The sequence below is a fragment of the Leucoraja erinacea genome, chromosome 22 (genome assembly GCF_028641065.1).
Source record: "Leucoraja erinacea ecotype New England chromosome 22, Leri_hhj_1, whole genome shotgun sequence".
Lineage (NCBI taxonomy): Eukaryota > Metazoa > Chordata > Chondrichthyes > Rajiformes > Rajidae > Leucoraja > Leucoraja erinaceus.
The window spans coordinates 32,230,813-32,519,170 of record NC_073398.1 but is presented as its reverse complement, the minus strand read 5'-3'; the positions used below and the strand labels follow the sequence as shown (position 1 = coordinate 32,519,170).

Genomic DNA, 288,358 nt, shown 5'->3' with positions numbered 1-288,358 from the left:
CTGTGATAGAATGGCGGAGTAGACTTGGTGGGCCGAATGGCCTAATTCTGCTCCTATCACTTATGAACTTATGTTTCCGTGCTGCTTGACTCAATGGCGATCTACAACTCTGAGACGTGACAATGTATATCCGCGAGTGTGTGCCCTCCTTTTGGTCGTGTGGCGAGATTGCCTAATTTGTTTTCTTTCTCTCCGTTTCTCCGAACCTTGCACCCCTCCCCCCCCCCCCCCCCCCCCCCCCCCCCCCAACCTCCCACCCCAAACCCTCGTCCCGCAGGTTTTGTAAGTTACGACAACCCTGTCTCTGCGCAAGCCGCCATCCAGGCCATGAACGGTTTTCAGATCGGAATGAAGCGTTTGAAAGTTCAGCTGAAGCGATCCAAGAACGACAGCAAGCCCTACTGAGTCTAGTGTGGGAGGTTAATGCTGTTACTTTAGCTTTGTTAGGGTAAGTCCTATGAACCAGTCTGTGGCTGAGGAGGATCATTGCCGGCTCTCATCAAGAGACAGTTTTTAACATTACACTTCCATTTTCCTCCCACCCAGCCCACCCAGCCCCCCCTCCCGCCCCCCCCCCCCCCCCTCCCCCACCATGCCTGTTTATCCTCTCATTCCTGTTACGTTCAGTATCTTAAATCTTATTGTATTTACGGTATTTAATATTTTGCTTTGTTCCGTTTAAAAAAAAAAAAAAAGATTTTTTTGCAAAAAAAAAGATGTCTTAAGAGGATTTTGAAAAAAAAAAAATTAACCGAAATGTGCAATTTAACTCAGTAGCCACTGGTGCCAAACAGTCCCACGAGATTCGCAGGCATCAGATGCTTTTTTAGCTTAAGGGAACCAATCAATGCAGATTAGAAAGACATCAGCTGTTTACGGGTTAAAGGAACGGTGGCCTACTCTGAAAGTGTTAACCATGTGAAGCACGAACATTTTTTTTTTTTTTTGTGAAGTGGGGGGAGGAGGGGGGGGAGGGGGGGAAGAAAGAAAGAAAAAAAAATCTAACTCCAATGAGAATTCTTCTGATCGGACGCGATCCACGAGTTAAAGACATCACGCTTTGTGTGATCAGATCGCATCGGTCTTTTAGTGAAACAAAAAGCCTTTGAGATCTGCTCCCACTGCCATAAGGGGCTCTTTTTTTTTCCAGGAGGGGGAGGGGGGGGGAACGAGGGGATGAAACGAAAGAGAAGATTTAAATGATAACATTTGCTGATGGTTGAATCAAAAACAAATGGTGAAAAAGGAAAGCCACAAGCCTGTACATTTTATTTGTAAAAAAATGCAGCTCTATTTTTATACAAATTTTTACTGCCTCAGAAAGATGGAAGTTATTTATTAATTATCTATAGTTAATTTATTGGATACCTGAGATAGCTCATCCTCTATCCTAGCTGCAGCCTGTCTCATGAAGTAGTCTCCGAAGTGCTGAGTGAGATCAAAGTTTATCTTTGCAATTAAACACACGACACACAAAATAAAACACACCCTGCAATAATCACGCTTCTCTCGTTTATTTGTACTTTTTTCAAGTGTGTGGTAACTCATTGCCTGTAGCTTCCATTATGTAGTCAAGTTTGAGTCTTTTATTTTGAACCTTGTGATTTTTTTATTCTCCTGTTTATATATTTGTTTAATTTAAAAAAAAAAAAAAATCTGTATCTCTGTCCCAAAACCAATCCATCTCTTTTATCTCTCTTAAAGTATGGATGGATTTTTTTGGATGTTTTTTTTAATTTTGTGTTGCCTTTGCTTCTTTTTTTTTAGTGTTGTTATTAAAAAAAAAAATGCAAATTAATGTGAATGGCTCATAGAATCTAATGACTGAGATTTGCATTATCTCGACAACCATGTGAATGATTTTGTTCCTGCTGCATAGACTCTGTGTAACTTTTGACTCTTCCTTGTTTTTTTCCCCTAGACATCTTCATGCTCGTTAATCCATCGTTTGCCTAGCATGTCCCCGTGGCGCCAAAAAAAAAAAAGCTCATCGTTCCGTCATTGTTTCCGATGTCTTTCTGACCTCACATCACACTTGGTTTCCCACTTTGACCCCCCTCTGCCCAGTTTGACCTTGAGATTTTTTGCATGTGACCTCATCCAGTCCTGACTTCAAAAAAAAAAGTTCAATGTGAAAGCAAAAAGCCTAGCTGCGTTCGTGTTGAGACTGAAAAATAAAAAATAAACTTATTTTAAGAAAGTTAAAGCAAGACAAAAATATATAAGAGAGAGAGAGAGAGAGAGAGATTTAAAAAAAATAACCTGTGGCGAAAATGTTTCTTTTTTTTTCATGAAACAAACTTGAAAATATTATACAGGGAACGACTTTCTGTCTGGTCACTTGAAATAGCGATAGCAATATGTGGCCAGAGTGCAGAATAAAGGTTTCTCAATGAAACAGACTACTTCTGATTAGTTGGAGAAACTGGTCAGATATTATCAAGAGCTCTGTAATAGTTTTTACATTTTTCAGGCAGTGTAAAGTTTTGATAAGGGCCATTTAAGTGGCCCACTTTCTCATCAATATATATAGAAATGAAAAAAACCACTTTTTTTGTAGACTGATTTAAGATAATTAAAAAGAAGACCCATGTTTGGGAAAAGACTACCTACCTGTGTCACCTTTTGCTGAACTGATTCACACCTAGACAATCTGTGGTAAATGCACATTAAAAATGAACCTATATTTTATACTGTTTAAGTGTATTGGGAGAAGAAAAACAAAACAGTAAGTGTTAACTTTGTCACGTTGGTAAACTGTGTGGGTTAGGTTTTGGTGTCATCGCGATTTTTAACGTTACTATAAGTGTTTCGTAACGCAGCGGATTTTTTTTTTTTTTTTTGGCTGACTCGCAAAAGATTTTTCTTTCCGGATGGCCAAAAAAAAATCTTAACTGGTCAGGTGAAAAGGAAAAAAATAAAAACCCTCCAATTCCAGGATAAAATAATTGTGTGTTTTGCGTGTGAAACGTTTTGACGTCTGATTTTATTATTTTTTTTTCACTGTGGGATTAACAGTTTGACGTACTTTGTTCAGCAAGATGTGAGATTGGCTTTATTTCTTTTTGGTAAAAGATGAAAACTGCAATTTAAACAGTGCCAAATTCCAACAATACTAAAATAATGAAAGGTACTTCCTGCCTCGCGCTTAATTGTGTTCTTTGTGATACGTAATTTGATAACATGGGGTGTTTTGTTACTTAAGTGTTTTGTAATAATTCTCTCATGTTTGAAAAAAATTAAAGGACAAAAAAAAAAGATTAAAACCGGAGAGAAAAAAAGTTTGTTAAATTGTTAAAACTGTGGTCTTGTTGCTTGGGATTGTTCATTGTTTGTTATTTCTCTGTATAAGTGCCCATATTTCCCAACCTTGCCATTCATTGAGATGCTGCAAAAGCAAACCTCATAAAGCTTTTTTTTTCATTTAGTTGTAAAATTAAAAAATATATATTAAAAACAACACACACACACACACACACACACAAACATTTTTAAAACACCCCAAGGCAGGAATGTTTAGAACTGGTTAGATTTTTTTTTAAATAATAATAATTAAGCATTTTTAGCTGCCGCCTATGACTTTCTAACCATTTGCAAAAGCATTTGTCATTCTTCTGTGCATGTAATTGCTCTGTAATAATGCGTTAACCTTTAACGGGCCAATATTTCTCTGCATTAATTGCTGGGAGGGGATCAAATCAGTTCAATTTCTATCACCTTGGGGGGATTAATTTCTTGGCCTGGTCTGTTCTAACTTCATTGTCCCCACTCTGGTCGCCTTCACCACCAACCCACCCAGCACATTGTATCTGTGTTTTTTTTTTAAAATCTTTAAGTAAAAAAAAAAGTTTTTTAAAAAAAGTTGTAGCTTCATTGCGTTTTTTTTTTGGAAAAAGAAAAAAACTGTCACACAAGGCAAGTGTTTGTGCTCCTGTGATGTGAGATCTGGTGTTTGTAGACTATTATCATTTAGGATTAAGAATTAAAGGAAAAAAAAAATTATATAGTTTTTAAGTATTTGTTTGAGGAAAGCCAAAGTTAATGCAAAATGAGTGGGGAATTCGCAAGCCCATGTGAGTGTCGTTGTTCTTTTTAGTGCATTGGATTGACCGTTATGTGCTGGAAATTTTTTGTTTTGTTTTTTGCTTTGCTCAGAAAAATGTCAACACGCCACACACACGCACTCAAAAAAAAAAATATATAGTGGGCTTTCATATTTCTACAACTTGATTGTAATTATGCATTTTGTACCAGTGGAAAATTTTTATACTGGAAATTAAAAAGCGGATGTTCCTGCACCTTCTACGAGTGGGGCCCAGCGATGATTGATTTTGAGACTGATTTCTAGTTGGTGCAGATAAACTGGTGACTCTTTAATTTTAAGAATTTACACAAAAAAAAACAAAAAAATATATATATATATAACTTTGGCTTGCTTTCCTCATTTCTTTGCATATGCTTAAATGTCAAGAATTTTTGTCAAACGAAATGGGTAAGTTTCTCTTTAATTATGTATTGTGCAGTTACATAAGGTATTACGGCTAGCAGTAGTCAATCAGCTGCAGTTGGATAACTGTATTAGTTTTTTAAAAAAAATTAGGAGTTTGCTTTTTGCTGTTGAAATCCAAGTTTTTTCCTGATTCTCTGTCTTCATTGTGAACATAATTGTGGAATAGTCGGACTTATTTTTGTAACGTATGTTATTGTGTGATGCAGTTTGCTTCTGTCTCAAATATTAAACCATTTTTCCTAATACTCGTCTCTCTTTGTCTGCTGTTAGTGGCGTTCACTGTTGTTTGACGTTACTGCAAACCTCACTGTTACACGTTTTTCTCTTTTTGTTTAATCTCTTTGTTGTGTAGACAAGACACTGCCAATCTTTACCAGTTGTTTCTCATCCCTCCTTTGTATTTCTTTGGGCTTTTTTTACTTTCCTCTCTTTTTTTTTTGGACAAATACAGCTATTAATACTGTTTCCCAAAGCCTTTTTTTTTCCGATCAGCCGACAGCAATTAAAAGAAAGGTGTCACACATCTACATTAGAAACACAGGGGACTAATAAATAACCAAACCAAAAATAACAGCTCTGGAAACACTTTTGATTATGGATGTTGTCCTAAATGGGTGTTATTCTGGATGCATTGAAGCTAAAAACAAGTCAAAGACTGACCGATAAAATGGACTTTTATATAGAAATCACTCTGGAGTGGAGTTGACACCCAGAGTTGAAAGGAAGATTTTCCCCTTAATGGCCACATTGATAACTGCACAGGCCAGAGGTAAAGCGGAATCATTCTGGATAAGTTCCTAGTCGGGCCCCAACTTAGCTAATCTCAGTCAAGAAGTTCTTCTTTTTTTTTTTTTTTTTTTTAATATTTTATTTTATTAGAAGTAAGTACTGTCATATGGCACCAAAGTGCCTAATATATATTTTCATAATACATTTTATGTACAACTTCTTTTTTTTTTTTTTTGTTACATTGAAAAAAGATGAGAATAAGAAAAAGAAGTTAGATAGTAAAGGATAGAAAGATGTGAAATATATAGTGTGTGAAGAAAGAAAACGAGTAAATGAAGAAAGTTGAGAGAGAAAATAGTGAAAAGAAAAGGAGATCATTATTTATAATCTTGACCAACCCTCGTCCAGTCCTGAAACAGGACTTCTAACCTTAACAACGACTTGCTTGGTGACAATGGGTTGTTAAGATCTTATTGTAAAACTCTTCCCTGTGGTACAATAATGACCTCGCCGACAATATGCGAAGCACAATGTGCCAAGCATCTACGCACACTTTCCTTCAAGAACTAATGTTGTTCAACTAAACAGAATCAAATCGCTAAACTGACATTTCACAGCTTTACAGTACATGGCAGCTGTACAAACTTAGTTTAGCTCAGATTGGTTTGAGTTTGCTTTTGGTTTGTGTTAGTTTAGATGAGATATTTGGTTTGGATTCGGTTGGATTTAATTTACTTTGATTTGGTTTAGGTTAAGATTAGTTTAGTTTAGTATATAGTTTAGTTTTTAGTTTAGGTTAGTTGAACGTTTAGTTCCGTTTCTCCTACATTCACGCTTTTAGCAGAAGTGACCAAGGATTAACCTCCACTCCTTACATATGTTGGGTTTGAACAGTGTTGGAGTGATTTGCATAACTTAGACGTGACTTCCTCCCTTGCCCGTCCCACTCTCAATCCACCTGTAAGGAAAGACGTCATCGCAGGACCAACAACAGAGGAATATCCTCGGGGAAAATCCCTCGGTGTTTCCGTCAGCCGATGGATTTATGTTTTTCTCCATCCGTTGGTCCAGTAGGTGCATTCCTGGACAGAGATCATTGTGTTAATCTGTCTACGGACCGTTTCATTTTTACCCCCCACCCCCCCCCCCCCCCCCCTCCTCTACTCCTTCCTGGTCCCGGAGAAGCCCAACTCTGTGCTGGTTTCCCTTTCCTACCATGGTACCGAGAGGCTGCCTGGCGCTCTGACCGGCTGGTGTTGCCGCTGCTGCCGTATGTTACCCTGCCAAATATGTTTCAGCTCTTTCTTTCCTCTCTAGAATGGGACACAGCATTCCACGGCAGTCCGGGGAGCTGGAGTGACTGGCAGAGTCGCGCATGCACAACAAGGGGAGATTGGTGGGAGTCATGAACTACAGCTATGGGCTCGAAGCAAGTATCTTAACCTGTGCTCAATTCTACCCACCAGTTAGGGGCAGCTACCATTGACAGGATGTGGATTGGTTCCATGTGGTGGTCACTTCACTGGGTCGTGTCTGTTTCCGTCCACCGATATTTGAACATTTGGAACTGCAGCTGTAATTATAGATTGTAATTATAGCTCCAACCAGGCTCCCTTCATCCCAATTGTAGATTTATATCTTGCCCCCCTGGTGTTAAGGTGTTGCCGATCACCTGCCCAGTGTTGGGTGTGACAAGCATTCATTTGGGTTAAAAGAACGACACATACTTCCGGGGTAACTCAACAGGTCAGGCAGCATCTCTGGAGAACATGGACAGGTGACGTTTCAGGTCGGGACACTTCTTCAGACTGGCTTGAAGAAGGGTCCCCGACCCGAAACATCGCCTATCCACGTTCTCCAGAGGTGCTGCCTGGCCCGCTGAGATACTCCAGCACTTTGTGTCTCCATGTTGTCAACCAGTGTCTGCAGTTCCTTGTGTCTCTGTGTGATGTGCAGGGAAATCAAGTGGGCTTCAATGAAGGTTCTTGATGCTACGAATGGCCATGAGGATCTGGTGGGAGTAGGGATGGAGGTTAGGTGGTGGTGCAGTGAGGCTAGGATGGAGAGAGCAAGGATGGGCAATGGTGGCAATGCGAGGAGCACTCATTTATGGGACTGGTTGTGGATGTGTGCGGCGGTAATTGTGTATCTAAGGAATTAGATACACAATTCCTAATTATCTTGGACTTGATTCCTTGGAGTGCAGTAGACCAAAGGGCCTGCCACACTTGGCGATTTTTTCGGCGACTGCCGACATCATAGACTAGCGTATTAACCGAAAAACATTTGCGGCATGATGACATATCGATGAAGCGCGGTGACCAAGTGGGTTTTTTCCGGTTTTCAAAGGCAGCGCTTCGCAACATTGTTAGTGTTGTAGGGCAGTGTTAGTGTGCGGGGATCGCTGAAGTTTTTGCCTCCAAACTGTTCTAAAAATCTTTAGATAAACGGAATCGACACAGAAAAGAACTGATATGACGCCGGCAAGAGATATTTGACACAGTGTGAAAATGTCCAAAGCACCTGATCACATGGACGTATAACGGCTGCAATTATTTCATTTACTTCTGGACACCTTTACAACATTGAGAAGTGATCTGTATGAGGAGAGCTTCCATTGTCATAAGAATCAATCATAGAGGGAGTGGGGGTTAGATAGGGTGTCAATGCAGAAAGAGTCTTTCACCTAGAATTTAGAGTGAGAGGGAATCAAGAAACTTACAAAATTCAGACAGGGACATAGGTTTATGTGGGGGAGTCCAGGAGGGGGGGGAGCTTAAGGATAAGGGGAAATCCTTTAAAATATGAGAAGAACACACAGAGAGGGGAATCTCTGGAACTCCTTTTCACCAGAGGGAGTTAGATGTGGCCCTTGGGTATATGGAAGGTATGGGAGCTGCCAGAGAGGTAGTTGTGCCAGGTATTATAATTCCCTGCACAGGTACATGGATAGGAAAGGTTTTGGAGAGATACGGACCAAATGCAGACAAATTAGACCAGCTAAGCTCAGCATGGATGATCTTATGAGTTGGGCCAAAGGCCCTCATTCCATGACACTGCCTCTTTAAAGTAGGGGAATACAATAAGGTGAGAGGAGGGGCATAACGAAAAAGGGGACCCAGAGGGTGGTGGTATATAGCTGCGAGATAGTTGTGCCATTTTTAATTCGCACAACATGGATAGGAAAGGTTTTGGAGATATACGGACCAAATGCAGACAAATTAGACCAGCTAAACTCAGCATGGATGATCTCATATGAGTTCCATGACACTGCCTCTAAAGGTACAATTGAAGCATAACGAAAAAGACAATAGCGAATATATTTTTTCGAACATGAGAAATGACACGTATTCGACTAATAGAAATTAAAGCAGAGAATAGTTCTGACGCTCAGCAGGCCAGGCAGTGAGGAGAGAAACCCCCTCAGCAGGCCAGGCAGCATCTGTGAGGAGAGAAACAGACGATTATTCAAGCGAACGATCTCGCATCAGCATCGAAAGTTGCCTGACCCGCTGAGCATTTCCAGAAGTAACTTACATTCCAGATTTCCAACATCTACAGTTCTATGTTTTTAAATTGCATTTGCTACCATCTATAAATCTGGTGGTGATTTGACATTTGTAATGGTAACAAATATCAGCAGAGTTTAGTTTACTTTAGAGATACAGCGCGGAAACAGGCCCTTCGGCCCACCGAGTCTGCTCCAACTAGCGATCGCCCCACTATCCAACACACTGGGGACAATTTACAATTTTACCAAAGCCATTTAACCTACAAACCTGCACGTCTTTGGAGTGTGGGAGAAAACTGGAGCACCCAGAGCAAACCCACGCGGGTCACAGGGAGAACGTACAAACTCCGCACAGACAGCACCCGCAGTCAGGATCGAGCCCGGGTCTCTGGCGCTGTGAGGCAGCAACTCTACCGCTGCGCCACCGTGCCGCCCTAAAGGTTGTCCTCAGAGATCTGGAGGGTTTTTGGCCATAGATAATTCTGAGTGAAATTCAAGACTTTAATCTCACAAAAGAGCCTTCCCATAAAGACATGATCTATCTATCTATCTATCTATCTATCTATCTATCTATCTATCTATCTATCTATCTCTATCTCTATCTATCTCTATATCTATCTATCTATCTCTATCTCTCTATCTATCTATCTATCTATCTATCTATCTATCTATCTATCTCTCTCTCTCTCTCTATCTATCTCTATTTATCTATCTATCTATCTATCTATCTATCTATCTATCTATCTATCTATCTATCTATCTATCTATCTCTATCTATCTCTATTATCTCTATCTATCTATCTATATCTCTATCTATCTCTCTATGTAACAGGGATCTTCCAACAACCTGTGTTTTCATCGTGTCTTTAAAATAGCTGGGGGTTCAGGATGGTTCGAGTATAAATGGCAAAAATGTGACCATGATTCATGATATCTTAGTTTAGTTTACAGATACCACTGAGGCCATGCCAACCATCGATCTCCCGATCACACTAGTTCTATGTTGGCCAGTTACCATCTTGTCAGATGTTAAGGAGCATCTTAAAAAAGGAATGTTGCGCAAACCAAGCTGTTGTGTTTATTACAGTGACTTTGAAAGTGTGGCAATTTTTTGGGGATATTACACACAAGAGGTGCAAAGTGCTAAATAAATATATATAAAGCTTGATGTTAGATTCTGTGAACGTTCTTCTGAAGCATCTTGGGATATTTTAATACTTTACAAAGGTTTGTAAATGCAAGTTCATGTTCGTTTTCCCAGCAGAAGTGAAACAGTTTTGTGTAGAGATACAGCATGGGAGCAGGCCCTTCGGCCCATGGTGTCGCTACTGACCATTGATCACTTGTTGTATGTTATCCCACATTCCCAGCACGCCAGATGCAAATTAACATGCGTGTTCATTGTGGAAACCCACCCATCTGTGGAATTCATTGCCACAGACAGCTGTGGAGGCCAAGTCAATGGATATTTTTAAGGCAGGGATTGACAGATTCTTGATTTGTACGGGTGTCGGGGGTTATGGGGAGAAGGCAGGAGAATGGGGCTGAGAGGGAAAGATAAATCAGCCATGATTGAATGGCGGCATAGACTTGATGGGCCGAATGGCCTAATTCTGTTCCCATCACTTATGGGCAGAGGAGGCAAACTCTGCGCACACAGCACCCGAGGTCAGTATCGAACCTGGGTCTATGGCGATGTGAGGCAGCAGCTCGATCAGATGCCCCACTGTGCTGCCCATAATAGAGCTTCATTTAGTACAGCCCCTCACTTCACTCCCCACGGACCTGTCCTAAATAGTCTATTTAGCACGTAGAAAGACGACGGGAGATAACACCAGCTTCCTTTACTTTATACATAATGTGTAAATACACATTAATGGAAACCAAATACAATCATTTTAAAGGACTTCACTATTCTTAAAATTACCTCAGTCCCACACGGTTTCAGGATGAAATTTAAACAGCTACGTGAGAATGATCCCAGGAATGTGTAGGTCAACATATGATGAGCGTTTGACAGCACTGGGCCTGTACTCTCTGGAGTGTAGAAGGATGAGGGGGAAACCTCATTGAAACTTCCCAAACAGCGAAAGGCCTGGATAGAGTGGATGTGGAGAGGATGTTTCCACCAGTGGGAGAGTCTAAGACTAGAGGTCACAGCCCCACAATAAAAGGCCAGACCTTTAGAAAGGAGATAAGGAGGAAGCTCTTTAGTCAGAGGGTGGTGAATCTGAGGAATTCATTGCTGTGGACGGCAGTGGAGGCCAAGGCGTTGGGTATTTTTAAGGAGGAGATTGGCAGGTTCTTGATTAGTACAGGTGTCAGGGGTTACCGACAGAAGGTCGGGGTTGAGAGGGAAAGATAGAGCAGCCATAATTGAATGGCGGAGTAGACTTGATTGTCCAAATGGCCTTGTTCTGCTCCTTGATCTTATGAAGTATCAGCGCCTTGTCCTTCCACAGGCCATTTAGGAGTGGAAAGATGGGTTTTAGCTCAGAAACAATTCAGAAGCTGCTCAGAGGACACAACCTTCAGCCAGAAGTGATCACAGTCAACTGTCTGGTTTGACATTCAGATTCAGATGTCAATTTTAATTGTCATTGTCAGTGTACAGTGAAACAGAGACAACGAAATGCATTTTCGTGTTAATGGTGCTGCCTCATCAGATAACAACTTAGCAGTAATAAAGAGAGTCTTAACGTCGAGCTACAGAACCTGAGCGTAACAATCATAATCCTTAACATTATTTTCAATGGACTTTAGATTTTTAAGGCAAAGGATTGAAACAGATTCGTGATTTGTAAATCTCAGGGTGTCGGGGTTTAAAATGGGGGTCAAAGATACAGCAGGAGAATCGGTCCATCTTGGGACCAAGAGCCCCATCTAAAGATCCATTAGCTCATGTTTGGCCCATATCTATCTAGCTTCAACTGAAAGAACTAACTCAATGAAACTGCGGCTGGTTTTTACACCAGTTGGTGGATTGAGTTTGAGGTTCTTTGGCACTATTGATGGTGAAACCTTATTCCCCTGGGACATCGTTCCAAGGTTGGCTTCATTTTGTGTTGTTAATGGTGCTGCCTCATCAGATAACAACTTAGCAGTAATAAAGAGAGTCTTAACGCCGAGCTACAGAACCGGACCGTAACAATCGTAATCCTTAACATTATTTTCAAAACTTTACATTTTTAAGAATCAAAGGTTTAGGAGGAAAAAGCACGTTACGTAAAAAGCTACAAAGATTCATATTCTAAATCTCAGAACCCTCTAAGGAATGAAGTCCCAGCCTGCTCAGCCTCTCCCTATAGCTCAGACCCTCAAGTCCTGGCAACATCATCATAAATCTTTTCAGTACTCTCTCCTGATTCTGCTCACAGAGAAGAAACTGCTGTTTGATCTAACTGTTTATTTGGTCATTCTTGAAACATTCACTTCATGATAATCTATTAATTTCTCCCTCACAACTAAACAACTGCTCCTTATCCGAATTCTACAATCACTTGTATTCCAATGCAGTGGGGTGTTCTATAAAGGAAGTCACTCATTAGCAAACCACGTTTCTCCTGAATTCCCCCTTAGATTTATGAGCAACATTGTAATGCATCAAGTGAAGGTAGACAAAAGTCCTGGAGAAACTCAGCAGGTGCAGCAGCATCTATGGAGCTTTCGGGACGAAACTTTGCCTATTTCCTTCGCTCCATAGATGCTGCTGCACCCGCTCTGAGTTTTCCGGCATTTTTGTCTACCTTCGATTTTCCAGCATCTGCAGTTCCTCCTTAAATGCATAAGGTGAAGAGAGACCATAATACATGGACAGACGCAAAAAGCTGGAGTAGCCCAGCATCAGTAGTCAGGCAACATCTCCGAAGAAAAGGAATAGGCGACGTTTCGGGTCGAGACCCTTCTTTGGACTAAGAGTCAGGGGAAAGGGAAACGAGAGATATAGGCGGTGGTGTAGAGAGATATGGAACAAATGAATGAAAGACATGCAAAAAAGTACAATGTTAATGGAAACAGGCCATTGTTAGCTGTGTGCTTGGTGAAAACGAGTTGCAGATAATGAAACTCACCAGGACAACATTGAAACTAGTACAACTAGGGTGGGGGAAGGACAGAGAGAAAGAGGGAAAGCAAGGGTTACTTGAAGTTAGAGATTGTAAATATTCAAACTGCTGGGTTGTAAGTGCAAAACTGCCATGATCAAAATGAATGGAGGTGCTGGCTCGAAGGGCCGAATGGCCTCCTCCAGCACCTATTTTCTATGTAAGCTGCCCATGCAAAATATGAGGTGCTTTTTAGTGGGATATGAGGCAAACGCAGGCAGCCGGGACTAGGGTAGATGGGGCATCTTGGTCGGCATGGGCGAGATGGGCCGAAGGGCCTGTTTCCATGCTGTATCTCTATAACCCCTCACATGCCTCCCTCTTTCCCACCAGATTTCCCAAATGGTGGGGAATTGTTCTGGTGATTCCAGAGCGATTTCTTTGTGGATGCAGATTCCACTCCTGATTCCTAAACCAGTTGGATTTGGTCCAAGTTGAGAATCATCAGCCTTTCCAATTAGAGTAATATCCGATGTCAAAAACTTGAACAACACTGCATTTTAATCATGCCCTTGGGACTCATCAATCATCACTCCCATGGCTAATTTTCAGCTTCCTGCAGCCACACTTATATTTGGAGCTTCCAGACAAATGAACTACTTTATGCTAATATTAATTAGAAAACATGTCAGCAAATACCTTGCACACGATATATAACAAAAATAGACTGCAGATGCTGGTTTATACCAAAGATAGACACAAAGTGCTGGAGAGTAACTCAGCGAGTCAGGCAACATCTCTGGAGAACATGGGTAGGTGATGTCAGGGCCCTGACCTGAAACGTCACCTATCCATTTTCTCCAGAGATACTGCCTGAACCGCTGAGTTACTCCAGCACCTTGTCTATTCTTGCACATGAAAGCTGTTTAGTTTCGAGATACAGGCGTGGAAACAGGCCCTTCAGCCCACTGAGACCGCACCGACCAGCTATCGCCGCACATGAACACTAGGGACTATTTGTTTACATTTATACCAAGCCAATTAACCTACAGGCATGTACGCCTTTGGAGTGTGGTAGGAAACTGAAGATCTCGGAGAAAACCCACGGGGAGAACGTGCAACCTCCGTGCAGACAGCACCCGTAGTTGGGATCGAACCCGGGTCTCTGGCGCTGTAAGGCCACAACTCTACTGCTGCGCCACTGTCCTATCCTGAGCTCAGGCAGCCATCTAGGCTGTTGGAACTCAGTTTTCCTCAGTTATCTTAATACTAAAATCACACGGGGGAACGTTTTAGTTGAGATTAGTTTAGTTTAGAGATACAGTGCAAAAACAGGCCCTTCGGCCCACCGAGCCCGCACCGACCAGCGATCCCCACATACTAACACTATCCTACACTCTAGGGACAATTTACAATTTTAACAAAGCCAATTAACCTACAAATCTGCACGTCTTTGGAGTGTGGGAGGAAACTGGAGCACCCGGAGAAAACCCACGCTGGTCACAGTGCCCGTGCTGGTCACAAGCACGTGCAAACTCCGTACAGACAGCACCCCCAATTAGCTTAATTGGCTTCTAGTATAAATGTAAATTGTCCCTAGTGTGTGTAGGATGGCGTTAATGTGCGGGCATCGCTGGTCGGTGTGCGGGGATTGCTAGTCGGTGCAGACTCGGTGGGCCGAAGGGCCTGTTTCCGCGCTGTATCTCTAAACTAAACTAATGATAATGGATGGGATTTACATCGCATTATTCATTCACTCCTCAGTCACACTCGGTGGTGGTGAGCTACTTCTGTAGCCACAGCTGCCCTGGGGCAGACTGACGGAAGCGTGGCTGCTAATCTGCACCTACGGCCCCTCCGACCACCACCAATCACTCACACACATTCACACACAGGCAAAGGTGGGTGAAGTGTCTTGCCCAAGGACACAACGACAGTATGCACTCCAAGCGGGATTCGAACTGGCTACCTTCCGGTCGCCAGCCGAACACTTAGCCCATTGCGCCATCTGTCGCCCCTAAACTAAACCAAACTAAACAGCCAGAGTAACAAATGCTTGATCCTGACACTGGATTATCCATCACCCGCAACAGCAGGGAAATATATATTCAAGGAATTTGATAAATTGGTTAAAATTGGCAGGTGGCAGCAGTGGTCACCATGGAACGAATGGATTCTAAGAACCTTCAGTGGCGGGGTATGCCGGTCTGGTCTATAAATAGCTGCAGACTCACAATGAGGGAGACTAAGCCATCTCCTGAGGTCTGGGCCATCAGCGGTTGGAGTTGCCAGTGATGTCCGTACGTACATGGACAGATTGAACCAACACAGGGTGCCATGAGGTAAGCACATCGTAAGTCATGTTTTTCAGCAGCTGATCACAGTCTCTATGGGATTGTGCGGCTGACATAATGTCACTGAGGAAGTAGTATTAGTGTTGTCAAAATCAGTCGGGTTTAGAGATACAGCATGGAAACGGGCCCCGTGGCCCGCCAAGTCCGCGACCACCACCGATTACATGTTTGCTCTATTTCCATGTTATCTGTCCGTTTGGGAACAGCTCCGTCCAAGACCGCAAGGAATCGCAGCGAATTGTAGACGCAACCCAGACCATCACACAAACCAACTTCCCTTCCATTGTCTCCATCTACACCTCACGCTGCCTCGGCAAGGCCAGCAGCATCATCAAGGACCAGTCTCACCCCCCGGGCACTCCCTCTTCTCCCCTCCCCCATCAGGCAAGAGGTACAGAAGTGTGAAAACGAACACACACCTCCAGATTCAGGGACAGTTTCTTCCCAGCTGTTATTGGGGAAACTGAACCATCTTAACAACTAGAGAGCGGTCCTGAGCAACTATCTACTTCAATGGAGATCCTCAGACTTAAATTGGACATTACTGGACTTTATCTTGCACTAAGCGTTATTCCCTTTATCATATATCTGCACACTGTGGGTTACTCGATTGTAATCATATATTGACTTTCCGCTAACTGGTTGGCATGCAAAAAAAAAAGCTTTTCACTGTACTTTGGTAATCCCGACAATAACCTATACTAAGCTAAAGTTCCACTTTCTCATCCACTCCCTACACACTAGGGGCAATTTTACAGACGGCCAATCAACCTACAAACACACGTGTCTATGGCACGTTGGAGAAAGCCGGAGCACCTGGAAGAAACTCAGGGAGAAGGTGCAAACTCCACACAGACAGCACCCGAGGTCAGGATCGAACCCGGGTCTCTGGCGCTGTAAGACAACAGCTGCGCCACTGTGGTTGACACAAGTTAGGTTTGGAACACGGGAGTGGGATATGAAAGATAAAAGGGGAAAGAAAGAACAGGTGGACAAAAATGCTGGAGAAACTCAGCGGGCGAGGCAGCATCTTTAGAGGGGCTTAGAGGGATATGGGCCTAACGCACGCAGTGGAGATGGGACATGTTGGTCGGTGTGGGCAAGTTGAGCCGAAGAGTCTGTTTCCACGCTGTATATAACTAAAAGCATAACAAAGATCACATTGCCAATCAACACCATAAGTGTTCACTTGAGCTGGAGCAGAACTATAGGAAGGATGCAATTAGGATGGAAAAGGTGCTGAGAAGATTTATGATGTTGCCAGGAATTGAAGGCCTGAGCTGTCGGGAGAGGGTGAGCAAGCGAGGTCGATATTTCCTGGAGTGCAGGAGGCTTAGGGGTGATCTTGTAGATGTGTATAAGGTAATGTGGGGGGTTCTTTTTATCGAGTCCACACACAAGATCAGAGGTTGTTCAACAAGAGCTGAACACACATCTCAGCATCTGCATACAACGGTGTCTGCCTTGCGGATCTTGTGCGTGGTGGTGGAAACAGGGCCGCGATGTGAATGCTCTTTCTTTGACCCCCACGAGGGGATTACAACGGGTGATTTCACTGCGTCTCTTATTCAGAGTCGGAGAATTAAGAATCAGAGGACGTATGTTTAAGGTGAGAGAGGGAAAAATTATCGGGGCAATTTTCTCACACAGTGGGTGTATGGAATGAGCTGCCAGAGAAGGTATTTGAGGCAGGTGGTATAACAACATTTGGACAGATGCATGGATTGGGAACGTTTAGAGTGGTATGGGCCAAACGCAGGCAGGTAGGACTGGCGAGGGTGAGGCATCTTGATGGATGTGGCCAAATTGGGCTGATGGGCCTGTTTCTCTGCTGTACGACTCTGTGAGAAAGGGGTGGCTTGTGTGATGCTTTCCTCAGTTAAATGACCCTGTCTCACTCACTATGTCAAAGATCAGAAATGTGCATTTGATAATTGGGCAATTATAGGCTGTGGATAGGTTCATAAGTTCATATGTTCTAGGAGCAGAATTAATCCATTCGGCCCTTAAGGTCTGCTCCGCCATTCAAACATGGCTGATCTTTCACTCCCTCTCAACCCCAAGACTAGAGGTCATAGCCTCAGAATTGAAGGACGTTCCTTTAGGAAGGAGATGAGGAACAATTTCTTTAGTCAGAGGGTGGTGAATCTATGGAATCCTTTGCCACAGAAGACTGTGGAGGCCAAGTCAATGGATATTCTTAAGGCAGAGATAGATAGATTCTTGATTAGTACGGGTGTCAGGGGTTATGGGAGGGGGGCAGGAGAATGAGGTTACGAGGGAGAGAAAGACCAGCCATGATTGAATGGCAGAATAAACTTGATGGGCTGAATGGCCTAATTCTGCTCCTATCAATTATGACCATTCTGTTGCCTTTGCCCCATAACCCCTGACATCTTTACGATTTTTCAATCAGACTTTACTGGGCTTCATCTTGCATTAAACTACTGCACCTGAGCTGCTATTTACCTCACTGGAGACAGACAATCTTCATAAATTCATATGTTCTCGGAGCAGAGTTAGGCCCTTCAGCCCATCAGTCTACTCCAACATTCAACCAAGTCTGGTCTATCTCAACCCCATTCCCCTTGCCTTCTCCCCATAATCCCTGACACCCGTACTAATCCAATATACCGATGTACATCCTAAATAGTGGAAAAACAACTCGAGAACAGTTGATCTCCAAATATCCACTTTATACCTTGGGAGACACGTTTTCTAATTAATAATAACTTAAGCAGCTCACTCAACATCTTGTCTGAAATCTCTAAATATAAATGCATAGTAAGAAGGACTATGCGCTCTGGTAGTAATGAATGATAAGTCCCTGGTGCCTGATTAAAATGCAATGCAACGTTTTTAACATGGGATTTTTATTCTAATTGGAAAGGCTGATGTCTCTCAACTTGGAACAAGTCCAACTAGTGGAGAATCACGAGTGAAACTGGCTCTGGAATTATTTCAGGATAATTCCTCCGCTGGCCGCTTTATTAAGCCCCTATCCCACTTTCCCGAGTTACTCACAAATTCTCCCGAGTTTTCCCCTTGATTTAAACTCGGAGAATTACGTCCGGACTTACCTGATGTCCCAAGTACCTACGGCTGGTATTACGAGCCGCTACGAAATATCTACGTACTCCTATGGACTCGCTACGGAATTCTCCGAGTTTCAAGCAAGGGGAAAACTCGGGAGAATTCGTGAGTAACTCGGGAAAGTGGGACATGGGGCTTTAGTGGAATAGTGATGGAGTCACACAGTGTGAAAACAGGCCCTTCGGCCCAACTTGCCCATGCCGACCAACGTGAAGAAGGTACTATAACAACATTTAAAAGACATTTGGACAGGTAGACTACAAATCTACACTCGTCCCACCTGCCTGCGTTTGGCCCATCTCCGTCTAAACCTATCCTATCCGTGTACATTCTAAATTTTTCTTGCGCTAGTCCCTGCTTCAACCACTCCGACACACCATACACTCACCACCCTTTGTGTGAAAACGTTACCCCTCACGTTCCTATTAAATTTTTTCCTCCTCTCCTTATGTCCTCTGCTTCTCGATTTCCCTTTCCACTTTAGAGACACAGTGCGGAAACAGGCCCTTCGGCCCAGCGAGTCCGCTCTGACCTATCCTACACACTGGGGACAATTTACAATTTTTACCGAAACCAATTAGCCGACAAACCTGCACGTCTTTGGAGTGTGGGAAGAAACGGATGCACCTACACAAAACCCACGCAGGTCACGGGGAGAACGTACAAACTCGTACAGACAGCACCCGTAGCCGGGATTGAACCCAGGTCTCCGGCGCTGTGAGGCAGCAACTCTACCGCTGCGCCACCGTGCTGTTGGACATTTTTGTGGAAGAGACGCGTGTGGTTTCAGGACCTAAATACTCCAGCGAAACCTGGGTGTAAAATACACTCGTGCGATACTTAAAATGGGATTGTCGCCCTTCCGAGACACCAAATAAATAAAAACATGCTTTTTGTACGTTACTTTTCATGACCTCCGAACTTCCCAGATAACAAGCAAAGAAATGCTCCAGGAAAAAATGCAGGTGATACTGTGGAGAGAGAAACAGAGTTAATATTTCATCAGTACTTTTGATCTGTGGTCAGTGTTATAATTTAGAAAACACAACAGCCCATTTGTATACAACTTGTTCACAAACAGGAGAATCTTTTTTATTAATTTTTCAAGATCTAGACTTCACTGGCAAGGGCAGCATTTATTGCCCATTTACCCCTGGGAACTGAATGGCCTGTTAGTCTGAAGGTCATAAGGAATTGTAGTAGATATAGGCCATTTGGCCCATTAAGTCTACTCAGCCATTCAATCATGGCTAATTTGTCTCCCCCTCCTTACCCCATTCTCCTGCCTACTCCCCATAACCTCTGACACCCGCACTAATCAAGAATCTATCTATCTCTGCCTTAAGAAATATCCACTGACTTGGCCTCCACAGCCTTCTGTGGCAAAGAATTCCACAGATTCACCACCCTCTGACTAAAGAAATTTCTCCTCATCTCCTTCCTGAAGAAGGGCTCCGAACTGAAACGTCACCTATCCATGTTCTCCAGAGATGCTGACTGACCCGCTGAGTTACTCCAGCACTCTGTGTTCTTCCTGAGTGGCTCGATGGCCCATTTCAGAGGGCAGTTAGGAGTCAACATGTGTGTCACGGTGGCGCAGCGGAAGAGTTGCTGCCTTGACAGCACCAGAGACCCGGGTCTGATCCCGACTGCTTGTCTGTATGGCGTTGGTACGTTCTCCCCGTGACCTGCGTGGGTTTTCTCCGGGAGCTCCGGTTTCCTCCCACACTCCAAGGATATGCAGATTTGTAAGTTAATTGGCTTTGGTAAAAATTGTAAATTGTCACTAGTGTGTGGAACAGTATCGTTTATGGTCATGTGGACCGAGGTACGGTGAAAAAGCTTTTGTCGTGTTCTAACCAGCCAGTGGAGCCATCGAACCATTTACAGTGTACAGATACATGATAAGGGAATAACGTTTAGTGCAAGGTAAAGCCAGCAAAGTCCAATCAAAGATAGTCCCAGGGTCACCAATGAGGTGGATAATAGTTCAACACTGCTCTCTGGTTGTGGTAGATATGGGATATATGGGGTGATCATTGGTCGGTGCGGACTCAGTGGGCCAAAGGGCCTGTTTACGCGCTGTATCCCTGAACTAAACTAAACTCAACAACTATATCAGAATGAGATTTTGTTCGCCAAGTATGTTTTGCAACATACGAGGAATTTCACTGGCCAGGTCAGTCATACAATTAAACGCAACACATCACTCAAAAACACATTTTAACATGAACATCTACCACAGTGACTCCTCCACATTCCTCACTGTGATGGAAGGCGAAATAAAGTTCACTTCCTCGGTCGGGGGCCTCGAGCCCTCCGTTGACGGGACGATCTTGACTCCGGTAGCCGGCGGCGTTCGGGCCCTCCGCGTCGAGGCGATCAGCTCCCACATCGGGGGGATCAGCTCCCACATCGGGGGGGGTTGTCAGCTCCCGACTACCCTCCCCCGAGACTGCGAGCCCTTGATGTAAAGTCCGCAGGCCACGGTGGGAGCGATCCCAGGCAAGGGATCCGCTCCGATGTTAAGTCCGCGCCCCACGGTGGGGCTCACGACAGTCCGAGGAGGCTCCCAGCTCCAGCGATGGTTAGGCTGCAGAGCCCGGAGAATATGATTGATTAGAAGTTGCACACTGACCAAGGACAGCAAATCTACTTCCCTGTTAAGGACTCGGGTGAAAGTTTTCAATGACAATCTTTAGTTTGTGGTCATCTTGCACAGATTCATCCATCCTATGACAGACTCAAAGCGCTGGAGTAACTCAGCGGGTCAGGCAGCATCTCTGAAGAAAAAGAATAGGTGACGTTTCGAGTCACAACCCTACTCGAGGTGGAACAATTTTGGTTAGAGGGATAGTCTGACTCAACATACACCTCCTTGGTGATTTTGTTTAGTTTAATCTAATTTAGTTTGGATCGGAACCTTTCTTAAAGGTTATGCGTTCCGACACAAAGTGTCACTTGTTCCTTGTCTCCAGAGATGCTGCCTAACCCGTTGAGTTGCTCCAGCACTTTGTGTCTATCTTCAGTCTAAATCAGCATCTGCAGTTCCTTCCTACATATTCAAGAGAGAGTTAGATATAGCTCTTAGGGCCAACGGGATCAAGGGGAGAAAGAAGGAACGGGGTACTGATTCTGGATGATCAGCCATGCATCATATTGAATGGTGGTGCTGTCTCGAAGGGCAGAAGGGCCTACTCCTGCACCTATTGTCTGTGCTTCTACCCATGAGGATGAGGGGTGATCTTATAGAGGTGTACGAAATCAGGAGAGGGATAGACCGGGTTTGGAATAGATTCCCAAAGTAGGGGAATCGAGAACCAGAGGACACAGGTTTAAGGTGAAGGGGGGAAAGATTTCATCAGAACCTGAGGGCAAACATTTTTTACACAGAGGCGGGTGGTGTGTGTATCGAACAAGCTGTCAGAGGAGGTAGTTGAGGCAGGGACTATCACAACCTCTCAGAAATATTTAGACAGGTACATGGATAGGACAAGTTTGGAAGGATATGGGTCAACGCTGGCAGGTGGGACTAGTGTAGATGGGACACTTTGGTCGGCGTGGGAAAGTTGAACCGAAGGACAGTGTTTCCATGCTGTATGCCTCTATGAAGATTCTGTAAGCCGTCTTTAAAACATTCCACAGGTTTCCCCACTCACTTTAAACCCACTGTGGGAAAGACTCTGTGCGTTTACCCGATCTATTCCTCTCATGATTTTGTACACCTCTATAAGATCATCCCTCATCCTCCTGTGCTCCAAGGATTCACTCCAGAATCCTGAATGATACGGTATGGAAACAGGCCCTTTGGCCCAACTTGCCCATACTGCCAACAATGTCCCAGCTACGCTAGTCTCACCTGCCTGCATTTAGTCCATATCCCTCCAAACCTGTCCTATCCATGTACCTGTCTAACTGTTTCTTAAACATCAAAGACCCACACCATCCTGGCCACGCACTCATCTCCCTGCTACCTACAGGTAGAAGGTACAGGAGCCTGAAGACTGCAACAACCAGGTTCAGGAATAGCTACTTCCCCACAGCCATCAGGCTATTAAACCTGGCTTGGACAAAACTCTGATTATTAATAACCCATTATCTGTTATTTGCACTTTATCAGTTTATTTATTCATGTGTGTATATATTTATATTATGGTATATGGACACACTGATCTGTTTTGTAGTAAATGCCTACTATGTTCTGTGTGCTGAAGCAAAGCAAGAATGTCATTGTCCTATACAGGGACACATGACAATAAACTCTCTTGAACTTGAACGAAACAATGGGATAGCCTCTGCCTCAACCACATCCTCTGGCAGTTCGTTACAGGCACCCACCACCTTTTATGTGAAAAAGTTACCCCTCGGATTTTCCTATTAAATCTTTTCCCCGTCCTCTGCTCCTCGATTCCCCTACTCTGGGTAAAAGACTCTGTGCATCTACCCGATATATTCCTCTCATGATTTTGTATTCCTGATGTAACAGCAAATGGAGACTCTGCTTTTGCTATCGCTGGTGCTATTTCCATCCTTTCCCAAGACCGAGACACTTGACTCTTCCTTGCTCCTGAACCTTTACTCCGTCTATTAGTTCTCGTCTAAAACGGCGCAGGCCCTTGAACAACCGCAAAGTGACAACAGTGATCCAAGGAAACACGTGTAGTTTGAGCACAAGCATCAGTGAAATGTACTGCAATTCTGTTAAATGCCTTCTGTTCATTAATAGCTGAACACGGAGCAAGCATTGAATCCAGAATGTAAGAAGTACAAGTGATCTTTGTACAAGTAATTACTCCCAGCCAAGCCAGACAAGGCATTTGAGGAGCATTGTAATTAACCAGACGTATAAAAGAAGAATCGCAGCGCGTCAAAAGTGGTTTGTGTTTTTGAGAGGCCACAGAGTAATGGAGTTTGACACCCATTAGTTGGGCAGCTCAGCATAATTGGCCATTCCTCTCATCCCATCGTTGACTTTTATAGCTCACCTTGGCAGCGAGTATTAACAATGTCTATGTAGAAAAAGGCAGCACAATGTTCGGTGCCAGGGACCCAGAGCTGGATAAACAGCTAGGGTTGGCTGAGGAAGGTCATTGTGGCAGGGACTATCACAACACGAAAGAAACATTTAGACAGGTACATGGATTGGACAGGTTTGGAGGGATATGGGCCAAACGCGGGCAGGTGGGACAAGTGTAGATGGGGCATGATGGCTGGTGTGGGCAAGTTGGGCTGAGGGGCCTGTTTTCACACTCTATGACTCTATGGATGCTGCCTGATCTGCTGAGTTACTCCAGCACATTTGTGTCTTCTCCAAAGCTGCATTGATCAACAAGGTGGCTTGGGTTTCGGCACGAAGCTGAGGTCGGCACTGACATTTGCGTGAGTCCGTGTCAGTATTCGTTTTGCTGTGTGTACCTTAAACTACACCCTCCGAATCTTGATTTGCCTATCCTATAAAAAAGATCTTTAGACTTTAGACTGAGTCTGAAGAAGGGTCTCGACCTGAAACGTCGCCTATTCCTTCGCTCCATAGATGACTGCCTCACCTGCTGAGTTTCTCCAGCATTTCTGTCTACCTTGGACTATCCTTGATCGGACATTGCTGGCTTTACCCTGCACTAAACGTTATTCCCTTATCATGTATCTACACTGTGAATGGGTCGATTGTTATCATGTAGGTACACAAAATTGCTGGAGAAACTCAGCAGGTGCAGCAGCATCTATGGAGCGAAGGAAATAGGCGACGTTTCGGGCCGAAACCCTTCTTCAGACTGATGATGGGGGGGGGGGGGGGGGGAGAAGGAAGCAAAAGGGGAGGAGGAGGAGCCCGAGGGCAGGCGGATAGGAGGGTGGGAGGAGACAGTTCGAGGGTTAAGGAAGGGGAGGAGACAGCAAGGGCTAGCAAAATTGGGAGAATTCAACGTTCATGCCATCCGGACGCAAGGTCCCCAGGCGGAATATGAGGTGCTGTTCCTCCAATTTCCGCTGTTGCTCACTCTGGCAATGGAGGAGACCCAGGACAGAGAGGTCGGATTGGGAATGGGAGGGGGAGTTCAAGTGCTGAGCCACCGGGAGGTCAGGTTGGTTATTGCGGACTGAGCGGAGGTGTTCGGCGAAACGATCGCCCAACCTGCGCTTGGTCTCCCCGATGTAAATCAGCTGACACCTAGAGCAGCGGATGCAGTAGATGAGGTTGGAGGAGATACAGGTGAACCTTTGTCGCACCTGGAACGATTGCTTGGGTCCTTGAATGGAGTCGAGGGGGGAGGTGAAGGGACAGGTGTTGCATTTCTTGCGGTTGCAACGGAAAGTACCCGGGGAGGGGGTGGTGCGGGAGGGAAGGGAAGAATTGACAAGGGAGTTGCGGAGGGAGCGGTCTTTGCGGAAGGCAGACATGGGGGGGAGATGGGAAGATGTGGCGAGTGGTGGGGTCACGTTGGAGGTGGCGGAAATGGCGGAGGATTATGTGTTGTATTTGCCGGCTGGTGGGGTGAAAGGTGAGGACTAGGGGGACTCTGCCCTTGTTGCGAGTGCGGGGATGGGGAGAGAGAGCAGTGTTACGGGGTACGGATGAGACCCTGTTGTGAGCTTCATCTATGTTATCATGTATTGTCTTTCCGCTGACTGGATAGCATGCAACAAAAGGTTTTCACTGTACCTCAGTACACATGACAATAAACTGAAATGTTAGCATAAACTAAACCAGAAAATTAGATTTAAAGTGTAGTGGGAGTTTTGTAAACCCGTTGAGAAATATTTGGGTGAAAGATAAAACCTGGCACGCAAAGAGAACACTCCTCTCACACGCTAAGTTATGAGTAAAATTAACTTAAAAACTAACACTCCCATTGAGAACTAAATGTCCAATATTTCTTTCTTACACTATCTTACCATAACATTACAGCCCTTAAAATAACAAATGGAAATCATTTTTATAATGGTCTCAGTCCTGCAAAAAAAATAGCCAAGGATACGTTTTTAATAGACATGATTAATGAGCCTTAGCAAAGCATACACAAACTATAAATGGGGCAGCAGGTTCGAGCTGTTTCTAGCTGGGTTTTATCTCCCTTTTGGGGATAGAGGGGGGGGGGGGGGTGAATGATTGTCAAATGAAGGAAGCTGCTGCAATTAAATAACACGACATAACTGGGACATGTCTCAAAGGGTCACATCTGAGGGGGATCTTTTCTGCACAAAGGGTGGTGAGTGTACGGAACGAGCTGCCGGAGGAGGTAGTCGAGGCTGGGACTGTCCCAACCTTTAAGAAACAGTTTTAGACAGGTAGAAACATAGAAACATAGAAAATTGGTGCAGGAGTAGGCCATTCGGCCCTTCGAGCCTGCACCGCCATTCAATATGATCATGGCTGATTATCCAACTCGGTATCCTGTACCTGCCTTCTCTCCATACCCCCTGATCCCTTTAGCCACAAGGGCCACATCTAACTCCCTCTTAAATATAACCAATGAACTGTGGCCTCAAATACCTTCTGTGGCAGAGAATTCCACAGATTCACCACTCTCTGTGTAAAAAATGATTTTCTCATCTCAGTCCTAAAAGTCTTTCCTCTTATCCTTAAACTATGACCCCTAGTTCTGGATTTCCCCAACATCGGGAACAATCTTCCTGCATCTAGCCTGTCCAACCCCTTAAGAATTTTGCACGTTTCTATAAGATCACCCCTCATTCTTCTAAATTGTACATGGATAGGGCAGGTTTAGAGGGATATGGGCCATACTCAGGCAGGTGGGACTAGTGTAGATGGGGCCTGATGGTCAGTGTGGGTGAAGGAGTTAGGCTGAAGGGCCTGTTTCCACACTGCATCACTCCATGACCCCATCGAAGGGCACATAATGATTCCAGCTCTGCTGAGTAAAATGAGGGAAAACTCAGCCACACATTGATCTCAAGTGCAAGCCTGCTCTGCAAGGTGCTGGGACATGGAGTAGCCCATTCCTTCTATCCAGAGATAGTTACTCCAGCATTTTGTGCCTCTGCCAGTACATGAACATAGTGAATGGCCAGGACTCTGCTAAGCTGTGAATTCTCCCCCTCTGTGCAATGATATATCATATCATCTGACACCAACAACGTACGCATTGGAGATTGGCTGGGATGGGAGGGGATGGGAATCTTTTAAACCCGGTGAGAAATAGTTGTTTGGATGGAAGATTAACCATGTTATGTGAGGCCACATCTCACATAGCAACGGGGACATTAGATTAGTTTATGTATTGTCACGTTTACTAAGGTACAGTGAAAAGCTGTATGCAGTCTACGGAAAGACAATACATGACCTTTCTGTCCTGGGCCTTCTCCATTGTCAGAGTGAGGCCACATGTAAATTGGAGGAACAGCTTGGGCAGCTGTCAACCCAACGGTATGACTCTTGATTTCTCTAACTTCAAGTTATCCCTGCATTCCCCCCCCCCCCCCCCCCCCCTCTCTCCGTCCCTCCCCCCACTCTGGTTGTACTAGTTTCACTGTCGTTGTGTTGAGTTTCCCTATCTGTATATTCACTCTCACCCACCCCACAGCCAACAATAGACCATTGTGGGCTCCACTTTTCCCTGATTATCGTTGCTTTTCGCATGTCCTCCATTTATTTCCCCTAAGTACTGTCTATATCTCTCGTTCCCCTCTCCCCTGACTCTCAGTCTGAAGAAGGGTCTCGGCCCAAAACGTCACCTATTCCTTTTCTCCAGAGATGCTGCCTGACCCGCTGAGTTGCTCCTGCTATTTGTGTCTTGTCCTCAGCCTCTACATGATTACAATCAAGCTGTCCACAGAGGACAGATACAGGATAAAGGATATTGATGGGTCTCGAGCCTTCGATGATGTAGGTGGGAAGTCTGGCCCACTCACTAGCTGGTGAGTGGACAGTTCAGTTGCCTAACAGCTGGGAAGAAACTGTCCCTGAATCTGGAGGTGTGCGTATTCACACTTCTGTACCTCTTGCCCGATGGGAGAGGGAGTTCAAAGGGCCATATTGTGGTTGGCTTCACTCAGATATGGTAAAACACACCTGCACTTCACGCAGCCTCAGCAAGGCCAGCAGCATAATCAAGGACCAGTCTCACTCCCTCTTCTCCCCTCTCCCATCGGGCAAGAGGTACAGAAGTGTGAAAATGCACACCTCCAGATTCAGGGACCGTTTCTTCCCAGCTGTTATCAGGCAACTGAACCATCCCATCAACAATTTGAGTGCGTTCCTGAACTACCATCTACCTCATTCTAGACCCTCAGACTATCTTCATTAGTTCATACGTTCTAGGGGCAGAATTAGGCCATTCGACCCATCGGCAATCCAATCGTGGCTGATCTATCTTTCCCTCTCAGCCCTATTCACTGGAGTTTAGAAGGATGAGGGGGAAGGGCTCTTATAGAAACATATAAAATTATAAAAGGACTGGACAAGCTAGATGCAGGAAAAATGTTCCCAATGTTGGGCGAGTCCAGAACCAGGGGCCACTGTCTTAGAATAAAGGGGAGGCCATTTAAGACTGAGGTGAGAAAAAACTTTTTCGCCCAGAGAGTTGTGAATTTGTGAAAATTCCCTGCCACTGAGGGCTGTGGAGGCCAAGTCACTGGATGGATTTAAGAGAGAGTTAGATAGAGCTGTAAGGGGCCAGCGGAGTCAAGGGATATGGGGAGAAGGCAGGTTATTGATTTGGGACGATCAGCCATGATCACAATGAATGGTGGTGCTGGCTGGAAGGGCCGAATGGCCTCCTCCTGCACCCATATTCTATGCTTCTATGTATTCTCCTGCCTTCGCCCCATAACCTCAGACACCTGTACTAATCTTTAATCAGGCTTTACTTTGCACTAAACGTTATTCCCTTTATCCTGTCTCTGTACGCTGTGGACGGCTCGATTGTAATCACGTGTTGCCTTTGCGCCGACTGGATAGCACGCAACAAAAAGCTTTTCACTGTACCTCGGTACACGTGACAATAAACGGATCTAAAACTACAACAGAGCCTTCAGGGGCGGGCAGAACATACTGGAGAGAAAAGCATCTGCATCCATGCCTGCACCACTGCACGGGTTATGTGATCTCCTTCCCAGATGCTCCGGACTTTTCTACCAAGCCATAAAAATGTCAAGCTGTCAAAGGAACAAGAAATCAGATAAATCCTCTTTGGGATTATTCCAAAATAGAAGAATTTAAAATAACAAGATTCTCTGTTGTTTAGCCCTTTAGTCAAACACAAGGGAGTGTAAACCAATTCTTCTGAACAAATCATAGAAACATAGAAAATCGGCGCAGGAGTGGGCAATTCGGCTCTTCGAGCCAGCACCGCCATTCAATGTGATCATGGCTGATCATCCCCAATCAGTACCCCGTTCCTGCCTTCTCCCCATATCCCCTGACTCCACTATCTTTAAGAGCCCTATCTAGCGCTCTCTTGAAAGTATCCAGAGAACTGGCCTCCACCACCCTCTGAGGCAAAGAATTCCACAGACTCACAACTCTCTGTGTGAAAAAGTGTTTCCTCATCTCCGTTCTAAATGGCTTACACCTTATTCTTAAACTGTGGCCCCTGGTTCTGGACTCCCGCAACATCGGGAACATGTTTCCTGCCTCTAGCGTGTCCAAACCCTTAATAATTTTATGTGTTTCAATAAGATTCCCTCTCATCCTTCTAAACTCCAGAGTGTACAAGCCCAGCCGCTCCATTCTCTCAGCATATGACAGTACCGCCATCCCGGGAATTAACCTGGTGAACCTACGCTGCACTCCAGCACTTTGTGTCCATCTCTGATCTAGACTTCCATTAACTGGTAGCCAACGCCAGAGCCACATAGACTGGATAGACTCGGTTTGTACTCACTAGAATTTAGAAGATTGAGGGGGGATCTTACAGAAACGTACAAAATTCTTAAGGGGTTGGACAGGCTAGATGCAGGAAGATTGTTCCTGATGTTGGGGAAGTCCAGAACAAGGGTCACAGTTTAAGGATAAGGGGGAAGTCTTTTAGGACCGAGATGAGAAAAACATTTTTCACACAGAGAGTGGTGAATCTGTGGAATTCTCTGCCACAGAAGGTAGTTGAGGCCAGTTCATTGGCTATATTTAAGAGGGAGTTAGATGTGGCCCTTGTGGCTAAAGGGATCAGGGGGTATGGAGAGAAGGCAGGTACAGGATACTGAGTTGGATGATCAGCCATGATCATATTGAATGGCGGTGCAGGCTCGAAGGGCCGAATGGCCTACTCCTGCACCTATTCTCTATGTTTCTATGAGGTTGAATTTGAAAATGTCCAAAATAACACAGCAGGGCGCAATGGGATGGACATTAAACAGATACCTTGCCACCAATGCTCAAATCCTCCAAAGAACTTACAATCTATGATCCATGCAATTTAAGCCTCGTACCATTCTGCTCATTCAGATTGGCTCCCTCTGGGACAAGACCCAGAATCCCAAAGACTAGACTCTGATGGATGAAAAGATAATGGAAATACAAGTAAGGACCTCACGATGAAAGCACAGAAACCAGAAAGTAGACAGAAATGCTGGGGAAACTCAGCAGTTGAGGCGGCATCTATGGAGCGAAGGAATAGGCGACGTTTTGGGTCGAGACCTTTCTTCAGACTGATGTGGGGCGGGGGGGGGGCGGGAAAAAGAAAGGAAGAGGCGGAGACAGACGGAATTTGGCTACTTGTATGGCTGTCAATTAATTAAATCCCTCGACGGCCTGAGCTAGTGATCTCATCGAATACTGGTACCAATCCATTATTGATGATCTGATGGTTTAACAATTTCTACTCTGTCCATTAAGGACACCATCCAATATATTGACACTATTAATTTGATATTAGTATATTAACCTTTTGTTGTATGAATAGGAACAAGCCTTCAATACATATTTATGATATTTCTTACCAGAACATACACTCATCTCTGCAATTTGCAAAAGCAGAGATAGAATTAGCCTGCCAGGAACATTTCAAACATTATGTCAGAAGGTCAAGAAGGCTTCATTTTGTCATTGGTCTCATCCTGAATCTGGAGTTACAAAACAAAGCATTCAGTGATGCTGAAGGTCTGAAGAAGGGTTTCGGCCCGAAACGTTGCCTATTTCCTTCGCTCCATAGATGCTGCTGCACCCGCTGAGTTTCTCCAGCATTTCTGCCCACCTTCGATTTTCCAGCATCTGCAGTTCCTTCTTAAACAAAGCATTCAGTGATCCAAGGTTTCTTGGATTTCTCCAGCATTTTTTTCTACCTTCGATTTTTCCAGCATCTGCAGTTCTTTCTTAAACATTCAGTGATCCACATGTTTTTAGAGCATTGAGGGGTGAAAAGGTGTGAATTTGCTCCTTGGTGGCACAGAGGCGCAGCCTGAGACCCGGGTTCGATCCTGGCTACGGATGCTGTCTGTACAGAGGTTCTTCCTGTGACCTGCGTGGGTTTTCTCCGGGTGCTCTGGTTTCCTCCCACATTCTAAAGAAGGTGCTGGTTTGAAGGTTTATTGTCTTCGGTAAGTTGTAAAATTGTCCCCAGTGTGTGCAGGTCCGTGTACGAGGTGATTGCTGGCCAGCGCAGACTCGGTGGGCTGAAGGGCTCGTTTCCATGCTGTATCTCTAAAGTCTAAAGTCTACAAGATAAAGTCTCCTCACCGAGAACTAGATTTGCTATGGGAAAATTAAACTCCCGAGGCCTTTAGGGTAACCTCATTAAGCTAAGGACCCTTCAACAATTTTGTAATTCAATTCGTAAATAGTTATTACTTCCACCTCAAAAGCCTGAACTAGCACATAGATTGACCAGAGATTCTTGTGCAGAGTAAACATGTTTATTGGATTAATATTGATTGAAGAAAATAAAGTAAATGGCACCCTCGTAAATTTAAATGACTGCCATATAAAACCACTTTACTCTCAAATGATGCCATTTAATATTGGGAGCTATCTTGAATTTGCGTAGAAATGTGATAATGACACAGATTTAGACCTTTAGATATACGGCACGGAAACAGGCCCTTCGGCCCACCGAGTCCATGCCAACCAACGATCACCGGCATACTAGTCCTATTCCACACATTAGGGATCAGTTACAGGAGCCAATTAACCTACAACCTGCACGTCTTTGGAGTGTGGGAGGAACCCGGAGCACCCGGAGAAAACCCACGTGGTCACAGGGAGAACGTGCAAACTCTGCACAGACAGCACCCGGAGTCGGGATCAAACCTGGGTCTCTGGCGCTGTGAGGCAGCAACTCTACCGCTGTGCCACCGTGCAGCATCAGATCTAATGATACGATGCGATACGATAGAACTTTATTTATCCCAGGTGGGAAATTTGATCTGCCAACAGTCATAAAACACAAGATGCATGAAAGCTGAAGGATATCATATAACCATATACCAATTACAGCACAGATACAGGCCATCTCAGCCTTTCTAGTCTGTGCCGAACACTTATTCTCCCCTAGTCGCATCTACCTGCACTCAGACCATAACCCTCCATTCCTTTCCTGTCCATATACCTATCCAATTTATTTTTAAATGATAAAATCGAACCTGCCTCTACCACTTCCACTGGAAGCTCATTCCACACAGCTACCACTCTCTGAGTAAAGAAGTTCCCCCTCATGTTACTTCTGTCCCTTAATTATCAAATCATGTCCTCTTGTTTGAATCTTCCCTACTCTCAATGGAAAAAGCTTATCCACGTCAACTCTGTCTATCCCTCTCATCATTTTAAAGACCTCTATCAAGTCCCCCCCTTAACCTTCTGCGCTCCAAAGAATAAAGACCTAACTTGTTCAACCTTTCTCTGTAACTTAGTTGTTGAAACCCAGGCAACATTCTAGTAAATCTCCTCTGTACTCTCTCTATTTTGTTGACATCCTTCCTATAATTTGGCGACCAAAATTGTACACCATACTCCAGAATTGGCCTCACCAATGCCTTGTACAATTTTAACATTACATCCCAACTTCTATACTCAATGCTCCGATTTATAAAGGCCAGCACACCAAAAGCTTTCTTTACCACCCTATCTACATATCAGCAAATCATAGCCAGTAAAGATCGGAACCTGCTCCAAAGACACGAGTCAGTTACTTGTAGTAAATCGACAAGATGCAACAGGGAAACAGTGATAACTCTCACAATCAGTTTGAATAGGGAATAGCGAGTGCCTTGATTTTCACATCTAGCCATTATATTCTATCTTACGTAACAGTTCTTGTATAAATAAATGTGATGTGAAACAAGGGCTCAATTAATCTACTGCAGGATATTGGTTTACTTTTATGAGATATGATAAGATAAGATTTGGCATTTTATGACTAATAAAGTTCTGCAGTATTTGCTTTGCTCATCATTAATAACAAAGTTATTTGCCCCACCAGTAGTAATTGTTATCATTCAAACATCTTCCTCACAAAGCAGTAAAGTGATTGTCATCTTGATAATATTACGGAGCTTCCCAGAGAAGCAATCACTTTATAAATCCATGCAGGAGCGGCTAACAATAGCAGTGATACGTGTGCGGTCTGCCACAGTTCCAGTGACCTTCTCGGCGACAGTTCCTACTGCAGATACATCAAGAGTGAGCTTCGGCTAATTCCTTCTTTGACAAGGCTGCTCCAGATACAAAGATGTAAGTAGGCCATGGTGCCAAGCCATCAGTGGCTACAAAAACCTAAGCAGAACCGCATGGATGTGAGAGAGGAATAACACCTACAACAAATTAAAATGGATCTGTAGCTCAATGGTAGACACAGAACGCTGGAGTAACTTATGTTCATCAGTGATGGGAGCAGAATTAGTCCATTCGGCCCATCAAGTCTACTCCAGCATTCAATCATGGCTGATCTATCCTTCCCTCCTAACTACCATTCTCCCGCTTGGAGATAAGGAATGGGTGACGTTTTGGGTCGAGACCCTTCCTCAGACTCAAAACATCACCCATTCCAGAGATGCTGCCTGTCCCGCTGAGTTACTCCAGCAGTTTGTGTCTATCTTTGGTGTAAACCAGCACCAGCAGTTCCTACTTTCTCCAGAGGATCTCTCGATGATTGTTGGGTCAGTTTTGGGAAATTAAGCCACAGGATGTTTATTGACCTCATTCCTGCAACAGATCGACCCCAGAACTGTGCCCCAATACTGCAAATATTGCCTCGCCAATATCAGGTTCGGCTGCAACTTAACATTCCAACGCCTTTGGAGTCATAGAGTCTTACGGCGTGAAAACAGGCCCTTCGGCCCAACTTGCCCATGCCGACCAACATGCCCCATCTACACTAGCCTCACCTGCCTGCGTTTGGCAGACGTGCCTGGATCATTATTTGTGGATAGCGGAGAAGGAATCGCCTTTCAAACCAGGAACTCACTGATAAAGAAATCGCATAATCACTTGGCGTTCGATCCTGACCTCGGTTGCTGTCTTTGTGGAGTTTGCTTGCACGATCTCCAGGTTTTCTCCTGGTGCTCCGGTTTCCTCCCACAATCCAAAGATGTGTGGGTTTGCAGGTTAAGTGGCCTTCTGTAAATTGTCCTAGTGTGTAGAGAGTGGAGGAGAATGTGGGCTATCATAGAATTAGTGTGAACGGGTGTTCGATGAGGGGTGATCTAATGGAGGTGTATAAAATCATCAGAGGAATAGATCGGGTAGATGCACAGAGTCTCTTGCCCAGAGTAAGGCAATCGAGAACCAGAGGACATGGGTTTAAGGTGAAGGTAAAAAGATTTTATAGGAATCTGAGGGGTAACTCTTTCGTGCAAAGGGTGGCGGGTGTATGGAACAAACTGCCGGAGGAGGTAGTTGAGGCAGGGACTATAATAACATTTAAAGGACATTTGAACAGATATATGGATAGGAAAGGATTTGAAGGATATGGGCCAAACAGGGGCAGGTGGGGCTAGCATAGATGGGGCATCTTGGTCAGCATATGGACAAGTTGGGCCAAAGGGCCTGTTTCTCTGCTGTACGAGTCTGTGACCATTGATTTAGTCCATGACACGGAACTTGGAGGTGCAATGAACTGTGATAAGGACAACAGATTTGAAGAAGACTATCGCAATGTGTAAGAAGCAATTAGACAGGTACATGGATAGGACAGGTTTAGAGGGATATGGGCCAAACACAGACAGGTGGGACTAGTGCAGCTGGGACATGTTGGTCGGCGTGGGCAAGTTGTGCCGGAGGACCTGTTCCACACTGTATGACTCTATGACTGACTAAATTCAATATTCAGACACACCTTAACAATCCTTACACTGGGAAGTAAAAAGACAACGGCTTGTGTCACATACAGCTCGCTGTCGACTCGCTGAAGACAATAGACAATAGGTGCAGGAGTAGGCCATTCGGCCCTACGAGCCAGCACCGCCATTCAATGTGATCATGGCTGATCATCCCCAATCAGTACCCCATTCCTGCCTTCTCCCCATATCCCCTGACTCCGCTATTTTTAAGAGCCCTATCTAGCTCTCTCTTGAAAGCATCCAGAGAACCTGCCTCCACCGCCCTCTGAGGCAGAGAATTCCACAGACTCACCACTCTCTGCGAGAAAAAGTGTTTCCTCGTCTCCGTTCTAAATGGCTTACTCCTTATTTTTAAACTGTGGCCCCTGGTTCTGGAATAATAACAGTGTGTGTCAAGAAGAGGAACGTTGGCAACATGAGGAACAACACACGGTATTGGATTAATGTAGGTCAAGTGCAAGGTATACCACATCTACCACTCTAGGGAGATGTGAAGAGGATATGTGCGTTCCCTGTAGGCTTTATTAAAATAGCTGTTAAAACTATATTCAGACTCTCACCTCTTTCGATATTTTAATAGAACGTGCAAAATATCTGTGGCAGCGGCAGGCAGTAACCTAAAAAGAAATGAATCCTTAAGATGGGTAAATTGAAACAGAAAAATGTACAGGATACGAGGTCACTATTTGTATTTGTTGTGTTCAGAAAATGATCTGTTCCTGGTTCATTTCTCTTTCATAATATGGATTATAACCTAATTGGGAAACCCTTGGAAGACAATAAATCAGCACATTGATTATACGTTAAAAACCTGGCACCAGGAGGGAGAATAATAGGTCCCAAAAGCAACGAGAGACTTTAATTACTTGGGGAGTTGAAATAGACTGGGGCTCATTACGGGAAATAGACACAGAATGCTGGAGTAACTCAGCAGGACACGCACCATCCGTGGAGTGAAGGAATGGGTGACGTTTCAAATCGAGACTCGTCTTCAGACCAAGATGCTGCCTGTCCCACTGAGTTACTCCATCATGTTGTGTCTATCTTTGGTTTAAAGAATAAGGGGTTGGCCATTTAGAATGGGGATGAGGAAAGACCTTTTCACCCAGAGACTTGTGAATCTGTGGAATTCTCTGCCTCAGAAGGCAGTGGAGGTCAATTCTCTGGATCCTTTCGAAAGAGAGTTAGATAGGGCTCTTAAAGAAAGCGGAGTCAGGGGATATGGGGAGAAGGCAGGAACGGGTTGGGGATGATCAGCCATGATCACAATGAATGGCAATGCTGGCTCGAAGGGCCGATGGCCTACTCCTGCACCTAACGTCTATTGTCTATAAACCAGCATCTGCAGTTCCTTGTGTTTAAGAAGGAACTGCAGATGCTGGAAAATCGAAGGTACACAAAAAAGCTGGAGAAACTCAGCGGGTGCAGCAGCATCTATGGAGCGAAGGAAATAGGCAACGTTTCGTCCCGAAACGTTGCCTATTTCCTTCGCTCCATAGATGCTGCTGCACCCGCTGAGTTTCTCCAGCATTTTTGTGTACCTTCTGCAGTCCCTTCCTGCTTATTATGGGAATTTGGAAGGCTCTGCTTGGAAAGATGACATTGAGGTTTTATTGATGAAAGCAACAAAAATAAAAATGACCCAGGAGACACAAGATTAAATGATCAACCAAGGAACATATTAGCGACTCGGAGGTTTATTTTAAAAAGCAGAGCTTTGTTAGTACACAGAATGCAGAATAAGTGACAGTTCAGTTTAGTTTATTGTCACGTGTACCGAGGTACGGTGAAAAGCTTTTTGTTGCGTGCTAACCAGTCAGTGGAAGGACAATACATGATTACTGTCGAGCCATATACAGTGTAGAGATGAAAGAGTGTGGAGAGATTGCTATATATGACGGTAGATCCACTTCTGTGGCGCTCACGCAAAATACTCACCCGGGTTCGACGCCTTGTTGGAAGCAGAAACGATGATCCATTACATAGAAACATAGAAAATAGGTGCAGGAGTAGGCCATTCGGCACTTCGAGCCTGCACCGCCATTCAATATGATCATGCCTGATCATCCAACTCAGTATCCCGTACCTGCCTTCTCTCCATACCCCCTGATCCCCTTAGCCACAAGGGCCACATCTAACTCCCTCAACCTCCATCACCTGCCAGGCTTTGTCCTGCCCCCACCTCTCTTCCAGCCTTTTATCCCCCCCACCCACACCCCCACCCACTCCCCTTCATTCCAATCAGACAATCAGCCTGAAGAAGGGTCCCGACATGAAACATCACAGATCACGTTCCCCAGAGCTGCTGCCTGACCCGTTGAGTTACTGCGGCACTTTGTGGCTTTTTACGAGCATGCATTTATGTGGAGTAGGTGTAAATGAGCAGCATATGGCAAGCGGGGCTTCTGCGAGGAGGCTACACAAATCAAAACACAGATTGCAATGAAGCATTTTATTTTTTGAACGCCGACCCTCCAGAGAGAAGTAATGTGGCCTTTTATTCAGTCCGTGGTCAAAGATGTGCGCAGTAACGAGTCTCCTAAGTGCGCTGCAGTAGTTTTCACATCGATAGCGCTGAACCTCGGGGAGCGCTTTGGGGCTGCAACAAACGAACATCGTCTGTCGACCTACTTTTTTGATCTACATCGCTTTTCTTTGGTATAATGGCCTTCCATTTGGCCTTGAAAGCTTTGAAGAAGGACATTATGCAGTCGCACGGCCCGGCACCTCGTCCCCGCTGTTTAAAAAGGCACTGTTCCCAAGCACGCGGGCTGAATCACAAAAACCGTACCAGCAGTGAACAAATGGTCGGGCCGATCGATGGCCTCTGTAACTCCCACCCTCCTCGCAGTGAAATAAATCTCACTGAGGTGAAGTGGCGTTATAAATAAAATAATATGAATGGACGTCTTATGATCGATCGGTAGCAGATAATTCATTGATTAAAATTGTCTGATAATTAGGAACGTGGATAGAATCAGAATCAGAATCAGATTTTATTCGCCAAGTACGTTTTGCAACATATACGAGGAATTTTACTGGCCAGGTCAGTGCACGTGACAATAAACGAGGGACCTTTAACGGTTTTCTTCAGACTGAAGAACAATGACTAAGGGGTGAAATACAAGTGCATCTGGACAATTTATGAAAAGAGGGGGGAATCGACTATAATAGAAAATGGCAGTTATAAGCTTCGGTGTCAATCAAGTTACCACGTGCAGTGAAAAACGAACAAAATCCATCCTCTGCTACCACAAGTGAGGCCACACACGTTGGAGGAACAGCACCTCGTTTTTCCCGGGTAGCTTACTAAAATGGCACCTTTTGCATCTGGAGTCAGTGGGCTGTTCTGTGTATTCTGCACTAACCGGGGGGTGGGGGATGAGGGTCATGTATGTGGATGGTCTTGCTGTACTCTATGCAAATAAAGCATTTCACTGCACCTTTGTACACCTGATACCAACGAACCACTGAAGCCGGCAGTCTGAAGAAGGGAGATAAAAATGCTGGAGAAACATAGCGGGTGCAGCAGCATCTATGGAGCCAAGGAAATAGGCAACGTTTCTGGGCCGAAACCCTATGGGTTTCGGCCCGAAACGTTGCCTATTTCCTTGGCTCCATAGATGCTGCCGCACACGCTGAGTTTCTCCAGCATTTTTATCTACCTTCGATTTTCCAGCATCTGCAGTTCCTTCTTAAACAGTCTGAAGAAGGGTCTCGACCAGTAACGCCACCTATTTCCTTCGCTTCCTAGATGCTGCCTCACCTGCTGAGTTTCTCCAGCATTTTTGTCTACCAGCAGTATGAATGTTGAATTCTTTCATTTTAAGTAACTTCATCTTCCCCTCCATTCCCCCCCCCCCCCCCCCCCCCCCGAGTCGTTTTACCAGTTCCACGGTTCTCCACATTGTTCCTCTTGAGATCACACCCAAAGATCCCGTAGCGAGCCAGTCAGTCCACTCGACGAAAAAGACATAGTACGGTCATGGGCAGATTCATGGGTCATTTTCGGCCCCATTTCCGTAACCGGCTTCCGTCTCCGCACCAAAGATCCCGTAGCGGAGCAAAGATACTAGTGCGGAGACGGAAGCCGGTTACGGAAACATCCTCGTAAAAATAAAAGTTTTTTGGTAAAAATCTTCTCCTCATTTTCAGAATTTAAATTTATTAACACAAACTGTTCCCCCGCAACGTTGATTACACTGCGGGTCGGGTTATGGAAATGGATGAAAAAAAGGCCCACGTTCCCTTCCGTTGTGTACTACACATCAGCCCATCGCATTTAGCAGGAGTGGCCTATCCTGCTCCGCTATAGGATCTTTGATCACTCCCTGGATGACAATCAACCCACCAGGCACCATCCCTGCCTGAGGTCATTTGTAGCTGAGCCCTGTTTAGTCCATGTTTAAGAAGAAACTGCAGATGCTGGAACAATCGAAGGTAGACAAAAATGCAGGAGAAACTCAGCGAGTGAGGCAGCATCTATGGAGCGAAGGAATAGGTGGCGTTTTGGGTCGAGACCCGAGTGGTGAATCTCTGGAATTCTCTGCCACAGAAGGTAGTTGAGGCTAGTTCATTGGCTATATTTAAGAGGGAGTTAGATGTGGCCCTTGTGGCTAAAGGGATCAGGGGGTATGGAGAGAAGGCAGGTACAGGATACTGAGTTGGATGATCAGCCATGATCATATTGAATGGCGGTGCAGGTTCAAAGTGCCGAATGGCCGACTCCTGCACCTATTTTCTATGTGACCCTGTTTTGGTCCTGGCCTTTTCTCACCTTCAGCTCTTCCCCCCACCCCCCTCACAAACTTCAGTCTGAAGACGGATTCTGACCCGAAACGTCACCCACGCCTCGAACCACTGAATAACTCTAGCATTTTGTGTCTATCTTTAAAATGTTAACATCGCCTTGTCAAGAGTCCTAGCAAGCCGTCTTGCAGCAGTAATGCATGGCTGATTTAATCTCCGTCACAATTGTGGAGAAATTAATGCAGATGGCATGGTGGCCCACCATGATGCAACCCCCCACCAGCTCCAATCCCATTCCACAGACGCTTCTTCGAGCTTTATTATTTTCCTTTGCTTTTAATCTAAAAGCAATCATTGCAGGTTCATTAGCCACGGATCAGAGCAACCCGCGCCTTAATAAAATGTACACACAGAAGGATAATTCCTTCCGATCCCCTGGTTCTTACAACTTAGTCCTGATTCAGCCCGAAAATAATGGTGTTGATGTTAGGACACGATGAAATCGTTAGGACCCATTGAGGGAAGGTGAGGGAGTGGCGCGGTGGCGCAAGGGTAGAGTTGCTGCCTCACAGCACCAGAATCCCAGGTTCGATCCTGACTACGGGTGCTGACTGTACAGAGTTTGCACGTTTTCTCCCCGTGACCTGCGTGGGTTTTCTCCGGGTGCTTCGGTTTCCTCCCACACTCCAAAGACGTACAGGTTTGTAGGTTAATTGGCTTAGATAAAGATGGTAAATTATCCCTCGTATTGATGTGCGGGGATCGCTGGTCGGCGCTGGACTCGGTGGGCCGAAGGGCCTGTTTCCGCGCTGTATCACTCATTAAACCAAAGACTAGAGTCAAAAGGGGAAACCAAAAACACAGGGGGGGACGAGGGAGCAGCCACAAACCAGACGGCCGCAGGAGAAGGTGTTTGCAACCTCTCCGTCTTGTTGCCAAGTTATCTACAAGGTAAAAAGCTGAGCAAGGACATTGGCCATCCAGGGATGCCTGACCTGATGAGCTGAAGATCACCACACACTGAGCTACTCCGGTAAACAGTGGAAAGAAGCACTGATTCCCCAGTGACATTGAGATGAATGAAATTGCTCTTCAGAAACACAGACCAGCCAAGTCCAAGTGTTTCTGCTCCAGGAAAGCCTCCTCCACGACACCATTCCTAACCCAAGTGGTACAGCTTGAAAACAGGACCTTCGGCCCATCGAGCCCAGACCGATCAACGGTCCTTGTTCTATCCTACACCTGATACACAATTTTACCGAAGCCAATTAACCTCCAAACATGTAGGAAGGAACTGCAGATGCTGGTTTAAATGGAAGATCGACACAAAATGCTGGAGTAACTCAGCAGGACAGGCAGCATCTCTGGAGAGAAGGAATGGGTGATGTTTCAAGTCGGGACCCTTCAGATATTTTTGATTCTGGATTGGGATTGGGTGATTAAGTCATGGATCGAGAACCTGAGCCAGAGGCAAGTAAGAATGCCCGAGGTGATGATGACAAACCATCAAACCTTGTTTTCACCAACGCTTTAGGAATCCTTCATAAGTTCTCGGAGAGGAATTAGACCATTCGACCCATCAAGTCTACTCCTCCATTCAATTATGGCTGATCTATCTCTCCCTTCTCCCCGTACCCCTGACACACCTGTACCAATCACAAATCTGCCCATATCCGCCTTACAAAATATCCATCTCAATTCGATAAACTGGACAAGTTCCACTTACCCATAAGGGTTTCCACAAGAAACGTCACCCGTTCCTTCTCTCCAGAGATGCTGCCTGTCCCGCTGAGTTACTCCAGCATTTCTGTGTCTTTCTTCGGTTTAAACCAGCATCTGCAGTTCTTTCCTGCACAAATCTATGCATTTATTTGACAAAATAAAGTTTTCTTCTCAAAAGGAAAAAATAAAATGACCAGGTCCCAACAAATTGATTGTTGCAACATCCTCCCAACTGGGACCAGTCAGGGAAACATTAAAAGGTGATAAAAAAAAAAAAATTATTGAGTCATTGTAATTCATTCTTCCTTTTATTCAGTTTATACATAAAAAAGACATGTCTGCTGACCTTTGGAGTGTATTTTGTGCACTTTATAGTTCCATATAAATCGTTGTGGCTGGTTAGGAATTACATCTCTCAACCACTCCGTTTTACTGTTTCATTATGATCACACTGCGGCCCCACTTCATAAATCATTTAAAGTACTTTCCACAGAGATATTCCTTTCATTTATCCCTCTGGAATTCCACCTCTCCCACACCATGACATCTCCTCTTTTACCCTTTCAATGGGCACCGGGGAAATGCGCGTTGACACTCCAACCACGATGGGAACTTGCAGTGGTGTGGATTAACAAAAACACTGAATGATGTCATTACATGGCAATGACATCAATAGAATGACTCATTTCAAAGGAAAGTGCCTGGGTGGGTCATGCATTCGGTCTGCATTTAAATGGAAATGAGGCTGCTCAAGAGTCAAGAGTGTTTTATTGTCGCGTGTCCCAGATAGAACAATGAAATTCTTACTTGCTGCAGCACAACACAATATGTAAACAATATAATAAACGAGAATTTAAAAAATTCAGTGCGTGTATATATATACATATATTTTTACACTCAGTTTTACATACATATCTATATACACCCACAACCCCTCTCCCACCCCCCTACCCCTCTCCCCCCAACCCCTCTCCCCCCCCCTTCCTGCCCTCCCCACTCTCCTCCCCCTTCCCATCCCCCTCTCACTCCCCCTATCCCCGCTCTGCTCTCCCTACCAAATCTCTCCCATCATTTCCTCCTCCCTCTCACCTTCTCCCCTCTTCTCCCCTCCCCGTCTCCCCCTCCGCGTCTCCCCCTCTGCCCACCTGTGTGTTTGGGGGGTGGTTAGTGTGAGTGTGATGCTGCCGCTCCCCACCCGGCCCCGCAAATAAGCATTTTTTCTAAAATCAATATACAGCGCAGACAGGAAGTGGTCAAGGTGAGACTTTTAGTTATATAGATATATATATATATATACACACACACACCGGTACTTATACATACATATGTATATGTACACACACACACACACATATGTCCACATAAAAAACAAACAATAATAGTGCAAAAATAACATTTATAATAAAGAGAAATATATACTCTTGCTAATTATTTTAATGTGACTTTAAGTAACTAACCCATAACCAGGTTGGCATTGAACTGAACACCAGGATTAATCGAATCCTGTTTCAAACAGAAATATGGAGCTTTTGATAAGAGGTTTCTGTGATGATGCTGGCTGCGTTATACTGTGGACCCCTTTGACGGTGGGGAGGCCAGGACACGTGCTGGGCTGGGCAGTGTCACCACCTTGAGCAGTCTTCTTCATTCCTGGGCGTACGAGTTGTGGGACCAGTCAATAAGCTCTCGACAGTACACCTGCAGAAGTTAAAGAGAGTTTTTGTTGACGTACTGAATTTGATTCATTTTATCATCACAAGTCACACACACTTAGTGGTTCACTTGCATGCCAAACAGTGGATAGAGTCACAGTCATACTGCACAGAAACAGGCCCTTCTCCCCGTAAACCCTGACAGCCTAATGGGATTAGCTCAGATGGGGCACCTTAGTAGGTGCAGACAAGTTGGGCTTGGGATCATGTTTCCGTGACTAAGATAACTGAAAGACAATGAACACGTTTTTGCTCGACTGAAGCCAGACTTTAGAAGGCAGGATGGGAAGGCACAGACAGTAAATAACACGAGTAGTTAGCCGGATCTCTGGATCAATGCAATAGTCTGTTCGAAACGTCGTCAGTGGAAATTACAGCAGAATCATTGAAATGAATGGAGAATGAGACCTGAAGTCATGATGAATGTGGTGCGGAACAGAAGGCAAGTTTGTCAAGGAATTAATCAGGGAATGCGGAACAAACATCTGTAGTGTATCTTAACTAGACTGGACCCATTTCCAACACACAGGCAGATAAACGAAAATACCCCGGTACACAAGGGAATGATTAATGATATGCTGCGAAACTAAATTCACAGCTGCACGTTTGAAGTTTTGTGTCCTGTAGCTTGCTTTCTCGTCAATGATAAACAACTCACAGTATTTTATTACCAGATATAATTGCTGCTGCTACTGTGGGCAAACTGATTGCACGGAACACACAGTTATGCTTCCAATCTTCAACGTATCCCACTGAGAGAGCGCTCCTTTATACTTCCTGTCATCTTCCATTTTCAGAGATCTTTTGAAAGTGAGATTTCAAACTTCACCTTTTTCTGTTTTGCTTCGGGGTGGTGTGTTTACACACAGTTTTGTTTTAAGACCAGGCGAGGCGCAGGTCATCTGGAGCCACAAAGGAAACCAGGACCTCAGGCAAACCTGCCATCTAATGCCCATCCGTCCACTATAGCTATTGAGGCACGGTGGCGCAGCGGTAGAGTTGCTGCCTCACAGCGCCAGAGGCCTGGGTTCAACCCTGACTACCGGTGATGTATGCACCGAGTTTGTACGTTCTCCCCGTGACCTGCGTGGGTTTTCCCCGGGTGCTCTGGTTTCCTCCCACACTCCAATGACGGGCAGGTTTGTAGGTTAATTGGCTTTGGTTAAGATTGTAAATTGTCCTTAGTGTGTGTGTGTGTGTGTGGGATTGTGCTTGTATAATGGGTTAGTTCGTTAATTCAATTGTCACGTGTACCAAGGTACAGTGAAAAGCTTTTTGTTGTGCACTAACGGGTCAGCGGAAAGACAGTACATGATTACAGTTGAGCCATCTACAGTGTAGAGTATGCGGAGACCACTCTCGAGCATGAAGGAGAGTTACGAAGACCTCCCATGACCTTGTGTCAACCATGCTGCGAGTATGAGTCGAGGGCAACTCGCTAGAACTCGCGGATTAATTCGCCCAAGTGGGACGGCCCCTTAAGATTTTGATGCTTATTATTTGTTAGTTTTGGACCATCTTGTTTAAGCTTGGTTTAGTTTAGAGATACAGCGCAGAAACAGTTACTTTGGCTCACCGAGTCCACACCGACCAGCGATCACCGCACACTAACACCATCCTACACACATTAGGGACGATTTACAATTATACCAAGTGAATTAACCTACAAACCTGTACGTCTTTGGAGTGTGGGAAGAACATGGAACATCTCGGAGAAAACCCACATGGTCACGGGGAGAATGTACCAACTCCGTACAGACAGCACCCGTAGCCGGGATCGAACCCGGGTCTCTGGCACTGCAAGTGCTGTAAGGGAGCAAATCTGCCACTGCGCCACCGTGCCGCCCCTTGTTCTTAGTCTCACTATTCCTTCTGAGACTTGGGATCTCCCAATTTGATCTCGGTACAAGGATGTTCTCAGCTAATTCTCTCCATGGTTTGCGGAGATGAGATCATTTAATAAGTAAACAGCTTAATTCAAATCCCCGATTATCTTTTCTGGTGTGCACCATCAGTTCTTAATCACTTTTGTTAAGTCCTTCCCAAAGTTCTGCTCCTAAGACATGAGCACCTTTGTGTGTGTTTTTCCACACAGAGGGGGGTGGGTGTATGGAACGAGCTGCCGGAGGAGGTAGTCGAGGCAGGTACTATTGCAACGTTTAAGAAACAGTTAGACAGGTACATGGATAGGACAGGTTCAGAGAGATATGGGCCAAACGCAGGCAGGGGGGACTAGTGTAGATGGGGCATGTTGATCAGCATGGGCAAGTTGGGCAGAAGGGCCTGTTTCCACAGTGGGAGACTCCATGACCGAGGCTGGCACGTCATGCATTGGGGGACCATAGGAAATGCTGAAGCTGAAACTGGGTATAAAACAGAGAGCCTTTCTGCTTTCCCTGGTGATCATAAAGATTCATGACATTGTAGCTATGTCTATTTGCCAGACCTATAAATGAATAATGCTGCAATATTTTGGCTATCCATTATCACCTGCAAAAGTATATAAAATATAAAGGGGCGACAGTCAGAATACTTTCCCAGGAAGGAAAAAAAAATCAAATATTGGAAGGCAGGGCTTTAAAGTGGGAGAGGCAAAGTTTAAAGGAATGTGTGGGGCAGGTTTTACAGTGAGAGTAGTGGGTGCCTGGAACATGCTGTTGGGGTGGTGGAAGCCATGGGCGGAAATCCTAGCGGGGGACGGGGACGGGGGCGCGCCCCCCCCCCCCCCCCCACACCATGTGAGAGCTGGGGACAATCCCCTCCCCCATGCTTTGTGATCCGGACTTCATCAGACGCTTTCAAAGGGCTGAATCGACCCGTTCGCGGGGCCTTTCATCGCCCGGCGCGGCTTAAAATCAAACTGCTGCATCGAGGCGATCGAGGCTCCCGATGCTGGCCAATTAAAGACCCCGTGAACGGGCCGATTCAAGCCCCACGATTCGGGGCGGACGAAGCCGCTGTTGCTGGAGTTCGGAGTCGGTCACCAACCAGGTCAGCTCCCGATGTTACCGTCCACAGGGCCCACGGCCGAAGCCTCGTGTGTGTGCGCATGCGCGCGCGGCCACCAAGAAATTGTGTGTCCCCACCCCCATGTTTTGATAGCGATTTCCGTGCCTGCTGGAAGCAGATATTATAGTTGGGTTTTAAGAGACTTTTCCAAAGGTATATGGATCTGCAGGCAATGGAGGGATATGGATTATGTGCAGGAAGATCAGAGACGGTCTTGGCATTGTGGGCCGAAGGGCCTGTTCCTGTGCTGTACTGTTCTACCCTCTAATGTTTTGCATCCTGGCCACTCCCTCCTCTCCCCTCTCCCAATGGGCAAAAGTTACAGAAGTGTGAAATCACACACCTCCAGATTCGGGGACCATTTCTTCCCAGCTGTGATCAAGGCAACTGCACCATCCTACCACAACCAGAGAGCAGTGCTGAACTAACTCATTGGAGACCCTCGGACTATCTGTGATCCGACTTTGCTGGCTTTACCTTGCACTAAACGTCATTCCCTTATCATGTATCTGTACACTGTAAATGGCTCGATTGTAATCGTGTATTGTCTTTCCGCTGACAGGTTAGCATGCAACAAAACGCTTTTCACTGTACCTCGGTACACGTGACAATAAACTCAACTGAATTAAATAAACTGGTATCTATGATCAGAATTTATTAGTGTGGGTCCTCTAGTGACAAAATAAACTGCTGTTTTAATTTATTATGTGAATGTTTAATTATTTGACATAAGGCTGAATGAAAATGTCCAAGATATACGGTCATAATTATCCACAATTCCGATCCTGTGTGTAGCTGTTTTCAGCTTGGAGTTTGCTGCTTTATATCAGTGCCGATACATTAAAAGCACTTCATTGTTTAGAAATCACTTGGGATGTTCCATAAAAACAAAACTTAATTTATTTCTTTTAAATGGGCTTTTAGCTAATTTAATTTCTATTTCCTAAACCATTCTCCCCCGCTTGGTGAGATGTAACACTCTGGGCAAGATCATGGTTTATCAATCTGTGCTAAAGATTTGTTGTAATTCACGCTCAATGCTAAATCGTGTTTTTTTTTCATTCACAAGCTCTCGAGTTTAATGTACGGACAAGATCGACCAGCAGGCCCTTTGGCCCACTATGTCCGTGTCAAACGTCAAGCCAAGACCAACCCTTATCTACCTGCACATAATGCATGTCCCTCCATTCCCTGCAATACCCACATTGGAGGAGCCAGGAACTGCAGATAACCATATAACAATTACAGCACGGAAACAGGCCATCTCGACCCTTCTAGTCCGTGCCGAACACATACTCTCCCCTAGTCCCATATACCTGCGCTCAGACCATAACCCTCCATTCCCTTCCCATCCATATAACTATCCAATTTATTTTTAAATGATAAAAACGAACCTGCCTCCACCACCTTCACTGGAAGCTCATTCCACACAGCTACCACTCTCTGAGTAAAGAAGTTCCCCCTCATGTTACCCCTAAACTTCAGTCCCTTAATTCTCAAGTCATGTCCCCAGATGCTGGTTTACCAAAACAAAAGACCCAAAGTGCTGGAGTAACTCAATAGACAATAGGTGCAGGAGTAGGCCATTCGGCCCTTCGAGCCAGCACCGCCATTCAATGTGATCATGGCTGATCATCCCCAATCAGTACCCCGTTCCTGCCTTCTCCCCATATCCCCTGACTCCGCTATCTTTAAGAGCCCTATCTAGCTCTCGCTTGAAAGTATCCAGAGAACCGGCCTCCACCGCTCTCTGAGGCAGAGAATTCCACAGACTCACAACTGTGAGAGAAAGTGTTTCCTCGTCTCTGTTCTAAATGGCTTACCCCTTATTCTTAAACTGTGGCCCCTGGTTCTGGACTCCCCCAACATCGGGAAAATGTTTCCTGCCTCTAGCGTGTCCAAACCCTTAATAATCTTATATAACCATATAACAATTACAGCACGGAAACAGGCTATCTCGGCCCTACAAGTCTGTGCCGAACAACTTTTTTTCCCCTTAGTCCCACCTGCCTGCACTCATACCATAACCCTCCATTCCCTTCTCATCCATATGCTGAGGGAATATGATAGTTCTACCGGGTACCTGCAAATCATGAAGCCCGAAATTCCACCATGTTCTCCAGAGATGTTGCCTGATCCGTGGAGTTACTCCAGCATAGTTGTGTCTTTCATTGGTAAACTGTTAAGAGTCAAGAGTGTGTTATTGTCATAGGTCCTAAACAAAGCAAAAATTCATACTTGCAGCAGCACAACAGAATATGTATATATACACACGTTATATGTTCACACGCACTGTGTGTGTGTATGTGTGTGTGTGTGTGCATGTGCGTATATGTGTGTGTGTGTACGTGTGTGTGTACGTGTGTGCATACGTGTGTGTGTGTGTGTGCGTACGTGTGTGCGTGTGCGTGTGTACGCGTGTGTGTGTGTACGTGTGTGTGTGTGTGTGTGTGTGTGTGTGTGTGTGTATGTGTGTGTGTACGTGTGTGTGTGTGTGTGTGTGCGTACGTGTGTGTGTACGTGTGTGTGTGTACGCGTGTGTGTACGTGTGTGCATGTGTGTGTGTGCGTGTGTGTGTGTGTGTGCGTACGTGCGTGTGCGTACATGTGTGCGCGTGTGCACATGTATATATGACCTCAACGGTGGAACAGGCGGAGGACGATGGCTGACCTTGATGAGCCTTAGTCACAACGGCTGGGAAGGCGGGTGAAGGCTGCAGCAGGAAAGGGTCCCTGGTTGTCTTGGCATTGCCATGCCACTGGACCCTGACCCAGATCTGTCAAGGACCGTGTGGTGGCTGTCTGTGCACCAGTCTCCCCACGTTAAACAAATAAACCTTTAAATCATTCATCATTGAATATTGACATCTCCGTGAAGAGAAATAGCTCTGTGCTATCGACCATCAATCTTAAACCTCTCAAGAGCGACCCCAAGAATCATTTTCCAAAGTAAACTCCCAAGTGTGAAAATCTGTCATAACAAAGAGGGCAGAGTTTGATTTTTATTTTTAACAGCTTTGACAAACCTGTGGCAAACGATTTATTTCGATTTAAAATTTTCAGCATCGCATAGAATTAGGTCTAAGGAGGGGAAGAACAATTATAGCAGCTTATCCTGGTAATTTTTAAATAATCTTACCGCAAAATATTAAACAAACATTTTAAACGCAATTAAAACAATAGACAATAGGTGCAGGAGTGGGCCATTCGGCCCTTCGAGCCAGCACCGCCATTCAATGTGATCATGGCTGATCATCCCCAATCAGTACCCCATTCCTGCCTTCTCCCCATATCCCCTGACTCCGCTATTTTTAAGAGCCCTATCTAGCTCTCTCTTGAAAGCATCCAGAGAACCAGCCTCCACCGCCCTCTGAGGCTGAGAATTCCACAGAATTCCAAAACAGGTGTTTGATTTATCATTATTCCCCACACACTAATGAATTTTGATCATTAACAATGTAAATACTTTTTCAACAACCTACCAGTCAAAGTTCACCGATAAAAACCTCATCCTGCCAATTTACTTGTTTCTTAGACACTTCAGTCCCAGGAAACAGTCCCATTAATTCCTCCACATGCTCTGTGAAGTTGTCTCAGTTTTCCTGAGATGTGGCATTGCAAGTGTGGAATGTGAGTCACATTTCCGATCCACCTCTTGTTACGTTTCCTGAGAATCACCAACAGAATCTGGGCACATTTCAACAGCAACGCAGAGGTGCGATTGAGAAGCCGGATGTTCCCTACAGTGAAGATGTGGATTACAAACGTGTCCGAGACACTACATTTGGAAAACATTAGGCTTGTCTTGGCAGAAAAACCAGATGAATTTCTCAAGACATGGACCCTTCACCGAATTCTTACAAGAATAGTATGGTGCATCACAAATCTAAATTTAGATCCGATCCTGGGCTGGGGAAGTGAAGGGTGGGGGGTGGGGGGGGGGGGGGGGGGGGGGGGGGGGGGGGGGGGGGGATATATCTCCACTTTTCTTTCTCTTTTTTTTAATCTTTAATTTTTATCTTTATCTATGGAGCAAAGGAAATAGGCAACGTTTCGGGCCGAAACGCGCATGGGGCCCCAGCTATGCCTGCCTCTTTGTCGGGTACGTCAAACAATCCTTGTTCGAGGCGTACCAGGGCCCCATCCCCGACCTCTACCTCCGTTACATTGACGACTGCTTTGGTGCCACCTCCTGCACCCACACATAACTGACTGACTTCATCTGCTTCACCACTAACTTCCATCTGGCACTCAAATACACCTGGACCATTTCCGACACTTCCCTACCATTTCTTGACCTCACTATAAAACCCTCCAATTCTTCAAAACAGCAAACAGTGGCCTGTTCCCTTTATCATCGCTACTTTTTTGCATATCTTTCATTCATTGTTCTTTATCTCTCTACATCATTAGCTGTAGCTCTCGTTTCCAATATCCCTAACCAGTCTGAAAAAGGGTCTTGACCCGAAATGTCACCCATCCCTTCTCTCCAAAGATACTGCCTGTCCCGCCCCGTCCCGTCCCGTTCCGTCCCGCTGAGTTACTCCAGCTTTTCGTGTCAATCTTCTAGATTTCTAAAATCGAACAACACTGGGAGGTTCTCACAGTCCCAGCACCGCACATTAAATCAGATCAACTCTTTGACATGGGACCATTAAGCCAAAGCCCCAGACAATCTCAGAGCAGATGATGCACGTTCCTGCAGCATTATTTTAAAGAGGAGCAGATAGCTCCCTCAGGACCTAATTCAATACTCATTCCTCAAAAGAATGATCTGATCGTTTATTTAATAGCTCAATGTGGGCCATACTTTATGCCTTTTGGCCGTCTTGTTCTTACAAGTTACTGCACTTCAAAAGCACTTAATTAGTTGTAAAGGCCCTTGGGAAAGGTCCAAGATCATTACCGTCCTCGGCTGGCTTATCGGTATTGCTACATTTTCAGATATATTCACCACCTTTCCAGCATGAACCATTTGGAAAAAAAAAATACAAATGATCTCTCAAATGCGTTCCTTCAATCGATAAAATCAAAGCCGAAACATTTACATCGACTCAGCTCCTTTGTCCTCTCCCCTCATGCCCGATCTTGGATGGAGTTGATGTTTCCACTAGTGGGAGAGTTTAGGACCAGAGGTCATAGCCTCAGAATTTAAAGACATTCCTTTAGGACGATGAGGTGGAATTTCTTTAGCCAGAGGGTGGTGAATCTGAGGAATTCTTTGCCACAGACGGCTGTGGAGGCCAAGTCAATGGATATTATTAAAGCAGAGATAGATTCTTGATTAGTACGGGTGTCAGAGGTTATGGGGAGAAGGCAGGAAAATGGGGTTAGAAGGGAGAGATGGGTCAGTGGAGTAGACTTGATGGGCCGAATGGCCTAATTCTGCTCCTATCACTTATGAACATGATATGAAATAGCCCCAAACACAAATACTTTTGATTAGTTTCCTTTTTATTGAGCGGGTCGGGCCAGATTGTGTGTTATCAGGCAACTGAACCATCCTATCACCAGCCAGAGAGTGGCCCTGAGTCACCATCCACCTCATTGGAGATCTCGGACTATCTTTAAAGGTAGACAAAAATGCTGGAGAAACTCAGTGGGTGAGGCAGCATCTATTGAGCGTAGGAATTGGAGACATTTCGGGTTGAGAGCCTTCTTCAGACTGATGTGGGGGGTGGGGGATGAAGGGGGGGGGGAAGAAAGGAAGAGGCGGAGACAGTGGGCGGTGGGGGAGCTGAGAAGGGGAGGGGAAGGAGGGAGAAAGCAGGGACTATCTGAAATTGGAGAAGTCAATGTTCATACCACTGGGGTGTAAACTGCCCAAGTGGAATATGAGGTGCTGCTCCTCCAATTTGCAGTGGGACTATCTTCAATTGGACTATATCGGAGATTGATAGATTCTTCATTAGTACGGGTGTCAGGGGTTGCGGGGAGAAGACAGGAGAATGGGGTTGAGAGGGGGAGAGAGAGAACAGCCATGATTGAATGGCGGAGTATAGTCGAAGTGTTGTTTAGCCTAATTCTACTCCCACACCTTATGGTAAATGGCAAGTATTTCTCAAGCAGGGTATTACATGGAAGACGTGAGATTGGCCATTTTGCTTGTAAAAAAAAAATTTAAGCAGCATATTATTTAAACGGTGACAGACTGAAGAGATGCAGAGATTTGGGTGTCGTGGTTCAAGATTTGCAAAAGGCAGCCGGTGTAACAAGTAATTGGGAAAGGCAGCAGAATATTATTATTTACTGATGGGGAAATTAAATGCAAATAAAGGGTGGTTTGTGTTATTATCAGACTAATAGCTGGAACACAGATTGTTATCCGTTGGGCAGGCGAGACTTCCATCCACTGGAGTCTCAGACACTGAGGGACATGATATTATTTGGGAGAAGAGAGGGAACACGGAGACGAGGAAACACTTTTTCTCACAGAGAGTGGTGAGTGTGGAATTCTCTGCCTCAGAGGGAGGTGGAGGCTGGTTCTCTGGATGCTTTCAAGAGAGCTAGATAGGGCTCTTAAAAATAGCGGAGTCAGGGGATATGGGGAGAAGGCAGGAACGGGGAACTGATTGGGGATGATCAGCCATGATCACATTGAATGGTAGTGCTGGCTCGAAGGGCCGAATGGCCTACTCCTGCATCTATTGTATTGTCTATTGGAACTTGAATAAACTGCAAGAGATCCCAAAGGGTCTTAACAGGGAGGAAGTGGAGATTATTTCCTCTTGTGGGAGAACATAGAACAGGGTCATCTTCAGTCTGAAGATGGGTCTCGACCCGAAACGTCACCCATTCCTTCGCTCCAGAGATGCTGCCTGACCCACTGAGTTACTCCAGCATTTTGAGTCTATCTTCGGTTGAAACCAGCATCTGCAATTCCTTCCTACACATAGAAGCAGTCACCATGGCAGCACAGTGGTGCAGCAGTAGAGTTGATGCCTTACATGGGTACTGTCTGTACAGAGTTTGTACGTTCTCCCCATGACCACGTGGGCTTTCTCCGGTTTTCCCCCACAATCCAAAGACTTGCCGGTTTGCAGGTTAATTGGCTTCAATAAATTGTCCCTAGAATGCCAGATAGAACTAGCGTAGGGGCTGGTGTTGGTCGGCGTGGACTCTGTGGGCTGAGGTCGGTTCCCAGGCTGCGTCACAAAACTAAACTGACTTTTGAATGGCCTTCCTCGAATGAGTGAGTCTTTGAATATTTTTAAGCAAAGGTAAATTATATTCTTGATAAGAAAGGGTTGGAAGGGCAACACAGAGTTGCAAATGGATGGCAGAGTAGCTGCCTTACATCACTTGTAGCGCCTGAGACCCGGGTTCGATCCCGACTGTCTGTACGGAGTTTGCACGTTCTCCCCGTGACCTGCGTGGGTTTTCTCCGAGATCTTCGGTTTCTTCCCACACTCCAAAGACATATTGTTTTGTAAGTTAATTGGCTTGGTCTAAGTGTAAATTGTCCTTAGTGTAGGTAGGACAGTTTTAGTGTGGTCGGCGTTGACTTGATGGGCTGAAGGGCCTGTTGCCGCACTGTATCGCTAAACTAAACTGATACAAGATTGTGGATTTGAGATCACGATCAGATCATTTGTTCCAAACAGTCTAGTGTGGCATCCAAACTACAAGCTCTCCGGGGCTCCAGTCCCGACCAGACCAAGTGTTTTATTTCCCTTTAGCTTTCCTTTCTGGAGAATGATCTAGAACATTAAATTGCAGAAATGTGATGTCTTAAATTAAATTAAATAGTAAAGACGTTTCGAAAAAGTTTTTGAATGTTTCACAATGTTTCAAGAATCAACAGCGCCATCTAGTAGTCATCGGGGGAAGTAACATTCATTGTTCTTTCCTATTTCCTTCGCTCCATAGATGCTGCTGCACCCGCTGAGTTTCTCCAGCATTTTTGTGTACCTTCGATTTTCCAGCATCTGCAGTTCCTTCTTAAACAATTCATTGTTCTTTATCTCCCTACATCATCATCCACATCTCTCGTTTCCCTTTTCCCCAACTGGTCTGAAGAAGGGTCTCGACCAGAAACGTCACCCATTCCTTCTCTCCAGAGATACTGCCTCGCCCGCTGAGTTTCTCCAGCGTTTTTTATCTACCTTCGATTTTTCCAGCATCTGCGGTTCCTTCTTAACCAAAAAATGAAAGCTTGTTCCCCGAGCAGCTGAATTTGTACTTTGATTGCTGCAGTCAATAGATTTCCCTATAATAACAGGTTAACATATGATGAGCGTTTGATGGCACTGGGCTTGTCCTCACTGGAGTTTTGAAGGATGAGAGGAGCCTCATTGAAACTTACTGAACAGTGACAGGCCTGGATAGAATGGATGTGGAGAGGAGACTCGATGGACGTAATGGCCTAATTCTGTTCTTTGAACATATGAACATACTCTGCTTGAGTAGCTAACAACTAACAGCATTTAGAGCGAGTTCTCCAATTTTAGGTAACCAACATACAAACAACAACCTCCATGCCTGGGTTCAATCCTGACTCCAGGCGCTGTCTGTACGGAGTTTGGATGTTCTCCCTGTGAGGTCATGGGTTTTCCCCAGGTGCTCCGGTTTCCTCCCACACTCCAAAGACGCACAGGTTTGTAGGTTAACTGGCTTTGGTAAAACTGTAAATTTCCCCTAGCGTTTGTGTGGAGGATAGTGTTAGTGTGTGGGGATCGCTGGTCGGCGCGGACTCGGTGGGCTGAATGTTCTGTTTCCGCGCTGTATCTCTAAACTAAACGGTCCTGACCCGACACGTCACCTATCCATGTTCTCCAGGTGTGCTGCCTGACCTACTGAATTACTCCAGCACATTGCATCTTTTTTTTTGTAAATCAGCATCTGCAGTTCACTCCAGTTTTAGTTTTTTGCACATTGAATGGGAGTTGTACAATCTCAGATTTAAAAAAAAACACAGGTGGCGCAGTGCTAGAGTTGTCAGTAGACCTGCTGAGTAGACCAGTCGGAAGAAGGGTCTCGACCGGAAACGTTGCCCATTCCTTCTCTCTGGAGATGCTGCCTCAACCACTAAGTTACTCCCGCATTTGTGTGTCTATCTTCGGTGTAAACCTGCACCTGCGGTTCCTTCCGACACTTCAATTACATGTGACCTGTTGACCAGTCACACACATGCACCCTTCTCTGAAATCTTTACACAGCCTCTAATCAACGTACATCAACACCATTCACAGGTTTTAATGAGGAACATGGCCACTTGTCAACTGTAGCCTCCTTTCATCATGGTTTAGTCAAGCATTTTAAAACTATCTTTTTCCCAGCATGATAAACGCTGCGTACACCATTAACCTGCTGCATTCATATTGTTCTTTCAATAAAAAATAGTTAATTAGTTTCTGACTCACAGCTTCATTCCAGACCTTGCATTAACCCTCCTATTATCACCAGATTAACAGATTGTGTTCAATCTCCTTTATTTGGCAGTAATTAGGTCCTAGAAACATAGACAATAGGTGCAGGAGTAGGCCATTCAGCCCTTCGAGCCAGCACCGCCATTCAATATGATCATGGCTGATCATCCACAATCAGTACCCCGTTCCGGCATTTTCCCCCATATCCCTTGATTCCCTTAGCCCCAAGAGCTAAATCTAACTCTCTCTAGAAAACATCCAGTGAATCGGCCTCCACTGCCTTCTGTGGCAGAGAATTCCAGATTCACAACTCTCTGGATGTCTTTGACTCAACTTCTTAAAAAAGTCAGTTCCCATTAAAAAAAAATGGATACTTTAAATCCATGAATTACATCGCAGATCTTAGTTTCGATTAGAGATACAGCGTGGACACAGGCCCTTCGGCCCACCGAGTCCGCACTGGCCAGAAATCCTTGCATATTAACACGACCCTACACACACTAGGGGCAATTTACACCTATACCAAGCTAATGAACCTACAAACCTGTACGGTCTTTAGAGTGTGGGAGGAAACCGGAGCTCCCGGAAAAACCCCACGTGGTCACGAGGAGAACGTGCAAACTCCGCACAGGCAGCACCCATAGTCAGGATCGAACCCGGGTCTCCGGCGCCGTGAGGCAGCAACACCACCGCTGCACCACCGTGCCATCCTAAATCTCTGCGGCCGAAATTCTATCTCTGAGCAGTTCGAATTGTTTTTAACTTTTTAAATGAGACAAAAAGAGTGGATAATTTCACCAAAATCTATTTAATTGAGTGCTACGCCATCACGCATTAGGACAAACTTGTTCGATTTTATTTATTCCCAACATATACGGTAGCTCCAGGCATCTGCTGTCACAGCTCTGGCTCAGGGGCCACATGCTGACTGGCACCAATTATCCTACGCAGGTGTTTTCAATTACAATTTTATTAAATAATTTAACTAAAATTAAGCACCACAGGGAAAATATTCTGATTGCCATAAAAAAACCCATAAAAGCGAAATAGTTTGAATTCCAATGAACTGCAAGCGAGTCAAAATACCGAGAAGGTAAACTGATTTCTTTTTTATTATGGATAATACAATTATCTATTACGCTGGGAAAGACTGACAATATCTTCTCCACTGCACACGAGAGCGTAATCCCAATGAGACTAATTTTAACCCCTCTCAAATATTATGGTTTATCTTTCACAGAAGTAGACATTCATCATTGGAGTTAAGAATATCATAGAAAATGGTGCAAAGGATTGCAGATGTCTAAACGTGGCTTAATTGATGGATACAAAATGGATTGAAATTCTATTCCCGAACTGCGGTGTGGTGGCAGCTGTTATAAGGCAACCATTGAAGTATATTACAAACATCAGGCAACAGAACAAAATAAATGAAAAATGAAGAGGGAAGAGATCTAGATGATGGGATCAAGATAATCACTTTTATAGAAGGGCAAATTGTCCTCATTGCTCAATGTTACCATATTTCCTGACATCTCTCTCCATTACAAAGCTTTGCGTTTCAGAGTGATGATACAAAAATATTTAAACTTTTAACAGAGGGCCATTTACGTGATTGATAGCCGGCTGTTAATGCCCTTGTCCCACTTAGGAAACCTGAACGGAAACCTCTGGAGACTTTGCGCCCCGCCCAAGGTTTCCGTGCGGTTCCCAGAGGTTGCAGGTAGTTGCCGGAGGTTGCAGGTAGTGGAAGCAGGTAGGGAGACTGACAAAAACCTCCGGGAACCGCACGGAAACCTTGGGTGGGGCACAAAGTCTCCAGAGGTTTCCATTCAGGTTTCCTAAGTGGGACAGGGGCATTAGAGTCATCCAGCACAGAAACAGGCCCTTCAGCCCAACTCATCCTTGCCGACCAAGGAGCCCCATGGGACAAGCTAGTCCCCTGTACGGCCCATATCCCTCTCCGTCCCCATCCACATACCTGTCCAAGTGTCTTGGAATGTTATGGTACCTGCTTCAAATACCTCCTCCAACAGCTTTTTCCATATACACACCACCTTCTGAGAGAAAAAGTAGCTCAGATTCAGATTACATCTTTTCCCTCTTATCTTAAACCTGTTCCCTAGTTCTTGATTCCCCTACCCAGGCTAAATCAATATGTTCAATATCCCTATCTATTGTATACATTTTTATAAGAATACCTCTCAGCCTCCTCCACTCCAAGGAATAAAGTCCCAGTGTTTAGACTATAGAGATACAGTGCGAAATAGGCCTTTCGGCCCACTGAGTTCGCACTCAGTAGACTATCTCTTGCTAACATCAGGGATGTGCTTGGGTACCACAATACTCTACTGGATGGTTTGTGAGTAAATAATTTTGCACAGGTGACAATAAAAGCACAATTGAACCATTGAGAACATTTTCCTGAATTGAAATTAATCTGTGCATCCACTGGATTTTTCTGCCTTGAGGAGTGATGATAGAATGTCATTTCAGACCGCACCTCTGTTTTCAAACATCAATAACATTTGAACAAGTCAAAGTTGACAAAGTGACTAATATAATAGCAAAACACAAAGTGCTGGAGGAACTTAGCAGGTCAGGCAGCATCTGTGGAAGGAAATGGGCAGGCGACATTTCGGGTCAGCACCCTTCTTCAGACTGATCACCGATATATAAATTACCTGCAGAAGTTACACCACCTAGTTCCTCGTATTTCTTGTATCATTTTACGCTGTTGAATTCTCATTTTGTCATAGAATCATACAATGTGGACACAGGCCCATCTGACCAACTTGCCCATATCAACCAATAGGTCCCATCTACACTAGTCTCACCTGCCTGTGTTTGGCCTATCTCCCTCCAAACTTGTCCAATCCATGTACCTGTCCGAATATTTCTTAAACATTGCAATAGCACCTTGTTTGATGTTACAATTGTTGTCAGTTCTACAATATGAGCATCAGGCAGCATTTATTGCCAGTCTCCAATTGCCCTTGAGAGGATGGTATTTAGAAGCAGATTAATGTGTGGTTCTGGGCCCAGATCTCTCAGAAAACAGCAGAGCTGATTGAGGAACTGCCAGGCATGTAGATTTCTGCCCGTGGCCATACCGACCAACTGCCCCATATCATTCAGGAATCCAACTATCCTGATGAGCCTCGGAACTCCAGGCTAGCCTTGAAAGGAAAAGTCTTTGACACCATCGCACAGACAGAAGCTGTTTTGGTTTAGGATAATTGTCACTTGGACTGAGGTGCAGTGGAAAGATTTGTTCAGCATGTTGCACAAACAGAGTAGATATACCATATATGAATACAATCAAATCAAACTCATGTACAATAGGTAGAGCAAAGGGGAAGGTACAGAGTGCAGAATATAGTTCTCAGCATTGTAGCGCATCAGTTCCAGAGACAAAGTCCAATGTCCGCAATGGGGTAGAGGTGAATCGGACAGCAGCCTAGCTTATACAGTAGAACGACCGTTCACAAGCCTGATAACAGAGGGGAAGAAGTTGCTCCTGAGTCTGGTGGTGTGCGCTTTCAAGCTTCTGTATCTACTGTCAGACAGGAGGAGAGAGGAGGCGGAATGACCAGAGAGGGACAAGTCTTTGATTATGTTGGCTGCTTTCCCGAGGCAGCATGAAGTGTAGATGGAATCCGTGGTGAGAAGTCTGGTCTGTGTGATGGACTCTGCAATGTCTTGCGATGTTGGGCAGAGCTGTTCCTAAACCAAACTGTGATGCATCCACACTGTGCTTTCTACGGTGCTTTGGAGTTCTGCAGAAGCTGTGGTTGCATTAGAGAGCTGGACTCAATTCCCTCACTGTTGCGCTGGGTTCCGGCTCAAAACAATAGATAGGGGAACCAGACTGCGCCTGAGGGCACTGTTGGTAGAAGCTGGGCCAACAGTCAATGATAGAGTGTGCAAACAGTCCCTTCGATCCCACTTGCCCACACTAGTCCCACCTGCCTGCATTTGATCCATATCCCTCTAAACCTGTCCTATCTATGTACCTGTCAAACTGCTTCTTAAACGTTGGGATAGTCCCTGCCTCAACTACCTCCTCTGGCAGCTTGTTCCATACGCCCACGTGAAAAAGTTACCCCTCTGATTCATATTAAATCTTGTCCCCTTCACCTTAAACCCATGTCCTCCAGTGCTCGGTTCCCCTACTCTGGGCACGAGACTCTGTGTGTCTACCCGATCTATTCCTCTCATGATTTTGTCCACCTCTGTAAGATGACTTCCCATCCTCCTGCGCTCCAGAGAATAGAGTCCCAGCCTGCTCAACCTCCCCTTTGAGGTCCTTGAATCCTCGAGAAACGTATAGGTAGAAAACAAAGTAAAAAGTAAATAGTCATAGCGTTCCGCTTTGTTATTTTAAGACAAAAATCATGAAGGTTTTTTTTGCTCTTTCACAATCTACAACCTTGGCATAAAATCAATAAACATGTAATATAAATGATCACTTTAATTTGTCTTGATTGAAGCCAAACCTAAAGAAAATGGTCCAATTTGTTTCGATAAAGAGAGAGGATGTCTTACCTGTAAAACTGAGAAATGCCAAATAGAGAAGAATATGGGCTGGGAGGATGTGCTGGACTATTAACACTCCCTGAACCGAAAAGTGTGCAATTAATTTTGCTTCCAAAGGCTTGCTCCAACTGAATCACTAATCCAAGCTCTTAATGGTGCTTGTAGTAGGTCGTACTGACCATGGTTGATGCATCCTAGTTTGCAGGTGATGTGTGGTCGGATGCAAGCCTGGGCGATCGATGTCATATGGAGGACAGGCTGTTGCCCATGCAGCACGTCCCCCATCTCCACGTCGCTGATCAATCCAAAGGAACAGCAGGTCCGTTACAGTTTGGCACCAGCGCAGTTGCAGGAGCTGCCAGAGCGAGGTTGTAGACAACGACAAACTGCCTTAGGGCGCTCCAACTCCGGATTTTCTTGAGGTTTACTCCTGGAGCCTTTTCCATGACTGGATACGGCCACAAGGCAGTGGAGGTTTTAAATCAGAGTGTTCCCTCTCCTAGATGGACCCGCCTTCCCAGGCTGACGAGCTCCATCTGTCCGAGACTCATGGGGGCGGGAGCGTCTACCTTCCCGTGCTGCCTATAGTCTATAGCACCTGCCCACTTAATATTACATGTTAATGGTGTTTGTATGCTCTGGATTTAGAAGGATGAGAGGGAATCTTATTGAAACATATTACTTTTTGGACACGTTAGAGGTAGGAAATATGTTCCCGATGTTGGTGGAGTCCAGAATCAGGGACCACAGTTTAAGAATAAGGGGTAAGCCATTTAGAACGGAGGGATGACTCCGGAACTGGACTTTCTCACCCAGAGAGTTTTTGTTTTGAATCTGTGGAATCCAGGCTGACTCTGCCTCAGAAGGCTACCTTCCCGTGCTGGCCTATAGCACCTGCCCCATCCCCGCCATGTTAAGGTAGCATACTTCCCTGTCCGATGGACTCCACCTCCAGTCTGACGGGGCCTCAATGGGGGCGGGAGCGTCTACCTTCCCGTGCTGGCCTATAGCAGGCCAATTCTCTGGATACTTATTTCAAGAGAGAGTTAGATAGTTCCCGGTCTTGGGGGAGTCCAGAAGATAGGGGATATAGGGAGAAGGCAGGAACGGGGTACTGATTGTGGATGATCAGCCATGGACACATTGAATGGCGGTCGAAGGGCCGAATTGGCCTACACCTGCGTCCATTGTCATACAAGCAAGAAAAATGTTACTGGTATTGGTATATTATTAAGTGTAGTGAGAGTGACAAAATGTATTTCGCATGCTATCCAGGCACATCACACATGCTTGAAATGCAGCACTCTCCTAACCTTACACAAAACACACACCTCCAGCTTCAGCCACATCTTCTTCCCAGCAAAACCAACCCATCTTGCCAACAAGTAGAGAGCGGCCCTGAGCTGCCATCTACCTCATTGGAGACCCTCGGTCTACCTTTTAGGTTCCTGAGTGGACAACAGTCAGCCAAACACAAAAAAGATGGAGTAACGCAGTGGGTCAGGCAGCATCTGTGGAGAATCGGGTGGCGTTTCGGGTCGAGACCCTATAATCAAAGACGTGTCTCAGCGTGACTTAATGCTCCCTCTAGCTTGTAAAGTAAACTCTAATGACCACTTCCCATAGAGTGAGAAACTTAATTCGGACATATCTACCCAAACAAACATCAATTGGACAGTCCCAGGTTTACAATAGTTACAGACTATGGCTTCAGGGACCTGAGCAGAATGAAATATCTAGCATTTGGATAACGTGGGTTGGGTATAAATGATCCTCAGTGGGAAGCGAATGAAGATAATTATATTTACAAAATACTTAAGCCTGTGCCTGACACGTTCGATTCTCGTGGAAGAAAAATCAATAACTGCGGTTTCCTGAAAATAGCGCCAAATCTGACAATTCTGTATAGTCTCAGTGTCCTACTACAACTAAACACATGTACCAAATCTGAGAAGCTCAGAAAGAGGTTTCTAAGCGCTTGTGTATGGTGATACTTGTACTGAACTGCATACAAAAATGAAACTTCTCTGTACAAATAAAGTACAATTGTGCCATTCCTTATTAAAGAAGATTCTTGTTCAGGGATTTTAAATAAAACAGGGTATATTGAATAAAATATGTCCTCGAGAATTACCCTGGCACTTTGTGAAGCAGCATCTGCAGTTACTTGTTTCTAGGGTATATTGTACGCCATCTTTACTGTGTGGTTGCACATTGCTCATTCTGTCTGCCATGGAACAGTGATGCACTGGCGTGCACAATATAGGGGGAGGCTGTAAGGAAGTACTGAAGACACTGTAGATCACAGCCCCAAAACCAGAATCCTGGCATGCTGGCAAGCAGGAGTATTGCTGGACAGCTTACAAACATGCCTAGAACACAAGGGCGGCACTACGGCACAGCGGTAGAGTTGCTGCCTTACAGCGCCAAAGACCCAGGTTCGACCCTGACCACGGATGCTGTCTGAACGGAGTTTGTACATTCTCCCCTTGACCAAGTGGGTTTTCTCCGGGTGCTCCGGATTCCTCCAACACTCCAAAGATGTACAGGCTTGTGGGTTAATTGGCTTCTGTAGAATTGTCCCTAGCGTTGAGATTAGAACCAGCGTATGGGTGATTGCTGGTCAGCGTGGACTCGGTGGGCCGAAGACCCGGTTTCCATGCTGTATCTCTAAACTATTAATGAAGGAAAAGGGGCGGATGACAAAGAACATGGATACCACTCAGGCTGCTGGCAAAGACACAAGCGAGGCAATGACATACGACCATTCCATAGATATAACATTTCTGTAAGCTTCAGTCTGTATGTTTCAGCTTGCCAAAACGTGGTGAAATATGTGTGCACTCTGGAGCTGGGGTCTGGCTGGATACGTCCCACTCTCTGGAGCCTAGCTCTGGTCAGGGGGGAGGGGTATGAAGAGCTGGAATCGAGAAAAGACCAAGATCAATCAAGGCCGGCCACAATCGAAACATATAAAATAGATGCAGGAGTAGGCCATTCAGCCCTTCGAGCCAGCACCACCATTAAATATGATCATGGCTATCATCTAAAATCAGTACCCTGTTCCTGCTTTTTCCCCCCATATCCCTTGATTCCATTAGCCCTAAGAGCTACATCTAACTCTCTTGAATACTTCTCCAGTAGAGGAGTTCCTTCGCCAGGATGATTATAGCGGTTTGAGATGTCTTGCAATCAGCTTCTCTGGGGTAATTGGGGATGGAGGCAATAAATACTGTAACATCTAGTCATGCAGCAGAGAAACAGGCCCTTCGGCCCAAATTGTCCATGCCGACCACCGTGTCCCATCGACACCTATCTAGCCCTTATCCCTCTAAACATTTCCCATCCATCTTCCTGCCCAAATGTTTTTTAAATGGTGTTATATCATCTACCTCAACTACCCCCTCTGATAGGCTTGTTCCATATACCCACAGACCTTTCGAGACCTATGTCCACATCCCAACAGATAAACAATAAAAAATATTGAATTACCCTTTTAGACAATGTTGTGCCTGTGCCTCAGCTTTGAGTTAATGGTACATGTGAACATTTAAACCCTTTACTGCACCGTTCCTCATCTCCCATTGAACATAACAGGCTATCCTCATGTTTAAATGAATGGCTTCACCCTTGTCCATCCTTGCCGTAGCCATGTCTCCTCACTCGCTCTAAGTGAGAGGTTGCCTGTGCCGTAGCTTTCAGTGCGAGGTACATGCGGATATTTAGCTTGCACAGGCAATTATAGATGGACCAGCCGCCTGCGTGCCCTCCCCAGCAAACGTTTGTTCAGGAGCAAGAGCAGTGATGACAGCCAGGGGGCGCCCCATCAGCCGGGGAGCCAGATGAAGTCTAAAGACTGGTACACAAAAATGCTGGGAGAAACTCAGCGGGTGCAGCAGCATCAATGGAGCGAAGGAAATAGGCAACGTTTCGGGCCGAAAGCCTTCTTCAGACGTATAAAGACTGTTCAGGTAACACGTAGGGGTGGAAGATTGCAACCTTCACGTGGTCCGTCCGCCCTGTTTCGACTAATGCAATCAACTCGACGTGCACGAATGGAAGATCAAATAGAACAAGTTGTCCGACAACTTTAGGCTGTGCATGACACACGAAAGATGAAGAAGAAGGTAACACGTACACCACGCTCTGTGGAACATGGTCAGAGTCATATAGCATGGAAACAGGTTCTTCAGCCCAACTTGCCCGTGCCGGCTAAGATGCTCCATCTACACACAGACAGGAAAGGGTACAAAGAAAATTTACGAGAATGCTGCCAGGACTTGAGGGTTTGAGCTGCAGGGAGAGGTTAAGCAGGCTCGGACTCTTAATCCTTGGAACGCAGATAGATGAGGGGTGATCTTATAGAGGTGTATAAAGTCCATGAGAGGAATAGATCGGAGTAGACGCACAGAGTCTCTTGTCCAGAGTAGGAGCATTGAGACCCAGAGGACATAGGTTTGAGGTGAAGGGGGAAACATTTAATAGGAAGCTGAGGGGCAACCTTTTCTCACAAAGGGTGGTGGGTGTATAGAATAAACTGCCAGAGGAGGTAGTAGAGGTAGGGACAATTACAACGTTTAAGAAACAATTAGACAGATACATGGATAGGACAGGTTTGGATGGATACGAGCCAAACGCAGGCAGGTGGGACTAGTGTAGATGGGACATGTTGGTCAGTGCAGGCAAGTTGGGCCGAAGGGCCAGTTTCCATGACCATGACTCTATTCCTGCCTGCATTTGGGCCATATCCTTCTAGACTTTCTCTATCATAAGGTCATAAGGAATAGGGTAGAATGAAGCCATTCGGCCCATCAAGTCTACTCCGCCATTCAATCATGGCTGATCTATCTCTCCCTCCTAACCCCATTCTCCGGTCTTCTCCCCATAACCTCTGACACCTGTACTCATCAATGTACCTTTCCTGTCCATGTCCAAATGCCTTAAATCATTTCCAGTAGAGGGGATGCAACATGGAGGTGTGTATGGTGAACAGGGCTGGCAGCTTGGACAAGCTTATCAGTGCCACCACAGTGACAATGACTGCATGGTATATAGGTCATGCAGTCAGACTGGAAACACATCATTGCAGTAAAGATAGTAAAACACAGGAAACCAAACTTGATCAAATTATTTGTTGTAACATTAAAAAAAAGTACAGTCACGTCAAAATAGAATACAACTATAAAACTGCTGCAGATGCCTTAAGAAAATAGTGAATATAAATTCTACAGTATTTACCAATGTTGATGCATATATTTCAGAAAGCAGGTTCCATACCACTTATAGTTTACTATACAGCAAGTGTCCATATTAAAGACTCAAGATTAAGACTTAAAGGATTATGACAAATAATTACATATTTTAACGATATTATTTGAGTTTGTCTGCAATTGTTTCATCAAGCAAAGAGTTAAGAAATTAACTTTCGATTTATTCAGATCAGGATGTATCTAATATATTGATAATTTAGTTTGCACATTTGAGGTGTATATATATATATATTTATATACATTACACACATATACAGACAATAGTGTTATTTTACTTACACGGAATCAAAGCCAGTAAATGGTTCAGTGTTTTTAATTATTTTACATGTTTTCACACCAGAGTTTTATCTGCTCTGCTGAAATTTTTCAAAGCCTAAATGACTGCCGCTGCAAACAGAGGTGTACATGGAAGCAGTTGTTTCTGCTCTTTTCTATTTAAAACCATTAAAAAGTCAATATAGCATTTTCATTATGGAATACTTGGGCGTAAATCGGGCCAAGTCGCTTAAAAAGAAAAATGGGACAACAGCCCCAAGACAAAACTGCAAAGCAAACTGGTCCAAAACCCACCTGGTCCCAACTCGAACACCTATTGGTACCACGACTTGCCACCGAGAGAATGTGTTATTCATTATCAAGCAGTCTGCAATTCCAGCACTGTTTCTACCATTTCACGTGTTAGGGCAGATGATTCCTATGAATGTATTCAGTACGAACGGGTGTAATTGACACAGTAAAGAGTAAAAGATTAATCTGTTATTTTACAATAAAACATTTTTCTGCAAATGATCTGTCCTGATGCACATGGCTACCATTAAAAGTGAATTGAAAACAAATGTGTACTGACATTAGAAAATACTTGGTATTTTTTTCCTTTTGTTGGGACTTCAATATTTTATTCCTATCAACTCAAGTGTAGTGGCACTGACTTCTCTGCAGTCTTCAATATACCTGTGCAAGTGCAGGAAGAAAGCAAGTAGTCGGGGTTATTGCCAGCATTATAAATGCCTGCCCAGTTTTGCCTCAGGGGAAATTCGACCCAGTTACCCTTCCTTGGAAGTTACAAAGCAAAAGATCACAAGAGTGACCCGGAATAATTCATAACATTCTCCGAGATTTCTGACCACAATCTGCAAAAGTTATTGCTCAATCAACCTTCAAAATTGTCATGTCAAGGTTTATATAAGCGACAATCCAGGGTCAACCTACATTATCAGTGGATGCAGAATATCGACCCGTTCTTGAAATTAAGCGACCTGTGGTACATTACTGAGATGTTTGCTTCAATCTTCTGCGCTTGGGTTCAAATCTCACTGCCCCCTATTACTCGATTATAAACTGTGCGAGCTCGACAACTTTAAACAATGAGGTGAGTAATCATTTTCACGTGGCTTGCTGAATTTGTTAATTTTAGTTTAACAAAGAGAAATACCTTCTGTACATTGTTAGGAATTCTTCAATTATTTCAGCCTGTGCTATACACCATTTCTTTTGTATAACGTTTCTTTTGAATACAGTGAAGTCATTTCGAAAGTCAGGTAATTTTCTCTTTCATTAATGCTCTTCACTCACTTTGGAGAAGGGGGAAGCAGGAGTCCTAAAGCAATACTGACTCTGGGATGGTTCTTCTGTCCGTCTGAGGGTTTCCGAAATGCTGGGGACCAGTCGGAGCTGGATGTGAATGTTGTGTTTGTGCATGTGTGTCAGAGTGTGGTGATGTTCTACTATAGATACCGCTGCCACTTGCAGGAACGCCCGGGTAGCTAAACTCGGGGTGAGGAGTCTGCTGTGCATTGTGGAAGCTCGGCGACCTCTGCATGTTTCCTCTGTACCTTAACTCAGCTTCCTGATTCCACTGTCGTTCATATTGCTCTTGCCTCTTTTTGTAGTCGTGTTGGTACTCTGGCGAGCGCTGCTGTGCGCCGAGCTCAAACAGAGCGGGTTGCCTTACGTAACTGGTCGGGTTTCCCGAATCATATTGTACACTGTGATCTAAAGGCCGTGCCGCAGTTCTGAAAGACGAAGAGTTCGAAAATTGACGGCCAAGAGTGTGGGAGTTCCTACTAGTCTCGTCATAGTTTGGCATGTGTGCTACCTTGTTAACATACGGTCTACTGTCATGGCTTTGCCGACCGGCAGACATATTGTAACTGTACTGTGAGAACACAGGCATGTCTTTAGCTCTAGTTGGTGAGTACTGAGGTAGACTACCATGGTACCCAGGAGGACCAGAGTAGGATGGTGGCGAAGAAGGCTGTCGTTTTATTAAAGATCTTTGGTTAGAACTTACTGATGAAGAATGAGTCCGTGAAGGCCTTTGTTGATAAGTTGCACTAGCATTGACTGCCTTACTTGAAAACTGTACAGGTGAGATCTTTGAGGGACTGGTAGCTTCCTTGGAGTGTGCATTATTTTGTGCTGTACTTGATTCCCCATGTTCAACCATGTCCTCAGCGCACGTCTCGTATTCATGATCAACTCCAGGAACATTGTCATATTCTGAAGCATTCGAGTCTCTCTTTGTTTCGTCGACTTCAATAATCAACCCTTTCGTTCTGCCGAAGAACACGTGCGCCTCATCTGGACTGGAATGGGAGCTCGATGCATTGTAACTTCCAGTTCTGCCCCTGCCATCCGCAGAATGTTTTGAAGTCGAATCTGAAGTTTTCTGACCCGAAGGTTTGTTCCATTTTGGTGCAAATTCCTTTCTGACACCGGGATTTGCATTTGAGTTCTGGTTAGCAGTGGCATTGCTCAGCTGTTTGGGGTTGGCGTGCACCAATGCACGCTGCGTTGGCTGCCCTTTTTGTTTGAGCTGATCAAGGTCTGGCAAAACCTTCACTTTGCCTCCCTTATTTTCCACGAAACCTGCCTTTTGGGATTTCACAGTTGGCTTTTCCAAGGGGCTCTTCTTGGGCCTAATGTCAGGCTGCTTCTCTTGCACTTTCTCTGGTGACGCCTTCTTATCTTTCTTCTTCGAGGCTGGTGGGCCTCCTTTAATTACATTGTTCTGTCCATTGGTCAAGTGATTGAGAATGGGTGGCTCTTGGTGCTCGGCAGGCATTTGCCCAAGAGATTTCTGTGGAAATTCTTCAGGTTTAGCTGAAAATGTACAACACAGAACAATGCTTAGAGAAATCGTACCTTCATTCATATATTTTACACAGAGAGGAATAGATCGGGTAGACGAACTGTATTACTCAAGAGTATGGGAATCGAGAATCAGAGGACATAGGTTAAAAGGTGAGGGGGGGGGGGAAGGTTTAATAAGAACTTGAGAGGTAACTTGTGTACATACAGGTTGGTGGGTGCATGGAATGAGCTGCCAGAGGAGGTAATGAGGCAGGTACTATCACAATGTTTAAGAAACATCTATTCAGGTACATGGATAGGACAGGTTTAGAGGGATATGGGTGGGACTAGTGTAGATGGGACAGTCATGGGTCAATTGGGTCGAGGGGCCTGTTGCCATGCTGTGACTCTGAGGTAGATACTATTTCTTTGCACACAAGAATCAAGTGTGTTTTATAGTTATATGTTCCGAAATATAACAATTAAATTCTTACTTGAGGTAATCCGGATAAGAAATACCTAATATTGATACCAAAGAAAGCGCATACAAGACTAAACATTTTACAATTTAGCACAATGTTTCCAAACTATTTACCCGAGAGGGAGCGGGTGGCGGCAGGTTGGAATTGCAGAAAGATGCTATATATTGTTTACAAAATACGTCAATGCATTTGGACTATGTCCACACTTCTCTCCTGTTTCTTGATCTCGCTATCTCAGGAGACAAAAATCAGATCAAATATATCTCCAGTAAATAAAATCAGAAAGACCAAGGGAGGGTGAAGAGGGTGGGGCGGGACCTGTGATTCAAGAAAAAGGTCCAGCATGGTGGTGCAGTGGTAGAGTTGCCGCCTCATACTACTAGAGACCCTGGTTCGATCCTGACTATGGGTGTTGTCTGCACGCAGTTGGTCCATTCTCCCCCGTGGGTTTTCTCCGAGATCTTCAGTTCCCTCCCGCACTCCGAGGAAGTACAGATTTGTTGGTTAATTGGCTTGGTGTATATAAATATAAAATTTCCCCCAGTGCGTGTTGTACAGTGTTAGTGTGCGAGGATCGCTGGTCGGTGCGGATCTGGTGGGCCGAAGGGCCTGCTTCCGCGCTGAATCTCTAAACTAAACCAAGTTCACAAAATGAAGTCACGTCAACTGCAACTGCATCAAGATTTTCAAAGGGAAAATTAGTATAGTATATTATTATTTGTATGACTGACTTGGCAAATGAAATTCCTCATATGTTGCAAAACATACTTAAGACAATAGACAATAGGTGCAGGAGTAGGCCATTTGGCCCATCGAATCAGCACCACCATTCAATGTGATCATGGCTGATCATCCCCAATCAGTACACCGTTCCTGCCTTCTCCGCTAATATCCCCCGACTCCGCTATTTTTAAGAGCCCTGTCTAGCTCTCTCTTGAAAGCATCCAGAGAACCTGCCTCCACCGCCCTCTGAGGCAGAGATTACTTGGCTAATAAAGTATTACTAAAGTAATAAAGTACTAATAAAGTATTGGCTTTATTACTTGGCTCATAAAGTATTATTGTGATTGTGCAAGAACAAATTTAATTCCATATTTCAATTTTTTAGGGAATTATTAGCAAATTTCTGTTAACCGTACGGCCATGATGTGGGGTCGTCTGTCTGCCTGCCTGCATCAGCTGTTAGTGCATTCACGTCTGTAGCACACAAGGGTATTTGGTTGAGACCCTATTGAGATTGGCTACAAATCAAAAGCTATACAACCAATGATGCACAATAAAACACAAATTTTGGAAAGTGCAGGCATCAACTATTGCCAGCAAATGGCTCAACAAAAATAATAACAGAAAATGCCAGAGAGAGGGAGAGAGAGAAAAAAAGAGACCAAACTGAGCCAATATCACAGATGGATGACTGATGAGACTGATCAGCTGTTCATCTGTGATACTGGCTCAGCCTGTTTTTTTCATTCTCACTGGAAGTGGAACCAAACCCAGCCTGACCATGCTGGGCATGTCTCCCTGCCCTGATTTTGTATCTCCTCTATACATTTGGCTCTGTTGTCTCCACCAGGTTATTTCCCAGGATGGCATATGATGAAAGAATGGATCGACTGAGCTTATTTTTACTGGAATTTAGAAGGATAAGAGGCGATCTTATAGAAACATATAAAATTATTAAGAGATTGGACAGGCCAGATGCAGGAAAAATGTTCCCCATGTTGGGGGAGTCCAGAACCTGGGGTCACAGTTTAAGAAGAAGGGGTTGGCCATTTAGGACTGAGATGAGGAAAAACCTTACTCCCCAGAGGGTTGCGAATTTGTGGAATTCTCCGCCAAAGAAGGCAGAGGAGGCCAATTCACTGAATGTATTCAAGAGAGAGTTAGATATAACTGAATCAAGGGATATGGGGCGAAGGCAGGAACGGGGTAAAGATTCTGGATGATCAGCCATGATCATCTTGAAGGCGGTGCTGGCTCGAAGGGTTGAATGGCCTACTCCTGCACCTATTTTCTATTTTTCTATGTTCACACCCTCCAACCACTCCCATTCACTCATTGGCCATTATAGATACAGCATGGACACAGGCCATTCGGAGTCCACACTGACCAGCGAGATCCCCACACACTAACACATTCCTACACAACTGGGACATATATATTTATACCAAGCCAATTAGCTATAAACCTGTACATCTTTGGATTGTGGGAGGAAACCGGAGCTTCCCGGAGAAAACCCACGCAGGTCACGGGGAGAACGTACGAACACCGTACAGACAGCACCCGTAGTTAATATCAAACCTTCCCAAGATCCAACAAAGGATCTTTGATCTGAAACATTAATTCTGCTTCTCTTTGCGAAAACTCTGTTTGTCCTTCTGCATATTTCCAGCATTTTCTGTCCTTTCTTAGATTTCCACCATCTATAGTGTCATTACATGGGTCAGTGTTGAACATGCACAATCTGTGCTGGGCTTTGTTAATAATCAACTGCTGTTCCAAATAACTCATTTTATGAAGAACTACCTAGTTAATACATCAGATATTTTGAAAGATGTTTCTTCAATGTATTGTTGCATCAATTTTTAATGCTCGTTCTGTAATGAGGTTTCATGGGATCTATTATTTTGTAAACAACTAAAATCTGACTACATTTTACCATAAAGAATCAGGACAAACAACAATTTTGTTAATGAACCTGCAGCAACATCTAATGGAAGATTATCAAGAGGTGATATAAAATTATAAATTCTGGAAACGCTCCACTGACGTCTTCAAAAAAAAAATAATTAGGGAAGGTGACTAGATAGAGACGGGCTGCTGAGAAGCTTGGTGAATCAGTGCGCTGAGTTACTGCTCTTGTTTAAACCAGAATATTATTTTTTTGCTAACACAGCTGGATCCTCATCTCAGACAGACTACCAAGGCAGACACCAGTTGGAGGCAGGGAAAAAAAAAATTAAATGAGAACCGAATCCAACTGTGCTGTTCACATGGGCTCATTAACACACACCCCTCGTACAGACTACCTCAGAGTGATGATATCACAGGAGCTGCCATGTCTCATTTCAAGGAGGTTTGGGGTAATGGTCTTTGACACAGGTCGAAGAGAAGATTAGGTTTAGGGCTTAAAAAAAATAAAAATAAATTTAAAAATTCAGTAGACAATAGACAATAGGTACAGGAGGAGGCCATTCGGCCCTTCGAGCCAGCACCGCCATTCAATGTGATCATCCCCAATCAGTACCCCGTTCCTGCCTTCTCCCCATATCCCCTGACTCCGCTATTTTTAAGAGCCCTCTCTAGCTCATACCATACCAAATCATACCAGAACTCTCCACACTAAATTCTTTAAACAATCTCTAAGATCATCATTAACTAATCAAGAATGATTTCGGTCTATGTCTATTGCGTTAGAATCAGATTTCAGACCATGAAACTCCTTGAGCGGTTTTGCCGCTATGAAAACATATTTATGAGTTATGTAAGAAAATGTACATGCCTGGATCATTAATCCAGAGGAATATCTGCAATTGCTCTTTCAAACAGACTATATGAATGTTAAAGAAAGCACATTTTGCCCAAAGACTTAATGGTTAAACACATTTTGATAAAGATCTGCGTTTTATTAAAATATCATTGAAAGGAGATTACACAGGTTGCAACCAAATTATGTATTTGACACTTGAAGCTTGTTACCTTGTATTAGTTCATGAAGGAACTGCAGATGCTGTAAAATCGAAGGTAGACAAAAGTGCTGGAGAAACTCAGCGGGTGCATCCGCACCCGCTGAGTTTCTCCAGCACTTTTGTCTACCTTGTATTAGGTTCTATGGAATTCACAGCCATGCACTTTAATTGACCTTACATAGCAGCAAAACCTGTGTTAAAAACCAGATATCCATATAAACCACAACTCCAAAACTGTCAATTACTAATTTGAGTGCTGACATTTTCAATAAAAGGGATTGTGCAAAATAAATGCCTTGCTTCCCGAGTAATCCGTGAACTTGATGGGGAGACAAGAGAAAGGATACAATACAATAGGGGGGGGGGGGATTCTAAAAGAAGCCAGTGACAGAAAGACACTAAGCTGTCTACCGAAAGATACTAACTCTTGAAGCTAGTAAACCTTTCAGTGTGTATTAGCAACAGAACACAACAGTATCCAGAAGAGAAAACTGCAGCCCAGCTTCACGTGATCCTGCATAAATTCATACATCTTTTCCCTACATTAATTAAAACTTGTTCCCAAATCCACAAATATAAAAATGGATTTGACATAACAAAATAAATCTTAAAACAGAACTGTCTTTTAAGATGATGAATCAAAGTGATGGGAGTCTAAACACCCCGTATAGCCCTGTCCCATGGTGCAAGTTCATTCCAAGAGCTCTCCCAAGTTTAAAAAAAATCAAACTTGTGGTAAGCACGGAGAATGAACGTAGCGGGTACGTCGGAGCTAGGGGACGTCTCTTAGCGGCTCGTAACGCTAACAGCAGGTACTCGGGAAGACTCGCTAATGGCAGGTAAGCATGGGAAGATTCGTGAAGATTTTTCAACACGTTGGAAAATGTCCACGAGAGCCCCGAGTATCGGCGAGTGGCCATTACCGTAAATCTCCGAGTTCGAATTGGGGCAAACTCACGAGAGCTCTTACAATGAACTCGCACCGTGGGACAGAGCTATTAGTCTAAATACATTCTGCTTCTGCTTCCATCCCTCCCTCAGCCCTGGCTCTCCAGTTGATATGTTGATGTGCGTTTTTAAATTTTCATTGATCACAGAATTTCTCACGACAGAGCGTGAGAAATTTATGATCAGAGTGAGAATTTGGCCAAGTGTGTGATTCTCACGCTCAACGTGTGACTGTTGGCAGCCCTGATCTTATGCAAAGCATTGCAGTTAAAGCTCGTTGGTGGGCTCTCCTTTCTGCTTTTCCTTGCAGACAAGGCAAGGGAACTATCAGGAAGGTCAACCCACTCAACAGTGCTAATGCAATGTTCAATAGCAACGTTCTCCACAGATTTAGAAATTATGAAGAGAATCATGCAAGAGAGGGTGGGAGCAAGCCAGAACGCCATAGAGAAAGATGCTCCACAAGCTGACGTGTATCGCTGTTCCAATAACTTAATGTCATTTTATTCTGTCTCGAGCTTGCTTGGCAAACAGATTTTTCCCCCAGTGCTACACAATGAGCTTGAGACAACATTTTTATTTTGCAAATAGTTTATCTCAGAAGAGCCTGCAACCTTTATATCTCCAGATAATATTGACTGGGGCAATCTTGAGTTTGATTTACTATCTTCATTACAAATAATGCCAGTTAGAAATAGCAAAGCATTCTAAAGTTCAATTGCGATATATATAATATTTGGTTTTGAATTTAATTATAACAAATCTATAGACAAATATTCTAGAATATTTCAAAGTCTTTGAAAATATATTAGTCTCAGTACCTCAATGATTCAAACCAGTGATTTGGAAATTAAAACTAACCTGCAGGTATAGGTTTAGCATTTTCTTTGATTTTGTAAGTTTAGTTTACATAGCAGTGCAGCTCTCTACCTCTGCTCAGGTAGAAATGATTGATATTTCATTTTCTCAATTTCATAACTGCAGGAAATTTACAACCCTATTTTTGCCCAAAACAAACTCTAGCAAAACAAATAAGTGGAGAATAATTGTTACTGTAAAGATGAAAGAACTCGCTCAGGCAAACATCCTTGCTCCCTTCCAACTCATCAGGGCCCTGGTTCACTTAGCTGGTTCAATTAATAATTTACTATATACATCTTAAAATATAGAACAGCCAAATTAAAAATGCAACGATAGACACAAATATCTGGAGTAACGCAGTGGGACAGGCAGCATCTCTGGAGAGAAGAAATGGGTAACATTTCAGGTCGAGACCCTACTTGAGACCGAAACAACCCCCATTCCTTCTCTCAAGAGATGCTGTCTGTCCCACTGAATTACTCCTGCATTGTGTTTATCTTCGGTGTAAACCAGCATCTGCAGTTCCTTTCTGCACAAATTAAGTATGCATTGGGGCATTAATAGGAATAACATTCTACAGTCCGTAAAATCTTTCTACAGTCCGTGTGGCATCACCAAAATCCCAACCATCCCAGTTTTAGTGCAAGGGGCTGTTTGCAAAAGAGATGCAAAGTGCTGGAGTAGCTCAGTGGGTCCAGCAGCATCTCTGGGATTAAAAAGGGATAGGTGACATTTCTGGTCGGGACCCTTCTTCCGACTGAAAAAGGATCACGACCTGAATAGACGCCCCTTTTTCTCCAGAGATGCAGCCTGACCCCACTGAGTTATTCCAGCACTTTGTGTCTATCTTTGCTATAAACAGGTCTTTGCAATTCCTTATTTCTACATCTTGAAAAAAAATAAATTGGTTTAGTATGATGGAAGGAGATGTGCTGTCCATGATGTTCTGGAGTTGGACCATTGGAATAAACGATATAGTGAATCATTCTGAAATTGTCGGTATAATGAACAACTCAGTAAATGAAACGCTGGTTGTAATAGTTCAGAAAAAGCAAAAGTCAAATGTATCTCTCAATTTTTCACTGCCATCTACTGGAAAACCACTGAACTGCTCAGCATACTACAATTATACTACCCAGGATTTAAGTGTGGAAAAAAAATTGAATATTTGCAACTTTCATATCCTTTCAATGGTATTTTCTACACATCTAAAAAATAAAATGATTAATGTGATCACATTGAATGGCTCGAAGGGCCGAACGGCCTACCCCTGCACCTATTGTCGATTATTTATTGTCATTTTAAATGTGGTTTTAATGCTCGTAAAGTCAAAATGATGAAGTAGAATTCCCAATAAAATGCAAATTGCTAAGGAATAAAGATGTATTAACATTTTAAGACATTGTAACTTGAATCTCATCCCAACTGCAGCAGGCAAGAAGTTACAAAACTGCATTGTGAAAATGTCAATGTGTACAAAGGAAACCCCCATGTTGTAGCCAATGCATCATATAACGCAAGGCACAGCCTTTTCTTTAAATCTCTTCAAAGAAACTAAAACAAAAAAGCATTCTATATATCATGATGTATAGCAGCATAATTTATCTCATATTTAGGAATATATTACTAAGTGTCAGCCTGTTTTAAAACTAGAAGGTATAGGTTTAAAGCAAGGGTTCATAACCTGGGTTAAATTTACCCCCAGGGGTAGATTTTTGCCTACCCAGGGGGGAAATTTGTTGATTCTGGATTTGTACATATTTTTTCCCATTGACTGACTGTGTTTGGTTCTGGTATACCGGTATCTGTTCATCATTAGTTGTTCATAAATAAATGAAATAACATTGTTATGTGCTATTAAAGTTGCCGGGGGGTAAACAGGACGAAAAAGGTTGGGAACCCCAGGCTTAAGGTGAGAGAGGAAAGGGGCCAGAGGGACAAGGTTTAACTCAGCTGCCTTTCACCAACTTCCTGAATTCAGAGCTCAATCACATGCAACACTAAAAACAGACTTTTGCTTATTAGATCATTTAACAAGTACTTGGTTTAATGTTCAATACTGATTAAAGGAGTAGCAGCGATCTGAAAATAATGCCACAGACACTCTATGCAAAAATGTACCATACAACTTTGCCCTAAATCATTACTCCTTTACTTGCAAGAAGTATAGAAGTGCAACACATTTCACACTAAGGGTTATACTGAAACACTCACCTGGTGGTGGCAAGTCCAGTTTACTACGCTTTAACTCAGACATGGAATTTTGAAGCTGATCCACAGCAAAGTCATCTTCGAAGTAGAAATCCTTGGCCAGAGATTCCTGCAGAAACTCTATCAAGTCTTCCATTGCTAACTTCAGCATATGTTCTACAAAAAGAAATAGATTTTTATTACAATTTTGAAGGGGATGGGATTTTCCTCCCTTCTCTGAGACATCCACTATTTTCCGCTCCATAATGCAAATAAGCCAAGCACTCTCAGATGCTCGGTCTGCTTTCTACTTTTTTCTTACCTGTAAGCAAAGGACGAGCCTTTGCCAAGAAGCTCTGCTTCGCTACATTATAGTAGTCAAGATCTCCACATGGGAAAAACACCATCATAAACATTTTAGGTAGACAAAAGTGCTGGAGAAACTCAGCGGGTGAGGCAGCATCTATGGAATCGAAGGAAATAGGCGACGTTTCGGGTCAAGACCCTTCTTCAGACTGATGTGGGGGTGGTGGGGGGCGGGAAGAAGAAAGGAAGATGCAGAGACAGTGGGCTGTGGGAGAGCTGGGAAGCGGAGGGGAAAGAAGGAGAAAGCAGGGACTACCTGAGATTGGAGAAATCAATGTTCATACCCCTGGGGTGTAACTAAGATACCATAAATATCATAATCATTTAGTTTAGTTTAGAGATACAGTGCAGAAACAGGCCCTTCATTTGGTACTTTACCAAGTAGCTGCTTGGGCAGAACGGTGGCGCAGCGGTAGAGTTGCTGCCTTACAGCACTTGCAGCATCGGAGACTTGGATTCGATCCCGACTACGGGTGCTGTCTGTACAGAGTTTGTACGTTCTCCCCGTGACGGCGTGGGTTTTTTCCCCCCAGAGATCTTCGGTTTCCTCCAACACTCCAAAGGAGTAGGTTAATTGGCTTGGTGTAAGTGTCAATTGGCCCTAGTATGTGTAAGGTAATGTTAATGTGCGGGGATCGCCAGTCGGTGCGGACTAGGTGGGCCGAAGGAGCAGTTTCTCTAAACTAAACTAAATACTTAAAAAGAATACAAAATCAAGCTATTAAGTATATTGCACGATTCTTTTACTTAAGAACCAACTAAAATATTTGTTTCAGCCAAATCTTTGAGATTCTTTGACCACAGGTTAGATCTTTAGCTTGAAATCAGTTAAATGATTGTGACAAGTCGCTGTTGTTTCTATATGTCATGTCTCAGTCAGAAGGTGAACATTAATCACAAGCCAGTGCTTCTGATCATGATTCAGTGATCCTTTTGAATATTTGACACAAAGCTCTCAGGGAAAACAAAACCAAAATGGACTTCAAATGTTGTTTCCTTCCAATAGTGGAACACTCTCCTGGGAGTCATTAGTTTAACCTTCTAATGAAGAACAAGTCACTTTGGTAAAATGGAGACACAAGGAACTGCAGAAGTTGGCTTAAAAAAAAAAAGTCTGAAGACGGGTTCCGACCCGAAACGTCACCTGTCCATGTTCTCCAGAGATGCTGCCTGACCTGTTGAGTTATTCCAGCACTTTGTGTCTCACTTTGGTAAAATAGTGCCTAAAACCGCATATTCAACTCTGCAATGCAATTCAGCTAGACTTATTGGAAGGGGGAAAAAAATATCAATATCTTTGCCATTAGCTGAAATACGCACGCAGCTACAGGTTTCAATGGCGCAACAGAAATGCAAGACCAGTTCACTTGAATAGGCTTGTTTCAACACAACACCATTGAATACAAACACATTGCAGTCATTAGTACACTGAACAAAAGTGATGCAAGTCGCAAGAGCAAGATTAATAATTTACATGGTTTTGCTTCTCAGCTGTTGAACTCATTTAAGGAGGCTTGATTAATTTCTGCTCTCAAAACCAGATTGTTTTAAAAGCTCACAAATTACACGACTTGGCTCTGTACTTATCCAATCATGTCAAACACAGTAGAAACATTCTTTGCTTAGCAGCTATTGAGGTTTGGCCTAGCATTACCAAAATCCTCTTCAAAAACAATAATGATTTGCATTTTATAGTGTTCCCAACATAATGAAATGTCTCAAACCACTTAAAATGATTATTAATTATTAAATAAAAGCCACTGGGTCACAAAGACATATTGGGAAAGATAAAGATTAGTTTAGAGATACAGCATGGAAACAGGCCCTTCAGCCCACTGAATCCGCACCGACCATAGAGGATGCATTTTTTGTTCTTTGTAATCCTAGTAATCCCATGCAATCCACACATTAGCATCAATTAACAGAAGCCAATTAACCTTGGAATGAGGCAGGAAACAACACTCAGCAAAAACCCATGCAGGTCATGGGGAGAATGTGCAAACTTCGTACAGACAGCACCCGTAATCAGGATCAAATCTGAGTCTCTGGAGCTGTGAGGCAGCAACTCTACCGCTGCACCACTGCGCCATCTAAAGACTAGGACAAGGAGGTGGAATTTAAGAGGCACCTTAAAGGAGAGATATAGGTCAGAGACTATTAGATGGGGTGAAGGTAGGAAATCTTATGGATGAAATGTACTTATAAACAGAGAAGTCCAGAAGTCCCAATTCCATGCTCTCATAGAGGAGGTGTTGTTTGTGCCTTCTGAGTATTCTGCAGGAATGGTGGATTTCCAAAGAAAATAATGATTGAAAAAAATGAAAATATTGAATAAGAAACAACTTTCAAAACGGAAGTACAAACTCATAATTGAACAATCCATCTGACCAGAAAACTGTGGAGTGAAAAATAAAATAATGAAAATAAATGGTAACATCCTTGAAGGTCTGAGCCAAAATTGCAGCCGTTATTTATATATTTAATGATGTTACTGCCCAGACTAGCTAATGAATCTATACACATCTTCCAAAGATTTTTATCAAAGGTCGCTATTTACTTTTGAGTTTCGTTAGCTTGATTCCAGCATCTTTACTTTTACTTTAGAGATACAGCGTGGAAACAGGCCCTTCGGCCCACCGAGTCTGCGCCGGCCAATGTTCACCCCAGTAAACTAGCACTATCCTACACAGTAACGACAATTTCCAGAAGCCAATTAACCTACAAACCTGTACGTCTTTAGAGTGTGAGAGAAAACCGGAGCGCCCGGAGAAAACCCACGCAGGTCACGGGGAAAACGTCTTAGCTCCGTACAGACAGCACCAGTAGTCAGGATCGAACCCGGATCTTTGGTGCTGTGAGGCAGCAACTCTACCACTGCACCACCATTGATGGACATGATTGAAGTTTACTGAAAACCACCACAGGTACAGCATATGTGGCAAAAACGACAAAAAAGTCTGAGCGCTTCACCTTACCTCCAACTGAGTGGTAAAAATGTCGGGAAACTGAGGGAGTTAGTTTACTGGTTTGGTCCAATTAAGATAGTGGAGGAAAAAAAAGTATTAATGACAGAAGAAAAAAAGCTCTTTCATATTGTTGCTGGATAATATATATATTGCATTAATAAAGTATCAACATTCAAACCCGGGTCATTGCTGAGCTTGTTCATTCTCTGTTCACATGGGGCACTGTAATTGGCTTCACCAGGCCCTGACAAAGACGGGGATTTACTCAACACAGCCGAAGAATCTTGTTTCCAGCCGCTACATACCGGCAAACATAAATATCTCTGTTGAGATGCTCCCATTCCTCCATCTAGGGGCATTCAAACATAAAGAGCGACTGCCTCAATGAGGGAAGATGGGCCCGTGGTTCGTGGATGAGGAGCAGAGATAAAGGGGACAATTAGAACATGAAATATTTGAAGAATACAAGACTTTCATTTCTGTAGATTCCCTTTGAGTTCAGTCCAGCCGAGATGAAAGATAGCTACACTGTTTGATGCAAGCATCCCAATTAAAGTGAAATGGTGTGAGGTTTAGCAAGTTTTCCTTTACCCAAAATAACTGTCAGCTATTTGTCAGCAATTACAAATCACAATTGAGAAAGAGATGTGATATTTTACAATTATACAGTTTGTGGGGGAAGGGACCAGATAGCTTTATCTTTCTCTTCTCTAACAAGAAACATCTTCTGTAGGTCCCCAAATCTTGTCTTTTTAACCTTGTGGTTGACGTACTATTGAAACAAGGCATGAAAGAGACAGCATGCCTACCAACTGATTGGGGATGATCAGCCATGATCACATTGAATTTTGGCTCGAAGGGCTGAATGGCCTACTCCTGCATCTATTGTCTATTGTCATCTAAAGAGCGACACAGTGGTAGAGTTGCTGCCTTAAGCGTTAGAGACCTGGGTTCGATCCCGACTGTGACCGCATAGGTTTTCTCTGGGTGTTCTGATTTCCTCCCACACTCTGAAGATGTACAGGTTTGTAGGCTAATTGGCTTTGGTAGACATTTGGAAATTGCCCCTGGTGTGTAGGCTAGTGTGATCGCTGGTCAGCACGGACTCAGTGGGCTGAAGGGCCTGTTTCCATGCTGTATCTCTAAAACCCAAACTCATCATTCACCCGTTTGCAATAGTTCTGTTACCCCACTTTCTCATCGACTCTCTGCACACAAGGAGCAATTTACAGAGGCTGCTTAATTGGCAAACCCGCACGTCTTTGGGATGTGGGAGGAAACTGGAGCACGCAGAGGAAACCTATGCAGGCACAGAGGGAACATGCAAACTTCACACAGACAACACCCAAGGTCAGGATTGAACCGGGGCCCCTGGTGCAGTGAGGTAGCTGCCCAACAAGCTGCGCCACTTTGCCGCCAAAGCACAAAGAGTGAATTAGATCATTCTAAAGCTATAAAGTGGAAAAGCACAATAAAATATAAATAATTAAGTGATCTTACTTTTGTGCAGTTTAAGAATTGTGTATGACATTGCTGTAAGAATCCGGTCTCCTTCCAGCATGTAGATATCCCACAACCTCAATGTGAGAGTGAAAGGAGTCTGTGACAAGGTAAATTAAAAAACATAGTTTAAGTCTTAAACAATATTTCTATAAATCCATTTGACAAAAAAATATTTCCTTTACTTTGAAGAATCCACATAACTTTTCCAGTGCAACAATCCAGAAAATTAAACACGATTCTATTTACTAAGTAAATAAATACGAGTGAAGGAACTTCTGAAGAAATATCCATAACTGAGAAGGAATAATAAACAACGCAGCTCCTACGATTCAGACCACATTTCTCCACCACACAAGTATTAACTCATCCAGCGCAGGCAGCATGGAGATGCAGCAGAGTTGCTGCCTCACAGTGCCAGAGACCCAGGTTAAATCCTGACTGCGGGTGCTGTCTGTACGGAGTTTGTACATTTTTCCCGTGACCTGTGCGGATTTTCTCCTGGATCTCCAGTTTCCTCCCACACTCCAAAAACTTCCAGGTTCGTAAACATTTAAAACATTGTAAATTGTCCCTAGTTTGTGTTGTACGATAATGTTAATGTGCGGCTATCGCTGATCGGCGTGGACTTGGCGGACTGAAGGGCCTGTTTCCACGCTACATTTCTAAACTAAACAGTAAGACATTGGGAAACTGCATGGTAGGAAGACCATTTGCTCATTCACACAAACAAAAGGCATGTAGTCTTCCTGGATGCAAAGGCTATTTTCCATTTAGTATAATGATCCCACTAGAACAGATACTGCCCAGGTGCCATTAGAGAAAGCAGGACAGCAGCATATATTCACTTGTAGCACAATTATTTACTGGCGATGAAAGGTCAAAGACAAGTACTAAAGAAAATTTATGGATGCATTACATTATGAAATTCACATTTCTTGCAACTTTATTTTTATGATAGAATACTGCTGTTTTGGGAATTTTTCATTTCTGCTATCCTTTGGGACAGAATTTTTCATAACATTAAGCTTGGGAAAAGCTTCATTGATTTTTTTTCCAGTACAAAGACTCTCTGATCCTGTTTTACTGCCTTACTTCGAAGTTATCTGATGGGAATAAAATTTAGCAGTTTTTCAATGTTTTAACATCGTTAAATACTTGGAAGTGTTCCTGCCTTTAACTCATATCTTCTTGTCGGAACAGCTGGCATTTTAACATCACATTGATTCCCATTAAACTTCAGATGAGCGTTTATTGTTTTTGAATTTACTCTAATTTCTACACACAACACTGGTGTGGTTCGCAAAATGGAACACAGGAAGAAAAGTGGCATATAATTGTGATAATGTAAAACCTTAATAAACCTTCAGGACATGGATAACCCGTTCATATTTTAACTGCTTTGTGATACTAAGCAAGGACATTAGTAGCAAGCATACAGTGCCCTCCATAATGTTTGAGACAAAGACCCATTATTTATTTGCCTCTGTACTCCACAATTTGAGATTTGTAATAGAAAAAAATCAGTGTCAGATTTTAATAAAGGGTATTTTTATACATTCTGGTTTCACCATGTAGAAATTACAGCACCGTTTATACATAGTCCCCCCCCCCCCCCCCATTTCAGGGCACCATAATGTTTGGGATACAGCAATGTCATGTAAATGAAAGTAGTCATGTTTAGTATTATGTTGCATCATTTGCATGCAATGACTGCTTGAAGTCTGCGATTCATGGACATCACCAGTTGCTGGGTGTCTTCTCTGGTGATGCTCTGCCAGGCCTGTATTGCAGCCATCTTTAGCTTATGCTTGTTTTGGGGGCAAGTCCCCTTCAGTTTTCTCTTCAGCATATAAAAGGCATGCTCAATTGGGTTCAGATAGGGTATTTGACCTTCCGCCAAATTAATTCCATGTATTGCAAAATTTAAAGTCAGATTTCCATCCAATGTTCAACACTTGACTTATGTTTTCAATCTGCAGAGGAGACCGAAAAAATAGTATGTACAAAATAACAGACCCTCCAGTCATCTGCTAAGTTTCTCAATGTCTTTCCACTGTTTGCACGCAACAAAAGCTTTTCACTGGACCTCGGTTCACGAGACAATAAACTAAACTGAAGTGTAGAGCAATGTTGTGAAATTCTGGATTGTATTGGTGGAAGTAAAATATGTCCCAGAAAGAATAATGAAATTCTTACTTGCAGCAGCACAACGGAATATGTAAACATAGTCACCTTTGGGGACAATTTATTTAGCAGTTAATTAATCAAAGAGAATTCACTGACTTGCCTCAGCACCCGACCTTTTTAAATATGACCAAGTAATATATCGGATGTAGATACCATGATTTTATGTATGATTTGAATTTCATGAAAGCATCACTGGACCAATGATACAAGATCACAACCAAATTTAATTACACTTGCACTTTCCATGAAACCTCCCATATCAATTATATACGAATTACAAACACAATTGAACAAGTTAATGAAGAAAGATTTTCTATAGATTAGGTCATGAAGCATCATATATATAGACGAAGGGTTTTGGCCCGAAACGTTGCCTATTTCCTTCGCTCCATAGATGCTGCCTCACCCGCTGAGTTTCTCCAGCACTTTTGTCTACCTTGTATATAGATGATTTGAGTAAAGTTGCTTGCCGTCAGCAAAATGGTAGCACACTGTATGGCACTTGGTCATTAAGGTACTTATGCTTAGGAAATCCAACCAAACTTGGTCACATAATCTTTAAGATTTCTTTATGATTTGTAACTTGCACAATTTGTGGTAATCATTAACTCATACTTGTTCCCTTTTACAATTTCGCTTCAGTTTTGATTTTTCTGATTCTTCATCTTTAAGATGGCACAGCAGTAGAGTTGCTGCCTTACAGCACCAGAGGCCCGGGTTCGATCCTAACTAAGGGTTCTGTCTGTACGGAGTTTGTACATTTTCCCTGTGACCGCGTGGGGTTTTCTCCGGGTACTCTGGTTCCCTTCCACATTCCAAAGACGTGCAGGTTTGTAGGTTAATTGGCTTCTGTAAATTGTCCCTAATGTTTAGGATAGAACTAATGTATGGGGGATCGTTGGTTGGTACGGACTCGGTGGGCCTGTTTCTACGGTATATCTCTAAACTAAACTAACAAGTTCTTCATAATTTACCCACCAATAGAATGCAGGGTCTTTAAACATTTCCACATTAACAAGTTTCAATAATTTCTGTCAGAATTCTTGGAGTTTTCTACCTTGATTCCAAAAGATTCTTGAATGCAATTCATCCAAGCACAAGCTATTCAGCATCCATTAAAGATGGAAATAATATATACCTCTGGAAACTGCTGAATTTATGTTTTAAACCAATACAGTTTCTCATCTACTTCTTTGTAAAAATAGAGGTAAACAATACTTCCTCCAGCCAGTTAAAATTTCAGCCACTCTAAAGAAGGGTCCTGACCCGAAAAATCACCTATCCCAAGGCTGCGTGACCCACTGAGTAACTCCAGCACTTTGCGTCCTTTTTTGGAAACCTGCACCTGCAGATTAAATGTCCGATGTTAAAATTATGCCTTCATTCTTTCAAGGGCATGTTAATAGATTTTTATTTTTACAGAATTTAAGTACTCGTCATGCTGATCTCGTCAAAAATCACAAATCCCGCTCGCAGCATTCTTTACATCATTGCAGTTAAATGATGTCGAACAACTGCAAAAAAGTTTTGTTTTTTTATTAGAATGCGCAATGATTCTGATATTAGCAGCAATTTTATTTTACTGCCTCAGTTGGGAAGTGCAAGGAATATAGTTTTGATAGAAATCAAGGAAAAAATGATGACTAATAAAACCTAAAGCCTAAATACATATTATGAGGAGGGAGACAAAAATGCTGGAGAAACTCAGCGGATGAGGCAACATCTGTGGAGCGAAGGAATAGGTGACGTTTCAGGTCGAGACCTTTCTTCAGACTGATTTGGGGGGGGGGGGGGGGGGGGGGGCAGGAAGAAGTATCACCAGGGGGTGAGGACTTCTTCCCATGGAAAAACACTTGGATGCGGCGGTCACGGAACTCATTGAGGTGGGGACGGAGGGGAACAAAGGACAGCCCATTCGATTTCAGAAGAGGGGAGGTCAGGGAGGGATGGTAAACACATGGCAAGGAAGGGGGGTTGGGGCCGGAGGAAGGCAGGTGAGTGGACGGAGGTCGATGTGATGTCTGGTAGGGGGGTGGTGGGTGGTCAAATAAGCCCTCATAATACACCAGGCTACCTCAAAATAAAAAGAAAAATGCTGATGAAAATCTAATTTTGTGTATGTAAGCAACTGAAGATACTGGTTTGCAAAATAAGTCACAGTGATGGGGTAAAGGGCCTGTCCCACTGTACGAGGTAATTTAAGAGTTCTCCTGCGTTCTCCCCGATTCAAACTCGTGTAATGCACATAGCGGGTACGTAGGAGCTCGTGGAGGTCACGTAGTGGCTCGTACGAGTAAAAAGTAAAAAAAAATTTCATCACAAGTATTTTTTTACTCGTGGACATTTTTCAGTGTTGAAAAAACGTCACGAGTTTACCGGATTTCCCCGAGTACCTACCGTTACTCGTACGAGCCTCTACGAGACATCCATGAGCTCCTACGTACTCGCTACGTACATTACACGAGTTTGAATCAGGGGAGAACTCTTTAATTACCTCGTACAGTGGGACAGGCCCCAAACTCAGCAGGACAGGCAGCAACCTAATTTTTGATTGTCTTTCCGCAATATTCTCACGGCGTGAAAAAGCAGACCTTATTTTGGGAGTTTGCAGACAAATTTCTATCCCTTTTATTTTTGTTTGTGGCAGTAGTACGAGGCAGAATAACACATTACCTAGCATTTATTAACTGCAAACTGCAAAAAGGTAACAATCAATACAAGTTTAGATTGATTTCAAAACAACATTGCCCGTTGCTGCCGTCAAGACTAAGATCAATGTAGTCTTAGTCAATGAACCTGAAATTATCCACAATTCAACGATTGCTCAATGACTGAGGATCAACAAGTCATGCAGAGAACAAGATCATTCAAGTGAACGAGGTTCGGAGGCAGAGGAACCACGACAAACATGCGGTATCAGTATTCACTGTCGAGTTTTGAAATAAAAAATGAACGTGGAAATCCAAACCCAATTTAAATCTGAACTTTTATTTAAAGCACATTTTTTTTTAAATCATTCATGCACTGTGAACGTTGGTGGTGGGCAAGCTAATGTTAATTGTGCATCCCCAATTTCTGAAGAAACAGGTTGGAGACAACCTCATTTACGGAACTGTGGCCATCTGTTGGCCAGACCTTGTATGGGCAACACATTTTCTTCACTGAAGAACTTAAGTGAACCAGATGAGCATTTGAGGCAAGTTAACATGCATCAAAATCAGTGTTGCACATGCCTGCTGAAGGATACATGATGTATACTGCGAGAGAAGCCACTATCCCATGAACAAATGTAATCAATAAAATCAAGCAGCTCGGATGGGATTTCTGGATCAAAAGATGGAACAGCCCATGAAGTTACTAGGCTGCTCACATGTCAAAAATGGTCAATTGCAAAAGATGGACACAAAATGCTGGAGTAACTCAGCAGGTCAGGCAGCATCTCTGGAGAGAAAGAATGAGTGACATTTTGGGTCGAGTCACTTCTTTGACCCCACTCAATTTCATATACCAGTCTCCCCTCAACCTCTGACGTTCCAGAGAAAGCAATCCACGTCTATCCGACCTCTTACTGCAGCCGAAACTCTCTAAACCATCCATGTCTGAAGAAGGGTCGGATGCAAAAGTAGTTAACGACTGTGATTCAGACTGTGATAACTTTTGTGGTGCTCTGCTGTGATTATTGGTGAACAGAAATAAAGACTGTAAAAGTTAAGATTCAATTACTTAAGCAGCCATTTATAAAATCATAGAATCAAGAAAAATGGATAGGTAACGTTTCGGGTCAGGACCCTTCTTCAGACCGACTGTCTGAAGAAGGGTCCCAACCCGAATCGTTACTTATCCATGTTTTCCAGGAATGCTGCCGGACTCTCTAAGTTACTCCAGCTTTTTGTATCTTTCCAAAACCACGGCTGTTGCGCTAGCTGCCCTGAGACCAAGACCCGAGACCGTGGGGCGGCACGGCGCTAAAGTTGCTGCCTTACAGCACTTGCAGCGCCGGAGACCCAGGTTCGATCCTGACCACCAGTGCTGTCTGTATGAAGTTTGAACATCCTCCTCGTGACCGCGTGGGTTTTCTCTGAAATCTTCGGTTTCCTCCCACTCCAAAGACGTACAGGTTGGTAGGTTAATTGCCTCGGGTTTTATACGTGGTATGTGTAAATTGTCCCTCGTGTGTGTAGGCTTGCGTAAATGTGTGGGGATCACTGGTCGGCGCGGACTCGTTGGGCCAAAGGGCCCGTTTCCGCGCCGTACCTCTAAACTAAACCAAGATAGGTTTCGACTGACATTGCCGGTCAGCCACGTCACCGAACGTTGCGGGGTTGAAGAGCCTCCTGGAGCGGGACCTGACATCACCGCCCTGCGCGGCTTGGAATGGCCGCGGGACTGTCACCCATTCCTTCTCTCCCGAGATGCCATGCCTGTCCCGCAGAGTAACTCCAACATTTTGTCTACCTTCGATTTATACCAGCATTTGCAGTTCTTTCCGAAACCAAGATGGGATTTAGCAACGAATTTAGATATCAAAACAGAAGGTGAATTTATAGAGGCTGAGGATGCAAGCGGAATGATTAAAATATCTACAGATGGAAGTTCATCACTGCCATATGAGAAGCCCAACACAATCCTCTCAGAGGAAGGCAACATATGTTCCATCCCATATGCACAAGATCGTTTGAAGAACTTAAACAATGCTAATTACACCTTGTGAATAGATTCAGTTCCATCAATGCTGGCAAGCTTTCAAAGAACAAAGGCTACCAATCCTAAATTAATGACTACTAATATGGGATCTCACACAATACCAGATCTTAGGTGAAATCTACAGTTGCGTCCATCTCTAAGTTTTATAGTCAGCAATTAGTTCATGCAGAATTACTGTCATAACTAAACTGCCATCACCACCTCATTTATTTTAGCATTTAACCTCATGTACAGAGTGCTGATAATCACGATTCTAACATAAACAACGGTTAGTTCAGGAATTACTGACATTTAGAGACTTTCCATAAAATGGAAGTGAATTAAGCAATAGAAATTGCATTCAAATTCCAAGTTAGAAGAAAAATAATTGCACCACTTAGAAATAACTTCAAATATCAGAGAACACTATCCTGTTCAGAGACTGATTTTTTTTCATCTATGGGACATCAAGGGATATTAATTTAGTACTTAGCGGCACTTCCTTGCCGAGATAAAAGCCCAGGCACAATTTTATTGAACAGTAAGACAGACAAGAAGGGCCATATAGCCCGCAATTGTATCTACTGATGTTGCCATGTTCTCACTAAATGAGAATGTTTTAGTGATTTTCTGCTTGAAGATGATTCATCACTATTTCATTGGTGATTTAGTTGCCACCAATACAACTACACAGTGAGATTATTTTTGCCTACATTACACCTGTTGGTGCCAACATATTTTAGCACCATTTCCAAAGACTCAGGTTCAATCAAACATATACAATTATAAAAGGACTGGACAAGCTAGATGCAGGAAAAATGTTCCCAATGTCAGGGGTGGGTCCAGAACCAGGGGCCACAGTCTAAGAATAAAGGGAAGGCCATTTAAAACTGAGATGAGCAAAAACTTTTTCACCCAGAGAGTTGTGAATTTGTGGAATTCTCTGCCACAAAAGGCAGTAGAGGCCAATTCACTGGATGAATTTAAAAGAGAGTTGGATAAAGCTCTAGGTGCTAGCGGAATCAAGGGATATGGGGATAAGGCAGGAGCAGGATACTGATTGTAGATGATCAGCCATGATCACAATGAATGGCGGTGCTGGCTCAAAGGGCCAAATGGCCTCCTGCTGCACCTATTTTCTATAATCCTGACTATGGGTGCTGTCTGTACGGAGTTGAAACATTCTCCCTGTGACCCACGTGGGCTTTCTCAGAGATCTTAAGTTTCCTCCCACATTCCAAAAGATGTACAGGTTTGTAGGTTAATTGGCTTGGTATAAATGTAAAATAGTCCCCAGTGAGTGTAGGATAGTGTTAATATGTGGGGATCGCTGGTCGGTGCAGACTTGGTGGGCTAAAGGATCTGTTTCCGTGCTGTACCTCTAAACTAAACTAATTGGAGAAGGGCCTTAGCGCATGAAGATCGAATCACTCACTGATGTATGCCAGGAAGATGATAGAATACTCTCCACTTTGTTGGCTTATTAACCACCATAAACTTTCACTCCACCACCGGGACATAGTGACTTCATTGCACCAGCTAACCACATTGCTGTTGATTAGGGAGTTCGAGGACTCTAGCAGCTGAAGAAAGTGCCTCACCAGCACATTCTCAGTTAGAGATGGGCAACAAACACTGGATTTGCCAGCCATGTCCAAAATCCCAATTTTTATTTTAAAAAAATTGAATTTCAGAACTGATCTGATGTCTGCAAAGTACTACTGAGCATCTCAAGCAACTCATTGCCTGCACTTCACCAATAGCAACGTGAATTTACTAGGGAAATTAGCAAGCCAAATCTTATCCCGATTTTCCTGTGACAGAGAGCATTGATGAGATAATCAAGAATAAGTGTTGAGATCAATGAATCTCTTCTGCATTTTGGATCTCATTGCTGCACACTCCCTCCAAAGGAGAATGCTAGCACATTCATAATAAGCATTTAAAAAGGTAGATAATTTAAGGGTGAATGCGTTTCTGTTTGGTAATCCCAAGAGAATGTCATGACATCAGTGCCAGCATATCAATAAACTCTGCAGAGGGCAGAAGGGTTTTATATAACAGCATACTTGGAAGTGAAAGAGGGGGAAGTGGTGGGTAGGAAAGTCAATGCGTCTCAACACGACAACAAGCCCAGATATAAAAGTATAATAAACTCATTCAGGCACAACTCCTGCTGCTTAAACAATACACAAGAGCTTTATTTGAAACCCTGGTCAACATGCAAAAAGCAGTGGGCAGTAGTTGGACAAGTTCCTCAAAATGCAAAAGTTCCTCTAAATGCAAAAGAATGATTCTATGCAGCAACAAGAAAATCCTATTAAAATGTATTTCGGCCTAACAGCTTTGACATTTAGTGAAAGGTCCATTATCTGCGGCATTAGGTTCAAATGCAAGTTGCTATCCTGGTACAACAACTTACTTGTCTGAAACATCTTAGAATATTTAAAATTTAACCAGAGTTCACGATCACTAATTTAGTGATATTCTTCCTCTTCTTCTTCTTTTCGCGTGGCGAGCACAGCCTTAAGTTGTTGGACAACTTGTTCTATTTGATCTTCCGTTTGTGCACGTCGAGTTGATTGCATTAGTCGAAACAGGGCGGACCACGTGAAGGTTGCAATCTTCCACCCCCAGTGATATTCTAAGGATATCAAGATACTAATAGCAGCTTTTGTAGGATATTTTCTCTGCTCTTCTTCCAATGTCAATTATATTTTCAATTTTCACAACTAGTTTTTAAGATTACCTTGTTCCCTTTGTATTCACATCATATGTACAATTGCTTTGACCTTCCGAACTATCTTTAATCGGACTTACTGGACGTAATTAATGTTCTTGGCATCATGTTTGGCACAGACCTTTGGAGGCTGAAGGGCCTGTTCTTATGCTGTACGTTCAATATTCTGTGTAAGAGCTGCAATCCTGGCCAATTACCCCATTCTCTAACCAAAAAATACTCCACGTGGATTCAGACCAAGTCCGTACCGACCAGCGATCCCCACACATTAACACTATCCTACACACACTAGAGACAATTTACACAATTTTACCAAGCCAATTAACCTACAAACCTGCACGTTTTTGGAGTGTGAGAGAAAACAGGATGACCCGGTAAAAACACACGTAGGTCACGGGGAGAACGTACAAACTCCGTACAGACAAGCACCGGCAGTCAGGATTAAACCCGGGTCTCTGGCGTTGTAAGGCTGCAATTCTACCGATACCCCACCATGCCGCTCTTAATCATGAATAAAACGTGTATAATAGTTTAAATATTTGCTGAAACTTACTCGGTCCAGGAAACACTGAAAGAACCACTTCATTGTGTACAAAGATGTAAAGACATCCTGAGAATCCTGCACATCAAAAAAAAGAAAAGCTTTTAATCTTTAAAAGTCACTGATATTCAGGGAAGTTTCTAAATCTTAGTATTGGAGTAAATAATTAATATTCTTTAAAAATTGTGAGTTCGCTCATGATTAAAAACTTTTACAAAAACTTGCCTTCCCCATGGCTTTACAGCCCCCATGGATATCAAAGGAATTTCCTATCATGCCCAAGATACACAAAATAATGCTCAGTAAAGTAAAAGTAACTCAGCGGGACAAGCAGCATCTCTGGAGAAAAGGAATGGGTGACGTTTCAGCTTGACCCAAAACATCACCCATTCCTTCTCTCCAATGATGCTGCCTGTCCTGCTGAGTTACTCTAGCACTTTGTGTTCATCTTCGGTATAAACCAGCATCTGCAGTTCCTTCCTAAACATGCCCAAGATACAGCCTGACCCAGGATCCAAGTCACAGTTTCGCTGTGAGAGACTGGGAACTTTGCAAAGAATCAACTCACTGGGCTACTGAGAGAAGGTGCGGGAATCCCCAGACGTACTTCCACCCAAATGCTGAAACTAACCGCAAAGTCAATATGGTTGTAAAAGCTTGAGAAAACGTTTCAAAGTTAAGGAACGTTTGATGACTACTGCTGTTGGATATAGCAGGGTCTTTCCCATTTGTCATTCATCATCTAATTTCCTTATAATTCGAGCGCAAGTTTGGACCTCCCAATTGAGGTAAAATGGAATCTTCCAAATTGGTTAAATTCCCATCCAAGCTCTTCGCACTATGATAGTCCCAATCGATGTTTTGGAAAGTTTAAATCCCTCGCTATTACAACTCCATTATCCTTCCAAGTACCTGTGACCTCCCTAAATACTTCCTCCTCTAACTGTGCTAACTATAGTACAATCCCACCAAAGTGATCAACTTGAAAATGGCATCCCAAAACCTGTCGATTCTTGAATATTGTCTCAGTGGACTATTTCTATACACTTTGTACTTAATCTAAGATCGTATTTATTTATGTATAATTATATATTGTTGAACTGTATGCAAAAAAATTCCACTGTACCTCAGTACACAATACAATATAGAAACATTGATCTCTCAAAATATTTAATGCTGAATCTAACAGTCGACTGAAGATACTCACGAAATGCTGTTTAAGCTTAGGCATGAACTTCTTCAAAATCCGATCATGGTGTTCTTGAAACCGTAGAAGCTTTGGGAAGCCTGGGACAAAGAATCCTAAAAGATAATAGGGTGATAAAGAAGGTGTCCGGTATGCCTACATTCATCACTAAGGGCTACCACAAAAATGTGCACTAGTCCAAGCATAAATAATATCAAGAGACATTACATACATACTGCGGAATATATTGTCAAACTTCTTATTAACTTAGTCAACTATTTTGAATTCCACGATATGGAATATAGCTTAAATTACAACAATGGCAAAATAAAGACTTGGGATTTGTAAATCTATGATGAATAAGTGATGCACATATTGATTTTAAACTCTACCAGTTTATACAAGGATTCAGATTATGTTTTGTGTAACTGTGATGAACCAGGGGTAATGCATTATCCATCACCTAAAGATCTGGATTTGATCTTGTTTGCAGAGCATGGCACTGTTTTGCTGGCCGCAAGTATTACTGCAACCATTAATTGTTAGGGCACCTCAGGCTGACCATTTTGGCAACATTTTTCCTGAAGGACAAATAACAGAAATTTCCCCTATTCATGACAGAATAACATAGTCCCAAAGAACACATATCATAAATTATATCTGTTACGTGGCAGTTTTGTGAAGTGAAGGCTAATTGTTTTAGTTTGTTTTTAATGGGGATTCCTGTCGCATCGGTTTTAATCGGACTGAAGGGTCTCGACGAGAAACGTCACCCATTCCTTCTCTCCAGCATTTTGTGTCTATCTTCGATTTAAACCAGCATCTGCAGATCTTTCCTACACGCATCGGTTTCAATGTTCATTTGAAAACAAGTTGCTCCTTGTTCCCCACAGAACATTTTCTGATTTGTCGATGTGAATTCTGAAATCTAGTAAATCTTGCTGTAAACCATACAAGTATATTTTTAAAGCAATGAAATTTGAAAGACCGCAGCACGACAATAATGAAGCCAATTTTGTAATACCTTTGGCCTTATCTGCCAAGTGTTTAACATTAAATATTGACTGTAGATCAGATATTTTGTTTAAAAAAATCGCTTTTTTGTGGAACTTTTAATTCTCCATGCAATCATATTATTTGCCATTGTTATTCATACTTTCTGGTTGTGAAACTTGTGTCTGTAGAAAGCTGTGGGCATGATGTTGTGGTCAACTATTTCTCTACTGTCATGGACTTCACTTGATATTAAAATCAATCAATTAAGCAATTTGATTTTATTTCCACTGATGGCAAACAAGTTGTGGTTTTCGATCAATGGATAGAATAGAATGCCTTTTATTGTCATTCAATCAGCTTGGTTTGAACGAAATTACATTACACAAAAGCCCAAGACCCACCCGCTGCCATTAGGCGCCTCCACACCACTAGGATATGTTTAGTTTAGAGATACAGAGCGGAAACAGGCCCTTTGGCCCATCGAGTCCGTGCCGTGCCGACCAGTGATCCCTGCACACTTACATTATCCTATACATATTAGGGACAAGCTACAATTATGCCAAGCCAATTAACCTACAAACTGTACGTCTTTGGAGTGTGGGAGGAAACAGGCCCTTTGGCCCATCGAGTCCGTGCCGACCAGTGATCCCCACACACTTACATTATCCTACACATACTAGGGACAATCTACAATTATGCCAAGCCAATTAACCTACAAACCTGTACGCCTTTGGAGTGTGGGAGGAAACCGGAGATCATGGAGAAAACCCATGCGGGTCACGGGAAGAACGTACAAATTCTGTCCAGGCAGCACTCGTAGTCGGGATCGAACCCGGGTCTCTGGCACTGTAAGGCAGCAACGCCAAGGTGCCGCCCTGGAAAATGTCTGGGAAAATCTTACCATGCATGCTGTGTTTTGGCCCAGATAGTAGTCTAACAAGTGCCCAGAAGGCATCCTCCTCATTCAGATACATAAGAAGCAGTGCAGTGATCTGACTCATTCCCTGGCAATAACCCACTTCCTGCAATTCAACAAAATAAATACAACAATGAAGTTGCAACGTTATTAAGACACAAATCATTCCTTTTAGGGAAATAATGTTGGGTATACGAGTAATAACATTTAATATTAATGTTAAATGGGTAAAAATGAGGGAGAAGGGACAGTCACGAAAGGGCACTCATTGTCAAAATTTCTTTGCATATCTAATTTAAAGTACAGATCTAGTTTCTGTAGTCGAGGTAACAAATGTTGCAGAAGTGTTGCTGCCATCAAAACCGGAGTATGCACAAATAGCAGTGAAATTTGTTGCAAAAGGAACAGCACAGCCAGCTTATACTGTGAAATAAAATTAATGCACTTTTCCCCTCAACATAAAACACTCACATACAATCACCGTAAAAAGGCAACAAATGGAAGGACGCTGTGCAGATTTAAAAAAAAATAAAATAAAAAAATAATTAAAAATTTAAAATGATTTAAAAAGCCAAGAGAAAGCACAAAAAAAAATCTGTGGAATACTTGCAAAATAACAAAAGAGGGTAATATAATCACTTGGAGATTCCTATAACAAAAGGGCTGATGTTAACATTGAAATGGTAAAAGTATTAATGATCGTGTATCCTGCCTGCAGCTAACCAGTAGCACTCGCTGCTGGTGGGCCCGCCAAGTCCCCAGATACCAGCAGCAACTTCCTCAATGAAGCAGAGTCCAATCTCATCAGCAGGGTCCTTGCTTCCTTTCATGAATAGCTACCAACCCCACCCAAAACAAAATGCTGTGCAAAGAAATTTCGAAGCTGGCTGAGCTATGCCACCAGTTTAGCCAGTTGTGACAACAATGAACATGGTTTCGAGTGCTAACTCCCAAATTAAAAATTAATTAGATGTTTTCAAAAACAAAAAGTTAAAAATAAAATTAGTTGAGCACTTGACATTACTTTAGAATACTTTAAACAAATTATATCATTTAACTAAAACACAAGTACCAATTATTTAGCTTAGTCCTTTATGGTTCGAGTCATACAGCACGGAAATTGGCTCTTCGGCTCAACTTGCCCATACCAACCAAGATGCCCCATCTATACTAGTTCCACCTGCCTGAAATCAATGGACAAACCAAAAGCTCATAAGGAATAGGAGAAGAATTAGGCCATTCGGCCCATCAAGTCTACTCTGCCATTCAATCATGGCTGATCTATCTCTCCTTCCTAACCCCATTCTCCTGCCTTCTCCCCATAACCTCTGCCGCCCTATGGTGTCAGTGCTGGTGCACTATGATGGCGTGGAATCCAACAAGGTACAGGTTCACCAAGAAGGTTCCCCAGAATAAACCCTGGAGAATCCCAGGGATTCCATTCTTCCAGGTACAAAATCCCAAACTTGCTGATACTGACTTTGGGTGAGGGGCAGGAAATAGAAGCTCAGTGGAAACGTGCACATGCAGGTGGGGCACAGGGGAGGGGGAGGGAGGAAATTAAATGAAATGAACTTTCCTTCTATGAAATTGTTCCGTTTTATGCGAAAAAGAAAAATGACTATCACTTTAATGGCAAGAGATTGTAAAATGCCGAGGAACAGGGCTGCTGGTGTTATTGTGTGTGATTTGTTCTTGTTCCTGAGCTACAGGAAGAAATAAGGAAATCTAACAAAACATCGTTACAGTCATAAACCCAGCAGGGAAGTGAAGAGACATTTGGTCACCAGGTGGAGCAGTTAGAACTCCTCACGTTAAGCAGTGGTAAAAATCACAAATCAATTTCAGGATAACCTAGATAAACCTATAATAACAGAACAATCTACTGTTCAGTGTAGAGCAAAAAAGGTTAAATATTTCTTTGTTGTCACGTATGCACATCAACATCAAATTCTTTCACACACCCCACAATGCACACAAGCCATCATATTTTGGTGCAGCTTACAAATTAAAAATCCAAAGTCCACACGTTGGAAGTACTGGCTTGCCCCCGATCCAGGTAAGATCAGGTAAGCCTGGGACTACACATATTTCCAAACAAATTGTGGAGACAAGATTGTGTCAGAAGGTTCCCAAACAAAAAATTGTGGCCATGAAGGTCATTCAACAGTTATGATTAAGTTTTAGGACTCCAACACAGAAAATACTTTGTAACCTATATGAGAACATTTGTTATTTGGTGAAATTGATCTAAGATATGAAGTCTCCCTTAATCCACTAAACAAAGATCTAATTATTATCACCGATATGCTTGAATGCACAATTTCTGCACTCTAACTAACTTGAATTTTTGGCTCACAATGAGTTGCTCCTGCTACAAATATGCCTGCAAAGAATAGTGAAACAATGAGCAAAAATAAAATCCAATAATTTCCTCATCAAAATATCTTCCAACAATGAATTATCACGTTTCTGGCAGAATTTCTTTCAAACTCAGGGAGCTCAACGATTACTTTATAGAAAATGTGTAAATGCATTTTGAAAAACTAAATAATAACATTCATCTTGAAAACTAATTTTTAATACTTTAAGGGCAATAATATGAAGCAAAAAACATACCGTGTTGTACATGGAATAAGCTGCTAAAACATGGAATAAAGCTTGCTGCCTGTTGAAGAGATGAATGCAAAGAAATTATGTAACAATTTCTTCCCGTGTCGTTTTTGTTAACTTAAACTTAACGAAGACTTCAGTTTAGTTTATAGAGATACAGCGTGGAAACAGGCTCGTTCACATCGATCACCTGTACACTAGTTCTACGTTATCCCAATTTACCGAAGCCAATTAATCCACAAACCTACGCATCCTTGAAATGTGGGAGGACACCGGAGAACCCAGAAGAACTCACATGGTCACAGGGAGAATGTACAAACTCTGCACAGATAGCATCCATAGTCGGGTTTGAACCTGGGTCTGTGGCACTGTAAGGAGGCAACTCAACTGCTGCACCACTGTGTCTCCCTAAGGACATCTGTCAATGGCATATTGAATAAGCATATACATTTTGATTCTCGGTACGCTGACAAACAATACGAAGGCCAGGGATTGGAGTGTCAATTGGTATGCAAATATTCCATTGCACAGAAGTTGCAGTTAAGCAAAATGGAGCTCCATATATTTACCAACAAATAAAAAATATACTCAACATAAATTACAATTACATTATTGGGTTTAGTGAGAATATCAAATATCACAGAGAAGAAAATCGTGCGCCTTTAATTTTGGAATGAAAAAAAGTTTGAGGTATTTAAAATATATCTGTAATGGATGTGAATAAATCCACGTTATAAATTAGCATGCAAAGTCACCTCGCTCCGGTGCATTTGCAAGCAAAACAAATAAATTTAAGTGAGTCACAAAGCTGCATCACATTCATAAGTAACAACAAACAAAACCGCTTTATAAAACCACAAGCTTCACAGGAGAATACTCGAGCTACGGATTGTATTAGCAAGCTCATTTCTGAATATATGCAAAACACTGAGAAAAGCTGGAAGAACACAAACAGCATCCGTGGAAGCAAAAGGTCTAAGTTGATGTTTCATGTCAAGATCCTGCATTGGTACCGAAAAGCTTACCAGTATAATAGCATGGAGTTTGGGGGGGGGGGGGGGGGGGGGGGGGTGATGTTTGCGAGTCCGCGCCGACCAGTGACCCCCGCACACTAGGGACAATTTACAATTTTTCCAAGACAATTAGCCTACAAATCTGTACGTCTTCGGAGAGTGGGAGGAAACCGAAGCTCCCGGAGAAAACCCACGTTGGTTACGGGGAGAACCTACAAACGCCGTACACACGGCACCCATAGTTAGGATCGAACCCGGATCACTGGCGCTGTAAGGCAGCAACTCTACCGCAGTGCCACCGTGCCTCCATAACTGGAGTTGGTTAAGGGATAAAGTCTGGTACATGATAGCTGGAAGCAGATCACAAGTAGATAAGGCCAGGTGGGGAACCTAGGCTGGAAGGTGCTAGGGATATACATTAAACATAAACCTTGTTATTCTTATCCATTAAAAGGGATGTCCCAATAATTTTGAGTACATTTTTGAAACTTGAAAATTTGTACTTTGAAAATGTCTTTTTTTTAAAAAAATGTTTCCAACCAGAAACGTAAATTATTAATGTTCCCAAACTATAAATAATGTATGAATTGCAACACATCTGCTGAAACATTAAACAGTGAGCCCAAGCGACTGGTGAGAAGACACATGAAGGAATTACTTCATCGTTAAACATTAGCAGTGCCATACCCGGGCTATAAGACATTGCACAAGGGAGTATAGCAAAGTAATATCACATGTCTAAAACTGCACGGTGAGTGGGCAGGGCATTGCACAGAAAATCTAAGTAGGTTAATTAAACAACATAATCACATGCACTTCATTATATTCAGTATAACCACTGTGGGTACACTAGAACATGTTAGTACTGGATTAGTAATCTAGATGACTGATTGAGAGACCGATGTACAAATCTTAGCATGGCTATCGGGGAGTTTTAAATTCAGTTAATTAAATAGCAATGGATGAAATGCTGGCATTAGTGATGGTGATTTCACAAATTGTAGTACTGTGATAAAAATACTATTGTTAAGCAATATTTACAAAAGGTCCATATCATTTGAGTTTCGCCAGGTCATATTGGCTCTAAACCTGACGAGTCTTGGGCCAGACCCAGGGAAGGCACCTAAATTCCAGTGGTAAATAACATTTCAAACCAAAATCGGCAAATCTACAGATATTGGTAATAAACTGCTGAATTCAGTGGGTCAGGCAGCATCTATGGAGGGAAATGGACAAACAATGTTCTTGGTCGAGATCCTTTCATACATGGTTCCACTGGACAGTTATCACTCTTAACAAGTTAGTCTGTGCAGCAGAGAGCCACCTGCTAAGTTTGTAGGAGTGACCATGAGACTCCCATTCAGTTGAATTCAATGGGCGGCATGGTGATGCAGCAGTAGAGTCGCTGCCTCACAGCGCCAGAGACCCGAGTTCAACCCTGACTACGGGTGCTGCCTGTACGCAGTTTGTACATTCTCCGCATGGGGTTTCTCAGAGATCTTCGGTTCCCTCCCACTGTCCAAAGACGTACAGGTTTGTAGATTAATTGGCTTGGTGCCATTGTAAATTGTCCCCAGTGTTTGTAGGATAGTATTAATGTGCAGGGATCGCTGGTCGGTGCGGACATGGTGCGCCTGTATCAGCGCTGTATCTCCAAACTGAATGAAACTAAACTAATTTACCTTCTCTGACCTCTATCTATATTATTGGAACAAGGCTAGGTGACCCAACTGTACATCTTTAACATACATTGAGGGCTTTCCTTCCAGAAACACAAGTGAGGATGTTTGCTAAACAGTTCAGCTGCTTAGATAATTGAGATTGTGCACAGCAAAATCTAGACTAGGAACTACTGAATGTCTGACTTACCTGTGGCAAGGGTGGTCAAAAGTCCTTTATTGCCCATGACATAGACTTTCCCATACAACAAATGGAGATTGAAGGGAAGGAGTTTGGAATCTCCAATCCAACCCAACTCTTGGAAAGGACCAAGCAGGAGGTAACATTGCCATACAGTTAGCAGTGCAGTGACAAGGCATAGCAATGTGAAGTTTGTGGAGGTAGGCTACCATATTTGGGTAAATATATCACACCCCACTATTGCCAAAGCCCTTGGAACCTACCCTAGAGCTGGCCAGAGAAAGTGACAAGTTTTCCAAGTAACCATCGGAGCTGGTAAGTTTTCTGCACCAATGACTCCCAATCTGACTTTCAGACAGTCTGAAGAAAGACCTCGGCCCGAAACGTCACCCATTCATTCTCTCCATAGATGCTGTCTGTCCCGCTGAGTTACTCCAGCATTTTGTGTCTATCTCACTCCCAATCGCTCTGCTGACCCGACATTCCGCCTTGGTAGTTGCAGGTTAATGCAATACAACTAACCATACTCATAGATGCATATCTGAGGTACATCACCAAGATAAAGCTAACAGTGCAAAGACTATTTGGTTTTGAAGCCCTTAATAATAATACCACATAGAACTACCAATAAATAACACTTTGTTTAAGTTGTAATTTAAGAGCCATCAGAGAGCAGAGCAGAGCAGTGGAAGGAGAATTAATTTTGAGGGTGGGTGGGAAAAAAATATGTCTAGATTTTTTAAATGAGAGGAATGGGAGATGATTGCTCACAAAACAGACGAAGAACTAGAAGCTTAGAAAGTTACACAAAAAAGCTGGAGAAACTCAGCGGGTGCAGCAGCATCTATGGAGCGAAGGAAATAGGCAACGTTTCGGGCCGAAACCCTTCTTCAGACTTCTTTATTTCTTTATTTCCTTCTTTATTTCTAGAAGCTTAGAAATCCTGACTCTTGTGCAAGTTTGCCCTGGAGTTTTGCTTTCAGAATGATGATACTAATGACTTCAACTGAACCCACTGCTATGTTCATTATGCTAGCCCCAGAGGTAGCTCTCCTGAGACACAGCCTCACAGACAATCTGATATCCCCATAGACAACAAGAATCATAGAGTGCCCACAATGTCTGGATTCTCAGTCTGCCTCTCCACGTTCCACGAGGTTTCCATATTCAGCCAGATTCCCACTGGCATGATTATCCTGACATATGTCACTTGCTCTTCTTCTCCATTTGATTCTACTTTTATCTCTTCTATCATGCTCAGAGCCCCAGCTTTGGTCACCTTAACTTGCCTCTCATGAGAATGTACCAAGGTTATATAAACTTCCTTGCTGCTTTATTGGTGGCCCCTCGTCCCATTAGTGCTTTACCTGGCAATTTTACATTCCACTTACCCGGAACCAGATCTCTTCTCATTGCACTAAGGTGGCTTTTCGACAAGAAAGGCCATTTTAGATTGCTCATGGGACTTTTCCATTACTGAACGATAATGTGATCCCTGTTCTCCAAGAGCCCTCTAATTTCTCTTACCTGCTTCCTATAATATAAACCGAATCAAAATGTTGGTGTAGCCTTGAGGCACCTTACATAAAAAGATTAGTTGGCAACAACTGTTTGTAAAATAGTGGCAGACCATTTGACTCAGCACCCGATGCATTATTTCCAGCTCCCAGTAATTAGGTACAATATACAACATTGTAAAGGTTTACAGGAAAGTCTCTTTATAACCATGACATTTCCAATTTTATTGGAAATTTAAATATTAAATATTGTTTATTATTTATGAGAGTACTTTTTGGCTCTACATCCCTTAATGAAAAGAGCAAATGGAACCAATTAACATATTTAATGTCAGTTGTAACTTAACAAACACCTGCAAGCAAGGATTTGGAATGAGAATTAACTTTGATTTTCTTTTTAAACCACATAGTTTTGAAATTCAAAATCCTAATGAGTGAAATCAGGGTAGAGCCTGCAATTTGGAAACAGCAATAAGAAAAAAATCAAAGAACTTCCTCCACTGACTCAAATAGCACCGTCAGTTAAGGTTTTTGTTAAGGCAGACTGAAGAGGGGTCTCGACCCGAAACGTCACCCATTCCTTCTATCCAGAGATGCTGCCTGTCCCACTGAGTTACTCCAGCATTTTATGTCTACCTTTAATTTCAACCAGCATTTGTAAAACGAACAGTGGAAACAGGCCCTTCGGCCCAACTCGCCCACAACGGCCAACAATGTCCCAGCTACACTAGTCCCACTTGCCTGCGCTTGGTCCATATCCCTCCAAACCTGTCCTATCCATGTACCTGCCTAACAGTTTCTCAAACAATGGGATAGTCCCAGCCTCAACTACCTCCTCTGGCAGCTTGTTCCACACACCCACAACCCTTTGTGTGAAAAAAGTGCCTCTCGTATTCCTATTAAATCGTTTCTCCTTCACCTTGAACCCATGTCCTCTGGTCCTGGATTCCCCTACTCTGGGCAAAAGACTATGCATCTACCCAATCTACTCCTCTCATGGTTTTGTATACCTCTCTCCCCCTCATCCTCCTGCGCTCCAAGGAATAGAGACCCAGCCTACTCAATCTCTCTATAGATCACATCCACTAGTCCTGGCAACATCCTTGTAAATCGTTTCTGACCCCTTTCAAACTTGACAATATGTTTCCTATAACATGGTGCCCAGAACTGAACACAATGTTCTAAATGCAGTCTCACCAACGTCTTATACAACTGCAACATTACCTCCCAACTTCTATACTTTCAGATAACTTATTTGATCAGTCTGAAGGGTCTCGACCCGAAACGTCACCAATTCCTTCTCTCCAGAGATGCTGCCTGCCCAGCTGAGTCACTCCAGCATTTTGTGTCTACCTTATTTGAACATGTCATCTTAAAGTTGACAGTCCAACTATGTTTAATTTCTGCATTGCAATACAGGTCCACCACTGATTTTCCGGCACTCTTGGTTCCAGAGCCTTGGCGCATTATGCATTTTGCCGAACAACAGAGATCACGGCCTTGGGAGGCTGAGAATCCAGACGTCGACTCCAACTGGGCCAGAGCTCCAGAGTCCCGGCTGCACGGGGTAATATTTTGTCCGGGTTAAGGAAGGTGCCGGACCCGGGAGGGGCTCTGGAATATCATTTGCTGGAATATCAGTGGTGGGCCTATCATCGAGCAAAGATGTAGTGATGTCTCAATCTACCTCTAATCTACCAATGAGAAAATTACACACATTGATTGACCCATGATGCCACAAAATAAAGCCTGCCCATTTCAGGATATCAGATTTCTCTTTCAGGAAGCCAGCAACATTTCACGACTGCACTCAGCTTTTGCTGTCCTTGAGTTTGTTCTCGTTGCTGACCATTTTACAAATAAACCAGCATCTACGCAAACATCATCTTGACAACTTTAAGATTTAGTACTTACAATGCACAAGTTTAAGAAAAATACTGACATTTGTGCAACTATGGTGATAAGCAAACGATAAATCCATGAATGTCAGGGGTTATGGGGAGAAGTCGAGAATGGCGTTGAGAGGGAAAGATAGATCAGCCATGATCAATGGCCTAATTCTGTTCTCTAAACTTATGAATTTATATGGAAACATGGTCCTTTTTTATATTCAAGTTACTGGTTCACATATTAATTATCACCCTCCTCTGCAACTTGATCCTCAACTTCCTGAGCTATAGCAGCAAGGACAGGGGACAAAGCATCCTCCATGATCATTCTAAACACTGTTGCCCCACAAGAATGAGTTCTCAGCACCCAAGCCAAATTCCCTATGCAACCAGGACTGACCAAATTCTCTTCTAACTGCATTTACATGTTTGCCGATTACACCACCGTACTGGGCAGGATTTTAAACAATGACGAGACAAAATACAGGAAGGAGATGGAGAGCTGAGTAATGTGATGTCAAGATAATGACCTCTCGCTCTGTCAGCAGAACGATGGAACTAGTCATCAACCTCAGGAAGCAGGGTGGTGTACAGACCCCAGTCTGACAAGATAATGAAGTGGAGACGGTTGAGAGCTTCAAGTTCCAAAGTGTAAAAACCACACCGTGTGGGAAAAACCAGGAGACAATATATTATAGAGCAAACTGTATTCCATTTACGCCTGATAGTTTAAAAAAAAAAAATTACGCCATTTAGAAAAACATTTTGCCGATATCTTCTTTGCAATTTAGAATCATTCGATTAAAAGTACACATTTGCTCTTCAACATGGCAACTATGATAGTGTTTCAAATTTAATATAATACTTTTTAGCATTAACCTTTTTGTCCCTATTTGCACTACCCTTTTCAAAAGAAGCTGGAAATGAGAAACTGCAGCTGCTGGTTAATACACAAAAGTTGAAAGTTGTCGAGTAACTCAGCAGGTCAGGCAGCATCTCAGGAGAACGTGGATAGGTGATGTTTCCAGTTTCTCGACATCTGAAACATCATCGATCCACATTCGCTAGAGAGTCTGTCTGACCTGCTGACTACTCCAGCACTTTGTGTCCTTGAGCAAATATTGATTTCCTTTAACCTACAACCTTTGCAATATTGTTGATAAACCTCAGTTGTACAGGGCCCTAGCGCGACCGCACCTGGAGTATTGTGTGCAGTTTTGGTCTCCAAATTTGAGGAAGGACATTCTTAATATTGAGGGAGTGCAGCATAGGTTCACCAGGTTAATTCCCGGGATGGCGGGACTGTCATATGTTAATAGAATGGAGCAGCTGTGCTTGTATACACTGGAATTTAGGATGAGAGGGGAACTTATTGAAACATAAAATTATTAAGGGATTGGACATGCTAGAGGCAGGAAACATGTTCCCGATGTTGGGGGAGTGCAGAACAAGGGGCCACAATTTAAGAATAAGGGGTAGGCCATTTAGAACAGAGATAAGGAAAAACTTTTTCACCCAGAGTGTTGTGAATCTGTGGAATTCTCTGCCTCAGAAGACAGTGGAGGCCAATTCTCTGGATGCTTTCAAGAAAGAGCTCTTAAAGATAGCGGAGTCAGGAGATATGCGGAGAAGGCAAGAACAGGATACTGATTGTGGATGACCAGCCATGAACATATTGAATGGCGGTGCTGGCTCGAAGGGCCTATTGAAGGCAATGGAGACCTCAAAGCATTAGAAATATAAAAGTATTGAAATGGGTTAAATATCCTATTACAGTGCAGTAGCAGAAAATTACATGTTCAAAGAGTCAGATTGTAATCCCAATACCTACATTTAATTCCACACACATTCCCAACCGAGATGCACATCCATGATAACTGAAGACTGATTCTTAGTTTAGTTTAGAGATCCAGCGTGGAAACAGGCCCTTCGGCCCACCAAGTCCACGTCAACCAGCGATCCCTGTACACTGGCACTATCCCACACACTAGGGACAATTTTCAAAAGCCAATTAACCTAAAAACCTGGACATCTTTGGAGTGTGGGAGGAAACCGGAGATCCTGGAGAAAACCCATGCAATTACAGGGAGAACGTACAAACAAGCTGTAGTCCTGTAGCAGGATGGGACCCGGGTCTCTACCGCTGTGCCACATTTGCACATTCTACCTGTAACCACATGTGTTCCCCCAGGTGGTCCAGTGTCCTCCCATATTCTGAATACGAGCGTGTTTGTAGGTTAATTTGCACGCTGTAAAATTGCCCCTAGCATGCAGGGAGTGGATGAGAAAGTGGGATAACATAGAATTAGTGTGAATGGGTGATCAATATTGAATTAGATTCAGTGAGCTGAGGGGTCTGTTTCCTTACTGCATTCTCTTTTATATCTTTGTTCCAAGAATCAGTCTTATAAAGAGTTTATTTCTGCTAACTTGAAATAATTGTCGATATATTGCTACTGACAACACTATGGTTTTTTCATTACACAGAGATGGAAGTAAAACTAAACAGAGGCAACAGACTGAGGATTAGAAGGGGCAAAGATTAATGTTAATTAGCATCCTGGCAGACTGAATGCCACCCACCAGTATCCTTGTCACAACATTGAGGTCACCAATATTCACTGTTCAAAAACACTCCGAACACAAAATACAGCAAGCACAGAAAGGAATTTTTAAAATGAAACTTAGAAACCAATGGTAATAAGATGAAATTACAATATTAAAAATAAGTAAAAGGACAACTGTGGCTTCAAAATTCTTCCGAGAAAAATTACCGAATAACGCGCAGTGGCGCAGCTAATAGAGGCACCCCTCAAAGCGCCAGAGATCTGCGTTAGATCCTGACCTTGGGCGCTGTCTGTGCGGAGTTTACACGTTCTCATGTCATTGCGTGGGTTTCTTCCAGGTGGTCCGGTGTCTTCCCACATTCTGAAAACGAGCGGGTTTGTAGGCTAATTGGCACGCTGTAAAATTGCTCCTAGCTTGCAGCTAGTGTGAATGGGTGAACAATATTGAATTGGACTCCGTGAGCTGAGAGGTCGGTTTCCTTACTGTATCTCTAACCTCTATATAAATATTCTAGAGCAGCAGCACACCAATTTACATCAGCAGCTCACAGAAGGATCAGGCTCCAACCACTGCAATGGGGAACTACATATCCAGTCAGATGCACACCAAAGGGGTAAAATACGAACACATAGACCATAAACTATGACCCAATCTTACACACCGTATGTAGCTATTTCATGAAGTAGTTTGAAAAACTCAAACTTGATGAAGGAACTCAGAATAAAAGGATGTGTCTTTAGAAAGGAGAGGAGAGGGGTGGTGAATCTGTGGAATTCAATGCCATGGATGGCTGTGGAGGCCAAGTCAATGGATATTTTTAAGGCAGAGATAGATAGAATCTTGACTGGTATGGGTGTCAGGGCTTATGGCGAGATGGCAGGAGAATGGGGTTAAGAGAGAAAGATAGATTAGCCATGATTGAATGGCAGAGTAGACTTGATGGGCCGAATGGCCTAATTCTGCTTCTACCACTTATGAACCATGTAAAGGCCGGAAGCACTTATGTGAGTGGGAAAAGTCAATGTGGAAAATATTATACCGATTGTGACAAACATATTGTAATTAAGTGAACAGCAATTCTGAACAGATAAGATAAAATTCCTTACTTGACTCCATATCTTTCCCTGAACATGATATGGTCCCTGTAAGTACGGTTCACGTCAAGGTCGATTTGCCTGATATCAGGAGATATTGCCCGCGCTCGGTTCTTGAGTTTCTTGGTATTTCAAAGAAAGTTAGAGAGAAGATAAATAAATTTATAATTTAACCACAATATTCTTAAAGAGATAAAGCAAAGCTAATATAGTTACAGTGACACAACTGCACAAAATACATTTTACTGGTAACTGCAAACATTTTATTTTTGACAGACTCTGCACCAATAAGTAAATGTCTGCTTAATCGATTTAGAAGCATTCACATTTTATGAAAAGCTTCAGTGCAACTAAAATGTAGTTTTAATATAGTGTTCTTTGCCGATTATCTCGGCTTGTACTCGCTAGAATTTAGAAGATTGAGGGGGGATCTTATAGAAACTTACAAAATTCTTAAGGGGTTGGACAGGCTAGATGCAGGAAGATTGTTCCCGATGTTGGGGAAGTCCAGAACAAGGGGTCACAGTTTAAGGGTAAAGGGGAAATCCTTTAGAACCTAGATGAGAAAACACATTTTTCACACAGAGTGGTGAATCTCTGGAATTCTCTGCCACAGAAGGTAGTTGAGGCCAGTCCATTGGCTATATTTAAGAGAGAATTAGATGTGGCCCTTGTGGCTAAAGGGATCAGGGGGTATGGAGAGAAGGCAGGTACAGGATACCGAGTTGGATGATCAGTCATGATCATATTGAATGGCGGTGCAGGCTCGAAGGGCCGAATGGCCTACTCCTGCACCTATTTTCTATGTTTCTATCTCCCAGCAGTGGGCAGCACAGTGGCACTGTGGTAGAGCTGCTGCCTTACATACAGCACCAGAGACCCGGGTTTCATCCTGACAATGGGTGCTGTCTGTTCGGAGTTTGCACGTTTTTCCTGTGACTACGTAGGTTTTCTCCAGGTGCTCTGGTTTGCTCCCACGCTCCAAGCATGTACCGACCGGTTTAAGGGTAATTTTCTTCAGTAAAAAAAAATTGCAAATTGTCCCTCGTGTGCAGGGTAGAGCTAGTGAGTAGGATAATCACTAGTTGGTGCAGACTCAGTGAGCTGAAGGGCCTGTTTCCACACTGTATCTCTAAAGTCTGAAGCAAAGTATTGTCAGTGATGCACGCTGTTAAATGTCCATGAGCCTCAGTCACCCTTCACATATCCTGCACTAGTCCGTAATTATTGATGGAATGTATTCTTGAGACCGGGGCTGCCTGGTTGGTAGTGGGAAAGAAAAGGTACTGCAATCCAAATCTGTTTTTTCCTTTAACGTTAACATATACTGACAGACAGAAATATAGAAAATAGGTGCAGGAGGAGACCATTCGGCCCTTCGAGCCAGCAGCGCCATTCATTGCGATCATGGCTGATCTATACTGACAGAGTTTCAACTAAATCCCCAGCCGAGTGATGGGGTAAACTTACAAACTAGCAAATGAAGTGAAAAGGTTTGAAATTATCCATTTAACAATTAAAGACTCGTTATCAAGATGCCTGCAGAAAAACAAAGAAATCCAGAACAACAATTTTATTTTTCTCCAGGATTTCAAAAATGAACGAAAATTTAAAAATTGCTATTTTGCTTCAATTTGGTTAGAAGTATCAAAAATTGTTGCAAACTTACATCATACAAGTCTTTTTTCTCCAGTTTTATTTTTTGTATTTCCAGAATCAACGACCAGACCTCTCCCCTCAGTTGCAATGGGACTCCCTTATAAATTCTCCGCACCACCTGAGAATCAAAACAAAAATAATGTCTCCCTTGGCGCCATTTTGTACTGTAAAATTACAAATCCAGGGCAAAATACTTAAAATGCAAAATATCCATATGCTATTTTTGGCCATTAACTAAATTGATCAATAGACCAATATCTGGAAAATATTAAACGCAACCTGACAATATTCAGGCAATTGGTCTCAAAGAACATTATTCCATTTCCTATGTTGGAATGCTGCAAATTAACAATCTATGAAATAACTTGAGTACTCTTGATATTTTTTCTAATTGTGAAATTAGAAAATGGCAACTTTTCCAACCACAGAGTTTATATTAGGTTGCTACCACTTCATAGCCAAAGATGCTTACAGGAAAAGAGAAACAAAGAACTGCAGATGCTGGTTTATGCCAAAGACAGACACAAAGAAGGGTCCCGATGCAAAACGTCACCCATCCTTTTTTCTCCAGAGATGCTGCCTGACCTGCTGAGTTAATACAGTACTTTGTGTCTATCTTTGCATGTACAAACAGTTCAGCATGAGTAGCGTTTGCATTTCCTAGGCTGGTAAGAGGCAGAGGCAGGGACAGGGCAGGGTGTGGTGGGTGGAAAGAGAGAGGAGTTAAGCAATCAAACAGCAGTGCGGGTATGAAATGCAGATTAAGCTCTCAGTGTACTCAGTGATAACTAATTCAGCTGGGTTGGAAAAAAAAGTGTATGCAACCTCAAATGTACTGATCAATGCAGCCACACAACACATGATCACACAAGGCATTTAAACTTCCATTATATGTCCTATACCTTTTGTTTTCTGGAACGGTTCTACTGATATTGACATTTTTAACTTGAGGTTCCTGTTTGAACGCAGTACCAGGTTTTCGTAACTCCGATGAGTTACTCCCTACTTTGTCTTTTTTGTAAACTAGCAAATGGAGTTCCTCGTTTCTACATTTAGTAAATGCTTGTGACTTAGAGTTAGTTATCTATTTAACTTCTCCAAGGATAACATATTGAATCATTGTATGTCTGCACCAGATTTTCAGTAGCATTGTGCTGAATTGGTCCTTGCTGAATTGGTCCTTCCTGCATGAATTAGTCCGCTCACTCACCATTAAAGGCCGGAAAACGTAAATGATTCTCAATTCCCTAATTCACTTATTGAAAAAAATGGTACAGGTTGCAAAAGGCCTTGGTTAGACGACACACAAGAATATGAGAGTAAGAAACAGGAATGGCCAAAAGGCTGATGAAAGTTGTTCCGTCATCCAATTAAATATTCTGACGTTGGTCTTGGCTCCACTTCCCTCCCTACCTATTCACCATAACCTCCAACTTCCCCAACAACCACAATTCTCAGTACATATCTTGAACCTGAACAGACTCAATAAATCATCCTTTGGTGCTCTTCAGAACAGAGAAGAAATTCCTACTCCTCTCCATTTTAAATGTTTACCTCCTTTTCTAAAACAATGGCCTCATAGTTTGAGTAGGAGAGCAGGATCACTGAGAAAATACACGTGGCTGTGGTAGCGAGTCGCTTTATTCTCAGACTATTTTCAATGTCCTTCTGATTAATTTACTGATTGTATGCCTCCTTGTCACCTTCCTCTCAGCTAACAATGAACCCGTCTTCATTGAAGGAATTGTGGTGGAGATAGTCAACAGCTTCATAAGGTCGTAAGTGATAGGAGTAGAATTAGGCCATTCGGCCCATCAAGTCTACTCCGCCATTCAATAATGACTGATCTATCTCCCTCCTAACCCCATTCTCCTGCCTTCTCCCCATAACCTCTGATGGCTGTACTAATCAAGATTCTATTTATCTCTGCCATAAAAATATCCACTGACTTGGCCTCCACAGCCATCTGTGGCAAAGAATTCCACAGATTCACCACCCTCTGACCAAAGAAATTTCTCATCTCCTTCCTAAAAGAGCATCGCATAATTCTGAGGCGATGACCTCTAATCTTAGACTCTCCTACAAATGGAAATATCCTCTCCACATCCACTCTATCCAAGCCTTTCACTATTCTGTATGTTTCAATGAGGTCCCCCTTTAGTCATCTAAACTCCAACAAGTACAGGCCCAGTGCTGACAAATGCTCATCATAGGTTAACCTTCTAATTACTGGGATCATTCTTGTAAAATCCTTCGGGTTCTTAGGTGTGCATATCTCGCCAAATATTCTATTGAATTTCGACAGATTAGAGAGCAGACTGGTTGTATCACAGTCTGGTTCAGCAATTCAATTGCCCAGAAACAAAGGAGACTAGTACTAGACACTGCCCAGTCCACCACATGTATCGACCTCCCCACTATCGAAGGGACCTATAAGGAGGCGTTGCCTCAAAAAGGCAGCCAATATAAAAGACACACAACACACTAGCCATGCCCTAAAGTTGCGGCTACCATCGGGAATGGGTTACAGGAGCCTGAAACCTTATGACCACAAGGTTCAAGAACAGCTTCTTCCCAGCAATAATCAGGCTCTTGAATACTACACAACAGTAACCTCAGCAACTATGATCCTGTATGGACTGTCTTTGGTTGTACTACAGACTGCTGTTTTCTCACTATTATGGTTGCTTTACATAATGGTTACAAATTTATTGCTGTTTTGACTATTGCATATCATCCGTGTACTATTGCGTTTATAGGCCCGTTTAGCTGCAGCAATGGATAAATTAATTGTTCCGTAGCCAATACATATGACAAATAAAAATTCAACTCTTGATCAAATCAGTTTAGAAAATCTAAAGGCACTAGATCTAATACTCTTTTATCCACTCTACTCATTACCTCATAAAAAGAAAACCAATAAACATGTCATTATTTCCTTTTCATAAAACTTTGGTTCCTCTCTAAAATCTCTATAAATAAATTAATTTCTATATTTCCTTAAATTTCTATTTTTAGCAAAAACATTTTTTTTTTAAAACCCCTCCAAAATTACATTAAGTGCTTTAAGCAAAGTAACAGCCTGCAGAATAATTGTGCGGAAATTAATATTACGTGAATAAATGTGTAAGTCTAGTTCAGTGTCTATTATGCAGTTATCCTTATTGACTTGGGCAAAGTGCAGATCAAATTATTCATTTCTCACTGCCAGAGACCAGAAACATTTGCTGGCCTTTATTGCCACATAGACCAGTGACCCAGACGCCAATGGAACATATGGTCACAATAAGATCATCCAACTTGAAACTGGGACCAACATGGTTTGCAGGCTCTGTTATACACTGTTTTGGGTGCATATTTAATAACCAAGTGGGGAAGGAACATAGGTATCGAAGTTAAACCTGTTACGCTCATCAATGATATTGCTTGTTTTTTTTTTTCTGGCAGAAGCTCAATAATCAAAGTTTTATAAAGGACCCTAATACAGAAAAGCCTCTCTTTAAAACAAAATGTCATGGGATAATTAAATCATGAAGTGTCCCTAAATGCTTCCTATTAAGAAAACATTTAACTAATAACCTCTTCGTAAAACCAACCACAAATGAACAATACAGAGGATAAATCACTGTGACAAATGCAGTTAAGATGGTAGCATTATTATTTTTCTAAATTGTTATTTCTAAGCGAGACTAAACAAATATCAGGATTTAATATTGAGGGAATGGAAATTAGATTTCTAAAAGTAAATTACAAGAAATAAGATGACAGGCATGTTTTTTTTTAAAGCTAAAGCTAAACTGCCTCAAAAAATAAAAGCACAAAATAATTTGGAATATTGGAAAAACTGAGCAATTTTTCTTTTCGTTTACTTTTGGCAGTCTGAAGTTGTTAGCATCTGGAAGCAGTCAACCTTTCCTTTTAACATGGAACCTGAGATATTTTAAGGCAACGTGTTTGAATTTAGCTGCAAGTGATTAAAAATTATAATGAGGTGTATGATCGATGAGTAAAGGTTAAGTTCTAATGTATAACTACGGTTTATGATTCCAAGGCAGAATTATGGAGATAAACATCATCAATAACCTGAACCATCTGTACATCATAACAAAGGCAACTGGATTTTATTTTATCCAGGACAATTATTACTGCCATTTGCGGCCTATAAAATCACGAGGAGAATAGATCAGGTGAATGCACAGTGTCTTTTACCTAGTGGGGGAATCAAAAACAAGAGGACATGCGTTAAAGATGAGAGGAGCAAGATTTAATGTGAACCTGTGGGGCAATATTTTCACTCAGAGGGTGGTGGATTTTTGGAACGAGCTGCCAGACAAAGTAATTGAGCCAGGTGCAATAACAAAATTTGAAAGACATTTGAACTTGGACAGGTACGTGGATAGGAAAGGTTTAGAGGGATATGGGCCAAACGCAGGCAAATGGGACTGATCTAGATGGGGTATCTTGGTCGGCATGGATTAGTTGGACTGAATGTGTGTACGACTCTCTGACTTTAAAACTATAAATTCGATTTGCACTGAATTAGGAGAAGTACATTTAAAAAAATATATATTTTAGAAATGTCAAAGATTAACATAGGACTGTATCAATATTGCAGTGTTTACTACCAATGTGATCTGGCAGTGATTAGCACATGGCATCGGTCAGTGGCATTCTAGCACAGCTAACGCAGCTGACAGTTTCTAGGAGAATCAACCACTCGCTGAGAACACTTGGCTATTAAAACAACCAGATGTCAGCAAATTTAAACATGCCAGGATTTTTTAATAAATTATACTTGAAATGAATAAAAACTTTTCATAGATTTTAGACCAATTCATAAACATTTCTTTTTAAGTCATCACATTAAACTTTTGTGCAGAGGAGCCAAAAACAATGAAAAATGAAAGAAAACTATAAAAACATTAGAGGAATGGATCGTGTAGACACAGAGTTTCTTGCCCAGTCGGGGAAACGAGAACCAAAGGATACAGATTTAAGGTGAAGGGGGAAAGATTTATTAAGAATCTGAGGGTATGGAACGAGCTGCCAGAGGAAGTAGTTGAGGCAGGGACTGTTGCAACGTTGAAGATACAATTAGACAGGTACATTGATAGGAAAGGTTTGGAGGGATATGGGCCAAGCGCAGGCAGGTGGGACTAGTATAGATTGGGACATGTTAGTTGTTGTGGGCAAGTTGTGCTGAAGGGCCTGTTTCCACACTGTCTGACACCAAAATGAAAAGAATCCAAGAACTGCTCAAACATATTTCATAACTAATTGCCCTTTCATAGCCAATATAGATGCTCAAAATTGCTGTTCATTGACATTGCAAAATGTAAAAACCCTCTAAATTGTTTGGAAGAATTTCATTTTTAGCAGTTAATTTTCAATTCATATTCAGAATTGAGAACCAGCACATTATTCCAATAAAGATCTCCAAAATTAAATTGCCTAGGTATATTGATCAAAATCAATTGGCTTGGACTTTCATCGGAGTAACCAAAACATGCCATTCCTTCTCTGCAAGTGGCACCTTTGCCATTAGGGCCAGCACTGGCCTGGTCAGCAAGGCCTTGGAAAGCCAGTGCTTAGTGGGGTGTTTAAAGGGGCAGAATGGTGACGCAGCAGTAGAGTTGCTGCCTTACAGCGCCAGAGACCCGGCTTCGATCCTGACGACAGGTGCTGTCTGTACAGAGTTTGCACGCTCTTCCCGTGAATAATGGGTAGGCCATTTAGAACGGAGAAGAGGAAAAACTTTTTCACCCAGAGAATTGTGAATCTGTGGAATTCTCTGCCTCAGAAGGCAGTGGAGGCCAATTCTCTGGATGCTTTCAAGAGAGAGTTAGATGGAGCTCTTAAAGTTAGCAGAGTGAAGGGATATGGGGGAAAAGGCTGGAAAGGGGTGCTGTTTGTGCATGATCAGCCATGATCACAGTGAATGGCAGTGCTGGCTCGAGGGGCCGAATGGCCTACTCCTGCTCCTATTGTCTATTGACCGTGTGGATTTTCTCCGAGATTTTCAGTTTCCTCCCACACTCCAAAGATGTGCAGGTGTGTAGGTTAATTGGCTTGGGTTTGTATACTTGATATAAGTGTAAATTGCCCCGAGTGTGTGTAGGCTTATATTAATGTGCGGGGATCGCTGGTCGGTACGAACTCGGTGGACTGAAGGACCTGTTTCCATGCTGCATCCCTAAAACTAAAAAACTCAACTTTGCAGCCTGAAATATAGTGGATATGAACAATCTCAGTCCACAGAAATGTCATAGAGTGATACAGCACAGAAACAATATTGATCCACACTCTGGCTTCCTGTTCATTACAGTTATCACTCTCAAGTGCATGCTACATTTCCCACACTTCTGGTCTCACCTTTGTCCTCACCTTCTCCTCTACCAGCCCCCACTTCATAAGCTGTAGTTCTTCGCTCCGATTGCCAATGGCTAGTGAGACTTCATCCATCAGAATAGTGACAGATCCATTCAGTTAATGTATAATTAAGGGATCTATTATATGATGCAATGTTCTCAACTCCGCCATGTGGCAAACTGGATTATTTAAACAAATTAGGTCCTATCAATTTCAATTTGGCTATAACATTTGCACCCGTGTACAATATATGGAGACTGAACCTCACTAAATTTGCCAGGTTTCATTAAACTCTAATCTAGAATATCCAGAGTTGTCTGTGGACTACGGTCAACTTATTATCCATCATTGTTGCAGCAATTCAATCATTGATTTTAATAAACTATTATGAAAGTAATTTTCAAATGTAATTCTATTGTGCTGTAATGCAGAGAGCTACATTCTGCTCCCTGGATCTCTCCCTTCACTCTACCTCTTCTACTTGTGTTTGGCTCAATTATATTTAAGTATAGTATTATCTGATTTGGTTGGATAGCATGCAAACCTAAGCTTTTCACTGTATCTGTACAGGACAATAATAAATCTACATAAACATTATTTTGCCAGGAAAGAGTACTACTTCTGATCACAAAGCTTCACCATGTCTCATTGAAACCCACTGGGATGCCACCTTACTTAGTTTATTTCACTACTTCATGTGCTTAAGCATATTTATTTAAGTAATGTTTCCAAGATTAGTGTTGAGGAAAAATCTGTTTTGCAATTTCTTGGAATTGAAATGAAACTGCCGAGATTAAATCACACAAAACATTTATAGACGGAATACAGAATAGAGGATGGGGGCCGTTCTTCCATCTACAATAGAATTTAATCCAGGGTGCAAAAGAGACAATAAAAATTGTTCACCATCGGTTAGCATTGGTAATCCTAACCCTCATGTTACACTTGTTTCAAAGGATTACAACCAAAACACACGAGTTCCAACAGTCAAACCGCAAGTGCAAGCTGGCTCTGCAAGATCAGCTCTTCCCTCAAAAGGTCTCAACACTGCCAAATATCACATCTCTGTACACAAGCAAACTACGTTTGACTTGGGCAACGAGAAACATATGCCACACCAATTATGCCAAGTAAGCTGGCCCACAAATCATTAGACAGTCGAACAAGGCATAAGCAATCTTTTGCATTGGAAGGATTTTCAGAATTGCAACATTCATATATGAAAGGTGTGAAGGGGGAATAAATTTAAGAATAAAAAACAAAGGAGGGATAAACTCAATAAAATGCAAGTGAACTGCCGAGCAATGACTGCTTGAGTCAAACAATTTTGAACAAGCTTAACTATAAATGTGACATTCATTTCTGATAATTACGAAGAATCCACTGTTCTGTTTTATCCACGCCTCTAGCTTGTTAAACTGATAATTTACCAATTGGAGCCGACTAATGAGGGATAAATGGACTAAATTTTTTAATTGGAACCATTTATGTGGAAATAATTATATCCAAAGGGGTTTACCTTTAGAAAAGTACATTGTTATTCATGGGTAAACAAAATTCAGTCATGCTGGCTTACATCACCTGAGCCAATCCTACAGGTAGCGAAGTTGCTGCTCTCCAGGTTGGATAAAAATCAATTTCCATGACTATTACGAATTAAGTCAGGAAAATATTTACAGAAGAGTATTGCGCCATTAACTTCTGCAGAATTCTCATTGTGAAGAAAAACAATCATCGACCAGAGTAAATTTGCCTTTGAGCTCAGATCATAGAGCATGGAAATCAAACCACAGAACAAACTAATGCCCAGTGCAAATATTAATCACAGCAAAGGGAATTGGTAAAAACATTGTACTTTTCTATGCTGTTATGGAGTGCTTCTTATTCCTCAACATAAATCCTTCTCGCAAAGCAATATACTGGAAATCTTCAACAACACAATGCAAAATTATTCAAGACCACTTATTTAATTTAACCTCAACCCCATTCTTCACTAACATATTTACAACAGCATAAGATTCTTAGGTCGACACAGTGGGGCAGCGATAGAGTTGCTGCCTTACAGCACCGGATTCAATCCTGAGTGCTGTCTGTACGGAGTTTGTATGTTCTCCCCATGACCGGGTGGGTATTCCCCCAGTGACCCTGTTTCCTCCCATACTCCAAAGACATGCAGGTTTGTAGCTTAATTAGCTTAGTACAACTGTAAATTGTCCCTCGTGTCCCTTAGGATAGTGTTAGTATGCGGGGATTGCTGGTCTGCGCAGACACGGTGGGCCGAAGGGCGTGTTTCTGCGCTGTACCTCGAAACTAAAATTGCTTATGCTTCAGATCAATGCCAAAATTTCATGATTAGACATGAAAAAGCATTCAAACTGCGAGGTTGCATGATAACCCATGTCATTGTGTGTAATGTATGAGCTGATCCTTCTGTGCGATACCTTCCCTCGGACGAAGGCAGTATAGCAGGACAGATTAACATACAGCAGCATATTGGCAAGTAGACAGCAAATGCTGCAACTTTTATCATTTGATCAAGGCCACTGCACTACTTCTGTAGTCAAGCTGCAAATATATATTCTGCCATTGTTGGAATAAATAGCTCTTTCTTTAAACAAGGGCAGGTATTGGATAGGAAGGGTTTAATGAACAATGGCCCAAATGGGGCTCTTCCAGAATGCCAACTTGGTCACCAGAGCCAAGGTGGGTCAAAGAGCCTGTTTCCACACTGCAAAGCTCTGTGGCTAGCTCCAAGGAGATCAAAACTATGTACAGTACACTAGAATTGTACTACACTCCAGTCCAATCAGTCTGAAGGGTTTAGGCCCAAAACGTTGCCTATTTCCTTCGCTCCATAGATGCTGTCTCACCCGCTGAGTTCCTCCAGCATTTGTGTCTACCTACAGTACACTAGATGTGATCTTACTAATTCCTTAATACTTTCAATAAGACTTCACCACTTTCATATTCCTACCCACGAAATCAAAGACAGCATTAATTCCTCTTCCCAAGTAACAGCTGCACCTTTAAGCTAGCCTTTTGTATAAGACGTGTCTGAAGGAACTGCAGATGCTGGTTTAAATTAGACATGAACAAGGATTCAAACTGTGAGGTTGCATGATGTCATCGTGTGTAATGTATGAGCTGGTTGAAGATAGACACAAAATGTTGGGAGTAGCGCAGCAGGCCAGGCAACATCTCTGGAGAAGGGTCTCAACCCGAAACGTCACCCATTCCTTCTCTCCAGAGATGATGCCTGAGTTACTCCAGCATTTTGTGTCTACCCTTTGTATGAGAAGCTAGCTTTTAGCATATGCAGTATGAGGACCCCAAACCCTTTTTGTGCTACAGCTTTCTACATTGAAGGAATAATCTGTTTAAATTAAAATTTTAAATTAAATATTCTTCCTTCCAACCTGAACAAATTCACATTTTCCCACAATATACTTTTGCTATCTTATGGCACACTTACCTTTTCACTATTCTTGTATTTGTCCCAGCTTTTCAACATTTTTAACCATTTTCCTGTTCTTTCTATTTCAATTTGTTTTAGCTGTAAAAACAAGTGAACAATTCATTATTATGCAATAAATGTAGTCAAGATTCAGAAAAACTATTCCAAATTATACGTTATACAAACTTCAGGTTCCTATTCAATCTTTCCCTCTGTCCTCTGCATCTTGATTTCCCCCACTCTAGGTAAGACTCTGTGCATTCATAGTTTCTATTCCCCTCATAACATTATAAACATCAATAAGATCACTCCTCACCTCCTGCGCTCCAAGGAATAAAGTCTTAGTCTGTCCAACCTCTCCTTGTAGCTCAGACACTCAGGTCCTGGCAACATCCTTCTTCCCCACTGTATCCCACTACTGGCAGCTGTTTTTGAAACCTCACATTTTAGAATTTTTCCCGAAACTGTTTCACATCTCAAATTCCGCTCTTCCTGAAAGTAATTCTCTAAAAAACACCCTTTTGACAATGAGCATCCATTTGGTTTTGGTCAGGTTTCATAGAAACATAAAAAATAGGTGCAGGAGTAGGCCATTCGGCCCTTCGAGCCTGCACCGCCATTCAATATGATCATGGCTGATCATCCAACTCAGTATCCTGTTCCTGCCTTCTCTCCATACCCCCTGATCCCTTTAGCCACAAGGGCCACATCTAACTCCCTCTTATCCCTTATATCACCCTCACCAATGCAGCATAACATAATTGTGTAACTGTGTAAAATATATTTTACATTTTATAAATCGAGAATGATTAACAACATGAAACTTTTAATGAGATCAAGAGAGAGACTAGGACCTTCCTGGTTAATGCATATCAACGAATCATTGGTGCACGTGACAATTAGTCATTGATCATTTTCTAAAATAGTTTTAATTAATCCGCTTTGAAAGTTACATATCATCTGGTTTGCAAAAAATGTAACTTAACTTAATAAGTAACTGTAACTTAAACTTAGATTGCAAAAGTCTGTTAAGTTAACAACCTTAATTTTCTACATGCAGCCGAATCTGTCCCACTGTAAGAAACTTCTAATAGCAAAAGGAATGTACTCATTGTAAGAATTCCCCTTAAAATAATTTGAAGACTTCAGTGAAACAAAATGACATAATTAAATAAGTAATGTCTATTCCCATTTGCCACATTTAATGGCAAAGTAACTTGACTCCTCGCATTACTTAACATGGGACATAGACAGAATCACAAGGGCCTGCCATCAAAATATAATTTACCACCTGACTATTGTGTCAGCAATAATAATGAACATTGAAATACGACTTAAAATGATGTGCAACCACTGTTGAATGGCTCATAATTCTTCACATCTGCTACTTGGAGAATTCAACTACAACAAAATTGCCTTGACTCCCCTATTTACTTGCGATTGCAGGAGTGAAATATAGCTATCACTTACCCTTTCTTCTATAGCATCAGGCATTGGTAGCTCCTTCGCACTGTTATACAAAACAAAATAACAATCACATCCACGGCACACACTTCACCAGTATGAACAACATCAAATATAAAAATGTTTATTGTACCAACACAAAAATAATCTAATCTTTTATGTCATGCTCAATTATTAAAAAGGTAAAGGTTTGACCCACTCAAATGCACCACACATTCCATACAAAACCGTTTTATTTTCTTACAAGGGGACAAGGGGAGCATGGGGATTCAATGATTTACAGATGTTCTACATGGATTTTTGTTCTTTTGCAGTTGATTCTTTGGACTACCGGTTTGGAGATTTTTCAGCATAACAACATGCATTCCAAGGTCCACCCATCATGTAATTTATAATACTTCCTCACATGCCATTTTAACTGTTGTGCATTCTTCAAGATTACTTCAAAGTGCCCTAGCAGTAGATGAACAGAGAACAACCCAAATATCCGTCGACTACCTCTCCAGTCTCCTAGGAAGAATCGTGGGAAGAACTCTTGTCATCATCTCTGCAAGCTCCATCAAGCACCAATTAAGCAGCACCACCATCATCCCAATATTACTGACTACTCTGTTCTCACCACTACCACCTCTATCTCAACATGCAGAACCAACACAAGTAAGCTGCACATATGGACCATTGGCCCCGTGTGCCTGGTTTTTCCACACTTGTCATTCGCACTTCTCCCCTCGGGCAGAAGATGCAAAAAGCATTATTCAGGAACACCTTCTATCTGCTAACAAACTTCTGAACCATCCTCCCATAAGCTAAGGTGCAATCTCAATCCTCCAAACTATCTCATTGCAGACCTTGGACTGTTTCCTCTTATAACTGTAACACTCTAATGCTGTAATACTATATTTTATTTAGCTTAGAGATACAGTGCAGAAACAAGCCCTTTGGCCCACCGAGTCCGCGTGGCCCAGCGATCACCCCACACACTAGCACTATCCGACACACTAGGGACAATTTATAATTTTACCTAAGCCAATTAACAGCAATGTACAAACCTGTACATCTTTGCGTGTGGGAGGAAACCGGAGCACCCGGAGAAAACCCACGCAGTCACAGGGAGAACGTACAAATTCCGCCGAGACAGCACCCATAGTCAAGATCGAACCTGGGTTTCTGGCGCTGTAAGGCAGCAACTCTACCGCTACACCACTGAATGTTTCTCTTTGTACTACCTGTTGTACGTGTATGGCTTGATTGTACTCGTGTATTATATGAGCTGATTTGAGTTGATGGCGCACAACATTAATAAATATGACAATAATAAACCATCACCAATATTACACCATTACTCAATAGGTTCACAAATGATCTGACTGCATCTCAACTACAATAATTTTTCATCACCACGCACATCAAATAACTGCCTTCCCTTCCATTCATTTTCTGATTTTCAAGAAAGTGCTCTGAAGACTTTCAATGAAAGAATATCTTATCTGTTTTTAACGATGGTGCAGCAGTAGAGTTGCAGCCTTACAGCGCCAGACACCCAGGTTGGATCCTGACTATGGGCGTTGCCTGTGCGGAGTTTGTGCATTCGCCCCGTGACCGTGTGGGATCCCCCCCTCCGGGTGCTCCAGTTTCCTCCCACACTCCAAAGATGTGCAGGTTTGTAGGTTATTTGGCTTTGTTAAAAAAAGATTGCAAATTGCCCCGAGTGTGTAGAATAATGCCAGTGCACGGGGATCGCTGGTCAACGTGGACTCGGTGGGCTGAAGAGCTGCTTCCACACTGTAGCTCAAAACTAAACTAAAAATAGGTATTTGAGGCCCCCACCCCGACAAGAAGATGCGTCCACATGGCAATACTCCTTGTATTCTCATTCATTTTAATTGGTGAGTTTTCTTAATTTAAGATTTAATAGTTATGAAAATAATGTTTTATTATTCCTGATATTTGTGTTGACATATTTTAAAATGTTTATCTTTTCCTAAACTGAGATGTCTGTTTCCTGGAGCACAAATAGTCTTTTTTATATTGAAACTAATGCTGTATCAATTTATGAATACTGATATAATGAAATGTTCTACTATAATTGTGTTAATAAATCATAAGTTAAGGAATGCCTGTTCTTAATTTACCACCATATCTAATCACATTCCATGAATTTCAACGCAGTAAAGTCGTGGATCTTGATAATGAACATATAGAGCAGACCAAGGTCCCCACAATTCACACTTCTATTTACTTAATAAAATCAATTTAATATTAATGCAGGAACTGAAGAGCAAAATCAATTAGCTACAGCATAGATATCATGTGAAATAAACTGTCAAAATATACTTAAAAATCAAGGTCAACAAATTCAGGTCTCGGGTCTTTTCAATTTTTGTTTTCATGTCATTGGTTTTCAGATGGAACATGTGAAATTATCATTTTAATAGTTAAAATATGTTTATCCTTTAAAATTCATTGAACGCAGAAAACAAATGAAATGAAACAGTTAAACACAATAGAAAATCTGCTGAATTGCAAACACAGCGCTTTTCACAGTGTTCCCTTTAGAATAGATCAATGATTTGACTAATAATTTGTATTGCATTAGTGATGATCTCAGCTCTAAATAAACCAGTGTTCTCTGACATGATTTACTGAACTACATAATAAGTTCCTGAAGAATCAAATCTTTTTTGTCAACCTACTTCTCTGTGCAAAAATAATCGTTCCACATTAATCACCAAATGAAAAACAGAGCTTTGAAAAGAAATGCTGTGCCTTACTGTAGAAAACCAAATCGATCAGTGATTTTATAAATATGGAAGTCTGCATCTTCCCATGGATCGATCTTTGCACCTTCCCGTCCCTGAAATAAACAACAAACATGGTCTTCAATAAGGTTATCAGGCACTTAGTTCCAAAGGAATGTGGTTAGGGGAAAGGGTATGGCATAGGCATGAATGTCTTTTCAGATTTCAGGCTTCCTTACAGATTAATGAGTCACAGACACTAAAATTTGTGAAGGGTTCAATTGCTGTACAAGAACACTGATGCAAAGCAAGAATAATTCCCAGACTCTCCATCTCCATCTGTACTAGATTTTTATTTTTACTTGACTCGTCCAAAGAGCCTAACTCTTACCCCGTTGTTAATTATTTCATCAATTCTTTCCAACTATTTCTGCCTCAGTCTAATCCTTTGAAAAGAATTTGAATAGATAGCAATGGCTCACTTGTCAGGGAAATAATTTCCTTTCTCATCTTAACTCACGAAGAAGGGTCCCAACCTGAAATGCCAACTATCCACGACCAGCAGAGTTGCTGCCTGACCCGCTGAGTTATTCTAGCGCTGTGTTTCAAATTGAAATTGTTATGTTAATCCTGGCATCAATATGCCCTGTCAAACTTTTTTTTCATCAAGTTCAAGTTCAAGTGAGTTTATTGTCATGTGTCCCTGTATAGGACAATGAAATTCTTGCTTTGCTTCAGCACACAAAACATAGTAGGCATTTACTACATAACAGATAAGTGTGTCCATATACCATAACATAAATATATACACACATGAATAAAACTGATAAAGTGCAAATAACAGAAAATGGGTTATTAATAATCAGAGTTTTGTCCGAGCCAGGTTTAATAGCCTGATGGCTGTGGGGAAGTAGCTATTCCTGAACCTGGTTGTTGTAGTCTTCAGGCTCCTGTACCTTCTACCTGAAGGTAGCAGGGAGATGAGTGTGTGGCCAGGATGATGTGGGTCTTTGATGATACTGCCAGCCTTTTTGAGGCAGCGACTGCGATAAATCCCCTCGATGGAAGGAAGATCAGAGCCGATGATGGACTGGGCAGTGTTTACTATTTTTTGTAGTCTTTTCCTCTCCAGGGCGCTCAAATTGCCGAACCAAGCCACGATGCAACCGGTCAGCATGCTCTCTACTGTGCACCTGTAGAAGTTAGAGAGAGTCTTCCTTGACAAACCGACTCTCCGTAATCTTCTCAGGAAGTAGAGGCGCTGATGAGCTTTCTTGATAATTGCATTAGTGTTCTCGGACCAGGGAAGATCTTCAGAGATGTGCACGCCCAGGAATTTGAAGCTCTTGACCCTTTCAACCATCGACCCGTTTATATAAATGGGGCTGTGGGTCCCCCTCCTACTCCTTCCAAAGTCCACAATCAGTTCCTTGGTTTTGCTGGTGGTGAGGGCCAGGTTATTGCGCTGGCACCATATGGACAGTTGCTCGATCTCTCTTCTATACTCTGACTCATCCCCATCAGTGATACGCCCCACAACAGTGGTGTCGTCAGCGAACTTGATGATAGAGTTCGCACTGTGACTGGCTACGCAGTCATGAGTATAGAGTGAGTAAAGCAGGGGGCTGAGCAGGCAGCCTTGAGGTGCTCCCGTGCTGTTTTTGTCGAGGTAGGAGTTGATTTGCTCCATGTTCAGAGCCTGTCATCAGAATAATACAAATTGAGACAACTGCATTTACATTTCGACACCAATACGAATAAATAATAATAAGTGTCTGGGGGGGGGTGGTGAACAGAGGTACGTTGTGAGTAGGTCTGTGAATGACCTGAAGTCGAGGATCCAATTGCAGATGGTTGGGGGGATGCTCCTTGGCGAGAGCCCTCCCCACGCTTGCTTTTCTGCGAGTTTGGTAACCAGCTTGGTCGGGGATGAGTTGCCATACCATTGTGCAGTGGTAAGGATGCTCCGAGCTGTAATCGATGAGGACAATAACTTCCTGACATATGAGCCTTCTTTTGTATTGTGGGTCCAAGAGAGGTCATCGGAGATGTTGACTCCCAGGAACCTGAAGCTAGAAACACGTTCCACCTCCGTCCCGTTAATATGGATGGGGGTGTGCGTGCCGCCTCTGGACTTCCTGAAGTCTACAATGAGCTCCTTGGTCTTCTTGGAGTTAAAGGCCAGGTTGTTGTCAGCGCACCATGCTGCTAAGTGCTGGACCTCCTCCCTGTAGGCCAACTCATCGTTGTTGCTGATGAGGCCAATCACCGTTGTATCATCTGCATACTTGATGATGGTGTTAGTACCATGTACAGGTGTGCAGTCATAGGTGAAGAGGGAGTAGAGGAGGGGGCTCAGCACACAGCCCTGAGGAACGCCGGGTGGTCAGGGTGAGGGTTGAGGAGGTGTGCTTGTCTAACCTCACAGACTGGGGTCTGTTGGTTAGGAAGTCCAGTATCCAGTTTGAATGCTGAGCTGTTAATCGATGAACAGCATTCTTACGTAAGTGTCTCTGTTGGTCAAGTGGTCCAGAGCGGAGTGGAGGGCCAGCGAGATCGCATCCACCGTTGATCTGTTGTGGCGGTAAGCGAACTGCAGTGGGTCCAGGTTTTTGTTGAGGTAGGAGTTGATTTGCTCCATGATCAACCTCTCAAAGCACTTCATCAGAGCCTGTCGTCAGAATACTACAAATAGCCTTATTGACATAATCCACAAGATCAATCGGGAAGGGTCTTGCCCCGAAACGTCATCCATTTCTCTCCAGAGATGCCTGTCCCGCTGAGATACTCCAGTATTTTGTGTCTATCAATGGTGCTATTTTGATTCAGGTGATGGTTGCATAAAGCTGCACATTAAGACCTGCAATACCCAGGTGATATGAACTTTTCCTTCCTCCAATTGTGATAAAACTTGAAAAAAGCTTTGAAACTTGTTCCCACCACAAGTACACGATGAAAACAAAATTAAGGAATAGAAAGTTAATGAGAAATGTTGTGGAGTGCAGCAGCACAAAAATAAATGTTGATGTGCATTTCTTCAGTATTATATCACAAAATGAGTCTCACATCATACAGGATAGTGATTAATCATAAGGGATAGTAGAAGAACTAGGCCATTCGGCCCATCAAGTCTATGCCGCCATTCAATCAAGGCTGGTCTATCTCTCCATACTAATCCCATTCTCCTGCCTTCTCCCCATAACCTCCGACACCTGTAATAATCGAGAAACTATATCTATCTAAATGGATGGGGGATCTTGGCTCTGCCCAGTCTTACTGCTCAGCATTTAATATCTGACTGCCCAATTTAAAATGACTAATAGTTTGAGCCTTTGTTTTTGTTCAGTCAGCTTCCTCCCAGCCCAGCATGCTATAGATTATAATGGAGAGCCAGGAGTATTTCTGTTGAACCTGCAAAGCCCCATGAAGAGAGTAGGCAGGTATCATGGCGACTGTGCGAGTGTCACAGAAGCCAATGACCAGGAAGCACGTCCAAAATACTACAAAGCAGGCGAGTTAATTAACCTACAGAATAAGATCATTTTAGTAAACTTTGAAATTAAATCAGCATTTGGTGCAAAAACCCATTTCGTCTGCTAACAGATTTGAGAAAGGTGTTCTGACATTTTACCAATATAACCTTCAGATTTAGCAATGAATTACTTTCAGACTTAGAACTCTTCATTCTCCAATCAAATGCTTTGTCAAAGTGAAGATGGGCAATTAATATTATATTTCTCAACTCGCTTTTCTCACTTATCTCAGTTATTGATGCAAATGAAACATACTTTTTCAAATCTTACCTTGAAAAGAAAGAAATCAAAGCCTTTTAATTTAGTTTAGTTTAGAAATGAAGCACGGAAACAGAGTCTGCACCAACCAACCCAGTTATCCCAGTTTTGCCTGCACATCAGGGGCTATTTAGAGGCCAATTCACCTACAAACCTCAAAGTCACCCATTCCTTCCCTCCACAAATGTTGCCTATACTGCTGAGTTACTCCAGCATTTTGTGTCTATCTTGAGTGTAAACCAGCATCTACGTTCCTTCCTACACACCTACAAATCTGAACATCTTTGGAATGTGGGAGGAAACTGGAGCACCCTAAGCAAACCCACAGGGAGAACATACAAACTCCATACAGACAGCACTCATAGTTAGGATCAAACACCGGTCTCTGGCGCTGTAAGAAAGTAGTAACTCAACCGTCGCACCACTTTCTCACCCCCCCCCCCCCACAGTTTAGCAGGAGACTTTTATATTTGTGTCTGTTTAGACTGTAAACAAAGATATTTCCTGAATTAGTTCTACTTAGGACTGCTGTTCATGGCCTTTTATGGATCAATGACGTCACAGTAATTTGCAACATTCTTTTGAAGTGAAATCACACTCATCAGGTTTAGTTTCTCCCAGCAAGTACAACAATATTTTAACATGAGATCACAAACCAAACAGTTAATCTCACCAGCAAGAAACTTCACCTTGACAGAAACTTCCTGGTGGAAAGCACTATCCTGGTCTTGTGGCCCTTGTGGCTAAGGGGATCAGGGGGTATGGAGAGAAGGCAGGTACAGGATACTGAGTTGGATGATCAGCCATGATCATATTGAATGGCGGTGCAGGCTCGAAGGGCCGAATGGCCTACTCCTGCACCTAATTTCTATGTTTCTATGTCTTTATGCAGTAGAATGTAAAAGAATAGCAGAGGCAGTCGAAGCTTCACTCAACTGCTTAGGGCAACCCATGTCTACTGAACAGCAAAAGTAGTATGCAATGAACAAACCCCGAAGCAATCCCACATCCAAAAAGATGATATCAAAGCTTTGAACTGTTCCTATATTCAGAGGTTGGCGCTGGTTGATGTTACAGGTTGGGGTGGAGGTCCATGAGGAACCTAATGTTGAATGCTGGCAGCCCACATCATGTAAATATTTACAACTAGCCAGGTTCACCAAAAAGGGTGCATAGGAAGGAACTGCAGATACTGGTTTATACCAAAGGTGGACACAAAAAGCTGAAGTAACTCAGCTGGTCAGGGGAAAGGGAAACGAAAGATGTGGAAGCTACATAGAATAAATGACTGGAAGATATGCAAAAAGGTTCAAGAAAAAGGTGGAGCCCACCACGGTCCATTGCTGGCTGTGGGTTAATGAGTTGTCTCTCATTCCCCTTGCCCCTGACCCTCAGTCTGAAAGGTCTGTTTTTCTGTGTATGAACCAGCATCTGCAGTTCTTTGTTTCTATATCCAATTCACTATCAAGAATATAACAAAAGCTGCAGACTTTCAAAGGGTCTGGCTAGAGTGATGAGATGAGGTGCCAGGGCAAAGTACAGCTCTCAACAAGCCGTTTCAGCAGGGCGGCAACAATGACATATATCTAACAACCTGGAAAGCTGCCCAAGTATGTCATGCTCTCAAGATCAGGACAAATCCAATCTGGTCAATGACTCACCCGACATTCCACTCTCAATCAGTAATGTGACAGGAGGTTTTGTCGTTCATGATAACAAGCAGCACTTACTCACCAGCAACCTGTTCAATAATGTTCTGTTTGGGTTTCAGCGGATCAGTTGCCATAGACATTATGGTAACCTATCATCTAATTATGGAGCAAAGAGCAAAATACGTCACTTATTACTTTCTTCTCTCCAGAGATGCTGTCTGACCCGCTGGGTTACTCCAGCGTTTTGTGTCTATCTTTGGTGTAAAGCAGCATCGGCAGTTCCTTTGGTACACTTTCCAAATGACAACATGGATTTTGAAAATCTAATGCAGCCCTCCTCCAACCACCCCAAGTTAATGCTGATTTTAACAAGACACGATGTAATAATAATAATAATAATAATGCCTTTATTGTCATTGTACTTAGAAATACAACAAAATTAGGAGAGCTACTCCTGATCTTTGCAACCAAAACAAATCCACACAAGACGAAAACACATCCAACACGTTATTTAACTGCTTAAAATAATAGATAAATTATAATTATCACACCTAGGTAGAACATTGCACTGGGAGAATATTACACTTAAAATGTAATAAATACTTTAAAAGAATTTAAAAAAAAAGAAATATTAGCTGAGTGGTCTGTGGTATAGTAGAATGGATGACAGCATTCTCATGTCATGGGAATATTTGAGGAGTTTAGAGTTCTAATGGCCCCGGGAAAGAAACTGTTCTTGAGTCTGTTTGTCCGGCTTTTGATGCACCTGTACCGCCTACCAGAGGGCAGGAGGTTGAACAGGAACTGTCCAGGATGGGAGGGGTCTTTGATTATTTCCCTGGCTCTACAGAGGCACCGAGAGCTGGAGATGTCTTCCAGGGAAGGCAGAGGGCAGCCGATGATTTTCTGGGCAGTGGTGATCACTCTCTGCAGGGCTCTGCTGTCTGCTGCTGAGCAGCCGGCATTCCACACCGTGATACAATATGCCAGCACACTCTCGATGGTGGAGCAGTAGAAGGTCACCAGCAGCTTCTCCTCTAAACTGTTCTTCCTTAGCACCCTCAGGAAGTGCAATCGTTGCTGGGTCTTTTTTACCACTGCTGAAGAGTTGGCAGACCAGGAGAGGTCCTCCGCGATGTGCGTTCCCAGGAATCTGAAGGTGGAAACCCTCTCGACACAGTCCCCATGGATGTAGAACAGGGCAGGGCCTTCTGTAGTCGATGACCATTTCCTTTGTTTTGCTGATAATAAGTGCCAGGTTGTTCGCACAACACCACTCTGACAGCTTCAGGACCTCATCTCTGTATGCTGCCTCGTCTCCTCCTGATAGGAGTCCGACCACCGTGGTGTCATCCGCAAATTTAATAATGGTGTTTGTGGAGTGGATGGGAGTGCAGTCGTAAGTATACAGAGCATGGAGGAGTGGACTCAGTGGAGAACCAGTGCTGAGCGTGAGGGCGGAGGTGCAGTGGGGGCCCATATTGACTGTCTGTGGGCGGTTAGTGAGGAAGTCCTTTATCCAGGTGCAGGTGAGAGGGGGGAAGTCGGCCAAGTCCGACAACTCGTTGACTAGTATGTCAGGGACTATTGTATTAAAAGCTGAACTATAGTCAATAAAAAGGATCCTTACATGGTTCCTTTAATTTAAACTCATAAACAAAAAATGCTCTAAGTACTCCATATCAGACTCCATCAATGGAGAAAGAAAGAAAGAATTCCATTGTATCAATGCCCTTTCATGGCGTTTTCAATATGAAGGCGCAAACCAGAAAAACTATAAACAGAAAAGAAAATGCAAGAAGAAACCATAAATAACCTGAACTTGCAGGTCCAGCCTAGGCCAGAGAACAAACCTAGAACAAAAGACAAATGCATGGCTGCATTTACACATATTGAAGCTGAGCAGAGATGGCGGGGGAGGGAGAGAGGGCAGGTTTGGTGTGCAAGGCTGGAAAATTACACAAAAACTTAAACTGAACTACAGAAACTCTGTCTTTTTAGAATTAGTTGAATATGACAAATAATATGTCTGTTACCATAAAGACCATCAACAGGAAATTCCAAAAACATCTAATCGCAAACCAAATCAAATAAAGAAATGATTGAAGAGCCCTGTAACAGGATGTTGAACTATTTAAGTCATCAGTAGGGGCAGCCACACTGTACATCAGCACTAATGATTAAAGAAATACAAATCAGCTGTACGCCACAAAGAGCAGAGCATTTTATTAGCAGAGTGTACAACTTAGGAGCAAAAGGCCACTGAGCCTCAAATACCTCCAATGCCAATTAATAAAATCATGGTTGATCTGACAGTAAATAACTCTATATGTCCAACTGGCCAGGCCAACTATTCACACCAAAAAAGACACAAAGTGCTGGAGTATTATCTCTGAAGAACATGGTTTGGTGACATTTCGGATCAGAACCATTCTTCAGACTGATTGAACCAAACCGTCTTAAGAAGGGCCCGATCCATAATGTCACCTGTCCATATTCACAGAAATGCTGCCTGACTTGCTGAGTTTCTCAAGCACTCATTTTGCTTTGTAAACCAGTACGTGCACCTCCTTGTTTCATTAATTATTCAACCCCTCGCTTATATCCACCAATACCCTAAACATATTCAAAATTTCTGCTCCACCACCCTTTGAGGAAGAGTTTCAAAGATTCACAATCCTGAGGAAAACAATTTTGTTTCAACACCGTTTTAATGCAGAACTCTAGCTCCAGATTCTCCCACAAGTGAAAACATCCTTTCTACATCCACCATGACAAGACACTTCAGGTCCATGTACGTTTCAATCAAGTCACTGTTCATCCAAACTCCAGCAAACACAATCATAGTCTGTCCAACCTGTCTATACTGGAGAATCCATCCAGTCCAGGCCTTCTTTGAACTGCTTCCAGTGCAGGACCATCCTTCTTTATAGAGACAAAAAGTGTGCATAATGCCCGAGAAGTGGTCTCACCAATGCCCTAGAGAGCTTTATCTCTGAAGTCTAAAGATTGAATTCCTGGAACAAAGGCTAATTAAAATCGTCAGGTTAAAAAGGCCTCATTTATTTCCTGAGTTATTTTCCCAAGGGTCACCAGCGTTGAATCTCCGCCTAGCTCGGCATGTGGACTTCGGGAGCCGCGGTCTCCAGTAGGAAGTGGCCGATTCGGAAACTCCAAGCCGCTGAGTGTGTTCTTCCGTTACGACGTCGGAGTTCTGATCATCCCGGCGAGAGGGCCTGTACATTGGGCTGTCCATAGCAGTGACTGCGGAGGGTTCAAAGGCCAAGACCACAGGTGAACAATGAGGAAGATGACTGAACTTTATTGCCTTCCCTCACAGTGGGAAACGTTGATTCTGCTGTGGGCGGGATGTTTATGTTAAAATCTATCGTGTATTGTGTTCTTTTTTATTCGTTTGGCTGTATGGTAACTCAAATCTCACTGTACCAATTGGTGCATGTGACAATAAATGTAACATATATATATATATATATAAAAAAGGGTCTCAACCTGAAATTTTGCCCATTCCTTCTCTCCTGAGATGTACACACACACACACACACATCTATCTGCGCCTTCAACTCTTAAAAAAAAAGGCCAATAGACCTGTCACCATCACTTAACCATCATAAAAATGTTGGATTTATTGTCAGTATCGCTTTCCTGCCTGTTCTCTATAACCCTCAACTCACATGCAAACCACAACCTGTCCATCTGAGCCTTTGAATACTAATATTGATTGGCTCTACGACTCTCTGTGGTCCTCAGAGAAAAAATACTTTCTCACCTCAGTCTTAAATGAGCGATTCCTTATTTTGAAACTCGGCAATGATTTTGTGATTCCTTCACGATGGGAAACATCTTCTTTGCATCGGCCCTGTCAAGCTTCCTCATAAACGTCTCATCAAGTCTTCCGTCACTCGGCTTCTAAACTCCAACTCTAAATTCAAACTTTCCTTTTGGTCAACTGGTTTGGGATCAGCTCCATCCAAGACAGCAAGAAACTGCAGAGGATTGTAGACGCAGCCCAGACCATCATACAATCCAACCTCCCTTCCATCAACTCCATTTATACTTCACGCTCAGCAAGACCACCCATCAAGGATGAGTCGCACACTGGCCACTCCCTCTTCTCCCCTCGGGCAAAAGATACAGAAATATGAAAACGTACATCTCCAGATTCAGGGACAATTTCTTCCCAGCTGTTATCAGGCAACTGAACCATCCTATCAACAACCAGTGCCGTCCTGAACTGCTATCTACCTCATTGGGTACTCTCGGACTAGCTTTGATTGGACTTTACTAGACTTGCACTAAACACTATTCACGTTATTCCCTTTATTATGTAGCTGTACACTGTGGATGGCTCGATTATAATCATGTATTGTCTTTCCGCTGACTGGTTAGCACGCAACAAAAGCTTTTCACTGTACCTTGGTATACGTGACAATAAACTCAAACTCAGCCCTTTTAACCGGGAATTGTAAATGAGTGCACATTAGTTCAGGGTTTGAAACAAAGATAATTAGCCGACGTAATAACTGCCAAATAGTTGTCTAAAAGGATGTCCTACAAAGAAAGATACCAATGTGATGTATTACCCATATCCACTGGCCTAATAGAACGGCTCAGTCTGTTCACCACCTCCATAAAAAGATTGCGCAGGTAATTAGTTTCTCTTGATGGTTCTACATATATCCAGGAGTAAATGGTAGAATACCACACAAAGTGCATACATGAACATAGTTACATTAAAAAATTAGCCTTTAAAAATATTGTCTGGAATAAATTGCAAAGATTATTAAATACAAGATAAAAGACAGGAAAACTTACATAATGTTGGGCAACATATCCAATATTCTTCATGAACAGTCCATGATTTATACTTATTACAGACATAACTAATTAGTTTTCGATAATAGATTCCAAAGAAGAAAAAAAAAAAATAAGATGTTAAATTAAAAAAGGGGAGAAAATCTATTTTTGCATTGAATTGACAGAGTAGTCCAACAAGGAGCAATATTAAATAAAAAATCTAAAATATGGTACACGTTGAAAATACTTGACCTTGTCATACTTTGATACTATTTCAGCACGTTCATGGGCAACATTTCCAGTCGTATCATGTTCTGCATCTGGATCTGCAAACAAACCAGAAAAGAAATGAGCCATGCTTTTCAAATATTCCTGGTATTTAATTAAAATTACAAAATACAATTTTGAATCGGCTTTCTCTCAAGAAATTTAGACATGCATATCGATTTTCAGAGAATGGAGGGATATGGATTATGTACAGTCGATGAGAGTTGGGCTTGGCATCATGTTCGGCAAAGACATTGTGCACTGAAGAGCCTGTTGCTGTGCTGTTATCTATGTTCTGTGTTCTATACGATCCTCTATCTTCACATTCCCGGATTCTTGTCTCTTGATCTTTGATTTTAAATCACTTGATTCCCCAAACATGGACCATCCCTTGCTAAATAGCTCTCCAATGTTTGAAATTATGAATGACACAAACCATCATTCACATGAAAATAGTTTACTCAACAGCAGTGGGCAATGGAAATAACCAGACCAATTACTTCATTAACTTTTAAATAAAGAAAAATTCTGGATTTGTGATTTGAGGAAACAACCTTCGCCCATTTTAAAAGTTGAAATTCTATTCGGTTGATAGCAAGTATAATCATGCACTTCGACTACTAAATCAAGTCCCTCCAATTCAATCCCAGGAGATTAACACTTTCCCTCAAATTCAATGATGGAATAATTGAAATCTCTGGCATAGTTAAACAAAAATTGCCCCACAAATTGCATTTCTTTTTGGACAATCACAGGGCTGGCATACAAAAAATAATCCAGAGTGAAAATCTGCAATGAAGTCATTGAAAAATGCATTAGATCGTGCATTGGGCCTTACAGAGAAATGACAACTGCTGCAACTAGTGTGGGCAGATCTCAGAAAGCAAGAACTGAAAGTATTCCAATTGTACAATTCCGTCTGATTCATCGATAACGTGTAGTTCTCCTGTTTCTAACCACTACTTCCCATCTGGTTTGTCTTTCAATACTGAAGATTTCACTTCAGGTAAGCAAAAGTTTCACTTCAGAATAAATTGGTGTGAACAACATTCTCAAAGTGCAGCTGGTCATTTACTGCAAGCACTGATGATGTGCATGTAAGGTTATGAAAATGATCCATCACTGATATTCCCTGCAGATTTCTTTGCAACAAAGAATAATCTGTTCCATTTTCCTCCAACGTCATACTTGGTGTATCTACTTCAATTTACTCCAGCACTTTGCGTTTTACTTCAGATTGGTGTGGTGACAGCAATATTCTTCATCTCTCACTCTTCTTGCATTGACTAAATCAATATCTTCATTTATAAACCCAAGGGTACTAAACAAGATGGAGAGAACAGGGTATGGAATTGACAACAATTGAGTAACATGCTAAATGGTTACGGTCACAAAAAGCTGGAGTAACTCAGCGGGTCAGGGAGCATCTCTGGACAAAAAGAATAGGTGACATTTCGGGCCGAGGCCCTTGTTTTCTCCAGAGATGCTATGCTGCCTGACTGCTGAGTTACTCCAGCTTTTTGTGTCTGTCTTCGGTTTGAACCAGCATCTTCAGTTCCTTCCTAGCCATGCTAAATGTTTACTTCCCCAAATTATTCACAAAGGCATAACATATCAAACCCAGAGAAACAAGGTATAAAAACTAATATACTGAACTATTCTGAAAAGGATCAAAAATATATCCCGGGAGTTCAATGAGATTGGCGCAAGGCTACTGATAAAAAAACGAGGAACTATTTGAGGCAGCCATTATGATTAAACCAATGGGTTTGTGGGCTGGAGCGGAGCAGAAGGCAGCACGTGTGAATTGGTTCATATTTTTGAGGAACAGCACCTCATATTTCGCTTGGGTAGCTTACACCCCAGCGGTATGAACATTGACTTCTCTAACTTCAAGTAACCCTTGCTTTCCTTCTCTCTCCATCCCTTCCCCCTTCTCCCACCAGTCTTACTGTCTCCAACTACTTTCTATCTCTGTCCCGCCCACTCCCCTGACATCCTTCTCTCCAGAGATGCTGCCTGTCCTGCTGAGTTACTCCAGCATTTTGTCTCTACCTTCGATTTAAACCAGCATCTGCAGTTCTTTCCCACTCATGTACGAAATGTACAGAAAACAGCAGACCCTTTTCCCCACTTGAATTCAATGGAAAACCATTGAGTTAGCTTGTAATGTGTCGGACCGGCAGATGCTGGTTAGTTTACAATACACAAAATACAGGCGTAAATCAGTGAGACAGGCAACTTCTCTGGAGGAAAGGAATGAGTGACGTGTCGAGTCGAGACCCTTCTTCAGACATATAAAGTGGGTAGAGCGTGACAGGGTTACCCATGTCCAGTTTAATAAAGAAACTAACTCAGCTTCAGAAAGAGTAGGTTCTGCCACAACTTCCTTAATATCTTTGAGGAACTTATACTAAATCCTGAAATATGTTATAAGATTGACCTAAAACATAGCGAATTAATTTAATGTAATTTAAGGGACAACACCAAAAGTTAATAATTGTAGCGAGAGTTGCATAGGCCAAAATACCCAGAGAATTAATATTGTGACCATTATTGTGTCTCATAATGATCGTAAACTTTGAAGTCAATAAAATAGATTCTTAAACTCAATGTAATTTATTTGCATTCAAAAGAAACACCTCGTGAAGTGCTTCAATCAAAGGCAGCATCACGAAAACTCGATTGAATGAAATTAATTGAAAAGTTCAAACAATGACAAAGGACATTTAACAATGGCGTATAAAATAGGAATGAAAAATGGTGATTTTGTAAATTCCTGATGCTGAATTATTCAAGGAATAATTTCAAAGAGACGCAGGAATCTTAACTGATATGACACGCAACATAGCCAACACATCAACATAGTCTTAGATCAGTTATTAGCAGCTTCCGCGATCACTAAATACTTAATCTTTCCTTGGCTAACTATGTGTGGGATTTACAGAAGCTAATTATAGCCCAAGAAACTGTCAGCACCTCAAGTATTTCACAGTTTGATTCCATCACACCAGAGCCAAGAGTTTCTGCAAACCAATACATTTATATGGGTAGGCATAGGAATGGTTTTGTATTTAAATTCCAACATATTGGCAAACGCTCTTTTGGATCTCTGTCCCGCCCACTCCCCTGACATCAGTCTGATGAAGGGTCTCGGCCCAAAATATCACCCATCCCTTCTCTCCAGACATGCTGCCTGTCCCGCTGAGTTACTCCAGCATTTTGTGTCAACATTCTTTGGAACCTTTGTATGCATACAATGGAGAGCATACCGACTAGTTGCATCACATCCTGGCTCGGTAATTTGGCTGCCCAGGAACGAAGGAGGTTACAGAAAGTGGTGGACATTGCCCCATCCATCGGAGACATGGAGCTCGCCACCATCAAAGGGATCGGTTGGAAATGTTGCCTCAAGAAGGCAGTTAATGCCAAAGACCCACACCGCCCTGTTCAAGTCAAGTCAAGTTTATTTGTCACATACACATACGAGATACGCAGTGAAATGAAAGTGGCAATGCTCGCGGACTTTTGTGCAAAAGACAAACAACAAAACAACCAAACAAATTATAAACACAATCATAACACACATATTCTTTTACATAATAAATAATGGAACGAAAAACGTTCATCTCACTGCTACCGTCGGGAGCCTGGGAATCATTACCTCCACAATGAAGAACAGCTTCTTCTTATCAACTATCAGCGGCCTAAACCACCTTTCACACATCTAACCACAATACTACCTCGGCAATGAACTACTATGGATTTTACACTACTAAAGTTGGACTCCCTATTTTAAAGTTGGACTCCCTATACCTAGAATAACTGATAAATGATGGTACAATTATTGGTCGCATTGTTGCACCTGACCCATAGGATTAGCACCATAAAGCTTGTTAACAACCATTTTGGTTCAGCGAGTCCATGCTGAACATTAAGTACCCATATATTAATCCCACTGAGTTACTCCAGCATTTTGTGTCTATCTTCAGTTTAAACCAGCATCTGCAGTTCCTTCTTATACATGAATCAGTCAAATTGTATTTCCTGTATTACTATCCCAACTCCATGTTCCCTTCCCGTTCCTACTTATAAATATAATTCAGATGCAGTTGAAATATTTTCTAAGCACTGCATTGCAACAGAAATTATTGCAAATCTCTGCTTCGATCATTGCATTTTTTCTGTTCTATAAGCAGAGATTTGCAATGTTCACGATGAGTTAAGTTAATGAGATCAGGACACCACTCTAGTTTATGGGAGGACTGTTCAGTAGTCTGATAACCAAGGGGAAGAAACTGTTCCTGATCTGGCGGATCGTGCTTTCAAGATTTTTTAACGATGGGGAGAGGGGGGGGGGGGGGGGGGTGAGAAGTTGGAATGACCAGAGTGAATATCGTCCTTTCTTATGTTGCCTGCATTCCCAAGGCAGCGTGAAGTGCAGATGGAGTCGATGGTCGGGAGTCTGGTCTGTGTGATGGACTGGGATGCGTCCACAACTCTCTGCAATTTCTTGCCGTCTTGGACAGAGCTTTTCCCAAACCAAGCTGTGATACAGCCCAACAATATGTTTCTATGGTGTATCTATAGTAGTTGATGAAAGCTGTTGGAGACACGTCGAGTTCCTCTCCTGAGGAAGTAGAGGCATTGGTGTGCTTTTTTGTCTGGTTCAGGACAAATCTTGGCCTTGGCTACATTTTGTTGAGTTGTTGATTGAGGGTTGTGTACAGAGGTAAATCACAGCAAGTGATTAAAACGCACAAGGAATACAAAACAGAGCAAAGTGCACATTTATATCACAGGACCATCATTTTCACATTTGTGCATACATGATAAGTGCACAGCCACAGTTAGGGAGTGAGTGAAGATAATTCCTCTTATGCCCATTTTACAACTGCAGATCTAGTTTCTCTTTTATTCCCAGTGCAGCCTGCAAACCACTCTCTTAAATAAAAAATAGTGGCTGGATTAATTCAAGAAAGATGGTCTCTCTCAAATCGACAGAAATTTTAGAAAATGGCCGGTAAATTGTTGCATGTGTTGTTTTTGCCAGAGCATAGTTCTGAGCAAAACAACTGTCCTCCCACATTTTGTTATCACTTGTCTATCAGTTCATATCATATTCTGCTTAAAAGCACATTCATAGTTTATATTCCGGTCTCATTCATATCAATCTGGGCACTGAATCGCAAACATCAAGAGCAGGGAGAAATTAAAGTAGTTTTGCATTTCTATCATACTTGTTAATTGCCCCTTGCAATCCGACAGCAGAATTTTGGGGTCTTTGGCGGGACAAAGCTAGCATTCCTCAGATCCAACAAAAACTCAGCATCACCTGTAGATTCACATCCAAATTACAAGAGTAAAATAACATTTTGTTCTCTGAAGGAGCGGGAAGTCGTGAGTTAATCAAGTTTCTGCTGCAGGTGGGAAGGGAGCAATTTGTGGTGAATCTGTGGAATTCATTGCTGTGGAGGCCAAGTCATTGGGTATTTTTTACAGCGGAGATGATAGGTTTTTGATTAGTACGGGTGTCCGAGGTTATGGAGAGAAGGCAGGAGAATGGAGTTGAGATGAAAAGATTGATCAGCCATGAATGAATGGTAGAATAGACTTGATGGGCCGAATGGCCTAATTCTGCGCCTATAACTCATAAACATTGCACTGTAGAACATATTTAACTGAGAGTCTAAATCCCAGAACCTCCTCCCTACCACACTAGGCGATTATCTTCTCCATAAATGCTCATGATAGTTCTCCACCAATGTTTCAAGAGCAATTTGGAACAGGCGGCAGACTATGGCCTTGATAGTTCACCCACGTGCCAGAAAAAGGAATAAAGCACAAGAATTTCACAATATTTTAGTTTCAAAACTCTTAAAGAGGTAGTAATGAATTCAAAATATGTTTACAAACAAATTTGCAGAGAGCCATTTCTAAATCAAAGTTAGAGGTATTCGAAAGGCGTGAAGCTTATCCTCCTTTGCTTTATCCGAAATATTTTAGCCAAAGGGACACAGAGAGAAAAAGCATGCTTTCATTTAAGGCAATTTCTTCAATATTAGACTTACTGAATTCTCTGCGTTGACAAGGCAAGCTATAAAAATGTGCTCATATCTGTAACCTATATTTCACAACTATATATTAACATAGCAGAGATGACATTCTATCCAATGCACAAAAGAAAAATCAAAACAGTTTAGTGGAACTGGGATCTACATGCTCAAAAACCTTCCATCCAAAACAATCTAATAGAAAAACAATTTCGAGTCATAAAATGAAAAGAATGCATAAACAATGTAAAAAAATGATTTGACAATTCATAAGAAATTACCAATGTGTAATTTAACATACAAAGCATCACTCTAACCAAGGAATTCAGTGACAATGATTTTTCTGAAATTATACTAAATAAATAGTTCTTTCATCTATACATTACTGATGCACTATGGATTATTTTAGATGTAAGACCACTCCCAGGTGATTGATAGTAAACAAAGTGCTGGAGTAACTCAGCAGGTCAAGCTGAAGACTATTTTAGTTTGACGAAGGATCTCGACCCGAAACCTCACCTACCCAATTTCTCCAGAGATGCGATCTGATCCACCGTGTTACTCCAGCATTTTGTGTCTGTCTTTGGTATAAACCAGCACCTGCAGTTCCTTTTTATTATCCGGGTGATTGATCATGCATTTAACATCTACAATTTGTACAATCTTTTCCTTTACTTAAACGGTCCTATGGGATCAAGGATGACTTCCTCTCAGTTCAGAATAGACTTCAAGAGTTCAGAATAGACTTCCTCTCCCGTTCTGAGGATCTGAGGTTCCTAAGCTAATGAGACCAATAAAAGTCCCAGCGATTCTCCCAAAGATGGAGCAAGAGATGTGTGACTGGTGGGGCATCAGGATAGCTTTGTTTGCACTCCCTCCACCATTTAAATTGAGATTCTATGAGTAACTGCTGCACCAAGTGTGGATCTCAGTGTCATCGTGACTGCTTAGTCTCCACTTAAAGTAATCATGTACCAGGAATTCCCAAGTCAATTAAGATGTTGCATTTTTTTCTCCTTTGAGAACATCTTAAATCATTTCACTTGTCCACCTGGTGATTTATTCTGTGGAAGAGTTCAGAATAGACTGTCTCAGGAGTCTGGGGCCAGGCATGCAGACATGACTATTGGCAGGCTATTGAAGGAAATGGACTTAACACTACAAGAGTTTTTCAATGAACCTTCCACAGATCTCTCCAGTGGCCATCAAGCTATATGTTGCCTTTGCCCTGCAAAAGCAATGCATATCAAGCCTTGTTATAACATTGCTCCTGATTTGAGATGGGCTAATTCATTACAGTGTTCATGGTTTATTTATGAGCAGAAGTGCAGAGATGCAACATGTGCCCTCAGCACACTATAAAGAAAAATTGGTTTTACCATCTGTTAACCAAATAAGATGCAAATCTTTTCTGACACAAAGAAGATAGAGCTGTTATGTTCTTTATGTGCTGGAAAAATATCACATTCCCTTTGATAATTTTTTTTGAAAATCTGCTTAAGTTTCAAGCTGTTTCAGGAAGATTCAGTCTTGGCAGCCTTGCTCAGACAAACTGAACATTATATACTTATTTACTTTGTATTATCGTTAAACTCCCATCTGCAAGCCTTCAAAGTAAAATGTCGTATTCATCTCAAAACAAAGATCAATGTTAGTGAAGGCTCCATGCATGCTTAGAATTTTTTCAGAGGCAGGATTTGCTCTAAATTTATGAAACGTGACCTGGTAATATTACAAGCAAAAGATGAAGACAAAATGCTGGAGTAACTCAGTGGGACAGGTAACATCTCTGGAGTGAAGGGATGGGTGATGTTTCGAGACCTTGACCTGAAATGCTACTTCAGCATTGTGTGTCTAGCTTCAGTTTAAACCAGCATCTGCAGTTCCTTCCTAATATTACAAGCAGCTCCTTCCTACACAAGCCCTTCCAGCCAGCCATAAAATCATAGCTGATCTTCATTGCACATCCCAATAATCCTAATTTTTCTAGTTACTTCATAATAATAATAATCTTATTTATATAGCACATTTTTTGTCAACTTGCATTGACCCCAAAGTGCTTCACACAATTACATTACATTCACACACAGGCAAAGGTGGGTGAAGTGTCTTGCCCCAAGGACACAACGACAGTAAGCACTCCAAGCGGGATTCGAACCGGCTACCTTCCGGTCGCCAGCCGAACACTTAGCCCATTGCGCCATCTGTCGTCCCACGAATTCATGCCCACGAATCTATCAGTCTTAACCTTGATTATGAACATTGGTGGCATGTCCACAACTGTCCGGGGTAAAAAGATTCAGAATCGCCAGAATCAATAATTTCTTCATTAAACGACTGATCCTTTAACCCGAGACCAGGGCCCCTGCTTGTAGACTCCCCGACCATTGAGAACCACCTCTGCACAGTTACTGTGTGAAATACTGTCAGAAACTGTTACCTAGATGAACAGAGAGTTCCAAAAGCAGAAATACAGGGAAAATGGAAACCCAGGAAGTTGTGCTCCAACTCAACTTGTAGGATGTGTAGGAGGTCTGAAGAAAGGTCTCCACCCAAAACATCACCTATTCCTTTTTCTCTAGAGATGCTGCCTGACCCGCTGAGTCACTTCAAAATTGTTTCTATCTCAACTTCGATTTAATTAGTGAACATTTATAAACACAATAGTTAAAATTAATAATTTACATATTAACAGAAATTTTTATTTTCTCAAAACGTCAATGTACATAAAATAATATCAGAGGTGACTTTGAGTGCATGCAGATAGTTTCAGTGTGATATCAGAGTCTGCACCAAGCTGGTTGATAGTGTTGGATAGTAATAAGATCAATTTGGTCTATGGTTGAATGCTGAAGATGGAGAACTGGCATGGAAGTACGTTGTGCTTAAACTTGAAGGTCTGTCCAAAAAGATGTGCTTAAACTACACAAACCAGAACAAAAACGATATCACATTGCAGCTATATCAAACACTTCAACTGCATGCTTAGAATATACGATAGACAATAGGTGCAGGAGTAGGCCATTTGGCCCTACGAGCCAGCACAGCCATTCAATGTGATCATGGTTGATCATCCCCAATCAGTACCCCGTTCCTGCCTTCTCCCCATATCCCCTGACTCCGCTATTTTTTAAGAGCCCTGTCTAACTCTCTCTTGAAAGCATCCAGAGAACCTGTCTCCACTGCCCTCTGAGGCAGAGAATTCCACAGACTCACCACTATCTGTGAGAAAAAGTGTTTCCTCGTCTCCGTTCTAAATTGCTTACTCCTTATTCTTAAACTGTGGCCCCTGGTTCTGGACTCCCCCAACATCGGGAACATGTTTCCAAGCCCTTAACAATCTTATATGTTTCAATGAGATTCCCTCTCATCCTTCTAAACTCCAGAGTGTACAAGCCCAACTGCTCCATTCTCCCAGCATATGACAGTCCCGCCATCCCAGGAATTAACCTTGTAAACCTACGCTGCACTCCCTCAATTGCAAGAATGTCCTTCCTCAAATTAGGGGACCAAAACAAAATACTCCAGGTGTGGTCTCACTAGGGCTCTGTACAATTGCAGAAGGACCTCTTTGCTCCTATATTCAATTCCTCTTGTTATAGAAATAGAACTTTATTTATTCTCAGGAGGGAAATTGATCTGCCAACAGTCGTAAAAACACAAAATACATGAAACATGAAATTAAAGTGGCGAATGGAAAGGTTTGGGGGGGATGTGCAAAGGTTGGGGAGGGTGGGGGGAGTCAGCCTCAGTCTACCCCACGACAGAAGAGGGAGGAGTTATTAAGTTTGATAGCCACAGGGAAGAAGAATCTCCTGTGGCGATATGTCATCAATAAGAGACACGCAAGGGAAGAAGTGAAAAGTAGATAAATAAAATGTTAACTTAACTATGAAGAAAAAGGACACTGATAACCTTTGTGGAACAAAACACTTAATTTACATACACTAAATTGAACAGACTTTTTTTGGCACAAGATCAATTCTACCAATTAGTTCTGTATTGTGCAAAAAGTCTCAGAAGTAATTTTATTATGTATGTTTTGATTCTGAAAATCCTTCAAGTCTCTATCAAACTTCTCACTTCAAAAACTCTCACTTGACCTGCAAGTACTAATCAAAACATTAAGCATTTTACAAAGAAATGCTGCGAGAGCTGAGAATTGCATGAAGGTCAAAGCAGGGCTTTATAAATAAGGAAGAAAGGTTTTGGCCCGAAACATTGCCTATTTCCTTCGCTCCATAGATGCTGCCGCACCCGCTGAGTTTCTCCAGCAATTTTGTCTACCTTCATAAATAAAAACATAATAGATTTAAAGAAAGTACTTCATTCTCGTCTTTGTCCACATTTGAATGCTTTGGTAAATGCAGCTGGCTTAATTACAATTAAAACAAGAGTTATAAGGTCACAAGTGATAGGAGCAGAATTATGCCATTTGGCCAATCAATCGTGGCTGATCTATTGCTCCCCCTTAACCCTATTCTCCTGGATTCCCCCCGTAACCCCCGACACCCGTACTAATCAAGAATCTATCTATCTCTGCCTTAAAAATATCCATTGACCTAAAAACTGGTTTTACATTTACTGGATACCAAGTTCTTACAGGATGAATTTGTCCAATGGAGAGTTGCATACTACAAATCACTATCATAAATTATTACATCATGTTACGACGTAGGAACGGCAGACATGCACAGACTTTGTTTGTGGGCTGATCTGGTGCAAATCCAAAGTGTTGTGTAAAATTAGTTGATAGCTGATCTACCAAGACTTTGGACAAGAAATTCTGGGTCGCAGTAAAATAGTTATCAATAGTAAAACCAAATTCAGATCAGATTCAGATTAAACTTTATTGTCATTGTGCAGTGTACAGTTGAATCTGAATCTGAATCTGATCTGAATTTGGTTATTGTTACAATGGCATTAAAAGGTCACTATCGGCAATAGATTTGCCAATAATCTCTTTTCCAAGACTTAGATTTGCATTAAAATAATCTTGTGCAAAAGCAGTCTGGATGTGAACTGGAAATAGACTGGACTTCTATACATTCTCATGTTTGTAAACTTCAGTTTAACTTCAACATTCCCTGGCCCAGGATAATTCATTAAGCACCCATTTCTCTGCTAGTCTGCACCATATCTTAGAACAGTGAACAGTAGCGGCACAAGAACAGGCACTGCAGTCCACGATGTCAGTCGAACATGATGCCGGGTGAAAGTAATCTCTTCTGTCTGCACATGATCCAAACTCCTCCAATCCCTGCCTATCTAATAGCCTCTTAAATGCCACCATCAAAACTGTCTCCGCCATCTTCACAGCAATGTGTTCCAGGCCCCCAGCACTCCATTTAAAAAAAGATGCTACCAGTGGCAATTATGAATATACAATTGTAATAGAAAAACATAAGTAAGAACTCTGAAGAAGGGTCCAGGCCCGAAATATCAGCTATCCATGTTCTCTAGGGGTGCTGCCCGACCCGCTGTGTTACTCCAGCACTTTTTGTCTTTCTTTTTCTGCAAGGCATGGTGAGCAGGACTGGCAACTCCCTGTGCTGAGATATCAAGTTTTCAGGCAAAGCCCAACTGGGTGCAAATGAGATGGAAGCATTGTTCTGTTAGACAAGAATTCCATTACTTCAGTATTGAGAGAGGATATCCTAGAAGACTCCTCAAACAAACCCTAATGGACAGAGATTAAGAACAAAAAGGATTTTGTCACTTTGCTGGGGTTGTATTACAGGCTTTGAATAGTCAACAGGAAACAGAGGAACAGATATATAGGCAAATAACAGAGAAATGTAATTGAGATAGGGTTAAAGGGCCAGAGATTTTCAATTGCCAAATATTAACTGGGATTGCTTTGGCACAGAAAGCCCAGGGAAGGAATTATTGAAGGTTGTGTACAGGAGAGACCTATGTAGATAGATCAAACGAGGGAAGAAACATGAATGGACCTGCTGTTTGTTATATACGCTCGTCACCAGTGCTACACGGGTGGGTTTAAACTAGTTTGGTAGAGGGGTGGGAACTTGTACAGGACCGAGGTAGGCGGGAGGTTAGAAGTTGGTGTGGAGGGTGATGAGAGGACAGAATAGGTAGGAGAGAAGCAGGGAGCGAGGAAGGAATATTGGTTTAAATTGCATTTATTTTAATGGGGGGGGGGGGGGGGGTCTGACAGGTAAGGCAGATGAACTTAAGGCATGGATAGGCACTTGCAACTGGGACGTTGTAGCCATTACAGAAACCTGGTTCAGAGAAGGGCAGGATTGGTAGCTCAATGTTCCAGGTGCTTCAGGTGAGACAGAGGTGAGGGTAAAAGAGGGGTAGTTGCATTATTGGTTAAGGAGGATGTCAGGGCAGTGTTTATAAATGACCTTGTGGACGGTCCATATAGTGTGGCAATATGAGTGGAGCTGAGAAACAAGAAAGGAATGATTACCTTATTGGAGGTGTACTACAGCCCCCAAATAGTCCATGGGAATTAGAAGAGCACATGTGCCTGGAAATTGCAGGCAACTGCAGGTCTAAACAGCTTGTCGTGATAGGGGATTTTAATTTTCGCAACATTAACTGTGAATGTCATAGTGCAAAAGGTTTGGACGAGGTGGAATTTGTCCAAATGTGTCCAGGAAAGTTTCCTCCGGCAATATGTTGAGGGCCGTCCAATTCCAAATTCTATAATTCCAAACCGCTCGGTGGCGCAGCGGTAGAGTTGCTGCCTTACAGCGCTTGCAGCACCGGAGACTGGGGTTCGATCCAGACTACGGGTGCTGTCTGTACGGAGTTTGTACATTCTCCCCGTGACCGTGTGGGTTTCCTCCCACACTCCAAAGATGTAAAGGTTTGTCAGTTAATTGGCTTGGTGTATGTGTATATTGTCCCTAGTATGTAGGATAGTGTTAATGTGCTGGGATCGCTGGTCAGCGCGGACTTGGTGGGCCGAAGGGCCTAGTTCGCGCTGTATCTCTAAACTACACCAAACCAAACTCATCTCCAACTCTTGGACCTAGGACTCAGCAGCACCATCACCAGCCCCCACCCCCATACCTCTCACTCCACCCTCCCCCAGTGACTGGATTGTAGACTTTCACTCGGATCACAATCACATAGGATATCCTTGCCTCGCAAGGAATCATTTATAGCTCTGGTCATTCTCTCTTCTATGCCCTCCTGTCAGGCACAAGATACAAAAGCTTGAACCAAATTCAAGAACAGCTTCTCTCTGCTGTTATCAGACACTTCTACTGACCTCCCATATGCTGAGGACCAGATCTTCCAATCTGCCACATTACAGCCCATGCACTTTTTAAAAGCAATCCACACTTAACTGTAACTGCACACAGTTTATTTTCTCTTGCTGCTCTCCTGTATTGTTTGATTCGCTCAGATAGCAGGTGAAACAAACTTTTCTCTGTATCTTGGCACATGTATCATTACATGTTCAATATCAATATTCGTGAAAAATATTAGTTGTCTCCCCATAAATTCAATTACAATATTAATCTAATCATATTACAAACAGTTCCTTCTTAAACATATTACAAACGCAACTTAGTTGAAAAATAATTTTGCATTTTATAATAATAATGCAGTCAATAAATAATTGCATTTTTTAATTTGCTTTTCCTTGCTACAAAATGCAAGTACTAATAAATGTAATTAAATAATTTCCTAAATAATTATCATTTTAATGCAATATAACATCTGCAACACACTTGGAATGGTGTCTAGATCACCATTCCCTTGGCAAAATGTACCTGAAGACGCAATCAAATTCCCCTTAAAAACAAAAACTCTGTAAACAACAAATCAACATTCCTGCACTTTATTAAATCCTAACAACTAATTTAAACGTTATATTAGATTAGAGTCTCACTTGAATTCTATTAACATGGAAGTTCCCTGTTGGCTTCAAAAGATAGAACACATCTATTTAGCAGCTTTGAACATATCATTCTGCAATGTTAATATAGCCAACAGTCATTAAGATTTCCTTTACAATAAGAATTTACTCCGTCTTCGGACTAACCTTGTGCTGTGCCTGCAGCGGACGAACAAAGTGCAGATTGCGGAGATAATCTCCAGATAGATTAAGTTTCATCAGTTTAAAATTAAATTTTAAATGAAAATAAAGTTAGCATATGAAGTGACAGCAAAAATGAAGACCATTTATTTGATTTTACTTTGCTATCCAAATCTCCCTGCTCAATGATCAGCTCCCAGCTGTACAGAAAAGTTGGAAACGGCACAAAGATACTGAGGATTAAATACTTTTTCTCTGGCGACAAAAACAAGCATGTAGCAGGAACAGGCTAGAGTTAAATCAAAGCCACACGATACTCTGGAAAATAATGTAATGTGCAGCAATTCCTTTTGATTGTTTTTCTGCAGCAACTATAAAAAAAACCACGGCAGAATAATAAAACCTCAAATACGGATCCTCGTAACTAAATGCAACTGAAAGCTAAATGAGAATGACATCTCACATACTCAAGAATTTGATGGTGCTTGGCGATATTACAGAGTAGATTTGTACCTTTGTCATCACTGCTTCTTTTTGATGGCGACACCAGCTCCTTCATAATCTGTAAAATTTGCATCATGGCTGGTTACCAGGGCAGTGAAAATCAGCCTTCCTCTTCGAATTCCAACAGGTCTCATCTTTAAAACACTTCATGATATTCTTTCCCAGGGTTTTGCAAATGTGTGATCCAGCAAGGGCACAGAACACCGCAAGCAAACTCTGCCAGTTTCCCTCAACAGTGGTCAGCAAACCATTCAATAAATAACACGGTTCTCAAACTGAAATACTAAAAGGCGCAGACTGCCAGCAACATTTTTTTATTGCTGTGCTAATGTGACAACCAAAAAAATAAAGGCAACGGGGTTGAGAAACTGCCTCTGAAAAGATCACAATCAAAAGCACATCCAACCAGACCAGCGTTTGGTACAATTCTGCCTGTGATCTTGAACACAACTTAGATATAAAGTAGCACTGGCAATCAGCACACACCCACACCCAATGAAGCTTGCAGTGCTTTTCTTCCGGAACACGGGAATTACTATTAGTGAACTCATTTAGGAACATTTGGAGGAGGAAGTGGCTGGGGTAATGGGGTGGGGGGGGATTAGCAGACGGTGATATGGAACGCATGGTGACAGTGGGGTGAACTAAAAGTGCCTCTCTTTTGAGCACATTGCACATAGGCATCGTACGTCGGCTGTTGAAAATAACAAATTAGTAGAAATAGAAAATGTGTTATACTTGCCAGCTGTAAATAATGAGGTAGTTCATTATTAGCAAAATGTTATGAGCTAGTGTAGTGCAAATTTAAATGGTGTGGGAGTGTTAGCTTTAACTCTAACATAGTACACTAACTGCAGCACGAGATTAAATACTGCTGCACTCCAATTTACAAGCTATTAAATTGGTCATGATCTCTATTCAGTCTGAGAAAGTTATCAATTGAGACAGATGACATTTCCTTTAATTTTTTTAAATGTTAGAGTTCAAGAGTGTAACACAGCGCAAGTTCAGCACAATACCAGGACAACACAGGCAAGTGTATTTGCTGCAGGTAAAATGCTCAATTTCAATTGCTGCCATGTAACTCAACAAGAGGTCTGGGATGAAATAATATGTTTTTGAAAGCAGCGTGCTATTTTTGACCCCCCTGATGATTCCCCATGCATGGTGCTCAACAATCCCTCTGCATCATAAAGGAACTCAATTACTGCCATCCTTGTATGGATACCATATCCTAACTCTTGAAAAGAGAGGTGTACCCTTCCTTCTTGACACTAATTTCTCCCAACAATAAATACAAGACGAATGGAAACAAAAGGTTTATAGCGTACAGATTACCTAGCCTGCAAGTCACTGGACAAGATCAAGATGATCATAGAAGAAGAGTACAGCATAAGAACAGGCTCTTCTGTCCACCATGTCCACACTGATTATGATGCCAATAAAAACTAATTTTGCCTGCACATAGAAACATAGAAATTAGGTGCAGGAGTAGGCCATTCGGCCCTTCGAGCCTGCACCGCCATTCAATATGATCATGGCTGATCATCCAACTCAGTATCCCGTACCTGCCTTCTCTCCATACCCCCTGATCCCCTTAGCCACAAGGGCCACATCTAACTCCCTCTTAAATATAGCCAATGAACTGGCCTCAACTACCCTTGATCTATACCACACATTTTATGTCTCCATCTAAATGCCTCTTAACATTTGCAATGGTATCCACTTCTAACACTCCCTCCACATCATGTTCCAAACACCTAGCCACTGTCTGTGTAAAAACAACTTGCCTCGTAAATCTCCTTAGTATGTTTCCCCATTCATTTTAAACCTATGCCACCCAGGGACAAGGACCGTCTACACCTCATAATTTTACAGACTTCTGTCAGATCGCCTCTCAGCCTCCACTGCACCAGCAAATGCAATTCAAGTCTGTCCACTCTCTCCTTTAGCAAATGCACTCCAACCCCATCACCATCCTGATGAACCTTTTTCTACACCCTCTCCAATTCCTTCCTTCAATGTGGTGACCAGAACGGCACACAATAATGAAACCTCACCAAAGCTTTATACAAGTGCAACATGACTTGCTAACATTTATATTCAATGCAACAACCAACAACGGGAAACATGTTGTGTGCCTTCTTTACCACCTTATCCATTTGTGTTGCCGCATTCAGGGAACTATAGACTTGCAAACGGGTTTGGATAGAGCATTCAGGAAACTATTGACTTGCTATAGGCTCCTTCTAGTCTTGGACTATATGTTCCTTCTAATCTAGGACCAAAGGTCATAGCCTCAGAATTAAAGGGCGTTCTTTTTGGAAGGCGATTAGGAGGAATTTATTTAGTCAAATGGTGACAAGTCTGTGGAATTTGTGCCACAGAAGGCTGTGGAGGCCATCAGTGGATATATTTAAGCCAGAGATAGATTCTTGATTAGTACGAGTGTCAGAGGTTACGAGGAGAAGGCAGGAGAATGGGGTTAGGAGGGAGAGATAGGTGATGATTGAATGGCAGTGTAGACTTGCTGGGATGAATGGCCTAATACTGCTCCCATCACTTATGAATCCAAGAAGTCTACCTCAAATATACATTTCCAACAAATCACGCATCCTTGATACCACTAGCGTTGGAGATTTTGCCAGTCTTGGCTTTCAAGATATTTTAAGGACAAGCTCTCCAGGATATAGATCCTCTCACACACTGGGAATATCTATTGATCCTCCCATTTTGTCACCTAAATTGCCCTTAGCTGGAAGAAATTATGTAAATATGGTAATTCACCTAATTTACATTTCAACAAGGATCTTGGAGCAAACTACATTTAAAAATCTTGAATAATTAACAGGCTGCTTTGTTTTCTGTGGCACAGCTACAGAATATAATTTTCATAAGCAGAAAAGCCAAATGCACAACAAACAGTGACTGACATATAATACCATCTAATGAATGAACTGTAAATTCTTCACTCAAGCCACCATACCAAAATCCCAGAGTTTCAGAGGTAAATTTTGGTTCATAGACCACTTTTCTGTCTTTGGTTTGGGGTTCTGATATGAACATTTTACCATCGAAGAAAGAAATCCTCAAGAAACAAACTCCCCCCATAGCCAATCTTTCATGCTGTAACAAAAGGAAATGCAGATTCTGGTTTATACCAAAGATGGACACAAAATGCTGGAGTAACTCGTCAGGTCTTCCAGCATCTCTGGAGAAAATGGATAGGTGACATGTTGAATCGGGGGTCTCGATCAAAAACGTCACCTAAACATTTTCTCCAGTGATGCTGCCTGACCTGTTGAATTACCCCAGCATTTTGTGTCTATCTTTCACTGCTGGTTATTCATGTTCTGGGTCAAGCTGGTTCTAGTGCTCCCGATGCACCCCAACAGCCATCATAGCCACAGATTTATCTGTTATTTTTTATTCATGATTGCCTTAGAAAACTGATTTTCCACACCCCAAAAACGTATGAAGTTGGTTCCCAAACAGGCTCAAGTCTTGGTACCCCCAGCCACCATTTGATTCTTTATTCTGGGTACAAGAACTGACACGTCTTCAAATATAATATTGGACAAAGCAATGAACGTTGATTTAAGGCCAGGGACCAGCTATCTTTGAAAAGCAGGGAATATGACTGTGATAAATCATGGCAATCTGCCTCTCCCTGGCAGTCAGCACAGCCAGGATAGTTCCACCTCACAACCAATAGTAAAATATCCCAGACTCCCCTCTGTGCTCCAGGAACAATGGGATGACCATTTTCCCAAAGTCATCATGCTCTTCAAAAGTTCATAAATTCCAGGAGCAGACTAATTCAATCAGGGCTGATCTATCTCTCCCTCTCAACCCCATTCTCCTGCCTTTGCCCAATAACCCCTGACAGCCTTACTAATCAAGAATCTGTCAATCTCCGCCATAAAAAATATCCATTGACACGTTCTCCACAGCCATCTGTGGCAATGAATTCCACAGATTCACCACCCATTTAGTGCAAAATTGCCAAACCTCTTCATACCACAGGTGCAGCGCAGCTACATTCAAAAGTGATTGTTGAAACTACTAGCGATTTGTTTCATGTAGCTTGTGTTTTATGACTATTGGCAGACCAATTTCCCTCCTGGGATAAATAAAGTTCTCTTGTATCAGTATAAATCAGTATTTATTGTCCAACACTAAATGACTTTGGAAAGGCTATATCGACTCATGTTCTTGAACTACACCAGGCTTTTTGGTAAAGAATTTCTGACAATGTTCTTCAGGACAGATTTAGGATTAAGATCCAATAAAGTAAAAGCAAATTGCTTCTCAATTAGGATTATTGAGACTTGATTCTGACTGCTATCGGTGAATGAGTACTACCAACATTTGCGACTACCTTCGATTTAAACCAGCATAGAAACATAGAATATAGGTGCAGGAGTAGGCCATTCGGCCCTTCGAGCCAGCACGCCATTCAATATGATCATGGCTGATCATCCAACTCAGCATCCTGTACCTGCCTTCTCTCCATACCCCCTGATCCCTTTAGCCACAAGGGCCACATTTAATCCCCTTTTAAATATAGCCAATGAACTGTGGCCTCAACTCCCTTCTGTGGCAGAGAATTCCAGAGATTCATCACTCTCTGTGTGAAAAATGTTTTTCTCATCTCGGTCCTAAAAGATTTCCCCCTTATCCTTAAACTGTGACCCCTTGTTCTGGACTTCCCCAACATCGGGAACAATCTTCTTGCATCTAGCCTGTCCAACCCCTTAAGAATTTTGTAAGTTTCCATAAGATCCCCCCTCAATCTTCTAAATTCTAGCGAGTACAAGCTGAGTCTATCCAGTCTTTCTTCATATGAAAGTCCTGACATCCCAGGAATCAGTCTGGTGAACCTTCTCTGTACTCCCTCTATGGCAAGAATGTCTTTCTTCTGCAGTTCTTTCCCCCCTACTATCACTACTGATGACAACTTAAATCTCCATGCTAATGACTGAGAATACATTGACTGAGCAGCAATCCAAAAGATTTATTTTGACTTCCCATCACATCAAATGAATTAAATATAAACCGACCTCTGTGATCATAAATTAACATCTCAGATGATTCAACCAACTGAATGTGGTTGTGAATTCTTCAGCCAAGTCTTTAGAATGTTCTTGCTCACTGAACACCACTATGGAGGAGAGGAATGTTCTTAAGATCTCCACCCTCTCATTAGAACCGTCATTATCCACTGCAATCCAAAAGTGGATGACAATTCATGCACCTACAGTTTCTCGTGAATCCATATGTTGATGTATCAGGGTTTCACAACTTCAACCTAATTCACTGGTTGGTGGATTATTTGGCTTTATCTATCACGTGCTTTTACCATCTAATCGCACAGTCCAGACTTGCCATCATCGACTCCATCTATACTTCATGTTGCCTCGGAAAGCAGCCAACATAGTCAAATACTTATCCCAACACACCCATTCCTTCTACTCCTTGCTCCTGTCCAGCAGAAGGAACAGAAGCTTGAGAGCACACATCGCCACTCAGGAGCAGCTTCTTCCCCTCCGTTTTCTGGCTTCTGAACGGTCTTTCCGTAAGCTAAGGTACAGTTCGATTCATCTCTACCCCATTGAGGAAAATGGACGCCGTCTAAAGAACATGCACGATAATGCTTAGAACTAAACTCTGCACTCTATCTTCCCATTTGCTCTATCTATTGCACTTGAGTTTATTGATCGTATCTGTGCATGATCTGATCTGTTTGGATACCATGCAAAACAACGTTTTTCACTGTACCTTGTTACACATGACAATAATAAACCTAAACCCAAGGCTTCCCAACACACTTATCAAATAGTATTCCACACCAGCATGTGAAGGGACCTGTGGGAATAAGAGTCCCGACCCAAAATGTCACCCATCCTTTTTCTCCAGAGATGCTGTCTGACACTCTGAGTTACTCCAGCACTTTGTGTCTGTTTTTGTGAAGAGACCAAGTTGGGAAAACTAATTTAGATGATAGATTTTGCCATGAAAAGGGTTAATTGATAGTATTACTACACAGAGTACTTAAGAAAGAGAGTGGTCCTAACATGATCATTAAAATGGAAACTGAAGCAATTCAATTTGAATGTAGAAACAAGGAATTCGCAGTTGCTGGTTTAAAAAAAAAAGACAAGGTGCTGTAATAACCTAGCTCCTGATCAGCTGAATTACTCCAGCCAGCAAATTGTGCCTTTTTCCCCCCCATTCAATCTGAAACTTGGGTTCTCAATCTAAACAAACAAAGCCATGAAGGTATGAGGTGCGAGTTGGCGCAGAGAGACTGAAGAGCTGCATTGAAAGGCATGATAATGGATAAGAAAGAACTAACATTTAAGGAATGAATAGGAACAGCAACAATTATACATTCTTTTCTGCTATAAAAACAAAAGTGAAAACCACCCAATTATGGGGAAGAAATGGTTTGCCTTGGCATGAGATATAAAGAGGAATTGAACAAAGCTGCCAGTAAAAGTGGATGCATTGTCATCTTCCAACATTCTGTAGATTATGGAACAATTCCTTGAGATGGGAAGATACCAAATGTAATGCCATAATTAAAAAAAAAAAAAAGGATAAAAGGAATAAGCAAGAATATACACTTGTCAACCAAACATTAGCAGTAGGGAAAATGTAAAATATTACTCAAAATATATAGAACACAGCAGTGCAGCACAGGGACAGGCCCTTCGGCCCAAAATTTATGTGCTGAACACGATGCCAAGACTGCCCCTTATCTCCCTGCAGATATCCATATTTGTCAATTCCCAGCATATGATCCAAAAGTCTCCTGAATGCCACCATCCAGTCTGCTTCTGCCACCACCCCAGCAGCATGTTCCTGGCACTCACCACCCTCAATAATTTGCCCTGCACATATCCTTTATGTGGTCTGACCCACGGGTCTGAAGAAAGGCTTCAGCCCGAAACATTGCCTATTTCCTTCGCTCCATAGATGCTGTTGCACCCACTGAGTTTCTCCAGCTTTTTTGTGTACTTCCTTTAAACTTTGCCTCTCTCACTTTAAAGCTTCATCCTCTAACATTTAAAAATCAGTTCGACAGGTACATGGATAGGAGAGGTTTAGAACAAAACTAGACTAAGTGGGACTCGTTGGGTCCCATGTTCACACAGGAGGGCTGGTCCCCCAAAGCAATATTCCACCTCTCCACCAATGCCAATTTTGCTGGCCAGTATAGCTCTAGTATGGGTGTTCTGGGCCGAAGAGACTGGCTTCAGGAGGGCTTGTATGGACATTGTGGGCCAAATGGATTCTTGGACTGGCAGCTCAGTCACTCAGGCCTGGTGGGCTGACAGCACAGAAACTGCCAGAAATTCTGCTCAAAACAGGTGAGAGACCGTGAGAGAGAAGGGGGGAGGGTGGAGAATCAATTTTAGCCATTTTTCATCTTTTTCTGCAGATCACATCAATGAAGGAGGAAGGTCTATCCTGGCCTGGATCTCACAGGGAGCCAATGAAGGGAGGGAGAAAAATACTAGAGTGAGGTTTAATACTTGCAAGGGGAACACCTACTGATGGGCCGAAGGGACTCCTGGGCTAGTAGAGGCCTGATGAGCAGAAAGGGCTCTTTAAAAAAAAACCTGAATGAAATCTCAGTGAAAGACACTTTTTTCTGGCCTTTCCTGGCCTGGCACGGGCCATGGAAACATCACCTTTCATGTACCTCTATTGATAAATTACTATCCAAAAAATTATTCAACAATGTAATTAGCTAAGATTTTGAATTGGATTGCTGCAGTTTACATGGTTAAACTCAGAAAATATTAGCAAACTGAAATTTTAGTTTAGTTTAGAGATACAGTGCAGAAACTGGCCCTTAGGCCCAACCGTGTCTGCGCCGACCAGTGATCACCCCGTACACTAACTCTACCCTGCACACGCTTGGGACAACTTACAATTAAACCAAGCCAATTAACCTACAAACCTGTAGGTTTGGAGTGTGGGAGGAAACGGGACCATCTGGAGAAAAACTAACGCAGGTCACGGGGAGACTGTACAAACTCTGTACAGACAAGCACCCATAGTCAGGATTGAACCTGGGTCTCTGGCGCTTTTAGGCAGCAACTCTACTGCTGTGCCACCGTGCCACCCTGAAATGTTCCAGGACCCTGCAGACAATTCGTGCAATGAATAAATATTATATTTTTACAAAAAACGATGTGGGTCTTTCATGCTTACCCCTTCTTGCCGCTCCACCAATATGGCAAACAATTACAGCCAAATTAAACTTTTTTTTTTAAACAACTACTTTGAACAGCATTGTGAAAACACAGTGCTTGGGAATGTATGATTGGCAGGTTTTTTTTAAGTTTGCATTCAATTTAAACACATTGAAAAAAAATTAAAACAATAACAAAACCTGTGGACAAATCAAGTCAAAAGTTGTTATTATAAAAAGATAGAAGCCGTACAACTTTGCCTCAGTTGTTAGAACTGGAATGGACACACACACACACAGTGCAATATACAAGGCCCAGTAGCATTAACCTTTGGAAGACCAAGTCCCAGAACAACAAATATGTTTAATCCAAAGTAGTACAAAATTGCAGTTTGCGTTGTAGAAATGTTTTATTCCAGTACAAGACCGGCTTTCATATTTCGATATAATCATTGAAAAACAGTTCTATTATCACTTTCCATCAATTTTGATACACTGTTTCACGTGTTAGCGTGCTGCGACAGGGGGCAAACTGCAATGCATCAAACCTGTCTGGGAGGCCAAGATAATGTGCACCACTCGAAGCTTCATTATGTTAGATAGACACAAAAAGCCGGAGTAACTCAGGGGGTCGGAAAACATCTCTGGAGAAAAGGAATGGGTGACGTTTTGAGTCAAGACCCTTCCTTAGACTGAGAGTTAGGGGCTCATAATGATGGATGTCAGGCATGGTAAATTACACTCTGAAACACTTTTTAAAAGTTAAGAATGGTGTTCATTTCTTCAGGTACCTTTCAGGTATATTATTAGAAACAGATCTGGAGTATTTTTGTAAAGCATTATATATTCTATTAAACAAATCATTCAATCTTGCTCAGAGTTGTTAAGTGTAGCTAAGGGCAGGTGGCATCTGGTGTAGCACGTGTTACTTTGCAGCCAGGGGGAATTCACTGGATCAGTCATATGACATCTTCAGGTGTGATTGTTCTCAGCAGGTCTTCAGATTAATTACTAGGATGCTCACAAATGGCCAGCTTGAGCAATAAAGCTCTGTGCTACAAAAATGAGGGACATTTTCTGCAGGAAGAATGAGACGCCAAACTCTACAAATTCAAGCCAAACTCAGAAGCAGAAGCCTGCAATACTACTTGGTGTATTGTACACAAACCTTTGCTGTACAGCATTTTGTTGAAATCTCAACCATTTCAATTACTTGTTCCTTAACTGATAAAATCAGTACAGTACCCGATAGAATTAACGCTCTTAACTTTTTATTGAAAATGTTTCAGGATGAAACTTCCCAAGCCTGACATTCAGTACTATGAAGTGCTTCGAGTGACTGGTGATGATACATAGTAGCTGAGCCTCTCAGACAGATTTGATCCACTACAGTTTGCCTCCTCAATGGTACAAGGGTCCTGTCCAAACACTCTATAATACTTGTGAATTAACTTATCAAATGTGGGAGAGTCTGGGACCAGGGGTCATAGCCTCAGAATAAAAGAATGTTCCTTTTGGAAGGAGATAAGGAGGAATTTCTTTAGTCAGGGGGTTGCGAATCTGTGGAATTCATTGCTACAGAACGCTGTGAAGGCCAAGTCAATGGATATATAATTTTTAAGGCAGAGATAGAGAGATTCTTGATTAGTATCAGTGTCAGGGGTTATGGGGCAATGGCAGGAGAATGGGGTTAAGAGGGGAAGATCAATCAGCCATGATTGAAGTGGAGTAGATTTGATGGGCCGAACGGCGGAATTCCACTCCTATCACTTATGAACTCAAGGGTACCAGAAGTAGCTAATGACCAACCATTAATTTCAGGGGGTATCTTGTGATTTGGTGAAATTTGGGCATAGAGGGTTTCTGAAAAAACAATCAGCAAAGTGAGCTGGAAGTCATGGCGCAGCTCCCCGGAAAAGTCAAACCAATATTAAAAATTTAAAAAGCCAAATCAAAGAAGATTCCATGCAAACAGGAAAGGAATTGAAGTTATCCTCACAGCATACTCATCACCGCACGATGGGCAAGAGCATCAATAAGGCAGGAAAAAGTAATTGAAGTTCAGCCACTGGAACAATGAGGTGTCTCATGATAAAGACGGAGAACGATGGATTAGAAACGGATGAACATAGTTTAACAATGTGGACTGGAGTGTGCGTCAGGAACCCAATTAATAAAAAAAGGAACACAGATAAGCTTTGAGTGCAAGTTATTATTTCATGGTCAAATATAAAGACATCCGATATGCGATCTTAATGAAAGGACCACAGGTGACGTTCAACATCATGACACCAACTTAACTTTGGGCAAAATTGCATGCCCAATTAAACGTGGGAGTCCAGCAACTGTTTTCAGTGATTCCACAGAGTTCATCTGTGCGGCAGCATTTTAATTCCCTGACAGAATTTGATTCATTCGTGTCAGGGGCGCATGTTAGATTTACAGTGTGTTTGAACTTGAAAACACAGGAAAGGTCAAAGATTTGTTGTGCAGAAAGATTTTTCAGTCTTCCCTGGCACAACCTCCAGAGAACTGGAAACCAATTATTTTCACAGCTGAAAACATTATACTTCGTTACATGGAACACAACCGAGATTTTAAATCATGTGCACTTTACCCCCCCCGAACAAAATATGATTTATTTTTAATGTTAAACATGGTGATATTCTAATGATTCCTTTGACCTCTGTCTAAAGATGAAAATATTAGCTAAAATGGGCTCCCATTTTACTGAACCTTTTACTGTGACTGGTTATTCAGCTAGTTTGATGGTATCACAACTGGACAAATTGACTGTGATGCCAGATAACTGACTTCGGCAAAAGGGAAGATCGTGCTGTCGGGAAACTGATTACTTTTCCTTACTTTGTAGCTTTCGCCGAGGTCACTAGAAGCAACATTGCACAAAAATGTTTGTCCACGTTACACAGACACCATGCATTCACTAATATCTCACCCTGAATGCACATGCGGCATTTTCCAACGTTCCTGGCATTGCCACAGAGAGTGTTAAGTAACAAATCAGATTTTGTCGTCACTTTCACATCCTTTTTAAACCAGGACAACTGGAGTCGGAAGAAGGGTTTCGATCCGAAATGTCACCTATTCCTTTTCTCCGGAGGTGCTGCCTGACACGCTGAGTTACTCCAGCTTTTTGTGTCTACACTGTGTGCAGTGTAGGGGAAGGAATTGTGGAAGATACACAAAAATGCTGGAGAAACTCAGCGGGTGCAGCAACATCTATGGAGCGAGTGAAATAGGCAACATTTCAGGCTGAAACTGTTCTTCAGATATAGTGGATGGCGGGGAGAAGGAAGGAAAAAGGAGGAGGAGCCGAGGGCTGGGGGATGGGAGGAGACAGCCCGAGGGCTAAGGAAGGGGGGGGGGGGGAGACAGCAGGGGCTAACAAAATTGGAATAATCTAGAGCAGCGGATGCAGTAGATGAGGTTGGAGGAGATACAGGTGAACCTCTGTTGCACCTGAAACGACTGCTTGGGTCCTTGAATGGAGTCGAGGGGGGAGGTAAAGGGACAGGTGTTGCGTTTCTTGCGGTTACAACGGAAAGTGCCCGGGGGGGGTGGGTGGTACGGGAGGAAAGGGAAGAATTGACAAGGGATGTCAATTCCTCCCTCCCCTCCCGTACCACCCCCTCCCCGGGCACTTTCCGTTGCAACCACAAGAAATGCAACACCTGTCCCAGAGAAAATCCACGCAGGTCACCGGGACAAACTCTGTACAGACAGCAATAATGCATTTGATAGTGTATAGCTTGATATTGAATGTCTTTGAAAATCCAAATGCACTAAGTTGCCACATAAAGATACACTACACAAGACATTAAGGTAATATTTCAGAATGGATCGGGTATCACATGATCAAAAGCAAACAGAATCAGGATACATTGGAGACATAAGGAACTGCAGATGCTGGAATCTTGACCAAAACACAAGTGCTGAAGTAACTCAGCATCTGTGAAGGGAATGGATTGGCAAAAGTTTGGCTCAAGGTCCTTCTGCAAACTGCCTAAAATCATGGATATAGTTGTGTTTATTTGTCAAATGACAGCCGCAGTTAAGCCTGTCGCTAGAGGTTTTATTTATCTCAGACCGCAGTAGTATCCAGACTCAAAACATGCCATATCCATTCGGTCCACAGATGTTGCCGGACCTGCCGAGTTACTCCAACATTTTGTACTTTCCTCAGGATACGTAGTCATTTTCAGATTAGCACACTGCATCTAATGGGATAGCACAGGGTCCAACAATGGAGCGTTGAGTATTTACAACCTCTGTTAATAATTTAGATGAAAGAAGACAGTGTATTGTAATTTGCTGACAATCCAAAAACACGTAAAATAATTGGAAATTTAGACAGAGCCCGATGAGTAATAAATGGTAGATTGTGGAGGAAAAAATCTGGAGAACGTAAAAGCAGCATACTGTTTACATAGAATCTACATAATGCTGTTGCATAAAGGGATGTAGGTACATGCATCTACAAAAGAAAAAAACAGATGTGGAAGCAACAGGTAATTTGGTGGCCAAATACAATGTTGGCCTTTTCCTAATGTTTTACATAATCAAGTTCAAGTTACATTTATTGTCACATGCACCAATTGGTACCAACAGTAAGTTACCATACAGTCACACAAATAAAAATCACACAATACATGATGAAGTTTAACATGAACATCCCCCACAGCAGATTCAATGGTTCCCACTGTGAGGGAAGGCAATAAAGTTCAGTCATCTTCCTCATTGTTCACCTGTGGTCGGGGACTTTCAGCCCTCCAGTCGCCCATGTTCAGGCACTCTCGCCGGGATGATCGGAACTCCAATGTCGGAATGGAAGAACATTCTCAGCGGCTTGGAGTTTCCGAATCGGCCACATCTTACCGGAGACCGCGGCTCCTGAACTCCACAGGCCGAGCTGGGCGGAGATCCAACACTGGCGACCCTCGGCAAAGGATCCTAGGACTCCGCGATGTTAAAGTCAGCACCACCCGCAAGAAGCTCAGCAAACCACAGCCCATGATGTAATCACCCATTGATGCAACATCAGCAGGGAGAAATCATTTCTTATACAAGTCACCACAAGTTATTTGATTGTAGGTGGCACACTCCTTAAATATTTAAGCCCTTAGTTTGCAGATTCACCAATGAGTGCAGTTCACGTCAGTCCAAGTCACACATCTACTCTCATCAAACTACATTTCAGAGATTGAGCATTCTCGCACTATTTTTTTAGCAATGTGCAGTAAATGAATTCATCGTATAATAGAAACTGTTTATTATTTTACTCAAATATTTCTTGCCTTAATTGATTGCTGCCTTTCCAATATACAAACAATTAGATCAAACTGCCACATTCCATGTAATTGTTTAATGGTTCTATGGCTCAATAAAAGTTAACATTAAGTATCATATATTACTCCCAAATGTGCATTCCATCTAACATTTAGAAATTCATGGTGCTTATAATACATAGCTAAACATTGAAATACAGGATATCCATAGAGTATTTTCATGCCCATTATCACAGAATACAATTTTGCCCAAAACGAATTGACTTAATTTAGCCTGAACATCATTGCATTAGTTATAGAGATTTAAACATATGGTTATTGTAAGAGGAAAATTAAATGTGCATAATCTGTCTTTATTTATTTAACAAATACAAATGCACTCAGGCATAACTCGAATATTCATCTGCCGATCATACTTTCATTATTCAACTACTTCGGTGCAATTTCCTACAATTATAACAACGTATTGTACATATTTAATACATCTAAAGAAGGGTCCCAACCCAAAATGGCACCTATCCATGATCTCCAAGGATGCCTCCTGACTCGCTGAGCTACTCCAGCATTGTGTCTTGTTTGTCAAACATCCGCAGTTCCTTATTTATACATGATTAAGTTTTTAAAATTGTAATCCCGATGAAATATGGTTAGAGCGGGAAGTCATGAAAATAACAATTGCTTTGAGAGGCTTCATTTAAATAATTTAATCCATTTGCTTGATTTATTTTATTTACTTTGTTTCCACACCAACTCATTTTTGCCTCACAATTTAAATCACAAGCCTATGTAGATTTTCCACCTGGCACGAGGAGGTGGTCAGTACAATCAAGCTTGTTATTCACCAACATCTTTCTTTCACCACTGGGCTATTGCTGATGGCAAGACCATTTGTTGCAACCCTTCGAGCCAAATCGGTATGAAGACAGGTCCCGATCTGAAACGTTGTCTGTTCAGTCCCTCCACAGATGCTGCCTGCCTCACTGAGTTCCTCTGGCATTGTTGAGCTATGAAAAACCTTGTGTGAAAGCATTTTGAGCAGCAACACAAACAAACATAACTCAGTGGCTGGGGGGAGGGGGGGGGGGGGGGGGGGGGGGGGGGGAAGGAAATAAAAGCAAACTGGCTCTGAACATCTCCTTTAAACGTTGCCTCTTTGACCTCTCTAGTCTTAGACATTTCCACCCGGGAAAAAGGGCTCTGACTGTCTACCCCATCAATGCCTCTTCATTTTAATATACTTCTCTCAGATGTCCCCTCCCCCAACCAACCACAGTTTTCAATATTCCAATTCTCCAGAAACAACTCTGTTCAGTGTGATAATGACACTGTAGTCTTCAGAATAATCAATTCCTAGCCTGGTGCAAAGTCCTGATGTGTGTGGGATTGATGAGTAGGACTGGATGTTACAATCCCTAAGATTTCACTACAATTGACATTCTTGGGCATGACCACTAGGTGAATTTGCGACCAATCAGACACATCTTCAGTTGTGTACCTCAACGTCACTGGGTGTTTCGGTCTTTTATCACACGACACCCTCAGTCGAGGCAGGCCCACCGCAGGTTGATCAGACCTGGGTGTGTGTCTTATTGTTAGCCTCTAGATGGTCACGTGGCAGCCCAGACAGCATCTTTCCTCTTCAGCCACAGCCAGTGACTGCTCCGTTCGGCAGCATTGGCAAGTTCCTTTATTGCCCTCCTTTGTGCCTGCCCTTTGACTCCTACTTCCCTCAGTAGCCTTGCGGTGGAACTGGCTACAAAGCCCCTGCACCCCACCTCCACTGGACACACCCTTACACTCCAAACTCTCTCCTCTGCCTCTGCTGCAAGGTTTGAATATCAAAGCTTTTTCCTTTCATAAGCCTCGTCCACAGCCTCCTCCCATGTAAATAATGTAGATCGCAAGTCTTTTGAGTAACTATTTTAATAAGTACATCAGTAATTAATACACAATTCAATTTGCATAAACATCACGTTTTTTCCCCGATTTCAATTAGATTCTTATTCTGCCTTTAACAAGACAGATCCTTGTAAATAAAACAAATCTTCACAGACTGCATTATCACAACAATGGCATCTGCATTGGGGCAACACAAGACAGAGAAGTACCACCTACAGAATGGGGCAATTCAGGCTTTCAAAGCAAAAGAGGGTCTTGGAGGAGGAGGAGGAGGAAGAGGAAGTCTGGAATGTTTTTTTAATATATATTTTTCCAGCAATTACGCATTGCAGTAATGAGAATGTGGTACTGACTTTGGGCAATATTTCATCATGATCAGACTAATGATCTACATTATCAAGTGTATAAAATATTCAGTTAATGGTTGCTGCTTAGCAACTCTCAGTATTTTAGTAAATATTCCAGAAATTAATCGGAGATCAAGGATAATTTCAGGTCGTTGAAAGGAGCCAAAAAGGACTATTGAGAACTAAAATATGCACAAGGAGTTCAATTTGAGAAACAAATCAAATTGAGGTGACTGTTATATGCATGGGCATGACGAGGCACAGGTACAATGTAAATCTTGCAGCAGCATCACGGGCACACAGACAACACACAAAAACACAAGTAGAAACAAGTAACTGCAAGAAGACTTGCTGGTTTATAAAAAAAGATGCTGGAGTAACTCAGCAGGTCAGGCAGCTTCTCTGGAGAACATGGATAGGTTATGTGTCTGGCCGGGACCCTTCTGCAGACAAAAACATAAATCATACATAAATTCTATAAGTTCATGGCAGTATAAGGGGTCGGCTGTAGTGTTCAGCTTTTCAAGGTGGGATTTAGGTTGTGCAGTTCTGTTCCCAGCAGGTTCAAGAACAGCTACTTTCTAACACCAATTCCTGAACCTGCTGGTGTGCGACAGCAGGCATTTGTACCTCCATGTACAAAGAGGTTAGCTTTGAGGTCCAGCATAAATGAGGAAAGAGAAGTGTGTTGGAGAGGTTGAGGAAGTGAGGTTTGAGCTGAAGTTCCCTTTGATCAAACAGGATGAAACCAGAAGAGTTCAAAACCACTGTACAATATTTAGGCTAACTTGCTGCGAGTTAGAGTGCAGAGTTTGGGTTAATTTTCCAGCCCATCCAACCTCTCCGTATACACCAAGCTCAGGCATGATCCTGGAGAATTTCTTCTGAACCCTTTCCAACTTAATGACACCCTTTCAAAAGCTGGATACACACAGCACTACTACAAGTGTTGCCTCACCATTTCCAACTAAGTGGTCCAGCACATTGAATCAATTGCAAAGAAAACTCATCAATCAGAAGTTTGAGGAGATGTGACACGTTGCCAAAAACCCGTTAGAACTTTGATAAGCGTACGGTGGAGATCATACTGGTTGATGACGTCACATCTGGTTTGGTAACTCCAATGCCCAAAAACACGAGAGGTTGCAAAATGTTATGAACTATTGATCTCCTCACCATCCAAGATATCTACCAGAAGGCAGTCGCTGCTACCATCATGAGGCTGGGACATATTCCTGAGAATCATTGCCTCGAGGTTTAAGAACAGCTTGTTCCCATCAACTATCAGGCTCTAAAAACAACGTACAACCATGAAATACAGGTTGCATTGTGTGTTTCGGCTTGCACTATGATGGTTGGTTACCTAGTATAACTGATTAATGTACAATAAACAACAATACAATAATTTATTTGCTGTATTGTTGTGCTAATGCACCTGCAAAGGCTGTAGCAAGAATTCCATTGTTATATTCCCAGTAAATATTACAATGAAACACTCCTGACCTTTGAAATGTTTTCCTACTAATTCAAGTTTCACCAAAATTCCCTCAATGATACACTAAATAAAATGTCAAAGCAGTTGATCTTATCCCCAGTGTTCAATTCTTTGGCCATTTTGGATAAAATCTGTACTGTGCCTTAGAAACAAGCAGCCCTCACAGGACCCAAATCTGGTGAAAAGATTACTGAAAATTAAATGTACCTAGAAAAGTTTCACAACATCTTCAATCGCTTCACTTAAGATGACAGTAGACCAACTAGGGGGAAGGTTTCTGGTTTTTGACAGTTCACAGAATGAAGACACTCCCACGCAAAGCTAAGCTCAGCTAGAGCATGGTCAGTACACGTGATATTAAACTAAACTAGAGGTGCAGGTCTTCAGTACTATAGCAATAATGTTGCCTGGTGCCACTGGGTGTACAGCATCCAGGTTTCTGCAATATTTCATCAGGTTACATAGACCAAAACGAATTGTCTGTCGACCAGCGTTTCTGCAATATTTCATCAGGTTACATAGACCAAAACGAATTGTCTGTCGACCAGCTTCTGAGAGTATGGGGATCCCAGGAGAAAACCAAGGTGGATCACCTGCTCACCACTTCAGTGTTATAAAGACAGAGAAAATGGCAATTTGTGCAGAGCAAGATTCAAACATCCTAAGGAGGAAGACAACATCATTTTAATTAAGTTTAGTATATACCGCCTGTTAACAGGCCCATTGGACCACTGAGATATGATGACCAATGATCCCCATACACTATCATCATCCTACACACATTAGGGACAATCTACAATTTTTACCTGAAGCCAAATTAACCTACAAACCTGTACGTCTTTGGAGTGTGGGAGGAAACCGAATCACCTGGAGAAAACCCACAGTCACAGGCAAATGTACAGACAGCACCCGTAGTCAGGGTGCTATCTGTACAGACTGGCTCTGTAAGTCAGCAACTCTACCACTGCACTAGCAGAGGTGTTGAGAATGAAATTTCTTGCTGGTCTTTGTGTTCTGAAAGATCATTTTAAGTGATGGGAACATAGCCTTAAATTTGTTCGCTGTAACATTAGAAGAAGATTAAGACACGCTTAAAACTCTCCTAATCCTTGTATTTCCTTCTTTGGCTGCACATCCATTTATTTCTGACCGACTGCTACACCCAGAGCTGCTCACATTATTCTGCTAGCAGTCATGATATTGGCTTTGACTGCATGCGTTTATGTGTTTAGGTTTTATAGCACTCCTCGTAAATGAAATAAAATCTAATTTAAATATACTATTATTCCATGAACAATATAATTAGGTGGTTAAAATTATGTAGTGTAAAGTTACTAATAAAATAATAATATTAGGTTTAAATTAGTTGTCTTTCAGCAGGTATGCTTCCATGCACGACATGTGAAGGTATTTAATTTCAATGCTGAACTGCTTCGGAATACACTTATGAATCCAGTATAACAAAGAAAGAGTCAAAGTCATAGTGATACAGTGTGGAAACAAGCCCATCGGCCCAACTTGCCCACACCAGCCAACACATCCCAGCTACACTAGTCCCATCTGCCCACGATTGATCCATATGCCTCCAAACCTGCCCTATCCATGCACCTATCTTACTGTTTCTTAAATGTTGGGATAGTCCCTGCCTCATCTACTTCCTCTGGTGGCTTGTTCCACATATCCACCACCCTTTGTGTGAAAAAGCTACCCCTTAGATTCCTATTAAATCTTTTCCCCTTCACGTTAAACCTGTCCTCAATTAACATACTCTGGGCAAGAGATTCCTCTCATGATATGGATTATTATGTATGAATTACTTTTATTTCCATCTCTGGAGCAACCAACTTATAGCTAACTATGGGAAAACCATTGCGCCAAGGTGAAGGCCAACACATTCAGTGTTAGTTCTTGCACCTTGTTACTGCTCATTGTAAAACTAGGTTGAACAGGGAATTGAATCAGAATCGTTTATTGTCATTTGAACATTTAAGTTCAAACGAAATTGCGTTTCTGCAGTCATCATCAAACAAAAAAACCAAAACACACAATTAACACAATTCCACACAAACATCCATCACAGTGAATCCCCAAACACCTCCTCACTGTAATGGAAGGCAAAGTCTTATCTCTTGCCTGTTCTCTGTGCCCATTCCTCTCCTGCAGCCAAACTGCCGCATCGAGCCGAATCGAGGCTCCTGATATTAGATGTTAGAGGGCCCCCCCCGGTGGGCGATGGTAAGTCCAGCGGCCGTTTAAGCCACGCCGGGCGATGGAAGGCCCCGCTCCGGGTCGATTTAAACCCCTCAATTCGGGCGGGCGAACTTTGCCGTTGCAGGAGCTCCAAAAAGCAGTCTCCCACCAGGGACCTGCGAGCTCCCGATGTTACCGTCCACAGGCCTGCAGCCAAAGCCTCCGAGCTCCGAAGTCGGGTCGCAGCCACCACAGCGCTCCGCACTCCAAAGTCAGCCAGCTCCGCGATGCACAGGCTCCGCCCTGGAGCACCAGGTCCATTCCGGTTCGAGGCCGCCGGCTCCACGATGTTAGGCCCAACGACAACGGTAACGGAGACTCGACAAGGAAAAGGTCCTGAAGAGATTAAAAAGTCCCCCCCCCCCCACACACACACACACACATACACAGCTAAAAATATTTTAAAAAAACCCAAGACATCCACTTAACAGGACAAAAAGAAAAAAAAGACAGGCGGACTGCAGAGGCCGTTGCCGACAGGCACCGCCATCTTGTCCAGAAGTCTTGATTTGAAAGAGTTAAATGAGATGGAAGAGATGGAATAATTGGTATCCAAAGGGTGAAGACAATTTCACCATAATAATTACCAGTTATTGCAGTCTCAATTACATGTGGTAGCTGATTATGAAAGGATTGCCTTGTACCATTGCATAATGTTGGTGAATCCAAATTCCTAAGTATGATGGCATATCAAGTGGTGACAGTTTAAAAGAAAACAGGAAAATGTACAACCTCATTTGTACAACTTTGATTAGTCAGGACAAGAGTCAAGTCTTAATACAGGTTTCAAGGGTTGTGGGGAGAAGGCAGGAGAATGGGGTTAGTTAGGGAGCGATAGATCAACCATGATTGAATGGCAGAGTAGACTTGATGGGCCAAATGGCTTAATTTTGCTCCTAATACTTATGATCTCATGTCCTAAGACAGGCAATAGATTTATAGTGTATAGATTGCCCAGGAAACACATTTGAAAGTCTTATTTCATGGGCTGCGCTACATCATTTTTTGGAGCAAAGGTTACTTTTTCCAAACAGATCCCGTCAGAACATGAAGTGATGTAATACAGCCCAAGTTTTTCATTAAAATAATTTCCTTTGAGCCTGTATTTAGCTTTTCCATTTCCTAATTTGAGTAAATTCGAAGCAAACGCTTACAGATTACTTCACTTGCATATATAATTTTGTGTATAACTGTTTAACATTCCCCTGCAAAATGATGCTTTAATACATGCCCAAGATCTTGCAACATTTGATTTAATGGTTTGAAGGTTGCTTTGAGAACCGTTAAATGTTTATCCCAGACAACAGGTTTACTTACCTCTTGTCTCCCTCTCCCGACTGTCTGAAGAAGGGTCTCAATCAGAAACGTCACCAATTCCTTCTCTCCAGAGATGCTGCCTATCCCGCTGAGTTACTCCAGCATTTTTTATCCAACAGGTTTACAACCTTTGAGAATGTTTTTCTTAACAGTCACCTGACCAATGATAGATGGAGGAGTCTCCACATTTAACAATTAAATTAAAGGGAGTTTAAAAGGTAAAAGTGCAGTTTTCAAAAGTCCCTGTCAAATATGTTGAAGCAGTGCCTGATGATAACTTAACTAGGACACTCATGTTTTGTCTTCAAACTTAGGCCAAAAGTAGATGAAGAAGGATTTTTGTTTCCCTCCACCTGAAGCAAAATAAAAGACGAGGGTAGAAATAACGAAGTGCAGATGCTGGTTTACCAAGGAAAACACAGGAAAATTCAGGAGTAACTCAATGGTTCAGGCAGCATCTCCGGAGAACATTGATAGGTGACATTTCGGGTTGGAACCCTTCTTCAGACTGACTGTACAAAAACAATTTATTGGGACATTGTTAACTAACTGTAACCGTACCCAAGGCATCCTTTTGCTATCTCACTAAAAACTTGGTTATTTCTCACTAAGAAATTCATGTTTTCAGTACTTTCAACTATTTTGTTCTCTCCGTTATTTCTCTCATTCATCTAACAGTTTTAAATTGTTGATGGTATCTAGAAGAAACTCAGTGCAATTTTTTTTTAATTTCTCTGTGGTTCAGATAGACCAAAAGTACTTTGATCAGACCCATTCAAATAAACAGTGATGAGATGTTTTTTTCAGATCCATTTTCAATGGAGAAATTTAAAATTAAGCCTCCTTTGGCACCGGGGTGGTTTTAGAAAATCTCTGGTTGTCCTGCACATCCAATTGCTAAACCAAATGTACATGCAAAATTTCAGACTCCTATTTTGTTTCATTACTGAGGAATGTACAAGACACGGAATTCTATTTTATTAAATGTCTTTAGATTATGCTGCTATGAAGCAGTTTATTTTGAATTATAGCAAAGAACAATTAATTCTATTCACTGTTGCGCAGTTATCTAGCTTCCTCCTAAAACAAGGCCACTTTCCCTTTCAACCTTGCATCGTCAAAATCTTAATATTCAAGTTCCTTTGAGCTCAATAAATTATCAACTACTTTCTAATTACACTCCCTAATTTTCAACTCCTTATCAATGATAAATTGGATAGATATTTAAAACAGAATTATGGTGTAATTTCACAGATTCTATTGGTTTACCCTTAGCCTTTTCTCTTTTGTAAAGCCTGAGAAATGTGTTGAATTTGATTTTAGATTTTATTATTATAATATTTTTTACATTTCAGGGATTAGTGTAACCATGCTGTTTGGTTTGGTTTAATTTTGAGATACATTAATCTAAGTGTTTTAAATCAGTTATAGTATCCTGAAGAACAAATTTGCTATTTCTCTTTGTGGTTCTCTTAGAGATACAACGTGGAAACCGGCCCTTCAGCCCACTAAGTCCGCGCCGACCAGTAATCCAGGCACAGTAATGCTGTCCTACACACAATTCACATGTATACCAAGCCAATTAACCGATAAACCTGTACATCTTTGGAGTGTGGGAAGAAACTGAAGATACCGGAGAAACCCACGCAGTTCACAAGAGAATGTACAAACTCCATACCGTCAGCACCCGCAGTCAGGATCGAACCCGGCACTCAGTCTCTGGCAGTGTAAGGCAGCAACTCTACCGTGCCCCTTTTGTTCCAAGCTCAACTATAATCGTACCTACCTTTTGTTGGGGATCGTCACCCATTCCTATCTCCAGAGATGCTGCCTGTCCCGCTGAGTTACTCCAGCTTTTTGTGTCTATCCAGTCTGAAGAAGGGTTTCGACCCGAAACATCACGCATTCCTTATCTCCAGAAATGCTGCCAGCCCTGCTGAGTTACTCCAGCATTTTGTGTCAAACTCCCCTTTGATTCTCTTTTGACATTCAATTACATTACAGGGCAAAAATACAGCATATATTTTGGATATGGGAGAGAACCCGAGCACCCAAAAAGGAAACCCAAGGAGAATGTACAAATTCCATACAGACAACAATAGAGATCAGGATCAAATCTGGATGTCTGGATCTGCGTCACTATGTTGCCTGGACATGTTACAAATCTCTAATGTGTTTGGATTTCATTGTTTTCCTTCCCCTGTACTAAACTTCAGCATGATAATGTATTTCTAGCAGATTTAAAGAAGGTAGTCAAAAACTTTTTTTAGTTTGGAGATACAGCACGGAAACAGGCCCTGGGCCCACTGAGACCGCTTCAACCAGCGATCCGCGTACACGAATAGCTCTGTCCCAAGGTACGAGTTCATTCCAAGAGCTCTCCCGAGAATGAACGTAGCGGGTACGTCGGAGCTCGAGGACATCTCTTAGCGCCAACAGCAGGTACTCGGGAAGACTCGCTAACGGCAGGTAAGCACGGGAAGACTCATGAAGATTTTTCTACATGTTGAAAAATATCCATGAGAGCCCCGGGCACTGACGAGTGGCCATTACCATAAATCTCCAAGTTCGGATCAGGAGACTTATTCCAAGACTCGGGAGAACTCTTGGAATGAACTCGTACCATGGGAAAGGGGTTTTACACTGTCCTACAAACACGACGGCCAATTTACAATTTTTCCAAAGCCAGTTAACCTACAAACATGTACTTGTGTATGAAAGGAAACCGGAGCACCCGGAGAAAACCCACACAGGTCATGGGGAGAATCTTAAACCTCTGAATAGACATCACCCATAGTCAGGATCGAACACAGGCCTCTGGCACGGTAAGGCAGCAACTCTACCACTGCGCCCTTACTTTAATTGTGGCTATTTTTTTTTTTTTTTTAAGATTTAATTTTGGTATTTGCTTAGATTCTCTCAAATTGAAATTTTTGAATTGTTGACAGTCTCACAGAAAATAATTCACAATTGGCACCAGAGGTATTGTAACAAAATCTCCTGAAGGTAACTTTTAATAGCTGCAGCAACATCTGCTGTAAATGATTTAGCAATTGTCAGACCATTAAAGATCATTAATGAGTGCATATAAAGTAGTTGAATAGTGTATTCCATAGGCAAAGCTCATATAGGATACAACATTCCCAGGATACACAGGAATCCATCAGTTTGAACAACATAGAAATCAAATATAAAGTTCCGGAGTAATTCAGCAGGTCAGACAGCATCTGTGGGGGAATTTAAACAGGCAATGTTTCGGGTCTGGACCCTCCTCGATTCTGAAGAAAGGTCCCAACCTGAAATGTCACCTGCCCATTTCCTGCACAGATGCTGCCTGACCTGTTAAGTTCCAACAGCAATTTGAATTTTGTTCAATATTCCAGCAACTACAACTCCTTGCCAGGCATTTATATAACCAAATTTTGTTTCCATTGGCTCTAGTAATGGGTTTATTTGGAAAATGGACGAATCTTTGTATTGTTTCTCTATAAAAAAAAAACAATCAATTTCCTATAAGCGAGACAGCGTCATATTTAAATCTCGCATTAAACACGTAGAACTTTTAAATTAATAGGTCAAGAAACTGCCAAGTTAGAGCGACATTTGTGTATTTCACCTTCCGGTTACATTTCATTTTTCCAGTACATGTTATTTAAATATACCATTAAGCATTGTGCAACTTTACATTTATAAATTTGACTGAAATTCCAGAGGTCAATTTGAAACAACGGACAACAAATGCACAGATTATTCCAGCCACCAATGCTGCCTGCATGAGCTGCAACTTCCACATTTTGGATTTCATTCTCTTACTTCCCTCATGGTAAACTTCAGACCAATGTACGTAATCTTGCGTGCAAATACTGCTACATCAGTTTAGTTTCCACGAGTGTCTCGAGTCCACGGTGACCACGGGGTACACTAATTTTATCCTACACACTTGCAACAATTTACAGAAGCCAATTAACCTACAAACCTGAACATACTTGGAATGCTGGAGGAAACCAGAGCACCCTGAGAAAACCAACACGGGGTCACAGGGAGAACGTATAAACACCGTACAGACGGCACCCGTAGTCAGGATTCAGGATTGAACCCGAGTCTCCGGCGCTGTAAGGCAGCAACTCTACCACCACGTCAATGTGTCACCTGGTCCTTATTAATTACCAAAGAGATCAATTAAAAACCTAAACCCCAACAAACTACTCAGTCAAGGTCGTAACTACATTCTCCTACCAAAATCAGCATACTTCAAAGCAACGCACCATACCGGATACACTTCAAAACATTTCTGTGAAATCCCTCAAGATCATAAATTACTTTGTTGATGTCTTCTTGTTTGGGGTCCAGAGGCCGTCTCATCCTGTCATCAACATAGGTATTAACATTGGCGGCAAACTGTTTTATTCTCAATTGTGTGTAAGCTAGAATAATGGGTCTGTTGTTTAAGAGAGAGAAGAGGAGGAGAAATTTTTCTCAGACGCAAAAATCTCTGAAATTTCCTATCCCAGAAGGCTGAGAATGCCAAATCACTGAATATATTAAATAGATGTTTAAAATAATAATCTATAAAGACTATTAAGGGTCACAGAGAATGACAAGAATGTGGGAGCCGAGGCAGAGGTCAAACCAGTGTGATTTTCGAGTTGCAACCAAAACGTCACCCATTCCTTCTCTCCAGAGATGCTGTCTGTCACGCTGAGTTACTCTAGCATTCTGTGTCTTATCTTCAGTGTAAACCAGCATCTGCAGTTCCTTCCAACACAGTGTGATTTTTTGTGGACAGTGGAGCTGGTTTGAGGAATCAAGTGGCCTGCTCCTGCACACATTTCAAATGTACTAACTTAATCGGTTATTTACAAAGGTTTCCGATGCATTTAATTTCTCAGTTTTTGCATCCACTGGAGAGGGTTTAGTGATTTGGAACAGAGTTGTGACAATGATTTTAAAATAGTCAAGTACTTCTGCATTTGCCTCAAATTGTTTCTGTTCCATACATCAGTTACCAAGGACCTTCAGGAGTGAAAAAGTTAAAAATTATTAGCCTGGATAGTGTGAAAGTGGGGAGGATGTTTCCACTAGTGGGAGAGTCTAGGATCAGGCAATAGCCTCAGACTAAAAGGACAAACCTTTAAAAAGTTGAGAAACAATTTATTTAGTCAGTAGGTGGTGAATCTGTGGAATTCATTGCCACAGATGGCTGTGGAGGTCAAGTTTGGGTGTCACGGGGTTTTGGGGCAAAGGCAGGAGAATAGGGTTGAGAGGGAAAGATAGATCAGCCATGATTGAATGATTGAATGGCAGAATAGACTTGAGGGACCAAATGACATAATTCTGCTCATAGAACTTGTGAACATGAAAAAGCCACTGCACTATTGCCATCCACACCATTCAATGAATAAATATGGGAGACTTTTCTACGATTCCAACACAATAATGACCACAGTAAATGCCTGTCTATCCAAGTGCACATAAACCTTCAATTATCTTCCCAGCCTGAAACCCATCCAATTCTGCAATACAATGTTCAATTGAAACAATGGGAATTTTAGAATTACAGAAAACTGCTGCTTTGTAACATGTCAAAACGTTATTTTTAACGCCAGAGGTACGATTCCTATTTTTGTCACATTTATTTAAATAAAGTCCTTTGGAACTGCGAAAAACAGCTCTAATTGGCATTTATTTTCCAGTTTTAAACTTTAGTACAAGTGTGTTAATTTCTAACATTTAATGAAAACAGAAGAGACTGAAATGAGAACATGAGAAAGGAAACAGGACTTTGAATAACCATTCAGAATTGTTCTGGTAGAAATTGGTACAATATGGCTTGGAGAGACACAGTGAAAGGTTAGTGGTGAAGTATATTTGATTGGTTCAAATATCCAGAAAGCAAAGCAAATAGGACCATGAGGAGGTTGGCATCATGAGTGTTTTATTGTCGTATGTCCCAGACAACAATGACATTGTTCCCTTGCAGCAGCACAACAAAATAATACAATACAATACCTTTTATTGTCATTTGAGCCTCAGTGAGGCTCAAACGAAATTCTGTTTCCACAGCCATACAAACAAAGACAATTCCTAGACATACGCACAATTTAATTCACAATCATCCATCGCAGTGGACCCACTGTGATGGAAGGCAAAGTCTTTTCTCTCCCCTGTTCTCCATGTCTCTCCCGATGTCCAAGCCCCAGGCGGCGATATGTAATATGTAAACACAAGAGCTCTGCAACTAACAAAAAAAAAAATCCCAACATTTTCCACACACACATATATGCATACACATAAAAAGAAACAATAATAGTGCAAAAGGACAAAACCAATGCTCGCAGGTCTATGTCGTTCAGTGCTTATTTGTGGTGTTTAATAGCCTAACATGCTGTAGGGAAGTCCTGTTCCTGAGCCTGGATGTTAGAGTTTTCAGGCTCCTTTATCTTCTTCCCGATAACAACACTCTGGCTCTGGGACTCGAGCTGTGAGGCTCTAGCAGCTGCACCTCACCCTTAAAACAAATAATGTGCACCATTTTACATCGAGCATGTCAACCTCCCATGGCTTTTCACATTGAATCACAAGGTGTACATCATGCAAGATGCCAGAGATAAAATGATTGAATGATCATCCAAATTACTCCTTGATCACATCCCTCACGTGCATTGATACACGTAAACCACAAATTTGATTGGATTCGATAATATTTAAGCAATCAGTTAATTTCATCATAAAGAAGTTTCAAAAGCCTTATTTGCATAAATATTGTTTGGCATACAAATTCCTGAGCGTACCTCCAAGAAGCATCACGTTTCATTTTAGGAAATCACACCTTCATAAGGAACCTCTCAGGAGACTAATGATGGCTGACCATTTGTTTAGTTAAGAGATAGAGCTGAAAAGGCCATTTGGCCCACCGTGTCCATGACGACCAGCAATCCTCGCACACCAACGCGCACACACCAATGCGCGCGCACACACACACACACAACAATTTACAATGACACCAAGCCAATTAACCTACAAACCTGTACATCTTTGGAGTGCAGCAGAAAACCGGAGATCCCGGACAAGACACACGCAGGTCACGGGGAGAACGTACAAACTCCATACAGACAGCACCCGTGGTCAGGATTAAACCCAGGTATCTGGCGCTACAAGGCAGCAACTCTACTGCTGCGCCACCGTGCTGCCCAGTACGGCCAGTATTTATTTATTTTTTTTAAGGCAAATTATGAGATGTACAGAGGAAGCAAAGGTCCCATTTCTTTAAAAAAAACGCATACAGACTATAATTAAACCAGTTGGACTTTTAATCCTTCTATACCATGTCAAACATGGGATGGTTCAAGGCACCTTCACTCTTTCCTTGAACAAGAACATTGAAGTTATCACAAAGAAAGCCCATCAACACCTACTTTCTCAGAAGATTGAGAAGATTTGGCATGTCAACAAATACTCTCTTGAACTTCTTCAGGCATCTGGTAGATAGCATTGACAGGTTGCATCACGGCCTGGTTCACCAACTTGAACACCCAGGTACGAAGGAGGTTACAAAGAGGTGGGCACTGCCCAGTTCATCATGGGCACTGACCTCACCAACATGAAAGGGATCTGTGGGAGACACTATTTCAGAGACAGCCAGCAATGACACACCACCCTCTCTTTTTAAAAAAAAAACTATCAGAAAGATAGAAGAGTCTGCAAATCATGATCACCGGGTTCAAGAATAGCTCCTTCTCATTAGGCTCTTGAACACTAAATTTATGTTTAGTTTCTTATTGTCACATGTACCAGGGTAGCGTGACAAGTTTTTGCTTACCATTTGAAAAGCAAAAGCAAAAGCAATAGCCTACGAACCAAACATTGTCTTGGGTTGCATTTATGATTTGGGGCTTTTTTTGCACAAGTATTGTGGCTATAACTTGATTATTAAAAAAAAAAAAAAATTATCTATGTGCATTGTGTTACATGCCTGTTATGCTGCTGCAAGTCAGAATTTCATTATTTTATTAACGGACACATGACATTTAAACGCTCTTGAAGAACTCAGTCAGTCCTCTTCCGATCTCCTTAATTTGGCTGAATGTCTTCTCATTAAAAACATTTATCTTTCAACTTCTCCGACTTCCTTCAAATCAAACAGGGTCTCTGTGGGAACTAGCATGGGCTTCAGGGCTCTCAAGAAGGCAGATACCGCACTGTACAAGTAGTATGACCTATGCAAGGTTATCAGGGATGCCAAGAGACACTGCCAAAACAAGTTGGAGGCTTACTTTAATCGAGTGGATGCCAGGCAATTGTAGCAGGGCCTGAATACCATCACGAACTACAAGTCAAGGTCTCTGGCAACGATGCATCTCTGCCAGATGAACTCAATGCCTTTTATGCCCATTTGGAGCAAGCAGTTCCTAGGCACGTTCTATACATCCCCGCTGGCTCTGCCCCATACACCCCCTTCGCCAAAGTCGGATTTGCTCTCACAAGGATAAACTCTTGGAAAGCTGCCGTACGAAATGGAGACCCTGGATAGGTTCTGAAAACTGCAAGGAAAGTAAAGGGACCTGCCTCAACGTCTGAAGAAGGGTGTTGGCCCAAAACGTCACCCATTCCTTCTGTACAGAGATGCGGCCAGTCCCGCTGAGTTACTCCAGCACTGTGTGTCTATTTTCCATCTTGTCTCACTGCCCAATAGTCGTAACGTCAGCTACAATGAAGTGCTTTGAGAGATTGGCAATGGCCCACGGTTGCATTAAACTTTAAAGCAACATAGACCCCTTGTAATTCACTTACAGAAAAAAAGTCTATGGACATCGTATTATATTCAAGTATGGATCACCTTGAAACCAAGAACAGCCACGTCAGGATGCCTCTCAGTCTGATGAGGAGTCTTGACCTAAAACTTCACCTATTCTCTTTCTCCAGAGATATTGCTTGACCCACTGAGTTACTCTAGCATGTTGTGTCTATCTTCAGTGTAAACCAGCATCTGCAGTTCCTTCCTACACTACTCAAACTGTTATTGTTTGACTGCAGCTTACCTGTCAATACCAGAACAGCTTTCTCCCATATTCGCACTTCACATTACTCATTTCCATCTCAAACAAAGCATTACAATGTCAATTACAAGCCATAAAAAAGCGACAGAAAGAGCAGGAATAACACAGTGGGTCAGTCAGCATCACTGAAGAACATGGATAGGTGACATTGAGTCCGGTTCCTTCAAAGGTCACCTGTCTATGTTTTCCAGAGATGCTGCCAGCCCACTGAGTTACTCCAGAACTTTGCATATCTTTTTGTAACTGGCATATCTATTGCAAGCCCACTGACTCGCACAGTTTTCTTGTGCAACACCTCCCATCCCCTTTCTTCTCAGGACTCCAATTGATTTGCAAAATTTCTAGCCTCTGCTGTGTCTTTAAATATCCTTTGTTACTTACAGTAATTGAGAGTCGGTGGCGGTCGCTGCGAGACGGCTGCCCTGCCAGCAGCGTGTTAGTTAATTCTTTTGTGTGTTTTTTTTTTAGTGCGTCCAAATGTTTGTTTTAATGTCTCTCAGTGTGTCTTGTGTGGGCATTGGTGATGGGGGGGGGGGTAAGGGGAGAACCGCTTTCGGTCACCTCCTCTAAGGAGAGGCAACTTTTTCCATGTCGCCTCCCTCTCAGCCTAACACAAACGATTGGTGCTGCCTTTCCTGGAGTCGGGCCCGGAGCTTCAGGCGTGACCTTTTCATCGCGGTGTGGGCGAGCCCTCGCTGGGGGTCGCCAGAAGGGAGTGCTCCGATTGCTGGCCCACAGCAGCCTGAAGCCGGTCTGCAGAGGTTTCAGCTAGTGCGACATCCGGAGCCTGGGATCCCTCGTTGGGGACCCCGGAGGAGAAAAGCTCCGACCGCCGGCCTACAACATCTTGAAGCCGTGGACTGCGGTGCTTCTAACCGCGGGCGCGGCGGGGACATCATCGCCGGGAAACCCTGGAGAAGAGCTCCAACCGCCGGCCTACATCATCTTCAAGCCGCAGTCTCCAGCAGGGAAGCAGCAATTCTGGACTTACCTTGTCTGTACACCTGGCTGTCTGCAGCAGCCACTGCGGAGGTTTATGGTCCTGACCACGGGGAAAAATGGAGGAGGACTGACTGAACTTTGTGCCTTCCACGACAGTGATGAATGCTGTGGTGGATGTTTGTGTTAAATTTTTTATTGTGTATTGTGTGTTCTTCATTGTACCGCTGCTGGCAAATTAATTTCACTGCATTTCATGTATGTAGACAAATAAATTGGACTATTGATTGACAGATCTTTCAACCTCAAACCGCCCCACCACCTTTGCCAAGCCTGCAATGATTGTCAGCCTTCTTGAGTGCTCAGGTCTGAGGTGGAGTTTGAGACAACAACATTTATCAATCAGCTTATAATGACTCATTTTATAAATAGTTCAGCAGCATAACTAAAAACTTTGACACTGAAGCACGTGCCAGTTTACTTATATGTGGTAGATTGTAATCCTGTTTCACAGGTTCCCTGTGAATTTTTTTTTGCCCAATTACAACTTAACAGGTATGTAGGAGAGAAGATTTTCAAGAAAAACATTCACACTTAAAATCACAGGGAAACAGGGAAGAGGGTGGAAAGCACAAGGATTGAAATTCTAATAAAACTTGCAGTGACTTTTCTTTATCTTTTACCTAAAAGCAGAATCTTTACAATATTTCCAACTTGAACGCTTTATTTCTGCTTCGTGTTTTTAAATAGATGCTTACAACACTGAAATGTTTAAATTATAAACTCAGATGATGCTGTATTTCGCAGATCTTCAATAAAGATGTGGCATCATGAGAAATTGGAGTACGAAGTACACGAGTACAAGATGTCCTTTCCACCTGTACTTGTCAAGAACAAACCACCCAACCCAACCTCACTACATAGGTCCATAACACTATGAATCATAGCTCTTCAAGTACACATTCAAGAGCCTCTTAAATGTGACGAAGGTTTCCGTCTCTGCCAACCTTTCAGGGATTTAAAACCATAACCTCCAGCTCTGGGTGAAAAAGTGTTCCCAATCTCCTCTCTTATCCCTTACGAATCACTTGAATTCTGTTACTATGGCTTGTGACACTTCGAGAAAGAGTAAAAAGGGATCTGTTTCCTATCGACACGCTTATGAAGAACCCTTTAGCCTTCTCTGTTACAAAAACATGGTCAACTTATCAAATTTTTACAGAGTTACGATTTTCCCTTGTTGGCAATATCCTCAAAACATTTCAGCATCTTCTCGAATGCAATGACAACTTTCCTGTAATGTGATTAAACACTTTTAATTACTCCAGTATTTTTGGAATATACTCACACCAGGCAAGATAAGCATAGTAATCTCTCAATAGGGCAAGTGCACAGCATACACATTCACCAAATTCAACGAGTGCACCAAAATCTTGTTTCAGCAATTAATTCAAATTACTTCATAATGATTTTGAACACACAGAAGACCATTTGTGATGGGTTTTAAGCTTGTCTCAGTGATGGTTCATGCTCCACACAAACATGAATACTGGTTGAGCGTCTCCGACATCTGTTAAATAAGATGAACGGCGTCAATGAAGCTCAAAACTACACAAGCGAATAAATAGGCTTTTTGTCCCATTTTCCCCCAGAAGCTGGCTGATTGGCAAATAGTAGAGCAAAAAACAAATACAGGTGGCGTGGAATTGCGGGGGAATTGATGGGGAAAAAAGGGAATGTTGTAGTTGTGGGCAAGTCTGCAAAGCTTCCAGTGCAGTAATAACACAATTTGGCAACAAGTATAGCAAGAATGTTAAAGCTGGAAAAAATAAGCTTCTTTCACAAGGCTTCTTTCACAAGCCTTCAGATTTTCAATTCAAATATATGAGTCAGTGTCTAGTATTAATCGCTCAATGTGCAGATTCCGTAAACGCAGTACAGGCATTTAGGAACACGGCAGCAAAATGATGTACAAAAAGGAACTACAGATGCTGGTTTACACCGAAGATGGGCACAAAAAGCTGGAGTAACTGAGTGGGTCAGGCAGCATCTGTGGAGAAAAGGACTCCTCCAGAGTTGCTGCCTGACCCACTGATGAAAATGATGCAGTGCTTTCTGGATACGACATTCAGAAATACTGTCAGAAATGTTCTTGGTGTTCAGAATCAATTGCATTCAGATCTCTGTTTGTTCTGCTTGATCCACACTTTTGTCAAGATTGCATCCAATGGAGGTTTCATTTGCTGCTACAATTAAATGCTGCAGGAAATGATCCAGTTTTTCCAGCCTTTCATCTACACCATCATTAGCCATAGGTTTGATTCAGTATCTTCAGTCCCTTCTGAAAGTTTATTATTTGCAAATGGTTTATAATGTTTAAGCATTTTATGACCTCCGTCAACTCAATTGATGGGCCGAGCAACGTATAGTTTCTTGTGTTAGGAAAGAAATGCAGATGCTGGTATAAACCGAAAATAGACACAAAATGCTGGAGTCACTCAGAAGGTCAGGCAGCATCCCTGGAGAAAACAAATAGGTGATGCTTCGGATCGGAACCCTTCTTCAGACTGAAAGATATAGAAGGCCAGAAAACAGGGCCTTCAACAAGGCAACAACACATCTTGTCTTTATTTCCAATCAGAGTACCAAGGTCTGATGTTTTATGTAATTTAGTTTGATGACTGAAAGAGCAGAAATCCGTGTATGCTACACAACACATTATAGTTCCCACCATTAAATATGGTGTTAAGATTAGGTTTAGCAACTTGAGAACTAGAGATGAAGACAATATCCTGCTTGGGCATATAATCATAGCAAGCAAGGTTGCTCTGGACAACTTCAAGTCATCATCCCGTGTCCTGCTGGCTTGATAGCCCATGTTGGGATCTATTTCCAGGAGAACTTGCCAAATAAAATGCTGACGTAATTAAAAATTACAATCTTGATCAACACCAGCAACAAAAAAAAAAATATTCTCAACATCTTCACTAATTTTAGTCAACCTGTTTTGACATGCTTTAAAAAGGAAAATAGTTCAAGATGGTTAAACTCTTTCTTGTTGCTGCTGCTCATTTGTATTACCATATCATTATTGTATCAATGTGTATTATCTGATAACAATGCCACACAAAAGAATGTTGGCACAAAAAAGCTTGGACTAAAATGGTAGTTTTAAGCAGCTTCTTTATAATGCATAGAGTAAGTAATTGCAAAGACTCTAGTCCAGGCAGCTGAAGGACAAGTCACCAATTAAAATCAGGGAGGCACAAGAAGCCTATAGGTGTCAGGGGTTATGGGGAGAAGGCAAGAGAATGGGGTTAAGAGGGATAGATGATTGAATGGCAGAGAAGGCGTGATGGGTCAAATGGCCTAATTCTGCTCATATCACTGATGACCTTATGTCTGAATTGGAATCACGCAAGGATCTCTTCTAACCAGAGATGATGCCTGTTCCACTGTACACCAAAGATAGACACAAAATGCTGGAGTAAACCAGCATCTGCAGTTCCTTCCTACACAAGCACATATAGAGAATGAGAACACAAACAAAGTTGCAAAATGCAGAGCTGTGGGACACATCCAGCAAGGCTAGCCTTGCGAATGAAGAGAGAAAACCACAGTACCACAGAGAGAGGATATGTATTAGAAATGACCAGTTCTGGCACAGACAGAGATATATAAATATCTGCAGTTGTAGAATTCAGGACCACATTGCGAGCATTGAATGCAGCACAGTAGATTAGAGAAAATGAAAAATGTGGCAACTTGGAAATCCATTGCTGTTCCATTTTAGTCACTGGATCTAAATTCTGGAACAGCGCTGTGAGACTACTTTCACCAGAAGGACTACATTAGAAGACGACAGAGACTCGCTGTCATTTCTCACGGATAATTGGGGACACAATAATCTAGACAATACATAATAAAAATATAAATAGCAGTTTTGATAACTGTAACAATTTGGAACTGTTAACGTATAATAGACTTGCAGAGATATTTGCCAATTCAAACCAAGCCATTAAAATTACTTTTTGGCTAAACTACAAAACTATTTTCCTTTCAAATCTATCATCACTCCTTCTTATTCATTTACTGGGATTAATCCCAAATCAGTTACCATATTCAATATCAAATGAATCAATGGTACAGGCACTACAGGATGAATTGCATTCTGCACAATTGACCAAGTAAACGATGCAAGGCCTTCAGGCAGCATCAGGACCAGCAACAACTGGGTCTATGGTGTCCAACACCATGACTCCATCCTCCTGTTCCATAAATATCCGGTTCTACCGATCCGCATCTATGCAGGTGATTCCATGAGCAACCCACATATTGCAACTTATCAAAACCTTAACTTGTAAACAAAGATGATATTAGAATAATACCAATTATTTTGGTAGCCCAACCAACTACTAGCCATTTTTTGCAAAAACGAGTTCTGGATAATTACTTTGCATTGCATGTTAAATTAGAAATAAGAAGTAAGAAGTTGAGAACAACTTAAGCATACAATTTAAGCATACAAGCATACAAGAGTGATTCCACTCTACCTCACTTTTGTGATTCAAATACTGCGTAGCATTTTACTTCCAGCTTAACATACAATGTAAAGTAAGTGTTAACATCCCACTTTTAAACATTAAAACATTCACTCACTCATAATGGTGTGTTCCTCTTCATGAGATAGATGTGGTTCTGATCTGCAATTATTTATCCTGAGAGGAGAGTTTGTGCCCTATATTTAAAAAAAAAAGTTATATAGGTAATAGTGATTAGACAAACATATTTCAAACTGATTCTACACAGAAACAACAGCCACAACTGAATATGGTCACCCTGTCATAGGAAAGATGTTGTTAAGCTGGAAAGAGTGCAGGGATTCACGAGGATGTTGCCAGGACTTGAGAGCCCGAGCTACACTGAGAGGTTGTGCAGGCTAAGACTTTATTCCTTGGAGCGCAGGAGGATAAGGGCTGATCTTATGAAGGTACATAAGATCATGAGGGGAATAGAGAGGGTGAAAGCACAGAGTATTTTACACAGTATATGGGAATAAGAACCAGAAGACATCGTTTTAAGGTGAGAGGGGAAAGATTTAATTGGAACCTAGAGGCAACTGATTTTCCACACAGAGGGAGGTGGGTATATGGAACAAGATGCCAGACGAGGTAGTTGGGGCAGATACTATAACATTTAATAGATAGTTGAACAGGTACATGGATATGAAAGGTTTAAAGGTTTTGGGCCAAACGCACGCATGTGGGATTTGTGTAGATTGGGCATGTGAAAGTTGGGCCAATGGGCCTACTTCCATGCCGTATAGCTTTATGACTATATGGGAAAACAAAGCAATCGGGACAGCCAGTTGCTTGCTCATTCTTGTATTAGAAAATAGGGAAGAAAATGTTATGACTGTCATATACTTTGACCACTGACTGACTTGCCTCACACCGTCGCCTTATGGGAACTGTAAAAGCACCATCAACCAATCCCTTCTGTCATATCTGATCCAAACCATCTACTTATTTACTCAAATCCTCGATTGAAATTTTACAACAAACACCAAAACCCTGGTATTTCCTAAACACTTGCAATTCTGAGAATTCAGTGAGAAAACCCTTGTGTTCACAGGGAGAACATGTAAAATCCACAAAACCACCAGAGTTCCCACCCAGCTGCTGGAACTGAGGCAGCCAGACTGAACAATGAAGCATGTCTCTCAGATGTTGAAATCTACAATCCTTTTTTACACTGCCCTGAAGTAACCGCTGGTTTTCTGTGGATTTCAGACTAGTTGCTGTGTTTCACCTTACAATAACAAAGAATACACTTCAATTAGTAATCTTCTGACAAAGGATTGATTGCTTATAATAAAACTAGGGACAGCATCCGAAAGATTCAACCTTAATTTATTTTCATGAACTGGACTTTTGGTTTTGCAACTTTGAATCCCATTTAACTCCAAGGGGAACCAATGAGCCCAGGTTAGTACAATTAGCACAATTTTTAAACCCTTGAGCACTAAAATCCACCAAGCCTTTGTGTTTCCCCACTGCAAGATCTCTTGTGCATCACAGATTTTCTTTGCTCCACCCTTTACCACCATGCCTACATTTGGCAAGCTCCATGTTCCACAGTTCCCTCATGAAAGCTTTAAATCTCACTAAACCTCAACAAAGTGTTCAAAGCAAAATTCAATCAATAACCAAGCTAGTCGAAATTACATCCAAACTCAAAACAAACAAACACAAGTTTCGCCTTTATCTAAACTGTTTAGGAAACAAACATCCTTCCGTTTAAAGCTAAAGCACTGCACTCTTCTTCTTTTTCAGTATTAATTTGCGATTGTTAATGTTGATGTTTGTTATTCAACTTGCTTACCAAAATTCCTTGGTCCCGTGTTTAAAAACTAGATTATTTTGTGCAAGATCTTTAAGAGGTTCGCGTCCATTTCCACTCCAGAAAGAAACAAGGCGTTTAAAGGACTTGTGTTTGTTTCTTCCTGGTTGTTTTCTCGCAAAGCAGGTTCGCAGCAGGAGTGGCGGGGGATGAATGGCTCAGGCCACAGTCTTTTGGGAAATTGCAATCTGAGAGAGGGTTGGTGGGGGGGGGGGAGGAAAAAAACTCCCAGCTCAACTTTCAGGGGAACTTCACAAGAAAGTTAAACACAAAAATGCAGGTCTCAGTCCTTCACAGGAAAGTTTATTTCTTTTCTGTTTTAAAGCGTTTTTATATTGTGGGACCGACACACCATCCCTGTAAACACATCCGCACGTTTCACAACCACGATTCTTTGTTTTTAAAAGTCTGTTGAGAGTTAAGCACACAAATGAAAAGGGGGAAGAAGAGAATAACTCAGTGTTCACACAGACCCGGACCATGGAAATAAAATCACCATCTTCTGGAAATTTAAAAAAAAAACACACGCGAAACTTTTTTTACCCAAACAAGAGGGGGACAAAATAAAATAAGTCGGTTTAACTAACAAACAAACGATTAAAATAAAATGAAAATAAATCAGAAGCGCTCTCACTAACCAATTGCCAGCACTGGATGGTATTAATGGCGCGGGCCAACCTAACTTGGCTGCGGGGGGGGCGGGGAACGGAAGCGGCGGATGATTGACGCGGGGCCCGGCCACTGAGGAGAGAGGGAGAGGCCGGATGCCCGCCCGCCCAGCCAATGGCAGCGTGGGAGGAAGAAGGGGGCGGGAATAGGCATCAGGGTAGGTTGTACCTCCCTCCTTCCCTCCCAACGGACGCCCGCCCGCCGCGCTAGGCCGCGGTAGTGTGAGGCGCCCAACGCGCACAACCTTTAACAACCTCTCCCTCTCTCCCACCCGGCTCTTTTAAACACACTTAAAAAGTAAGTTTTATAATTTTTTTTAAAAGAAAAGATGAAGTTATTTTTTTCAAGAAAAACAAAACTTTTTTTTCTCTTCACCTTTTGAGGGGTTGTTTTTTTTCCCCCGCCCTCAGCGGTAGAATGGCGGCCGGCGCGGCATTTGTGTGATCCGTTTGCCGCCGCCTTCTCTCTCTCTCCCCCTCCCGGTGGCGGCGATAGCGGCGGCTGCTGCTGGGGGGGAGAGGTGAGAGTGGGGGTGATGGCGGCCGCACAGAGAGAGGGAGGCCTCGCTGCTGATGGTCGGTCTGCCGGCCGGCCGGGAAGGACAAGGAGTGTGGTAGACGGACGGACGGCCCGGGACTCGCCAGCTGTCGGGGGCTCGGCTCACACTGCGGCTATAGGATCTTTTTGCTGTGGCGCGCCGGTTTACTTCCGGGCCACTGGGCAGTGAGTGTCACATCAGCTCACCTGGGACATGGACACGCTCCACCTGGCGCTGGCTACACTCCAGCCCGCTCCTCACCGCCCCCCTGCAAGCCTGGGGACGGGGAGGTTGGACTCTGGGTGGGATACTGGGAGGTTGGGGGTCTGTGGTTGTGGGGAAAGTTGGAGGGAGTGGGAAATTGGGGTCTGTGGTGTGGGGAAAGTTGGAGGGAGAGTTGGAGGGAGTGGGCTCTGTAGGGAACGTTGGGTGGTTGGAGATTGTGGTCTGTTGGGAGGGGAGGAGTGGATTGGGGTCTTTGTGGGTTGGAGAGAGTGGGGTCTATGGGTTGGGGGGGGGGGGGTAGTAGTAAATTGGGGTGTTGTGGGGGGGGGGGGGGAGTGCCACTGCCACTTTTCATTTCACGGCACATCTCGTATGTGTATGTGACGAATAGTTCTTGACTCGAGTGGGAGATTGTGGTCTGTGTAGTTTAAGGGGAGTGGGAGATTGGGGTCAGTGGGGAAGATTGGGGGTCTAAGGGCGAGAGGGTGTCTGATAGTCTGCGGGGGTGCTTCGAAAGGGAGTGGGGAGAGATTGCAGTTTGTAAAGGGCAGAGATTGGAGTCGAGCTTTCTTTCGAAATGGAAAGTCAAACCAGTTAAGAGAAATAAATACAGAGGTTGTAGAGTTCAATAGTAGCTTTTGTCACATGTGAAATATACAGGATACAGTGAAATATCTTGTTTTGCATACAATCCAGAAAATCATGCATTAATGCAAAAAGGGTGCAACAGTTGTAGTGTAAAGAAAACAATAGATTTCTTGGGAACCAGTAAAAAAAAAAAAGAGTTGCTGCATTTGGGCACCATCTTGTACCTTTCCAGTCTCAGGTTCTTAAAAATATTGAGTCTTATCTTGGCCTTAAAGGCCCATTATACAGAATAGATACGGGCTCTTCAGCCCAACTTGTTCATGCTGACCAAATTGGCATTCTGAGTTTGTCCCTTTTGACCTAGCCAAGTTCCTCCAGCATTTAGTTTTGTTTGACACTCCAGCAGCTACAGTCTCTTGTGTCTCCATATATCTTGTTACTTACTTACTTAAGGGCCTATCCCACTGTACGAGGTAATTCAAGAGTTCTCCCGCGTTTCCCCTGATTCGAACCCGGAGAATTACGGTAATAGCCGCTCGTAGGTACTCGGGGCTCTCGTGGACATTTTTCAACATGTTGAAAAAACTTCACGAGCTTACCGCGTTTCCCAAGTACCTGCCGTTGGCGTTACGAGCCGCTAAGAGACGTCCCGAGCACCGACATGCCCGCTACGTACATTCTATGTACTTACCATGAGTTTGATTTTTCTTTTAAATTCGGGAGAGCTCTTAGGGAAACTCTTATAGTGGGACAGGCCCTTTACTTACTGCCTATGATGCCTCCTGGCATGTAGGGCAGCATTTGCTGTTTCCGTAACATATTTGTTTTACGTGACTGGGCTGTTAGCCCTGTGCTCAACCTCCAACCTGGAGGACCAGTGGATTGCTCTTCGTCTCGCCTCTATCCTTCGACCTGTCTAGCATGGGAGACCCTTACAGGAGACAAATCTCCTGCTGGTATAGCTCTAGGGGTCACTGAGACACACAAGCTCCCCGACCACGACAAGGTTGCAATCCAACGGGGAGCCACGTATCTTGTGAAATCTCTTAATAATTGTATTCACTTCTACAGCTTCCTTTGGCAACTCAACCCAGACATGGACTTCCTCTTCCTCTTTCACTTATCTTCATGTCTCCCTGTCCCTCTGCTCCATTCTCGTGGTCTCCTTGCTTCCCCTTAAGATGAGCATGCACATTTGCATCTTCTCTGTTACTACAACTTCTATACCTACTGGAAAATATTGCTGCAAACAGAATACCATCATGTGCATCCCATTTCCACTATTTATCACAAGGGAGGGAAGGAATGGGTGATGTTTCAGGTCGAGACCCTTCTTCAGAGTGATGTCATGGTAGTGGGCGGTACATAGATAAGGAAGCGTAAGATGTGAAAGGAAGTGTAAGGTACCTGGGGAAGAGGTGGTTTGGGTGGGGAGGGACAAATTGAGGGGTGGTTTTGTGTACATACCCAGGTACTTTCCCCTGCAACTGCAGGAGATGCAAGACATGTCCCTATAACCCCCCCCTCGACTCCGTCCAAGGACCCCCAACAGTCTTTTCCGGTCAGGCAGAGGTTCATTTGCACCTCCTCCAACCTCATCTACTGTATCCGCTTTTCCGGGTATGGGCTCCTGTATATTGGCGAGAGCAAGCGCAGGCTTGGTGATTATTTCGCTGAACACCTCTGCTCAGTCCACCCGAAATCTACCTGATCTCCCGGTTGCTTTAACTCCCTCTCCCATTCCTACATTGACCTTTCTGTCCTGGGCCTCCTCCAATGCCAGAGTGAGGCCCAGCACAAATTGGAGGAACAGTACCACATATTCTCCTTGGGCTGCTTACACCCCAGCGGTATGAACATTGACTTCTCTAACTTCAAGTAGCCCTTGTTTTCCCTCTCTCTGCATTCCCTCCCCATTCCCACTTCTTCGACCAGTGTTACTGTCTTCGACCACATTTTATTTCTGTTTGTTTTGTTGTTACCTTCTCCCTACTACCAATGATCTATTCTACATATTCAACTGATCTCTATTCCCCTAGTCCTGTTTTCACACTTGACACTTTCTTATCTATATATTTACTTATCTATGTACCACTCACTCCCCTGACATCACTTTGAACAAAGCTCTCGACCCGAAAGTCACCCGTTCCTTGTCTCCAGAGATGCTACCTGTCCCGCTGAGTTACTCCAGCTTTTTGTGTCTATCTTTGATGTAAACCAGCATCTGCAGTTCTTTCCTACCCTTAATCACATAATTTGTGACTTCCGCAACCTTCTGATTCAGAAACAAAAATGTCAACTGAGACAAGTTGACCCCACTGTTTAATTACGTAACTATCTTGCATCACTTCTTAGTGATTAGCAGATTATTCAGAGGATTGTGGTGTAATTTTAAACTACAAACAGCGTCTGGGTTGTTGTGCTAAATAGGGTGTTGGCAGAACAGAATAATTGCTTTAAATGGTTATTATAAAAATGGGTTCGGGTTCAAATTCTTTCTGACAATAAAAAAAACCACAATATTCTGGGACATTTTAAATAGAAATAAACATGGTACCTTCCTTTTACAAGGTAATGTTTGCACTTGTCTTGTTTGTGCTTGTTGAATTGAATATGACTCAGTTTATGAAACATCGCTGCTAATTTTGTCGTTATTTCAGTCAGTGGACGTGATTAACATAGGCAGTGCAGTGTTTGGTCATTAATCACTTCTGGCAGGACATCATTATTTTAACTAAATCAAAAATTACTCAATGCTCAAAAGTTTGCTAACACTGATTATGAATAATTAAAAATATTTAACGCACACTCACACACACACACACACACACTTGAAATTTATGTAGAATAAAAATAAAGTGTGTCTACTAAGTTAGACAATAGACAATAGGTGCAGGAGTAGGCCATTCGGCCCTTCCAGCCAGCACCGCCATTCAATGATCATGGCTGATCATCCCCAATCAGTACACCGTTCCTGCCTTTTCCCCATATGCCCTGACTCCGCTATCTTTAAATAGACTTTAAATAGTTGCTAGATTTTAAGTTAAAACTGAGTTAAGGAGAAATAGTAGATACTGCCTGTCCCACAGTTACTCCAGCTTTTTGTGTCTATCTTCAGTTTAAATCAGCATCTGCAGTTTCTTCCTAAACATATTTTATTGTGATCTTCAGAACCTTCCATTTCTTACATTTTCTTGAATTTTCCGGTCATATCTACTTAAATCCGATCTACCCCCCCCCCCCCGTATAATCTATCCGATGATTCCTTGACCATAATTCTGTGAAATTGGTGACCACCCACCTTCTCCTGGTGCGCATGTTTCTCGGAAGTTATCTCTCCCCATAATTGCCTTCTCCCTTTTCATAAACCCAGCAACATTATATTTCTTGATAAATCAATTCTCTGTGCCTGCAAATGACCATTCCATCTCCAAACTCCTTTGCTCTCCTGAATTGTGCTGTTTTCTCCCAAATACCCATTTTTCCTAGTTTTGCACATCACTCCAATCAATTTCATATGCCTGCCACAGTGCTGAAAACAGCTTGTATCAAAACTACACCAGTATTCTTTGTGATTTAATCTATCCTTCATCTATTTGCAATTTTTGATGTGGTTGAAGCCACCATCTTTCCACTTAGCTTCTCAAATGACTGAGACTGCATTTGTTAGGTTCCCTTTTTATCTCTTCCGTCACAGCAAGTGTGAATCATCATGAAACGCGTATTTTTCTCGGTCTACACCAAAGCTATAATCTTTAATCTCCTCTTATATTTTAACTACATGTTGCTTGACTGTACTTTTGAGTTGGAATTTATTCCAATAAACATTGGGATTACATAGTTATTAGTTTTGGCCGCACAACATGCTTTATACCCTACCACCAATCAAATCTCTATCCCGGCGATTGAGGCCAAACCAAAGGGTGTTTGCAAACGTAACCATGTTTGATTCTGCGTCAAACTCAATTACATTGTGGCACAATTACTAAGATGACATTTCCAGTATCCCGTGGTCTCACTGCCTTATTCATGGCCTGCTGAAATTTGCAGCTATGCGTCTGTTACATTAGGATTTGATTATCTTGTTTCATCCTTTTCGACAAATCAGTATTTCAATGATGTTTGTTATTAGGGAGGAATTGGAAAGTAGTAAGCTGAATTATTTAAATAATTCTATTCAAAAATAAATGAGGAGTGTCGGTTCTGTGTATGCTGACCTTCCTGTTTTTTTAATTTAAGCATCATCTGAAACATTGCTCACCACATCCTATTTTGTGCCATTTCCTCATTTCATGCTTGTTGACCCTTATAGGGTCTCATTTGCTCAATGTTTTGATTTAAAAAATACTCACTTATTTTCAGATGCTTCCATTGCTTCATGCCTTCTCGGTAATATCCTCCAGCCTTATGACCTCTTAAAATATGTGTTCCCTTGATTCTGGCCTTTTAATCATCCCCAATTTTTATCAGCCCATTAGTGATGGTTCTGCCCTCAAATGGTGGTCCCAAACTGTGGAATTGCCTTCTGTTTAGATGATCCAAAATATATCATCTCTATAAGCTTGTGGCTATATTGCTCTCCTTTTGTGACTTGCTGTCAAACATTATTTGATAATGTGTCTTTGGGCCTTAAGGGCATGTCCTTTTTAGGCGACTGTCATAGTTGTAGCAGGTCGCCAAAAAAACGGCGACTGGACCACTCTTTGACATTAAATCTGAAATAGAATCATTACTTTAACAACCAAAAAAAAACGAAGTCAGCGCCTGGTGACAACCTACTTTAACCTGGTGACAACTACGACAACAGCTACGTCAGGAGAAGTCATGCTACGCTCATTGGCGTCAAAACCACTGTCTCCGAAAATTTTTCAACATGTTGAAAATCCAGCGGCGACCAGGAAGATGCTACGACTCTTTGCGCGACTGAGGAGACGACTCACGACCATACAGGCGACACCCCGGCGACCATGTGGCGACAGCCTAGTTGCCTAAAAAATAACCTGAGTGGCACAGGCCCTTTAATGTATTACTACATCAAATACATTGTATCACTGGATGTATATTTGTTTTAAGTGATCAAATGAAAATCAGGACTATTTAAATTATTAGAAGAATACTTTTCATGGAAAGTATCCCCAACATCTTAAGATATCACAGATTGCTCAATTCAAGAGAATTTATTGTCATGCGTCCCAGATAGGACAATGAAATTCTTGCTTTAAATATAAATGTAGGTTCTTTTATTGTCACGAATACTGAGGTACAGTGAAAGAAAATACTAGTGTCGGAAGGAACTGCGGATGCTGGTTTAAACCAAAGGTAGACACAAAATGCTGGAGTAGCTCAGCGGGACAGGCAGCATCTCTGGAGAGAAGAATGAAACGTGTAGCATGGAACTGCAGATGCTGGTTTAAACCAAAGATAGACACACATAGTCTGAAGAAGGGTCTTGACCCGAAACGTCACCTCTTCCTTCTCTCCCGAGATGCTGCCTGTCCCGCTGAGTTACTCCAGCTTTTTGTGTCTACGGTTTAAACCAGAGCATCGGCAGTTCCTTCTTACACATTTCTATTAAATAGTTCAAATGTCTCCAATGATGTAAAGGGAGGTCAAGACTGCACTATAGCTGATGCGAGACCCATTCAGTTGCCTGAAAACAGCTGGGAAGAAACAGTCCCTGAATCTGGAGGTGTGTGTTTTCAAAATACTTGTTAGTTTCTGATATATTAATGAAGAAGCACATCGCTTGATGTGATGGTGTGCTACAAAACCAAAATAGACCCCACATACACCCTCCCACTCCCTACTTCATATTAACTTTGGTTGCTTCACTACTTGACATCGACAAACCTTAACCGTGCTGAGACTTATTGGCTGAGACGAGGAGAAGATGATTTTAAACTGAGGATCAAAGTGGGTATCATTTCTTCTGAAAAACAATGTATAACGTCTCTTTAGAAACTGGAGATGTTTGTAACGTTTCAAATTAAAGCTGGTTAACTAATGAAGAAAAGAAAATTACAATTTTTAGAAAAGTAAACCACTACAAAACGTATAAAGTAAATGACTTGCAAAGGGTATTTTTTCAAAGATTATTTAACAAACAGTATGCACATCTTTGTTTCATTTCATCCAAAATCATATCCATTTGATCTATTTCCTTTCTGATAGTCTAGTTTTTCAAATGCACTATTTTGGCTTTTTTTTGCTGTTCGTGAGTTGCACATGATCAAAACATCGATGGCCTGTCCCATTTCTGGTTATTATTTGTAAACGCAAGGACATGAAAAGCCTCGTATGAAAGCAAAGTCCTTGATGTACCTTGATCATGTGGGGTGTGAAGGGTGAAGATCTAAATTTACAGCAGCCATTGCTCACTGGGTTTTTGGAATATCAGATCAACGCAGGGAAGAAGGATGTTGGGAGGGAGTAAGAAAAAAACAAATAGGAGATAAATAACAGAGTCCTCAAGAAACATTTTGACACGAGAGACTTACAATCATATTATCTGCATTGCTCTTTCGACTGAGAATAATGGGTGATATTCTCTGATATGAACTATAACACTATAATCATTGAAAAACAGACCAAGCAAAGAGCTGGTGCCTCAAAATGGGATGTCAATGAGGTGATATTTATTTTGAGTTTCATAATAATTCTGCTCATAAATATATGAGCTAGCATAGCTTTTCCTCTTGATCAAAGGTATCAAAAAACTAATTGCATTTAGATGTATGTAGACCTGTGGCCTCCCTTATAAAGCGAAGCGCAAACCTAAATAAGTTAATCACATAAGTAAACTTTTGTTTTTACGGACCTGTTTATAACGGATTTTGGTTATAACGGATGGACCTACCGAACTTCATTCCCAGGCCCGTACCACCTCCCCGTTACTTATAGACCAGGCTGCCAACACCACCTCCGGCTACTTCCAGGCTGGGTTGCCACCGCCATGCCCAGTCACTTCCAGGCTGTGCCTACTGCCACTGTCTGTATTCCTGTTTTGAAACCTTGGAGCTTTGTAGCTAAGGGCAGTTCGGATTTAATGTTTAATGTCTCCGCTGAAAAAAAGACACCTTTATGTCAGTGTAGTTCTTGCTCAGCCCAAATTTAATTGTTGGGTCTCTGCACATGAAATGCCATATATTACACTTGGTTATAATGGACAAGCGGCAACAACGGGCACCATCATCTCATCACCCCCTAAATGGTCCGTTATAATAAGTATTGACTGTGTGTGTGTGTATAAATATACATATATATACACACCATACAAATATATCATAGGACAAACGTACAATCCCACAGCCAATCCATCTCAGCAAACATCTGAAGGCCTACCGTATGGCGTTCTGACCTCCTCAAAAAAAGGAGTTGAATTGCACTACCTCTTCAGAACATCTCAAAGTGTTTGACAGCCATGGAACACTTTAAAGTCTAGTAATTGTTGTGATGTAAAACAAAGCGGCCAAATTATGCACACCAAGTTTCTGTCAATAGCAATATGATAACCACCAAATAATCTGTTTTAATTGGTCAAATAATCTGTTTTAATTGGTAAGGTGTACACAGGATGTAATTCCACTGCTCTTCAAAATGTTTCATGGGATCTTTGGCTGTCATTTGATATAGCAGAAATAAGTCTTGAAAGAGTCTGGAAATGACCAAAAAGATAACTACAAAATATTTTGTGAAGTTAAAGTATGCAAGTGAAATAAAATGAAAATTGTCCACACCAAATTGCTCACAATGTTTCAAGAAATGTACAGAATTCACTGACAACTATTCAACAGTAAAAATATACTTGAAGAGGATTTAACACTCTCGAAAAATCTGCAAGAAACCAACACATCATGGGGGTGTGGGAACAAAAAAACTTAAAAGGGAACTCAATCACAAAATAATCCCCAACCTACTAGTTACTGTATTTGAAGACTACTAGTTCATGGTTCTTGATTGTCATGTATGTACAGCATGGTGAAATTATTTTGCACAACCACAAATGCAAAGTGTCCACAATTTGGCGCCTTTAAAAAAAAAAGAAAAAGCAAACAGTGCAAAGTCCAGTCCATGTGTTGGAAGTCCTGGAGCATCCCCAATGCAGATAAGCGTAGGTAAGTCTGACCCAACGTCACTCTCCTCTGCCAACCGCCTCTGTGTCCCGGGGGGGCCTCCTACATGCTTGTGTGTCCAGGTTGCAAAAAGAGCATAAAATCAAGAAGCCAACTACAGATTCATTCATCCAATAGTCAAAGGAGGTTCAACAGATGGGATAGATTGGCCTTGCCCTGATGGCAGCCATGTCTTCAGGCTGAGATGTTAATTCCAACTAGTTTAACAACTCTTATATACAAGTTACTAGGGTCAATAAATCAAAGAAAAAATAACAAACCATTTCAGAAGCCGAATATAATTAAATCCCATTGAAAATTTTGCTTGAAATTCTTTGAGTATGTAAGAGGAAGAGTTGATAAAGGGGAGCGTGTCGATGTATTTAGTTTTCCAGGTGATGTTCCGATGGATAGGAGGAAGGCTAACATCACTCCTCTCTTTAAGAAGGGTTCAACCGCCAACCCAGCGAATTATCAGCCTGTTTCATTAACAAGTACTTGCTGCAAATTGCTGGAGCAATTAATTGATAGTAATCTGATGCGACACGTGAGCAAACAACATTCTTGCTGACAACCAACATGCATTTAGGAGGCATAGATCATGCGAGTCTCAGCTTATCCTGACGACAAATGACCTGGCCAAGCACCTTGATAGTAACGTCATCACGGATTTAGTTGTGCTGGACTTTTCTAAAGCATTTGATGTCATCCCACACCAGAGACTGCTTCGGAAGCTTGACTTCTATGGTATTCGTTCCAACACGAAACGATGGATTTCCAGTTTCCTGACAAAACGTCTTCAGCGTGTGTGTGTGTGTGTGAACGGAAAGAGCTCCAATTGGCATCCAGTGCTGAGTGGTACACCACAGGGCACAGTACTTGGCCCACACCTATTTTTGCTTTACATAAATGACATCCATGAAAAAGTCGCAAGTACGACCAGACTTTTCACTGATGATTGTTTGCTGTTTTGGTACAGCAAACAATTAACTGCTCCAATTAAGTCAGCTGATGCTGAAGATGCTCTCCAAAAGCATCTCGATACTATGGTTGAGTGGTCACAACAATGGGGCATGCAGTTCAACCCTTCCAAATGTGAAACTATGTGTGCCACCAGAAAGAGGAATCCAGGCAAAACATCTTACAGTATGCTTGATACCACCCTTGAATCCAAACAAACCAAGTATCTTGGCATCAAATTGCAGAATGATCTGTGTTGGAATGGTCAGACTCATCATGCAACGGTGAAAGCAACAGGTGTCCTAAACTTTCTGAGGCGCAACTTTCATCATTGTTCAACTTCTGTCAAGGAGAAGCTATACTTCACCCTCGTTAGACCTTATTTGGACTACGCAGTTGCAGTATGCGACCCATACACACATAAAAACATTACTTCCATCGAACGTGTCCAAAGACAGGCAGCTCGATTTGTTACTAACACCTATGAGAGAGAAGCGAGTGTCACAAAACTTCTGAATTCTCTGGGGTAGAACCCTCTCCAAGACAGATGTGAAGCTCACCGTTTGACCTGTTTTTACAAAATGTTAAATGGTCAGCTCGACATAGACTACAAGACCTACACCAAACCCAAACCAATTAGGAGCAGACGAGGGCATTCAATCCAATTTGTGATCCCAGCTACAAAGACAGATGTATACAGCAATTTGTTCTTCCACCACACAATTAAAGCATGGAATAATCTCCATATGGTTACCCAACCAGATGCAACTAAGTTTAAAGTAGCTCTTTCTTCCCAATAACCTTTTCTGGCTTAAGCCCTCCCTTCACCACCTCCAGTTTAAATTCCAATTGGAATATTTTGGAGGACCAAGAAACGGCATTGACAAAAAGTCACATGGGAAGTTGATCCTTGATATGGGAGGAAACGTACTGAGATGAATTGAAGACTGCCTGTTTCATAGAAGACAGATTTGGAATGAATGCCTCCTAAGACTGGAAGCAGGCAATTTGTGGAGTATCACTGGGATTAGTTCTTGGCCTGCAATTGCTCACTACTTACATTAATGACTCAGAGGAAGGAACAGTATGTAAGGTTTCTAGATTTGGCAATGATACGAAAATAAGTAGAAGGGTGTGTTATGATAAGAATACTGTCTGCCACAGGATACAGATAGATTGTGTTTGTGGGCAAATCATCAGCGGATGGAGTTTAATGTGGGAAATGTAAGGCCATGTACTTGCATATGAGAAATCAAAAGGCAGATTATCATCTGAATGGAGACAGACAGATAAAGTACAAAAGGATCTAGGTGTTCTCGTATATGAGCACAAAAAACTAGCAGGCATGTCCAACATGTAGTTAAGGCAAATTACATGTTGGTCTTCATTGTAGGAGAGTTGAGGCCAGTATAGATCAACCATGATAACACAAAATGGAAAGATAGGATTGAAGGAAGACACACATTGTTGGGGTAGCTCAGTGGGTCAGGCAGCATCTCTGGAGAAATGGCATAGGTGACGTTTCGGGTCGAGACCGTTCATCAGACTGACAGTCGGAGTGGGAAACTAGAGGTCTGATGGTATCCTGCTCCCATTTTCATCTTGTCTTAGATGCCCGAGTTTCTAAATAGCTGCAGAAATTCTTAAAAGTGTAAATAGTGATAGGTCACAGTTCATATGACTATCAATGACAGACGGATATTATCCTGCAGGCAGATTTACGGACCTTAGTTAAAGAAAGATTTTAAAAAGGACTTAATTGGTAGTAATCTTTGGATTTGAACCAGAAATAAGTCAAATGCACGTAAGGCTGGAGAGGTGGTGTGGAAGGAAAGGCTTTATATTCCTGAAGAACTGGATCATCTCTGGGGCAGATGGGACCACTACAAGCCAATCAGGTTGCACTTCAAGAGGAATGAGACCAATATCCTTGTTGGGGAGTTTGCAAGTGCTGATGACGAGAGTTGAATTAGTTTGGCAAAGGATTGGGAACCTTATTAAAAAATGGGGGGCTTTAGTTGGAGCATTGCGTTTAATTCTGGTCACTTTTTTTTCGGAGAACATGAATGTCCAGAGGAAGTCCAGAAAAGATTTTGAAGAATAGTTACTCGTGTATGAGCGACTATGATTACATAGAAGCAGCTAAGGAATGTTTTCTTTGAAGTAAAAGGATGAGGGGAGATTTGATAGAATTTAATGAAATGATGAGGATGCTGTACAGAGTGATCATGAGGCTCTGTGTCCTTTGACAATGGGACTGAGGACCAGAAGTCAAGGGTATAACATAAAAAAGTAGATTCAGAGTCTTGCTGGAAAAAAATATATATATAATGCGTATTTGCAATCTGGAGTGCAGATGCAGCGGAGGCAGGTTCTATTGTGGCCTCAAAGAGGGAACTAGATAATTGTATGTATAAATACATCATAAAACAGATTATTATTTCCTATTTTACATTTAAAAAAACAGAAAATTAAACCAACAATACGATCATGGAAATAAATGATACAGATGCAACAAAGATAGACAATAGGTGCAGGAGTAGGCCATTTGGCCCTACGAGCCAGCACCGCCATTCAATGTGATCATGGCTGATCATCCCCAATCAGTACCCCGTTCCTGCCTTCTCCCCATATCCCCGGACTCCGCTATCTTTAAGAGCTCTATCTAGCTCTCTCTTGATACATTACTATCATTGAAAGAGTTTGAACAGTTTGGGTACTTGCTGTTATGAAGAAATATCGAAAAGATCTATGGAGCACGAACTCTCAGGACATCTTGCCCAAAGGCCTTGAGATGGAATAAAGGAATTAATTGTTTTACAAGGTACATACATGATTGATAAGCACAACAGCTTAAAAGCATGAACAAAGGCTCACTACATACTATTATTTCATGAACTCAAGATAAGGGTACATTCATTTGGAATCTGCTGGAGAATTTAATTATAAACATTTTATTATAAATTCAACAAAGGCATCCCAGCAGTAATTGCCGACAGAGACAAAATCAGAGGATATTATGATTTTGTTATTGCCAAGACCCGCTTGAGATGAAGTGTACTAATGAGGAACTTGCCATACTATCTGAGAATACGTACTCATTTGTGAACAGCATAGAAAAGCAAGTAAATGATAAAAGACAATGCTTTGCAGAATATGAAAATTTAAAAATGAGCTGTATCTGCTTAACGGCACGTTAGAAACATGAAAGATCCAAACTTGCAATGATCTTCAGGAGAAACACAATGGAACATAAGCAGCATTCCAGGAAGTTATAATGAAATAATTAATCCTATAATTTCTCACAGAAATCTGTTTAATTGCAATGTTACAGATTAAGATTGAATTTTAAATGGTGAGAAACGCCTATCTGAAAATCATTGAGGAAAAAAGAATTGCAACGGGAAGTTTTCTTGCAGTCTTAACCCTCTGAAATAATACACCAAAATGAACTGCAGATGCTGGAAAAATCAAAAGTAGACAAAAAATGCTGGAGAAACTCAGCGGGTGAGGCAGTATCTATGGAGAAAAGGAGTAGGCGACGTTTCGGGTTGAGAACCTTCTTCAGACTGATGTCGGTAAAAAGAAAGGAAGAGACGGAGACAATAGGCTATGTGGGAGAGCTGGGAAGGAGGAGGGGAAGGAGGGAGAAAGCAAGGACTACCTGAAATGAGAGAAGTTAATGTTCATACCACTGGGGTGTAAAGTACCCAAGGAAAATATGAGGTGCTGTTCCTCGAATTTGCGCTGGGCCTCACTCTGGCAATGGAGGAGGCCCAGGACAGAAAGGTCAGGTTCAGAATGGGATGGGGGGGGTTGAAGTGCTGGCGGGAGATCAGGTTGGTTAGTATGGAATGAGTGGAGTGTTTCCTAAAGAATGAGGACATCTCCAATGCCCTGGTCTGGAACACCTCATTCTGGATGCAGATGCGGCTTAGACGGAGGAATTGGGAGCAGGGGATAGAGTCCTTACAGGAAGCAGGGTGGGAAGAAGTGTAGTCAAGATGGCTGTGGGAGTCAGTGGGTTTATAGTAGATGTCGGTCAGTAGTCTGTTACCTGCGATAGAGATGGTGACATCAAGGAGCGTTAGGGAGATGTCGGAAATGGTCCAGGTAAATTTGAGTGCCGGATGGAAATTGGTGGTGAAATGGATGGTCAGTGAGTTCTGCATGGGTGCAGGAGGTAGCACCAATGCAGTCGTCAATGTAGCTGAGGTAGAGTTCTGGGGTAGAGCCACGGTACACCTCGAAAAGCGATTGTTCGACGTACCCTACAAAGAGGCAAGCATAGCTAAGGCCCATGCGCGTGCCCATAGCTACACCTTGGATTTTGGAAAATGAACTGTACAGTGCACTTTGAAACTATCTTGTACATGAATGCTGTTCTTTTGGAGTCATTGTGCTTTTCAATACAATATACTTGCACAAATTTGTATTTTCTGCCTCATCTTAAATTGAATGAAACAGGAACCTATTGGAAGTTGAGTAGGAATAAATGGGTCCCTCTCAGAATGGCAGCAGTGGCGAGTGGTGTGCCGCAAGGCTCAGTGCTGGGGCCACAACTATTTACAATATATATTAATGATTTAGATGATGGGATTAAAAGTCACACTAGCAAATTTGCAGATGACACAAAGCTGGGTGGCAGTGTGAACTGCGAAGAGGATGCAAAGAGGTTGCAGGGTGACTTGGACAGGTTGAGTGAGTGAAGAGATGCATGGCAGAAGCAGAATAATGTAGATAAATATGAGGTTATCCACTTTGGCAGCAAGAACAAGGAGGCAGATTATTATCTCAATGGTATCAGATTAGGAAAAAGAGAAGTGCAACAAGACCTGGGTGTCCTTGTACATCAATCACTGAAAGTAAACATGCAGCTACAGCAGGCAGTGAAGAAAGCTAAGGGCATGTTGACTTTCAAAACGAGAGGATTTCAGTATAGGAGTAAAGAGGTCCTTCTGCAGTTGTACAGTGCTCTGTACATCTGGAGTATTGTGTGCAGTTTTGGTCTCTTAATTTGAGGAAGGACATCCTTGCTATTGAGACAGTGCAGCGTAGGTTCACGAGGTTAATCCCCAGGATGGCGGGACTATCATATGCGGAATGATTGGAGAGACTGGGCTTGTATTCACTGGAATTTAGAAGGATGAGGGGATATACAAAATTATAAAAGGACTGGACAAGCTAGATGCAGGAAAAATGTTTGCAAGTTGGGGGAGTTCAGAACCGGGGCCACAGTCTAAGAATAAATGGGAGGCAATTTAACACTGAGATGAGAAAAAAACTTTTTCACCCAGAGAGTTGTGAATTTGTGGAATTCTCTGCCACAGAAAGCAGTAGAGGCCAATTCATTAGAATAATTTTAAAGAGTTAGATAGAGCTCTCGGGGCTAGCTGAATCAAGGGATATGGGGAGAAGACAGGCATGGGTTACTGATTGTGGATGATCACAATGAATAGTGGTGCTGGCTCGAAGGACCGAATGGCCTCCTCCTGCACCTATTTTCTATGTTTTGTTTTGTGTCCATGGGTGGGAAGGAATTGCAGGTGCTGGTTTGCACCAAAGAAAGACACAAAAAGCTGTTACTCCAGCATTTTGTTGGTTTACACTAAAGATTAACACAAAAAGCAGAGTTCCTCCAGCATAAAGTTATTTACCCTGAAGATAGACACAAAAGTTGTTACTCCAGCATAAAGTTATTTACCCTGAAGATAGACACAAAATGCTGTTACTCCAGAATTTTACTGGTTTACACCAAAGATAGACACAAAAATCTGAGTTCACCATTTGGTGTCCATGTGTAGGAAGGAACTGCTGCTGCTGGTTTACACTGAAGATAGACACAAAAAGCTGAGTTCCTCCAGCATAAAGTTAGTTTACATTGAAGATAGACACAAAATTCTGCTACTCCAGAATTTTACTGGTTTACACCAAAGATAGACACAAAAATCTGAGTTTACACCGAAGATAGATACAAAAAGCTATTCCAGCATTTGGTGTTTATGCTCGATTTAGGCTTCAGTTGTGCGCAGGCCGCGTTGTCCTGGCAACCAGCGGCGCGCTGATTGGCGGCTCGGGCGGCGCCAGTTTCAAACAGAGGGGCGGTTGGGAGGCGCGGCCTGGTACTGAGGGTGGCGCTGCTGCAGACCAAAGATCCAGCGCTGGCAGCCTCTCCTCGCAACCCCCTGCACCCCGCAGCCATGAGCCAGCAGGAGAACAGTAGGCCGCGGCTCAAGAGGAATTCCTCGGCTCCCTCCAGCACGCCGGAACGGGACCTCAACCTCCGCCGGTGAGTGGCCGGGAACGGTGATACCCTTCACACCCCGCCCCTCAAACACGGCGCCTCCATTCACTCCGCCCCCACATCCCCTCCCTCCTCATATCCCCTCCCTCTTTTCCCCTCCCTCTCCACACTTCCCTCCCCACACTTCCCCTACCTCCACACACCCTTCCCTCCCCACACTTCCCCTCCCTCCACACATCCCCTCCCTCCTCTTTTCCCCTCCCTCTCCACACTTCCCTTCCTTCCCCTCCCTCCACACATCCCCTCCCTCTCCACACTTCCCCTCCCTCTTTTTCCCCCTTCCCACTCCCTTCCCTCCCCACACTTCCTTCCCTCCCCCTCTTCCACTCCCTCCCCTCCCCTCCCTCCACACTTCCCCTCCCTCTCCACACACTTCCCCTCCCTCCCCACACTTCCCCTCCTCCCCCTCTTCCCCTCCCTCCACACACTTCCCCTACCTCCACTCCCCTCCCTCCACACATCCCCCCCCTCCACACTTCCCCTCCCTCTCCACACATCCCCTCCCTCTCCACACTCCCCTCCCTCTCCACCTCCCCCACACACTTCCCCTCCCTCTCCACACTTCCCCTCCCTCCACACATCCCCCCCCTCCACACATCCCCTCCCTCTCCACATCCCCTCCCTCTCACACTTCCCCTCCCTCTCCACATCCCCTCCCTCTCCCCTCCCTCCTCGTCCCCCTCGGCTTCTCCCTCCCTCCTCGTCCCCGACCCCAAACCTTTCCATCCCATCTCTCCGTCTCCATCCCCATTCCTTCCCCTTCCTGGATCCCAACCCTCCATCAACATCCCTAACCCTTTCTGCCCTTTCCCAATGCCCCCACCGTCTCCCAATCACCCTTCGCCCCCAATCCACATCCTGCTTCATTTCCCTTCTCCACTGCCGCACACAGTCTGAAGCTGTGGATTACCCACTTAAGCTCTGCCCTTTCCCCGGTCCCCCGCTTCCCCTGATCTCTTCCCGAGGAGGTTGGTCTATTCCTAATTATTGAAGTCAAGGGCTAATGGGTGATTGGAAAAAGGCCATGTATCCTGTCTGATGGTGGTCCCTGCATAATCTTTGCAATTGTGCAGTAAATATTGTATCTACTGTGCCTCTGGGTGGCCCTTCCAAAGCAAATTACATTGCATTTGCAATACATTAGCTACTCAATATCCTTGTCATTCTTATCCATCTAAGGTCGTCCATTATCTACAGTATTAATGCTTTGCAGATCTTGTATTCTGGAAGTTGACAGGCGGTTTCTGAGATGAGGTCTGAAAGGAGCTAGCTTTATTAGGGTCCTCGAGAGTTTAAACATTGACGTGGCTGTGGCTGTGGCTACTCTTCTGATAATTCTGACTTCTTGAAGCCTGGTTGATGGATGTAATAGTGTGGATTAAACCGTTGTCTGTCCAGCTGTTTTTGGTGCCATCACAATGTGGTAAATGTGGACAGTTTTGTAGTCACTCTGTCAGATGATGATGATGATGATACAAGTACTAATGCTTGGACGGGATGTGGGCATAACATATTGTGCTTTCTACTGTGATAAAACGGTGCTTGTTATGTTGAGATCAAGCATTCTCCAAGCATTTTGTTGAGAAATTCGAGTTACCCATCTGGCATTGAATAGCCCAAACGAAATCATGATTTTAATCAAGGTTTTTCTTCAAATCCAGATTCTCCTTGGACTTGCTATATGTGGGTGCTCTGTTTAGTACGCATGTTGCGGGAAATTATGGTCATGTTCCTTGTATTCTGGCGTATGTCATAAAAATGTTTTGGAGCCATGTCCGATATAGACAATTTTCATGAAAACATTTTCTTGAATGATCTATTTTGTACCTGCGCCAAGTTAAACCGGAAAATAATCTTATTCTGATTACTCAAAAAATAACGTGTAAGAAAGAACTGCAGATGCTGGTTTAAATCGAAGGTACACACAAAATGCTGGAATAACATCTATAACAGGCAGCATCTCTGGAGAGAAGGAATGGGAACCCAAAAAATAATGATTTATTTAAAAAAAAATAGCAGTTTGGTGTATCTTTATCAGTAATTGAACTTGCATAAAACCAGTGTCGTTCTGAATTGAAAGTGATTTTCTTTAATAATAATAATAATAATAATAAGTTTATTTGTATAGCACATTTATAGTCAATTTTCATTGACCCCAAAGTGCTATACATAATTTAAAAATCAGTTCCATACAAAGCATAAAGATGGGTTAACAAAATAATAAAATGCATAAACAGGACACAACATGTAACATAAACATCCACCACAGCATTCATCACTGTGGTGGAAGGCACAAAAAATGTTGGCCGGCCTCCTCCATTTCCCCCCCCCCCCCCCCCCCCCCCCCCCCCCGTCCAGTCCAGTCCAGGATCGGTCTTTCCTCACCGGAGACCGCGGCTTCAAGATTGTGTAGGCCGCAGGCCGGCGGTTGAGATTTAAAGTCCCCGCCGCAGCCAGAAGCACCATAGACTGCAGGGCCGGCGGTCGAAGCTCCCCTCCAGGGGTGATGGTAAGTCCATGCCGGGCCCGCGGTAGAAGTTATCTGCAGGCCGGCAATGGCGGCTTCTTCTTCCCCCGGGTCCCCCAGGAGGGATCCCGGGCTGTAGACGCCGCAGCAGCTGGAACTCTGCAGACCGTGGCTTCAGGCTGCGACTTCAGGCTGCCGGATGCCCCGGGCCAGTGAAACGGAGCACTCCCCTCCGGTGAGCCCCAGCGAGGGCTCACCCGCTCCACGCCGAGTCCACGCTGCGCCTGCCGCTGAAGTCCCGGGCACGTCTCCGGGAAAGACCTCGCCGATCCTTGATGGTAGGCCACGGGGGAGGCGACCTGGAAAAAGTCGCCTCTCCATGGAGGAGGCGACCAAAGCGGTTTCCCCCTTACACCACCCACACCACCCCCCACACAAAACACAAAAAACCCTACTAAATACACACTTTAAAACATACTAAAAATAAAAAATAAAATTGAAAGGCCATGGCTGCCGCCAGAACAGCGCCCCGCCAGAACTAATATACTATCTTATTCAATTTTGTGAATGCTGAAGCATTTTACAGCCATGGAAGTACTTCAAATTTATATTGACTATTATAATGTAGTCCTTGATCCCAAGGGACTGACAAATAAAAAAAGGAATTGCTGTAATATAAACCGTGAGATACCGAGTTATTGTTTTAGTTGTTAGTTGAGGTGGGAATATTGGCCTGGAAATTATTTCCATAAAGTAGTTGTTTCAACGATTATTATTGTAAATATCACTATAAATTATAATGTTAACTTCGTAAATGCATTCTCACGTCATCAGGATTCACTTTGAACTAGGCAATTGGACTATTTATCTGGAGGAATCGGCACCAGCAAAAGCAACTTTGGAACTGGCTATCAAGGAGAAAAGCTTTGCGATGAGTCAACAAGATAAATTGTAGCAGATTTGAGGTGTAAACATGTGATTCACTTAAGCCTTTTATAACTGGTGAATTGTTCAGCTATGGTTCGGTGTTCCTTCGAGAGTATAAAATCTGGCAGATTTTCACCAGACAGAGAAGGTGATTTTATAAAGCAGAACAATCAGAACTATTGGGTTCAATTCAACTGACTGAGCACTGTGAAGTTTCAATGACCTTTGAGTGGGGTTTTCCAGATTACAGCTTCATCGAGATGCATGTGGTGATCTCTTTTGGGGCATTGCTGGCATGGTCAGAATGTTTTGCCTTCTCTAATTGCCCAATAGTAGGTCTTTGGTGCAGGAACGTGGCAACTATGTGTGCTGTTCCAGAAGATGATGTATTGTACTTGTGCATTGTATGATTTGACCAGACAGCAGTTTGTCAAAACTGAAAACAAAAAAAGCATGCAGAATAAGCTTTTCACTATAACATGACAATATATTAACTAACTACAGAAGCTCAGAGAAGTATGGCCAATTTAGTCAAAACTTTCTATAAAACCTATAAAGAGCTAAGATATCCAATATCAGTGAAATGATTTGAGAAGGGGGTCATGCTTTCATAAATGTTTACAGTTGAACTGTTGCAATATAGTGGCACTTTTTCATTAGTTACGATTTTGCTATTTAAACAATTCTGGTTGATTACTGCGCAAACACTTCATCAGTGGTTTTCTCGCGCAGGTCGGAGTGAGTAGAGTAGTGATTAAATTTTGAAGTGAGCCTTTTTGACCTAGTTGAGGAGATCTAGTTGCTCAATCCCCTTTTTAAATGACAATATCGGGAGCAGCACGTGTGTTGGGTGGTAACCTATTCCATTCCCTTATCGTCCTCGGGTAAAGGGAATATTGGTAGCAAAGTTTATTGAAATTTAGCGAGTTGATGATGTAGGGACCGTTATTTTGTCTTGTTTCATGGCAGTTGGTGCTCTGGGATGACGGGAGATTTGATGGTGTGATTTTGTGAATCTCCTTGTAAATTGCAATAGGTCTTAGCCTGATTCTGCGGTGCTCTAGGGTATCCCATCCGAGAGGTCAGCATATTATTCACGCTTGATTTGCGCTTGTAATCATTACATACAAAGCGGCTGCCTGGTGTTATACTTTCTCCAGGGTGATGTTGTTGTTGTTGTTAAAAGGATCCCATATGGCTCCACAATACTCCAATTTGGGCCTGACCAAGGACTTGTAGGCGTCCTCTTTGACAGATGTATTACATGTGTGAACATTTCTTCTGGCTAGGCCGAGAGTTCTATTTGCTTTGTTCGACACTAATATGCGTTGTTCAACTTAAATCTTTGCTTAATTCGATTCCTAGATATGGGTGATTGTCGACAGCGAGCAATGTATGGCTTCCCATGTTGTATTCTGATAAAAGTGGTTTAATCTTGTGTGAGGCATGCATGGTATGACATTTAGTTGTATTGAATGACATCTGCCAGGTTTTTCCCCACTCACAGAGCATCCACATCCTTCTGTATGGACAAGCTGTCTTCTGGTGTTTTAATCTCTCTATAAATTATGGCATCATCTGCGAATAGTCGAACTGTGGATGAAATTGCATTCGGAATGTCATTGATATACAGTAGTAGGAAGAGCAATGGACCCATGACAGTCCCCTGTAGTACACCTGATGTCACAGAAGTTTCAATAGACGTCTCTCCCTCCAAGAGAACTCGCTGGTGTCTCCTTGTCAAAAAGATCTCAATCCATTTTAAGAAGTTGCCGTCTATTCCTACATGGTTGAGCTTTTACAGGAGCCGCTTATGGGGAACCTTATCAAAAGCCTTACTGAAGTTTAATATAATCAGGTCAGTCAGACCCTTGTTATCGAGTGACCTGGATAGAATGAGTCCCGCCAGTTGGGTTTCACATGATCGACCCTGTCTAAAGCCATGTTGGTGGTTTGTTAGTACCTTGTGGAAGTCAATATGGTCAATAATATGTCGGTGGATTATATGTTTGAGAATCTTGAATGGTATAGAGTTCAGTGAAACTGGGCGATAATTTGCAGGATTTATCCTATCTCCTTTTTTGGTTAGATGGGGACAATGTTAGCATTCAGCCAATCTTCTGGGAGTTCTCCACAAACCACAGGCTTCTGAAAAATCTTTTGGAAGACTGGAGCTAAGCTTGCTGAACAATTTTTCTGGAATGTTATCTTGGTCTCGAATGCTATTCCATATCCTGATGTTGATCACTGGTTATAGATTTGTCAACCAGTGAAAGCGGTAGTGCTGTTACAATCCCTGCCATCAGTGGTGCTTCAGATCTGCTGACTGCTGTGTGTGGGACTCAAGTGCGGTCTTTAAAATCACGGATTACAAGTTCACGCTAAAACAAAAGGTATATAGGACGTTTATTTAACATCTTATCTAGTTTTTGGTGTAATTTAATTTTAATCTGATGATGCAAAATAAGTTAATTAGGCCCCCGATATCGGCTACATGATCATTATCCGTATTGTGTAATTGTCTATCCGTGATCACTATTTTCATGCTAAATAAATGACAAAAAACGTTCACAGTACATACAGATGGGAACATGGCGGCAGCCATGACCGATCTATCTGTATGTGTGTCTGTGTAAAACGACCCTTGTGACGAGGCTTGTCCTCGATCACAACTTTTGAGTACAGTCAATACAAAACAATAGGGAACACGATGCTAATTTCCTAGTATGAAAATGACCATAATTTTTTGTAATACTTAAGATATGAAAGTGAATTAGGTAAATATTAAAGGTTTTTTTTAATGCTTTATCTGATGGGATAAATTACAGGCTTGATTTTTAAAATCCTCGAATTTTGTAACATTCCTAAAAACAGCTACCTTAAATGTTGCATGAAACCTGTTTCCAAAAAAAATTGTTAGTTTTAATTAAATTATATGATTATTCTAAATTCTATGAAACATGGTCCCATTTTGCTGACACTCAGGTGGTGATGAGGCAACATATAGGCGAGAGATAGAAAACGTGGTTGAGCTATGTTTCCGCAACAAAACCTTACTAAGCGTCACCAAGACCAAAGAACTAATCATTGACTTCAGAACAGAGTGGAGACCATGCACAGTTTTCATTGGTGGTTTGGCAGTGGAGAGAGAGCATTTTCAAAATCCTGGGCGTTTACATCTTGGATGACCTGTCCTGGGCCCATTCACAAAGGATGCACAAGCACCTCTACCTTCTTTGAAGTTTAGAGAGATTTGGTACGTCTCCGAATACTCCAACGAACCTTTACAGGTGTACTGTAAACATTATCATGACTGATTGCGTCATGTCATGGTATGCCAACTCTAACGTACAAGAAGCCACCGAGAATGGGTGGATTCAGCCCAGTTCATCATTGCAACAACCTTCCCCTCCTTCAAAAGCATCTTCATGAGGTGCCGCCTCAAGAAGTCAGCATCTATCGTCAAGGATCCCTACTATCCAAGCCATGTCCTCTTCTTACTGATGCCATTGGGCAGTGGGTGCAGAAGCCTGAAGCCCCATACCACCAGGAACAGCTATTTTCCTACAACTATCAGATTCTTGAACCAACCTGCAGAACCCCAATCCCTACCTCGGCAATGGAGCATTGCGGTCCACCTCTTGCATAAACATGTGTTTTCTAATTTATGTTTTTGTACTAATGTTTTATTTTTTACAGTCTGCTTTCATTTAATTTTTGCCACCTCCAAACGGGTTCCCACCACTGGTCACATCTTCCCACCTCCTCCCTTTTCGGCTTTCCGTAGAGACCGCTCCCTCCGCAACTCCCTGGTCAATTTGTCTCTTCCCACCCAAACCACCCCCTCCTCTGGTACTTTCCCTTGCAGCCACGGGAAATGCTACACTTGACGCCTTATCTCCCCCCTCGACTCCATCCAAGGACCCAAGAAGTCTTTCCAGGTGAGGGAGAGGTTCACCTGCAATTCCTCCAACCTCATCTATTGCATCCGCTGTTCTAGGTGTCAACTGCTCTACATTGGTGAGACCAAGCGCAGGCTTGGCGATCGCTTCGCCCAACACCTCTGCACAGTTCACATTAACAAATCCGATCTCCCGGTGGCTCAGCACTTCAACTCCCCCTTCCATTCCGTATCCGACCTTTCTGTCCTGGGCCTCCTCCATGGCCAGATTGAGTCCCACCGCAGGTACACAAAAAAGCTGGAGAAACTCAGCGGGTGCAGCAGCATCTATGGAGCGAAGGAAATAGGCAACGTTTCGGGCCGAAACCCTTCTTCAGACCGCAAATTGGAGGAGCAGCACCACATATTCTTCTTGAGTAGTTTACACCCCAGCGGTATGAACATTGACTTCTCCAATTTCAGATAGTCCTTGCTTTCTCCCTCCTTCCCCTCCCCTTCCCAGCTCTCCCACAGCCCACTGTCTCCGCCTCTTTTTTTTCTTCTTCTCTCGCCCCCCCCCCCCCGTCCCACATCAGTCTAAAGAAGGGTCTTGACCCGAAACGTCACCTATTCCTTCGCTCCATAGATGCTGCCATTTTTGTCTACCTTCGATTTTTCCAGCATCTGCAGTTCTTTCTTAAACAAATCTGTGTACAATATTAATTACAATCTCACCAAGGCACTGTTATTGGAGAAAACCATCTTCACCCCCGTACTGAAATTACCTTGCAATAGAAGTCAAAATACCATTAATTTCTCATTCACTGTAAGAAGTGAAGTCTGCCTCAACCAAAAATACATCCAAGCTACAAAAGGAATCAGATCGACTGCATGACCTGTTCTAGTAGTCAGATTATTCGCATTTATCTTTAATTTCAAGTACGAAAATTGAGTGCAATTGTGAGTCTCTCTCCAGTCATCTGCTGGATGAGATTGGAGAACCACATGGTAGCCATCATGATCGAAAGGTGAAAACTTCACAGAAAAATCACAAGCAAATCTTAATGATGATATGCACGTATGTGCAGTCAAATCTGAAAAGTCAACATTAGGAAATTTCTTCTGTGAGCCTCTATTTTGAGCAATAAAATATGATGGTTACCCATAATTTAATGGTCAAATGGACTGCACATGATGGTGGGGATGACAACACTAAATTGTAGTCTTAGTTTATCTTCCCTTTTCTTTATCACCACTCACTTCCCTCCCTGTTGTTCTCAAGTACAGGTAATTGTTTCTTGGTCATTTACTCATCTACTGACGATAACTATCATTCGATAACTGTATAAATCAGGTATTCAATTACTATTTTGTTTCTTTTTGTTCTATTTAACTCATCATTCTATGTAATTTGTATTTTCACAAAATTAGAGAAGTTGTATATATAGCTGAGCATTCTAAAAAAAACATTGTTGAGTTAAAATTTCTCTAACTTTGACAGTTAAAAGTTTGCAGCTCATTTCAATATTTGTGGGGGAATTGTACATGGTTCATTGTTCATCTGTAGACCTTTGTTTAATTGCTGTGCTCTCAATAATCATCCAGAATTTACAGACAATGACCAGTGGAGGTACTTTTTCAATTTTTTTCTTGCTGCAACACCCTTAGCTTGGTTTAAAAACGGCATTTATCTACCAGTTTTTCACGTGGCTTTATACCTGGTTCTCCATGAAACGTTGTGCAATACCGTGCTTTGAATCATAACTATACCTCTTTTCCATCAAGTTACACAAGGTTCCTTCTACCATCTGGGTAGTTGATGTAATGTATTCATTATATCTTGTCCGTGGGCTTACTGGTCTCTTTCTGGGATCATAAACTGGACTGGGTGGAGATACAGTTGACCTGCTAGCTCTGTATCTCTCTTCCTCTGCCACCATCTCAATATACAAAGTCAGAGTAGACCATTTGGCCCCTTTGAGTCTGCCCTGCCATTGAGATGATGATTGCCCTGAATGATACCAGTTTGACGCGCAAAGGTTTAAACAGCGCTGTTGGCTTAACGCGTGGGAATTTAAATAAAGAGCTGTCGGCTGCAGCTCTGTGGGTTCTAAATATAGCACCACCGGCTGCAGTGCTGTGGGGTTTAAATATAACTCTATGGCCACAGCGCTATGGGTCACAGACTGTTCGGGATAATTCTCGTATAACACACCCTTCATCTCCTTTTCATCGCTAGCCTTTGTCACGCATTCCACGCATCTGCCAGTCACCCACCCCCTCATCTGTACGCACCTTTCACTTTCATTGTATGTTCTATCACTTGCCAGGCTTTTTTGCCCACCCCCACCTATCTTTTCTAGCTTTCTCCCCCTACTCCAATACTTCTGCAGAAGAGTCCTGACTAAATATTTGTCCATTCCCTCCACAAATGCTGCCTGACCTGCTGAGTTCCTCCAGTGTTTTAATTCTTTTGCTTATTATTTCTGATACTTGTTGATGAATTTTTAATTAGTATTTTTGACTGGTATTCTTGAATTCCAGAATCTAATCGGAGGTGTTACATTAACACCAAAGGGCCATGTCATTTTGATTTAGTGATTTTCACTTTACTAGATATTTCAAGATAAATTCAGGAATACTTGTCATGATTCCAATTATTTTCAGTATAAAAATGGTAAATCATAAAATGTCCACCTGAGTGCAGCAAAGCCTCTGAGATGTGTGCTGGTAGAGCCATAATATTGTAGTCGGAATTGATTGTCGACCTGGCTGTTTGTTTTCTTGGCTTTTAAAACAAGTGAATTATTGTTGGAGTGGAAATTAATAGATGACTTGCCTGCAGGCCATGTTGACATTTGCAGCTCGAGACCATTTGCGTCAGGGTGATGCAAATCTTCAGAGTCCCAGACGGAACTCCAGTATAGATTTGCAGTCTTGATTGTAAAATTAAAGAGGAGCAAATAATTCAAGATTTATTTTAGCTGATATAGATTGTAGCTGTGCAAATCCTGTTCCATTTATTTCAGTGAGGCAGTTTTATGTTATCAAGGGGGATCTTTCTCATCAAAAACTCATAGATAAGTAATGGTTGATGTAACAGCAATTTCTTGCTATTTCACATAATATTTTTCAGCTACAAGATAAATGCAGGTTATTGTTGAAAAGGTGTGATAATAGATTCTCTACCAGATAACAAACCCGCAAATAATATCTTGGTTAATAATAAAAGTAATTTGGCTTCAAATCTTTGTGGTTAATTTTTTTTTAATGAATTTTCAGTATCATTATGCATCACCTAATTATCCCAACTATTCCATCAAAACTAAATCGAGCACCCCTAAACTAGCCGTAAAAGTAGAGCAAATGTGAAATGATTTAGCGCTGGTTAGGCTTGCAAAATTTCACACTTTTCCCCTTCTTATGGTTTAAAAAAAAGTTATTAAATGGTGCATTTGTTCTGTTTCTTTTCTCTCCTCTGGTGTGCACCTGTGTGTAAGCTGTATGTCTTGATTGATTAAATGCCATTCCACACAAGCCTATGTGGATTCTGAGAGGATGTTTCACCTTTTGGAGGAATCTGGTTTGAGGGGCACAGTTTCTGACTAGGCAACAGCCTAAGGTAAAGGAGCAAGGGTAAGCCAAATGGCCCCTTTAGCCTGCACCAGTATTGAATGAGATCATTGCTGATCAGATCTTGATCTTGGCTCTAATTTTCTCCCCATGACTCTTATTGACCAAAAATCCTTTGGTCCTGACCTTGAATATTTTCAATGGTTCAACTACAGAGCTATCTGATGTTGAGAATTCACAATTTCTTTCAACCACAGCCTTCGTGTGTTCCTGAGTTGATGGTTCTCAAACAGAAAGTATTAGAAACATAGAAAAATAGGTGCAGGAGTAGGCCATTCGGCCCTTTGAGTCTGCACCACCATTCAATATGATCATGGCTGATCATCCAACTCAGTATCCCATCCCTGCCTTCTCTCCATACCCCCTGATCCCTTTAGCCACAAGGGCCACATCTAACTCCCTCATAAATATAGCCAACGAACTGGCCTCAACTACCTTCTGTGGGAGGAATTACAGATTCACCACTCTGTGTAAAAAATGATTTTCTCATCTCGGTCCTAAAGGACTTCCCTATTATCCTTAAACTGTGACCCCTAGTTCTGGACTTCCCCAACATGGGAATAATCTTCCTGCATCTAACCTGTCCAACCCCTTAAGAATTTTGTAAGTTTCTATAAGATCCCCCCTCAATCTTCTAAATTCTAGCGTGTACAAGCCGAGTCTATCCAGTCTTTCTTCATATGAAAGTCCTGCCATCCCAGGAATCTGTCTGGTGAACCTTCTCTGTACTCCCTCTATGGCAAGAATGTCTTTCCTCAGATTAGGAGACAAAAACTGTACGCAATACTCCAGGTGTGGTCTCACCAAGAACCTCCCTGCTCTTATACTCAATTCCTTTTGCTATGAATGCTAACATACCATTTGCTTTCTTCATGTTTCTTCATTGATATTAATTGTTACTGATTAGGTTTTGCCAATGCGGAAGTCGAGGATCCAATTCCATAGAGATGAGCAGAGACTCTAGTTCTGAGTCTCATGGTGTTGAACACCGAGTCAATGAAGGACAGTCTGACATGTTTTTATTGTCCAAGTGGTTCTGTGTAGAATGGAGAGCCAGCAAGATCACATTTCCTGTTGACCTGCTGTAGCAGGAGGCAAAAAGTAGTGGGTTTAGGTTCTTACTGAGGCAACGGTTATGTGCATAGCCAACCCTTCAAAATACCTCATTATCACAAACTTGAGTATCACCGGTCGGTTGTCATTGAAGCAGGTTGGCTGGCTCTTCTTGGGTGCTGGTGTTATTGATCCCATTTTTGAGTAGGACCGGTGGGCGGCGCGACTCACGTCGCAGCGGCCTCTGCAGTCCGTCTGTCTTTTTGTTATTTTTTGTCCCGTTTTAATGTCGTTTTTATTTTTTTGATGGGGTATGTGTGTGTGTGTGTGTGTGTGTGGGGGGGCGGGGGGTGAAACTTTTAAAATTTTTCCCCTGCACGGAGAATCCGACCTTTCCCTGTCGGGTCTCCGTTGTCGTTGGGGCTGCACCGTGGAGCGGCCTCCATCAGGAACGTCCTGGGGCTCCAGTCACGGAGCTGCGGACCTACTCACCATCACGGAGCTGGCCGAGTCCGGAGCGGTGGTGGCGCGCTGCTGCGACCCGACCCTCGGAGATTCGGAGGCTTACCGCAGGTCTGGTGGACAGTGACACCGGGAGCCCGCGGGTCCCTGCTGGGAGACCGCTTTTCGGGGCTTCTGCAACGGCGTCTTCTCCCGCCCGAGTAGCAGGGTCGAGGATGACCTGGAGCGGGGCCTTACATCTACGCCCGGCGCGGCTTCAACGGCTGCGGGACTTTGCCAGCGCCCGCCCGGGGCTCCAACAACAAGACCCGGAGCGCGGCCTTGCATCACCCGGCGCGGCGTTAATGGCCGCGCCGATAACAATTGTTATCGCCCGCTGGGGGCTCTAACTTTGACTCTGACATCGGGGGGAGAGGGAAGTGCAGGGGAGAGATGCGTTTTTTTTGCCTTCCATCACAGCGAGGTGGAGATGCGTTGTGATGGATGTCTGTGTAAATTGTGTTGTGTCTTGGGTCTTTTTTTTCTTGTATGTATGACTGCAGAAACAACATTTCACTTGAGCCTCTATGAGGTTCAAGTGACAAATAAATTGCAAATTGTATTGTATTGTATTGTTTTAAGCAGGTGGTAACTGCAGATCCCAGTATAACAAGTTGAAGATGTCTGCAAAAACGCTTGTCGATTGGTCTGTGCATGGTTTAAGAATGCGGCCAGCTACACCATTGGGACCAGACGCTATGTAAGGTTTGCCCTCGAAAGATCTTCTAGCATCCGCCTCTGAATTGAGATTATAGTTTTATGGAGGCTTGAGAAGGTGCATTGATGTTCCCCCTTTCAAAGCAAACACAGAAAGCATCAAACTCGGCTGAGTGATATCTCATTGTCACTTCAGCTACTAATTGATTTGTTCATTCCCTCCATTGATGCTGCCTGACCTGTTAAGTTACTCCAACTCTTTGTTTTTTGCTCAAGATTCCAGCATCTGCAGTTTCTTGTCTCCAACATTTAAGTATAAAACAATTAACTGAATATATTATATGCATTACCTACATAATGTGTTGTAAATAACATAATACCGAATGTTGAGTATTGCAATTAAAACTTGTGTAGAAAAAATATCTGATTTTATTTTTATCTAACTTAAAACTAATCGAAAAAAACAATGGTGTTAGTTTTCCTTTTTTTTAATTACCTTGAAAAACTAGGCTTCCAAAGTCATGTCCTAATCAACTCAAAACTTGATGACAACTGCTCATTTACAAGGGATTTTTCTAGTTTCTGTTATTAAGGATTCTCACACTAATATGATAATAACTAAAAATAACAGATTTTTTTTTAAACTAAAATCATGATTGTCAAAAATTGTCTTTTCATCTGTTAGCTCCACTTGAATGAGCAACTTCAACTGCAGGATGTTCCAAAGTACCTTTCAGCCAATGAACTATACGTAGTTGCGATAAAGTAAGGATGGCTGATTTGAATAGCAATGTGATAATTACCCAGCAATTGGCTTTATTAAAGGATTCATTTTGACTGCAACATGGAAAATCCACTTGGTCAAATTAGACCATTGGGTATCCAATGGTATTGATGTCAGTGGTCTAATTTTCTTTGTACTGTATTTCCTCTCTGGCTCAGACCCGCTTCTTTCTCCCAACTCCCAGCATCTTTGGTTTCTAATTTTTCAAGTACAATAAATAGGGGATTACTAAGAAATGATTTTAAGTTACCTGATTTTCTGTTCAAAGTGTGTGGGAGAACAAGATGCTCCAGTGGAGTTTTAAAAGTCTCCTCTTTGACAGTTGTGAAAAACTATTTCTCAATATTGTATGCTATCTTATTGCTGCTGAGCAACTGCAAACATTACTCATTGAGTGTGTCATTAACTAAGGTGGATCAGGAAACATAAAGCAAAACTGTTAAACACTTGAACTTGTTATATATAGTAGTTGCCAAGACAAATAACATTGGCCTTGTGGCTTGCATCAGAGTTATTGTGGATTTGTCATGGATTGCCCTCAAAAGCATTAATTAAAAAAATAATTTGTTCAGTTATATTTAAATTATATTGAGAAAAAAATGACTTATTCAAGGCTTTGAGTTATGAAGGGGCCGTAGCAAAATTTTATGTAGAATGAAAATCGAAGATATGCTTGCTTGAGTGGAGCTAATTTGAATGTGCGCTCTATTCACTGGAATATCAATTCCCAATGAATGTTTTGTTTCTGGCATTGTCAGAAAATGTGTTGCTATTATTTTGGAAAATGGTTTTGGCGCCTGTGTATCCCTGGTCCAAGCAGGGATGCTAATTTATTTTGTAACTACAGCCTCAGTTACTAAGGTAGATTGAAAAGCACAATTTTTGGAGCAACTTTCAAATCTTTCAGAAGTAATTTTGAAATATCACTATTGTAATGTAGGAAACACAGCAGTGTGTAATCTTATTCCCACAATTTGACCATGTGAAGTGTGTGTGTGTGTGTGTGTGTGTGTGTGTATTAAGGAATAAAATAATCCCGGTCACTTCGGATGACATTCCTTTTCTTTAAAGTAACACCATGGATTTTTTTTTCACATCCACAAATAACTGAGTACACAGAATTGTGGTCTCCACCATAGTCCCCTTGCCCAAAAAAAACAACATATCCAGCCTCAACGACTACCGGCCAGTCGCACTCACACCAGTGGTGATGAAGTGTTTTGAAAAACTGGTCCGGGGTCATATCACATCACTTCTGCCCCGAAGCTTTGACCCCCACCAGTTTGCGTACAGAGCAAATAGATCCACAGAGGACGCTGTAGCCACAGCTCTCCATGCTGCACTGTCTCACCTGGAGCAGCAGGGGAGCTACGTGCGGATGCTCTTTGTGGACTACAGCTCTGCTTTTAATACCATCCTTCCCCACAAACTGGTGGACAAACTGGGGGACTTGGGACTTCCACACTCCACCTGTACGTGGATAAATAGCTTCCTGTCGGGTCGCAGTCAGAGTGGGCCATCACACATCCACGGCCCTCAGCCTCAGTACCGGCTCTCCACAGGGCTGCGTACTGAGCCCCCTGCTCTACACCATCTACACACATGACTGCACCCCCGCCCACCACAGCAACACCATTGTCAAATTTGCGGATGACACTACGGTGGTGGGACTCATCTCCGGGGGGGACGAGTACGCCTACCGGGATGAGGTGGAGCAGCTGACAGTGTGGTGTGAAGAAAATAACCTGCTCCTCAACACCTTAAAGACAAAGGAAGTAATAATAGACTTCAGGAAGAACAAAACGGACATGGTACCATTGACTATCAGAGGGGACTGTGTAGAGAGGGTGGCGGATTTCCGCTTCCTGGGAATCCATATTGAGGAGGACCTGACGTGGAGCGTGAACACCACTGCGCTGCTGAAAAAGGTCCAGCAGAGACTGCACTTCCTGAGGGTGCTCAGGAAGAACAACATCACTCGGAGACTGCTGCTGTCCTTTTATCGGTGCTCCATTGAGAGCATACTAACATACTGTGTATGCGTGTGGTACACCAGCTGCACAGCGGCTCAGAGGAAAGCGCTCCAGAGGGCCATTGACAACGCCCAGAGGATTGTCGGCTGCCCTCTCCTTACCTTGGAGGACTTACACAGTTCCCGCTGCACCAAAAAAACCCAGAATATCATAAAGGACATTTCCCACCCCGGACACTCCCTGTTTGAACTGTTGCCGTCAGGCAGACGGTACAGATCTACAAGGACAAGGACGAACAGACTAAAAAACAGTTTTTACCCCACTGCTATAAAAGCACTAAATGTAGCCGCCAAGGAACGCAGGGGCGATACAGACTAAGGGACTGTGGTAACTGTGAAATCGACAGAAGGATGGAGGGTTGGGTGTGTATGCGTGCTTTGTTCGTGATATTTATTTAGTTGTTTATCTATAATATTTTACCTTGTATGTATCGTTAGCTTTTAGAAATGTTTGAATGCTGCACTGACTGGCTGACATTTTAAATTTCGTTGTACATGGTTCATGTTACAATGACAATAAAGAAACTATTCTATTCTATTCTATTCTAATTGATCACTCATAAGATAGGACATCGAATGCGAGTTCCCTCAATACTGCACTGGAGTTTCCAAATAGTTTGTTGTTCTCCATTCTAGAATTGTATAAAACCTTGAACTTTCTGATGCAAAGGAGCAGCTGAAGTACTGCATGCATATAGGCTGTGGGAGATCTTAAGCTTTGCCTTTGAGTTTGTGTACCCCATGGAGATGTGTAAACCACGTGTGTAATCTTATTCCCATTATGTCTCAATGTTTTCGACACTTGCGATTGCCTATGTTGGCGGGGATGTGGGCTCAGGCTTGACCTTCAGATGCATTAAAAAATACATAAATTACAGCATTTAAGGTTTGAAACTTCAGTCATGAACTATGCTAACGTAGGACTTGAACGTTATTCTATTGAATAGTAAAGTACTGAAGGATAGATCATGTCTAGAACTTTATGCAGATGTGATATGCTGCTTTAGGAGATTGAGAAGGGAAACCACTATTAATGTTTATCAACAACTTCCTGTCAGAAGCTTATCTAAAATATCAGAACAAATTCTAAGCAGTTTATCACTCTTACTATGCATATTTGATATGCATCTAGCATTAATCCTCTTAGAATGTTCTTTTTAACCTGTGTTAATTGGCAAAAGAGGAGTGGAGAGCTCATTGCATTAAAAATATGCAGAATTGTATGATTAATTGATAAGATGAACACCAAGGTTATTTATTTTGATTGGAGAATCTAACATCAGTACGTATGCACTTAGGTAAAGTATCACCCATTCAGGAGATAGACACAAAAAGCTGGAGTAAAAGGCCTGTCCCACTTGGCGATTTTTTTTTTGGCGACTGCCGGCATCATTGACTGACGTATCAGGTCATCGAAAAATTTGCGGCGATGACGCGGCATGATGACATATGATGTGCGGTGTTTTTTCAAGTGTCGCAACATTCCTTTTGTTGCTGCTGGATTTTGAAATGTTCAAACTCTTTTGGCGACACTGATGACGCTGGCAGTCGCCGAAAAAAACGCCAAGTGGGACAGGCCCTTAACTCAGCGGGACAGCCAGCATTTCTGGAGAGAAGGTGACGTTTCGACCCGAAACGTCACCCATTCCTTCTCTCCAGAGATGCTGCCTGTTTTGCTGAGTTACTCCAGCTTTTTGTGTCTATCTTTAGATTAAACCAACATCTGCAGTTCCTTCTTACACATATTTACACATTCAGGGTTGAGTTAAGTGAAATATTCATTATCCAAGAAACGACATAACTTTTTGGATTTCTCAGCCCCCAGATGTTTTGGATGTATGCGATGTCTTGTCTTGGAATATGTCATTGATACATTTTTAGATAGATTAAGGGAGTAAAGGAGCTGGAAATTTGTTTGCAATTGTAGCGTGGGAGAGAGGAGGGAGGCATTGTTTTGTTGATAATAAGGATTCATTCATGCCCTGGCAATTTTGTGCACTTATTTTGGTGTCATGAGAAAATGTAATTTCCTCATTTACAGCAGTATATTTGTTTCTCATAGCACTTTACTGTAATAAGTCCTTGCTAATTATACCAATAGTAATAATGCAATGCACTTTGTTTGCAATGTAAAAATTTTGGCTTTGTCACTCTGGAAAACGATAGTTTACAAATCTGATCCCACCGAAACTGTCATTTAAAGGGCCAACATAAACCGCATTATCTATCATTCCTGAGATCTGCAAGCTCAAATACAACCTTGCCTGCTTTGACTACTTTACGCATGGAGATCAAGATCCTAAACATTTGTCAGCTTTCGCACCTCAAGAGTGTTTTATTGTCATATGTCCCAAACAGAACAACGTGTGTGTGGCCAGGATGGTGTGGGTCTCTGATGCTGCCCGCCCTTTTGAGGCAATGACTCCTGTAAATCCTTTTGATGGTGTGGAGTCAGTACCCGTGATGGACTGGTGTCCACCATTTTTTTTGCAGTCTTCGCTCCTGGGTGTTCAAGTTGCTGAATCAGGCCATGATGCGACCAGTCAACCTTGTGATTGTTCACAGCTGTTACTTCAGATCTCATCTCTCAGCTTATTCCTCTCAGCTGCTTCAGCAAGCATGGGGAGTGTAGGTTAAAGTTTCATCTGCTATTCCTTCATTCCATGCAGGGCAGATTGGGAAGAGTGATTTCAACGTTGTCTGTTACTCTGTGCAGGCATTATACCAGCACATCTGTCCTAATGTAACTTTCACAAATTATTTTAAAGCTGATTTAAAGTAGTGTAAAGCAATTTCTAGACAAAGGGATCTAAGGAGCAAAGAGGAAAGGGGACCGGATAGAGGACCTGTCATTATCTTACAGAATGGTAGAGAAATGCCAAATAGCCCATCTTTTTGCTTTAAAAAATCCACCTCAAATATGAAAGTTATTGAGATCAATATTTTGAATTTTGACTAACTAAATCCCTCTGGGTCCAGAGGTAACAAAGAGCTATTGTTGACAATTGGTTTGTCTGATCCTCCCGCGTTTCTTTCATTGAAGCTTTTTCCTCATTCCATCTGCTCTGTTGCCAAAACAAATAAGAGGGCCTGGGGAGTGTCATTCTGTGGAGAGGAGGGCAAAGACCCATTGTTCTGCTGATGTAAAGCTTTTAGACAAAGGTGCTATTTTCTTACCACAGATGATGATAACATTCTGCTATGACGAATATCTGTCCTGGGTGGACCAACTTGTATTGACAGTTAACCCATCCAAACCCATCTTGAAGGTTGTTTTTGAAAACCTGCCTAATTCTGAATAATTGTATACCGACAATTGGCACTTTTTTTAGGAAAACAAGCTTCACAATCTGGTCTGCCCCAACAGCTGCTGACAACCTTCTACCGCTGCACGACAGAGAATATACTAACGTAAGGCATCTCTGTGTGGTATCTCAGCTGCATGGAGGCGCAGAGGAGAGCTCTTCAGCGCGTCGTCCACAGAGCGGAGAAGATTATTGGGACACCGCTACCAGCCTTGGAGGGCATCTACCACACACGGTGTCTCAGGAAGGCCGTCATCCATAAAGACTCCTCGCACCCTTGTAATGGACTGTTCGAACTACTTCCCTCCGGCAGACGTTACAAGACCTTCTACGCCCGCACCTCCAGACTCGGGAACAGCTTAATTCCCAGAGCTATATCGGCTCTGAACCAGCCCTGCTGAGTGCCCCCCCACCCCCATGGACTGTCTCCCTCGGATGGTCACATCGCACAGACACATCTGCACTTTAGTCTGTTTTGACTGTTTTACTGTTTTTACAAACCATGTTCTCGGGGTATCTAAATCTAAATTTTATTAGTTATTTAAGTTATGACATCGGATGGAAGCTGCATTCTCAAATCTCGTTGCACTTATGTGCAATGACAATAAAAGATATTATTATTATTATTATTACAAGCTTGATGTAAATGAAATAATTAAATATTTTGCTCTTGAGTCATCGTCCCAAGATCTTGCAGTTGTAGTGCCTCTATGTATCGTAAATCCTAATTATCTATCGATGTTTGAAGCATGGATATCCCAGCTGAATGCAATTTAGAATGAGTGGGGATGTTTCAATCTCATCTGTAGAGTGTAGTAGAGATGGGAAGCAACAGATTTAATATAAAGTCGTCATTCCAGCTATTAATTACTGGCCGCAATATGCAATACAACCAAGTTCACTTTATGCTGTGGAGGAGGAAAAGAACATCACATCAGGGTCCCGACCCAAAACGTCACCTATCCATGTTCTGCAGAGATGATGCCTGACCCGCTGAGTTGAGTTATTCAAGCACTCTGTTATTTGCATATACTAGCATCTGCACTTCCTCCATCACATCATAAATGTTTTTCTGGTTGGGCCAGTATTTTGTAAAATGGAGATGAACAAATTTGCTGCCAGCTCATGAAATTTTACAACTTCTTCGTCAAGTTTTAAGAATTCATTGGAATACTGCCTCTTGTCAAGGCTTATTTTTGAGTTGGGATATATCTTTGAAATGTTGTTAGTCAGCAAATAGATGTATGGCACAGAATGCTGATAGAGGTGAACGTATTATGCTTTGGTAAACCTGGATTAAAAAAAATTGCACAGGATTTCTTGTGTTTGTATTTTGCAGACCTCAGGTCAATGTTTTGTTTTGCTTTACTTTATATTGGTTAGATTCCAAGATCACTGAGAACTTTGTCTTTCCGTTTCAATGAAGAATCAGGTTTATTTTGGTTGAGCTTGTTGTGAATTTTTAACATTATTTAACTAATCACTCCCAGCCAAGTTTTTCACCCACCTCTGATGCAAAACGTAACATTTTTATAGTGAGTTAATGTTTCAGCAGATCATTTTACCTGCAGAATTGTCTGATATGAATCACACCAACGCCTCTACATCCTTCGAAGGCATAGGAAGATCGGCATGTCTCCTACAACTTTCACCAACTTCTACAGGTGCACCACAGAAAGCGTTTTATCATGACGCATCACAGCTTGATTAAGGAACAAGACCACAATCATTTTAGTTTCAAAATAGACTTTATTCAAGTAATAAATATATACTATGCATGTACCGTGCAAAAACTCGTCCGACATTCTCGGTGGCTATACATACATTCAATACTAAATTTACTGAATTCACTCCAAATTGCAGCAAATTGTGGACGCAGCCCAGAACATCGCAAATACCAACCTCCCATCCATTGACCTCATTTATACCTCATGCTGTCTCGGCAACGCTAGCAGCATAATCAAGGATGTGTCGCATCCTGGCCACTCCCACTTCTCCCCTCTCTCATCGGGCAAAAGGTATAGAAAAATGAAAAAGCGCACCTCCAGATTCAGGGACAGTTTCTTCCAGCTATTATCAGGCAACTGAATTATAGTACCACAACCAGAGAGCAGTCCTGAACTACTATCTACCTCATTGGTGACCTTTGGTCTATCCTTGATCGGGCTTTGCTCACTTTACCTTGCACTAAACGTTACTCCCTTATCGTGCATCTAAACACCTTAAATGACTTGATTGTAAGCATGTATTGTCTTTCTGCTAACTGGATTGCACCCAACAAAAGCTTTTTACTGTACCTCTGTACACGTGACAATAAACAAAACTGTAACTATATAAATTAAACTGTAAGGGCGCACACTCGTCATTTGTGAATATTTGGTGTCTCAGTATTTAGTACAAAATTTGCAAGGTTGATGTGTAATCCTCCCATTTGAGCAATTTTTTTAATTGGGCTAAATGTGTAATGTGTTCATATTTTTAAAGAAACACTGCAAGATTTTTTTTAAACAATCAGGAAAACATTAATTAATGATTAGATCACGAATTTAGCTTCAAATGGTCAACTTGCTGATAGTCGATTGTATAGGCTGCCTTACTTATAAAGCAACGTGTTAGAGTAATTGAGCAGGCCCAAAGAAGGGTCTTAACCCGAAATATTATCTATCCATGTTCTCCAGAGATGCTGCCTGATCTGCCGAGTTACTCCATCACTTGGTGTCCTTTTGTGTATAAATCAGCATCTTCCATTCTGCTTGTTTCTACTTGCTGACAAAACAGTCTAATATTTAAATCAAATTTTAGGAATTAATTTCCAAATTAAAAGTTGTTGATGGGTAGATGAAAGTCTTTTTTTAAAACATGTACAAAAATTTTAAAGAACATTTTGACATTATATGAATCGTAAATCCAGAAATATGCTTTCTTGTATATGGACATATTTTAGTCTGTTTTCAAATTACAGCTTCTGTCACTGTAGCTATGTAAATGTGACACTGTTCTATAGATAGTGCGTACATTGTTTATTGACCCTATCAGTTCAATGGTGATGATGTCCTTGTGGTTTGAAGGTCAGATCTGCTTCTGATACCCATCCTTGGAGTGAAAATCTTGTTTTCATTAAATGATTTAAAACTTTGGTTGCATGATACCTTGGAGTGGCCACTGGATGTGAAGGAAGTAAGATGGTCTGGACTCAATTACCTTAATTATTTTACACTATTGAGATGGCACTCAGATCTTCATACTGTGTCATTGATAGACCAAACCTGTAAATCATGAACTCTGTTTTCTAGGCCTCCTCTCCGACGTGGAAGTTCCTTCACCTTTCTGACCCCTGGACCATGGGATTTTACTTTGGTGAGTATTTATTGTTTTGACCAATTTTTCTTTACATTTTTGTTCCAACAGATGTTTAAATCATAATCTTAACTTTAAACATTAAAATGCTGCAGATTCATAGAAGTATCCATTAGATTGGGAAAAGGGCAAATGCACTTTCGCTACAAAAAAAAAAACAAGACAGCCGCAATCTACAGGCCATTTAACTGAGCATGCCACTGGGAAATGTTGTATGCCATTAATAAAGATGTAGCATATTAGTGGCTCCACCTAGTGGAGCTACTGCCAAATTCCTCAGGACATTAAAAAAAACAAATGTTGGAGTAACTCAGCGGGTCAGACAGCATCTCTGGAAAACATAGATAGGTGATGTTTCGGGTCGGGACATTCCTCAGAGGGTTTCCTCATCTGAGTGTGGATGATCAGCCATGATCACAGAATGGCGGTGCCGACTCGAAGGGCTGAATGGCTTACTCCAGCACCTAATGTCTAGTGACACGAGACGTTTTTAATCCTGGCTAAATTGGAGAGGCTAGGACTTCAATATGGGGTAAAAGCTTCAGGGTTGCTGGGAGATTTGGTCTATTTGGAGTTGCTCTCTGCAGAGCTGGGACACGCTGCGAAGAGGTGCCAGTGTTTCTGGAGCTTAGATACAATTTGCAAGCAAAGAATGAGAACATCTGCAAACCCTGTCAATTAGGTGCAAAATGCATTGAATGGATTGGATGGCTGCAAACCAGACATACACCTTGAAAATAATTGTAAATAATGTTGTAGTGTTTGACTGCCGAGCGTTGACTGGATGAGCTATTGAGCCTTGTCTGGGTTTCCTGCAGATCAGGGTAAATAGACAATAGGTGCAGAAGTAGGCCATTAGGCCCTTCGAGCCAGTACCGCCATTCAATGTGATCATGGCTGATCATGCCCGTTCCTGCCTTCTCCCCATATCCCCTGACTCCGCTATTTTTAAGAGCCCTTTCTAGCTCTCTCTTGAAAGCATCCAGAGAACCCACCTCCACTTCCATCTAGGGCAGAGAATTCCACAGACCACAATGTTTCTAAGTTGGCTTCCTTAATGAAGTCCGGTTTGAATACAATGTATTGAGCTGTTGTGTTATTGGGTTAAGGAAATGTCTGTTATGGGGTTAATCGATATCTGTAATTGGGTTATTAAGAGACCACCCCCATGTGGTTCGGCCCCTCGAGGTCCAGGGACATATAAGTCCCCGATCACAAGGTTCAGCGTCAATCTTCTGGGAGAGCGCTTGGGACTGCATGAACTTCTGGAGTGTCTCTGTATGAGCAAGGACTAGAGGGCTTAAACAGGCAGATACGAGGATCGAACCCGCAGTGGGAGAGGTACAGTAGTTGAACTATGACGCGCTTTTGGTAAAATAAAATTTAGTTGTTTCAGGTGCTTGATTCAGTGTTTTTACTGAAACTAGACTGGGGGGAAACCAGCAATTATCAATGTCACCTATCCACATTCTCCAGAGGTGCTCTCTGATCCAGCACTTTTGTCTTTTTTTATAAACTAGCACCTGCCGTTCATTGTTCATCGAAACAGAAAATCGGTGCAGGAGTAGGCCATTCAGCCCTTCGGACCTTCGCTCCAGCACCGCCATTCAATATGTTCATGGCTGGCCATCCAAAATCTGTACCCCGTTCCTACTTTTTCCCCCATATCCCTTGATTCTGTTAGCCCTAAGAGCTAAATATAACTCTCTTGATAACATCCAGTGAATTGGCCTCCATTGTCATCTGTGGCAGAGAATTCAACAGATTCACAACTCTCTGGGTGAAAATGTTTTTCCTCATCTCAGTCCTAAATGACCTACCCCTTACTCTTAAACTGTGACACCTGGTACTGGACTCTCACAACATCGGGACCATTTTCCCTGCATCAAGCCTGTCCAATCCTGTAAGAATTTTATATGTTTCTATAAGATCCATTCTCATCATTCTAAATTCCAGTGAATACAAGCCCAATCGACCCATTCTTTCATCATATGTCAGTCCCACCATCCCGGGAATTAACCCGGAGAACTTACTCCTTACTCCTGAAACCTGTACGTTTTGGGGCAAATCAGTGTGTCTTGGTTAGTTCTCCAAATGAAATTAATTTTTGTTTCAATGCGTGTACCTGGGATCAACTGGTAGAAATAAATAAAAACTAGAGGTTACTGAAGAGTTGCTGAAAAAACAAATAGTAAATTCAAAAGCACCCACTTTCCCCACAGTATTAGGAACCTAGCATAATTTTTGGCTTGCTTTCATCATTTATATATTTTACAAAAAGCTACTAGTTATAATAAATTTCCTGCACTCCCTCGCTTCAACCAGTTCCTGAAAATTTTGATCCCAATTAGTACGAGCATAAAATAGTATGAACCCAAAGCACAAACTGTTGGCAATATTTTAGTAAACTGCTTGATTTAAGCTATACAGTTTGCTGAGAGAATAACAGAGCTGCCAAGTTTTGTCAGAGCATTTCAATATTCTAGTACCTGAAAATCAGTATTTTGCTGAGGAAATCAGTATTTTTACCCGGTGCCATTTTGATGACATTTTTTTTTTAACATGCGGTCATACCCATGTGAGAGTACAAGAATGCATAACTTCGCTACCAATTGACATGTCTTCTACGCACCTTACTTGACAGTGCATTCATTGCCATCTCTTTGTATACTTCTGTGTGAACGGCTACTTCCTGCTTTTAGCACCAGATGATGATGTATAAGCCATTTTGGAAGCCTCCCCTCCTCCCTCCCTCCCTCTCTCTCTCCCTCTCCCTCCCTCTCCTCCCTCCTCCCCCCCCCCTCCCCCCCCCTCTCCCCCCCTCTCCTCCCTCCCCCCCTCTCTCCCCCTCCCCCCCCTCCCTCTCCCCCTCCCCTCTCCCCCTCCCTCCCCCCCCTCCCTCCCCCCTCTCTCCCCCTCCCTCTCTCTCCTCCCCCTCTCCCCCCTCCCTCTCTCTCTCCCTCTCCCCCCCCCTCTCTCCCCCTCTCTCCCTCCCCTCTCCTTCTCACCCCTCTCTCCCTCCCTCTCTCCCCCTCCCTCTCTCCCCCCCCTCTCTCCCCCCCTCCCTCTCTCCCCCCCCCCCCCTCTCTCCTCCCCCCTCTCTCCCTCCCCTCTCCCTCTCCCCCCTCCCCCTCCCCCTCTCTCCCTTCTCCCTCCCCTGAAACGTCTGTGACCCATAGCGCTGTGGGAATAGCGCGACGTGTAAAGCCCATAGCACCATATGTAAAGGCAATAGCGCTCCAGGTGGTAGCGCTATAATTAGAACCCATAGCGCTGCTCGTTTAAATTCCCACGCGCTAAACTGATAGCGCTGTTTAAATCTGTAGCGGGACAGGCAGATTAAAGCTTACAAAAATAATCACCCCGATCTTCACATTTAAAATTCCAATAGATATAATTGATATAATTGAATAATAGATATAATCTGATATAATTTTTAGAGTTACAGTATGACTTTTTATATCCTTGCATTTTTTAAGCAGCAATATGAAACGGGATTTTAAAAAAATCCACATTTTACAAAGCAAATCCATACATCCGTATCCTTATCGCGTTTCCGCACAAAATACGGAAAATCCGTACTTCTCGGCAGCTCTGGAATAAGGAAAGCTTTAGTGAGGAACTCTGCATCTTATAAAGTGTTGAAGTTCAACATTTCAGGATTGTTGAAGATTTTATTTTAATGCAACAAATAAAAGAGCCCTAGATTTTACTGTGGTATGGATGCAAATGAATAAGTTGATTAAGAATGATGTGATAAATTAGCTACAAATATCAAAAAGTTGGAAACTATTATGGATTGGAAACAATGCAAATTGGAGGAACAGCACTTCCTTTTTCGGTTCGGCAACACAGCGGTATGAGTATTGATTTCTCTAACTTCAAGTAAGCCTTGCATCCCTTCTCTCACCGTCCCTCACCATCCGAGTCGTCGCACTAGTTTCACTGTTGCCCTGTTGAGTTTCACTGTCTGTATAACTCATTATCACCTAGCCCACAGCCAACAATGGACTATTGTGGGTTCCACCTTTCCTTCATCGTTGTTACTTTCTGCATATCTTTCATTCATTTGTTCCATATCTCTCTACATCGTCTCCGTGTCCCTCCCTCCCTCGCTCTCTCTCCCTCCTTCCTCTTATTTTCTCTTATTTCTCATCTCTTACTTTCCTTTCCCCTGACTCTCAGTCTGAAGAAAGGGTGTCGACTTGAAACGTCACCTATTCTTTTACTCCAGAGGCGCTGCCTGACCTGAGTTACTCATACTGTTCGTGTCTACCTACAATTATGGGTGAAATTTTAATTTTAATTAAAAACACACAATTCAAAATACTGGATGTTTTACCATGATTTAATTAATAGTTTAAACCGATTGGGGCATTCCATTGTCATTCCATATATGTGGAGTTTATTTAAACAGTAGTTTGTTTGCCCGCATATTTTGGTGTCTGTTATTACACCTTCTTTGTCTGTAGTATTATGTGTTGAAATTTTGGTAAAAGTAAACTCCAATGTTTTGAGTTTCTGAGAACATACCAGTGTGAAAAAAATTCCAGTTCAATAAAGTTTCGGTGTGACGAGACTTGTGTCTCGTTCAGGAACACTGCTACAATTCAGTTCTACTGAGATGATATCTGTAAGCAACTGGAACATTGACAGCAGAAATATTCCCAGCTAAGCAGGCCTATGATCTGTTGATACATCTCTTTCCCACATTACATCAGTTAATCTTGTATCATTTGCAAAATAGAGTTGTCTTTGTTGGCTCATGACAATTTTCTCATGTTCTTCTCAGCTACTTTTTCTTTCCATGCCTTCTGCCCTATTCTGACTGAATAAGGAAGCCATTGTCAACCCCTTTTATGAAACTGATTTAATATGCTAAAATTATCAATTCATTTATCTATATTTAAATGTTAAGACCCTGTTGTTGACAACTGATAACATCTCACCAGAAACCACTGAATTTCTTCACCTGAAACTCGCTGCGTTTTTTTTTAAATCAAAAAAATCTTCTGAAATATTTACTTGATTTTTGCGTTTCATCTTCCTGTTTCAACTTTGAGAACTCTATGGAAGGTGCTGAGAAAATCTATCTTCCATTATTTCTAATGACTTTCCATCATATTTGATGTCGACAAAGGGTGGACCTGAAACTTTTTGTTCTTTTCTCTCCATGTCTCTCTTTGCCCATTTGCCATTCTGCCTCCTGTTCTTTCTTACCCTCAGGATTACACTTACAAATTCTTAAGATCTCATGTGTCTTCTCTGTCTCGTGCCATGAACCCAAGCATGAACCTTTGTATAATAATCTATCTTTTATCTTTGCTTCTATTACCATTGGCTGATAAGATAACCTACTACCATTTTATTGTTTCGTTGTCCCGTCTTTGAATTTTTTTTCTTCGATCTCGAAAGGAAACTTCCTCTCAGATCATTTAACTGCACTTAAAGGCACAATGTGAAAGATATATCATGTGTAGCTGAGATGAAAATAAAAGCATACAATGTTGTAAAGATTGGAGCCAGGGCAGGATGGGGAAACCTTTAGAACCAAAACTAACTATGAAGAAGATGGGGACCAGAGTGAACTAGTATGTAATAGAAAACAGATTAGCACCTCTGCAGGTAAAGGCCACCCCAGTAATACAGGGGTGTCAGAGGAGTGGGGCTCATTCCTCAAACTGTTCCCATTCTGACACACTTTAATCAGCTCATTATGGAAGATGTTAGTTTTCAACTAACACATTCCCCAATAATATAGTCGCCTGTACATTTATCCACAAGAGGATGAGATAATTGATAATGAGATATACAGAAATTACATTGTAAACAGTTATTTTGGATTGAGCTTCATGGTAAAGAAAAATCTCAATAATAAGGAAGGATCTACAAAGAGCGAGGAACTTGTAACAATCTGTAACATCTGTAGGCCTATCTACTCCACTGATGGGTGACTTCTTGAAGGGCAGATTTATAACAAGTAGTATTGTGAAGAAGGTGTTATGTTATAATAGTTGTTATGAGGATGGAACATCTACCTGCCCATTCCCAACGATAGCAAATACTACAGGGAAATATTAATACTACCGTGTCAATTCAGCCCTTCGTGTGAATGCTGGTGTTTGGCTGGGGGCAGGCTCGCATGAGTGTGGTTGGTCGAGGACACGCCGCTGACAACCAAGGAAGACCAGCATGGGGAGGGGGGGAGAGAACAAAGAGAGACCTGGCGTGGTGTGGGGGGCCCACCGAAACAAGGGATATGGAAAGGAATGAATGGACTATATTGAATACTTTTGTAACTTTGTCACCACCCTATACGTGGCGACTCTGAAAACCTGTGAATTGTATGCAAAACAAATAATTTCACTGTACCAAGTACACATGACAATAAAGTATCAATCAAGTTATTATGAAGTGGCTCAAGAATAGAGAAGTGCTAAATGTTGACCACTTATGTTGGTTGCCTGAAATTGGCCAGAAGTAGCACTCCAAAACCTACTTTTTCACGTGTTTTTACTCACTTAGCATGTTATCGCCTTGAATGCGGTGTCTGGTTGATGGAAAGCATGAAACTTTTGTTCTTTTCCCCTTTTCAAAAACATCAGAGTAAACTCTCTTTATTTGAAGAGAAAGACAGCTTCATGCAACACTCACCTTGAGTAAAAGCCCCAAAAGAGCTCCAAGTGGTTTATTTGGGTTAATGGAAGCAGATTCAATAGCTTTGAGGAGGCAATTGATAGATAGATAGATATGCCATTTATTGTCACTATACATGTACAATGAGATTAAAAGCAGCTCGTACTCAGTGCATACACATAATTTAGTACAAAAAACAAGAAACAGAAAACAAAACAAAGGGGGGGAGGGGGATAGGTGTCCAATTCTGCGGCGCTATATACATATCTATAAAGACAAAATGGTGAAGGATGAATAGGTAGTATTCTTAGGCAGATGTTTAAAAATTATATTAAAATATTAAAAAAAAAAGATTTTAAATATTAAAAATTACAGTTACAATACACATTACAGTTCCAAATTTCAGTACGTGGATAGAATAGATGGAATGTCCGTGCTGGGCTGTGAAGTCAGTGCATGTGTGAGTTAAGAGTAGTTATGACTTTCGGAAAACAACTGTTCCTGAGTCTATTTGTCCTAGTTTTGATGCACCTATAGCGCCTTCCAGAGGGCAGCAGGTCGAACAGTCCAAACGCAGGATGGGAGCAGTCCTTGATTATATTCTTTGCCCTGCTAAGGCAGCGGGAGGTGTAAATATCCATCAGGGAGGGGAGAGGGCAACCAATGATCTTCTGTGCTGTCCTAGTTACCCTCTGAAGCCTCTCCCTGTCTGCCATGGTGCAGCTGCTGTACCATGCTGTAATGCAGTATGTCATTGGATATGTATCTGAAAAGCAGTAATGCGGTTGCTTTAGGAAAAGAGTAAGGGAAAGGGACAGAAAAAGATGATCTGCACTGCATCAGCACAAAGAAGATGGACTAAATGTTCCTCTGTGCCATGGGATTTTTTTAATGGTAATGTGAGAAGAACTGTTATTTGGTGAGGAGGGAAACATTAACACTTCTAACAATGATGCAGCACAGTGTTTTAAATACATAACCATGGATCGGTTTGCCCGACAGTGGCTATTTGTCAGTCACTTTGTAGTGGCAAATAAGTGTCATTCCTTCATTTACATCAGGGGAAGTGACTGAGGAGACCATTTACACTGCTGTTACAACTTTTAGAGAACCATGATGTTGATTTGGCTGGATCACTTTCCAAGTGGTTTATTTTTAACTTTTACTCAAGGTGAGTGTTGCATGAAGCTTTCTTATTTCAAATAAAGAGAGTTTACCCTGATGTATCACACAATTTGAAGGGGAAAAAAGGAAAAGATTCATGCTTTGTGTAGGTAAGAAGCCAAAACACAAAGTTTCCAGATGGAAACTCGCTGTTTGTCCTGATGTAGCTGAGCAAATAAACACATTAACACCTTTCTAAGAAGCAATTTGAAACTGGTACTTTGTACGTAACCATGTTTTGTGCAAAAAATATTTTTTGCGAGCATTTAAAATGTGGTTAATGCTATTATTTCAAAGAGATATCACATATTATCAAGTTATGGCGGACTTCTAATTAGTTTACTTTATTTAGTTTAAAGATACAGCGCTGAAACAGGTTCTTCAGCCCGCCGCGTCCGCACCGACCAGCAATCCCCGTACATTAACACAATGCTGCACACACTAGGAACAATTTACATTTATACTAAGCCAATTAACCTACAAAGCTGTACGCCTTTGGAGTGTTGAAGGAACCTGAAGATCTCGGAGAAAACCCATGCATATTGTAGGAAGAACGTACAAACTCCGTACAGACTGGACCGTGAGGCACCAATTCTACCGCTGTGTCCGCAAGTTAAAATGTATTTGTTGTGAATTAGAGCCACTTGTAGAATTTAAATAAATGCTTTGAAGGAACACCTCTGGAATTTAACTGGTCATTGTTAAGTTTGTGGCTATGAATGTGTGGTTCACTCGTTTAAGGAAGGGTTCACATTTCTAAAATTATGAAGGACCCTTCACACAATTCTAAGGTATCCCAGAAATTGCTGGCACAGAGGGAGGACATTTGGAACATTATGCCAGTTGTAGCAGAAGAAGAATTATCTAGTCTAATCTCATTTCCTGTCCTTGTTTTGTAGATTTGTAGGTTAAGCACAACAAAACCCGTAATCAATGCAGTGAGTGTTTCTTTGACAACCAAGCTCTTGGGCTTTGAGTTCCAGGTTCATTGCCTACTGTATGAGGGTGGAAAAAAAAATTCTCATCATACTTCTGATCCTTCACCAATCAATTTAAATCAATGCACCTTGTTTATTGGCCGCTTTTCAATGTACTTCACTTCACGTGACAAACTAAACTGTAGCTGCTTTTAAAGAAAATAAGTTTTTCATATCCGTTCTTTATATGAACCTATAATTAAACTCTCTCAATATCCTCTGTTCCAAAGAGAACACATTGCTTGGCACTGATGTTCCCTTTCTGAAGGTGGTATCTCTGAACTGCCACCTCTTTTATTATTTCAGGTTGCTGACCAGTTGTTCCTGCTCGCTGTTTTGCCTACAGAAGTACTGAGCTTTGCCAAGAACCTCTTTTTACACTCCCTAAACAAAATAACATCTTTATTTCCTGTTGTCTCAAAGGGTTGGATCCGCAATGGATTTTGTTTGTGCCAGTTCTGTGGTCAAATAATTTTACAGATACATTTCTTATCATTCGCAAAAGCCAGATAAAATAAGGATAAATTCGCCAACAATATTTCTATTAGCCCATAAACAATGGTACTTTAATATCGCATGTACCGAGGGAGTGAAAATCTTTTTATGAGTTGAGTAAAAGTATTACTATACATAAGCACAATCTTAGACTAAGTACAAGTGTATAGGAATAGTACGTTGAGACAATATACAAGATACCAGGTTTTGACGTCACCCGGAAGAACAGAATGTAATGCAACAAATTGTTTTTTTTTTAAATCTCAAGGTTGTTGCTCTTGCTGGTGTCTTGAAAATCTGAATTCACATAAGCTGCTTACTTATGTGCAGAATTATATGTTCAGACAGATGTTACAGAGTTCAAGGCATGAAGAATTTCTGATATGACCCTCTTTCCCAATGGGCACAGTAGGTTTTATGCAAACTAATGTTGTGAAAGGCTTTGCTATATATGAGTGGCGAGAAAGTGACACAGTGGTAGAGTTGCTGCCTTGCTGCGCCAGAGACCCGGGCTCGCTCCTGACTACGGGTGCTGTCTACTGGGTTTTTACATTCTCCCCATGACTGCGTGGGTTTTCTCCGGGAGCTCCTCCCACACTCCAATGACATACAGGTTGGTAGGTTAATTGGCTTCTGTAAATTGTCCCTAGTGTGTAGGAATGTGTTAGTGCACAGGGATCACTGGTCAGCGCCGACTCGGTGGGCCGAAGGGCCTGTTTATGCACACTATCCGGAGGAGGCGCTGTCCTGAACGGCTGCCTGTCCTGCAGCTGTCCATTTTTTTCCCTTTTTTGTTATTTTTAGTTTGTTAAGTGTACAGTCAGGGGGTCTAATCTTTTTATGTGTGGGGGTGGGGGGGGGGGAGGGGGAAACTGCTTTTCCAAGTCCCTACCTGGTCGGAGGGGTTGCCTTCCTCCGAGCAGCGTCTTCGACCCGTCCTCGCGGCCTACCAGCGGGTCCTGGAGCGACGTTTTCCTGAGGGGCCCTGCCCAGAACATCGGCTTTGGCGGCGGCGCTGGAGCGCTGTCGCGGAGCGGGCGATGCCTTTCCTGGGTCGCCGCGCTGGGACTGCAGTATGCTGGGACCGCCGAGGAAAACATCGTGGAGCCGCGGTTCTGCGGAGCGGCCAGCTGCGACGTTGAACCTACATCCCGGAGCCTGGGATCTCTCGCCGAGATCGCCAGCGTGTGGAGCTCCGTCCGGCGCGGTCAGTTTGGCTTGGAAGCCGCGGGCTCCGGCGGGAAGGCGGCCGTTCCTGGCACCTCAAGCCGCTGGGGCTTCTCCCGACGCCGGAGTACCATCACCCGGCGAGAACATCGGGCGCCGTGGCGGCGACTGTGGAGGCCTCAATAGGCCCGACTTTGGGTGGACAAGAGGATGGGGACTGGACTTTGTGCCTTCCCCCACAGTGGGAATCACTGGGGACCAAGTTGACTTATCGTTTATATCTAGGAATGTGACAATAACATCTTAATTTTGAAAATTCACCTCAATCAGTGGGAATCACTGTGGGGGGATGTTTTATGTTTGGTGTTGAATTTCTTCATGAATACTATGTTGTATTTTTATTAGTGTGCTGCAAGGACATCTGAATTTCCCCTGAATAAGGGGATTAATAGTAGAACAACTGGTGGACTGGTGCGGCAAAAATAACCTAGAATTGAATGTAGACAAAACTAAGGAGATGGTTGTCGACTTCAGGAGGGCGCAGCCAAAGCATACACCGCTCAACATTAGTGGCACTGCAGTCGAGAGAGTGGAGAGCATAAAGTTCCTCGGTGTGCAAATAACGGACAGCCTCACCTGGTCCAGGAACACCACTGGGACCGTCAAACGGGCCCATCAGCGACTGCACTTCCTGAGGAAACTAAAACAGGCCTCACTCCCCACCAACATCCTCAGGACTTTCTACAGGGGCACGGTGGAGTCTGTACTCACGTACTGCATAAATACGTGGTACTCCACCTGCAACTGTTCGGACAGGAAGGCTCTGCAGAGGGTAGTGAGGGGAGCAGAGAGGATCATTGGCGTCTCCCTACCCTCAGTACAAGAACTGTTCCAGAGCCGCTGTCTGAAGAAAGCACAGCGAATTGCCAAGGACAAACTGCACCCCCTCCACGCACACCTGGATCTCCTGCCATCAGGCAAGAGATATCGAAGCATCAAAGCCCGGACTACGAGGCTGCTAAACAGCTTCCTTCCACAGGCTGTGAGGCTGCTAAACAGTCACTCTGCACCCACAGTCACTTGACTTGACTCTGCGGCTGGCACGGACACTTTAATACTGGCACTGGCCACTCAAATCAGCGGCCCCGGACATTTTTTATGATTGGTTTATTGAATTTTAACATTGTGTTTTTTTACCTGCTTTTAACTATTTATACTGTTCCATCAGGGACTGGATTGTTTTTAGTGTTATTATGTGTGAAGTGTTTAAATTTCATGTGCGATGCTCCGCTATTCACTGGGAAATGTCTTTTCATTTTGCACTGTAACAACTGTTGCTTGCAAGATGACAATAAAGGTTGATTGATTGATTGATTGATTGATTGATTAAAGTCTAATGTAATCTAATCTAATCTCTAAACTAAACTATGTCGCTTTTGATAGTACCAGTGAGTTTTATTTAGTTATGTTATTAATTAATGAAACTTTATGTAGGAGATGGAAAATAAAAACCACCCATTCAATGATATTCTTCATAACTGGGGGAAGTAAGCAATCAACTTTTATATCGGCGCTGGAACAAAACTTATTGGACACAATTTATATTTCTGTTTTACTTTTGAAGGTGATTGGTCTTCCAGAGATAATTAAAAAAGCGTGAATTTGTCAACATATCGGGGAGTGGAGAAGGTGAGGATAATGGAAACCCTCACTTTCTCTGTGGGAAGGAAAGGAGCTCAGTAACTGAGGGACAGACCACCAGAGGTGTCAATCTGAAGAATAGTGTCGACCCAAAACGTTGCCTATTTCCATCGCTCCATAGATGTTGCTGCTGCACCTGCTGAGTTTCTCCAGAACTTTTGTCTACCAAGGACAAAATGTAGACTGGTGTTAAAAATGCAGTGAAGGTGTGAATTGGCTTCAGACTGGTCAAGATCAGTTAGTTTGTGATTTGCAGATGTGTTTGAAAGCTCTGTGATGCAAAATACTGTGCCTTTGAGTGCGATTGTGAACTGTATTTCAATGGTGATGCGATTTAGAATATTGAACCTGACAGCCCAGGAACAGACCCTTTGGTCACAATGTCTATGCCGAACATAATGCCATGTCATGTCTCTGATTGACTAGCACAGAAACAACAGCTTGTCACTGTACCTCGGTACAAGTGACAATAATAAACTAAACTGTTCTCTTCTGCTCATCATCCATACCCCTCCATTCCCTGCTCATCTAAAACCCTATTAAATGCCATTATTGTATCTGCTTCCACCACCATCCATGGCAGCACGTTCCAGGCACCCACCACTTTTTTTAAAACTTGCTCTACCCACCTCTTTTAAATTTTCCCATTCTCGCCTTAAAGTTATGCCCCTACATCTTTGACATTTCTACCTTGGGAAAAAGTTCTGGCTATCTCTCTTATCTCTGCCTCTCATAATTTTATATACTTCTATTAAGTCCCCCCTCAAACTCCAACATTCCAGAGAAAACAAGCTAAATGTCTAACAGAGCTCGAAATTAACGGTTGCCCGGGTGCCGGGCAACCTAAAAGCCGTGTCATTTTTTCCCAGCTTGGCAAGCAACCGGGCCACTTATCGTTCAACTCGGAGACATAGCGTCACTTAGCGATTTAAGACTGAAAATTGATAGGTTTTTTTTAGTGACCAAATGTATCAACATATGATTTTTTGTGTGTTGGAAAACAAAATATAGTGGCACAGCTGGTGGACTTGCTGCCTCACACGCCAGAGATCTGTGTTCGATCCTGTCCTCGGGCACTGTCTGTGTTGAATTTGCACATTCTCCATGCAAGCGTGTGGGTTTCCTCCCACATCCCGAGGGAAAAATAAAGGAAAAGGTGGAGACAGCAGGCTGTGGGAGAGCTGGAAATGGGAGGGGAAAGATGGAGAAAGCAAGGACTACCTGAAATTGGACAGGCCAATGTTCAAGCGAAATAAGAGGTGCTGTTCCTCCAATTTGCGGTGGTCATGAGGAGGCCCAGGACAGAAAGGTCGGATTCGGAATGGGAGGGGGAGTTGAAGTGCTGAGCCATCGGGAGATCAGGTTGGTTATTGCGAACTGAGAGGTGGTGGGCGAAGCAATCGCCAAGCCTGCGTTTGGTCTCATCAAGGTTGATCATATGCTGAATAATCCAACCACATTTTTGTTTGGAAGTGGAAAGAAATAATAGAAATTGCATTCATTGCAATGTGTAAAAAGATTGAGATACTGTATATACTGTATTATAATTTTGCTGCTTGTCATTGTGTATATATCATGTCTTGATTGGTGAATATGTTTAGTTTTTAACTTTATTTGTAGCAGAAATAATATGTGAATGCTTCATTGAGCATAATTCCGACTGGTAACTACGCACTTTGTCCGAGCACATTATTGCACGCGTCATTATCGCACGCGTCACGCATCTTAAATGACCACCTAAACTACCATTTGGCAACCTAAAAAGCTGCCTAGGTCGCCCGGCTGGAAACAGAAAAAAAGTTAAGTGAGAGCCTTGTTTAACCGCTCCTTCTAGCTAATACACTCTAATCCAGGTGCCATTTTGTAAAGCTTGTGTAAATGTTGTAAAGCGGGAACCCTGGTTGAAATTTCTAAGTTGTCCACAAGTACAGGAGAGGTGACTGAGGACTGGAGGGTGGCAAATGTTGTGCCTCTTTTCAAGAAGGTCTGCAGGGGAAATGCTGGGAACTATAGGCCGGTGAGCTTAACATCTGTAGTTGGTAAGTTACTGGAGAGTATTCTGAGGGATAGGATATACGGGTATTTGGATGGGCAAGGGCTTGTTTAGGGATAGTCAGCATGGTTTTGTACGTGGGAGGTCGTGTCTCACAAATCTGATTGAATTTTTTGAAGACGTGAGCAAAAGGGTTGTTGAAGGCAGAGCTGTAGATGTTGTGGACATGGACTTTAGTAAAGCGTTCAACAAGGTGCCGCAATGTAGGCTGTTCTCGAAGGTTAGATCTCATGGGATCCAAGGATCCCATGAATGAAAAGCAAATTGGCTCCATGAAAGGAGGCAGAGGGTGATGTTGGAAGGTTGCTTCTCAGAATGGAGGCCTGCGTCAAGTGGTGTGCCACAGGGTTCGGTGCTGGGCCCGTTACTGTTTGTCAATGATTTGGGAACATACAGGGCAAGATTGCTGATGATCCAAAAGTTGGTGTTTTTGCAGATAGTGAAGATGGTTGTGAACAATTGCAGCAGGATCTGAATTGATTGGTCAGGTGGGCGGAGGAATGGTTGATGGATTTACTACAGAGAAGTATGAGGTGTTGCATTTTGGGACGTCGAACAAGGGCAGGACCGAAACAGTAAATGGTAGGCCTCTGGGTAGTGTTATAGAGCAGATGGATCCAGGAGTACAAGTGCATGGTTCCTTGAAGGTCTAGTCGCAGTTAGATAAGATGGTTAAAAAGGCTTTTGGCACTTTTGGCCTTCATAAGTCAGAGTATTGAGTATTGAAGTTGGGAGGTCATGTTGCAGTTGTGTAAGATATTGTTGAGACTGCATTTAGAGTATTGTGTTCAGTTCTGGGCACCATGTTATAGGAAAGATATTGTCAAGCTTGATAGGGTTCAGAATTTTTTTTCGAGGATGTTGCCAGTCTGGAGGGTCTGAGCTATACGGAGAGGTTGAGTAGGCTGGGTCTCTATTCCATGGAGCGTAGGAGGTTGAGGGGAGATCTCATAGAGGTATACAAAATCATGAGAGGAATAGATCGGGAAGATGCACAATCTTTTACCCAGAGTAGGGGAATCGAGGACCAGAAGACAAAGGTTCAAGGTGAAGGGGAAAAGATTTAATAGGAATCCGAGGGGTAACTTTTTCACACAGTGGTGGGTGTATGGAACAAACAACCAGGGGAGGTAGTTGAGGCTGGAACTATCCCATCATTTAAGAAACAGTTGGACGGGTAAATGGATAGGACATGTTTGGAGGGTTAAAGAGTAGCTGGGACATTGTTGGCAGGTGTGGGCGAGTTGGGCCGAAGGTCCTGTTTCCACACTATCACTCTATGACTATGACTCTATAAGGCATTTGGTTACAGTTAATTTGATTTTTTTTGTAGATTGAACTATAATATTTTGTTTCAAATGTATTTATTGGAAAACTTGCTAAGTTTATTTCTTTTCCTCCAGAAGAAAAGAAAACGGAGGGCGAAAGATGACGATGCCATCAGTCTTTGCAGCTTAGATGTTAAGGTATGATGACTTGCTTTATAGCCCAACAGATTTGAATCATGAACAAGGAGTCACATGGTCATTGCCTTCATTAATTCTGTGTTTGCAAGAAGCTGGTGATTTGAATGATTGTATTGAAAAGAGACAGAGTGCCAAAAGCAAAAGTTAAATGCTCCATTCATGTTGGGAATTTTTCCATACTCAATGGAAAAATTGGAGAGAGTAAAATAAATTGGCACAATTAATGGAAAGTACTCTGGAACTTCAAAGAATGGTCTGCTTTTCAGTTGCAGATCTTTCTCATGTGAAATGAACCAGCACATTTAGGTGAGACAACTGCTTTGATGGACTATAGAGCAGATTATTTGGAAACATTTTGGTAATGGATGTTATTCTGTTTCATGTTTATGTATTGAGCATAGTTGCGGGAACGGTTTCATATCATGTTGAATTGAAAGCCAGATCATTTTGGCCTATGTTTAGGAGCCAGTAGGTGCACTAAAGAGTAGTTGACTCTCACACGGACATTGATTCCTACACATCCTCTGTTCTGGACTTTATAAACTCCACCATCAATAGTGTCACCTCCCTCAAACAGGTGACCATATACCCGAATCAGAAGCCATGGATGAACAGCGAGGTCAGGCTACTGCTGAAAGCACGGGACACCGCTTTCAGGTCAGGCGATGCTCGAGCCTACAGTTCATCCAGGGCTAACCTGAAGAGGGGCATCAGGAAGGCCAAGCACTGCCATAAGCTCAGGATTGAGGAGCACTTCAACAACAACTCCGACCCCCGACGCATGTGGCAAGGCATCCAGGCCATCACGGACTACAGACCCTCCAACATCACCCCCACATCCAGCGACGCCTCCTTCCTTGAGGAGCTTAATCACTTCTATGGCCGCTTTGACAGGGACAATCTAGAGACAGCCATCAAGGCTGTGCTACCTGCCGATCACCAACCCCTCACACTCACCCCCTACGACGTGTACGTGGCACTGAGTAGGACTAATGCACGTAAGGCTGCTGGCCCTGACGGCATCCCCGGGCGCGTGCTCAGGGCCTGTGCTGTGCAGCTGACAGACGTCTGGACTGACATCTTCAACCTGTCACTTGCCCAAGCAGTTGTCCCCACTTGCCTTAAAGCCACCTCCATCGTGCCAGTGCCAAAACACTCCACTGCGGCAAGCCTCAACGACTTCCGCCCAGTTGCACTTACCCCCATCATCACCAAGTGCTTCGAGAGGCTGGTCCTGGCACACCTCAAAAGCTGCCTACCCCCCACACTGGATCCCTATCAGTTTGCCTACCGCAAGAACAGGAGTACGGAGGATGCCATCTCAACGGCACTTCACTCCGCCCTCTCCCACCTCGACAACAGAGACACTTACGTAAGAATGCTGTTCATCGATTACAGCTCAGCATTCAACACCATTATTCCATCAAAACTGATCACCAAACTCGGTAACCTGGGCATCGACCCCTCCCTCTGCAACTGGATACTGGACTTTCTAACCAACAGACCCCAGTCTGTGAGGTTAGACAAGCACACCTCTTCAACCCTCACCCTGAACACCGGCGTTCCTCAGGGCTGTGTGCTGAGCCCCCTCCTCTACTCCCTCTTCACCTATGACTGCACACCTGTACATGGTACTAACGCCATCATCAAGTATGCAGATGATACAACGGTGATTGGCCTCATCAGCAACAACGATGAGCTGGCCTACAGGGAGGAGGTCCAGCACTTAGCAGCATGGTGCGTTGACAACAACCTGGCCCTTAACTCCAAGAAGACCAAGGAGCTCATTGTAGACTTCAGGAAGTCCAGAGGCGGCACGCACACCCCCATCCACATTAACGGGACGGAGGTGGAACGTGTTTCTAGCTTCAGGTTCCTGGGAGTCAACATCTCCGATGACCTCTCTTGGACCCACAATACCTCTACTCTGATCAAGAAGGCTCATCAGCGTCTCTTCTTCCTGAGGAGACTGAAGAAGGTCCATCTGTCTCCTCAGATCCTGGTGAACTTCTACCGCTGCACCATCGAGAGCATCCTTACCAACTGCATCACAGTATGGTATGGCAACTGCTCTGTCTCCGACCGGAAGGCATTGCAGAGGGTGGTGAAAATTGCCCAACGCATCACCGGTTCCACGCTCCCCTCCATTGAGTCTGTCCAAAGCAAGCGCTGTCTGCGGAGGGTGCTCAGCATCGCCAAGGACTGCTCTCACCCCAACCATGGACTGTTTACCCTCCTACCATCCGGGAGGCGCTACAGGTCTCTCCGTTGCCGAACCAGTAGGTCGAGGAACAGCTTCTTTCCGGCGGCTGTCACTCTACTCAACAACGTACCTCGGTGACTGCCAATCACCACCCCCCCACCCCCCCGGACACTTATTATTTTTTATTCAAATCGTTTGCTATGTCGCTCTTCAAGGGAGATGCTAAATGCATTTCATTGTCTCTGTACTGTACACCGACAATGACAATTAAAATTGAATCTGAATCTAAAGAAGGTAAATATATTTTGTGTTATGTTCCTTTCTATTATTTACTCTATCTTACATATTTTACATAGGCAGCATCATTAAAATACCGTAACTCATTTTTGTATTGCCAACATATTGAGATCAAATCCACTAGTAAGTTGAAGTTGAAATTTTAATAAATGTGGCATATGGTAGAATGGCATCAGAAAAATACACATGAAAGGGGTAAGATTATCTTCAAATATCCACCTCTATAGCCTGTTATTCCCACCTTTGCAAGTCATCTTGTCCAAGACTATGTAGTCATGCCTGAAGTGACCCAATAATCACCATATATGTGGCAATTCAAAAAAAACAATCTTTCACTATCTTTTCTGTCAAATTGGCTCAATTACAAAGAAACGGCTGCAAAATGTGAACATTCACTGGAACAAAGGTAGCTAAGGGGAGTGTAGTCAATGTTCTGAAAGGATAAACGGTATATGGGTATCTCTACGTTCTGCTGCATCAACAACAAGAGGCTGTCAATTGGAATTATGATTAGGAGAATTTTCTCTTATGCAAAAAGTCGTCTGTTCATTGAATCATTTGCCACACATAACTGACGCGTTAATGCTTTCAATTAGGATTAGTTTGCAACCCCCCACCCCACCCCCGGGGGGTTTAGTACTTGCATAGGCTGAAAGAGGGGAACAGGAGAGGAATATGAGCAAAGAGGATGGAATAGAGCAGATGGTTTGAGTTGAAGTTCCAGCAAGAATATCATGGGTTGAAAGCCTGACTTTGGTCCAAATCTTTTGAAATTTTCCAGCATTGTGTACTGCTTGCAGGCATTTTCCATGTGACTATAAAACCACTGGAGTTCAGTTCTCATTCTCACATGTTGCTCCACCTTTGAAAAAAGAGCCTTCTATTGAAAATGGAAAATCTTGGCCTAATTTCTTTCGGGACAGTATCGACTTGTATTTGGATTTGACTTGGATTGAAGACTGGTTATTACAAAGAAGAGAGAATGTTGCAATAAATTGTGGGGTTTTTTTTACAGGCTAGAAGAATGTAACTAATGGAATGTTGCAAGAATCAGTTCTTGGCCCAGACTAACAATATTAATGACTTGAAGTAGGGTGACAGTTGGGTATCCAAGTTTGCTAATAACTCAAAAATGGGTGTAAGGGCCTGTGGCAAAGAACATATTTGAACCAAATGGTGCTGGGTTTGGATTGTAATTTCTTTAACTGAGTGCTATTTTGTAAATCTGTACTACATTCATGTCTTGGGGAATATGGAATAAAACATTTGAAGTTTTGTGCATTAGAATGTAATGGTATATTGAAATGTTCTATACTATTATAGTGCTTATCTATAATAGCACTGTTTGTATTTCAGAAATGCAAGGCTGGCACCATTGAAAAGTGTATTCAAGTATTATTTTTAGCTAATGAGCCATTTAGTGACAACATCAGTGAACAATGTAGAGCTCGAACCTGTCAAATACCTTGCCCAGGTTACAAAACATTTGAGACGCCAGCAATACAGGAGTGCACTCCTAATAATAGATTACACTAAAGAAAGGTTTCACTTGTGGGAGCCAAATGAACAAAGGATATTTTGTAAAATTAGGGATTTGTATGTCTAACAAGTTTTAGATTTCTGTCAACATATGCATGTGTTGAAGTTACAAGGTCATCTTTCTTCAGCATGTCTGGTGCTTTCAGTTGCGTGATTCAAGCTGTTTGCTGCTCGTATTTCACCCCTCTGAGAACTGTGTTGGTTCCCTTGTCAGTGGTACCACTCTGATAATTGTGCAATATTGAAAGGCTTGCCAAATCAAGTGCTTCTTAAAGTTCATTGGGTATTTTTACTTTCTTGTATCCCTTTCCCTATGATATAGTCTAGAAAGGATGCAACTCCCACTGAGTGCCATCAGACCAAGCTTCTTGCCCAAGAAGCTCCTTGTCACTTACAAACCTGAAAAGTTACACACAAGAATTCACCAACATTATCACCAGTTAGGAACTTGGAAGCAAGTACCTATAAATAACGATGAGAAACAAAATGGTTCCCAGAATCTCGCACTTTCAATTATATGATGTAACTGAAGTGGCTTGTCACTAATCTGAATAGGTTAATGTAATTATGTTATGATTGCATTTTAAGTATTTCAAACAGCATCGCCCACCGTGCAGCATTAAATCCATTTGGTTTTCCCTCTGGCAATAAAACAAAGACTGAACTTGGAATTTTCCATGTTACTATGTTGTCATGCTGGAAAGGGTACAGAGAAGATTTACGAGGATTTTACCAGTGCTCGAGGGCCTGAGCTAAGGGGAGAGGTTAAGCAACTTAGGACTCTATTTCTTGAAGCACAGGAGGATGATAGGTGATCTTATAGAGGTCTATAAAATCATGAGAGGAATAGATTGGATAGACGCACAGAGTCTTGTGCCCAGATAGAGGAATCGAGAACCAGAGGATATAGGTTTAAGGTTAACCATATAACCATATAACAATTACAGTTAAGGGGGGAAAGATTTCATAAGAATCTGACAGGTGACTTTTTCACGCAAAGGTGTATGGAACGAGCTGCCAGAGATGGTTGTTGAGGCAGATCTTATCGCAACATTTAAGAAACATTTAGACAGGTACATGGATAGGAGAAGTTTAGAGGGATATGGGCCAAATGCAGGTAGGTGGGACTAGTGTAGATGGGACATGTTGAAAGGTGTTGGCAAGTTGGGCCAATAGGCCTGCTTACTTGCTGTAAGACTCTATGACTCTATTACTGATACCGCAGCATTAAAATGATTATAAAAGTTAAAACCTTTCTGAGCTTATCCACCATTGTCTTGGCTTTCAGCATGGATGTGTTTTCGATGATAAAGAATTGATAAAGAAATATTTTCCACTCTTATTGATGGGAAAGAAGTGCATTTGTGAAACAAAGAGAATTTGGATGCGATGGAGAAGACTGCAAGGTTTTGGGAATGGAGAGTGTAACTATTTTTTGACGGGTGGCATGAAGATATTTTTGAAGGAAAATCGGACAAATTTTGGAAATTAAGGAAGCATAAAACTATGACAGATTAACTTGATTAATCTATATCTTGCTGCTATTTACAGTTGAATTACAATTATCCAAGGTAATAAATCTGTGATATGTAAGGGCCTTCATGAGCAAAAACATTGATAACTCAAGATTCAAAGGTCGTCTTTTAACTCACAGATTCATACTTTGTCCCAGTGCCATAAACAGGCTATAATATCGCCCCAAGAGAGAGGATGAACTTTACCTGGCAATGTCGGGTGATTTTTGTTGAAGTGTCATTTTTCAAACTTGCTTCAGGTAGCAGGAAATGGCTTATTTCCAGGAGAGCAAATGAGGGACATTGTCTGCACTTGAAGTATTTTTTGAATGTGCATTTCCAGTTTGTCTCAGTGCCATGAACAGGCGTGGTGTCCACCAGGAGCTATGAGGTGGAATTCTAACTAGGTTTGGGATTATTATTATTTTTTGGGTGGGGTGTATTTTTCAAACTTGGTTTAATGGTGGTTGTGATTGGTATAAAGTCAAGTGCTTTATTATTCTTAGGTACTGAAAAGGAACTATGAAATTCTTTCTATAATATATACATAGATGATCGGGCTGCGGAGCATAGATAACCCATAAACCAATAAATCAACCACTGTAAGACAGTGCAGTTTTGTCCTGACTCTGAATCTTGCCAATATTTAAACTCCTTCACAAATCCCACCATGAAACTTGTCTCTTTCTTTAACTTGCCATTTCTGTTTAATTATATTAAGGAAAGCAAAAAATGTCTCGCCATTGTTCACCCTGCCTTACAATTTCTTGCCGTCTATGTACCTAACTATTGAATGCCTTATCACAGTGGCTCACCCAACAATGTGTTCTACCTTTCATTGTCTTGTCCTAGTTTATCTTGTTTGTTTAATTTTTTGATTATCCCCCTCCCCCAAATAATGTCTTACGAACAATGTTCTAGAATTTGGATTTCCAACTTCCAAAATAACAATTAAATGCTGATTTGTCACTGGTTAAACGGAGCCCTTGCTTCATTTGTCCATTGTTAAAATAATAAGTTTAAACTTATCAACTAATGGCAGGAAGATTATTCTAATTCAAGCTATTCAAGAATACAAAACATAATTTGTATACTAAAGTCTTTATCAACTATCTTTTCTCTTTTGAAATTGAATGTATCTGAAGGAATCATAGGAGGATAGGATTAATGAGATTGTTGGACAGACAGCCGGCCATGGACTCGGGGGCCCATTCGCCATATTTTGGTGCAGTTACAAAGCTATGATTTGGATAGCACGGCCTACATCTTCTCCTTCATTGGGTAACACTTGGATGCAATAAACATGATACTTTTCATGAATAGTGCCAAGAATGTTTTATGATGAACTTGAACCAGCTTCTATTTTGTCAAATTTGCATGAAACTTGTAACCTTGACGAAAAGTCTTTGCAGCCCAAAGATGACCTTCAATTAAGCTGTTGTATCAAAATCTGGAAACTTTCATGCTTATTAGCAACCTATAGTTGCCTTAATTCTGGATTAGTTCCAGATAATTGGAAATTCACAAATACAGTAACAATTCATGATATTGTTGCTAACAGCAAATTAGCTCTTACAAAAATTCTTAAGGGGTTGACAGGAGATGCAGGAAGAAGAGATTGTTCCATGTTAGGGAAGTCCAGGACAAGGGGTCACAGACTTCTAAAGGGAAATTCCTTTAAAACCGAGATGAGAAGACTTTTTTCACACAGAGAGTGCGTGAATCTCTCTTCTGCCAGTCTGCTTGGTCCCTTCGTCCAAGTCAATATGAACCAACAAATAGAATTAATTTAGATTTCCAGAAGGTATTTGATAAGGTGCTACATGAAAGATTACAGAACCAGATAACAGTGCATAAGTGTCATATATTTGTGTAGATAGACCATTAGTTAACAAAGCAGGCAGTATGTGATGGAGTGTCAGAGAGTTATAGAGTGATACAGCGTGGAAAAAGGCCCTTCGGTCCAACTGGCCCACACTGGCCAACATGTCCCAGCTACACAAGTCCCACCTGCCCACATTTGGCCTACAGCCCTCCAAACCTGTCCTATCCATGTACCTGTAACTGTTTCTTAAATGTTGGGATAGTCCCCGCCTCAACTACCTCCTCTCACAGCTTGTTCCATACCCCCACCACCCTTTGTGTGAAAAGATTACCCCTCAGATTCATATTCAATCTTTTCCCCTTCACCACAAATCTGTGTCCTCCGATCCTCGATTCACCTACTGATGATTAGAACTGTGTTAGATCTGTGCTAATGCCTCCTCTATTTTTATTAATGACTTGGACAAAGGGATCAGGCACCTTATAGCCAATTTGCTGATGTTACAAAGGGTGAGCAATTTTTGAAATGGAGTATAATGTGGGAAAATGTAAGGTTTTTCACACTGCAAAAAAGAACGAGAAAGCCAATTGTTACTGAAATGAAATGAGGTTACAAAATGTTGTGATACAAAGGGATCTGGGGATCTGACGCAGGAAGCACAAAATGCTAACTTGTAATTAGGAAGGCTAATAGAAAATTGGCTTTAATTGCTTGGGGATTTTTGATGCAAGTTTATAAGACCACACACAAAGTCCTGCAAATGGTTTCAGTCCCCATCTTTAAGGAATGAATTACTGGCGCTTGAGGCAGTGCGGGCAAGGTTCACTGAATTGATTCCTGGAATAAAGGGATTAATGTATGAAGAGAGGTTGTGTAGTTGGGCCTAAAATCAGAGGAGTGTGGAAAATGAGAGCTGATCTTACTGAAGTATATAGGATTCAGTCCAGGATTGAGAGATTAGATGCTCACCGGTTGGGTTTTTTCCCATTGTCGTTATTTGTAATTTGGTGGGGAGGGGGGGTCTAAGTGGTTCCTCACTTCAGAAAGAGATGAATAGGACTTGCTTCCCTGAGGGTTATGACTTTTAATAAATTATCCTCTGCCAGAGATCTGTGGAGGCAGAGCATTAAATGTATTCAGCCATTTAAACTACGATGAGAGAGCAATAAAGTTTTGCAGCCATGATTGGAACAGAAATTATCTAACTGAATGTCAAAGCAGATTGAAGGAATGGTAGGCCTACTGCTTCTCCGGTTTCAGTTCTTGAGTCGACAAAGCCAACATTATAAATATAAGCAGGAGTATGCCATATGGCCCTTTGAGCCTGCTCCGTCATTTAGCAAGATTCACAGCCCTCTGAAGGGGAAAATGCATTTCATTGCAGTCCTTGCAAACAGACTGCTGCTCAGCCTGATACTATACCCCTTCTACATGTTCAGTTTAGTTTATTGTCACGTGTACCGAGGCACAGTGAAAAGCTTTTGTTGCGTGCTAACCAGTCAGCAGAAAGACCCATCCTGTCTCCACATCTCTCTGTTCATGTTTATCAGCTGGGTTAATTGTTGCATTGCACTAGCCTATTTTGTCATCTTATTCTTACTGTGAAGGCAGAGATTTGTTCTTGAAATGGAATTCCCACTGCCCTATAATTCATTAGTATACAGCCCCAATCAAGAAGGCACTCTTAATGACAACTCCATGAAACATCTCTTTTCGCAGCAAGACTGAGTTAGGAAATTACAGCCATCACTGTGCCCAGATATGTGTTGTTTTTTTTAATTGATATTAATGATGAAATTGCGGAAACAATCAATTGAAACGGGGAAAATCAAATCAATATTGAAGAGGAAATGTACAATAAAATATATATTGGTCAGCAGTGCTCTGTTTGGTAGTAAACAAGTGATTTTGATTGTATTTTGAGGCTGAATTTTAGTGGCAGACCAGTGCAGCTGCCTGTTGCTATGTCACTAATCTCCACTACTGACATCTGCACAACACACAGCAGGATCAGACATCCTGTCTCCATTGATAGCCGTGCATAAGTCCTAGAGGGTAAAGGAAAGGCGTAGTTACATCAAAAGGCATGTCAAACAATTTGCACAAAGACAGGGAGTGATTTTTTTTTTAATATCTAGAGAACAGATTTATGATTGTGTTACATGGAGTGGAAGAACTCTTCCTCTTTGTGTCCATTTTTTTCCTTTTTTTTTTAATGGACGACCAATAACTGCAGATATTATTGTTTTTGTGATTAAAAAAATATCTGACTTATAATTTTGTGCTCGTTTGCATTCTAGTTCATGTTTTTACAAAGGGCCTCAATAGAGCTGAAAGCAAGCATTATAAATATTTGCATGTTAAAACTCAATTATTTTGTCAAACATGCTTTTGAAGATGACGCACCTTTATACCCATGATTGAAAATCATTAAATTCTTGGCACTCTTACCCGCTGAGTTGTGATGTATACTGGGATATTTCATCTTCTCATAAATGACAGTGCCTTCAATGAACGAAAGAGTTACCACCTTTCTGAGATAGTTGATGATGCTGCTCTGTTTTGAATGGTCAGGTGCCAAAGATCCCCACAAGTTAGGTGAGCATGCTACTTTTATGTTGATGAACACTTTGTAATCCAACAGATCTATTCCCATGACCAAGCTCCAAAAACAATGCTGGCTTCTGAAGTCAGGCATCATGCAATGAGGCCTACCCATTACAACTGACTGAGTTAAGTAAAAGATCAGTCATTAAAAGACGGAATAAGCATAAGTGCTGGAATGGCTTGATCTTGTTCCTATTATCTTCTTTTTGATGATTAGAGTCTTTTTGAAGGATGTTGGTTGAGGCCTGGGGGAACAATGTTGACGTCAATTTGCCAATCTAGTTGAGAGGATTTTATGAATATAGCATAGTCCATTCTGATGCCTACTGTGGTCACCAAACACTCTTACCACAAGAGGCCAAATATTGTTCTGATGTATGCAAGACTATGTTGGATTTCATTATCCATGTGTGCCTTGCTGGGAAGTAACTTGCTCCAAAATTGTAAGATGTCATCAGTGTTTTGTCAAGTCGAGTTTATTATCATATGTGGGAGTACAATGTACAATGAAAATCTTGCTTGTTGCAACATCATAGACTTGGATGGCACACAAAACATAAATTACATAAGGCAGTGAAAAGAAAAATAAATTAGTGGAAAACATAATTTGTAAATAAGTTCATGGTAGTGCAAGAAATGGTTGGTTGCTGTGATAGGATTAGTGTTGTGTAGGTCAATTTGGGAACATAATAGTGGTAGGAAAGCAGCTGTTCCTGAACCTGGTGGTGTGTCTTTTTAGGCTATTGTACCTCCCAACCGATGGTAGCATTGGGAAGAGGGCATAGCCCAGATGGTGTGGATCCTTGATGATGGATGAAATGAAATGATTGAAATGAAATGAAATGAAATGAAAAAAATGAAAATGAAATGATTCAATTTATTGTCATTGTCAGTGTACAGTACAGAGACAACGAAATGCATTTTTAGCATCTCCCTTGAAAGGGAGACACAGGGCGTCGCGGTGTGCCCGCGCCTGCCGCCGTAACATTCCATTACAGGCAAAGGTGGGTGAAGTGTCTTGCCCAAGGACACAACGACAGTATGCACTCCAAGCGGGATTTGAACCGGCTACCCTCCGGTCGCCAGCCGAACTCTTAGCCCATTGTGCTATCTGTCGTCGCTGTCGCCGTCTTGAGTTAGCACTTTTATATAATGGTTTCAGTGATGGAGAGTGTTGTGCCATGATGGACTTGGCTGAGTCCATCACTCTTTGTAGCCTCTGTCACTGGGAATACCTGACTTTGGACATGAGGTAAAGAATAAGGTACCAAGTTTAATGAGGTCACCTGAAAGCTCATATTACCTTACCTACCATGATATTGCTTATGCAATCTGAATTACTTTGACTTGCTCTTCCTATTAATTCTATACTTGGCAATGTACCTTCTTATGCACAGACGTACAATTTGCTGTTCCTGGAAAAGCGTACATGGAATGGAATTTTCAACTCTAACACTGTGATCTCAAGCCTTGTTTGGTATACTGTGTCTGCTATTGGTCTTTTGTTGTGACACGAACAAAGATGCCAACACAGATGCTATTGCAATGTAGGAAAATGTTACATGAATGTACTAGATGATTGTAGCCGGAATACTTCCTAAAACTATCTGTGCATGTCTGAAGCAGGTGACTTTGGATGTCCATTCCTGTGCGTCCCAAGGTTTTGTTCAAATTCTACTCAAAACCTTAAGCAGAAATTGGCTATATTTAAGAGGGAGTTAGATGTGGCCCTTGTGGCTAAAGGGATCGGGGTATGGAGAGAAGGCAGGTACAGGATACTGAGTTGGATGATCAGCCATGATCATATTGAATGGCGGTGCAGGCTCGAATGGCCGAATGGCCTACTTCTGCACCAATTTTCTATGTTTCTAAATACCAGGGAAGAATGGAGGGAATGCTTCATTATTGTAAGTGTACCTTTCCTGTAGCATGTTAACCTGAAGCTTCACCTGCTCTCAGGTGGAAGTAAACCATGACACTATTTCAAGAAGAACATACAAATCCTCCCTTGTGTCTTGCTCAATAATTATTCTCCATTTAACGTCACTGAAAACAGATTATCTGATCATTGTCAAGTTGTTGTTTGTGGGAGTTTGTTTTGTGCAAATTGCCCTGTTTCCAACTTCACAGCAATTATCGCACTTCAAAAGTACTTTTTGTTGGATGTCGTAATCTCTGAGATGTCCTGAAAGGGCCATCAATAACACTATAAATCTAAGCTCTATTTTCTTATCTACTCAGGAATTGTATGATATGAATTATTCTTTTTCTCATTGGCCAATTTAAAATGGGATGAATTAAAGTGCAATTTGATTCAATTTTATATGGGCATATTTTTTATTACTTTTCCTTTTTAAAACTTCAATAGACTGCAAAACGTTAATGAACAGGACAATATTTTGTTTCTCTTTCTGCCTGAAAGTGTGGCTTTAAGTATTCCTCTTGCTGTTGATTACTTCAATTATCCCAGTTGTCAAGTGGCTTTGTTAGAAATGTTCTCTATGAGTATTTGCTGCCCTTCATTGGTAAAACAGTATTTTAAATTCATCTGAAAGAGAGTTCATAATTTAGTCAAGTCAAGAGAGTTTATTGTCATGTGTCCCAGATAGGACAATGAAATTCTTGTTTTGCACAACAGAATATTGTAGGCATGAATACAGAACATATCAGTGTGTCCATATACCATCATATAAATATATACATACATCAATAAATAAGCAGATAAAGTGCAAATAAACAGATAATGGTCTATTAATGTTCAGAGATTTGTTTCAGTTGAGTTTAATAGCCTGATGGCTGTGGAGAAGTAGCTATTTCTGAACCTGGACATTGCAATCTTCAGGCTCCTGTACCTTCCACCTGAAGCGGGGAGATTAGTGTGTGGCCAGGATGGTGTGGGTCCTTGATGATGCTGCCAGCCTTTTTGAGGCAACGACTACGATAGATCCCCTCGATGGTAGGGAGGTCAGAGCCGATGATAGACTGGGCAGTGTTTACTACCTTCTGTAGTCTTTTCCACTCCTGGACGCTCAAGTTGCCGAACCAAGCCGCGATGCAACCGGTCAGCATGCTCTCTACTGTACACCTGTAGAAGTTAGAGAGAGTCCTCCTTGACATACCGACCCTCCGTAATCTTCTCAGGAAGTAGAGTCGCTGATGTGCTTTCTTAATAATTGCATCAGTGTTCTCGGACCAGGAGAGATCTTCAGAAATATGCACGCCCAGGAATTTGAGCTCTTGACCCTCTCCACCATCGACCCGTTGATATAAACGGGACTGTGGGTCCCTATCCTACCCCTTCCAAAGTCCACAATCAGTTCCTTGGTTTTGCTGGTGTTGAGGGCCAGGTTATTGTGCTGGCACCATTTTGTTAGTCGGTCGATCTCACTTCTATACTGTAACTCGTCCCCATCAGTGATACGTCCCACAATAGTGGTGTCGTCAGCGAACTTGATGACGGCTACGCAGTCATGAGTATAGAGTGAGTACAGCAAGGGGCTGAGCACGCAGCCTTTTTGCAGAGGGATGCGCAGAGACCTGCAATACTGCAACCAGTTAAATTGTCTTGAACTTTCTGAACAGACTGGTTTCTTTAAATTTGGGTTTATAATCCCTCTGCCAAATGTTATACTTTTGAAGGAATTGGTCTGGCACTGTCCAAGTGAATGGCTTAATAAGTGTTACAGACAACTATTGTCAGTACTTGGTCAGTCCACCAAGGGTTAAGATGGGGATAGAAAAGTGAAAGGATGCCATTATTTATATTGCATTGTGGCTTCAATTCACACATGCATTGTTTCAGTAAATGCCGGTCTGAGTATTTTTCTGAATCACCTTGTTTGATCATTTTTTAAATTTATTTTTGTCATCTATTATCAGAGTATGAATTGTGAATGTAAATTTAAATTTGTGGATTAAGATTTCTTCCAATTAATAAACCATGCAATTTGCATTACATCTTTCATCAGAAACTGAAGCACCTGGAATATCTTTCAAGTAATTTCAAAGAATAATTGCCGCTATAATGCAGAACGCGCGCATTTAATTTGCTTTCAGCAAGTTTCCATATTCTGCAGTGATAGTAACCAGATAATCTCCCTTGAAGAGCGACATGTGTTTAATGCGTTTTGTGTTTAATTTTGAGTAATTAGTATTGACTAGCAAACAATGTATAAATATAATTCCTGTCCCACTATCTCTCGATGCACCGCTTACCACAATACCTTCTCCAAAATTCTGTCCAGGACCTTTTAATATCCACCTGAGAGAGAAGGTGGTGGTTCATTTTCAACCAAAAGACAGCATTGCTGACAATAGCAACTGGTAATATGGAGCAAGAATACAAGCTCCAATTTGGATGTTCCAATTTCTGTAATGAGACTTGCAATCCAGATGCTTGTGTATGAGATAATTCATTTGATGCTCTTTAAACATGATTTTGCTGCAGAACTCTATACCACAGACTCTACTTCAGGGTTGAAGTGTTTAGTATGCTTGGTCTCTTATATTTTGTGTTGAGTGTATTCTATAACTATTATTAGTAAAGCCATTTCTAGTCTTTTCCCCCCAATTTGCTTAAGTTGTGTATCTGTCAATTTATCACAGTTGAAGAGATCAGAAGCCTTCGAGAGGCTTGATTGTCGCCTAATGCATGCACAATACACATCAGCCATATTATGACAATCTGCTGCTTAATGTACTGCAATACACTGCAAGGTTACCTGGATAGTACCTCTTGTCTGTGACACAACACCCAAGCGCAGCTGTTCAACATTGCCTCTCGCTTCTGCTCCTGTGTGTTGAACATTGCCGTGAATTCGCAAAATATCCTGGGTGAGAAACTTCCGAATCCTTACGAATCATTGTGACACAGAGTAGCAGTTCAAAGAAATGACCTACCACCATGCACGGGGAAACACATGCAGTCTTGCCGACAGTACCCACAACCCAAGAATATAATTTCACAAATTATACAGTTCCCCCTTCATTGTATTGACTGAAAACTCCATTATAACATATTATTAGCAATCTGTAGAACAAGTTAGTTTTGCCTCTTTTTAATCTTAGTACAGGTAGTTGCATTCAGTGGAATGTGAAGCATCCCTTTGACTTCAGGATTGTTTATTGTGCAGCAGAATACAGTGGAGATTACATTATGAGTAGCTGTGACTCAATTTCGACATCCATGAGGTGTGAAACCTATTCTAGCACTTTTGCTTTCAATTGCACATACTCAATTTCACCATGCAAGTTGAATCCAATAATCCTTTCTTGTCTCTACCTTTAAAAATCTATGTATTTCCTGAAGAAAGGTCTGCATTTATGCAAAACCTCTCCTTATTCCTTTTGGTCATTGGGATTAATATTTTGTATGAAAGACATAAATAAAGAAATAGCATTGATGATCCCTGTAATATTAACACAATGTATGATATTAATTGTTTTTAATTGTATAAAATGATGACTGGCATAGATCGGGTAGTCAGCAAAAACCTTTCTCCCAGGGTGGAAATGTCCAGCACAAGGCATAGCTATCAGGTGAGAGAGGGAAAGTTTTTTCTTTTCACAGAGTAGTGAGGGCCTGGTACACACACGCATTGCTAGGGGTGGTGGTGGAGGCAGATACGATAGTGGTGTGTAAGAGGTTTTTAGATAGGCATATGGATCATGTACAGGCAGATGAGATCAGTTTACTTGGCATCATGTTCAGCGCAAACATTGTGGCCGAAGGGCCTGTTCCTATGCTGTATTGTTCCATATGCAGATTTGGCATGCCAGTCACTATTTCAGAATATCTCTCCTATTAACAGTGCACATTGACCTTGATGAAATACACTACAGTATTTATTGCCAACAAAATCCACCATTAACAATTATAATCTACAACTGTAATCATTAAACTCTAAACTCTGCCCTCAATGCTCTCTGAGACATTCAAGCAGTGCATAACAGTATGATGACTTGTTAGCACATGCTACTAAACAGTTTAATGATTACAATAAAATCATGTGTATATGTTGATTTTTCTTGGTGTTTTATTACGAGTATGAAGATGGTGGTGGCCATCTTTACCAAAATTGCAGGTCACAATATTAAATGGAGTGGCACTTAAGCTGTCATATTATTTTGAATGCGAGACTCTTCACCTACCCAGACTTGGACTGGCTTTTCCCTTCTATCAGTTGGACTGAACTCTCCACGCCCAAATGCTTCCATCCCTGTTGTCAAGCCACTTTCCTATGCTGTGTGACCACCCTCTCCATTCCCATTGCCTTAATCATGAAGGTCCATTGGACATATCTGCTCTGCCAATATTCTCTGACTGCAGTTAAGGGTGCATGTTTAAAACTTTGTTTTCAAGATATTTATACATTCATTTTTTAGGTTGCATTCAGTGTGATCTGTATTTCCCAAAAAGTCGATTAAATTATTGTATAATTGTATTTATGTACTTGAATAGGTTGAGGGTCCCAATTTCTGTGTGTCACTCCATTGAGATCCAACAGAGGATTAGCCAATGGATAGTCTATGTGCTGATAAACTAACTTGCCCATCCTTTTGCATTGCTGCTGGTTAGAAGTGCAGAATGAATGTGCATGTTTGTTGCTAGCTTGTGTGCCGAAGTAAATCTTTAATTAACTAAATATATTTGGAATTTAAAACAGTGTCAGTAATAATGGCAGAAAAAATTAATGTCGTAAAAATACATCTGGTTCACTGATGACCTTAGATGAAGGATATTTTCTATCGTTATCCATTTTGACCTATGCGGGTGATTCCCACTGCTCTCTGAAGTAGCTCAAAGTTGCTCTGAAGGGACATTTAGGCACAAATGCATGATTAAAATGTAATTCCTGTTTCAATTGCATTATCGATCATGTTTGTTAAATCTGGGCCTTGGAAATATTTGCAGGATTATGGTGCACAGAATCAAAACAACATTGTGCAATTATACAATGGTAAATATAATTGTAATGCCTCTAAGGATGGAAAAATCTTGTGATGTATAGTTGATGCAAGTTACATTTACAGCGTCCACGACAATGATGATTTTCACCTTTATTAATGACTAAAATATAACCTTCCGATCAATGACAAGTGTACAGCTTGGGATAAAATCCCAACTCAACATTGATCCTGCCACCAAATACGGTTTACCATTGGAGTTAAGTAGTCTATTGTAGTATTATGCTTTTTGCAGTCATGGCTGATACCTACATGTTTTATATGGATGTCTACCCTGCTGTCAGAAGTACTGCTGTAAGCATGAGAATGTGAAATGAGCAGTAAAACATCACAATGAAACTGTGACTACAAGCAAATTACCGTCAATCAACAGTTGTCATGTGATGGACAGTAACATGATAAATTGCGCTGCTATTCGTGGCAGCCAAATACAAGAACTGTTTGTTTCATAAAAGGCCAAACAATTTATTATTTTGCAACAGCTGTAAGAACGTGTTATCTTGACACATTTGAAGAACTGGTCTGGGAACTACATTAGTTAACTCTGCTTTATCTTGTCCAGGTGGCATTTTAAAGCATGTTCATCTCCAGCTTTGTCAGAATGAAAGTTTGCTTCAATAACCCATGTTGTCTTTAAGTTATTTTACCTGAAGATTGACTATAGCTCTGTAGTCCCGGACAACGTTACAGCTGATTCAAATCGGCCATCTCTACACATTTTTCACATGGACTGATTGACAGTGACAGAACTCAGCAATGGATGTCGGGGATCATTTTACCCATGTTCCTGTTGAGACGTGGAGGTCAGATGTAGCATTTATGAGAACATCCAGGGTGACTGAACCAGCTTCAACTATTCTGTAGAAAGGAACTGCAGATGCTGGTTTATACTGTGAAGATAGACACAAAGGGCTGGGGTAACTCAGACTCTCGGGAGAAAAAGGATGGGTGACTTTTCTGGTCGGGACCCTTCTTAGGACTTCCAGTGCTGTCTGACCCGCTGAGTTACTCCAGCGCTTTGTGTCTATCCTCAAAATTCATCTCATCTGTACACTTACAGATCCTGTTGTACCACGTGTTCGCTATTATCCTGCACATTGCAGCATCTTAATTTCAATAATGTTTGTTTTCAGTTTACAAATATTGTCAAGCCTAGTGATTGTGAACAATTCTATTTGCTACATTTGTTACATTTTGTTGCAAAGGAATGCCACCTCAGCTTAGTCAAAAGATGTTTGTAATGAAGTATTTACATTTTGCACAGATTTCTTATTTGTGAAGTGCAGATTTTGCGACAGGTTTCAACTGATCAGTTGTTAGTAACCTAAATCATATTGAACTTGATATTTTACTGAAACTTGCAAATTGAAGTTATTGCGCTCATCGTCGAGAGCGTTTTATTGTTATATGTATTGAAATGAAACAATGAAATTGTGTGATTGCAATATAGTGTTGTCAATCTTACTAAATCGTGATGCCGTTTAAAGGGATTATGGGCAGGACAGATTTTTTTCCCCCTATCCAAATGTCCCACCAGTAGTCACTAATACAAGCTAGAATTTGGTATCACAAGTGCTGAAAGATTTCTTGCTTTCTGAAATAGAGTTCTAAAATTTACACACACATTTGCTCTCTCAGTTCACGTACAAATTTAAAGACATTTTAGTAAGGGGCTTGAAGGCAGTTGATGGAGACAGCTGAGTGGGGTTAGGTGACGGTAAGTGAGTGGAAGTTAAACTGATTTTAAGTTGAAACTTGAGTTTCCTGTTAAAATTAATTGCAATTAATGTTGCATTTTCAGTTCAGTTTAGTTTAGTTTACTGTCACGTGTACCAAGCTATTGTTGTGTGCTGTTCAGTCAGCAAAAATACATGATTACAGTTAACCCATTACAGTGTCTAAGGGAATAACGTTTAGTGCAAGATTAAGCCAGCAAAGACCCATCAAGGATAGTCCGAAGGTCACCAATGAGGTAGATAGTAGTTCAGGACTGCACGCTGGTTGTGGTAGGATGATTCAGTTGCCTGATAACAACTGGGAAGAAACTGCCTGAATCTGGAGGTGTGCATTTTCACACTTCTGTACCTTTTGCCCGATGCGAGAGGGGAGAGGAGGGGGTGGCCAGGGTGTGACTTGTCCTGTGCTATGCTGCTGGACTTGCCGAGGCAGCGTGAGGTATAAATGGAGTCAATAGAAGGGTTTAGGCCGCGTCCACAATTTGCTGCAATTTCTTGCAGTCCTGGATGGAGCTGTTCACAAACTAAGCTGTGATGCATCCTGATAAAATGCTTAAGAAAGAACTGCAGATGCTAGAAAAATCGAAGGTAGCCAAAAATGCTGGAGAAACTCAGCGGGTGAGGCAGCATCTATGGAGCGAAGGAATAGGTGACGTTTCGGGTCAAGACCCTTCTTCAGTCTAAAGAAGGGTCCCGTCCAGAAACGTCACCTATTCCTTCGCTCCATTGATGCTGATGAAATGCTTTCTAATAGTACATCTGTAGAAGTTAGTGAGAGATGTAGGGGACATGTTGAACTTCCTAAGCCTTCGAAGGAAGTAGAGGCTTTGGTGTGCTTTCTTGGTCGTTGCTTCAATATGGGTGGTCCATGATAAGTTGTTGGTGATGTAACTTCCAATATTTCAAATAAAGGCATTTCCTATATTTCCAAAATTTTAAATTTAAGATGATCGTGAAATGGTCAGTAGACTGGAAGATGTCTCTATGTTGAGAACAAAAACAAAAGTCCTGAAATGTTTCATAAATGCTACTGAATAAAATTTGGCACGGGTGATGAAGGCAGGTTAGAGGTAGATCTTGTATTTACCTCTTACACGGGTATACTGGTGGGGATGTTTCAATGGGAATTTCACAGCTTGGGACTGGGATGCTGTACTTTAGAGCAAAATAAACCAATGTTCAAGATGTGTGATGAAACCAATGTCCAAGATTACTGAGGTGATGAAATCGCCAATCAGGGTGAGTTTAAAACTGAGAAAGTAATATTGCAGCTGTATAACATTTTGGTTAAATGACATTTGAAGTATTGTATGCAATTCTGGCCACTGCATTACAGGAAGGAGTGGAGGCTTTGGAAAAAGTGCAGAAGAGGTTCATCAGGGGTTGTTTTGATAAGGGGGTATGAGCTAAAAGGAGAGACTGGGCAAACCTGGATTTTTTTTTTTCTGGAGCATCGGAACAGGATGGGCGGGTGGCACCGTGATAGGCAGCCATGCCAACATCCTGTCTTGTCCCTTTTTTCTTTGTTGCTTTTAGTCTGTTTTATTTGTATGTTTTAGTTTTTGTATTATGTGAGGGGATGGGGGAAACTTTTTAATCTCTTCCCCCGACAGAGATGCGACTTTTCACGTGTCGTATCTTCATCCGCAATGTGGCCTAACATTGTGGAGCTGGCGGCCCCTTGGTTAGGGACCGTCTTCGGGAACTCCAGTGCGGGGGCTTCGATAGTCCCGACTGTGGATGTTTCAATCGCCCCGACCGCAGGAGAAAAGGAGGAAGAAGGTAAAAGTTGTTCGCCTTCCATCACAGTGAGCAGTGCGATGTCACTGAAAGCAAGATGGATGCTGCCTGCGCTGATGGGGACTCGGAGGGATTGCCGTGAATGCGGTGGTCTCGGTGTTGTGGGAATGTCGTGACACGGGAGCGTCCTGGAGTCTGATGTGAGTGCGGACGGCTCTCTGACTGTTCGGGCAGACAGGGATTGCAGAGAGAGCGACAAGTGGTGGGTGCAACTCTGGTCACATCACGGTGGAGCGAGTGTGTGGCCCGGACATTGAACTGATGGCTGTGTGCCGAGGGATTCTCACATGCCGCTGTGGTGGCTGTTTATGTTTGATTTTTATGTAATTTTGTATCTTGTTGCTTTTGTTTTTGCTATGACTATGGTAAAACCAAATGTCACTGTACCTCGGGGTACACGTGACAATAAAGAGCTATTGGACTATTGAGAGTCGACCTGATAGAATAATATGAAATAATGAGAAACAAAGATAGGGGAGATGGTGAGTTTGTGTTTTACCCTGCCAGGTTGTAAATGTAAAATAAGGACATAGTTTTATGAGATGGGGAATGTTTAACGAACATTAAAAGGCAAGTTTTTTAAAAGTTTATTTTTAGTGGTAGGTGCCTGGAACATAAACTCTGGAGAAGTGATGGAAGCAGCTACAATTGCAATGTTTAATAGGCATTTGGACGTATGAACTGGCAGGCAATGGAGAGATGAAGATCATGTCCGGGCAAAATGGCCAGCGCTGACATCATGGGCCAAAGAGCCGTACTGTTCTTTGTTGTACAATGCCAATTATTTTGTCGGGAACCAGAGCTTTTTGTTCACTTATGTGATTGTTCCTTTTTGGTGAGTGCTTCCCCTTTTGTTAGCAGAAGTAGGATTTTGTTACCTTTTTTTTAAAAGCCTGCATAGGCTTTTGCTATTTGTCCAACTGGTGATATCAGCAACCACAGGAGATGTAACACCTGCTGTCCCTATACCTCCTCCCTCTCCTCCATCCAAGGACCCCAGCTGTCCTTCCAGGTGAGATATGGGTTTCTGGGCACCTCGTCTAACCTCAGCTACTGCATTCAATGTTCTCACTGTGGCTTCCTGTACAGTGGCATGATCAAATACAGACTCGACAAATGTTTCGCCGAACAGTTACGCTTGGTCTACAGTGGCCTGCAGGATCTCCTAGTTGCTAATCATATTAACACCTCTTCCTATTCCTGTCTTGGGCCGCCTCCTTTGCCAGAGTGAGGCCACATGCAAACTAGAGAAATAACACCTCATATTTCACTTGGGTAGATTACAACCCAACAGTATTCAACGGTATTGAATTCTCCAATTCTAGGTAACTACGTCATCCTCCCTTCATATATGTTCCCTTCTTCCCACACGCCTTCTTCCCACCTGGATACATTCCTCTTTCTCCCCTCCCCTCCATCCACATTCCTTTCTCTAACCAGTATTCACAACTCTTCAATCCTTGGTCTCGCCTCTTCTGTCTTTTCATCTATGGCCTTTATCCAACCATTTGGCGATCAAAATCTCCTTGCCTGTATCAACCTATTTTACCTGTCAGACCTTGTCCTGCCCCTCCTCTGTTCCAGCTTTCTCTTTTACCCGTTTTCCCTCTTTCCCGACCCATCACCTCCCTCCCAAACAAATATCAGTCGGAAGAAGGGTCATGACCCTAAAAAGTCACCTATCCATGTTCTCCAGAGATGCGGCCTGACTGGCTGAGTTACTCCAGCACTTTGTCTCTTCTGGTGATATCAGCAACCAGTTGTGTGATTCAGCTCCTCTTAAAAACGATAGTGTTTACAAATATGGATCGTAGTAATATTTAATCTAATTCCAAAGGCCTACAATATAAATTGGCTATATCATTTCTTAACCAAGAATGGACTTGGTCTAAGGATCATTGAGTGACTGACTGAGGCATCCTGTGAGATTTTAACAACTGCTGAAATTGATGTTTCTCACCAGAAGAATTGTGGTCTGATGATGAATGTGTTTGGTTTGGTTTAGAGATGCAGTATAAAAACAATATTAAAAAGGTGTAACTTTTAAAAGAATTACTTTTTTTTTAAAGATCAGAAAATGAAATGGGGAGGGCAATGACTAAATTGTTGAGGAACTTGGAATCAAACTAAGGAATATGAATCCTTGCCCCCTGGAGCTTCTACCTTTGAGGAATTGGATGACGGGATGAGAGCCATGTTTGAATTGGCTGTAGTTTGAGGAGGCGTCAGTGTTGATCCAGGCAATATTAAAGATGCAAATAATGATTTCCGCAGTTACGTGCTCCAGAACCAGGTGTTTTTTTATGACTACTCGGGCTCAAAGGTGCACGTACAAGCTTTCGTTTAAAAAATGCCCGAGGAGCGCACTGCTCGGTTCGGCCTGCAGGGGCAGTAGGCGACTGCTTTAGCAGCTCCCGGGGACCGGGTGATTTTAGTTAAACACTGCCATGCCTTGCAGCACTGCCCGGCTAGTCTTTGCAGATATCTCGTCTATCCATGTTCACCAGTGATGCTGCCTGACATGCTGAGTTACTCCAGCTCTTCGAGTCCTTTCCGGCTAGTCTTCATTCTGATAATTAAAAAAAAAGAAATCGATGATTGATAAACATGAATGTATTTGTCTTTGAAATGTGACACGAGCGAGGTTGCAATCTAAACTGCCGCTGAATTATTTTTTGAGTTTGATTTCTAACCGGAGAGATTAGCTAACTTTGCAACTGCCACATGAGTAGGTGGAGTGGAGAAGGTGTGGTTCCCCCCCTACAGTGTGGACATGACTGATTGTTTTAGTGCAGGCAGCTGTACTACAGCCTAGCTCCTCCCCTCTGCTCCCAGCTGTCTGGATCTTTGGTCTGGAGTTGTGTGCGAGCTGCTCGGCACCGCCAGAGTAGGGAGTTCGCCACCGAGGTTGGAGTGCGCTTGGTGCGCTCGCAACATCAGTCTCATTTAGAGGGCGTCAAGTATGGTTGCCTACGATGAGATACAAAACTTTTTGCCCACTAAGAGGACTATCACCGTGGTAGACGTTCAGTCACAAGTATTCCACGCTAAAGAATTGGAGGTAAGATTTATTGTAACTTTATGAAATACTGTTTGCTTTGTTCAGGATGTGGAGTGGAATTGCGTGTGTCCTAGAATGATCAGCAAGGTTTAAAAGAGCCATACAACTTTTTGTTCCGCTGAGTTACTCCAGCATTTTGTGTCTATCCTCGGTTTAAATCAGCATATGCAGTTCCTTCCAACACAACTTTTTTTATTTTCAGTCACGCAAAGTCACTAGATTTTGGTTGCAGTGTAATCGGATACTGCTGGAAGTAGTTGCCGGGAGGCTTAGTGTTTGGGCAGTTGCGCTGAAAGATCAGATGTACTTTGTCAGCCTTGAAAAGGTTAGTCGACACCATAACTAAATAAAGGTGCAACTGGCGTGGTTTGTTGGTTCAAACCAGTGTACAATTGGAACACTGTTATCTTGCCAGTAGCGATAAGGCATTGCAGAACTTTATTGCATGTGCAAAATGCTTATGCACGTTTCTGGTTGCCAGCGGAATGTCAATGACACCATACCTGATACAATTTGGAGTTTAGAATAATCCATGTCCATCTGTTTTTTACTAAATCAGAAAAGAAAAAATGCCTGAAAGCTTCTGTCCAACACAACATGCAACCTTAAACCAATATTCGACATTTTTGAAGCCAGTTCAAAGTCTTTAAACTAGCCAACACATTAGTTGTACCTTCTTATTCCTTAATCCCTGGCCAAAATATTTTTCATTCTGTTTGAGAATGCATAATTGGAGAGGAGTATTTTAGCAATCTGCTTTATGCAAACATTTGGAAGTTAATTTTAGTTTGAACCAGTTTATATAACTGACAAAATTGTAATGAGACATTCCTTGATAATACAGTGCACTCCATAATGTTTGGGACAAAGACCCATCATTTATTTATTTTGCCTCCACAATTTGAGAATTGTAATAGGAAAAAAATCACATGTGGTTAAAGTGCACTTTGTCAGATTTTATTAAAGGCCATTTTCATACATTTTGGTTTCACCATGTAGAAATTACAGATGTGTTTTTACATAGTTCTCCCCATTTCAGGGCACCATAATGTTTGGGACCCATGGCTTCACAGGCGTTTGTAATTGCTCAGGTGTGGTTAATTGCCTCCTTGGTATATGTAGGTATAAGAGAGCTCTCAGCATCTAATATTTCCTCCAGTCTTTCCATCACCTTTGGAAACTTTTATTGCTGTTTATCAACATCAAGTCAAGAGAGTTTATTGTCATGTGTCCCAGATGGGACAATGAAATTCTTGCTTGAAGACCAAAACATGAGGACCAAAGTTGTGCCAATGAAAGTCAAAGAAGCTATTATGAGACTGTGAAACAAGAATAAAATTGTTAGAGACAAACCTTAGGCTTACCAAAATCAACCATTTGGAACATCATTAAGAAGAAAGAGAGCATTGGTGAGGGACTGGCAAGCCAAAAAAGACTTCCACAGCTAATAACAGAAAAATTCTCTTGATAATAAAGAAATATCACAAACACCTTTCTGACAGATCAGAAACACTCTTCGGGACTCGGGTGTGGATTTGTCAATGACCACTGTCCGCAGAAGACTTCATGAACAGAAATACAGAGGCTACACAGCAAGATGCAAACCACTGGTTAGCCGAAAAAATAGCATGTCTAGGTTACAGTTTGCCAAGAAGTACTTAAAAGAGCAATCACAGTTCTGAAAAAAGGTCTTGTAGAAAGATGAGACGAAGATTAACTTGTATCAGAGTGAAGATAAGAGCAAAGTATGGAGGGGAGAGGAACTGCCCAAGATCCAAAGCATACCACCTCATCTGTGAAACATGGGAGTGGGGGTGTTATGGCCTGGTCATGTATGGCTGCTGAAGGTACTGGCTCGCATATCTTCATTGATCATACAACTACTGGTGAATTCTGAAGTGTATAGACACCTTACCTGCTCAAGTTCAACCAAATGCCTCAAAACTCATTGGCTGACGGTTCATTCTACAGAAAGACAATGATCCCAAACATACTGCTAAAGCAACAAAGGAGTTTTTCAAAGCTAGTAAAATAGTCAATTCTTGAGTGGCCAAGTCAATCACCTGATCTGAACCCAATTGAGCATGCCTTTTATATGCAGAAGAGAAATCTGAAGGGGACTAGCCCTCAAAACAAGCATAAGCTAAAGATGGCTGCAATACATGCCTGGCAGAGCATCACCAGAGAAGACACCCAGCAACTGGTGATGTCCATGAATCACAGACTTTAAGCAGTCATTGCTTGCAAAGGATATGCAACAAAATGCTAAACACGACTACTTTCATTTACATGACATTGCTGTGTCCTAAACATTGTGGTGCTGTGAAATGGGGGGGACACTATGTATAAACACTGCTGTAATTTCTACATGGTGAAACTAAAATGTATAAAAATGGCCTTTATTAAAATCTTTAATTTTTCATTCCCTTTCTTGCATTCCCACTTTGCTACTCACTTTTTTTTCTGATGTTTATGGAATCATCCATCATGACGAAGCCAGTGAAAAAGAACTGTTCAATCTACCCTCAGTATTGATCTGTCTCTCTACTAGTCTGCATCCATATCCATCTACTTCCCACCAGTTGTGCAGTTCAGCGGTTATTACGTTATGGGTGGCAAAAAATATCCTCATCTCGTCTCCAGTCCTATTAGTTTTCATGTTAAGAGAATGAAATACTTTCTAATTACCTTTACTTATTTCATACCTTGAGTCTCTTTATCTCCTCTTTCCCCCCCTTCTTTGGCTGCTCTGTTTCTTAGTAGCTACAGAAACTCTTCAGCTCTCAGCTTTCTGGAGTATTTGCTCTGATAGTTATGATAGGTGGTTTTAAAAAAATGCTTTCCTCGTTTTATCCTTGGGGGAAAAAATGCACCGCATCTTTCTGACTAATTGACCAGACTTAAAAGTTATGAGTAAAGACTGAGGAAACTTGCATCAAACTAAAATCCATGGTATAGTTTTGTTTGCTCATATTCTGGCTGTCTTTTAGTTAGCAGGCTAAAGTCACCATATTACAGTTTGCATGAAGGCAGCAATGCTAATAAAAAGTGACACACAAGGACCACGTTACCATGAGATCCTCATAAGTTGATGGCATGGCAGGTGACACTTGGTGAAAATGAAAAATATTTCATATAAAATCTAGTAGGCATTAGAATAAGAAAATGGTCTACCAAATGGGATTTCTCAAATGTACAGTTTTGCAATTGACTACTAAAATGGGTGTATGCCTGGATGAGAAAAGTTTTCAACTTCAATCGGTGTTACAGTAGGATTTCCTGGTCACAGCACACAAGACCCAGGGGTCACCATAGTTTCAGCTAGAATAGCAGCAGGAACACCACAAATCCCCATGCTTTTCAACTGAACCAACTCATCATCCAGTGAGCTATTGGTTATGTAAAGTGTGAGTCATTTTATTTCCTTATCCCAAGGTATGCTGTATGCATAAACGTTCTTAAAAAAAGCTCAAGTTATTGCCAATGGGGGGGAAATAGCCCATTTTTCATTTCTTAGGATTATGGTGTTGAATGTTCGACCATGTCTTAGTTTCTTCACTACTAATTAAATAGACCTTTTTGGGAAACATTTTGTCCTGGGAAAGGGTTGGAAATTATTATTTCTGTAATAGGGCTGAGAATGGTTCCAGATTAGGTGTTAAGATGTAATCAGTGGAACTATTTTACAAAAAAAAGGAGTAACCTGCAAATTGCCATTTGGTTTAAATTGGAGCAGATGACAATTGCACTTAATTGTTCGAGAAAATGTAGTTTACAATGTAGTTTACAAACTGCTACTCTTCTAATGGACGTTAGATCACCCACATTAATTTAATGCGCTTTCACACACAAAGCACAGCTATTTAAGCTATTTAAATGTAATTGTTCAGGATTAATGCATAACAAATGGACTAAGGGATTGAAAGCAATCAATGCAGTAGAAAGGCCAGGGATTGACTTTTGAAACCCCCAAATTGTTTGGACTATGAAACTAGGGCGAGAAGTGGTTAAATTTGGAGAAGGTAGCAGAGATTTGCAATTGGAAGTACAAAATGTGCCAATGCAGTACAAAGGCAAAGTAAATTTAATACCATGTATAAAGTGCTCAGCAAGGAAAGAAATGGGTGGAAAGCCGTATCAACATAGCCTTGTTTTAAAAGAATGAAGAATAACATTTTTTCTTAATGTTGTAGTGGCGATAAAGTTGGCTCTGGTAACATGATCATTGTTAGAAATTAATAGTCCAGAAAAGTAGACAAGTATGAGAGTTTAAAAACCTTTTGTGTCAATTTGAGAATTTGAATTCATTTCAGTGCATTGATAAAGTTTGAATAATGTTTGTGCAGTTTTCCTGTAACTTTTTGAGTGGACAGTCTTTATCCAGCCTGTCCCTCGTGCGATGCTAGTCATACACAGAAGTGGGCAGTAGAATGGTACATCAACTAGAGCTGATGTGTGTTCAATCCTGACTCTGCTATCTGATGGTTTACACTTTCTTCCTGTGACCACGTTTCCTCCCATATCCAAACACATGCAATGACGTTAATTGGAACCCCTTGTGGGTGGTGGAGCTGATGAGAACATGGGAAAATTAACGGGGGAGGGAGGTGTGTAATTATATCGTGGGCTGGATGATCTTCTGTGTAAAGACATATGGCTGACTCCTAAACACCCTTGAGTTTGCTAACTCAAGAACTGCAAGAAGACAGCCCACGATCACCGTACCAAGGCAACCTACAGTATAATCTGACTGAGCATTTAAATCAAATTATCTTGTCACTGGAGTGCATGGGAAGGATTCAAGCAAGACCTGATGAATGAGTAATGAAACAATTTTTGTTAATACGACTTAAATTAAAAACACATGTTGGGAGTTTATCATTGGAAATGGGGAAACGGGAATATCACTTCCCTGGGCAGGGAATGAAAGACCACTGGTCATGTATCATGAAGTTCTTGATGTACAGGATCAACTAATAGTTTCACTCAAGAAAGATACAAAATAATGATGTAACTCAGCAGGACATCTCTGGAGAGAAGCAGTGGGTGACATTTCAGGTTGAGGCCCTTCAGACTCCCCTCCAGAGATGCTCCCTGTCCTGCTGAGTTACATCAACATTTCAACAGCATCTGCAGTTCCTTCCTCCACAAATAGTTTAATTTTCCAAGAAGGATTCAAATTTTATGAAAAATCCCCAGTGTGTTATTCTAGGAAATGGTGTTGGGAGATTTGGTATCTTTCCCACTGTTCCCACTGATCATGTTTAACTATCTCTGGTAGTTGACACATTACTAGACATAGCAATTCATTTAAAATAATCTTATTTCTTCACCAAAAACTGAAGATAATATTTGGTTGGATTGTTCTTGCTACAGGATACACATGTTAGAAATTCCCATAACATCCTTTGCAAAGTTTACTGTTTCACTTTGTTGAGCTTCCTGTGCAGTCAAATCAGTTTCATTTAGACGTAATATTTACTCCTGATGCCGTTTCGGGGAAATAGTGTGAATACATGGATAGATCTTACGCGACCAATGCAAAATATGGATGATAGACACAAAACTCTGGAGTAACTCAGCACCTCTGGAGAAAAGAAACATGTGACCTTTCAGGTCAAAACTCTCCTTCAGATGCATTTCAGGTCGACCCTTTTTTCAGAAATATGGCACTGCCCAAGTTAAAGTACTATCTTTAAAAACTAATGCAGCAAAATTGTTTCTTATTATGTGCCGAACTTTGTCCTGCCTCTCCTTTTTCCAGCTTGTTTCACCCCCTCCCCCACAATCAGTCTGAGGAAGGGTCTTGACTCAAAATGTCACCGATCCATGTTCTCCAGAGATGCTGCTGTATTAATCAGCATCTGTAGTTCTTGTTTCTTCAAAATAATTTCCTCTTTGTCATTACACCTTCTTATGGTTATACAGATGCTTGGTTGCTTTAAACCTTCTTGGGCCTACCTAATGCAATCTATGCATGTCTTGTGGAAGTCGAACCGTATTTGATTTTGCCATGTTTCCTGATCTGTTCCCTTGAATCAAAAAATAACTTGCTCTTAATTACACACTTTAGATATTATTTTTTGTCATGATCTTCCATGATTTTGAAATCCAGTTGGAATTGGTGGCAATGCTTCAACTTCAAAAAGAAATGGGAATTGAGCTTTAAACCTATGTTCTTCCATTGGTGTCAGTGACAACAGGACAAAAACAGGACTTGGGAAATGCGCCCATTTGAGGGGAAATGAGTGGCTGAAGTGCACACTTGCATGCATCATCCCCTTGCTAGGAGTGTGGTTTTTATGGTCTTCCTAATTATTAGGGCAAGTTTCCACCCCAGACAAAATGTCACTTCTTACAACTTTAGCATTGTCTGTGTGTCTGCATTTGCTTAAATATTGTTTTTCTGCAGCAGCCATTGCAGAACTTTTTTCAGAATTAAATTACCAATGCATCCATTTGATGGTGTTCACAGAACATACCATTAAATGGATGAACAATAATTCAATTTTTGTCATTGACAATTGAGTCATAAATCTCTTGAGATAGATGCAATGTTATATGTTAATGAGTGCAAATAATTCACAAATTAATAGAAACAAAGAAGCAGAATTGTCTTGATGCAGAGTCCCTGGGTGGGTGGTGGGGGAATACTTGGAAATGATCTGGCGTCCCATTGTGAGAATTATTCTCGTTACATTAATTAACGGCTTGAATTGGAAAATGTTGCTAATTTGAATTTCAGTAGGTGGTGTTGAAAGTTGGAGTTAACATTCACAAAGAGAGTTTGTGCACCAGGCATAAAAAGCATTTCACATTAGTTTACATCATGATTTTGCTATTTTAATTTTTCTCTATTCATTTAACATTTTCTCCCATTGCCATGATTCAAACAATTAGCAGTAAGTGTTGTACCATGTCATGTTTGTAGGATTAAAGGTCGTTTCTTTTTAGTCCGTCTCCATCCTTCAATAACAGAGATCGTCCCAACATCAAATTCTGCAAGTTGATAATGGTGCTACCATGATTGTAAAATGTTATGAGAGGACAATATTTTCAAGTACTCCTGAAAGAACTAATGGTTGGCGTCTGCAGTGGACAAGTAGCCATCTTATCCATTTGAGCTTTACTTTGAAAAGTCAGTAATATAGTTAGTACCTTTGTTACTTCTGACTTGTTTATCACTACAAGATTTAATATGCTTAACTAATGAAGCACTCACAATAGTGAGCTCCTAACAAGATGGCATTCATAACTACGAACACTTACGAGCAAACAATCTATGCATTGACACTAAACTACAGGCCACAAGCTGCAAGGTTAGGTGCTGGATAATGTAAAAAAAATAGACAGGACCCAAAAAAGACAGATTGTCAGAGCAAATAAATAGAAAAGTGGAAATAAGATATCCATGAAAATGTTCAGTTTAGTTTGTCACATGTCACTCCCAAGGACTTCCAATGTCGCCCACAATTTGACCTGGTTCAACCACATTGACATTACAGCCGAGAGAGTACACCAATGTCTACTACTTCAGAAGACTAAAGAAATTTATGTCTCCAATGACTCTTGCCAACTTACAGATGCACCATCAAAACCATCCTAACAGAATGCATTCCATTTTAAAGTGGCAACTGGCCTACCCAAGACTGTAAGAAACTGTAGAGTGACGGATAAAGCCCAGTACATCAGGCAAACCAGCCAAACTACCCACAATTCCATCGATGCTTTGCGCTGCCTCAAAACAGCAGCCAACTGTAAGGACTGCTCACCCTCTAGTCATTCTCTCTTCTCTCCCATCAAGCAGAAGATACAAAAACTTAAAAGCATGCATCACAAGATTCAAAATCAGCTTCTTTCCCACTATATCAGTCTCTTCAGCAGACGTTGTGTGCTAAGGATGTATTCCAATCTTCCTGGGTACCCGATGGTGCCCCTTACATTTTTTAACTGCACTTTCTATGCAGCTGTAATACTATACTCTGCACTTTTTTTCTTTTGCACTATCTGTTGAACATTTATGATATGATTGCAATCATGGTATGATCTACCTGGACAGCATGCAAATAGAAGATTTTACTACCTCAGTACATATGATAATAATAAACCAAAAACAACCCATCCATTTTTTCTTTTATGATATATCAGATCCTACAACTTGACATTCTAACTGCACTGCATTATATATCATTGTTAAAATAGGGAAGCTGCACAAATAACATCCTGATATATGAATACAGATTTGAAAATTGAGTGTTTGCTTTGAAAAGCAGCAACATCCCTTTCTGGTTGCATTATTATTCAAACTGAAAAATCACAAACTAAATTGGGTAGAAATGGCATATGTCCTTCTGCTTTGCTGCAAATAGGACAGTTTAATGTTGGGTGTATGACATAGTTGGTTTGCCAACCTATTTCTTGACTAATCCGATTGAATCAAAGTGATGTGTTTTAAGGGGGGGGGGGGGAGAAAGTGGTTATTTTTGAGGAACTACTAGCATTTATATTTGTGAATGTGGAAGAAAAGAATAATTCAAAGGCAGCGGAGAGGAAGAAGTCTCTTCCTAAACATGTTTTAAATTGACAGACTAAAGAGTCAGGACGCGAGCTGAAATTCAAATGAAGTCAGCATTTGAAAGAGTGTAGGATTATGGGACTTGCTTGAATTGTGAGCATTGTATTCAGGAATACCTGTATAGAATTTAGTATATGTAAACAGAACACAAGATTTAAATGTTCATTACACATACTAATTTATACTATTTTCCAAAATGTCAATGCTCATTCATAGAATTGCATTGGTGTTTGTTTCAAGATCCATTCTCATCATTCAACATCTGTGACCATATCCCAGTAGTTCATCTTGAAAATGAACTTTCTTGTTCCAACAACAAAATCATACACCCATGTAAAACAGGATCTTCCATTGTTTAAGTGGTGTTGCTAGTTTTTACATTCTGATATATTGGCGCTCTGATGCCAATTTTCCTAACCAATGGCTAAGAAAGTGACAAAATAAATAACATGGGAGGTGCAGCAGAATTCCATTGCCGAAGGAATATTTTGATAAAAGATTAATTGTGGCAGCAATACATCTTTAGAAGTGTTGTTGCCTCACATCATTATGTTTCCTTTAGATATGATTGAAATGTTGGAATGTTAAGTTAATCTCAAGGGGCACGGAGCCCATTTGGCGATATCGCTGACAGCAACCTGCTAGTTTTTGCGTGGGGCTGACAAATCTGGCTGTTCAACTGCAGGTGGATCCTATTGCCTGAACAGAAAACAGATGTGAGCATTTTTTTCTGATGGCATAAATGGAGCTCCATTTTGATAATGAAAGAACTGCACAGATCTTCGACCAACGTCTTGCAGTGTCCGAAGGAGTGTTTGTCTGCTGACTCCACTGGTCTCGTGGGCCGTTCTTTCGTGGGACTCTTGCTAGATTGAGCTTTTCCCTGCGTCAAGGGACCTTAAAAAGAGGCAAGATTGGTTAATTTTGCTTGAGGATTCCATTGCTATCTCCTTAAACAGATTGTAGAGGTATCAAAATCAGTTTGACTGGCAGAGATTTATTGTCTTAAATGAACGTGCTTGAGGTTAAGATTGTGACGGTGTTTTCTGGCTGAAAGCCTCTACTGTATCACAGGTTGTGCCGAGTGTACCTTGGACATTGGGACACAATATGGGTTAACCAGACACAGTAATTATGTTTTTCTCATTGTACTTAGTTCTGAAAACAAGTAATAAATTATGATGGAAATTAAACTGCCACTATTCAGTGATACAATTTTTCCATATTTTGCCAATATAAAAAAAAACTAACAATGAAAAGTCTAATGTTTTGACAAAGATAGTCTGCCTGGATCTTAAACCTGAATTATTATGATTTTTTAATGTTTCCTGCTCCCTCCCCCCCCATATTATGGCCCGAGTTCTTGATTTTGATTTCCTTCATAATGAGCATATAAGTTTGGAGGTTATGTTATACTTGTACAGGACAATGACAAGGTCACATTTGGAGTGTTGTGTTCAATACTAGTCACCCTGCTATGGGAAAGATGTTGTTAAGCTGGAGAGGTTGCAGGACTGGAGGGCGAGGTTTAGCAGGCTAGGATTTGGAGAGCAGGAGGATACAGTGTGATTTTAGAGGTGTATAAATTGATGAGAGGAACAGATAAGGGTAAATGTACTTTTTTTTTGTTTTTAATCCAGAGTATAGGAATCAAGAACCAGAGGACATACATAGGTTTAAAGAAGGGGGGGGGGGGGGGAAAGATTTAATAGGAATCTGTAAAGTGACTTTTTTACTCGACGATGGTGGGTTTATGCATCAAGCTGCCCGAGGAGGTCGTGGAGGCAGGTACTACTACAACATTTAAAAAAATATTTGAACATGGGTAGGAAAGATTAAGAAGGATATGGGCCAAACGCAGGCAGGTGGGACTAGTATAAGTGGAGCATTTTGATGTATGGGCTAGTTGGGCCAGAAGACCTGGTTCATGCTGTATGACTATCTGGGTTTTCATCTCATTTTGTGATTCAATTTCTTAGAATGGATAAGAGGCTGTGGTCAACTTGTGACTTTGCCATAACTGCTGTGACAGAACTGGAGGATCACTGTTGAACTGAATATGCATGTCTGAAATCTTGTGTGGCCTTTGTTTTATTTTTAGGATAACAGTCAAGCAACTGGTTGAGGAGTGCTTTCTTCTCAAATGTCTATATGCCAAAATGATAGGAAGTGATTGATATGGCAGTCTAATTTGACACCGGTCAGCTGTTTTGTGCATGGGTTTAAAAAAAAAAGTTACATCTATAGCTTGTGGCATTTTCTATTGAGAGAACGTAGTCAATAATGAGAGCACAGTTTGCAGGCCTACTAAAAATAAATGGTGTTGACCAATTTGGAGGCATAGTTTTTTCTGCAACGTTTAGTTTTTACTTGTACTTCGAATCAGATCCCATCATGGATTTTGTCCTCTCAACTGGTCTTGTTTTAGAAACTGCAAAAAAGAGAACCGTGCAGAGGATGCTGATTTGTTTTCCGTTGACCTGCTACTTAGTAACCATACACTTAAGCAGGTTTTCTGTTTTTTGGAAGCAGAATGTTGGCGAGAGCTATATTTACAGTGCCCTCTATAATGTTTGGGACAAAGACCCACCATTTATTTATTTGCCTCTGTACTCCACAATGTGAGATTTGTAATCAAAAAAAAATCACACGTGGTTAAAGTGCATATTGTCAGATGTTGTTAAAGGCCACCTTTATACATTTTGGTTTCACCATGTGGAATTTACAGCTGTGTTTGTACCTAGTCTTCCCCCATTTCAAGGCACCATAATGTTTGGGACACATGGTTTCACAGGCGTTTGTAATTGTGCAGGTGTGTTTAATTGCCTCCTTAATGCAGGTATAAGAGAGCTCTCAGCATTTAGTCTTTTCTCTAGTCTTTCCATCGCCTTTGGAAACTTGTATTGCTGTTTATCAACATGAGGACCAAAGTTGTGCCAATGAAAGCCAAAGAAGCCATTATGAGACTGAGAAACAAGAATAAAACTGTTGGAAACATCAGTCAAACCTTAGGCTTACCAAAATCAACTGTTTGGAACATCATTAAGAAGAAAGAGAGCATTGGTAAGCTTACTAATCGCAAAGGAACTGGCTGGCAAAGGAAGACCTCCACAGCTGATGACAGAAGAATTCTCTTTTTAATAAAGAAAAATCCCCAAACACCTGTTCAACAGATCAGAAACACTCTTCAGGGGTCGGGTATGGGTTTGTCAATGACCACTGTCTGCAGAAGACTTCATGAACAGAAATACAGAGGCGACACCGCAAGATGCAAACCACTGGTTAGCTGCAAAAATAGGATGGCCAGGTTACAGTTTGCCAAGAAGTACTTAAAAAAGCAACCACGGTTCTGGAAAAAGGTCTTGTGGACAGATGAGATGAAGATTAACTTGTACCAGAGTGATGGTAAGAGCAAAGTATGGAGGAGAGAAGGAACTACCCAAGATCCAAAGCATACCACATCCTCTGTGAAACACGGTTGTGGGGGTGTTATGGCCTGGGCATGTATGGCTGCTGAAGGTACTGGCTCACTTATCTTCATTGCTCATACAACTACTGATGGTGAATTCTGAAGCGTATAGACACCTTATCTGCTCAAATTCAAACAAATGCCTCAAATCTCATTGGCCGGCGGTTCATTCTACAGCAAGACAATGATCCCAAACATACTGCTGAAGCAATAAAGGAGTTTTTCAAAGCTAAAAAAATGGTTAATTCTTGAGTGGCCCAGTCAATCACCCGATCTGAATGCAATTGAGCATGTATTTTATATGCTCAAGAGAAAACTGAAGGGGACTAGCCCCCAAAACAAGCAAAAGCTAAAGATGGCTGTAATACAGGCCTGGCAGAGCATCACCGGAGAAGACGCCCAGCAACTGGTGATGTCCATGAATCGCAGACTTCAAGCAGTCATTGCATGCAAAGGATATACAACAAAGTACTAAACATGACTACTTTCATTTACATGACATTGCTGTGTCCCCAACATTATGGTGCCCTGAAATGGGGGGACTATGTATAAACACTGCTGTAATTTCTACATGATGAAACCGAAATGTATAAAAATGGGCTTGTACTAAAATGTGACAATGTATACTTTAAGCACATGTGATTTTTTTTATTTTGTCTATTACTCATCTCAAATTGTGGAGTCCAGAGGCAAATAAATAAATGATGGGTCTTTGTCCCAAACATTATGGAGAGCACTGTATCTTCACACCCATCACTGGTGATGTTGTTTTGACATACTGAAAGGTGGAGCAAAGGTAGCTATTGCATGAATACTTTTATTGTTTTGACTGTAATTGTTTGAAATTTCAGCTTGGCGAACAATTGTGACTTGCATGCAATGTGTATTATGTGGCATACAAATTAGTGGAGTCCATTACCTGTGGGAAGCTTGTTGCTAGTCATAATTTTAATTTGGATTCCAGGAACTAACTCTTGATATTTACTGCTGTTGCATCTGTTTTCTGTAGCTTGCATAACTGATCCAGTTGAAACAAGAAACATAATTCTGTCACTGGACCCTAGAAAGCTGATTTGCCATCGTTAACTGCAGAATCTTCAATGAAAGTTTTTAAACTGTAGTTTCCCATAAATTGAATTTGTCCCCCTCTTTCTACACTTCTCAATTTAATGAAATCCGATCAGCACAAAGTTAATTTCATTAGTTTGCTTTTGTTTCCAAGATGGTATTGTATATCTGGGCCACTGGCTTTGGAAATGTCTTTTGACGTTGTTTTTGACGCTTGATAACCGCACAGCAAGACCAGTACCACCGTGATCGAGCAGACCCAATTATAAAAGCCTGGGCCATTAGTCTAGCTAATAATTAGCTACATATAAGTGACAACGTTAATTACTAGGTTTCTACTAACACTAAATTAAACAAGACACCAAAACAAAAGCAATGAATGTCCCCCCTTTCAAAAAATCCAATTATGGGTATGAAGAAGGCAGGAGCAGTGGAGAAGGGCCTGCATTGTTCTTAATGCTTGTTGGTCATGCAACTGTGTCTTGGCGTTGTAGCAAAAATTCAGGTTGGACACAGCTGATAATCTTGTGTCCAAACAGCTGTTCTTCTGACTCTTCCAGCGTTAACTGAGACCAATGATTCTCAGCATTTGTTTCGCCATGTAAGATTTGGCAGATTTTTTTATTAACAGTGTTTGGTGTACAAGTTAACCTAGCCTTTAGCCCATCAATGCAGAAACATTATTAACACTCCAGTGTTAAATACTTTTTATAATTTTACTGTGTCTTCGCCCAAGCTATTGAGTTTTAGATTAATATTTTAATTATTAACCGTCTCTCGTTAAGCTTTAAAGATTAAGTCATTTGCAGGAAATTAATTCCAACTTAACTTGGTTTGGCATTGTGTGGTGCTGCTCAGTATTTAATCAGCCATTCAAGGTCAGTTGCAGAATGCCCTTTGAGTGGGGAGACGTTAAGTATGTTACTGCCACAGAGTAAACATATTACATCAAATCTATGCTAAAAGTGACCTGGGACAAATTGTTGCCATGTTGGGAGATTTTAATGAATTTGGAAATAAATTCGGTCACAAAATATTTTCTCCATTTTTGCCCAAATCTTGTCCGAAGACCATTATTATCCCTGACCAGGGCACTAGAACTTGCAAAGTTGGGCTCAACCGATAGCCGCTCGTTGCTTTAGTCTGGTTTTGGAACATTGAAAGCATTTATCTATGTAGTTTGTGAACAGTTGTTTTGACTAGCTAAGTGGTTGACAGCAGGATTTCCTTGAGTCTCCACAGAAAGCAATGCATGTTTTTTTTAAGTTTAGTTTAGTTTATCGTTGTGATGTGTACAGTGAAAAGCTTTTGTTCATGAAAACAACTTCTAATTACAGGAACCAAGCAACAAACGGGTCCGACCATTATCTCGAGTGACATCTCTGGCAAATTTAATATCGCCCTCAAAAAATGGAGCAGTCAGGCGCTTTGGACAAACGTTGCAGGTAATATTTATTTTCAGATGACTTCTTCTGCATAACCAGTCCTTGCATCTCAGAATTTGTGCAGGATAGTTAAATGCTTGATTAGAGTCAATAGCCCAATAAATTCCTCCATCCTCTGCAGATGTTAACCACGGATGTTGCCTGTTGGGTTGTCCAGAATGCTTCCACATGAGTCTTTTGAGGAATTATCTGTAACCTGCTAAACTGTTTTAAATAATTCACAGGCAAACTTGATTCTTCTGTTCTTTAGCTTTATAATTGCCAAGAATCTTCTTGATTTAATCACCCTCTGTCAGGGTAACTAAATCAAGAGAATCATTGGCTATGTGTAGGAAAGAACTGAAGATGCTGGTTTAAATCAAAGGTAGACACAATGCTGGAGTAACTCAGCGGGACGGGCAGCATCTCTGGAGAGAAGGAATGGGTGATGTTTTGGATCAAGACCCTTCTTCTGAAGAAGAAAGCTTCACTAGCGTTTTGCTAGTCTAGTATAAAACAAACACATTGTGCCTTTTGTACATATCCGTGCATCACAAGCCTAGTCGTAGTTTTTGCCGAAACTCTGAACCGCGTCATTGAACTCGAATCTCGTGAATGTTTAATTTGTTACCGCAAACAAAATTGAAATCTTTAACTTGCTGCAATTTCCAGTTAATCTCAACTTTGTACAATGAAAGGTTATCTATATTTGTTGCCCTATAATCAAGACATGTAGTTCTGCAATCGTGGCATTCCTAAGAAATCTTTTGGTGTAAACAGTTATGTAATAAAAAACAATTGTTAATGGGGGGAAAAGGGGTTTTGGGGCTAGAATGTTTTAGACTCGTAATAACAAAATCTCTCTTGAGATTTTCAAAAATGAATGTTATTTTAAATAGCAAAGAGTTTGTTTTGCATACTCCAAGCCAAAAATACTAAAGCCTGCATGTTATATCGTTCAATAGAATATCATTCAATAAGTGTCAATGGAGACGATCCACATCAATTTCAATGGCCACCTGCGATGAAACTGTTCTTATGGGACACTGGTGTCTGATTACAATGAGGCTGTTACATGGAAACACCCTGTACTGTTTTTCCCAAGCCAGCTTTGTTTCTGCTTGTCAATTTCCAAAACAATTTTTAAGTGGTTCCCTATTGAAATTGTGTTAAAACCAATTCAGCCCATGTGTTGCAGAAAGTGTTCCTTAATTTATCAATCTCGTTATAACCAATTCACGGTGTGAAAAAGCGCATTGCGGCAGAACTTCCTCTATTGGTAGTATAGAAATCCTTTAGTGAATGGTTAATTTCGGGAATAGTTTTGAGTTAATGGGATCTTTGGGCATTATTGTGCTTGCTTTCGAGGTTTAAATAAAAAACCTGTCCGCCCAAGTAGCGAGTTGCAGTGCCTGCAGCTCTTAGAGTTGTTGGCACCAAGAAAGTGCAGTTAGACAATTTCTAAACCATTAAATCTACAAAGCCTATTTGCTATTTTGAAGAGATAGGGCTTGAAGTTCAGACCAGTCGTCAAACATGACAAACTTAGTCGCTTTATTCTTGTACACACTCTCAGAATCTAACGGGTCCAATTTTTCTGTCTGCAGAGGTCCATCACTTTCCGTAGTGACAACAAATCTCCAGGTTGCCCTCAAAAGATGTGCAGCAAAGCTTCAGCACCAACCCCACCCAAAAGACGTAACAGCAAATTGTGGTCGGAGACACTTGACCTGAGCACAAAACAGAACTTCTCTTCAAAGGAAATTAAACGACAAGAGGTATGAAGGACGCTGCATGTAACACAGTCACATTCACATTGTTTAAATTTTACTCTTGCAAAATAGCTTTAATGCTTCATGAAAGGAAGATGACTTGAATTTATAATTCAAGGGTTTCTTTTAAAGAGCATTGATACTTATCTGCATTCAACATCTCAGGATATTTCCCTAACTGAGGAATTATTTAGAGAATTGTATAGACTGTATTCAGCAAATTTGGGGTCAGTCTCTTGTTTGGCATTCCTTGCTGTCATTTGTTCCAAAGTTCACAGATATGTTTGCTTTTCTCAGAACAGTTAACTCTGTCTATTTGAACATAACACCAAATCGAAAGGTTTCTGTATTTTAATTCTGCGCTTGTGTGCAAAGTGAGCTTGTTAATTGTGACTAGCTGCCAGAGAACATTATATACTTTCAACTATAATAAGTTCAGCTTTAGCCACTCTGCGTAAATTAGTTTAGTCCGAAATGAAAACATGCTATTCTTTGCGCAGTTGTTTCATGTAAATGTATTTCATTTGTTTTATTTTTCTTTCTCAGGCTATATTTGAACTTTTTCGAGGAGAACAGGATTTAATTGAAGACTTGAAATTAGCAAGAAAGGTCAGTGAAAACGAAAGCATAAAATCCTTTACTTACAAATCAACAAATAATCGAAGAAAAGCCCCCCCTTATATAAATACTTAAGTAAAAAAGGAAAACATCAACGAATAAGTTGCTGTTTTGTAAATGAAAAATGATAGTCATTTAGCCTGTTGGCTGGAAGTTATAAACAATAATACTAAAAAGAAAATCCATACTGTGGTATTAAGCACTATTGTTATACATTTTACAACATAGTAAAATCTAGTTGGATGCATTAGTACTATTTTTCCAATTAAAACATTTCTTTGTATTGCATTCATTGTTATTTAAACCTTGAGAGCATTGTGTAAATATTCAATGGACTTGTCTGTTTTACACAGGCTTATCATGACCCAATGTTGAAGTTGTCCATCATGACGGAAGAAGAATTAACGCAGATATTTGGAGCACTTGATTCTTATATCCCACTGCATGAAGGTGAATATGATTTGATGACCTGCCAATATGGGAATGTTGATAGTTTTAATAGTGCCGTTTATCATTTCCATGTGCAATGAGATTCAAGTCCAATGAAACATTAATTGATGATCTGTACAAGGCCATGATAAAGAGGCAACCAAAATCTGTTATTGTTATTGGAGTTTTACTGGCAAGCCTTGGCACACTCTAAATTATTCAAAGGGAGCCTAAAGGTTTTCTGATGAATTAATTTCTAATTCAATTGGTCCAAAGATAGTTTTGCATTGTGGACTTTATTGAACATTTGAGCTTTACCAAAATCATTGTTGAACAGGTGTTGATTATGACGCATCCTGATGACAACTAAATAAATGTACTTGTTTTCACCCAGAACTGCTAACCAAGCTTGCCAAAGTCACAAAACAAGATGGGACAGTGGAAGAAATTGGACACATTCTTGTGAATTGGGTAAGTTGTTTTAAAATCTTTCCAAGAGAAATATGCCTCAATATTTTTCAGAATAAATAACAGCTTTAATAGCTGCCATCAACAAAATAATTATTAGTATGACCTAGTACTTAATATAAATTGGAGAATTTAGTGTCACCTATGGATAAATGAAGAAGACTTTTTCTCTTGACCAAATAATAATGTATAAATCCCTCACGGACCTTTTCGTTAAAGCATTTGCTCTTTTTTATCCAGTTGCCAAGGCTCGATGAATACAAAGAATACTGCAGTAATCAACTGGCAGCAAAAGCGCTCTTGGATCAAAAGAAGCAGGACAAGAGAGTGCAGGATTTCCTTCAGCGCTGCCTGGAGTCGCCCTTCAGCAGGAAGTTGGACCTCTGGAGTTTCCTGGATATTCCTCGCAGCCGTTTGGTCAAGTACCCGCTGCTGCTGAAGGAGATTTTGCGGCACACGCCTGGCGGCCACTCGGACCAGAAGAATCTGGAGGATGCAGTAAGTGCCTGTTGGTACACTGTATTGCAGCACTCTGTTAGCATGAGGGTCAATTTTTCGACCATCCCAACCCATGCATCGTATTCTGAAGAGGGGGGGGGGGGGTCTCGACCCGAAACGTCACCCATCCCTTCTCTCCAGAAATGCTGCCTGAGTTACTCCAGCATTTGGTGTCTATCTTCCATTTAAACCAGCATCTGCAGTTCTTTCCTACACACCATGAATCATATTCTGCAGACTCAATTATAGAGTATGGAAATCATCGGGCCTAATTGCTCCTGCGTCTGTATCTCAATATTTAACGTGTACATGGCAGATTAAAATGCAAAATTATTCCATGTTTACAGAACGTGGTGGCCTCTTGCTGGAGAGTTAGTAATATTTCACTGGGGTGAGGCAAATCGTCACCTCATGACTATTGAATCAACTCTCCATTCTTCTAAATATCTGCAATTATTTTGAAATTCAAGATACTGATTAGGAGAACATTTTGTTTCCAATTTGTATTTTAATCACTGGAAATTTTTCAAGATGGTGCCTAACATTTTAATTAAATGCTATCAGAATGTTTTTTTAATCATTAAAGTACAGTTTATTATGCTTGCTTTGCTAATGGTTCGATGTTGCTTTCTAGATTGGCATCATTCAAACTGTTCTATCGGACATCAATGTGAAAAAAGGGGAGTCTGATTGTCAGTACTACATAGACAAACTGGATTACCTGGATGAAAGACAGAAGGATCCACGAATAGAAGCTAGCAAAGCCCTTCTTTGTCACGGGGAGCTGCGAAACAACAGGGGAACAGTAAGTTTAGTTGCCACTTATTGCATTTACTGTGGTATATTTAAGCGCAATGGTCCAATGGCAGCTAGGTACAGTTAAATTCATTTATTGAATAGATTTCAGTAAAAAATATACTATACATATCAACCAAAGCATGGAAACATTTTGCCCATTGAATCAAATCGAGCCATAGATCATCTGTTCAGACTAGTTTGATGTTATCCCACTTTCTCATCCACATCCTGCAGACTAGGGGGCAATTTACAGAGTTCAATTAGTCTACAAACCTGAATGTCTTTGGTTTGTGGGAGGAAACCAGAGCACCCGGAGAAAACACACGCAGTCACAGGGAGTATGTGCAAACTCCACATAGACAGCACCCAAGGTCAGATTGAACCTGGAGCTCTGGCGTTGTGAGGCAGCCACTTCACCAGCTGCTTCATTGTGCCACCCGAATTAAATACAAGTGCAAAAATAGTACATTACATTGAGACAACACACAAGAGCTGTCACATTTCTGGCTTAATTTTGTATGATTCAAATCCAAAGGTGTTAACAATGTAGGGTATTGTTCATAAAAGCTCGTTGTCCACGCGGAGCCACTCAGTTAGAGATGCAATGGTTGGTAGCCAAGTGATGTTGTCTATGTCCCCACATCACCAACAAACACAAAATACTGTTAACACATTTCCCACGGATTCATTACATTTTGTAAATAGGGGTGTCTGATTTATTCAAAGGCCTAAATGAAAATTAACGGTTTGGATTTTTTTTTCTCTCCATTCCAGAAACTATACGTCTTCCTATTCCAAGAAATTTTAGTACTGACTCGCCCAGTATCCCGTAATGACCGTCAGTGTTACCAAGTATACCGTCAACCAATGCCCGTGAAAGATCTTCTGCTGGAGGATCTACAGGATGGCGATACCAAAATGGGCGGCTCCTTCAGAGGTGCCTTCACCAATTCAGACAAAGGTAAATAAACTGAGTCTTGCTGTTGAATATGGTAGTTAAGTAAACCTCCCGCTTTGTATCTCCAAGCTGTCTTGCTACACTTTATTCAATCGAGAGAGAGTCAGGAGTGTTTTATTGTCATGTGTGCCAAGTAGAACAATAATTCTTGCTTGCAGCAGCATAACAGAATATGTTAACATAGCACTCTGTAAGTAATGTACACACATGCACACTTAAAACAAACAAAATAATTGTGCAAAAAGACAAAACCAATTTCCCCAAGTGTATGTGGTTTAGAGATACAATGTCCTCCATAATGTTTGGGACAAAGACCCATCATTTATTTATTTGCCTTTGTACTCCACAATTTGAGATTTGTAATAGAAAAAAAAATAACATGTGGTTAAAGTGCACGCTATAAGAATTTATTAAAGGGTATTTTTACACATTTTGTTTTCACTAGGTAAAAATAACAGTAGTGTTTATATGTAGTCCTCCCCTCCCCCATTTCAGGGCACCATAATGTTTGGGACACATGGCTTCACAGGCGTTTGTGATTTGCTCCATGGTATGTAATTGCCTCCTTAATGCAGGTATGAGAGCTCTTAGCACCTAGTTTTACGCCAGTCTTTCCATCACTTTTGGAAACCTTTATTGCTGTTTATCAACATGAGGACCAAAGCTGTGCCAATGAAAGTCAAAGAAGCCATTATGAGACTGAGAAACAAGAATAAAACTGTTAGAGATATCAGCCAAACCTTAGGCTTACCAAAATCAACTGTTTGGAACATCATTAAGAAGGAGAGCATCGGTGAGCTTACTAATTGCAAAGGGACTGGCAGGCCAAGGAAGACCTCCACAGCTTATGCCAGAAGAATTCACTCTATAATGAAGAAAACCCCCCAAACACCTGTCCGAAAGATCAGAAACATTCTTTAGGACTCAGTTGTGGATTTGTCAATGACCACTGTCTGCAGAAGACTTCATGAACAGAAATACAGAGGCTACACTGCAAGATGCAAACCACAGGTTAGCTGCAAAAATAATATGGCCAGGTTACAGTTTGCCAAGAAGCACTTAAAAGAGCAACCACAGTTCTGGAAAAAGGTCTTGTGGACAGATGAGACGAAGATTAACTTATCAGAGTGATGGCAAGAGCAATGTATGGAGGAGAGAAAGAACTGCCCAAGATCCAAAGCATACCACCACCTCTGTGAAACACGGTGGTGGGGGTGTTATGGCCTGGGCATCTATGGCTGCTGAAGGTGCTGGCTCACTTATCTTCATTGATCATACAACTACTGATGGTAGTAGCATAATGAATTCTAAAGTGTATGGACACCATATCTGCTCAAGTTCAAACAAATGCCTCAAAACTCATTGGCTGACGGTTCATTCTACAGTAAGACAATGATCCCAAACATACTGCTAAAGCAACGAAGGAGTTTTTCAAAGCTAAAAAATGGTCAATTCTTGAGTGGCCAAGTCAATCACCCAATCTGAACCCAATTGAGCATGCCTTTTATATACTGAAGAGAAAGCTGAAGGGGACTAATGCCCAAAACAAGCATACGCTAAAGATGACTGTAATACAGGCCTAGCAAAGCATCACCAAAGAAGACACCCAGCAACTGGTGATGTCCATGAATATCAGACTTCAAACAGTCATTGCATGCAAAGGATATGCAACAAAATACTAAGCATAACTACTTTCATTTACTTTACATTGCTGTGTCCCAAACATTATGGTGCCCTGAAATGGGGGGGATTATGTATAAACACTGCTGTAATTTCTACATGGTGAAACCAAAATGTACAGCGGCAAATAAATAAATGATGTGTTTTTGTCCCAAACATTATGGAGGGCACGGTATAATGTGGAAGCAGGCCCTTCAGCCCAACGATGCCTGACAATACTATTCTACACACTAATGACTATTTACAATTTTAACAACAAATTAGCTTACAAAACTGCGTCTTTGGAGTGTGGGAGGAAACCCACGCAGGTCACACGGACAATGTACAAACTCCGTACAGACAGCACCCATAGTCAAGATCGAACAGAGGTCTCTGGAGCTGTGAGACAGCAACTCTCCTGTTTGAGCCACCCTAAGTAGTTCAGAGCGCATTTAGAGGTTGTGGTGTTTAATAGCCTGATGGGAATTGCGTTAGCTTCATCTCTGTTCAGACATTTCAAGAAATGCGATGAAGGTTCTCTGCTTACTGTTTGGCTCGTTGAGAAACTAGGTACACGTTTAAATACTTTAAAATGGATAACAATTTTATCGTTACATTTGCCTGCTCAAGACTTTTGTTGTAATGCCTGAAAAGTCTAGACAATGCTAATCCTGGCACAGATCTGTCAAGAACCGTGTGATGGCTGTCTGTGCACCAGTCTACCCACATTGAACAAAGTCACGCACAGGCGGCCTCCCAAAAGAGGACAGTCATACTCATTTCGAGTGACCGCTGATGTTGAATCTTTTAACATTTTATGCAATGTCACTAAAACTTTCTTATGTTTTATCCACAGCCAAAAACATCTTCAAAGTTCGTTTCCAACATACAACGCAAGGACAGTCATCTCATACGCTGCAAGCCAATGACATCTACAACAAGCAACAGTGGTTGAATTGCATACGAAATGCCATTTCACTCTACCAGCCAACTCCTTGCCCAACAGATCACAAGGAGCTCTCTGAATTGGTTGAAGAACCCGGGCAAGGCTCGCCGCAAACCCCAGACCTTCCAGAGGAAGGGCAGACGCCCACCCCCTCCGAAGGACAGGAGATGGCAGATAGTGGTTCAGAAACTGGCTCTAACATGGACACAAGTGATTCTGAATCGAGCAGCATGAGAAGCAGCCTAGAGAGTGAAGACTCAGTGGAGCCGTGTGATTCCATGTCGAGAACCAGCACTGACATGGACGAGAAGCAGGATCAAACGACAAAGAGAACAGAAACATTAGTGTGAACACTTCTGTTCTCGGCTGTGACTTTATTTATACTTCTGTACAATGTTTGTACCTGTGGTGAAGCACTCAGATTAATTTGCCGATCTTGTTTTGTTACTTTTTCTTGCTCACTCGCTCCCTATGTGAAATTTTATTTTTGGCAGCTATTAAATCCAGTCATCTTTGAACTACTGGTTCTTCTCCAAAATGACAAAAAATCTCTTAGTAACCCAATAGTAGTGTTTTAAAATTACTGGGTTATTTGCTGTAATAAATTTTGGTTTAAAAACCTTGTTGCAGTCTTGTAAATGGCATCTACTGTCTTAACCAATATTTTTGTATTGTACATTCCCTTTGGCCATCTATGTATCCTGCAGGTATTCTAAAGTTTAATATTTTTTGTAGTTCAAAACCTTTTTTGTTACATTTAATGCAAAGAGTTCTCACATTAATATCATTTAGAGGAGAACGGTCCCCTCAGAGATAAAGTACTATTTGATTTATTATATATACTTTTTAAGATTATAAAATGTGTCCTTTTTTTTTGACGTCATGCAATTCAGTCTATGAGCCATTCCTGTAATTGTGTTGAATACCATTTGTCTGCTGTACTATCTTTTTGTCAGTGCAAGCATGTAAAAATTGTTTTGTGCTTTGGACTACTACGAGAGAATTGCCAAGGAAATATTGAAAGATGCCAGTAAGTTGCAGAAGGTTAGAAGAATGTGTATCTAATGGATTTTGAAGTAAGTTGCTTGATGGGAAACAATTAGCAGCTGGCCACGACGCGACTGTTTGAGAGAGTTCGCAAGTGGCTGCAAGGTTTAAACATTCAATCGTGTTGCCCTATGGCAGGGTTGGATTGAATTGGGAACATTGAGTGGAACAAGTGCTGTAAGGTAGTCAGTGCTGAAAAGGAGTTTGGAAAGTGACTGTGTATAAATTACACATGACAAGGTGGTGAAAGATTGATGGGCATTTCTCTAATGTACAGATTGGATTCAAATGTACAAATAAACTGGAAAATTGTAATCTGTAAAAATCTGTCTCTTGCGTTTAAAAATCTGTACTAATAGATGCATGTACTCGTACCACATGGGGAATAATTCATCTTTAATATCCTGTCTCAACGCTTCATCCCAAATGTATTCACATTTAAATTAGCGTTTAAGAAAGAAATGCAGATGCTGGAACAATCAAAGGTAGACAAAAAATGCTGGAGAAACTCAGCAGGTGAGGCAGCATCTCTAGGAGGGAAGGAATAGGCGAGAGAGACCCTTCTTCAGTCTCAATGCTGTTTCTCCAGCATTTTTTTTTTTTTTTGTCCACCCCCCATTTAAATTAGCTTATTATAAGCTATGGTTTCATTAAACCCCTCTAGTTTCTTTACATTTTAAAAAAAAACTTTGATTAAGGCTCTTTCAATT

The 288,358-nt window shown here is 42.0% G+C and overlaps 3 protein-coding genes across 12 annotated transcripts in view; 2 read left to right on the top strand and 1 right to left on the bottom strand.

The window, feature by feature from the left end:
* The window catches only part of celf2 (cugbp, Elav-like family member 2), a 559,937-nt gene extending 555,184 nt beyond the window's left edge, over positions 1 to 4,753 (top strand). For all 5 annotated transcript variants that reach the window (XM_055653430.1, XM_055653427.1, XM_055653429.1 and 2 more), the window contains 2 exons: positions 278 to 448; positions 1,922 to 4,753. In XM_055653430.1, coding sequence (XP_055509405.1) covers positions 278 to 405 — 128 coding nt within the window. In that variant the 3' untranslated portion in view covers positions 406 to 448; positions 1,922 to 4,753. The remainder of the gene's footprint in view (positions 1 to 277; positions 449 to 1,921) is intronic.
* A 59,908-nt stretch (positions 4,754 to 64,661) lies between these two features.
* On the bottom strand, positions 64,662 to 186,084 carry usp6nl (USP6 N-terminal like). 4 transcript variants are annotated; one of them, XM_055653424.1, is made up of 15 exons: positions 184,704 to 185,353; positions 182,979 to 183,057; positions 132,920 to 132,983; positions 122,433 to 122,515; positions 119,668 to 119,707; positions 118,216 to 118,296; positions 108,385 to 108,492; positions 106,728 to 106,837; positions 96,781 to 96,829; positions 94,147 to 94,267; positions 92,271 to 92,365; positions 91,076 to 91,141; positions 80,910 to 81,009; positions 76,102 to 76,254; positions 64,662 to 67,937 (listed from the first exon to the last, which is right to left on the bottom strand). In XM_055653424.1, exons 5-15 carry the CDS (start codon positions 119,689 to 119,691, stop codon positions 66,433 to 66,435), a joined length of 2,412 nt encoding a protein of 803 aa, XP_055509399.1. In that variant the 5' UTR covers positions 119,692 to 119,707; positions 122,433 to 122,515; positions 132,920 to 132,983; positions 182,979 to 183,057; positions 184,704 to 185,353; the 3' UTR covers positions 64,662 to 66,432. The 4 variants fall into 4 exon arrangements, with proteins under 4 accessions (XP_055509399.1, XP_055509397.1, XP_055509400.1 ...); XM_055653422.1 differs by lacking the exon at positions 184,704 to 185,353 and adding an exon at positions 185,766 to 186,084 and having other exon boundaries at positions 64,663 to 67,937; positions 132,910 to 132,983; XM_055653425.1 differs by lacking the exon at positions 184,704 to 185,353 and adding an exon at positions 185,360 to 185,426 and having other exon boundaries at positions 64,663 to 67,937; positions 132,910 to 132,983.
* Positions 186,085 to 201,926: 15,842 nt separating this feature from the next.
* Positions 201,927 to 287,973, top strand: net1 (neuroepithelial cell transforming 1). 3 transcript variants are annotated; one of them, XM_055653419.1, is made up of 12 exons: positions 201,927 to 202,101; positions 224,649 to 224,712; positions 240,312 to 240,371; positions 278,369 to 278,476; positions 280,063 to 280,233; positions 280,774 to 280,836; positions 281,199 to 281,295; positions 281,669 to 281,745; positions 281,983 to 282,240; positions 282,875 to 283,045; positions 283,813 to 283,999; positions 286,512 to 287,973. In XM_055653419.1, exons 1-12 carry the CDS (start codon positions 202,013 to 202,015, stop codon positions 286,949 to 286,951), a joined length of 1,785 nt encoding a protein of 594 aa, XP_055509394.1. In that variant the 5' UTR covers positions 201,927 to 202,012; the 3' UTR covers positions 286,952 to 287,973. The 3 variants fall into 3 exon arrangements, with proteins under 3 accessions (XP_055509394.1, XP_055509393.1, XP_055509395.1); XM_055653418.1 differs by having other exon boundaries at positions 240,309 to 240,371; XM_055653420.1 differs by lacking the exons at positions 201,927 to 202,101; positions 224,649 to 224,712; positions 240,312 to 240,371 and adding an exon at positions 263,711 to 263,919.
* Positions 287,974 to 288,358: the final 385 nt, after the last annotated feature.

Bases quoted from the DNA above. Each gene is read 5' to 3' on its own strand.
- usp6nl (XM_055653422.1), bottom strand. The intron at 119,708-122,432 runs GTAAGGCACAGC...TTTGTATAACAG, and splicing joins GATCGATTTGGTTTTCTACA to TGCGAAGGAGCTACCAATGC. The intron at 67,938-76,101 runs GTGAGTGTTTCA...GTACATTTTCAG, and splicing joins ACTGGACTTGCCACCACCAG to CTAAACCTGAAGAATTTCCA.
- net1 (XM_055653418.1), top strand. From the start codon at position 202,013: ATGAGCCAGCAGGAGAACAGTAGGCCGCGGCTCAAGAGGAATTCCTCG. The intron at 240,372-278,368 runs GTATGATGACTT...TTCTAATTACAG, and splicing joins TTTGCAGCTTAGATGTTAAG to GAACCAAGCAACAAACGGGT. The intron at 284,000-286,511 runs GTAAATAAACTG...TTTTATCCACAG, and splicing joins CTTCACCAATTCAGACAAAG to CCAAAAACATCTTCAAAGTT.